Source organism: Tinamus guttatus, unplaced genomic scaffold (assembly GCF_059628265.1).
Source record: "Tinamus guttatus ecotype Peru unplaced genomic scaffold, ASM5962826v1 Tinamus_guttatus_pri_ptg000057l, whole genome shotgun sequence".
NCBI lineage: Eukaryota > Metazoa > Chordata > Aves > Tinamiformes > Tinamidae > Tinamus > Tinamus guttatus.
Genome location: NW_028288591.1, coordinates 533,539 through 780,281, shown reverse-complemented (window position 1 = coordinate 780,281; position 246,743 = coordinate 533,539). Strand labels below are relative to the sequence as shown.

Sequence of the window (246,743 nt, the reverse complement as noted above, 5' to 3'; positions counted from 1 at the left end):
CCTCCCTGCTCTCCTTGCCAGGCTTTCCCAATAGCGGGGCAGGGCCACTGCTGCCAGGTGCATGTGCTGTGCCAGCGGGGGGGTCCTAGAGCCCCACATCCCTGCGGTTCCTGACCCAGGACACATGCCACCCCTGTCTCTAGGTGCAGTCGGGACACCAGCTTATGCAGAAGGGCGGACAGCTCAGAGACTGCTGGTGTCTGCGCCCTGCTCTGAAGGTGAGGGGGGTTCTCTCTGGACAGGTGGGGATCCCGAGGTGTTGGAATGGGGCTGGACGCAGGTGTCACAAAGTAAATCAGGTCACTTGAGGCTGGCAGGAGTCAGGGAGATTCTCTGGAGCAAGCTCCAGCCTGTGCACCTGCCACCACGCTGCAGCACTTATCCACTCTCAGGGGCTGGGCAAGCTGCTAGGGCCCATGCAGGACAGAACGCAGCCCCCACATCCCTGGGGCAGGAGGTGGCGGCGAGCCCTCTTCCTCCTCTGAGGTGGCGCGATGGCTTTGAGGAAGCAGCCGAGATTTGCAGATGTTATGTCACGGCTCCGCGCACCTCCGCGGCTCCATTTCCTGGAGCACGGCCGCCCATCCTGCCCCAGGCAGCCGGCTCCGTTTCCTGGCGTGCCGCTGGCCACGTGGCTCCCCGGCACCCTCAGGGGTCAGGCCCGGGCCACGCTCGTCTCACCCAAGGCTGTGCTGTGATTTTAATGGTTACCCCTCTCTGCTGTTTTCCCCCTGCAGCCACAGAGTAGTTCCCCACTTTCTGTCCCATGCAGGCAGCGATTCCCACCTGGATCCCCTGACCGGGTGTCCAGGCCTTTGAGATGATGCTTGAGCACAGTGGTAAGTGTCTTGTGCGGCATGAGACAGCCTGTCAGCCTGGGTGCCATTGCCTACGGGGTCCCAACATCCCTGCCCCCGGGCTCCCAGGGCTGCCTGGCGTGCGGTAGAGCCCCTAGCCATGCCCGCAAGGAGTGTGCGCGTGGTGCTGCCGATGGGCTGCCCCTCACCCGGGCAGCCAGGCCTGCCGGTGCTCCCGCCGCTGCCCCAGGAACCCGTCGGGCGAGCAGCTTCCCGGCCCTGCACGGCCGGGGCGGAGAGCAGACTGCGTCAGCAGCTGAAGAGGAGCAGGTGAAGTCGCGCGCCGGCCCCCGCTGCACCACGCACTCCCCGTTGCACTTCCGCTGCTCGGGAGCCTCCCACGGGAGGCAGTGCCCATCCTGGGGCATGGGGCCCAGGACAGGTATCCTGCTATTCCGGTACCTAGGCTCATGTATCTTGGCCTGATGCCAGAGCGTGGGCTGCACTGCCCCGTCTCCAGGTGCTCTCAGTCTTGCCTGCCTGGCCAAAGCAGGATGCACCATCTACCCACATGTGCTACCCCCCACCATGTCCCATGGGAAAGGCAGGCGGGGCCCACTCGCAGGACACTGCGCGACGTGGGAGGCGGCAGTGCCATGCGCACTGGGGCTTTGCCGCATCCCGGCAGGTCAAGCAAGTGCTGCGGGTTGCAGGAGAATTTGGCACGTTGCTCACTATGTAAACACTGTGACCACAGGGGAAATGCTCTCACTCCACCGGCATCTGTCTAAATTTAGCTGCTGTTAGGTCATCCCTTTCCGCTGTCTCACTCGTGGTGCTGCAAGGCACGGCACCCTCGCCACGCGCCAGCAGCTCGCCCCGGAGCCTCCACGTGCGCCAGTGCCTCTAGATGTGTCCAAGCCCTGCCATCCCCTCGTGGAGTGGAGAGGGTCCCTGGTGATGCTCGTGCCAGGTGTTAGGGGAGCAGGAGCGGCAGCCCGTGCCGTGCACCGCGTTCGGCTCTGTGTCACGGCCATCCTGACACGGCGGCTCCCGCTCCGGCTGTGCTGCGTCGGCCACGCTGGGTCCCTATGGTGATGCTGGGAGCTGTGACCTGTACTGGGCCTACCTTGGGGCCCCGCAGCGCAGGACAGGCAGGTGCTGCCGTGCTCAGCACAGCCTCCCGTCATCCCAGCAGTAGCCCAGCACAGTGACAGAGCCTGCATTGACACACGCGTCCTCTAGAGGGAACTGCCCGTCCAGAAATGGGTCTGCACAGCATGCAAGGCCCGTGTGGGGCGCACCTGGGTACGGCCCACATCAAGGGTCTCTGCCACAGGACCAGGGAGGGTGCCAGGCTCCGTGCGGGGAGTTTTGCACCAGAGCTAGGGGATGCCGCATGCTTGCACTGCTCCCATGTGTGCGCATGTGCCTGAGAGCAGGATGCTCTTGCTGTCCCACGGCGCTGTGTGGGTGGCACGACGTGCTGGTCCCCATTCCCTGCCCAGCCTCCTCCCGGCCATGGTCAGGGAGCATTAGGGTCCCTCTGCGGAGCCTCTGCCCCCCTGCCTTGCAGGACAAGAACCCAACGGCATGCTTGGGCTCGTGGTGGGCGTCGTGCTGGCCCTGCTGATCCTCCTCCTCTTCATCTATGCTTTTGTCCGCTGCTACCAGAGGGGACAGTGCTGGCACCGTGAGTATGGGTGCGCAGAGGGTCACGGGTACACAGGGATGCGGGGTGATGACCTCCCCACTCCTCCTCCCCAGGGACAGACTTCGTCTTCAACCTGTACCACGTCCGGTGAGTGGGGCTGTGCGGGACGGCTGGGGGCGGCGGGTTGCACAGCCTCCATGGGCCCACGGTGCCGGGGCTCCTGTGGGCGCGTGTCTGCCCCTTGCAGCGTGCCTGGCTGCAGCCGAGCGCGCGGCCCTCACGACGCTTCCGTCCCGCAGCGGGCTGCGCGCGCTGGAAGTGGAGCTGGCGCCGCCGTTCACGGTCAGCGGCTCCTTGAGCGAGGCCAGGAGCAGCTACGTGCGCTTCCACGAGCCGGCGCCGTGACGGGCCCTGGGCGCGGGTAAGGCTTGGCCCGGGCTCCCGGGCATGGGTAAGGCTTGGCCTGGGCCCCCAGCACGTCTGCGATGGCCCCGCTCCCCACGGGAGCGGCAAGAGGCCTCGAGGACTGTGTGCCATCATGGTGCCACCGTCACCTGCTCGTTGCACCCCCAGACATTCCCCTGGGCATTCCCACGGTTTCCCCTCCAAAGATTCTTCCTCATGACCCAGCTCTGCATAGTGTGGGGAATCAGGGGTTTTCCCAGTACTCTCTGTTTCCCAGCTTGCACATTGTTGTGGTCCCCAGCCACAGCTGGAAGAGGAGCCGCTTCCCCATGTGTGGGGAAAAGCTGCCGTTCCCTGTGTGCCCCAGTGCCCAGGCCGGACCCGGTACCCATGCGGCCGTGGGTCCAGCTGCTGAGGAAGTGGGGGCAGGAACACCGGGAACTGGCTCAAAGGATGGAAGCAAGGCAGAGAAGTTGAGAGTTACTTTTGTGCAAGAGGGGAAAAGGCCATGGGGAAATGAGAGTGCCTCACACTTCCCTCTTGGTCGTATATCTGGACATGCATGGAAATTTGTCCCCCTCGCACTGGCAGTGGGAACAGCTCCCACAGAAATCCCCCGGGGACCTCCTCTCTGCTTTTAGCAATCTGTGCGGAGCTGCGCTGCTGCATCCAGCTTCAGCACTGCTGCTGCGCCCGTGCCCTCGAGGCTCTTTGCACATGCACAGCTGGGAATGTGCACATGCACAGCACTCAGTTTGAGGCATGAGGAGAAGCAGGGTGCTGCAGGAGCCAGCAATAAATGCCCTCCCTGTGTTGAGCTCCGAGCAAATCCCAGGAATGTGGGAGCCCCCGGCGCCAGAGGGATGTTCCATCCGTGCTGTGGGTCGCAAAGGAAGAGAGTGCCGGCACAGCCACGCTTCATCCAAGGGGCGTCTGGCCGTGGCAAGAGGAGCGCAGGAAGCGGCAGCACTGACATCAGCAGCGCAGGGCAAGGACGCTCGGCGCTGGTGACGCAGTGTTCGCAGGAAGTTTAAAAAAAGGCTCGTGCAAAAGGCCCCCGCCCCCAAAACACGAAGAGGCAAAAACAGATAGTGGAAACGAAATGATGGATGGAGAAGTGCGCGGAGAGCCGGAAGCCAGCGCGAATCTCTGCATAAACCGTTCCTCTCCGGAGCCCGCTCCCCCCGCGCCGCCGCGTGCGGAGCAGTGGCCCTGGTGACGCAGGGAGCATAGTTTTGAGGCGAGTAATGTTGTATCAGACACAACACAAGGGAACTCTGCAGTGCAAGAGCAAGCGCTCTCCTCGCAGGGGTGATTCATGTTTTCATCTGAAATAGGGCTACCCAGCTGGATTTCCATTGATGCTTTCAGTGGGACTCTCCAGCTGCCATGAACCAAAATGACTTCTGGAAAAGCTCTGGTGGCCTGGAAAAAGTCATAAGTCTTTCCTTTTTTATTTTTGTTCCCATTCTGACATAGAAAATATTCCCCCAACAAAAAACAATCAAATATACTCCAGCATTCCCCGCAGGCTGTTCTGCCCTCTCTCCTGCACCATGAGCCTGTGTCGGCCGCCTGAGCTGGGAGCTCCTTGTGCCCCGGGCACCCGGTGAGGTCGGCTGCAGGCCCTTCAGCGCAGGCTGCCGGCTGGGACACCTGCTTGGAAAATCTAGTCCTTAGCTTATTGGGAAGCTGGAGGTGGGCTGCCTTGGGTTTTGCAGTAGTGAGAGCGTTCTTTCACATGCATGTGGCACGGGTCCACTGCCCTTTCTTGGGGAGAAGCCCATATGGGAGCATGGAAAGCGCAGTTTTTCCCTAGGGAAGGACACACGGGTCGATGCACCCAATAAATAACAGTCTCCTTGACGTATTTACAAATTAAATAGAATAAATAAAGTGTCTATGCACAGCGGGCCAGCCCCTTGCAGTTTCCCTGAGCAGGGCTGGTGATGGGGGGCTCCGCAGGGCCAGGAAAGTCCCGAGTGATTTCAGGCGAGCTTCCGTATCCGTGTTGTGAAAGGCTTCGCTGCAGTCACGTCAGGCTGATGAGCCCATGCTGTGACCGGGAAGGGGAAGTAGGATGGGGAAGCGCATCCCAGGCAGGCATTCCAAAGTCCCCACGGGTGCAGTCACATTTGGGGATGGCTGTAGCTTATTGGGGTGGCCGCTGCACAGGGGCAGCTGCCGGCAGAGGTAGTTGGGGACACGTGGGGATGGTGGGCGCCTAGAGGCGGCTGTCCTTGCTGCCTGCCTGTAGCACACCCAGCGGGTTCAGCTGCAGTGACAGCCACGTGTTGGTGCTGAGGCTGGAGATGAGCGGCAGCGACCCCAGTGAGGCGCTGCTGGAGATGCCCAGCTCCAAAGATGCTTTTAGAAGCTCGGGGCCACCGATGGAGCCCCCACAGCTGGCCACATCTGGTGCTAGGGGCCCCAGCTCGCTGGGAAAGCCCCAGGCAGGGGACTGCCATGGGGAGCCGGGTGCTCTGAGGTCCTGTGCGTGACCATGGGGACCAGCAGGAGGGCTCTGCTTCATGTAGCCCTTGGCCACGGGCAGCTCAGCACAGGCCATGTCCAGCACGACATCCGTGCCGTGCACAGGCCCTGCGTGTCCCCACAGGGGTGGCTCCTGGCCTCTGTCCCACCTGGGCTCCACAGTGCCCTTGCACTGCTGCAGGTAGCCCCGAAACTGCACCTCCTGGGGCCCGTCCTCGCCTGTGGTGGCAGCAGGAGGGCCATGCTCCGCCGGTTGCGGACGTGTTTCCTTCGCAGTCTGGTAGCGCTCCAGGCAGGGAGAGGCTCTCTCCATGCTGATGCCGCTGTCCTCGCTGCCGGGTGGCTGCACCCCGGGGCGCTGGCAGGCCATGCCCAGCTTCGGGGAGGAGTTGTGCAGGCAAATGCCGCTGTCGGTGCTGCTGCCGCTGCAGTCCCCACCGCTCGCGGTGCTGGGGCCCAGCAGGCGAGCCCGGTGCTCGGGCCGTGCCACCAGCGCGCAGGCCTGCTCTGGCATCTGCTGGAGCACCGTGATGGAGGTGCCGGGCTGCTGGGGTGCCTTCTGGCAGAGGAATAGTTGCTGGACTGGGTCCGGCTCTGACCGTGTCGACGGGGAGTACTCCTGCTCCACCCAGAGCGAGCCCTGCTTCAGGAAGGACTTCTGGCAGGGGCAGAGGAAACCATGGGGTGAGATTCTGGCATCCCTGCTCTGTGGCCGGCTCCCCACTGGCCACCCTCAGCTCCAAAGGAGCACCCATCCCCACAGCGCTTATACACCGAAAACCAGAAGTGCCAGCTTCTCTGGCTCCTTACCAGCACAGATGGTGGCCTCACGGGCTTCTTTATGTACATGCAGACCAGCAGCATCCCCAGCAGAAGCAGCAGCAGCATGGTGATGAAGATGATGCTCACGATGCTGAGGAGGAGCTCAGCGCTCTCTGCAAGACACACGTGCCCAGGCGAGGTGAGCCGTGCGAAGCGCCCATGGCAGACAGCACCCTGCACGGCACCCCGCGCCCCGCTCACCGTCCCGGCGGCCGATCGTGACGCACTGCTCAGCGGTGCGCATGGTGTGGACCGGCCGGCTCGCCACATCGGGCTCCACGCTCACGCAGTACTCGGTGTCCCAGAAGAGGTTGCTGATGTTGAACTCTGGCTGGGTCTCCAGCACTTCGTACTGCAAGCAGCAGAGAGCAGTTTGCTGCCCTGGCGCCCTTTGAACAGTGTGCCCTCCAGACTAGGAGTGCCCCCCGTATCCCCCATCCCCAGAGCACCCACGGGGACCAGGGACGTGTCTCTCACCATCCGGTTGTCCTGCGCCTGCCTGACGTACACCTTGTAGCGCCGCGCGTGCCTCTGGATGTCCTCGTATCTGACGGTGCTGTTGCCGGCTTTGAGCAGCAGCTGCAGCTTCACGACGATGGTGTTGCCTGTCACGGAGAGGCTCTGCCCCGCGATCCGCAGGCCGGCTGCGCGCAGCCGCGTTGCAGAGCACGTTAGGTCTCAGCTTTGGCAGGGCCTGGCGGAGCGCTGCACACCCACCGTGGCCCCCCTGCCTACCTTCCTTCGGGGAGAAGGAGCTGGTCCTCTTCCATGGGGACGTGCGGTTTCCAGACACGGCCCGCACCTGGGCATAGTAGCGCTGCTCCGGGTCCAGCGTGTAGAAGGTGAGGTCGCATGAGTGCCCCAAGATCCTGGTGCAGCTCGGGACAGCTGTCCAGGAGAATCCTGGGCCGTACCTGTGGGAGAGGCGGTGGCATGAGAGCGGTGCCTGCTGCGCTGTGGCCAGTGGGTGCGTGGGAGGTGCGGGGGAGCCACGTGGCTACTCACACGCCGTGCTCCACATCGTAATGCACGTCACGGGGCGAGCCGGGCCCCGGCTCCCAGCGCAGGAGGTGATGCGCGATGTTGGCAGCAAAGCGCACGTGCGCCGGCCCTGGCAGCTGCTCACCTGTGGGAGCAAGGACGCGTGTCAGGACACGGTCACCCGTGGGCACCAGGGCCGGCTACCGCAGCAGGCGCTCCCTGGAGAGTCCCTGCCGCCCACTCAGTGTCCCACGCTTCAACCCCGTGTGTCCGGCTGCGAATGCCCGCTCGCCCAGGGGCTGCCATCCTGCTGCATCCCTCTCCCTTTGCTCCTCAGAAGAGAGTGCAGCCAGGGCATTTTATACTCGTCTTGACACACTCTCCAGCTCGCCCTTGCCTTGGCTGGGTAGGTGCAGGACAGTGACCAGGCGCCACACCAGGCGGGGATGGTGTGGCCTCAGCCTGCCACATCCCAAAGGCACCCAGGCAGGTGTCACCCTGCCACCCCCAGGCTAGCGGAGGTGCCGGACTCCCCACCAGCCTCCTGCCTTCCTGTTTTGCTCTGCTGATGGCTGGAAGAAACCAACCTCTTCACACCTCCTGCCTCAGTTTCAGTGTTGTCACCTGGCAGCAAAGCTCTGCCAGATAACAGCTGCCTCCCATGCAGCGCTCGCTTCTTCAGCCACTGCCTGTGCCGCCAAACGCTCCCCCGCGCTCCGGAGCGCCCGTCTGAGCCCTCACCCTGGCAGGACGGCACACTCCCACAGCCCGGTGCCTGGGACACGGAGCACCACGGTACAAAGCACACGGCCAAGCAAGGCTGGGGACAGCGATGGGCAAGGGCGAAGGGTGATCGCCTCGCAGAGCCCAGCATCTTCTCCAGCAGCCCCAGCACAGGACCCCAGCCCGTGCCCCTGACCCGAGCGGCGGGATCTCCCCTGCGCACCCGCTCCTGTCCCCAGCTGCCCGCAGGGCGCCGCACGGGCTACTCACCGGCGGCGTGCAGGGCGAGGAGCAGCGCGAGGCGCAGCGCCAGGGCTGCCGTGCCGCTGGCCATGCTGCCTCCGCATCCTCCGCGCGCGCCTGGCCGGGACAGCGGTGCCGAGCTCTGCCGCGGTGCGCGCCCCAGCCCTTGTTTTTCCCCTGGAGGCTGGCTCAGTGACGTGTCGAGAGGCGTCCGTGCGGCAGCCGAAACGGGGCTGAGCAGTGACTTCCACTTTTCTTCACTGTCCTCCCACTCAGCCACAGCTAATCTCTTGCTTTGGTTGGGCATTTCCTGCCATCAGTCCGAAACCAGGACCTTGGGGTATTTCTCAGCAAAATGCTATCCAGCTGGAGAGGGAAAATAGAAGTAAATCATGTGTTGCTCTTCCCCGGCCCCCCAGCACGGGGACAGCTGGTGGCACGCAGCAGTTCTAGGGGGCTCGCAAGACCGCAGCAGCAGCAGCAGCTGGGGCCAGGTGGCTTGGAGGGTCTTGCCAGATCCCACCAGCACCTTGCCTGGGCTCCCCCAGCTGAGAGGGCTTTCCTGGGGCCTGTGCAGAGCACTGGGGCTCTCCTGCGATGACGGGGGATTTCTGCTTTGTTCAGAGGAGAGGGATTTCCCATGGGGGAGCCAGTGGAAAGGATGGGGACAGAAAGCACAAGAGGAATTGAGAACACTCTGGACAGCCTCGGAGAGCTTGGAGCTGGTCCCTTGTTTGCAGGGGGCTCCTTGAGGAGCTGCTGCAGAAGCCTGAAGTGGAGGCTGGCTCTGTCCCTGAGGCTGAGTGGCATCTGCCTCTGAGTCACCCTTCTTGCAAGAGCCTCTGTGGCCAGAGCAGCAGCCAACTTGCCCTGGAAGCCGTTGTCTCTGCACTGGAGAGGACAGCGCAGACAGCAGGGCCCTCACTGCCGTCCCTGTTGTGGACTGACTGCCCTTGCTTGCAAAGCAGCTGATGTCCTGCTGCTGTGCTGCCACCTCCTGAGTCACTCTGGGTCGTCACTGGATACAGGGGGTCCCAAATGAAGCACCTCCATCCCTCGCAAGCCATGGCTTCTGTTTCAGGCATGCAAATGAGAAATGAGAGCAGGAGGGTCAAAAATGAGGAAGCAGTGAGCACTGGTGGGGTGCCAGGGGGACCATGGACAGTCCCATGGGCTCACAGGCTCGGGAGAAAGGACTCTCAGTTAGGGTAAAATGAACAGGCTGAGGAGAAATGGCCAAGCTGCTGGGGGGATAGCTGGGGCATGGTGTTGGGTGGCCAGGCTGCCCCGGGCTCATGTGGCTCCCACACTGCTGCCCCTCTGGCCTTCCCGAGGTTTCCCCGCATCCTCTGGGAAGTGCTGCTTGGGATCCTGAGCTCCCAGCTTTGCCGCCAGCTCTGTGGGCAGCCCCGACATGCTGACAGGAGGGACGGGACCCGGCTGCAGCCTGAGCTGGCCCTGTTTTCAGTGTGAGGAGGAGAGGTTTTGAGTTCAGGGGTCAAACTGGTGCTCAAGAATGCTACCTCCTTTCATCCTCAAATTCACTGACTAATCCCGGGGTAGGAATAGCCACCTTTTTAATAATCTGGAAATCACCTGAGTCAGAATGGCACCCTGTGTCTTTCTGCAGAACCTCAGCAGCAAGGTAGCAACGGTGCACGGGAGCAGCTCGGCCGCATCCTGCCCGTGCATCCCACGAGCAGGCTCAGGGGACAGGGAGCACCCACGGCAGAACCTCCAGCACACCCGCATCTGGGGACAGGCCTCGAGAGCAAAACGAGTCTGCGGCTTGTGTCGCACACCTGCCTCTCCGCCGCTCCGGTGCGCTGCCCACATCCTGCAGCCGGTGCTGCCTGTGGCCAGTGCTGAGGTTGCCGCAGCCCCGCTGCACCGGCACCGCAGCACGGGCGCACGGAGAGGAGCCAGTAGGGCTGCCGCATCCTCAGTGCCAGCAGCGGGCACCAAGGCCTGCAAGGCAGCACAGCCACCGCTAAACTCCCTTCCCCAGATGTGCATCATTAACCCCTTTGCAGCTAGCTGGGCTGCACAGGGGCTTCCCAACAAGAAGGTGCAAGGTTTTCACCAAGGAAGTGCCAAGCACCCGTGACCTTTAAGGCCAGGTAGCTCACGTCAGGCCCAGACAAACGGTTCTCTTGGTTTCTGTAGGTGTCTTTTCAGAAACAACAGCAAGAAATCATTCCTGGAGTTGCTGCCTGCAGCTGCATCAAAGAGTTACTCTGTATTGAGGATGTGTCAGCCCACAGCATCTCCCTCCAGCCTTGCACCCCGAAGGACAGAGCGCTCCAAGGCACAGAGACACTGCAAAAGCAAATGAAATGTAGTTGCCCACAAAGCTGTTTTTGAGCCAGTGTTGGTCAATAGCACACTCCTGTCCAGTTCCCTTGCAGACCAAGAGTTCTCTCAAAGCCAGAGCTGGAAGCGAAGGACTCCAAAGCAGCAGCCTGTGAGAAGCATTTGCCCTGCCAGCCGGCTTGTGCGCTGGAGAAGGGCCCAGGCCCTGTGGCAGAACCAGGAATGACCACAAACCACCAGTGTGCCAAGGCTGCGTAGAGGCCACGAGTACTGCTTGGAGGCACGGGGAGCTGTGGGAGACGCTGCGCAGCCTCGGGAGCTCCCCGAGCGATAGCAGCTGCTGTTTTAAGGTGGGAAAGAGGGGCTGAAACTGGAGGAGGTGCTGAGAGGAGCCGGGAAGGGCGCAGGAAGGTGAAGAGCCTGTTTTACAGGGAGTCACTAGAATAGACGGGCTCTGCGGGGCAGCACAGTTGTTGACATTTGCAGACGCAGGGGGAAGATGAGGGCAGGGGGAAGAGCTGCTTAAATCTGACAGTGGTCTTGGCAAAGCGAAACAAGGATAAGCAACAAGACAGGGATCAGGACAGGCAGGATCCACCCAGGGCCCTGAATCCCCAGCAGGGCTTTGAGCAGGTTTCCTTGAAGCTTGGGTAGTCTTGCTTTCCTCCTGCCCTTCTTAGGTGCATGCGCGGATGGGGAGCCAGATGGATCAGGGACTTGTACCAGGAATGGTGCTGGGGAAACATACCTGGAAACAGATTGCCAGGATGGGCTTGAGGGAGGCTGCCAGGGAAGGGCTCGTGCAATGCTCTGTCACCCCTGCGGCTCCTCACCTGAGCAGAAGCAGAAAACCTTCACTTTTGCAGCAGTGCTCAGCAGTGCTGCTCCGGTATCGGCAAGCTGAGAAGCCTCTAGGGATGCAAAATAGGAAGTCGCATTTCAGGTGGAAAAAAAGGGTTTGCATTTCCCTTGAAGCAAGGAGTTTCTGGCTTCCCGCCTCCCTGGGGAGCAGAGCGGGGTGTTCCTGGGGTTGGCACCTGGGCTCCTGCCCCCTTGCAGGGCTCTGCTCCAGTGTGGAAATGCTGACCAGGGGTGCAGGTTAGCGCACGCTGGCACACGGAGGCACTGGATGGAGAGAGGCAGGAGGACAGCCGGGAGCCGGCGGGTGAGCTCTCAGCGCCGCCAGGCCTTCAGCACCAGCCCGCTGCCCCCAGAGGCTGTGGCTGCCCCGGGCCCGGTTGCCGCAGCCGCTGTGCTGGGGCCGGGGCACCTGTTTTGCATGCTGTGCCCGGAGCAGTTGGGAAAGAGCAGCCGCTGGAGCGGGGCAGCAGGTCAGACTGGTTTCCCTCTGCGCTCTGCGCTGGCACTGACGTAGGAGCACACTCGCCAAACAGACGCTGCCCCGTGCCGCAGCCCTGCCTGCGCCCTGCTCCACGCTCCGTGCCGCGATGGAGCTGTGACCAGACGCCCAGCCCCGGTGCGGCAGATGGAAGGGAAAACCTCTCAGGTAAGGCCTGGCGCAGCTTCTCTCTCTCAGGTTGTTTGGTGGCCCTTGATTACCGCCTGGCTTTGGGGTTTCATCGGGGACCCGCTTTCCCTCCTTGCTCTCTGGCGTGTTCCTGTTGCTGCCCGCTAGGACAAGGACCAGGTTGAGATGCCCTTGGACTCTGGCTCTGATGCCCATTCCCACAGAGGCAGGGGGAGCGCCGTCAGCATCTCCCCGCAGAGCTCCGGGCTCATCTGGCACAAGTCCCCTGCCCACAGGAACTGGCGGGCTGAACGTGCTGCTGATGGGAGCTGGTGTGTGCAGGGTTGCAGCAGCAGCACCAGCTCTTCCCAGTCCTCCATGCCTTGGCACTGTCCTACCATGCCTGCATGCCCCGGTGGCAGGTCTGGCACCTCCCGATGGAGCGCAGGCTGCCCCGCGCCGTTCTCCCATGGCTGTTTACCCTGCTCTCCATGGGGAAGGAACAGGCTGCTGGGGCCCCACTGGGGCGCAGAGAGAGTCCCGTCATGGGGAAAACATCCCCGCTTGGGCACCGGGCTCAGCCCGCCTGGGCGAGGTTGCCGTAATTACCCGCGGTGCTGCCGGCTCCGCTGGGACTGCAGCCCTGTGGTTATCCAGCGGGGACGGGGTGGGCGGCACTGGGGGTAAAGCGGGGCCGAGGGCCTCTCTCTGCCCTGCCGGGGCCTCAGAGGCAGTGGGGAGCGAGGGCAGAGAGCAGAGAGCAGGCTCCTCTTGGGTCCCAGGTCCCTGGATGAGCTGGACCACGCTCCATCCCTCGGGAAGGAGCTGCTGCCCAGGCCTGCCCAGGCCAGGAGTGCCTCCGTGCCTCCTCCAGCACCAGTTTGCAGGGCACCTGCAGCCCAGGGCAATACCACAGACCAGAAGGGGCACCTGGTGCCCGCAGGAGCCTGCCTGGGACGTGGTGCCCTCTGTACCAAGAAAATTTCCCAATATTGGGCACCCCCTTGGGCCTCTCCGGCTTTGCCGCTTGGATTAAATGGGCCATAGGAGCCCGTCCTAGGTACCTCCCTCATTTTGGTAACTGCAGGAGAGTCACCTCTTCCCGTGCCTCAGTTTACCCATGCAAGGAATGGGGTGAGCAGCGATTACTCATCCCTGGGAATATTTTGTGATCATTGCCAGCAGGGTGCCTGCTGCTGCCATCGGGCAACGTGGTCCTGGATGGACTGGACCAACTGAGTGGACAGGGTTTGGCAACCCCCCGGCACGATGGCCCTGTGCACTCAGGACTCCTCTGGCGCTCTGCAGCACTGGGGGACGCACAGGGGCTTCCTGCAGCCCCACAGCCTTTCCCAGACCTGCCACAGGGCAGTGAGGCCACAGCAGACCCGGCAGCGGCTCACAAGCTGGGGATGCTGTGGCATCGCGGCCGGGGGGTCTCCCTTGCCCGGGCAGGCTGCAGCGCACGGCAGGGCTGAGCTGCTGCTGAGCGAGTGGAGATTGTGCAGACGGGGAGTGTTTCGTGCCCAGGAGCTGGTGCACAAAGCTTCTCTGTAGCGGCCACATTAGCCTGAGGTGGGAAATCAGCTCCTCGGGCAGGTGACAGAGCGAGTCCCCAAACACAGGGCAGCGAGCTCCCCTGGGACAAGGAAGATCACCTCTGTAGGCGGTTCCCTCCAGCTGATTTAAACATAGGCTGCCTGCATTGGCTCTTGATGCTCCGACTTTTCGGGTGGCTCTCGCTTGGGTGACTCCCGAGGCTCCCCGCTCCTCCGGCTCCGAGACGCCGCTTGACCCCGGCTCGGGTTGCGACACCGGCAGGTGTTGCCTGCCTTCCGCTCTCCCTCCCACTCCGAAACTGCGGGCAATTGCTGCCTCCTCTCCCATCCCTACCTGCCATCATGCGCACATGCCTAGCCTGGCCCTGCATCGTCTTTCCCTTGGGACCTGCCCTCTGCAGGCACGGACGTGGGGAATCTCACTGGCCGCTGGAGGTCTGTATGGGAGTGCTGTGAGCTGGGTACCTGGGTGCCAGACTCCTCCGCACTTGGGCACGTTTTCCAGCTCTGCCTGCAGCCCGTAAAGCACGCTGAGGTGGCGGCTGTGCTGCAAAAGGCTATGAGATGTCTGCTGAGCACCCAGGCACGGCGCTGATGTGAGCAGAGCCAGGCTGCGGGCGCCAAAGCCCCGCTCCCGCCGTGCTGCGGGAAGGCAGGCCCACCGGCACGGCCGGCCGAGCTCCTGGCCGTGCGGAAGCGCTCTGCTTCACTGCATGGGCTCCATGCTCGCGCCCTGACTTTCAGTACCCACGGCTGCACTTGGGTCCCTGCGGCTGTGGACGGTTTGCAGAGAGACGTCAGAAAAATGTCTTGAACCGCAGCCTCGCTCGTGGGAGAGGCCCTGCTCCGCACTTGACTTTTATTCAAAAGGCAGCAAGGCTGAGGAAATGTCTTGTGGCCACAAGTCATAGTTCAGTGCATTCGGTAACGCGCGCCCCTCGACAGAAAGAGCAGCGTGGTAAGGGCTCTGCTGTTGGTTCCCCACTCCAGTGTGTGCAGCAGCAGGAACCAGCTACACTGGTTGCTGGAGAGGTAAAGTCCGTTAGTGTTAAAACTTAAGGTTAAAAAGAGATCTTTTTTTAAAAAAATGAACTTTAGACTCTTCAGGAAACAGGCAGCTAATAGTTCATCTGAGTGAGAAAAAAAGCATGCATTTCCTGGGAAGGGGGCAATAAGAGTGATTTAACCCTTGGCACGTGAGTGTGCTAGTGAGCAATGCTTGCAGCCTGGGGATGGAGGTGCATGAGCATCCAGCCCCACCGACAGCCTGGTGAGGCTGGGCGGTGTGATCCAGCAGGGCAGAGAGGCTCATCCTCAGCAGCAGTGCCCTTGCGCTGATGGGATAACGCAGAGGTTAGCTTGCTGCAGGGCAGGCACGGTAAACAACGGCCTGTGCAGATAGCTCGCAAATGCCTACGGGATCTGTACAGTCTGGGCATTTACAAAACCCTCATTTAGGTGCAGGAGAAACTCCCTCCTGGGATAGGGCTTCCCTCTGTCCCAGGCAGCCATGTGGGAGCTGCAGCAGCCCTGGCTTTCCTGCTGGTCTGATCTGCTTTCTAGCAACAGGTGCTGAGGCTACCCAAGGCTGCTTTAGCGCATGCTCGCGCAATACTTTCGGCATGAACTTGAACCACGGCAGTGCAATTGCTTAGTTAGAATAATTAGGGAACAACAGCACAGGGCTGTGCGCGAGCCCCGTGTTATCGCAGTGGCACAGTACCGCAATGCCAGCTCAGCTGCCTGCGTGGAGCGTGCCGGGGCTCTCAGCACCCCGGGATGTGCGCAGGAGTGCGGCCGTGCGGGGTTTGCACCTGCCACCACTGAAAATGCAGGTGTCAGGGCTCGGCCGTGGGCTGAGCGACCCACTGCCCGCTGCGCACCCCTGGGGAGGGCGCAGAAGCTGCCCACGAGCTGCTCGCGCTCCCGACGGCCGCAGGGAGATGCGGAGGAGGTGGCGCTCGCCTGCCGGGAGGCGGGAGCGGCGCCTGTGCCAAGGCACCTGCGGCGAGAAGCCCCGCGGGCGCCGGTGACCCCAGCGCGCCGGCCGCGGGGCTCTGTGCCCCAAGGGAGCGCCCGGCGGGCGGCCTCCTGAGCGCTGCCCTGCGCCTGCCTCCCCACAGCGCCTGGGAAGCACAGGGTCCCTGGAGCAGGAGCCACACAGGGCAGGGAGGCCGTGGCCCGGCCCAGAGTGGTGACTCAGGGGATAATGCCCAGGAAGTGACAGCACCACGCTGCGAGGGAGGGCACAGCTGCGCTCACGAGGCACGAGCCTGAGCAGGCTGCCAACGCGCTCATTAGGGCTCCGGAGTGCCGCTCGCAGCAGGAAGCGTCGGGGCACGGCGGACACCGGGGCCGGGGAGGCAGCAGCAGGGGGCAATGGGGTGGCTGCACGCAGCGCAGGCGGCAGCCCAGGGCGAGGGCCTCGCCGTGCCCGCGTCCGTCCCTGCTGTGGGACTGCAACAGCCTCGTGCACGGGCGGCCGCAGCGGAGAATCGAGCGGTCCTGCGGCCCAGCTTCCCCGGCATGCTGCTGGCAAGGAGGCGCGAGGCTGGAGCAAGCCCGCCTGTTCCAGCTCCTTAACACATAGCGTTTGCCTTAATTTGGTGTGATTCCTTTGCTGCGGGCTGTTTCTATCCGGGTAGGAGCGGGTCTTGCCGGAGGCCCTGTGAGTGCTCAGTGCTGTTATTCCCGGCACAGCCGCAGGCCCGAGGGCTGCGTGTAGATGCAGGACAAGGCCTTGGCCCATGCCTTCTCCTTGTGCGACATTGGCCGCAGGCACCTCTGCCTGCTCTGGAGGTGCTCAAGGTTTCACACATGCAACTATGGTCAAGAAAACAGCACTTACTGAGGCCGTTGTGCACAGGCTACTCAGAGGGAAGCAGGGAGTTCCCACTGGCATAGTGGGCTGCAGCTGCTGAAGTGCTCTCAGGGGAAGATCTCAAGAAAAGGAAATAAATATTCCTTTGCAAATGCACGGATTGGGGTGACACAATTGCAGAGCAGCATTCCAGGGTGCAGGATGTTTCAGGGCTTGGAAAACACCGATTATTAAGTATTACTAAATAACAGCTGGAAATTGCACTGTATTTTTCCAAATGGCTAATTAAAGATAGATGCATAAATTGGGGCACTAGCGCCTAGGAAGTGGGTCATGGCATGACCAATCCGATACCAAAGACAGGACTGCTTGCTCTAGTCCAAGTGGTCAGTTTGGAAAATCTGAAAGCAGCCTTGAGAAGAGGGAAAAGTCCTTGGCCAAGATGCTCGGCGCTTCCACCTCTGCCAGGAGGGCTCGGCCTTGGCTTTGCGGGCAGGGCTCCCCAGCACCAGCCGGCAGCGGCAGCCGATGCTGGGCATGACGGGGCTTCTGCTCGCAGTGCCCGTGCCGCGCTGCCCACGTGCACGCAGCCCCGCGGGCGGCTGCTAGCGCCAGCTCCTCTGCTCGCAGCTCTCCACGCCGCCCAGCAGCCTCCCGCCCGCCCTCCATGCCTTGCCCACAAGCAGCCTCTTCGCCACCCGTCCCGCGCAGCCTCCGGAAAGCGTCCTGGGGATCAGCTTCAAGCCCTACAGCCCAGAGCCCGGCCCGGCCCCGGCCTCCTGCACCACCTGTGAGAGCACACGTAAGGCGACAGCTCCGAGCGCACCCCGGCCGCGGCGGCCCCTCTGTGCCGCGCTGGGCAGCGCATTGCTGCTGCAACGGCTGCTGATTTCCCTGGGGGGCCCTGGTGGGGCTGGGGATGCTACTGGGTACTTCGTGGAGCTGGAGGGTGCTGGGGGGAGAGGGGAGGTTTGCAACTGCGGGGTGCTGTGCTGGGGGCTGCGCTGACCCTGCCTCTGCCTTGCCGCCAGAGTCCTCCATGTTCAGAGCTCCCTGCATGAGCCAGAGGCGGCTCGCGCTCATCTTCTGCGTGTCTGTGCTGATCGTGCTGCTCGCCGCCCTCATCCTGCTCTGTGAGTCCCCCTCGCGCCCCAGCAATACACGGGGGAGCCGCTCCGGAGGCAGGGTGAGCTGGGCCCCGGAGCAGCTGGACGTGTGCCGCGTCTCCCGTTTCCTGAGTTTTCCTGACATCTGCTGGACATCTGGGGACAGGCTTTCCGGAGGAAGGGAGATGGGCAGCGTGGATCCGTGCAGCTCCGGGTGGGGGTGCTGGGGCTGCCCTGCGCGTTCCCCTTTCCAAGGATGGCTTTGCATGTGCAGTGCTGGCCAGCAGCACCCGTGCCCCACTCACGAGCTGGCTCTAGCACATGCAGCCTGGACAGGCCGGGGCAGCTGCCTCGTGCCAGCACGGGGTACAGCCTCACCACAGTGCTCGCTTGTTTGCAGTCCTCTTCTGGCGCTCGCAGACTGGCATCGTGTACAAGGAGCCTGCCGAGAGCTGCAAGGACAGCCCCGTGCGCTGCGACGGCGTCGCCGACTGCTCGCAGCGCAGTGACGAGCTGGGCTGTGGTAAGGGATGCAGGGCAGCGCTGGGGCCAGGGGGACCCGTTCCCGGGATCCGCACACCCACGCGCCTGCTGCTGCCTCCCGCAGTGCGCTTCAGCTCCGACCAGTCCCTGCTCCACATCTACTCCAGCACCGAGAGCCAGTGGCTGCCTGTGTGCAGCAGTGCTTGGGACGACTCCTTCTCCAGGAAGACATGCCAGCAGCTGGGATTTCAGAAGTAATGCCCTGGGGCCTGGACAGGGCATGGCCAGCTATGCTCCATCCCCAGCCGTAGGGCTTTTCCAAGGGAAAGAGCACTTTTCCTAGGGCTGAGGAGGGATCCTCAGGCTCCTCTTCTCTCTCTCCTCACAGTGCATCCCAGACGGACTACATCCCCCTGCATGTCTCCGGCAAGAGCCTCAGTGTGACCGAGGAGCGGGAAACCATCCAGGAGAGCCTCAACAGGTACTGGGGCAGCACTGCCTCCCCAGTGCCGGTCCCGGTCCCCGTGCCACAGTGCTCGGCCTCGTGCTGACTCTGTCTCCCTCTTCCCCTGCAGCTCCCAGTGTCTCACGGGGAAATACGTCTCCCTGCGATGCACAAGTAAGGGGACAGAGGACGATCTCCTCTGGCAGTACCAGGACCGGGTGCTGCTGGGCTCTGTGGGAGGCAGGCACAGCTCTCCACACTCCCCAGCCTGAGCCCCTCTTTCCCCCAGGCTGCGGGCAGCGGATCTCTGGCCGGATCATCGGCGGGAAGGAAACCTCGGCCAGTAAATGGCCCTGGCAAGTCAGCGTGCAGTACGGGCCCATCCACATCTGCGGCGGCACCATCATTGACGCACAGTGGGTGCTCACAGCGGCCCACTGCTTCTTCATGTGAGCCCAGGGGATGCTCCTGCACAGGGTGCAGGCTGCGGCCAACAGCCCTCCCTGCCCGGCCTCCCCACACCCTGTCTCAGCCTGCTGCCCTCTCCTCTGCTCCTAGGAACAGCATGAAGATCCTCGATGACTGGCGGGTATACGGCGGGGTCTCCGACCTCAAGCAGCGCTCCGAGGGCATCCCTGTCTCTCAGGTCATCATCAACTCCAACTACAGTGACGACCATGATGACTACGACATCGCTCTCATGAAGCTCTCCAGGCCACTGGTGCTCTCCGGTGCGGGTCTGGCTTCAGGGCGCATGGACAGGTGCGGTGCCTGCAGCCCATGCTCACGCACTCTCCTCACCCGCTCTGCCCCAGCCCAGGTCCGCCCAGCCTGCCTGCCCATGCACGGCCAGCGCTTCCAGACCGGCAGGTCCTGCTTCATCACCGGCTTCGGGAAGACCAGGGAAAATGAAGGTGAGAGTGAAGAGTGCAGGGCATGAGAGGAGCCTGTGGCTGTGCCCTCCAGGATGCACGTTAGATGCACACTCGAGCTCCCTTACGCGGGTGGCAGCTCCCCGTGCACACTCACGCACTGCTGCCCCGCGTGCCAGATAACACCTCCCCAAAGCTGCGCGAGGCCGAGGTGAAGCTCATCGACTACAAGCTGTGCAACAGCGACAAGGTGTACGAGGGCTACCTGACGCCACGCATGATGTGCGCCGGCTACCTGCAGGGTGGCAAGGACGCGTGCCAGGTGAGCGGGGGGACCCGGCCTCGGTGGGGGGCAGGAGTGGCTCCACGGGTTACCTGGCCTCACCGCGCTGCCCCTGCACCCAGGGTGACAGTGGGGGGCCCCTGGTGTGCGAGGACGGCGGGCGCTGGTACGTGGCTGGCGTGACGAGCTGGGGCACGGGCTGTGGCCAGAAGAACAAGCCAGGGGTGTACACGCGTGTCACGAAGCTGCTCAGCTGGATATACAGCAAGATGGAGGTGAGGGCGCCCAGGGACGGGCCCGCGCACGCTGCCAGGCTCCGGGACATCTCCCCCTCGCCCTCTCCTCTCTCCCCTGCGCAGAGCGAGAACGACTGAGGCCGGGTGCCCCGCAGGGCAGAGCCCTGCCGGCAGCCTCCTTCCGCTCCGGACTGCGGGCACCACCGGGAGCTGCCGCCCTCCCGGCTCCAGAGACACGGTGCCCGCATGGCACAGCCCTCGCCTGGTGCAAGGAGCTGGCAGCTGTGCACAGCCCCCGGCCGCAGTGCCTCTCGTCTGGGCACTGCGATTCTCCTTTGTAAATAGACGTGTCCTGGTGGCGTGTCCTGTGGTTGCTTCCTGGTGGCACCGGGGCACCGCTGGAGGGCGAGGGGCCAGCGGCAGTGTGGTGAGAGCCGCCTGCTGCGGGGACCTGGCTCCTTTGCATGTGAAAGCACCAGCTGCAGGTGGGGAGGCAGCAGCAGAGCCCGGGGCTGCTCTTCCTCACCCTGCGTCCCGCTCTGCCCTGGCGCATTCAGGTTGGAAGGGTTAGGAAGTGCCTCTATGTGACAAAATGCCTATTTATGTTTTCCTACGGGGTGGAAACAGCCCTGGCAAGATGTGCGGGCTGTCATGGGGCCTGTCCTGGTTTGGTGGCTGTTGCAGCAGCAGCGCTGGGCAGGACTGCACACTTGGGGCGGCGCTGGGACAGGAAGCAGGGCAGATCCCTCAGCGCCTGGTTGCAGACGTTTGGGAACCAGGGTCCTCCCGGAGGTCACGCATACATGTGGGACAGATGGATGCTGGTCCCCTCGGGTGGCCAGTGTATTGTGGGAGGGGGCCCTGTGAGCCTTGCTCTGGGCTCTGCTCTAAATAAACGTTTCCGTAGCTCCATGTGGCAGCGCAGTCTGTGTGCTCACCAGGCTGGCAGGTAGAGCAGGGCTCGGCAGGGCTGTGACCCCTGCAGCCATGCGTTCGCTGCTGGGCCCTGCGCTGCAGGAGGGAGCGGAGCTGCCAGCAGCTCCCTTGCTCTCTCGGAGATCCTCGGAAGCCTTCCCGAGTCACCAGCAGATCTGCCGGGGCAGCCTTTCCTGCCAGAGCCTCCGCTTCCTTGGGAGGGCCACGACACCAGGGCGGCAGCCGCAGCAATCCGCACCTCCTGCACGGCACCTAAGAGGATGGGGCTGCCTGGTTTCCAGCCTGCAGCAGGTACAGTGGTGCTGGGGGCAGCCGAGCCCTGGGGCAGACCCCATGAGCACCTTGCAGATGTGCCCTGGGACCATGGAGCTGCACTGGTCACCTGTGCCTCAAAGCAGAGCATCTCCTGTGGTGTGTGAGCTGCTGCAGGCCTGTCCCCCGTGTCCTGCCTGCAGCACCCTGCAGCTTCTGAAAAGCCACCGTGGGCTGGGGAAAGGTTATTGGCGAGCAGCACACTGAAGAACGGGTTTGAACTTTGGGATAACAGATGCAGTTGGGCTCGACGTGTGCAGAAAGCACCTACCTCCCCTTAGAGCAGACCCAGCAATCAGGGCCGTGCTTGGCAGTGGCTCTCGGGTTGCACTGAAACAATGTGTTGTTGCTTTTTGGGAAACTCTGAGTCAGCCTGACCTCAAGCAGCTTTTAAAAGAAGCAACCCAGAAGCCTCCCAGAGTGCGGTGAGCCTCCTTTGAAGGCGCTCTGCACAGAGACCAAGAAAAGGGTTTCATTTCACTTTATAACGTGTTTGGTGACACGGGAGTTTGGGGCAATAACCTGTTCCTTGCAGCTAGCTGGCTGGGGCTGCGGAGGGAGAGGAACGTGGCCTTTGGGGCTGCTCTGCACAGAAATGCAGTGGGGGCAGAGGGTGCATGTGAGAGCTGCAGGCGGGTGGTGCATAGGATACACACGCTCCCCAGGCCTGGGAGCAAGCCCCAGGTGCGGTGGGGATGCAGCTGGGCAGCTCCTACCCCCGTCGGATCGAGGGGCTGCATCTGGGCACAGCTGGGAGTCCAGCGTCCTGCCGGGCTGCAGAAGTGCTGAGTTAAAGTGGAAGCTTTGCTGGGGCCTGACACAGCTGGGGCAGTTAGAATGACATTAGAAAGCATTTCTAAAAATGGAAGTGTGAAAAAGGGCCAGGATTAGACCTGCAGTGACAGTTCTGTGGTGCCAGGGCATAAGGCGGAGCTGCCAGCTGGAGAGAGGCTTGAGGTGCTGCTGCGACCTGGCACTGCTGCCCTGCTCGCACCTTTGTGTGGGGCTCCAGCACAATATAGCAGGGATTAAAGTTGGGTCCCTGCAGGCCTTTTTGCACTGGCCTGGATCCTTGGTGTCTTCAAGGTGGCTGCAGTGACAGCACCAGATCATCCTGGTGCAGCGGCTCTCCGGGACCTCCGCATCACTGCGTGCACGGCAGAGCAGTCACCCAAAGTCTTTCTTGGCTCTCCAGGCTGGCATGCTGGGGAAACAAGTCTTTTAAAACAGAATAAAACCAAAAAGTGAACCTAAGGAGAGATGATCTTGCCAGGGCTATGTTCCTGGTATCAGAGCCATTTCAGCACCCAGAGGAATTACCGTGCTGCTGTGGCTTTCGCCTCCTCACAGGCCATTGCTCTCTCAAATAGCCTCTCCAAATGACTTCAGACCCCGCTAGGAGTTTATCTTAACTCTTTTAAAGCTGCTGCGCAGCCGTCTCTCCTGCCAGGCTCAGGGAAATCCTGCACTTCTCCGCCCAGGCTGGAGCAGGAGTCCTTGGGCAGTGGCTCCGTGTTTGTGCTCCGCTCTCCCAAGGGAAGCGCCACGGAGGCGAAGTGTTGGCTTAGACACAGCTTTGCACCCCATCCCCGAGCATCCTCCACCAAGGTGCTGCTCTCTGCTCTGCTGCTGCACGGGAGCCCGGCTCTGTCCCGCTGCCCAGCTGCTTCCTTCTGCCCCGTGCAGTGAGGTCGGTGTTCCAGGGAACAGCGGTTACAGTAACCCTGTCTGTCAGACAGATGAATTACTGCCAATTAGCCATGCTTTCCCCAAACTGCCCTTTATGGTTCCTTGTTCTGCTGCATCGAAACCTCTTTGTTTATATAGCTCTGCAGGTGATGTTTCTAGACAATGTTTCTCTATAAAAATATTTTGCTATAATTTCAGAGTTGCTCCTTTCCGTGGTCAATACAATCCTGGCTTGGCACAGTGTCATTGAACTTCACAGGGAAGGAACAGTGCCTGATGTGAGAAGGTCTAAAGGAGGTGGGGAGGGAGGGGAAATATTGGGTTAAGAGCAGCCACAGGGCTGGGCCCGCCCTTCCCACTTGTCCCAGCACAGTTTTCCAGGCCCTGGGCAGTTTGCTGGAGCTGTGCTTGTGGGCCGGCTCCAAGCCTCGGCAAACGGGACTTGTGTTTTCCTACTGCAGCAAATTGCTTTATTAGGACGCCCAGGACCAGGCCTGCCTGCTCCCAGCTCTGTGGTTAAAATTAGCAGAGGCTCTGCTGGGAAAACCAGTGGTGCCAATGGCTGGCGAGGGGTATCCAGAGAAGTGCTGTGGGTGAATGCGGATGAGGCAGCATGAGGGTGGCTGGTTGGGGCTGCTGGGCGACTGAAAACATCTGCAAAGTGCGGAAAATCTGCAAGGAAGCTCAGCAGTGCAGAGGCTCTGCTGCATGCCGCTAAACAGGGACGAGTTGGAGGCAGAAGCTGAGCCCTGGCGTCCTGGCCCGCCTCCAGCAGTCCTGCTCTCGCTGTCTCGTGCTCCCGTGGCCCATCCCATGGCTGCTGGCCTGGCTCCTGCCCCGCTCCAGCTGCACATGAAAAGCCATCCTGCCATCGCAGCTCTCCCTGCTGCGATGAAAACGTGGACTCTGCTGCTGTGGGGCAGCCGTCCACGCGCATGGCCCGGTGGCTACCTCTGTAGAGGCAGTTTTCTGTGCTCCCTCCAGCCCACCACACTGGGGGAGTTGCCCGGGCACTGCTACAGCTGATGTTTTATGGAGACGTTTTACTGCATGCAGCAGATAATCAGAGGCGAGCACGGGGTAGGGTCAGAGGAGACCCAACCCTGATTACAAGTGCTCGGTGCCTGCCTCTCTCACTGCACAGTAACCGACAGCTTTATCGGGTTATCTCTTAGCATTAAAGAGATTTGACGTTGTCCAGCTCCTCTGTGCTGCTCTGTATCTCTTGACTCGTCTGAGTAATTGCCTTGAAATGCCAGGGCTGGTTTATTTTCTTTTTGTGTTTTACTGGAAATGGTGAAATGAGTGTATGGTGCCATTATGCTACAATTTGCCATTATTGTCTGTGAAGCTGATTTCCATCCAAGATGCATTTGAGCGATTAGGGAAAGAAGCATCTCAGTGGTGGTGGCGTTGCCGAGGTGTTTCCATGAATAAATGGCTCTCCAGGGCAGCTGCGGGAGTCAAGCGGTCACGAGCATGGAGCTGGCCTGGCTGCAAAGGCAGTGGTGCCCAGCAGCCCTGTTTTGTACGCTGCTGCCCGTCCCCTGATACCACAGCCCAGCCACAGCTCAGATGTCACCAAGCCCTCCCAGCCCTGTCATTTCCCTGGGGTTACGTGACCGGGCAGGGGGCAGACCCTGACTCTCACACTCACAGCACTGCAAAGCGGGCCCTCAGAGAGAATTGTAAGAAACTTTGATTACAGCCTTCCACGTTCCTCATCTCTTTCCGGGAGATTTGACAATGCAGAGATTTCTCTTCCCTTTGCCTCAGTGCTTTGCACAGACCTCCAGAGTTCGAGTGAGCAGGGCTCTGGCAACACTGGGATCACTGCCATCCCACTGCAGGGACGCGGGGCCAGACAGACCCTGTCAGAGCCTGGGGCCAGAGCCCACAGATGGCCTTGTCCTCATCAGGACACAGCCTGGGCAGTGCCGTGCCCCTGGGGAGCAGCCTGCGGCCACAGGCGGTTACCCAGGGCTGCACTAAACGCGTCTCTCCTCCAAGCCCGCCCAGCTGCGCACGGGAGGAAAGCGGACGGCCGGCACAGGTCCCGGCGGCAGGACGCCATCTCGCAGCAGCGGTTCCGTCCAGCAGGGCTCTGCGTGGCCCGAAGTGCGCGCTCACGCCCGCGTCGCGCGGCGCAGCCCGACGGAGCGGCCCGGGAGGGCTCGGCAAGGCCCGACACGAGCCAGGGCGGGCGCTGGCACCGGGACCGACCCCAGCGCGGCGCGGGCTGCCCCCCCGGGCGGCCCCCGCAGCGCCCCGACGGCACCGCCCCGTCCCGCTCCGCCCCCCGCGCTCCGCCCCGAGGACCGGACCGCCCCGCGCCGCCCCCCGCCGCCTCCCGCGCCCCTTTGTGCGGCAGCCCCGCTCCTCGCGCGCGCCGCTGCCGCCCGCCCCCCGGTCCGCCCCGGCCCGCTCCTGCTCCCGCTCCCGCTCCGGTCCCGCTCCGGTCCCGCTCGGCTCCGCTCCGCGCGCTCAGGTGGGTCCGCGCCGCCGGGCGGGAGGCGCGGGGGGCGGCAGCGGCCCGGGACAGCCGGTGCTGCTGGGGGACCGGTGGCTCCGCGGGGCCCGGCCACAGTAGCCCCCGGGGCAGGCACCCCGGAGCCCTGCCTGGGTACCGGGATGTCCAGCTCCGGGGTGCCGGGCTGCGGGATGCCCCAGGAGCCCATTGCCAGGGCGTCCAGCTGCAGGATGTTCCAGGCGCCCATCCCAAGGGTGCCTGGCTGCAGGATGCTCGGCACGCCCAGTCCCGGTGCATCCCTGGTCCCAGGGGTGCACGATGGGTGTGGTGAGGCCTGACGATGCCGGTGCCCAGGGACACAGCTTGGTCCCTGGCCCTGCGGAGCCGCTACCCGGGGGCATCGCCCCGCTCCCGGGGTGCCTGCATCCCCGCCAGCGACGGCTGCCATGGCAACGCTGAGTACCATGGTTTCCCCTCTGCCTGCTGTTGCCTGGAAATGAGCCCCCATGCTGGGGGAAAGGATGCTCCTGCTGCCCGGCAGCTCCCCACCAGAGCCCACCGCGGGGCCCGGGGCTCGCACCTGCAGCGGGGTTAGAGCTCAGCGCCGGGGAAATCCCCACGCTGGAGCTTGTTCACAGAAACAGGAGGTAATCGCTAAAACGTTTGGCAACGTTGTAACTTCTGTTGTTCAATATTTTGGTCACACTGTAGCAGTATTTAACGACCAGGCACTTTCTCCTGGGTAGGCATACGGGAGTGGAAGGAAGAGCATGTCTCTCTGGGTGTGTAATTAATGCTCTGGCAGACATGGGTATCCCAATCCATGTGGAGGAAACTCTAAAATCTTGCAGGAATGTTTTCTGTGGGAGGGAAAGTGACAGGTGGTTTGTGTGGATATGAATAAGCTTTTCGGTGCGAGAGCCGCCTCTCAAGGAGCACTGCATATGCACTGAACCTTGCGAAGTGTCCTGTATCATTTCAGCCATCCTGCAGTGCTCCAAGGGGCTGTTGAGCCAGGTCTGCATAGGGGATTTGTAGCCCCTCTGTGCAGTTTTACCCCCTGGTTGCAGGGGCGGTTAACCATGAGAGAGCCGGCAGGAGCATGCTGAGACTGGAGGCAGCTCGAAGATGAGGGACAAAGCGTGTGCAAGAGTGTCCTGCAATGCAAAGCACAGCCAAGGTGCTGCGGAGCCAGGCACCTGTTGCGGATTGCCGCTGTCCTGCAGGAAAACAGCCCCAGGACCTGCAAGCTGTGGGGCGGCAGCATCTTCCTCCTGTGGGACCTACCTTGTGCACTTGTATTTAACCTAGCTTGTTCCTGGGCGCTTATCTGCTCAGGCAAAGCATCGGACACTGGCATGATTTCACCAGGAGTTTTGACTCCCACGCTGAGGATACCCCCGGGAAAGCAAGCTGGATGCGTCCGACTGCCGGAGCGGGGAGCAGTGGCAGCACATGCAGTGCCCCATGGGCACAATTGCAGCGAGCCAGCAGCAGGCACGGCCATGGGGCTGGTGCTCCCGTTTGCTTTGTGCTCGGCTGTGCGTAGAGACGGCGTTCAGAGCAGCGTGGAGCGGATCACCCGGGAGAAGATGTCTGTTCCTTGGTGCTCTGCTGAGTATGGGAGTGTTGTAGTAGTGCAGGAGGCATGGAGGCTTGAAATACCGTGGTTACTTCAGTATGTTTGGGAGATTAGGACTCTTCTCAGCCCCAGGACCCACCAGGTAACGTTTCCTCCGTTTTTGACCTATCTGATTCGGATTGTGCTGGTGCCAGGTGCTCTGCTGGCAGATCTGGTGTGTCCCTTGGCGAGCAGAGCCCAGGGCTGGGTGATGGGCTGGGTGTGACGGGCCTGTTTGGCAGGTGTATTTGCTGTGTTTCAGCTTTTGGGTCCTGACTGTCTGTAGAGCAAGAGCAGCAGAACTGGTGCGTCCTCCAAGGAGGCTGGCTTGGACCCAAGCCAAGGCAGGGAAGCATGCATCATCGTGGGGGGAGCCACTGCTGTGCCGCTTTGGCTAGTGCCCCTCGATGTGCCAGGGCACGATTGCGTGGGGTGGCAGAAGCCCTGCAGGAGACGGGTGCTGTGCTGTGCTGAGGCACAGGGCAGCGTGTTGGCTGCATGCAGGGCGTTCATACCGTTGCATGTTCCTGAGCATGACGAGCTGCTTGGGCTCACATGGCATCCGGCTACCAGTCTGCACTGGGAACCTGGGTCTGTCCTGGGTCTGGCTTTCCTGGGACTGCCCCCCGCCCTTCACAAAAATGCCCCAGGGATGAAATGGGCTTTTTCTTGGTGAAACCCTCTTGGCCTCCTGTCCAGTCAGCCTTTGAATCAGCACCGAACTGGGGAAGTGCCATCCATCTTAGAGAGAGGAGGGCTGGAAGTCTCTCCTGCTCCTTCTTCAAGAGGCACAACAACAGGCACATTAATAGCCAGATTGATGCTGACGTGAAATGGCAGTAGAGCACGTCTACGCGGAGCTGGGAATGTCCATTCACACATGCACGCTCTTAAATGCTCCAGGCGACCAAGCAGTGCTGTCACGGTCTTGGGGGCTTTGCACAGAAACTGGAGATTTTAACTAGGTCTGATCTTCAGGAGATGCCCTGAGGACCCTGACGGAAGGAGGAGGCTGCCCAGCGCCGTGCTGTGATGGCCGAGACTTGACAGGGCTGCTCTATGTGGCACGATGAAGAGGAAAAGGCTGCCTCGAGACTGCTAGGGAGTTACCTGCCTTGCTCCCACATGGCTTTCCATGCCGTGGAGAGCTGTTCAGCAAGCCGCAGAGACGGGGTCAGCCTGCCCGAATCCCCTTGCCTCACGCGCATGCATGCACCCGTGCATACACGCACGCTCCGCAACGGCACGCAGAGCTGCAAGGCGGAGTCCTCAAGGAAGAGGAGACAGAGGGAGCACCGCGCTGTGCTCGCGTGCAGCCCGCGTGCCGGCTGCGGGCTCGCAGCGCTGCAGCAGGGATGAGCTACCTGGCAGGGCCAGGCTGCGGCTGCAGGTCCCCGAGCGGGACGCTTGTTCCCCAGCAAGGCTGCTGGGCTGTGGGATTCCCCCGGCAGGCGTCGTTCCCAGCATTCCTGTGCCTCTGTTGCCATGGCGATAGTAAGGGACAATAATATTTTATTTTCCATCTAAAAACTGCCAAGCAGGTCAAGGTGAGCGGGGCGGGAGAGTCGCTGGCTGCTGCCCTGCATCCTGCATGTGTCTGCCTCCCATCGCGCCACGGCCCGCCTTGCCACTTCAACAGGAAAAAAACGTGTTTTGATTGGGGTCACACACGTGCTGTCAGGCTCTGCGGTGGGCTGCAACGTCGGCGGCCGTTACAGGGAGAAAATGGAGAAGTTTCCTGCTGGAGGGGGCAGGGGAGTCCATCCCTCGCTGAGCAGCTGCTGTTTTGCTGCTGCCTTTGTGCAAAGGCGCAGCTGGAGACGCTGCTGAATGGAGAGCAGTGAGCAACAGCTTCTGGCCTGCGAAGTTTCCTGCCCGGGAAAACGACAAACCTTTTGCAGTGTTTGCTCCTCTCACTCTGTCGACTTCACCAAAAAGCAGGTGGGCAGCTAAACACAGCCTGGAAAACCTGTAGCGCTTTGCAAAGCATATGCTTCCCAGGAGGAGCACTGGGCTCGCTTGCACGCCAGCCTGTTGCATTTGTTTTCCTAGCAGGGACACGGCCATTCCTCATGGTCACTTGTGCCAAGAGGCATTCAGAGCCATTCCCAGGGGCCTGGAGGGCCCGAGGGGCTGGAGATGCAGGCACCAGCCTCAGCTCTCCTTCAGCCTCCCCAGCACGGCTCTTCCTTACGGTGCTGAGAAAGGTGAGGAGCAGGAGCTCAGGCATGGATGGAAGTGCCCCCAAATAGAAAAGCTGTAGGCTGGGGGTGCACAGCGACTGATTAGAGCAGAGGTGCGGGGTGCTAGAGGTGAAGGGTGGTCTCTGGTCCCCCCAGGGCGGCTCCTGTGCCCCTCGAGCCACTTGCACCCCAACACCCTCCGCATGCAGGGGAGGTTATTCCCTGCTTGCTACCAAAGAAGTCAGACAATGAAAACCCCTGATGAATCATCTGGTCAGCAAATAAAGGCACCATTGTGGGACGTAGGAGATTTGACTGATAGCATTCATTCAGCAGAGGTCTGCGCTGTGCGGTGCCCACATGTGCGCACGCCACACTTCGTTCAGGTACAGGCATGGATTCTACACTGCCGACACAGGCAGCAAGTAAATAAAGAGCAGAAGAAAATGTGCAATTCCAAGTTATTGTATCACCAGCTGTCGGTTCTTTGTACATGTCTCTAAACCCTGGTAATTAGACAGAATTACGTGCCTTGAGGAGGGAGGGGGCTGGCCGGGCACAGGAGCCAGTGGCACGGTGCCACATCGCACTCCTCAATGCCAGCACCAGCTGCAGCAATGGGGAATTAAACCCTCCACTGTTCAGAACAAGCATGTTTGCCTCGAACTGACAAGAAGAGGAAGAGGAGGGGAGGACACGAATTATCATGAGATGTGACTTGTGCTGGTGAAGAGGAGGGTGCTGGGAGCGCGCTCCTTGCGCTCCCGTCCCAGCGCGATGCCCGCGGCCGCTGCTCGTCTGCACGGGTGCGGCGCAGCAGCGGTGGCCGTGCGGCGCCGCTGGGCCTGCTCCGAGGGCCCTGCGGAGCTGCCGGCAGCCCCCCTGGCTCGCTTCCCGTGCGCTGCGCTCGCTCCATGTATGGCCACGGCGATGCACGGCCGGGCCCGGGGTGGTGCTGGCCGGGCGCCCGCAGCACGGCACGTCCTGCTGGGGAGGAGCGGGAGGTGGTGGCTCCAGGCAGGCTGCGCCACTGGGCCACTCTCCCGCTTTGGCCCATTTGCTGGCCCTGGTCCCCTTCCCCGCGCCCAGGCTTGCCTCCAAGAAACAAAAGAGGAGTCAGGCTGTGGGCTCAAGGCACTTAGCGACTGCCTGCGGCAGCAAAGCGGCTCAGCAGGCAGAGCCCTCCTGTGCAAGCCCCGGAGGGTGGATGGGCAGCATGGAGCTGCCTGTGCCCTCCCAAACTGCCGGCTGGGACTCTCGCGGGAGGCACGGGCACTCCTACATGAAGCCCTCTGCTCCTGTGCAGAGGGGTCCTGCTGCAGGCACCAGCGTGCGGGCCCATGGCAGGGGATGAAAGGACACTTGTGCCAGCCTGACCGCGAGTTAATGGGTCACGCGCGCTGCCTGTGATCTCCCTGCGCAGGGCAGCGCTGGCCGGCACTGGCTGGACCTGCAGTGCAGCAGCGCAATCGGCATCCCAGCGGCGCCTCCATGGGGGCATCCCAATGGGGCACCCTGGCAGTGGGCCGTGACGTGGGGCTGAGCACTGGTACCGAACTCTGCTTAGGGAGCAAGTGCGGCTGTGGCCTTGCTGCCCCCGCGTCAACGGCGGCTGGTAGCAGCCCCGTGAGACTGAGCAGGGCTTGTGGCACCATCCGGCTGCGGCCAGGGCCAAGGCCAGAGGCGCTTGTACCGGAATGTAATTGCTATGCTAATTGGGAGGAATGAAGGCACGCCGTGGGCGAAGGGCACCGTGCTGACCTTCATGAGGAGATCCCAGCCCTCATGCAGGCCCCACAGTGCATGATGCCAGCATGAGATGGGGCCGAGGCCTTACCTCGTGTGTTGTGGCCCTGTCTGGCATCTCCTTCACCCCCGACATGGCTCTGCCACTCCTGCCAGGCTCCGTGAGCCTTCCGCCTGCGGTGCCAGGGCTGTGCAGCCGCTGCCGGGCACTGACCTCTGCTTCTCCCCTCTCCACAGGGGCCATGGAAGCAGCGCTGATCTTCCTGTGCTCACTGTTGCTGCCGGCAGCTCTGGCGGACGGTACGTGGCTTCCACACCAGGAAGGAGGAGGAGGAGGAGGAAGCGTCCCTGCCTGCTCGGAGGGAACTGGAGCGGGGCTGCAGGCAGGGGCCAGCCCTGCAGCGCTGGTGGGCAGCGGCACCCCAGGGTGATGGGAGGCCGAGCTGTGTCCTGGGTGCCACCAGCGGCAGGGAAGTGCCCCTGTGGGCTCTGCTGGGACACTGAGAGGGTGCAGGCTCCCCCAGCATGGTGCTGCCGTGCTCATGCCAGCCTGTCTCTTCATTTCCAGTGAGCACCGAGGAGAAGGAGAAAGATCCCTTTAACTATGGTGAGTACCGTGGCGTGTGCGCGTGGGACGCGCGAGCCGGGGCGCGCGCCCGTGGGTGCAGCAAGAGGTTCTCCTCCTTCCCACGGCCGCTCACACGAGCCTTCCCCTTCTCCCACAGACTACCAGAGCCTGCGGATCGGGGGGCTGGTGTTCGCCGTGGTCCTCTTCACTGTGGGCATTCTCCTTATACTCAGTGAGTGGGGGCTGCTGTGGCACGGGGGATGAGGCTGGGCCAGGAGGGCTGCTCCTGTGGGGAGCCATGGCCTGGAGGGCTACGGATCCTTCCCTCACGGCTTCCCCCTCCTCTTGCAGGCCGGAGGTGCAGGTGCAGTTTCAACCAGAAGCCCAGGTGAGTGCGGGGAGCATCTCCCCAGGAGCGCTCGCTGCCTGCCGCATCCCTGCCGCGCAGAGCGAGCGTCCCTCTCGGAGCTGGCACCCGCGGGGCGGCAGAGCTCCCGGGCAGGAGCTCTCACCTGCTCCTCCTTCTGCAGGGCACCAGGGGATGAAGAGGCTCAGGGCGAGAACTTGATCACCGCCAATGGTAAGAGCCGCTCACCTGCAGCATGCCAGCGCTGCCTGCCTGGGCCTGGCAGGGCTTCCCGCCGCCCAGCGAGCACGGAGCTGGGCCCCGGCTGAGCCCTGCCAACCCTCTGCCCTTGCCCTTGCAGCCACGGCAGCACCGAAAGCGGAGAACTGAGCGCCGGGCCCGTGGTGAGTGGCGGGGCCGCCGCTGCCGGGGCCGGGCGGGCAGCGGGCCGGGCTGCGAGCCGGGCAGAGCGAGCGGCTGTCTGCACGTGGCCTTGCTTTGCCCGTCCTCCCTCCCGCCGCTACTGCCCCCACGGCCGCGCGCGCAGCCTGACCCGCAGCCCTGCTCCCCCGCAGCCCCGCAGCGCCGTGGATGGGCGCTGGGACTGCCGATGCCAGCGGCCTCCTGCGAGCAGCCGAAGCTGCAGCCGCAGGCGCTCCGAGGTGATGCGACGATGCTGTGTCCGTGTTCCCCTCTGTACTCCAACTTCTCTCTCTGCCGCCCCAGCCAAGTGCTGCTCACTGTCCTCTCTGCCTCCAGTACTGTGTGACGTTGGTGTCAGACGACCGTTACCTCTAGGGCTAGTTGTTGCTGCTGTTGTTATCGTGAATTACAAGTTGCACATGTAATCGTGTAACATGTAATCGTGACTCTCCCCTCACCTGTCTCGTGCTGTGAGTGTGACGGGCCGTGATGTTGGCGCAGCGCCGGGTGTGTGCACGGGGCTGCACAAACGGCAGCGGCCCCGGCTCGGCGTGAGCTGGCGCGGGGGCTGTGCCCGCTGCTGCGGCCAGGCTCGGGCACGCTGCAGTACAGCGCAGCGGCCGGCCCGGCCCCGAGCCCCGCTGCCCGCCGCAGTGTCAGCAATAACCCTCCTGCGCCTGCCTGGCACTGACCAGTGAGCAGGGGCTTTGGCCGTGTTGCAGCCTGGCGGCCTGCCCGCAGCCTCCCCTCCCGGGCTGTGTTAGCCCCGTGTGCCTGTCCCGCCGTCCGTGTGGGGTGACTGTGGTGTCCCTACTGTGCCCCCAGTGTTAACACAAAGCAAAGAAGTACTTGTGGTGTCCAGAAATGGCAAATCTTGACTGTCGTAAAATAAACCCAGCTGTTGTCTTTCCTTTTAACCCGGCGAGTGTGCTACTGTGGCCAAGGACTAGCAGGTGCTGTGCTCGAGGGAGAACAGGAATAAAATATGGTTTCTAGCGGTGTGTGGCTGTGCAGTTTGCAGGGGTTTCCATGGGGCAGGGGCCAGCGCCGGCATCAGCACAGTCTGCGCTTTGTGCGGCCGTGGTGCCAGCCGCCTCCATGCCACGCGCTCGCTTGCAGCAGCTCCAACAACATCCCACACGGCAGTCACAGAGACGCCTTGTTCCCCCGCGCGGCACCGGCCTCCCCGCGTGGCACTGACTTGAGGCTGCAGAAGGGTGCCCAGCGCCGCCGTGCCCAGGACGGCACCAGGCTCCCCGTGCAAAGAGCCAGGTTCCAGGCAGCCCCTGTCCTCTGCTGCCGTCATCCACAGCCTCCTCCCGCGGGGCCTCCCGCGCCAGGGCAGGCGACAGCCCCGTGCCTCCCCGTGTGACTGCGATAAACATTACACCGCGGCCGTTAATGTTTAATGAGGTTCACCTCCCAATTAATGTGCTCTCCCGGGCGCCCGCCGGCAGAGCGAGGGACGGCACGCCAGCACCATGGGTGACGGTAAGGATGCTGCGGGTCCCGAAGGTGCCCCTGGCCGGAGCTGCGGCACCCTGCTCAGCCAGGGAGCTGTGGCAGCGGTTCCTGCGTGCCCCTTTTTCCTATGGAAATAGCAAGCACAAGGAGCGGTGGGGCTGGGGCACCCCTGGCAATGCCCCGGTGCGAGGAGTGGGCTCAGCTTGTGTGGCGCACAGAGGGGCGAGCGCTCAGGTAAGGCGAGTGGGGCAGCACCGTGCGCTCCCGGGCCAGGACGACACGGACAGTGTGCAGGGAGGCTGCCCAGACGCAGCGTGGTGAGAGCTTGCGAGTCCTCTGCTCGCCAGGCTCTGCAGATCCCCATACTCATGGGGTTCCCCTCTCTTGCAGAGCAAGCGCCCGAGCAGGGCCTGAACAGGTTCACCTACGGTAAGTGCGTGCAGCTCGCGGGCCAGTTCCAGGGAGTGGGACTGGCGCGTCCTCCCCGCTCACCCTGCTGAAACCTGCGTGCCTCTCCCTCTGTCCCAGACTATGACACCATCCGCAATGGGGGGCTGATCTTTGCCGTGGTGGCCTTCGTCATCGGGCTCCTCATTATCCTCAGTAAGTGATCTGGGCCGGCTGGTGCAGGGCGCGAGCTGCCCATGGGGCTCCCACCAAGACCCGTTCCCCGCACAGTGTCTGTTGGGAAGGAGACCACGTAAATATTTAGCATTTCCCAGCCAGCACGAGGCCCCAGGGGGAAGGTCACTAATTAAAAATAGCAGAGAAAACGCTGACATTTCAAGAGGGAGAAAGCATCTCCCACAGAGTGCCTGATGCAGCGTAGGGCGTGCAAAGCCCCCAGCAAGCACCGTGCGCCTCACTCCGTGGGCCAGGCGCTGCCGCCTGCCGCAGGGCTAGCTCTGCGCACTGTCTGGCTAGGGGAGGAGGGCATGGACATGGCCTGCGTTGCGAGGAGTGCAGCGATAGGGGCCATCTGGGGGTGATGAGGGCGCTGCGGACTCTGCAGGGGGGCTCCCCTGGGGCAGTAGGCTCAGGACATGGCAGGGGGACGGTCACACGTGAGGCCCAAGTGGTTTGAGCTGCTCCTCTTGCCCACAGGCCAGCGGTTCCACTGCGGAGCCAAGAAGAGGAGGAGGTGGGTATGGGGTGGCTGTGGGCAGCCCCGCTCCCTGCTGCGAGGGGTTGGGGCAGGCTCGGACACCCTCTTCCCACTCCTCATGTTTGTTCCGCAGACAAGGAGACGAGGCCGAACTGTAGCTGCAGGTGGGTGCAGAAGGGAGTGCTGCACTGCAGGACGGGCTCCTCGGGGTGCCCCTGGCCCGCAGCAAAGCCGGGAGCCCCAGGAAGGGGCTGCACGGCCTGTTCTGGGAAGGGAGGAGGCGATGCCCGGGGCGGCGCAGCCAGGCCCGCGCCGCGGAACACGCTGCCCCTCCGTTGTGTAACGCTGGTGCCCGTCCGTTCCAGAGCTGCCGCACTGTGCGCAGGGAGAGCTTCACCCAAAGCTGCAAAGTCCTCGCTGGGGTGGCCCCCGCGCTGCTCCAGTGGCTCCCCGGCCCTGCTGCCCTGGCAGGCGGGCACGCCGCCAGCCCACGTGCTTTCCCCTCCGCTCGCTGCGCTTTCCTCTCCGCTCGCTGCGCGTGTGCTCCTGAGCTAATAAAGTGCCAGCTGAGCGCGGCTCGACTGTGTGCCCGAGGCGTCTGCATCTCCCGCGTGCCTGGCCTTGCACCAACCACTTCTCTGTCCTACAGACACCTCCAAAGGGAGCTTCCGGAGAGGTTCCCACAGCCTAATTCCGACTGCACCAATGGCACGAGACCATCTCTGCTCACCAAGGCTGCCGCGATGCTGGCCCAGAAGTGCCCCTTTCCACTAGCACGTGAGCCCACGCCCCTCTGTGCTGGCAGCCAAATGTCCCCTTTTAAAAATAATCCCGCTGGCAGCTGAGCAGCGAGCGAGGAGGACAGCCCTTTGCACGCAGGCTGCTCGGGCCGACACGGACATCTAGTGACGAGCTGCGGCAGTGCCAGCACTGCGGGCACTGCGACGCGGCCGAGCGTGCCCGTGCCATCGCGCTGCCTTGGCAGGTGCCCGCGAGCCTGCCCGTGCTTGACCAGCCTCCAGCGAGCGTGGACAGGAGGCGTCGCACAAGCGGCTGGAGCAGGGCGCTCAGTGCTGGCTTATGCTGCCTGCCCCTTGCTCCGCCACCCAACTCGAGGCCGTGCAGCGGGGCCGGGGCACCCTGCAGCCCTGCAGTTCCGCGGTGCAGCGTGGCACCGTGGCCCCGCTGGGGTGCAAGTGGGCTCTGCGAGCGAGCCGGGCCCTGCAGCTCCTGTCGGCACCAAGGCCTGGCCATTACTGCCCTCTTGTGCCAGGAGAGCCTGTGCAGCCTCCGTGATGCAGCCTCCGTGATGCAGCCCGGGGCAAAGGCCCCTCTCCGAACCCCACAGAGCCCTGTGCTTTCGGGGGCATGCGCCCTGCAGCCCCCACGTCCACAGCGCAGCCCACCTGGCTGCCCTGGCTGCGGTGCAGGTCACGCGCTGGTGCTGAAATAGGATTAGCCGTGGGAAGGTTATTAGGCAAGATCCACGCAATTTGTATAATCTGAGGTGCTTATTTAGCGCACTAAGGAGATTATTCCGAAATATAATTTGGACCAGACACTGACCCATTAATAGTGACTCATTAGGGCTTTTTTCCAGCTCGAGTAGGACCTGGAGTGCAGTGGCAGTGGTACAAGAGCCCACGGGTAGTGACACAGAGGAGCCCCGGGCTGCATGTTCCTTGCATTAGCATCCAGTGCCAGTCGTGCTCGCAGGCAGGGAGGAGCAGATGTTGCATGCAACCACCCTGTCCCAAGCATGTCCCGTGTGCCGTCCCCAGTGTCTGGTGCAGAGGGGGCTGGACGCAGCCGTGCCCGGGCCAGGGGCAGCCCTGCGGGCAGGGCCCCCGCAGCGCCGAGCAGATTAGCAGGAGGGAGCAGAAAGCCGCGTCTGGCCAGCGCGCAGGGGGTCCCTGTCTGGGCAGCAGATGGCATTAATAGCATTAGTGCACGCTGCTGCAGGCGCTCCTGGGGGCTGCAAGCTTGTCCTGGGCAGCAGGGGCAGTGGCAGGAGCACCTCAGTGCCTGGGCACAGTTCTGCGGATCTGGGGCAGGGACACGGGTTGGTGCCCTGTGCAGGCAGCGGGCATTGCGCCAGCTGGCAGCCTCACAGAGGGGGCCTTGGTCTTCGTCCCTGAAGAAGGCAATCTCTGGGGATTTCTCTCACACTCCCTTGAGCCATTAATCTGCTCAAAGTAGGTCTTTTCTGTGGCAAAAAGGGGATTGGGTAAATAATACAGTGGACGACTGGAGTGTCCATTTCATCCGGGAAGAAGTCCAGCTTGGAGCAGCTTCCCCACGGTGCCGGTCCTCCCGCAGCCTCTGAGCAGAGCCACACAGGGAAGGGGGCTCTGGCTGCACGGTGCTTAGCCAGATTCGTGCTTAGTGCATGCCCAGATGTGCCGGGGGTGTCTGCAGCTCATCGCATGCAGCTCGCAGCGTGCCAGGGCGGCCAGCACTGCTCCGCCACCTCTGCAAGGCCAGGGACGCGCTTGGCCCGCAGCGACTGGGAATGCGCAATGTCTCCTGTTAGTGAGGCTGAGAGCAGCAAAGGGTGATGAATGGAGCCAAAGAGGATGGCTCGGAGCTGGGGTCACAGCCAGGTACGTGCCTTGGTCTCCCTCTCCCAAGCAGGCAGCACATCCGTCAGCAGTGACGGGTCTGCCAGAGCAACAGGGCCACCCTCCTGACCAAATAAATAACATTTCACTCCTCAATTCTGTGCTGCATGTGCCCCAAAGCAACCGTTATTGCAAAACAGCTGATCACACGTAGGACGGATGCAGTGGGGCCAGCAGAAGCACTGCGCACTCCTCAGGCTGGAAGCCAAAAAGGGTCCTTGCGGATCCACTTTGTGCCTTTTAGGTCTTGGGGCCATGCCCTGAGCCTGCCACAACTGTGCAGGGGACTCCAGGACGACGCCTGAGGCTGTGAGGGCAGTGACTGCCTCTTGGCTCCCCGGGACGGGATCTCCTGGTCCCTGGGAGAGGCTCTGGGAAGGCCCCAGCACCGAACATAACCCAATGTGTGCTTATCAGGGCCCAATATGTGCTTATTGAAGCTGCGACACTAGGGGGAAGCACAAAACAAGCTTCTTTCCTAGAAGGAGCCTTCGGACAGCTGGCAGAGCCACCGCGAGCCGAGGCCTCGGAGCACCTGCCCAGGCCAGCCAGGGCTGCTCCCGGCCCCAGGGTGCAAACGCAGCGTTATGGCCAAATACGGGGACTGCCCGAAGCCCCGCACGCCTGTGTCTGCCCACGGGCAGGCCCTGCATGAGCCCCTGCAGCAGGTGTCCTTCCGTCCCGCACACTGGCCTGGGGACACCGGGGCACGGAGTAGGCCACGAGGTGCCTGGGGCAAGATCCAGCCCCGGGAAGCACCATACTGTGTTAGTGTGAGTGCGGGTGCTCATCCTGGGGACGCCAGGACCGCTCGCAGCAGTGGGAGGGCACACGGGACTCGTGTGGCTGCAGGGCACTGAGCCCCATGGGGACGCAGGCCCTTTAGCCCAGGTGCAGCTCTGCATCACAGCAAGTGCAGCTGGAGGCAATTAGCACAGGTGAAACCCGCAGGGCAATCAGCCCCCAGGCTATGTGATGCGCTGCCTGGACCATGCTGGCTTCTTGCTGGGCTGTGGGGCTGTGTGGGGCAGGAGGCTGTGGCACAAGCCCCAGGACTCGTCCCCAGGATGTGCTGGCGGCACAGGGTCACCGCAGGCTGTTTCCGCTGTCCGAGGGGTGCTGTGAGGCTGCAGCCGGTGAGTCGCTGAGCGCTTTAATGCCTGTTTCCGGGGGATTTGCCTGGGAGGGCAGGTGAGGGCTTGCCCTGCCGTGTGCCCCAGACAGGCCTGTGAGATGCTCCTACAGAGCCTGGTGCCCATCTGTAGCACTTTTCCCTGGGAAGGCCTCCCTAAGGAGAGCAAGAATCTCTATCTGTGGGCAGTTTGCTCATACCAAGGTGGGCTTGTGTGTGAATTAGTGGAAATGCTCCATGGGACAGTAAAACATCTGCTAGGTGAGCCTCATGTCTCTAATTGCCCGCTCAGAGGGATGCGGGGTTTCGGTACTGGGTGCAGTGCTGTGCAGGGCCAGGACACAAGCAACTTGCTGGAATCACGTCTGGGAAGGAGCAGGGAGGCTGTTGTGCTGCTTGTACTAGGAGCAAGGCAGGAATGTGTCTTTCCCAGGTCAGAGCTGCCTTTTTGCTAGCTGTGCTTGCCCGTCCCTGCAGCAGGTCACTCGGCCCCCATTCGTGGCCAGGTGTTAGCAGGGAGACGTGACATGAATTTCTCCTGATGGGTGACTTCTGCTTCTCTTCCTCGGAGCCTCATATGTGCTGCCAATGGCTGGGCTGGAGCTGCCCGAGGAGCTAATTTGATGAATCTTGCCTTTTTCTGATCGCAGCTGTCTAAGCATGTGACACTGTCCCAGGACTCGGATTGGGCTGCTGGGTGCAGTTTAGCAACTGCCTGGGTTGGGCGCGTGTGCAATGGAGATGTGCGAATGCTTCCTGCAAGCGCTTGAATGCAGGGCTGCAGAGATGCTAGTGCAGATCAGCCCTGGCGTGAGCTGGCTCTGGGTGGTGCAGGCTGCTCCCCAAGCCCACAGGACCAGTGCAGGGCAGTGGGTGTCTGGGATGGGAGGATGACAAAAGGTCTTGGACTCAATGGAGGAGTGCGTGGGGCAGTGATGAGCAGTGTGATCACCTCTGGGGATGACTCTGGCTCTAGAGCTTGAGCCTGGCCTGGTCAGCCACCTTTAGTTGCTTTGTCTGGCTTTTCTTAGGCTTGCTAGCTGAAGATGTTTTGTCCGGAAGGAAGGAGTTTTGTGCAGTGTGAGGCCAGCTCTGCTGCTGCAGCAAAGTATGTGTCTCTGGGCTGGAAATGAGGAAACTTGCTGGAGATGCTGAGCAGCCCAGGGAGCTAAAAATGAACCTCTGAGTAGCATTTCCTCCCCTGCACATGTGCCTCAAATGGAGATTTGCGAGGCCGTGCTGGTGCAGTGCCAGCGAGTGTCCCGCCAGCTTCCCTCTCGCTCCTGCCAGCCCACGTACCCTCGGTTCATTGAGCGCTGCGTGTAGGAGTGCAGAAGCCGCACCTGAGTGCAACGCGTTGCGTGCCGGGGTGCGCCAGGCTGCCGAGGCTGCGTGGCTGGAAGATCCCCGCCGCCGGGCTTGCCGGTGCTGCCATCGCGCAGCAGCTGCTGCGGAGGCAGTAGGGCAGATGCCTCGCATGTGCTGGGGCTCCCCAGAGCCCGCGATCCGCTCGCTGCCTCGCGTAAGGCTCTGCATATCAATTTGCTCGCTAGGTATCAGCTCTCATCTGCCTGTGGATGTAGCTGGCGATTGAAAGGCACCTCGGTTCCCGGAGGGATGTGTGGGTGCACGGGGGGGTACCAGCCTCCCGTTAGCAGCATCTCGGGATGCTGCTGCAGCCCTGGGAGCCTGGTGGGCAGCGAGCGAGTCAGCAGCAAGCCGCTTTGGGCTCAGGAACACACGTGCTCGTGTGGGTGCTGTGTGCGGGAGAGACGCCCACGCGCTGTGACGAGCTGCCGAGGCTGGCCGGGAACGTGCTGTGCAGGGGGTGGTGACGGCTCTCGGCAGCACAGGGAGGGCGGGATGCAGCCATGGAGCGGTGGAACGGGGAAGGCTGTGGCTGCTGACGTGCGGACCCGTGCAGCCCAGGTGCCCGCTTCTCGCTGGGCTCTGCTGCTTTGCCACTGACTTGTCTGTTCTGCGGCCTCGTCAGGCCCATCAGCAAAATGTGAGGTGTCCCTGCTGTGGTCAGCAGCTCCTGGCTGACATCCTTTGGTCATGGTCATGGGAGAAAAGGTTTGGGAACATATGACCTGGCTTCCCTAATGTGCACTGGAGCTGGGGCCTGGCCCTGGGGAGAAGCAAAGCCTTCTTCTGCTCATGTCTGCAGACTTGCTGTGTCCTGCTGCTCTGGGCTGCACTATGTGTCGGGGAATGTCCCAGAGCACAGAGGGGAAAGGATGTGAGCTCTTGAGCCAGGCTCATGGGGCTGGTGTGCTGGAGCCTCTCTGTCCCCAGACTGTCTGTCCCTCCTGTGGCTGTGGGGAAGTCTCTGCTTCCTCAAAGCCCTTCCAAGTGATGAGAATTGTGAAGTGGTGAAGAAGCTGCTTTTCCTGGCTCTTTTTTTTTTTTTTTTCTCCTCTCTCTCTCTCTCTCTCTCTCTCTCTCTCTCTCAGGGTCAATGTTTAAAGTTTTCTACTAAATCCAAATAGTGTTTTCTGAAAACCAAAGCGTGATGTTTTCCTATTCACTGCTAAAATTGGAATCCTCCCATTTCTTTGGTAATCTCAGCAACTTGGTGTTGAGAAGGTGCTCTGGAAAGTCAAGACAAGCTGCTTGAGGCACTTCAGCAAGAGGCCAAGCTGCTCCAGCAGTCTGGCAGCTGGGCTTCAGCGAGGCCTCTCACTCTTGGGGAGTGAGAATGAGGGCTTGAACTGAGCTCAAAGCACCCCAAAGGAAAGTGTTTGCTATTGCTCCTGTGCTAGCTGCTTGGCACAACGACGTCCAAGCCTCCTAGGCCCCGTCTTGCTGATGGAACAGGAGAGCGCCCTGCCATGGAAACGGCGAGTGCCGTTTGTGCTGGGAAAGCCTCATTTGTGTCCTGTGCTCACCAAGCGCCCGGGGAGCAGGGCGGGCAGGAGGAGGAGAGCGGGCACCGCAAGGGAAGCAGGCAGCGCAGCCCGGGCCGCGGGAGCCGCTCGGCGCGGGGTCCCCATCGAGGCCAGCCGAGGCTCGGGCTTGCCGGGCACCGGGGCCGCGGCGACCCCCGTCGCGGCGCGCGCGGCTCGCAGAGCGGCCGGGGCCGGGGCGCGTGGCGGGCGGGCGCGCGTGGGCGGGGAGCGCGCGGCGGCCCGGCCCACTCGGCGGGGAGGGGCCGCGGGAGCCGCTGCGAGCTCCGCTGTGGGCAGCGCACGCTGGCGAGCAGGGCGGCGAGCGCGGGCGGCACGGCACGCTCCGCTATTGCGCCGCAGCCCGGGGCCGCGCCGCTCTGGATGGCATGTGGCTGGTAACTTTTTTCCTGCTGTACTCTTTGCGGAAAGGTAGGTGGCCCCGGGCCGCGCGGCGGGCGGGCACCGCGGGCGCGAGCGGAGCCGCCGCGGCTCCCGGTGCGCCCCGTCGGGCAGAGCCGCCCGCGCCTCGCGCGGCGCGGCCGGAGCCCTCGCGGGGCGGCTGCTCCGCGCGGCGCAAGGGCGCGCAGCCCGCGCTCCGTGCACCGGCAGCCACGAGCATCCCCCGGCACCGGGCGGGCTGCGGAGCTCGGGAGAGCGCTGTTCGGTGTCCCCGCTCACTCACGGGAGTCGTATCCTAATCCCGTAAGAGAGGATCGATCCAGCCATGCTGTAAAAATCGCATCCTTCCCTCTGGGAATATTGTATTAAATGCCACCCAGAGGCTTGATATGAATCAGATTGGGTGAGGGGGGAGGAAAAAAAGAAGCATATCGTGGGACAAGTGTGTCAAGGAGATGCACGCTTAAAGATTAAAGATTAAATTAAAGTTGGAGATTAAAAGGACGCTGCCCAGATCCGTAGAGGTAATGCTCTAAATCGGGTCTCTGTTAGACGTGTCATTTTAAAAACGCCGAGGAGCTGCATGTACCCCGGGCAGTTAAACCACAGCGCGTTTGTTACAACCGTCAATTGCTGTTACATAAAGGAACTGCCCGCTTCCGATTCTGCAGGAATTTTTAATTACGTGTTTGTAATGAATTACCTCTTTGCACACTAGTCATCCTACGGAGGTAGTGCTGAGAGTGCCCACCTTTTAGGAAATTGGGTGCTTGGAGCATGCTGGATGGCGTTTACCCAAATATCTGCTTTGGCATTTGACAATCAGTGAGGGGGAGATTTTTGGAAATGAGGAAGAACAAGAAGGGAGAGCGCGCTGCCTCCTTATGTGAGACTTCCGTTGGTGTCTGCAAAATTATCCATTTATCTTAATGATAATCCAATGAAAAATATTTGCTGAGATTTAGCAGGGCATCCTGTTCGAGTGTGTGGTAATGATCAATTGTTCGATCGATTATTAATTATGGACTAGCTGCTTCGTTATAGCTGGAGTGAAACTGCATTTAGGAGGTTTCACCGAAATTGCTATTGTGTTTAGGATCTGCCGAGATGAACGTGCCAGCGTCTGCTTTGCTTACATTTGCATTTTTACTGAGCTAAAAGGGAAAAACAGAACACGATAACCCTCCAGGACGCTACAATTGCTCTCTCCCTCCCACCCCCCGTGTAAATAATAACGAGCTGCGCTGGGTTTATCGCTTTTGCGCGATTTTAGCCCCAGCTTCTTGGAAAAAGGATCTCTGCCCACCAAGCTATCTCTTCTGAGAAGAGCAAATTAAAAGCCTCCATTAGCACAACTCCTCATGGCCTCATTTTCTCTCTTTATTTCCTTCTTAAGAAATAAAATATCTTCAGCATGGAGCAGTCCTGGTGATGGAAAGTGTTAAAGTGAGACGGTTCCAGGGAGGACACAGCAATACAATGGAAGTTTCATTAGAATAATAGGATAAAAAAAGAATTGCTTAATGCATGATAAACCTCTCGGATACTTAATATTTCTGGGCATCGAAGCACAACCTTTTAATACGTTCCTGCCGCAGAACAAGAGCTCAAGTAGAAGCTCAGAGCAAATAAACATCCAATCCCGGGGACCACTGAAGTTCAGGGATCTCTCAATGGGCTGTAGCTGCCTGTTTCTCCCCACTTATTTTATAAGAACCGGTGGCTGGCAAGCGAGCAAACGGAGAGTTTGTCAGAAAGGAGGTCTGGCAGTGTGTGTCAAAGAGCCACCACACTGAGGAGGAGGGGATGTGAGTGGCGTGCGGTGCGATGAAGACCATACTGTCAAAATTGAGAGCTTCTGAGCTGGGGAGGCATCTCGCTTCATGTTTTTGCAGGAGCTCTCTGTCTCCTGATTTATGCTGGCATTATATTTGCATTATGTGCCTGTACTGGGTGCAGTGAGCTATGCAGCCTGCGTTTTTTAATCTCTCCCCATCTCGGCCCCCCAGTGTGGCACAGCGCTCGTTTGTCTCTGAAATGAAACATGGAAGCCTCATTAAATGCACGGAGGCAGAGCCTGCAGTGCTGCTCTCCTCGTTGTGCCCGCCGCTCCCTTAGCCCACGGATAGCCCGTGTTTGCCACGATGGCTGCTTGCCCGGAGCCGCTGCGTGCCCTCGGCGTGGGTTTGGGGCTGCTCGCCCCTTTGGATGGGACAATGAACAGATGCCACCCTAATGTTGCTCGGTGCGTGCGCTCTCCCGAGGGCTCGCGTGCCTCGCTGGGGCTGGCGTGCTGCAGAGCCGATCTAGCGGGCATGCTGGAGCCGGGGATGTGGGAGCGCCGGTGCTGCTCCGGCAGCCCTGCTGTGCCGCGCGTTTCTGCTGCAGCGCTCCCGTTGCGCCCAGCTGGTGCGGAGCGGCCGTGCATGAGCCTGGGCATGGAGAGGCCTGGAAGCATCTCTTTGTGGCAGGGATTCTTGTGACATGGCGGTGTGCATGTCACGGTGTGCCTTGGATGGCGTGAAGTCGTGGCTTGCCCAGATGAGCTGCTGCTAATAAATGTGGCTTCCTAGGAGGGCCTGGAGGAGGAAGGTGCTTGGCTGTGGCAGGGAAACGTGGGCTCCGGCGGGGGCTTCTGAAGTGGCTGCTTTGGCCCCAGGATGCGTCCTGCCTTTGAAATCTAAATTATAGCTGGCTACACAATTTTACATTGTCATAATTTTATGAGTTACTGTTTCCTCACTTGTAAGCTCTTGCGAAATGTAAAAATATCTGCAGCACATACAATCTGCATGTTGCCATCGTTTGCGAGTAGAGCTCTACCAAATATTTTGGAGACCCATGTTCCAACCATGGCTAGTGTTTGCTGCCCACCTATTAGCCCTGGAGAAGGGTGCTTTAATTTCCTTGTGCTGAGGAAGAGGGAGCAAGCAGTGACCAGGGCCTGGAGAGGGAAAGCACAGGACGAAGGGGGGTTAGGAGCTGCCTCTCCCTGGTTGCTTTCATGAACAAATTTATTCCCCCATTTCTCCTACCGGCCAGCTGTGGCAGGAGTCCTTCTGGCCGCTTTACAGCAAGCGTGAGCTTGGGGCTCCTGGAAGCTCAGGATGGAGCCTGCGGCTGATGTGCCCGACCTCCGTGCGTCTCCTGCCCGGCCTCTGTGTCGCGATGCAGGCTGTGGACTTGCTCCTGGTACCGGGATCTCCTCAGGCTGGGATGGGGCAGCAGATAAAGCCATGGTGCGTTCTGGGCGCCGGGCGGTTGTTGGGAGCGCTGTTTTCATCGAGATGAGGATCTATAGCCTCAGCCTGGGAGGGAAGTGGGGCTCAGGTGGCTCAGAGCTTCCTTAATGGAGCTGTGAGGAAATGAGCAGGCAGCGCGCGCTCCGAGCACGCCTGGGCACTGCCTTTGCCTGTGGAGGCGCAGGGCAGCCCGCTCTGTCGCGGGGGCTGCCGTGGGCTGCGGAAAGGCGGCGTGACCGCACACCAGCGGGCTGCCCCGGGCCGTCCTCGCCGTCCTGTCCCAGCGGCTGCGCTGCAGGGCTGGCCTTGCCGGCAGCAGCGCCCGCGCGGCTCTCGGCCTCGGCCAGCAGATGTGCTCTGAGTGCTCCGCGTCGCTCACCGCTCCGCTGCTCCCTCCCTGGCTGCACCGGCTCGGGTGTCACGACTCGCTCTGTCAGCTCCCAGGTAGTCTCTTCATTAAGAGATAAGTGCCCTGAAGATGAGGGCTGGAGGAAGCCCGAGGCAGGGAAGGGCATTTACATGTGGGGGTGCCGAGGGGCAGCTCTTGCTGTGTCTTAAGGCAGGGCAGATGGGAGGTTGCACCTCCCTGTAATTCCCACCCTGCGGTGTGTGCCAGGCTCCAGTGCGTGTGCTCCTCGCGTGGGCAGGCGTCCAGCACCCAAAACGAAGTGAACGGTGTGGCGGCCTCCCTGCATGGTGCCTGTGCCTGCTGGTGGGTATGGACCCGCTGGTGGTGGGTGCTGTGTCCGCATGTGATGTGGTCCTGTGGGAAAGCTGGGGTGAGAACCCCAGGTGATCCCAGCGCAGGGGGGAGACATTGGGGGAGATGCTGTTGGGGTGCAGGGATCCCTGCTCTGGTGCCTGCCACTCCAAGGGGCTGCAGAGCTGTTTCCAGCTGCAACTATCTCCCCTTTGTAAGGAAGAGGCTGGGCTATCACTGACCTCGTCCCCCCTCACTAACTGCTCGTGCCCGTGGGTTGCATGCATGTCCCTCCAGCACATCTTGCTTAGCCTTTTGCCATCTCTGTGCGGTTTCTGTCAGATCCGATGTGCAAAGGCCTCGCTCAGCTCTGAGAAGCCTGCGGGGCCTGTGTAGACACAGGAATGGCTGTGGGATCCAGAGCAGGGAGCTTGCCGGCTCACATGCGTGTGCATCAAGGGCAGGGAAAGGCTTCCTCACCGAGGGGGACAAATGGCTCCCGAATGGCACTGCTGTGGCTGTGGTCACTGTGTTGGACAAGTCCCAGATCCGCTCAAAGGCTGGGACTGCCCTTTGCTGGGAGCGCTGGAGCAGGGCAGGAGGATGGTGCCGGGCTCATGCGGAGGTGATGGCAGCTGCGTGTGTGCGGGCTGGGGGCTTCAGCTTCTCCTGTGGCTCTCGCACCCAGGTCTCAGCTGCCTCTTTCTGGAGTGCGTGGCTTTGTGACAGACCCTGGGGCCAACTTCTGGCTGCTTTTGCTTAGCCCCTTGTTAGAGGAAATGAGCGCTCTGTGCAGCGCAGCCCATTGCAGTGCCGAGGCTGGCAATGCTTCTGAAGCCATCGGAGTTTGCGAAGTCCGGTGCAGAAGACTGGTGTATATTCCTGTGGGATGGTAGCAAAAGGACTGGCTTCTCCGGGGGGAGATGGAGATATTAATATTTCAGTACCTCTAGGTTGTAATTTAGTGCAATTTGAGAAGATTGCACTCCGATAACCTGAAATATATGTTTCCAGAGCAGGCGAGGCTGTGTCTGCCTGCGCTGGGCTTTGTGTGCGGCTCCTGGCTGCCAGCTGCCCGCTCCGGCGCTGGCTCCGCGTGCCGGCTCCGCTGCCTCCCCCCGCAGAAACCCTGCTGTTCTGCCTGCCCAGACCCCATCTTTGTTTCATGTGACTTAATGCCCTCGATATTTAGGTTAGGGTCAACACAGCTGACCAGATGTGAGCAGTAATTTCTGGTTTAAAAATATTGCAGTGCTATTTCTAAATTTTTAATCTCTCTTGGTGATTTGGAGGCAGTTTTATGAAACATGGAATTAGGATGGTGCTCAATGCTAAATGGTAAAGGAGATTATGTGGATTTAACTCTATGCGTCTGTCACATAACTATTGCCAATCCCATAACTTCCATCTTCTATTAAAAATCTGCTTCCCCCTTTGACCTGAAAAAGCTTTATGGGTAATCTGAATTTCTCTGTTTATGAGGTATTTTTCCACTCCTCCTCCCAGCCCCCTCACCCTGCTGTCTCTTGACCTCCCTGAGCAGTGCCTGAGGATGAGACCTTTGTGGCTGCTCTCTGCCCAAGCCATGGCAGGAGGCTCCTCCGAGGCCTGGTCCCGCTGCGTAGGGCGCTGGGTGCGATGGTGCTGGGGGACGTGCCGCGCGGTACCCGGACCTGCGCGGTGCTCCCGGCGCACATGAGCGCTCCCGCGCGCCGCGCGTCCCCGGCCGGCGCGGCTCCAGCCATCTTGTGCTTGCCTCGGTGGCAGACATGAGCCCGAGCCGCGCAGGGCTGCTCGCGCTCGCTTTGTTTTTCTCCCGTTGATTGCGAGCGTGCGTCTTGCTCTTTCATGTGTGGGGAGCGAGCGTCGCGCTGCTCTGCGCAAGGCGAGTGCTGAATCACGGCGACAGACCCGCCTGGGGACGTGGGGAAACCTGGGGCTCTCCACAGGCTGGCACCGCTGCTCGGGGAGCACCGTGGATGTGGGGTGCTGGGTTGGGGGGCTTACACCTCCAGAAACATAAATGGCTTCATCTGCTACCTGTGCATGGACACAGAAGAGCAAAGGCACCAGGCTGTGGGGAGAGCCAAAGGTGCTTTCTTAGCTTATGAACATTTCATGCCTTTGTGGTGCTGTGCTGGACCTTCCTAGTCACCTACCTATTGCCTCTCCCAGCCCGCTGCGCCCAGTGGCAGTCCCGTCCCTGCCGGAGGATGTGGCTCTGGATACGGGAATGGGCCGTCTTGCTTTGGATGTAATGGGTGGTGAGTGAGAGGCGGTGATTTCCTGCTGGGAGAAGACCAGAGTGAAGGCTGAAGTGGTGGATGAAGCAGCGGTCTCAGGAGCTGCTCCCGCCTGGAGAGGCGCTGGGTGTTGTGCAGGGCAGGGGCTTCCCTCCTCGGGATCCCCTCGGGATGCGCCCGCTCCCTGCGGGAGGGAGTGACGCGGCTGCAGCCTCCCTCCCGTGCCTGTCCGAGGAGCAGGGAGCGAGTGGGTGGCAGGAGCAGAGGGAGGGCAGGAGGGCACTTCCCAGCGCCCGAGGAAGACGATCCTCTTGCAGGGCAGGGAGGCGCTGGAGGACAGCTTGGTGGTGGGATGCGCGTGCTGTGGCCACGCACGCTTAACCAGCCTTTCTGCAAATGAGCAGCCGCGACGCACGCTCCCTGAAGGGGCGGCTTGCAGCTAAGATAAGAATATTCATACAGATGAGATTATTTTTCTCTCCCCCCACTCCTGTCCCCTCCTCCCCAAGTTACAGAAATTGAGGTCAGGGAGGGTCCCCTGTGACTCGTTTTAAGCCAACAGCGCAGTAGTTATTTGCTTATTGGCTCCACGGCACCACAAGTGGAGTGTGCTCAGCCAGAGCTATTAATACACCCCCGCCACGGGCCGCTTTCTATATTGGTGTCCTTCCGCCCACTCGGAAAAGAGTGCGGCTAAAAAAGGAAAATCAGATCTAAGCGACTGGGGGCCTCATCCTTATTTATAGCAAGTTTTGCTTGCTTTGGTTGAGAAGGGAGCTGGTCCTGGAGTGGGAAGAGGAGCGTGGAGGAGTTGGGTGAAAGCTCCCTTCCCGATTTCTGCAGGGAAGTTCTCTTTTCCGTAGCTGTCTCCCTTGCTCCAAAGGCTCCTCCTGGGTGCCCAGGCAGCTGGGATCCCTGCCTTGGAGTGGGGCTGCAGAGCTGGCTCTGCCCCACGTGGATGGTGAGGGCAGCTGGGAGCAGGGCGGCAGCCTGTACTCGGGGCAGGGCGATGCTGGGCTGCCCTGTGCGAGGTGGGCGCAGGGAGGGCCGCCCGCTCTCCCTTCCCTCTGAGTCTGGAAATGGAGGCAGCTTTCCAGCCCCCCGCCGCAGCTGCAGAGACGTGTGCCCTGCACGTCCAGCCCTGCTTGGTCCGGGCAGTGCCAGCGCTGCCCGGGGCAGTGGCACTGCGGCCTGGCCATGCTGAGCTGGGGAGCCACGAGGGTGCTGGCCATCTGCCGCTGCTCGGGGCTGCAGGACGTGCGCGTTTGCGGTAGAGAAAGCATTTGTTGTGTTTGAGTGCTGGGCGCGGGCAGCTGCTGTGCAGAGCTGCACCGAGGGAGCCATTTCCAGCATGCAGGTGCCCTTGGGCCTGTGGCGCGGGCACAGGCGAAGCAGAAATCCTGTGGTGCGTGTGTGCAGCCCCGGGGAACTGGGAGGCTGGTGTTTCCCTCCCTTCACCACCGTAGCTGTTAGGGGCTGATTGTGTGGTTCAGGAGCAAGCATGTGTGGAGGCATCTTCACACTGCTCCTCTGGGCTCCCAACCCTGTGGAAGCCTCTGGGAGACCCAGGCAAGAGGCATCCCACCATGGGCACCCTTTTGTGCTTGCACAGCCCCGTTTGTCCCGTTGGGCGCTTGTGGTCCCTGGTGCATGCTAGTGGCAAGAGCAGTGGCCTGTGAAGGTGGCCTTCATGCTTGCAGGCCACGCAGTGATGCTTGCTCTGCCACCTTGCTCTGCCAAGCGCCAGGGCCGGGCTCCCGGGGCAGGGCTGGGAGGTGCTTGCGGTGCAACTGGGCTGCAGTGATGCTGGCACTAACTCCCTGCCTCGTGGCCTCTGCTTTCTCCACAGCACACGCCGAAGATGTCGGAACCAGCCTCTACTTTGTGAACGACTCTCTGCAGCAGGTTACCTTCTCCAGCACAGTGGGGGTGGTGATTCCCTGCCCGGCAGCAGGGTCACCCAGCGCCGTCCTTCGGTGGTACCTCGCCACAGGCGACGACATCTATGATGTGCCGCACATCCGGCACGTCCATGCCAATGGGACTTTGCAGCTCTACCCCTTCTCGCCATCAGCCTTCAATAGCTTTATCCACGACAACGACTATTTCTGCACCGCGGAGAACTCGGCAGGCAAAATCAGGAGCCCGAATATCCGTGTTAAAGCAGGTAGGAGCCTTCTGAGAGGGTGTTGGCAGCTCTAGTCTTCCCCATAGCCTCCTGTCTAGCCTCTTCAGTGCTCTCTGCTCAGCCCTGTGTCCACCTGGCATATCTGATGTGGGCTGTAATCCTGCAGACTGATAGCGTTTTGGCACGAGGACAGCAGTGCTCCTGTCTGACAGAAGGAGCTGGTGTGTTTTGCATTGAGGAGAGGACCCAGGAGCCCTGCTGCTAGCTGCGTGGCCTTGGGCAAGGTGTTTCGCCACCTTCCTGCCCTTCGCCTGCAAAGAGCAGTGGGGCTGGATAACTGCCGGTTTGCAAAGGGCTGCTCTGGAAGGAGCAGCACGCGGAAGGAGAGCTGGCGAGGTGCTGAGCTGGGGCTCTGCGTGTGCCTCCTGCACCGGGATCCACGGCTGCATGGGCAGGGAGCAAACGTGAGGGCAGGGTGTTGGATAAACAGGGGGTCGCTTGCCAATAGGTGTTTGCAGCGCAGCATCCCAGCCATGCTGCGAGCTGCACTTTGGGCTCTGGGCTGGTGGGGAGAGCGCTGCAGAATTAAACTAGCAAGGAGGAGAAGGGTCACTTTGCCCCCAGATAATGTGGTGGCCATGGTGTGGCCACAGCCTCGGGGCAAGGCAGGTATTTACGTAGCTGTGTGGAGACCTGGTTCATGTCTGTACTTAGTTGAGCCCCGTCCCCCCACTCCTCCTACAATTTGTCTGTTCCCACTGCAGCATCCAGCCCAAACACAGCAAGGCTGCTTAAGCAAAAGAAAAGGAAGAATATGCAAAAGAGCTGGTCTCAAAAGTCATTGTAGTGAATAATTGACCAGGCTGAGTAGGGCTAATAGCCCGGGAATGGCTTCATTATGTAACCTATTAAAAGTGGGGCTAGCAGAGGGAACACGACAGCAGTGACTACAGGTTTTGTTTTTTTGTTTTTGGTTTCTGTTTTTTATTTAATGCCTTGTACTGCAGAGTAAATGGGTATTAACCCCACTCCCCAGAGTGAATTATTTACCGGCATTATCAGGTTACCAATAAACCCCAGCCCAGCTGGGAGGCGGGCAGCAGCAGGTAGGGCTGTGTTCAGTGTGGATGTGCAGCAGGCAGCTCGTGTGGCTGGGGCAGGGCTGGTCCCTCGGCTGGCTCTGGTTCGGAGCTTCTTCAGGAGGTGGCTGTCCTGGCGCAGAGAGGAGGGCCCTGGACTTGCCTGAGGATGCACAGCAGACCGCCTGTGGCCCGGGGGATGGATGCAGAGCCTTGGATGCTCCTCATGGTCCCCACTGGCCTTTAAAGCCTGTGAATAAACCTCCTGCTCCCTGTGATTAAGGAGGCTTTTGCTGGCTAATCTGCTTTGGCTTGGCAGTCCCTTTGTGCTGTGGGCTGCTCCCATATCCTTGCTCCCTGGCCACCCTCCTGCTCCTGGCTCCTGCCACAGGGAGTTTGCTGGGGCTGGGACAACACACGCTGCACCCCGTGCTGCAGAGCTCGTGGTCCAGCTGGTGCGCTGGATAAATCATCAGCCAGCCCAGGGCCTCTCTGAACTGCCTTTGCTGCCCTGCACGAGCGGCGGGGCCTCCCGTGTCAGCTGGCACCCGGTGTCATGGGCGCTTGGAGTGCAGAGAGGGTGGAGGAGCTCCTGCAACTGCCCCTCGTTTATCGCTTTATGGGTGCCCGCTGTCTCCCTCGGCAGTCTGCTGGTGTGCACAGCCTGCCAGGGGCATCAGGCCGGAAGCACCATCGTCCTCCTGCTGCTTGCTCATCTATATGGTGCAGAAAATACTCCATCTCTAGGTGCTTTCTCTGCTGCAAAGCAGCTTCTTCCTTCTGGGACTGTAAAACTTTTGGAGTTTGATCTTGGTTTGAGCTGCTTTTGTTCTGCTTGGGGGTATCATTAAGTGACTAAGCAAGCACACATGTGTAATAGGAGGCACCTGTGCATCATTACCAAGAGGTGTGAGTGTCTGAGGGCTGGGCATAAAGAGAGGCAAGAAGCCAGCTTGGAGTCTCCCTATGTGTCCCCTGCTCTCAGTGCTTCTTCCTGAGGCTCAGGAGGGTGCCACATCCGTCAGGTTTCCTCTATCAGGTCTCTCCCCACTGCATTTTTCAACCTACACCCTCCAGTGTGAGGAGTACCTTCAAGCTAGGAGGGTGGATCTTTGAGCCCTTGGGTGTTCTTGGAGGCTGTACGGGAGACTGGGAGCTGCGAACCTCTGCCTTAGCAGTTCTAGATACCAACCCCTCAGCCTTGCATGCCTGCCTCTGGCTGTGGCATGGCTGGTGGCAGGGCAGAGCAGGGACCCTGGCACAGGCACTAGGCTGAGCATCAGCGCCTGTGAGTCTTGGGATGCAGAACACCCGTCCTGCAGCTTTTCTCACCCCCTGTGTCCCAGCTAGTGCCAGCCAAGCGCTTTGGATGGGAGCAATTTGTTTCCTGGTAGGTTTTGTTTGGGAAATGTGGTGTCAAAGCAAAGGGAGGTTGTTTTTCTTCCAGCACTGTCATGCTACCAACCATCTGCTCTTCTCTCTAGTCTTCAGGGAACCGTACACCGTTCGGGTGGAGGACCAAAGGTCGATGCGTGGAAACGTGGCTGTCTTCAAGTGCCTCATCCCCTCATCTGTGCAGGAATACGTTAGCGTTGTGTCCTGGGAGAAAGACACCGTTTCTATCATCCCAGGTAAGAGAGGAGCCGCGGGCCTCTTGGCAAACCTGAACTGTGATGCTGTGGGTGAAGCTCTGTGGTTATAACACGTGCCTGTGCTGCCCAGCAGCGGGTTTTATTGACGAGTGCCCTGCGGCTTGGTCCGGGGAAGCCCGCGGTGCGAGCAGGCGCGCTGTGCTCGTGGTGCGATTGGCAAGTGTGGCGGTCGGCGTCCTGCATTCCGCTCTCCTCGAGACTGAGTGGCTTGGGTGGGTGCGTGACACCTGGGTTTAGGCAGTGGGAAGATGCTCTCTGGGCTCTGTCCCTTCCTCCTGTGGCTGGACCCGTTTTCACTGTGATGCAAAAGTAAATATTCCAACTCCTGTGCGTTTCCACAACTGTTGCAGCCATGTGGGGAGGGACTCTGTAAAAATGTCCTAATGGGCCACATCCCTGTGTGCACCTGGGTCTCCTACCTTTCCCCAGTGCTGCTGCGATCTGCTTGCATTGCTCTACCTTAGTCAGCACAGAGGTTGCGGCGCTTTGCTCTGTGCGAGGGACCTAAGGCAGGAGTGGCCATGCCTGTCCCTGTGCGGGGACTCGGTGGCTCTGCGTGTGTCGCCTGGTGTAGGGATGGGCACGATAGCTGTGAGCAGAGACCGGTGTGAGGCCGGGCAGGGTCCGGCCACGCTCCAGGCTGGCTGCATCCGTCCCTCCCCGTGTACCGGCGTGACCTCGCTTCCCTCCTCGGAGACTGTATTGATGGCAGCACTGCCTGCCCTGCGCAGCCTGTGTAAGCTAGTAGTCAGGCAATCGATACTGCTCTCCCCAGGGGATCCAGAAAGAATTAAAGGATTTTTCCCCAAGCGGATGCTGCGTGTGCAATGTTTGCTCACAGGTCAGTAAGTCCTGGTGGCCCTGGGGCTCGGCGTGGCCGTGGGGCGAGCGGTGTAGCCGGGGTGCGTGCCTGCTGCCCTACCGTGGATGCTGAGCACGCAGCAGAGGTGATTTGCTTTAATAGCTCTGCGAGGGATGACTCTTAAGAAGCTTATAGCGCAAAGGGCTTCACCTGGGGGGGCCTGAGGGTGCTGCTGCAGAGGGACAAGCAGCTAGTGCCTTTACCCATGGACTGGGCGAGCTGGGAAACCTCGGGACAGGCAGGGCCTTTCTGGCACCGGCACAGGTCCTGCTGCAGCTTGAAGACCCGGGGTCGTGAGCCGGCTTCCTCTTCTCAGTCGGTTTGTAGTTTATAGCGCCCTTCCTCCCCAGCACTGACCCACTTCTGCCAGTCCTGGGTGAAATATGGTATTAACCCACATGCCCAGGAGAGTGCTTGGGATGATGGAGCTGCGATGCGTGGGAGCTGACACTGCTCTGCAGCAGCCTCCTGCCTGTAGAGGGAGGTGTTTTGTCTGCAAATGGCCACCTTGGGTACTGTGGGAAGTTTCCTGGTGTTTTGGGGTGTTTTGAAATGCTGCAGTCCTGCTCATCCCACTAGTAGGTGTCAAATCCCTGGGTCTGCCTTTGAGAGCTGTGTTTCAAAGCTGCTGCAGTGCTGGTCCCAAGGAGGCTTTTCTGCTGTGTTAACTCGTAGCGCTCCCTCTAATCCTGGTGGCTTCTGTCGGCTACTCCGAAGGGAGCCCCCAAACCTCGTGTGCGTCGGAGCCTGCTCCAGAGCAGACCCATTCTGGGCGGGTGTGCCCTGTGGGCACAGCTCACGTGCCAAGTGGCTGTTGTCAGCACCTGTAGTGTTTGCCTGCCAAAAGTGTCCCCTCGGCTCCTTGGTGTCCCTGTGCGTGCTGGCCAGGCTGTTCTTCCTGCAAAGCAGGGGACAAAGAAGCTTTTCTGGGGCCTGGGGAGGTGCCAGTGAGCCCTGGGCTGCCTGAGGAGCACAGATCCCAGTGGGCCAGACCCCTCTGTGCGGGCAGGCACGGGGAGAGCTCCGTGACACGCGCCCTGCTTGCCCTGGGGACAAGTGCATGTCCTCATGCTGCTCTTAGCTGGGTTCCCCCTCACCTCGGGGACCTTTTGCACTGCGATGCGCTTGCTCCCGCTCTGCACGCCGGAGCGATGCAGCCGTTGCCGTCGTGTCGGGCTTCGTTAGCAGAGCAGAGGTGGCTTCTTCGGTCACCACGTTAGTGAAGCGAGCACCCAGGCACTTGCGTGATCTTAACCTAGACTGGTTCTCCAGTTTGCTGTTGCAGTAGGGTTTTTAATATGATGATTTAATTAGAGTGGAACGATTTTAACATTCTAAAGCAATAATTACCCTAAAGACAGAACATATAAATTGTGTTACAGTGCAGAGTCAACACAAGCAAACATGTTTTGCTGTTGGATTACAAATATAGTATCTGCCTGAAGCTTATTTTTTTGCTTGCTCTTGTGTTAGAACTAAACCTGCCTTTGCTGTTGCCAAAAACATGGTCCTGTCTTGACCTCTGCTGAACTTTTGATTCTGTCCTGATAGTTGGCAAGGAAGACAAGGTGTGAAGGAGGGGCTCCCTGCTGCTCTGAGTGAATGGCACGAATTTTGAGAGAAGCTGAGATGTGATACTGAGGCCTAATAGCTCTTTCTGTCTAAAAGTGCTTTGTGAATTGCAAGATCAAGTGGTTGTACAGATACAGCACTGCACAGCTCCGCTGCTGTCATCCGACAAAAAGGAAAGGTCTGTAGAAGCACTGCAGCTTTTTCAGAAGTAAATCTAAGGCATATTTGAGGCTGCCTGCATAACCTCAATTAGTGGACCCAATTCACTGTTTTCTTTTCCCAGTTTTTTCTAGTGCTTAGTGCTAATGGACTGTGTCTTCCTACTTGGCCTCAGTGCATCAGGGGATAAAGGCTCCTAATTCTTAGGACTGTTCCCAAGCTGTCGTGCACGCTTCTCTGCTAGACAGCTGCTTTTAGCTGAACGTTTCCAGGAAGTACTGGCTTTCCCTCTAGCTTCTCTCCTCCTTTTGCTGTTGGCACACTTGCTGTTCCTGTAGCTGGGAATGGAGGAAGGGATCTTCCTCCTCGGCAGAGAGGAGCCCTTGGGTCTCAGGGGCTGCCGTGCTCTCATGTGCTCCCACCTGCGTCTCCCTATGCAGCTTGGGGGGCTGCTTGAGGAGCTTTACTGGGTCCTTCTCATGTAATTGGGATGACAAAGGTCGGAGCTGCCCCCTCCGTGCTGCCGCACGCTGCTGCCTTGCTTCAGAGCCTTGTTGTGGGTCTTTGGTGCTCTGTTGGTGACAGGTTGGGTGACAGACTGCTTGGATGGGAGCTGCTGGTGGCTCAGCAAGGTGGCCCCAGGCTCTCCTCCCTGCTGCAGTTGAAGGTTTCCTCTGTCTCCTCGTTCAGCATCGTTGCAGGCAAAGCCGTGGGCCTCGTGCAGGTCGCTGCTCCTCTTAGCAGCCCAGCTCAGTGCTGCTTCCAGGGGCTGCCTCTGCCTGGCTTCTTTCCATGGGGCTCCTTAGGAGCACCTCCTTGCAGGAGCACGGACCAGGCCTGTTTTGGAAGAGATGCTAAAGCGATTGCAGCAAAGTGTTTTGCGTGTGTGTCATGCTGCTGCGATGGGGGGGTTTGGTGGAGCATTGCATTATTTGGTTAACTTGGCAACACTGTAACTTACCCTGAAATCAAAGATAAATTCTTTATAGAAGGTTGTCCTGCATATAAAGCATCATTAGTGTAGCTCATTTTTGCTTAATGCCTACCTAACTGTGCTGTAGTCTAAAAATGTGTGTTTAGTGAAGTCAAGGGTTGCAGAGAAATTATAGGGTTTTCAAAAACCCATTTGCTTTGCTGGTGCTCGCATCAGAATCAATCTTGCCTTTAGTTCTCAGCCTTGTAGCAAACATGCAGCAGTGCTCGCAGGATCTGGCGTTTAATGTAGGCTGCTACTTATTCAGAAGAAACCAGCCACGCTCACAAAATTGCGGACTGTGTGTAAGATTGCACTTCGCACCAAGGCTGTGATTTTGAGCTCTCCTGTTGATGCGTCTTAATATTTTTTGGTGGGGGGAGGATGGCAGCTGCATGCAGTGTCCTACTGCTCCCTCCCCTTCTCTACAGAAAGAGGGAGAAGCTCCTACCACAAACCAGTTTAAGAGCTCAAGATGGTAAACAGCTTTTTTAAAAACAGTCTCCAGGCTAGATAATGCAGGGAGTCTAGGAAGCAAAGGCGGGATTTTGATTTGCGCTGGAAGAAGTAGTTGGCATATGTGACTGAAGCTGCTTTGGAGTCGCTGTGCTCCAGTTATTGTGACACAGAAAGGGAAATTTTGCTGGCAGTGTGGTGTCTCTTCTATAGGTATTGCAGCGAGTGAACCTTGATCTTGGCAGTCTTGGGGTGGGCAGAATTAGGCGTGTGGCAGTGGCACTACGGGGGTCGGATTTGTACTGGCACTGTGTACTGGTGTGTGTACGTGTCCTTTGAGGCTCTTTGGTCGGCAGCACCTCAGGCCCTTTCTCTGGAAACCAAACTTTGAGCTTGCCAAAAGGATGCAAGTGAGAAGTTCAGTCCTGCAGCAATTTTGGTCACACTGCTCTGCATGTTCTTGACTGAACTTTAGCTTTTAATAATTTAGAAAATATCTAATATACCTGTGTTTGGTCAGACGCAGACTTAGCTTGATCTTAATCCTTTCTCTCCTGTCTGCTACAGTGTCCACATATGTGTTTTTGGGAGTCTTAACCTCATTTTGGCAACTGTTTAGTGATGAAGGAACTAAATCCTGAGCTTTTTCCCAGTTGACATGTGTGTTCACCCCAAAGATGCCTGCTTTGCTCTCCTCTCTCCCTTACTTTGGAAGCTTTCTCTCCAAGTAGTGCAGGCAAGTGTAACTACATGCAAATTCCATTTTAATCTGTCTCAAAATGTAATGAGTCTAGAGACACAGCGTGAGGCTACTGAAAATTAAAACCACCGCTCGTATTATGGGTCTAGCGCTGCCTCAGCAGGTCCCTTTATGCGGTGAGGGGAAGCGGGCGCTGTTGCCTGTCCCCAGCATAGGGGCACATGTGCGGGGACCAAGGGTGCAGTAGTGGACCTGCCTCATGGAGCTTGTGTCCCTGCAGAGCAGCTGCTGCGAGCGAGAGGCCATCCGTGCACGTGCTGCTGTGCGCGGCGGTGGCTTTGGCCAGGAGCTGTGTTACCCAGGGTGTTTAGCCACTGTTGGTGCTTGTGCTTGGCGAGTCTGGCATGACCGTGGCGGCCCCTCGGCTGGTCGCGGGCAGCCGCGGCGCTGAGCGTGCCGAGTACGCGCAGGACGCCGCTCGCCTCGCCATCTCCGGCCGGCGGGCCGGGGACGCGGCCTCGGCCGAGGGGAGGGAGCGAGTGGCCTTTTCACTTGTGCTTTGTCGCTTCTCGTGGGACGGGCGCCGGGCACCGCGGGGCCGCCTGACGCGATGTCAGTGAGCGCCATCCCGCCCTACCTGCCTGCAAAGCCTTTTCGCCTGACAGCCCCGGCCGCTCCAGAGGGGTCCTGCCTCCTCGCCAGCCCGCGCCACCCGCTCCGGCTGTGACATGTGCCCAGACCTGTTACAGAGGGAAGGAGCTCTAGGCGTTCTTCTCACCAAGTGGGGTGAGATTCTGTCTGAAATCATTTCATCCTTCCCCAGAGACTTGGCGTGAATTTTATCTAATCGCCATGGCAACAGATAAAAAAAGGTGTGAGCACATCTCCTTTTGCTGTGATAATTCAGATTTATATATTCAGATCAGATTGGAGTTAGAGATTTTAAAAGGCGCAGATGCAGCAGAAGGTGTGACTGCAAATAATGTGGCGAGAACGTTTGATCCTGCCCTTTAAGAGGGGAGAGCGCCTTCCTGCAGTTTTTTTGGAATATAATTATTCCATCAAATCCATTTTAACAAGGACTCATTACAGCCCCGATAATGCAGAGTCACGTTGGAGACAATCTCGCTCGCATGCACGCGCACCAGAGAGGGACTAAAACAAGTAAATAAAATGCACGGGGCGAACGAGGAGCGGGAGCGCTGTCCGCTCCAGCTGCACCGTGACCAGCAGCCCGTGTCTCGCAGGTCAGGCGGGCTTTAATTGAGATGTAATTGCCTTGGCCTGAGCGTGGCTGTCAGGTGTGCATCCCCCTGCCACATGCTCCTGTGCTGCAGGGTCCCTCGCGAGCTCTGCTTGCAGGATGCCACTTCAGAGATGCTGAAATGGGCTGTTTGGGCAGGCGAGGCTGTCAAGAAACCCCTTCGGGTCCTGTGCGACAAAATGCTCGTGATTAAAGGTCAGGAGAGCTGTGGCTTCCTGGAGGCTGCTTTCCTGGGCACAACTCTAGTGTTTTCCCCTGGATTTCAGGTTATTTCCGTGCCATGTAACGCGCTCGCCTGGCTCCTAGCCCTGCAGGGTGATGGAGCACTAGCCCAGCGTGGCATGACAAGCTCCAGGATGTGAAATACAGCTGAGCATCCCTTCTTGGAGCAGCCATCTCCACGTGCGCTTGGAAGTGTAAATCTTTTGCCACCTGAGGAATAGCAGTGCTGTAGGGAATGGACAAACGGTGCAGAGAGCAGGGGACGGATGGCTGTGGGTTTGGAGCAGATGCAGGAGGCGGGTGGGCTGTAAGTCTCTGCCCGACACCCTACCCCAAGCCCAGCCAGGGACGTGTTTTGTGTTGCGTGTCGCTGGCCCCGCGTCTGCCCCCGCTGCTGCTGGCTTCGCACTGGCTTCCAGGTAGCAGAGAGGCGAGAGGAGCGAGTGCAGGGGGACTTTGCTGGCACATGAACACGGATCCCTGCTGTAGTAGATGGCGTGCAAATCTGGGACATGGGCAATCCCTCACATCCCTCAGCCAAAGAGGGAAGGGGTCAAGGGAGGATGAGGTCAGGAAGTGACAAGGAGGAGGAGGTCTGCTACACACTGTCCCTGAGATGCGTGGCCTGGGCTCCGTGTCCCCGGGTGCCTCTGCACGCCGATGCGGATTTTGCTCTGCCATGCTCTGAATTGCAAATCCTGGTTTTGCAGGAAACTGCGCAGTGGTTGGGGTCAGGGGCAGAGCCTTGTGGAGCACCGCTCTGGTGACACATGGGGACAGGTTGCTCCTGGGCTGATTGACCTCGTGTGCTGCTGTCTGCCCTTTAGCTTTCGAAGGCTGCATGCGCCCGCAGGAGCTCGGAGCCCTTGCTCTGCATCTGTGTGTCTTTGCAAGGGCCTTCCCTGCCCAGAGCCAGCCCTGAGCGCGATGGGGGGTCTTGCTAGCAGCCAACGTGAGCGGTGTGATGAAACCAGGCACTGTGCGCGTGCTGCTGGTACCTTGCTGAACTTGTTGCTGCCGCGGTAGCCTGCATAAGTGGGATCAGGACGTGCTGATCTCTGCTAAAGGACCTGGACCCTGCTCCTGACTCTGTTCAGAGGGTGTTTGCCAAGTTGTAATGCTTCCTTCTGTGCTTTCAAAATCTTCCTGCTCAAGGAGGGCTGGAATTGTTAAGGTATGAATCTTTTGAAGGTACTGGATGGTCTCAAGGTGAGGAAGTGATGGCAGCGCTGTGGCCAGGGACCATCTTTCTGCATCCATGGAGTGGTAGTTGCACCCTTGCTGGCAAGATTGGGGGATAAGGGGGTAAAATGGGGTAAAATGGGCAACTGTAGCGTGAGGCCAGGACCTGTCCAAGTTCCTCTTTGGCTGAGGGAGCCTTGCAAGTCACCCCTGCACTTGGACCTCTCTGCAGAGCTCCTGAAAAGGCATCTACCAGTGTGATGGGTTTGGGACAGAAATAGCTCTTTGGAAGTGCCCATGCCAGCTCCAATAAGTGTTCGAAAAGGAGAGGGTTTGCTTCAGCAGCTGTTTGCTGCCACGTTCAGAGCCTTCACTCTGCCCTTTTCCCTCATCTTCCTTTTCTACCTTATTTTTAATCGTCACCTAATGGGTCCGGATGGTGCTGGCTCCTGCCCTGCCGCACCGGGGTGCCCACACGGAGCTGTGCTGACCGAAGCAGCGTGGCAGGAATGGCTGCAGGAAGCCCAGTGGTGACGCACCGTTCAGGTCACAACTTCTGTGGCTTCCAAGTATTTCTGTGAGCCCTGGGGCCTTGTGTTGCGCTGAGGGTTGAATGCCCAGGGATGCGGATGCGGAGCACCCAGGGGTCTCGCGCGGCTGCTGCAGGCCAGGCCCACGCGGTGCGCGGCTGCTCGACGTGCCCACCCGCGAGGGCCTCGCGGTGCCGGCGTGGGCGCCGTCCCCCTCCTCCCCGCACAGCCGCGCAGATGCGGCAACAATCACGGTCATTATTCCTGCCGTGGTGACAGTGGCAGAGATGCCAGCTTCCGCGCACAGGCTCGGCTTTATTTCATCTCCTCTGTTTTTCAAAGCCTCTTTCATTTTGTATGAGCAGACAGATGTGAAGGGCTGCAGGCTGATAAATTCTGCAGCCTTATGAAAAGCGAGGGTGGGTTTTTGTTGTGGTTGCTTCTGCCTCCCCCCAGCCCCTTCGCAGGGAGCAGCAGCATTCCTGCTGCAGAGCTGCTCCCTGCGCTGGGGGGTCCCCTGCGGCTGGGGAGGGCTGGCGGAGGGTCCCGGGCTGCGTTTCCTGGGGTGCTGCCCAGCTCCCCATGGCAGGCGCGTTGTGTGCCCGGGAGCGGTGCGAGGAGCTGCCGTGGTGCTGGAGGGGCTCACGGAGGGCAGCGCTGCTCCTATCTGCACCGCGACGTCCTCGGGTGTCCCGGTCCTTTGCAGCCACCGTGCCGGGGCCTGGGAGGGTCCTGGCACCGCTTCGCTCCCCCTCTCCTGCGCCACTGACGATATTTCTGGTTTAAAAATAAATTGCTCCGTCTTTAATTGCGGTTTAAATAACTGCTTCATTTTTATTTAAATGTGGCTCTGTAAGGCTTGGAGAACAATTAGGAGAAAATACAGGGCATTGCTCTGGTGCATGTGTTCAAGCATATAATTAATTTTTTTATTATACTGATGTTTGCCGAATCTGGAAAAAGATCTTATTGTTCCCCTTGATTTAGTCATGCACCAGATCTACAAATACCCGAGCCATTTCAGGGCTCCATTTCGTGTGCCAGGCAGCCCGGGCACTCGCCTGGCCGCCGTGCTGGGCTGCCCATCGCCCGTGGTCTCTGCCCTTGTGCTTGGCCCCGATGCGCAGTACCACGTGGGCTGCGCTGCGGGCGCTTTGCCCTGGGCCTTGCTCCTGCCCACGGTGCCGTCCTGCTGCTGGGGCAGCATCTCGGCCCTTCCCCAGGCCCCCGCGGGCTCGGGGGCTGCCGGTGGCATGTGGAGCCCCTGCTCCCGTGAGGCTGCTGCACCCGGCGAGCTCCTGCGCGCCTTGTTGATGAATGGTATTAAAAGGCTGATAAATGACTGGGGATGTCGGGCACAATCTTTGAAAGGCTCTAAATGACCCAGGGACCTTTTCCACAAGTGAGCTGCCCATTCAGCAGTATAAATCTCATTCAGAGTCGATAGGGATTAGGCTCCTAAGTGCCTGACATAGCTAAAGTGCTTCTGAGAACGTGGCTTGTTAGAGGGAAGCCCTATGTGGTCTGCAGGGCTATAAGCTTATCAGTCAGAGGTGCTTTGCTTGGTGACAGCAGCTGCTTGCGGTAAACACGCTGCTGCCCTTTTGGACTCCTGACAGTTTTTTAACCATTTATTAAAGCAGCCCCACGCTCCTCTCTGAAATGAAATCTCCGTAGCGAGCGTGGCATAGATTTTTCACAGATGGCAGCACTGCCAAGAGCAGGCATTCAAGAAAACATTCATCAAAAACATTCATTCCTTTCAAAAAGAAATTGACGTTTATAGAGTAGACAAATTTGGAACTCATTTGCTTTGCCTTTCAGTTTCTGGATTTTTGGAGGTCACGTTTTCCTGCGCCTCCCAGGGCTAGGAAGCGAGGTTATTTTTAACCGAAAACTGAGATTCCCTTGTAAGTGCCCGGCAGGGAGGATGGGGGATTCGGTCCTGGGCGACCCTTTGCTCCGTGTCTCTCCTTCCAGCCTCAGGCCGAGGATGCTCGTCCTCGGGCTGATGCGCTTCCAGGCAAGCGGCCTCTTGTGCGCCCTGTCCCCGGCTGCTCTCGGTGGCCCTGTGCCCGTCCCCGTGGAGCCGGGCGGCTGCGCCGTGCGTGCCGGGCTCGGCTGTGGCCCCGCCGGCGCCGGGCGCTGTAGTCCGGCTGCTCTCAGGCAGAGGGCTCCCGCACGCTGCGCTGCCCGCGGCGAGAGCGGTGCCACGGCCGGGCACCCCCACGCTGCCCGCGGGACCCGGGGCCGACTTTGCAGCTCCTTATGAAGGAGCAATGCGTTGGCTGCCTGTCCCCATCTCATCTGAAGGCTGCACCGCGCTGGCTTGCAGCCTTGCCGTTTTCTTCTGTGTAACGCCTTTTATTTCCGAGTGCTTAATATTCCCCTCTGAGCCTCCCTCGCCTGCCCTGGCTCCCTCCCCTGAAGGCAGCTCTGCAACTGCACAGCTTGGCTGAGCTGTGCCTGCTGCTTGCATGCCATACGTGGCAAATGCATTGCACGCATGCTTGTCCTGCAGCAGCCTAGGTGCTGCAGGCCCCTTTGCACGTGCACCGTGTGCCATGTCCCATAGGGCAGGGTGTCTCCCCAGCGGGTGCTGGTGCTTGTGCCCTGCTGGCTGCAGTGTGCTTGGGGCTAGTTCTTGCTCAGACCAGGGCTGGTTGCTTGTAGCCACTCTGCCTGCAAACCAGACCTCATTTGCATCTTGGAGGAACATGGTGCTGCAGGCAATGAAAACCTGCGACACCGCTGGAGATTGCTTGTTGGGTGCTGTTTCATGTCCATTTCACTTGGATCTCTTGCATTTTGTTTGCATCGTTGTCCTATGAACTTAATGTGATCGTGTACTAAACGGGTACCTGTAATTGAGCTTTGTGCAATGCTGCTGCTACTTCAGTGCCTCCTGAACTGTTAGCAGTGTTACCACTCCAGGTTTGTTTTCCACATTTGTGCATATTCCCTTGCACAAAGATGCAAGTATTGCCTTGTGTGTTTTTTCAAGAAATTGCCATGCAAATTTCTTGCTTGTGCTCCGACAGGATTCTAGTAGCCTGCTGAGCACCGAGGCGGGGGGAAGCAGGAGGAAGCTGTTTCAGAGGTGAGAGCTGCAAGCTGTAGTGCGTGCCCTCGCCGAGCCGTGTTTGGGTCTCGTTGTTTTGGGGAGACTGCTGGTGGCTTCTCCTGGTGAAACTGCCCTGCCTCTTGGCCCGATTCCGCACGCTCGGCAGCGTTACCCGAGCTCTGCCGCCGCACAGGCCATCGATCAGGCGTCCTGGCAAGCCCCGTTGTTTAAACAAGAGCTATGGCAATTGCATCCAATATATGTACAACACGTGCACGAGGGTGTCAAGCATTAACTTCGTAATCATCTCTGATCTTTCTTGGCAGGACTCTGCCATAACGTGTCGTGTTGTTGCGGGCAATTACGCGTGAGTTATAGCTACCTGCGGCCTGGCGGGCTGGGAAGATCGATGGCAGCCTGGCAGGCTCCCTTGCAAGGGCTCTAGCAGGAGCCTCCTCGCATTGCCCTGGCTGTTCTTCTCCTGAGAGGTGATGGAGCACAGCGTGCCCTGCAGAGCAGAGTTTATTCAATAGATACCATGTCTGAGCAAATGCCCTCCTCCCACCTCGGCAAGAGCATCCTGTAGTGCCAGTTTCCTGAGAAATGTGAATGCCTGAGTTTCCACTTTGTTTATATACCTGTATACATATGTGATCCATGAAACAAAGAAGTTTAAAATGATGAATTGTGGCTAATGCTGCTGTGTGATGTAGATAAGACCTTAATTGTTTGTTTGGGCAGCTTAAGTCAACACCAAAAGCCTGATGGAAAATAAAGCAATAATTTAAGCGTGTGTGTGTGGGTTTCATGGGCTGTTTGACCAAGTGTGAATGGGTATCATTGGCTTGTGTGATTTTCGTGTTCATACGTGGGTAAAGCAAGTCGTTTTGGAACTGCAGTTTCTGTGCTACCTCAGAGCTTGCTGCTGAGAGCTTTTCTTTGAGGCAGATCGCAGCAGTGTGAGTTGTGTGAAGCAGAGAGCTGGAAGTCCTCCCTCGCTTCCCTTTGCCCCGCTTAGTTGTTGGTCTGCCGCTCTCCCGCCTGGTACCCGGCGCGCGCTCTTTCTTGGAGCATCCCTGCCGATGAGCGAGCGCGCGGGGCGGTTATCGCGCTGATCAAGGTTATCCGCGCCGAAAGCGAGCGGCCGCGGCCCCGGCAGCGGGGTGCTCCATGGTGAGAGCCCCGAGCGCGCGCGTTGCCAGAGCTCCCAAGTTCTGGCAGGCGATCCGGCTACGGCAGCGGTGCCGTGCAGGTTCTGCAGGCCTCCCTTTGCAAGGGCACTGTCTGAGGCTGCTGTTCTCTGTGCGGTTGTACTGCTCTGCATCCTTTCTTCCTAAAGATACAGATTCAGCAGCTCCTGCTCATTAGCCACGTAGCTACTTTCCCATTGGTACATGCAGAAACAAAACTGATTTTGCTGAAATCTGGAAAACCCAGAGCAGGCTGTGCTGGAGGGATGTTCCTCTTGAATCAAGCTTTTACTGCTGCCCTTTGGAAGAGGGGTGTTTTAGCGGAGGAATCAGCCTGGTGAATGCAAGGGTCAAAAAGTGCATCCGTAGTGGTGGATCCAGGCTGGCAGGGATGCAGTCTAAGGAAAACTCTTGCATCCTGCACGAGCAACATATATTTATATTGCCGTGTAAGGGGAAAAAATGTACATGGTATCAAACGATGCACTTTTTTTTATCTTCTTTATGGCTTATAATGCTGTGGCTGGTTTTTTAAACCCACTAAAAGCATAAAGCATTAAAGCAATTTTCCAGAGTAATATAGCAAGAGGTCTACAGAAGCTCGGCAACATTTGATAATACTTGCCATCTTCCGCTGAAGATAATGATGTTAACAAATGTAATGGGAGTAATGAGTGGAGATTCAAAAAGCAGCTTTTGTTTAATTTTTTTGTAATGCAAATGAGTTTGGGAATGAAGGAGGAGAGCAGAAAATAATGAAAACTTCATCTGAAATGAGTCTTAATCCTTGCAGCCAACTGCTGGGGTGGCAGGGCAGGGGAAGTGTGGGGGAGGCCGGGCTCTGTCTGGGAGCTGTGAAATGAAACCAGCCGCCAAGGGAAATTGCTTAGACGGGCAGGAGAGCGCAAAGTTCCTCCTTTTCCCTGTGAGGAGGGAGGCTGCGAGTCCTTGGCTCTGGGTTTCCGCAACACCTTCCCGTTGGAAGTGATGCGGACTGAAGTCAGCCTTGTGACAGCCCAGCGACTCCCTCTCCCCGTCAGAAGGAGCAAATTTGCTTTATTTAGATTGACTCCCAGCCAAAGTGATAGGTATGAGGTTGGCAAATAAGCATCCTTGTGATGAGGGCTGGCACTTAAGCATGTGCAGAAAATTCAGGTCTGTCAGTTTGTGTCAGCTCGCCTCGTACGGAGCGTTTAATCTCATAACCTTTGGCCAAGAAATGCATTAAGAGATCTGCAGAAAGTAGAGCTCAAGACGGGAGCGTGCTGGTGCCTGCTCCTTACCTCTTAATCTGCCCACGAAGTGACGGGGAGAGGGCAGGGGGAGGAAGGCCAAGGAAAAGCGGGTTTTGCTGGCAGGAGGGCTGTAGGAAACGCAGCTCTAATGAATCGGGGGAGCCGAGTAACACCTCTGCCTTCTAAGCAGGGCTGTCTTAAGTTGCTTAAATGGTGTCTGAGACTATTAATCCCCCTTGGAAGCGCAGGGAGCATGTGCGACCCCGAAGCGGATACGGGGCTCCAGCGGAGGGGCTGGAGCGCAGCCCGAGCCGGTTTGCGGAGCGGTGGGGAGCCCGGCTGGGCTGTGCGGCGCCCGCGAGCAGGAGCAGATGGCGGTCACGGTTCCGCGGTCACGGTTCCTCGCTCGTCCTTGGGCACAGCGAGCGATGCCCGGCCCTGGGGGAGGGGGCGCGTCTGGCCCCTCTCCGTGCCCAGGCTGCCCCGGTGCCTGCGGCGGCAGCGCAGGAGCCCTCGCGCTGCTCCCTGGGACACCTGAGCGTGATGAGCTGGAGCTGGGCTGCTCGCAGGCCCCTCTCCCTGGGGACAAGGCCACTTTGGCCGTAGCTTGCTCTGGTCCCACAATAGCTGCGTTTACTGCTCAGGTTCCTCAAGCGCCTCCCTTTGCCCTGGCGCTTGCTGCTGCCTGGGCCCCGGCAGCCCTTTGCACCGCTGTCTGTGACGATCTGCGCCTGTTGGGGTACAAGGTCGCGCTGACACGGGGCAGCATCGCCTGCACAGGCGTGCCAGCGTGCCGGCGTCCCCTGTTCTAGTAGCTCTATAGGCACCAGGAGCACCCAAGGGCACCACAGCCACCAGCCTCGCCGTGATTCCAAGTCAGGCTTCTTTTTACCGTAAATCCCTGAACATGCAAGTTTTCTCCTGGGGCTCTGGGCTCAACAGAGCGGCGCAGCCTCTGCTCGCTGCCTGGATCACGGGGAGGATGAGGCGATGCGGCTCCAGCCTGAATGCGACGTCTTGAAGGAACAGGCCGTGCTATAAACCCAGGATGCCTTCGTGTTCTTGTCCCCCACTCTATTCTTTCTCCTTTTTTTGGAAGGATGAGGTTGTGAGTTATAGCATCTGGCTCTGCGATTTACAGCTTTTAATTAATCTGAAATTTCAGCATAGCTTTTTATGATAAGCAGGGGCATCTCTGCAAGCTGGGAAGGAACCTTAACGAGGATCCAAGATGAATCTGCAGGATGAAATATCAGGGCAATAAACAAGGCCATATAAAGCAGAGATGCAAAATAAAAAAGATGCCCAGACCATCAAAGTGATAATCTATAAATGAGATCTCATGTTGGAGCTCTTCCCCCCAGCAAGAAGGTTCCAGCAAGAACTGTGGCTACCTGTGGGCAGCTGTCAGAATAGATTGTCAGATTCAGTCAGATTTGCTCGGTGTCTATTAGATTCGGTCACGTTCTAGTAGATTGTCAGATTCTGTTCAGAATCTATTGGATTCTGTCATATTCTGTTAAATTCTATCCTATCCTATTAGTTTTTCTCAGATTCTAAGAGATCTTCAGATTCTATTAGATTCTGTCAGATTTTAATAGATTCTATTTTTAATAGATTCTGTCAGATTCTCTAGTATTATATTATCTCATGTAATCTATTAGATAGATAACAGATCTGTATTATCTAATATGCATTATCTAATAGATAATAATTAGATATTATCTAATATCTCTGTCTAATAGATCTATGAGATTGTCAGCTGCCCATCACAGTGATATCCCAGTCAACACCATAGGTGCCTTTCCTAATGAATTGTTAGCTCTGCAGTGCGGAGAGCTAAACTATTCCTTCTTTTAGCATCTAATCATGAAGAAAAATGGTTAATACTCCAAGTGAGGGTCAAAGGAGGAATAAGGCTGCTGCGTGGGGCAGTCTGTTCTAGGGCCCACCTGAAACCTGCCAACTGTGCTGCTTGTTGCAATAAAAAAGGCTTTGGCTTCTGTTGCCCCCAAGCTGCTGCTCGTCTGCTCTGCCCGTCTGTGCTGCCCTCTGCATCCCCACGGTGCAGAGGAGCCTGTGCTGGGCCTGTCCGTGTTCTGGAGCTAAGCGGATTGGGAGCAATCCTCCTTTCCCAAGGTAGCTCGTGGGAAGTGCTGGTGTCTGCCCTGTGCGCTTGTCAGCGTAGACCCTACGTGCTGTGTGCGGCCCCCACCGCGTGCCTCGTGTTCCCTCTTGGCCTTGTGTTGCCTTCAGACTGGTGTGCATAATCCTCTGTTTTCTTCCTCCAGCCACGTAAATTCTGGGAAATTGCAGTAATGAAGGGTAATGATACAGTGTGGGGAGCAGGCTTCCATTAAAGTCTGTTAAAGGCGTATCAACAGAAGCAGGAAAAAACACTTATTTACAAATATTCCTAGAAAAAAAAAGGGGGGGGGAGGGAAGCGAGCTCTGTTTGTTGCGGTTGACAAGTCTTCCTTTCTATGTGCTTTTCTGCCTGCTGTCAGCGTGTGCGAGAGGGAGGAAGGCAGCTCGGGTGCATGGCAAGTGCCGCCTTGGGCACTGGGGCAGGAGGCGGCACAGACCTCGCTGCAATGCTCTATGGCCGTGGGTACTAGAGCTCCCGGGGTGCTTGGAGCTGTGCAGTCCCCAAAGGGACATCTGTCCCTCCTCCTGACATCGCGTCCCTGCTGGGGGGCCAGGGCAGGTGCTGCCTGTGCCATGCAAATCCCCTCTGAGAGGCAAATGAGGGGCAAGGCAGGAATTTGCTTTTAACATCAATATTCAGCAATAGAGGATGTAAATAATTGATCGGGCCTGTGTGCTGGGGCCCGTCTGTCTGTCAGAGCGCAGCAGAGGTGGCAGAGAGAGTGAACGGCGTTGGGAGGACTCCTGTCCCTCCTAGGGGATGCTGCTGAGGAGGGCATGTGCGCCATGGGCTCTGCCGTCCCTTCTGCTCCGGCCCGGAGCGCCTTCCTGGCCCACTGCACATGTCCATCAGTCCCGCGTGAGCTGCGGCAGGAGGAAGCGCGGCCGGGAGGGCAGGCTCTGCTGCCTGGGCTTCCCTGGCGCTCTGCAGACGATTGCAGAAGCCGTTTACGTGGCTCGAAAGCGGCCCGGGTGCGTTCTGGCACGTGGCGGCAGCGCCTCGGTCTAGGCGGTTGCGCTGCGGGCAGCGGAGGGAGGAGCGCGGTGCTGGCCGGGCGCGCGGCGGCGCCGGCGGCAGCGTCAGCGTCACGGGCTGCGCGGAGCTGACACGGAGCATGTGGGAGGCCCGGGGCCTTCCCGCGGCCCCTCCTTCGTGGATCGCAGCAGGCAGCGGCGGCCTCCGTCTCCTCTGGCTTTCGCGTGCACTGCGTGGCTGCCCTCGGCCCTGCTCATCGTCCTCGCATACGCTGCCCGTCACCCTCGGTCCTGCCCTCCTCTTGCCTTAGGTCTCCAGGCCGAGGGACTCGGTGACCCGTTGTCACGGGCAGGTTAACAGCAGAGTTCTGCGGCTGGCAGTGCCCGGCTCTGCCTCGATGCCAGCCCAGCGTGTGGCAGTGACATGCTGCCCACGCGACCGCCAGCACCCTGGGGCGCGCAGGGCTGCACCATCAGTGCCAGCTTGCCAGGCCGGGGAGGCGCTGCGGGAATGCCCCTCACTTCAGCACACAGAGCTTTCCTTTTCTAAGCAGTAAGGAAATTCACCGCAGCCTAGAACGTGCATTTGAAACGCCATCTGTACAGATGTGCTGGCACAGTGGGCCCAGGGCAGCATCCTGCACCATTGGCTACCTCTGCCTGGTGGCTTCGTGGCCGTGTCCCCGGCGGTGGGGCGGCCCTGCTCCGGGGGGCTCTCGGGACCCCTCCGGTGCCGAAAGCCTCGCTCAGGCTCTCTGGCCCATTGCAGAGCTGTGACGGTGCTTGCGCGGGCCTCGAGTTTGCATCGGCTCGCACACAGATTTCTTAGGGCACTGCTTGCAGAAACCAGTCTGAAGCCTGAGCTCAACTGCATACGCGTTTCCTTGCTGTGCCAGGGAAAATTAAAGCCTGATTGAGCTGTTCGGGGGCTCGTGCTTTAGGCCACAGTGAATCCACTGAGACACGCTGCTCTCTGCAGTCCTCTGAGCATGTTAAATCATGTAAGGCTTTTCATCATGGCCAGGGGACAAGGGACTGACTGAAACCTTGAGCTGCCGCGTGAGCTTCTCTCCATCCCTGCCTGCTGCCGGCTGTGCCCCGCTGCCGTGGTGCAGAGGTGGGATCTCCTGAGGAAACTCAGCCTGACAAAAGCCCGTGTTGTCCCTGGGAGCTTCTCTTGACCCTGTTGTCCCCTCTGCCGGGGACACAGGCGCTGAGCTGGATCCTTGCAATCCAGGTGCGTGAGGTGGCTCGCGAAGGGGCTGCTCCAGCGGGTCAGGAGAGCTGCTTTGACCTGGTGCTAAGGGAAGGAGAGAGGGAGGGAGCAGAGATGCACACAGGCTGGAGCAGCAAGGGCGGGCGATCCCCCGCTGAGCGCCGTAGCTGCAACACTACCTTGTCCTGGGCATGTTCAGCTTGTAGCAGGGATGAACGCAAAAGCAGTGCTGTTAGCAGCCTTATTAAAGGCTTGGGTCTAAGTCAATACGTGTGCTTCCCAGGTGGCTTAGTGTTGTAATTCCTAGAGCTTCACAGCTCTTTGCCTGCACTACATGCTTTGAGGTTTCCCCATGGCACTTAACCCGCAGCAGTTCCTTCCACCTGCTGCGTTGTCCTGTTTTTGTGTGACTGGTGGGGACAGGCGGGATAGGGTGCCCAGGTAGAGCCGTGGGGCCTGCCAGCTGGCATTCTCGGGGCAGCAAGTGTGGCTCACGTGCATGCGTCACCCTTGTGGCCCTGAGCAAGGGCTCGCTGCCTCCGGCAGCAACCTTGGGAATGGTTGTGTTTGGCAGCACTATAGTTACCATGTGCTGTCACAGTGGCTGGGGCTCGTGGCCCTGGGGAAGCTCCCGCAGGGCCACCACAGTTTCCATCATCGGTGCCTCCTCCTCACCCGCTGGTGTGCAAAACAGGGCTGGGCCTTTGTGGTCCTGACCCTCTGCCATGCGGAGCCCTGGGTGATGGAGGAGGCGGCATGATTAAGCCATAAACAGATCACGCAACCTTTGGTCACTGTGCGATTTATGAAGCTGTTGGAGCATGGCTGATTGAATGTGTAATGCTGGGTGCCCGGCTCACATCTGCTGTATCTGCTCTGGTTAGCAAACATTTGCAGGCAGGAAGAGATAATCCTTTCTGATATAGGTATTTACCAACCACCTTCAGCTCCTAGCTGCTTCCCTGCCTGCCAGGCTGGCGTGTTACCGAGGAGGTGGGCAAGGGGTTCACTTGTGGGGTCTGTGCTGGGATGGGGAGATCCCACTGCATGCTCGTGCTCCCGTTTCTGCGCATGTGGAACTGTGTGTGCCTCTGTGACTGCACCCCGGCTCTGCAGAGCTGTTCCCTGTGCTGCAGGGGCTGCCCGCAGCTGCTCCTTGGGCCTGCTGGCCTTGAGGATGCTCCAGGGGCTGGAGAGCAAAGGCTGCTCTGGAAAGGTACAAACCATTCCTCTTGTGGCAATAGTTGCTCCTCCAACACCAAAGGACATTGATGGTGCAGGCAGGCATGGCACTAGGCACGCTGTTCTCTTAAGGAATGCTTTCTTTTTAACCTGGAGAGGTCCTGTTCAGCAAAGGAAAACCCCTGGTAGCTGAGACACCCGACTTCCGCGTTGTGTTTATGCTTGTGCCGGGGTGTGTGTGTGTGGGAGCCCCTCTGTGCAGACCCCTGGGGCAGCGGTGGCCAAGCTTGCAGCTGAATTCCTGCTTGTGAGGCAGCTGGGGCTGGTTAGAGCTCTTAATGGTGATTGCAAATGGGCACAGCTGGTGGGGCCAGCTGAGCCATGGAGTAGCCGCTTGGGGCTGATAGGGCTGGTCTGCACCCAGAGTGGGGCTGCTTCTCGTTACTTCACCCGGGCACTTTAGGCTGCCAGTGAACAGTCCCAGTGTTCTCTGCAGGGTGCCTGTTCTGCCCAGCTCCGTGTCCTCTGGCGAGGATGCTGCTGGCTGTCATGGGTACCTGGGGCCAGCCCAGCATGTGGCACCGTCCCCAGCCGCGAAGCCTTCACGTGGGGCACGCGGACCGTGGGCTTTGGCAGAAGGCTGGGGCTTGGTGTGTGCGGAATAGTGGATTGTGCCGCTCTTTCTCCCCTGCGGTAACGGAAGCCCCCCACGAGTCCCCTCTCAGGTCTGCTCTCGAAGGGACGGGCTGCGGAGCAGGCGCTGCTGCCCAGGGACCTTGTTCTGGTACCAATAGCGCGGCCACAGCCGCGAAGGGGAAGGCGCAGGGGGCGAGAGGACCCCGAGCGGCAGCGCCGAGTCCCTCGTGAGAGGCGGCGCCTCCAGGGACGGCGGCGGCTGACGCCCCCCGCGAGTCCCCTCTCAGGTCCGCTCTGCGCCTAAGCCGGCAGGGAAGGCGGTGACCGGAGCCCCCCGCGAGTCCCCTCTCAGGTCCGCACCGTAGAGACGGGCTGCGCTCGCGCCCCGGGACCTAGTTCGGGGGAAGACGAGCGCGGCCACAGCCGCCAATCGGGACGGCTCTGTGAGCGAGAGGCGGTGCCAGCAGGGAAGGCGGCAACCGCAGCGCCTTGGAACCGCCCTCTCAGCTCCGCGCTCGAAGGGAAGGGCTCCGCAGCGGGCGGGCGCGTTCCCGGACCTTGTCTTGCTATCAAAAGCCGCGAAGCGGGAAAGCGCAGGAGCGAGAGGCGGCCCCAACGCCCCCCGAGCGGGCAGCGCCGAGTCCCACTCAGCTCCGCTCCGAGGCGGCGCCTCCAGGGAAGGCGGCACCTGAAGCTCCCTAGAACCGCCCTGCCAGCCCCGCCCTCCTGGGAAAGGGCTCCGGAGCGGGCGCTCGCCCCCCGGAACCTTGTGTTGTGGAAGCAAAACGTGGCCAAAGCCGCGAAGCGGGAAAGCGCAGGGAGCCAAAGAGAGCCCGGAGGCGGCGCCTCCAGGGAAGACGGCAACTGAAGCCCCCGAGTCCCCTCTCAGGTCCGCTCCGAGGCGGGACCACGGGGGAAGGCGGCACCTGAAGCCTCCGAGTCCCCTCTCAGGTCCGCTCCGAGGCGGGACCACGGGGGAAGGCGGCACCTGAAGCCCTCGAGTCCCCTCTCAGGTCCGCTCTCAAAGGCACGGGCTGCGGAGCGGGCGCGAGCGCCCAGGGCCCCTGTCCTGGTACCAAAAGCGCCGCCAGAGCCGCGAAGGGGGAAAGCGCGGAGCAAGCGAGGCGGCGCCAGCGCCCCCCGAGCGGCAGCGCCGAGCCCCTCACGAGAGGCGGCTCTGAGGCGGCGCCTCCAGGGAAGGCGGCACCTGAAGCCACCTGGAACCGCCCTGTCAGCTCCGCTTTCGAAGGAAATGGCTCTGGAGCATGCGCTGGCGCCCCTGGACCTTGTTTTATAGGAGAAAAACGTGGCCAAAGCCGCGAAGCGGGAAAGCGCAGGGAGCCAAAGAGAGCCCGGAGACGGCGCCACAGAGAAAGGCGGCAAACGAAGCCCCCGGGAGTCCCCTCTCAGGTCCGCTCCGAGGCGGCGCCACCAGGGAAGGCGGCACCTGAAGCCCCCGAGTCCCCTCTCAGGTCCGCTCTCCAAAGGGGCGGGCTCCGGTCCCGGTACCAAAAGCGCGGCCAAAGCCGCGGGGCGGGAAGGCGCAGGGAGCGGGAGGCGGCGCCGGGAGGGAAAGCGAGACCTGGAGCCCCCTGGAGGAGGAGAGGAACCGCCCTCTCGGGTCCGCCCTCGACGGGACGGGCTCCGGGGAGGGCGCTCGCATCGGGGGTCCTTGTGTCGGTGTCAAAACCGCGGTAGTGCAAAGCGCAGGGAGCGAGAGGCGGCCCCAGCGCCCCCCCGAGCAGGCAGCGACGAGGCCCTCACGAGAAGCGCCCCTTCGGAGGGCCGGGCCGGGCTGGGCTGAAGATATGTGCAATGGGATTTGGGCCTCCTTGAGATATAATTACAAGTGGAGGTGATCGATGTGGCTATTGATTAACTGCTATTGGTTAGCCTTATGCGGCTGGGAGACGGCGAGGCTCCAGCCCTGCTAGTGCCTGCCCTGCTAGTAATTACTTCATCCTGCCGTGGGATCCATCGCTATTGTCCAGCAGGGGTGAGCGTCCTGGTTCGGGTGGTGAGCATGTGGGCGCGAGCGTCTGGCACCGGCTTCCATCGGTGGCCCAGGTGCTCCCAGAGCGCCCCGTGAACCAGAGGAGCTCACGGATGTCCCCAAAGCTGGGGCCGGGCTGCTGCTCGCCCAGGCTGCGCCGCGCGGCGTAGCGCCGCACAGCAATAAATGTTTCAGTCGCGCCATAAATAATGGAGCGAGTAAAGATGTTGTGTAAGTGGTGCTCTGGGTTTTGCCAGGAGGGATGTAGTTTGTTGTTGGCATTTTTTTTTTGTTTTGTTGTGTTGTGTTTTCTGAGCTTGTGTTTTACCTTTTTCCCCCCTTTTTTTATCCAGTCCAACACAGAAAGCTTCACACTGGGGACTAGAGGGAAGATAGCTCTGCTGCCGGGGAAGGAGAAGATTAAACTGTTGCGGTTAAGGAGATCAGTGGCTATTGGTGTGCTCTGCTGCACGGGAAAATGGACCCCAGTGGTCCTGTGTGACCTTGGTGCCGTCCTGCCCCTCACGGAGGCGCGAGGGTCTTGGACAAACTGTGAGTTTCTGTGCTCGCAGAAGTGCAAGGGACTAGTGGGGCCTTTCCATGCTGAAGCCAGCAAGGGCCAGCTCTGCCTGCCTGCGTCTCTGCCCTCTTGCCTACCCACGTTAAATGTAGGGCTGCATTAGGAAGGCGCTTTGCTTCTCTCCTGGATCAGGGCTTTTGAGCAATCGCGTGTTGTTGTGCGTCCTGCTGGGACTGAGCCAAATGTTCAGACAGCTGGTCAGACCCGGGATCGCGCTGGATTTGTGTGTAGGTGTTGTTGCAAACAAGATCTTAATTGATTTACCCGGACACATGACTCTTAACTTCATGCCGGAGCTGAGCATTTCCCCCGGCTTTCCAGTCTCTCCACGTCGTGGCCAAAGCGGATTCGGGCTTGGATGGGACTGTGTGTGACCCAAGCAGGTTTCCTGTGCCCTCGCGATGGGGACAGCCCTTCCTTGTGCCCAGCCTCCTTGTGCTGCTTTGGAGGGATGGGAGCCCCGGAGGAGACTCTTCCTGGGAGTGGCCGGAGCCGTGAATGTTCCGAGCTCTCTGCGGGGCCGGCAGACACGGACAAACGTGGCTGTGACTTGGCTTGCCCACGGCCTGGCTGCCGCGCTCCTCCCGCGTGCAGCCTGCCGGGGCGAGCGGCGTCCGGCCCCGTGCGTGCGTCCTGCGCGGGCAGCCCCTGCCTCTGGGCCGGGAGAGAGCCCGGCTGTGCGTTCCCCCGGGAGAGGCCTGCGGCAATAGGGACGCGTGCGGGCGCAGGTCCCTTCTGTGTGGTGCGCGGTGCTCGGGCGCTGCTCACAGCTCGTGCTGGGCGCGGAGCTGACCCTGGGGAGACGCGTTTGCCCCTGCTGCCGCTCGCGCTGGCCGTGCCCTCTCCGCAGCCGTCCTGGGCCGCGTCTCCCTGCGCCGCGGCCCGCAGCGGGGCGCAGGCCGCGGGAGGCAGCGCGCTTACCCTGCCTGTCACATCGCGTGCTCGTCGCGTGCCCGGAGAGGCAGGCTGAGGGGTTCGTCAGCCCGAGACAGCGGCAGCCCAGGCTTCTCTCTGTCCTCCATCACTTCCTGTAGCAAATCACTTCACTTACCCAGATGCGAGCTTACAGACACGCTGCCTTCGGGCTGCCCTCCTCTCTCCCGCGGAGCCGGAGTCTCTTACGCAAATCGCTTTTCACGCTTCCTTAATTGAAACTGTCAGATGGGCTTTACCTTTTCTTTTCGCGGGGATGCAGACATATTAATTCCACTATGGATATCCTAGCAGCTAGGAGGGATCGATACAGGGAGGTTGCGCCCGTGACATATATATCTATTACAGGAGCGGCTCCAGCAACGTTGCGCGAGGAGAGCGGAGCCAAGCACGCGCACGCCGAGAGCACGTTCAGCCGTGCAAGGGGGGAGCCGCGTTCTGGGTTTGCGGACACGGCTTTTCCCTCTCCAGCCGTAGGGACGCTCGCAAGGCAGCCCGCGTGGAGGGCAGCTCTCGCCCTGCACTTAACCCAGGGGTTTGACGCAGCCGTGGCACGGGCGCCCTTGGTGCGTCCGGCCTGTGCCGCGGTGCCGGAGTTGCCTCCGGTGCGCGGGGCCGGGCTGGGGGCTCCCGCGGCCCCCTGCCCCCGCGCGCTCCCCTCCAGCAATCCTTGCCGCAGGGATTTGCGCTCTGATTGTTTTCAAATACTGCTCTGTGTAAAATTTGATTTGAGGAAACATTTTTCTCCCACGTGCTGTAGGATTGAGGGCGTGTAATCCCTCCTAAACCGCCCGGCCGCGGTTTGTACGGCAATGCCGGTATCAGAGCTAACAAAAGGGGATTAGACGGGAAAATTCTGCATGAAAACCTGCCACTCTTTGAGGGCTTTTAGTACAAAGAAGATAAGATAGGTAGAGCAGAGCCATTTTTAACCCAGTTTTTAATGCACTCAGTGCCTCTCTGTTCAGCTGCAAGGCGGAGGGAGACGGCTTTGGTTTTAACCCTTCCTCTTCCTCCCAGCTGCTCCGCGCTGACGTTTCCATGTGCTCAAGGGAAGGCCCTGGGCAGGCAGCATCCCTTGCGAGCCTGACCACGATGCACTTGAAAGGACGCTCGCCAGCGGGGCGGGCGCTCTGCAGCCTGGGCAGCTCCACGGACGCGCTCTGCTCCGTCCGATGTCCTTCCGTCCCGGCCACGCCGGCCTTGGAGGTCCCCGCACAGCCGCCCCAGCGGCCGTACCCCCGCGCGCTGCCTGTCACCTCCCCGTCACTCGGCGTCGCGGTGACAGCTGTCAGCCTGCACGCGCGTTACGGGAGCGCGGCGAGTGCCAAGGCGCATCAGGCCGGGGGAAGAGATGCTCCGGGGGAGATGAAAGGATCCCTTCAGTGGAATTCATGTGGAATAAGCTTTCCACAGGAGATATTTCCTCCTAATCCTCCTTAGTGCTCCGCTGATGCCTCGAAGCACCAGGGGTTTATACGCCTTTTAAAAATTCATTCTCTGCGATGTAATGGTGGGCTTGTGTATTATCCACGGAAATGCCCAATCCTTTCCGAAGTGCGGCTAAGCTCTTGGACCCGGCGACAACCGTGGCGCGGCAAGTTCCCTGCGCAAAAGCAACACCCCGTTTGTCACTCTAAGGGACCAATGCACCTGGTGCGGTGTTAGAGCACAGCTGGTGGGCACTTTTGAGGCTCCGTGCTGGGCAGAGGTGTGCGAAGGTGCTGCGGGCACCCCGTGCCATGGCCGCCTGCGCTTACCGCTGCCTCTGCCCTGCCCATCTGCCCCTGCTCGTTGCAGCTGGACTTAAGGCATAATATTGCACTTACCAGGTCAGGGGGTGCGTGGCCGTTATTACAGTTGATTACCGCTAAAACCTGTCTGATACCCGGATTTGCGGTGTGGCTGCGGAGCCGGCCCGTCTTGGCCCTGGTGCCGGCTCCCGAGGTTCCGGCCGGGGCGGAAGCGGAGCAGCGCTGGCCCGGCTAGCGGTGCCACGAGGCTGCAGGCCCCGCTAGCCGGGAAGGAGGAGGGCGGTCGCGCTGCGAAGCCAGGGAGCGACGAGCGGCGCTCGGCCTGGAGTGTGCGGCGGCCTAGCAAGGATTAGGAAATTAATTATCTTCTGTAATTAGTGTAATGACCTACACTATTAGAGGTTATTTACAGCGGGAATAAAACTTTCCCCTATAAATGTCACGCTGCGCTGGCAGAATACAAAGGCTGCGCTGGGCCCCGTGGCGGGCGCGCGCTCCCGTCCCTCGGCCCGTCCTCGCGGCGACGGCACCGCGTGCGGGACGGGGAAAGGGCTCCCGCTGGGCACGGTAACTGGAGAAGAACTTGGCATTTCAGCGCCGAGTATCATGACTCCTGCATTATTCAAGCAGCAGAGATAAAATGCCGTACCTGTCACTGAGAACCTACATCAATAATTTAGCTGGGCACCTGGTGATTAAAATGAAATAAGCACCGGCCCCGCTCGCTTGCAGTGCCCCGCGCGGTGCTGGGGCCGGCCGGCTGCACCGTCGGCGCGTGGCCACGCGCTCCTGCTGCCCTCGGAGCAACAGCGCCGCCGGCGTCAGAGCCGCGGGAGCTCGGGCACCGACCAGAACGGGGGGTTTCACGTGTGTTAGCGCTCGAGGTGGCCCGCGGGGACGGGGTGGCCGCGGCCGTGTCGCACGAGCCGAGCCGCGCTCCTGCAAGGAAGGCGCCTCCTTCCACCAGACCCTTGATGTAATTTGAGCGTACAGTCGAGGGTTTTTATAGCTTAATATCCCCGTGTTTGTGGCGCATCCTGGAATTTAAGTGTCTTAAACGTAATTATTGTTAATTGCTCGCACGATTCTGTAAACTCATCCAATTAAAAAAAAGTTATTAACTTTATAAAATATTGCAGGCATCCCACAGTGCAATATATTTGCAGGAAATAACAGCACGAGCTGGCAGAGCTAATATGTAATGAGGTAAATCAATGGCACCTCTTAGTGTCATCGCCGCCTTCTCCCCTCTCCCCGCAATGCCCTGGAAATGCAGCTCCTGAGCTGCTCCCTGTGGAAGCGGCTGCACGGGGTCCTGTCCCTCTGCATCCCAGCGCTGGGAAGCGCGGAGCCGGGCGGCATCCGCCCGCACGGCCGGAGCCACCGGCTCGGGGAGCGCTGCCCATTAATCCGTCACCTAAACAGCAGGGTGTGCAGGTAGATTTTCCATGTGAGGGGGCTGATGATATAGTGGCTTCTGGGACGGTGCCGGGCTGGCGGAGCGCGTGCACGGAGCGACATTTGTCAGATTAATGAGGCGTTATAAATTACATCCACAATTTTCCCTTCTCCTTCCTGCCGCCCCCTCCTTCCCCTCCCAGGGCGCGTGGCCCTCGGGAGCGCGTCCCTGCGCCGGGACCGAGGTACCCGCCGCGGCCTCCCCGGGGGGATCAGGAGGAGAAAACTGGAGCTGGTTCCCCCTTCCTTCTCCGAAACAGGGATTGATCTCTCCATTACCTCTGCACGGGGCAGCTGCGTTTGCAGGCAGAGCAACCTTTGTATCCAGGACGGAGCACTTGGATTTGGAGCGGGGGCCGCTCAGTGCTGCGGGGCAGGGGTCAGAGCGTGGGGAAGGGTCGGGCTCTCCTGCCATCCCGCTGCCGGCGAGGCCACAAATGCCCTTTGCTGAGGGTCCCCTCTGGGCTCCCTGCGAGGCAGAGGCTAAAGGCTTTCTGGTTCCCGCGCGTCCAAGCATCGCCCTTCCCGAGCCGCGACTTCCCTGCTCAGGACCCGGGAGCCTTCCCTGTGATCTTTGCTAAGGGGCACGGGAGCAGGACACGCGCGTGGCGGCCGTGCCCGTCTCCTCTCTGGGGCCGCGGCAGCGCGGAGGGGACGCGGTGGCGGCGCCGCCGCCCGGGCTCCCGGCTCCGTTTCGGGAGCGAGCCAGGCCGCTTAATTGGCTCCCGCGCTCCGCACGTCCGGCGCATCCTAATGAGCCTTCCCGAGCCCGTCTTCCCTGCGAGGGGAGCGCGCCGTGGTTAATATTCATGCGCGGCCCCGCGCAGCTGCGCGTGCCGAGGGGGCCGCGTCCCTGCGGGAGCCGGGAGCCGCGTTCCCAGCCTCCGGCACCGAGGCCCGCATCCCACACGGTGCCTTTCCTAGCGCTCCGTCCAGGCCGGGAACGGTTTGCCACAGGGAATCACCGCGGTCGAGTTAATGGCAGGGAGCGCTCGGATGTGGGCATGGACGGGGACCCTGCGGAGCTAAAGGGGCGGATGACGTGATGCTCGGTGCCAACCTTGCAACCTTGGGAAGGTGCCAACTTGCAACCTTGCTTTTCCCCTGCACCCCGTCGTGATCCTCCATGGAAAAGCCTTTCGAGAATGGAACAGGCGACTCGCACCTTGCTCGTTAGGGAATTAAGCCCTTGTTCTCGGGAAGGATGCTTCCCCTGCGTGTCTCTCACGCTCTCCCCTCCTGCCTTTTGCTGTCTGTCATTTTTGCCCAGATTAAAGGGAAAAGGGGCCGCGCTGTGCGCATGTTCTGAGCAGCGCCTGTTCGCTGTGCTGCGCTGATGGCAAGCCGTAATGACAGCTTCCAGCTTTTCTGCATCACAAATGAAGTGCATGCAAATGGCTGGCTAGTCTGGAACAAGAGGAACCGTGAGCCCGGGCGCGCTGCCTCCCCGCGACCCGCGCCGCGGCCCCGAAACGGTTAATGCCAGCGCGGGGATAGCGGGGAGCTGCCGTTTCCACTCTGCTAGAGCCCAACCTGTTAGTGCAGAGCTCTGTGAAGAATGTCAGGGATTTGTTCCAAGCGTTACCGAGATGTGGCTTTACATCTGTAAATCCTTTTCCGCATGGCAGCTCAGCCGGGAGGCCGCCCCGCGCGCCCGGGGCCGCACTGCAGCGTCCGCACGGCTCCCGCTGTGCAGCGCCCGCCGCATCCTCCGGCTGGGAGGACCGCGGGGAAAGGCCGGGGCGTTCGGCAGGGGTGGCCCTCGCTCGGGCCGCGACGCGGCCGGCCCGTCTGCGCCGCGCTCTGCCGCGCGCCCGGCGTTTGCCTTGGGCTGCGGGTGGAACTCGGGGTCCTTCCAGGAGGAGCGGGGGCAGCCCCAGCGTGCAGGTGCTTTGTGCAGGACAGGCCCTCGCAAGCCAAACACCATCGCTGAGGAGCTTAGTGAGGTGCCAGCGGGTTTTCCATAGCGGTGTCCATGTCTCACGAATGGTGACGTTCGCAGCTTCCTCCTCTCTCGCTTTGCTTTAGCTTCCCCAATGCCTTGGCTGGTGCTTGATTTCTAGCTGGTTTTGTTGGATTGTTTGTTTGTGGGCTTGTGATTTTCAAGTATGTTTTGGGGCTGAAATTGATTAATGTGCTTAGCACCTTGAGGATAGTATTCCACTTGTTAGAGAAAGGAGTCTGCAAAGTGCGAGGACTTGGCGGTTTGCTCTGCAGCAGCAGAGCCTGGGGCTTCCTCGGGCAGCGTTGCTGCAGTTGGAGATCACGGCAACCTTGTTGCCTTCCCTCCCTTTGCCCCACTTTGCTTTTCAAAGGGACCCTGCTCTCTGCCTGCCCCTTGCTCACCATCAACGCTGCGTCCCATCCGCACCAATTGCTGTGTCCCGTACACTGCTTTGGGGTGGATTTCAGGCTTGACACAGGCGTGGGAGCAAGGAGTCTGCGTAAGGATAACTTGGAGGGTGGGCTGTGCAAGCGACGGCTGGGGATCAACCCTACACGATGCTGGAGAGCAAAAGGGCAGGGGCCGCCGCCCCCACTGCAGTGGGGAAGCCTGTGGGGCTGCAGCCGTGGGGATGTGACAGCATCGCAGCGGTAATTCTGCAAATTCCGGAGCATTAGCGTGATAAATCGTTGGGCTGATATCTGCCTCGGCATTAAAGCTCTTAACGCACTTTATCCTTTCAAACTCATAGAGCAGCAAGTTAAAGCACAAGAAAAGAGCGGTTACGGAGCAGAGGCTCAGCAGGAAAGGTGGCGATGCCCCGGTGCAAGGCTGGGTGCAGGTCACGTCCTCCGGCCCTCCTGCCCCTGGGGTTTCACGCCAGCAGGACACGGCTGCCGCAGCGGCCAAGGTCTGGGGTGTGCTTGAGCCTCGTGAACAGCCTTCACAGCCGCCCACGGCTTCCAATGTGCTTGGAACAGGTCTGGTAGCGCCAATGAGCACAGGTGGGCACACAAAGTCATGCTGCCCGTGGCCACGTCTGCAGGAGGGGTTGCAGAGAGGAGAAGCAGAATCCCCAGTTTCTCGCCCTGCCTGGAGCCATTCAGAGAGCTCCCCGCTGCCGTGGGCATGAACCGGCGCGCTTGCTGCTCACCCCTCGTTCCCCCTGCACTCACACCCCAAAGCTCAGAGCTCTTTGGGCCTCGATGCTGCGTGCAGGGGGCACGTGGGTTCTGCTGCCGCTTGCAAGCAGCAGGATGCAGCCGGGCCGGCAGCAGCCTTGGCATCCTGCACGAGCGCTGGCAGTGCCCCACGGCACGGTGCCCCCTCCCGCCTCTGTGGCTGTTGCCTTTGAACAATTCGCGGCTCCCTGGGGTTTGGTGCGTGCTGGGGCTGCGTCCTGCCTGCGCACGCGCGTTCTGCAGCAGCTGCCCCCCTTCCGCAGCGGCACGGGCCGCCCCGGGCAGGCTGCTCCGCGCGGCCGGCACGAGCCGTGCGCTTCCCCGGCAGCGAGTTCGGAGCTGGTGGCTGCTCGTTTTTCATCGCAGAGATAAAAAATCTCATGCGATCATCAAAAAATAAAGCAGCGTTTTTCATGTCTGTGCCATTAGGGATGTCTCTCACTGCCACTCTCTCCTTCCCCTCCTACCCCAAAATTATTGAGGTCTCAGCAGTGTTTAAACCTCCTGGAAATTCCCTCTGGATGCCAGCAAAGGGCGGTGGGAGTCTGAGAAATCCGTCAGGCCATAAAATTCCAGAAGTACTGTGATCCCTTAATAAAAACATTTTTTATTTGGAGGCATAAATGTTATTTTTCCAAAGGCATCGTCCTGAATAGGGCTATTCGTTCTTGTCCTTTAGCGTAAGAGATTACAACTCTGGGGAGACGTTCTCCCGGTTTAGCAGCCATAACCTTACATTTATTGCGCGTGTGGCCACAGCAGCCCCCTCACATAATTTTGTTTAGGACTGTGAAATTTGCCTTCAAAACCGAAATTGAATCCCATTCTCTGCCTTCAGCGGTGTGATGGGTTTCTGTGCGCTCTCCTTCCCAAGGATGTTTGCAGTTATTGATGCTGAGCGTGGCTATTTATCACAGACAATACCGAACAAAGAAGAATTTATTAATAAGGCTCCTGTTCCCGTATGCTTTCCCGAGGAAGCCAGAGCACGCTATTTTCTCCTTGCCCCATTTATATCCGCACAGCTTTCCTGCTGTCCGCTCGCATTAAATGCTCGCGGAGGCAAAGGGCTTGCTCGGTACCGTATGCGCCGGTTGGATTTCCTGCCGCCGGGGAGAGCTGCGCGGGATGTTGGCAACAGCTCAGGCAGTAACGTGGTGCGCGCCAGGAAGCGCCTGCCCGGGGAGCCCGGCTCCCGCCGCTGCTTTGCCCCGGAGCGGTGGCAGCGGCGCGGAGGGGACACGAGTGTCCCCGGGGCTGCTCTCGCTGCCCTGCAGCGCGCAGAGGCGCTCGTGCTGGCGCGCGGCACAGCTCGGAGCCGAATCCCGAGGGCCAGGCGCCATCCTTCCCTTCCTTTCCTTCCCTTCCTTTCCCTTCCCTTCCCTTCCCTCGCGGCGCTGTGAGGGGGAGCCGCGCCGATAATTAGTGCAAATATTTTGAATACAGAACTCATCACGGGCTTTTGTGGCGGTGACAGGCAGTGACCCGCGACGCGCTCCTCCTCCCGTAACGCACCTGGAATGTGTAATTAGGAGGTGACTAAAAGGCTCTTGATCATTCTTTGTTTCCTAACGTGTCAGGCGGTGTTATGCAACGCGTCCCCTCCTTCCAGGGCTGTCACCAAGGGCCCCACCTGGTAAAGGTAGCGCCCGATGCTCGCTCCAAGCTCCCCCGAGCGGGTGGGTGTCCGGGCTTCCCGCCTTCCCTTTGGGCCGTGTTCTTGGAGCCGCGCGCGACGTGGCGGCACCGCGAGGCGCCTTGGGCAGCCGGGGCCGCAGGCACAGGACAGGAGTTCAGAGAGCAGGAGAGGCACGTGGGCATGTGCTGCGCCGCACCGCGGCCTCCCGTGTGTTCAGCAAACGTATAATTTGCCATGTATGAAAAGCATTTCCAGAATTAATTTACGTACCGCAAACAGTTTGTATTAACAAAAATGCATTTTTCATGCAGGGATGCTGGCAAAGCTGGCTGCGGCTCAAGAGTGTGGCAGGAGTTTATCCACCCGGCAGGAGTAGAGGAGGGAATTTGTTTAAAAATGAAATAAGAAACAAAGGCACCCCCTGGTTTTAATAGAATGTGGCCCGGCAGTAATCTCTGGAGCAGACTGCAAAGGCCGCAGCAAGCTCCATCTGTGGCATTTGAATATGCAGCATTGTCTGCCTTTCAGCACAGCCCTTTGCGGGCTCGTGTTTGTGGGAGCTGCGCGATGCTGTCATCTTCCCGGGTCACATTTTGATGCTGGAAATGAGCGGCAGCGGCGACGGATTCGGTGCCCTTCCCATATTAACATGCATATTTTAGAATAATTGCTGCAGAATTCATCTTGCAGCCTCCCTTCTGCCGGCCCTCCGCGCCGGCGGCGACGCTCCCGTGCAGATGGCAGCTGGGCGCGCGCGTGCGCGGGGACGGCGCCCGTGGGCAGGCAATGGGGCAAGGAGCAGGGCTCCTGCGGGCCGGGGGGTTTCCTCCCGCCTCGACGGGCAGAGGCGCTTTGGGAACGCGCCGACAGGCTGCTGGGTGCAGGGATGCTTCCCGCGGGGATGCTCTGCTCCGAGTGCTGCGTCTGCAAAGCTCCCGCACCTGCGAGGAGGAGGGAGCAAGGAGGGAAGAACACGGCTCTTACCGGCTGCTCAGAGCAGGAAATTCAGGGAAACGTTTTAATAGCAGGCTCCTTTGAAAATCGCTCCCGTGCTGCGATTGCCTTCGATTATCGTTTGCTGCAAAAAGTATTAGCTTTTTTATATCAATACCTGCATATTAACCAAGGGCTGGTTTATGTCTTTAGGAGCGTCCAGTAGGAAAAGACTGTCAGAAATGTAAGCATGGTCCAAACAGAAAACTGCTTTCGCCGGTGCCAGTCGGGGAGCGGGCGCCGTTTGTACGGGGGTTTGGGGCAGCTGGGTCTCCAGGCCGGGAGAAGGTGCGTGCAGGGCAGAGGACCGGGCCGGCTGCTCTCCGGCTGCAGCGGGCGAGCGTGCAGGGTGCTCTGCTGCTCTGGGCTTTCGGGGAGGACGGTCGTGTCCCCGCGCAGAGCCTTGCAGAGCACGGCCCTCCCCTGCACGAGCGCGGTCCGGCCCTCGCGCTGTGCTTAGCTGCTTGCAAAGCTCCCGTCGGCAAAGCCACTTTAGGCGCAAACTTAATTATATCTCTGCGGAGAGCAGCGGGGAGGTGATTTATGGCCGGCTTTCCTTTCCCTCCGCGCCTCCGTGCACCGGTGCCACGCGGGGGTTGCACTCGGGCGGGCACACGCGCTTGCCGGTGATGCCGGGGGACCGCGAGCTCCGCGTCTTCCATCCCCAGGTAGATTAAAGCATCTCGTAAAAGAAATCTCATCTCTTTTAAAGACTTGGAGCCGTGCGGAGCTGCCAGCTCACCTGCTAAGCTGTCCCGGCGTTTCGTTACTTGTTGCTAGGAAATTGAGCCTTACTTCAAGGTTAGGTTTGTCTAAGTTGAGCTCCAGGCCCGGGTGCTGGTCCGTCCTTGTCGGGGAGGCCCTGGAGCTCTGTGCCCGGTGTGCGGGCTGCATGCGGGCCCGCGGTGAGCTTGGGTGCTGCTGCTTTCGCGCCCACCCAGCCCGGAATCATCGCTGGGCTCCCAGTTGGAGCGATCCGTAGTGTTTGCTCATCACCTCAGAGGCAGACATGCCACAGGGCTGCCCGGCACGGGCTGCGCGAGTGAGTCTGGAGGCCACGGCCCCGCTCGCCGGCGCCTTTTGCTTTCCGCACATCTAATCATGGCGAGATTTACTTAGCGAGACGCAGAAATCATTACATATGCTGCTAGCGGCCTGGTTAATTAAGATACACAGTTCTCTGGGTAGGCAAAGGCGACCTATATTTACTGTACGTAGGAAGACATCTGTCAGCTCGCACGGCTACGTATCCGCGTGCAGGTTGGTCCTGCTTTCTGCAGGCTCTGCGCTGCAACTGTTGTAGGCTCTGGTGCCGACCAAGTTAATTTTGAGATGACTGTTACTATTCTCAACATAAGGAAGGGCATATTTAGCCTCTCAGTACGCGAGGAGGCAAAACCCCCTGCATGTTTCTAGTAATTTTTCCCTAACAGTTTGCGCAAAACAACAACAACAAATCCTATTTGGTTTCGGCGAAAGAATATGTTCGAGGGCGATCGTAAAATAGATTATTTTTAAATCTGCAGATGGTTTCCACATATTCCTCCCCAGCTCGCTGCAGCTTTCCACCTCAGTAAACCGGTTTGCGATGTAGCCGAGGGCTGTGGAGCAGGCGCTCTGCCGCCGCGCTCACCCGCGCGCTCCGCACCCCCTGCCCGTCCCCGGGCTCCTCTTTGCCGGCGCTTCCCCCCTCTCGGGGGCGGCCGCTCCGCTCGCGACTGCTCCCTTCGCGGCCGGCCCCGCGCGTGCTGCCGTCCTGGTGCTGCCCCGCGCCGCGCTCGCGCGTGGGGAGCGTTTCCCGGAGCGGGGAGCGAGGGATGCTGCGACTAGGGGAGAGCTTCCAGGCTGCGCTCGCGGTTACGCCCCGCTTCCCGCTGCCGGGGAAGCAATCACGGCCTCGCTCGCTCGCTTGCTTTCTTTGTTTGCGCGTTGTTTCCCGTTGCAATTATTGAGATTTCACTGCAGGACAAAACAGGCGTTTGACACTGTGAGGCGGGGACCTAAGTCTCGTGTTTGGCAGCAGCCTGACGCTTGCTGGCATCACGGCAAAGCTCCCGGAGGAGGCAGTTCCTCCGGGCTCGCGGGGGTCTGGCCGAGGCTTCCCAAGGGCTGTGGCAACTGCTGTGCTTCAGCCTTCCTGGGATTGTGGTAACCGGGGGTGCTGACAGACCGCGGCGGGCTGCAGCGCCCGTTGTTGTTTCTGGTTCTGCCGTGCTCCACACTAGCCTGCAATGCTCGTGAGCAAACTTCTCGGGCAGAGCTATTCAGAACTGTTGGTGCAACGCCAGCAACAAAGAACGATGAATGAAACCCAGGGGATGTGCTGGGGAGCTGCAAATTAGCCCCGCTCAAGCCCTGAGGAAGGGGGGGAATTGCCCCTCTCTCTGTTTGCTGCGCAGGGGGGCAGAGCTGTGCGGGGCAGCGCTGGGAGCCGCGTGCAGGCGCTGGGGCCGGGGGGCATCCCGCAGCGTGAACGTGTTTGTGGCGGGGCTGCCGCTGCCGCGAGGTCTCCGCGACGCTGCCGGGTCGGGGCTGCCGCGCGCCCCTGCCCGCGCTGCGCCCAGGGAGCCTCTGCTCGCCCCGGGCTGACGAAAACGAGCTGACAGAACAAGGCAGCATTAGCCTAATTATGGCCACGAACGCTACCTCGGCGCTGCCTTTTCCTCTCCCTTCGCAGCGACTTCCTGTTTTCCTCTTTGAGATGCAAATTTTTGCACAGTCCTCGATGCAGATTCTGCTCTCATTAGCATGAAATCTGGCGAGCTCGCTGTTTTGTGCAGCGCGCGGGGGGAAGGCAGCGCAAGCGCCGCAGCGGGGCCGGCGCCATCGGGGCCCTGCTGCGGGGACGGAGCCCCCCATGCGCTCGGGTCTGCAGGGGCATCGCGAGCGCGGCCATGGCCGGCGCGGCCCGCGTCAAAGCGGCCTCGTGTGCTGCTCCCTTCTGCCAAATGAGGCTTGGTGGGAGAGGTGCTTCGCACATTGTGCCCGAAAAGATATTTGGAAATGGGTTTTTGTTTGCAATGCCTGCCATAGTGTGCAGCACCAAGCTGGGCAAGGGCAGACGCGCTGCTTTGTGGGAGATGTCATCCCCGTAATATTTAACCGTCCTCGGCAATGAAAATACCGTTTCCGTGGCAGTAACGCGGGTGGTTTAGCAATGTGGGCGCTGGGCTGGGCGCCGCCACCGCCTCCCCCTCCCCGGGGCGGCGCGTAATGAGTTTGATAAGAAATTGTCTCGTTAACAGGATTAGCCACGGAAATCTCTAGTCCCCTCCTATCCATTTGGTAATGCTCTTCATCCTGCGCTGTGGTTCTGGGCTGCTCTCGGGTGCCTCGAGGCCGCCGCGGGAGATGCGCTGTCCCACGCGAGGGCTCTGCGCCCCGTCCCGGGAGGCAGGAGGGACGGGGCACGGGACACGTGCCCCGCGTGCGGGGGGATTCCTCTTTGCTTGCGTTTCTGCTGCGCACACGGTCACACGAGCGGCGGGCGCGTGCGCAGGGTCGTGCTGAGGTTTGCAGCAGGAAGGTGCCCGCCAGCCTCCCTCCCGCTTTCGGGGTGCGGCGACCGGGCACGGACTGGGCAGCAGCTCCCGCGCCTTCCTCGAGACGACGTTTCTAGGGCAGACGGGTCGTGCTCGAGCTGCGCCCTGTTCCTCCCGCACCAGGGAGGAGCAGAGAGGAGCCCTTTGGTATGAAGTGTGACCCACTTTGGGGGCCAGAGCCCTTGTTTTGTAGATGCCCACGAAGCTTTTGGAGGCGTTTGGGCGTCTGGCCGTTGTGCGGCTCTGTGCGGCGACCTAGGAGAGACGTGCTGCCTTTGAAAGGCACTAGGAGCCTGTGGCTGCCGTGCATGTCCCCGGGGAGCCGCTGTGCAGGGAAACATGTAAATAAATCTGTCAGATACTGTGCGGCTCTTATTAAATTTGCATTGGGCTAGAGTCGCGGTTCCTATTTAACGTCTCCGGGATGCACAGAGGGATCTTTCATCTGGGCGCTCGCCGCCGCGGTGTCCCCTGCGCCGCTCGGTCGGTGTCCGAGCACGCTGGCCAAAGGAGCCGCCGCGCTCAGCTCGCCCTCGCTTGCAGCCGCTGCCAACGCGCGTCCTCACGGCAGCCCCTGAAAATCGCTGGCCTTGGTTTCCGGGGCTTCCCCGGCCTGGCCTTTTCCCCGGGGAAGTGCTTGTCACTTCAGACGTGGCCAGGAATAGCAGCGAGCACTTATTGAATTTGTCCAGGGTGCCGGGGATGCATATGCTCCGAGTGCGGCTAATTCATAAATGCTGGCACCTATTGATTCCCTAGCAGTTAAAATAGACTGCGCGAGGAAATATTGGCCCCGGAGTACCAGGGGAAAGTTATCTCATTAGTCTTATAAGCTATAAAATGTGCTCTCTCCCGCAGCCCCGACCTCATTGTTTTTATAAATCTATATTGGATAGAGCAGTAACTGGTAACCTGTATTGACTGTAATTTTTCTCCTGCAATTGGAAGGCCCGTGGGAGCGACGCTGCTCATCCGTGGCCGCTGCTGCGGCGGGTCGCGGCGGCAGAGCCCCGGCGCGGGGCGCGCGTGGGTGCTCCGTGCCACGGGACGGAGCTGCCGCCTCGGCTCCCTGCCCGTGCCCGTTCCCGCAGGGCCGAGGATTGGGAGCAGCAGCAGGAGACGCGGGCTCGCCCAGAGCGGCTTTTCCAGGGGCAGCAGCTCAAGTCTGGCGCGGGGAGTTATTAGAGTCGCATCGCGCCGGTCTGGCCATGTTCTTAATCCTCGGCTTCCCGTAAAGCTTTTCCACCTCCTGGCAGGCAGAAAGATCTGATTTTATTCCGCGACCTTGGACGTTAATCTCGCTCGCAGATGTGGCGATAAGTCACTTTGGTGAGGTCTCCGTCAGAGCCGCTCGCATCAATTGCCGCCCCGCGTCTTTCCCTGAAACTGGAGCAGTGCTCCTCAGCAAAGTTACTTGTCCCGTTTTTTAAAGGAAGGTTAAAGCTGTGCTGCCCTGTTGTGTTATGTTTGGCGCAGCGGCGTCTTCCAAAGCGCGACCTGCAAGGGGACGATGCCTCTTGCTGCTGCAGCGGGTCCGGGCTCGATGGGCTCTTGCCAAGCGGCAGACGCGTCTGCTCCGCGCGCCGGTCCCTGCGGCGGGTGGCCCGCCGTGCTGCTGCGCGCTGCGCCTCGCTCGGGCGAGCCTCTGCTTGCAGCAGCGCGGCGCTGCAGGGAGCGCGCTGAGCAGCGCGTGGGGCGGGCGAGCAGCGCCTGCCCGAATGCAGCCGCGGCTCCCGTAGGGAGCAGCAGTGCCAAAGAGTTGGAACCTCCGCGTCCTGCCGCACGCAGGCGGAAAGCTGCTGGCCCCTGCCGGCCCCGGCGTCGCGATGCTCGCGCGGCTGCATCGTGCCGCGCGCTCACCTTCCTCCTCCCCTTCCCTCTTCTCTTCCCAGAAAACCGTTTTTCTATTACTTCCTACGGGGGTTTGTACATATCAGACGTGCAGAAGGAAGATGCCTTGTCCACCTACCGCTGCATCACCAAGCACAAGTACAGCGGAGAGACGCGCCAGAGCAACGGAGCCAGGCTCTCGGTGTCAGGTGAGCGCAGCGGGATGCGATGTGACAGCGCGATGCGACTTGTGCGGCGCTCGGTGCCTTGTCCCACGTCCCCAGCGCCTTGGGTCCCCCCTGGGTTGCTGCCGCTGTATGCACACGTGCTGTTTGGCTCCTGCCTGGGAGTAATGGGAAAGGCTCTTTTCCCTTGGAATTTAATTTCACGCCTGAGACATGGTGATTAATTTTCTCCTTTTGTGGCTGCCTGGCAGGCTCCTTCGCTTGTACGTTTTGGAGCGTGCCACCGAATTTGTGTATTTTGCGCCAATTAGGTGTCACCTTGAGTAACTCCCCTGTCACGGTGTTTATTTGCGCCCCCGTCCGCTCCATCGCGCGTCTGCGCTGCCTTCCCCGGAGCAGGAGGCCGGCGGCCCTTCCTGGCGCTCCCGGGGCCGTCGGTGCCAGGAGCTGCGGCGGCCGCGCGGCCACACACGTGTGTTGTCGCCCCGCAGACCCTGCCGAGTCCATCCCCACCATGCTAGATGGCTTCCAGTCGCGCGAGGTGCGGGCGGGCCGGCTGCTGGAGCTGCCCTGCATCGCCTCGGGCTACCCCAACCCCGCCGTGCGCTGGATCAAGGACGGGCGCCCGCTGCCCGCCGACGGCCGCTGGAGCAAGCGCATCACGGGCCTCACCATCAGCGACCTGCGCGTGGAGGACAGCGGCACCTACATCTGCGAGGTCACCAACACCTTCGGCTCCGCGGAGGTCACTGGCACCCTTACGGTCATAGGTAAGGGTGCTGGGAATGGGACTTCTTGTGGGACGGGGCAGCCTGTGTCCTGCTGCTTGGTCTGCACGTGCCGGGGCTCCTGGTGTGGCTGGGGTCCTCATCTGCTGCTCCGTTTGCTCTCGCCCTTCCTCGCGCAGACCCCCTGCGCGTGACGCTGACACCAAAGAAGCTCAAAACGGGCATCGGCAGCACCGTCATCCTCTCGTGCGCGCTCAGCGGCTCCCCGGAGTACGTGATCCGCTGGTACCGCAACACGGACCTGGTGGTGGTGGACGACTACATCTCCATCCGCGGCATCAGCAACGAGACGCTGCTCATCACGGCCGCGCAGAAGAGCCACTCGGGCGCCTACCAGTGCTTTGCCACGCGCAAGTCGCAGACGGCGCAGGACTTCTCCATCATCACGCTGGAGGGTGAGCCGGCTTCCTCGGGCGGCGGCCGAGCCCGCGCGGGCGCCCCTGCGCCGCGGGGCCGGGCCGGCGAGCCGGACGCGCTGCCGCGCGCGCCGCTCGCGAGGGCGAGGTGCGGCTGCTGCGCCCTAACCCCGCTGCCGCGGGGTGCCCCCAGATGGGACCCCCCGCATCGTCTCCTCCTTCAGCGAGAAGGTGGTGAACCCCGGGGAGCAGTTCTCCCTCATGTGCGCCGCCAAGGGCGCCCCGCCGCCGACCGTCACCTGGGCCCTGGACGACGAGCCCATCCAGAGGGACGCCGGGCACCGCACCAACCAGTACACCATGTCGGACGGCACCACGGTGAGCCACATGAACGTGACGAGCCCGCAGATCAAGGACGGCGGCGTGTACCGGTGCACCGCGCGGAACTCGGTGGGCAGCGCCGAATACCAAGCGCGAATAAACGTAAGAGGTGCCTGTCTACTTTTAAATATCAGAATAGGCCTTTTACTGGGCTTTTGGTTTTGTTCTGTCCCCCGGTAGAGCGTGGCTCCTCGTTCCCCCGCCCCGGTCCTGGCCATGCTGCTCTCATGGCTTGCCCCGCCACGAGCACTAAGCTTCCCGCGGATGCAGCAGGGCCGCAACGAGGTGCCCCGTATTCCCCTTCCAGCCCCCGTTCCCTGCTCTAGCCCCAAGGCGCCTGCGGACCCAGGGATACGCGTTACAAATGGTGATGAGCCAGTACGTGAAATCGTGGAAAATGAGCTTGCATTTGTCATGTCTGTGCTGCCTTTGTCTGCTAAAAGCCGTGGCCACGTTAATCGCGGTGTTATTACGGCGCGAGCGGGGTGTTGGGCGCGTTGCAGGGAACTCTGCCGGGCCAAATCTAAGGTGCAAGGTCTGGGATTAGCCCCTGCCCATCAATAAGTGCCACTTAAAGCTTCCCGTTTTATAGGATTCAGTCCTATGAGCTGGGCATAGCCAAGGGAGCAGGAATTTATCTGCTGAGAAAGAGGTTTGAGGACTGTGTTTGTCTGTGTCTCAGGTTTGCAATGGATCTCGTGGCTTTTTGGCTGGGATCCCAGGAGAGTCTGAATTTTGCTGCCATTTACTGCTAAATTTGGAGCAGGTTCATCTCCCTGGCACAGAAGCAAGAGGGATGTTTCCAATGAGGATGTTTCGCTGTCCTCTTTTCCCCCCTCTCACAGCTCTGGACTGCTTATCAGTAGATAAGATTCAGGCTTTTTTCTTTTGCTCTGGGATAGAGCTAGTCCCTCAGACAGATCCAAGAAGCATGACAGAGCAAGAACTAATATTTTTTCCTGCTCCTTTTGGAAACCGAGCAGCCTTGGGCCACCCCAGCAACAGAAACGGGGCGGGCAGGAGGGCTGTGAAGCCGTTGCAGACTGGTGAGTGGTTGTAGTGGGGTTTGCAAGGGGCAGGGGGTGCCCGGAGCAGCTTTCCCCATGCACACTCAGCAAGGAGCCGGCATCTGCTCGTCACCCGGAAAAAAGGCTGGATCTGCATCATTCCCGGTGCCTTTTCCTGCGAAGCTCGCTCTGCAGTGGCAGCAGATGTGTATGCAAGCAAAGCGCTGTTCGGAGTTAACCTAGCCTGCCTCTTCCTTCCTCCCACATATGTAGGTCCCCCGAGCATCCGAGCGATGAAGAACATAACGGCGGTCGCGGGTAGGGACACTTTCATCAACTGCAGGGTGATCGGGTACCCGTATTACTCCATCAAGTGGTACAAGGACTCTTTGCTGCTGCCCGATAACCACCGGCAAGTAGTCTTTGAGAACGGGACCCTTAAGCTGATGGATGTCCAGAAGGGCATGGACGAAGGAGAGTATGTGTGCAGCGTGCTGATCCAGCCCCAGCTCTCCATCAGCCAGAGCGTCCACGTCACCGTGAAAGGTAAGCGGGGACCGAGGGCGGCCCTGCGTGCTCCCTGCACCCGGGAAGCCTCGGCTTTGGGCACGAGCTCTTGCCGTGGGTCGAAGGAGCGAGGGGAGCGCAGCGAGCCGGGGCAGCTGCTGCGGACTTAGCTCCTTGGACCTGCCTGTGCAAGTGCCGCTGCCCTGAGCTGTACCGTATCCATTTCCCGCTACAAGCGATGGAGCAAGGATTTACAGTGTAAACATAGCGTATTAAAACATCTAACCTTTGCTCGGATCACCTTCGCTGATGTTTTTCTGTGTGTGTTAGCTTTTAAAAAAATAATACTCTCGGTCTTCCGAGCGCACAGAACATCTTAAAAGCTTCTGCGGGCCATCAATTATTCAGCCCCATTGAGAGAGCTATCAGTCCTAATGAATTGAGGCGATGCATCCGTCCCAGTGACTTGCAGAGATTGTGTTATGAGAGCGCCGCGCTCTCCTATCTGCAGCCTCGGCGTTGTCGGGTTGTCTTCGCCTGTCGCCGGCTCGCTGTGCGCAGTAAATCATTCCGACAAACCCGGCCGCGCTGGGGACGGAGCCGGCCAATTGTCTGCGGCTCGGGCGCGCTGAGCAGGGTATTTATGGACCGGATTTTGTTCTGATCCCCCGCCCCCCTTTCCCCTCCCCTCCCCTGGTTCCTTATTAGGAACTGGGTTAGCAAGAGAGTGCATCAAGCTGATTATAGATGCTAGCGCTTGATTAGCTGATGCTCCTCTCCGGGCTTTGTGAGCGGGCACGCAGGCTGCGGATGCCTGGGTGAAGGTGCTGCAAAGAGGACGCGTCTCCTTTGGGATCCCACCGGGACACGGCCGCCCTTCGTTCTCCCTGCCTCATGCCTGCACCTCGTGTGCGTGGGCGCCCGGCATGCGTGGGCAGGCAGGGCTTCGGCAAGGATCCATATATCCCGGGAAGCTCCGGCCACGCGAAGCCGCCGGCACCCAGATTTACGGCCTCGCCAGGCCGGGTGGCAGCGCCGGGGAGCTGGGCTGATGGAGACGTTGCGCCGGCTGGGCACGCGCAGGGACATGTTTATCCACCTGCGTTGGGGCGCCTCGGGATTTATTCCCGTGCCCGCTTAGCTCCTGATTTATTTGTTTTGGCCGCTGGATAAACGGCTCCTGGAAAAGAATGGAAAAGGCATCGCAGTGGAGTCGCAGTGGGCTCCGAGGCGCAGAGTAGATAAACACAAGTGTATATAGAGCGAGCGCGGGTCGGCGTGGTGCGCCGTAACACTTTTATTGCCCCGAGTGGCTGGCGGCTGCATTAAGTGCCACCAGTGAGTTATGCCGGCCCTTGCAAGCAAGCGCCGTAAAAGCTTTACAGCCCCCTCAGAGCAGCGCCAGTTTGTGCTCTTAGTCTGATGCCCGGGGAAGCGGGGACGTAGGTGCAGCTCCGCGCCGTGGGGACGCTGCGCGCTGGCCCCGGGGACGGTGTGGAAAGGGGAGCTGCTCTAGCAGGTGCTGTGCCTTGTTGCGCTAATCGTCTCCCTCTCCGACCTCCTCCCGCCTCGCCCGAGAGGCCGCGGTCGCCTAATTGAGTTATCAGAGCGGTGACGGCGGGTCCTGAGTGCAGGGCCTGCTGCAGAGCCGCGGTGCAGCGGTTGCTTCGGTGGGAGCGGGCGGCACTGAGGCGGGATTTCGGCGGGCACGAAGGGCTGGGCCCCGCTTGGCCGCGCTCCCAGGTGGGTACCGTGGCCCGGCTTTCGCAGTCCCCCCTGACAGCACGCTCTGCCTCTCCCCTCGACAGTCCCTCCTCTGATCCAGCCCTTCGAGTTCCCCCCAGCCTCCATCGGGCAGCTCCTCTACATCCCCTGCGTGGTCTCCTCCGGCGACATGCCCATCCACATCACCTGGAGGAAGGACGGGCACGTCATCCTCTCCGGCTCCGGGGTCACCATCGAGAGCAAGGAGTTCATGAGCTCCCTGCAGATCTCCAGCGTCTCCCTCAAGCACAACGGCAACTACACGTGCATCGCCAGCAACGATGCGGCCACCGTGAGCCGCGAGCGGCAGCTCATCGTGCGAGGTGAGCGCCCGCGCGCTGAACGCGGGAGCGGGGACAGCGATGGGGAGCAGAGGAAAGCCGCGAGGCCGAAGGCTCCTCGGTCTCCCATGCAGCTGAGGGGTTGGATGCAAGACACTGGTCGGGTCTGCACTGTAGAGACAGCCCTTTCTCTTGAATTCCTTAGTGCCTCCTCGTTTTGTGGTTCAACCCAACAACCAAGATGGCATCTACGGCAAAGCTGGCGTGCTGAACTGTTCCGTTGATGGGTACCCCCCACCGAAAGTGATGTGGAAACATGCCAAAGGTGTGAGCAGAGCCTGGCGGCACTCAGGGCTTGCCCTCGTGCCGGGTGGCTGTGCGCGGGCTGTGGTTGGGTCGTGCAGCTTGTTGAGGGCACGTTGCAGAGTGCACGATGCTGCCTGGCATCGCGGGTGCTGCGGGCGCCGGCTGGGGACGGTTCTGCCCGCGTGGCATCTCCCAGCTCCGTGCCTTGCCTCCCCTGCCAGGAAGCGGGAACCCGCAGCAGTACCACCCCATCCCGCTCACGGGCCGCATCCAGATCCTGCCCAACAGCTCCCTGCTCATTCGCCACGTGCTGGAGGAGGACATTGGCTACTACCTTTGCCAGGCCAGCAACGGCGTGGGCACGGACATCAGCAAGTCCATGTTTCTCACCGTGAAGAGTGAGTAGCCTGGCGGTGGCGGCGGCGGCGCAGCGCGGAGCACGTTTGCTGTGCTGGGGGGTCGGGGAAGGCTGCTGCAGGTGGCAGAGCTCGTGCACGGCCGCGCTGGGGCCGGGTGGGTGCCCCGCGCTGCGGGGGATGCGCGGGTGTCGCGGCTCCGCGTGCTTCCCTGGCGCGGTTCAAGCGCCTTGTCCGTAAAGGCAGCGGGCGATCGATGCGCATGCGGGAGGAAGGGCGCACGCCGGCTAATCAGGCCCGGGTGGGCTGGGCAGTGCTGTTAGCACCTTGTTTGAACTGTGCTCCGTAGTGGATTCCCGAGCCAGGGCCGGCAGCGGGACACGTAATCGCCAGCCCCTCTCCCTTTGCTGTGCTTGGCTGCCAGGACGGTGTGAACCTCCAGAAAGCAGGGTCCCTTCCCAGGCTACAATCCCGGGGTGTCCTGCGGCACCTGCCCCAGAGATTCTCCCTGTCCGCGCTGCTCCTTGTCCCTGATCTCGCGGCCAGGCCGTGAGCCGGCTTGCTGAGCACCGAGCCCTGTCACCTGCCTTTCCTGGACACTGCGGCAGCCTTTGGAGAGCTCTGAGCGGAGAGGGGTATGAGGCGCCACAGCCAATTAGGCCTTCGTGGGGCTCTTTCTTTGCGCCGCGGTCTTGTTTGCTTAGTGAAATGTCAGGCCAATTAAAGGGAGCCTGGCTTGAAGTCAGCCAGCATGGACAGAGCCAAGTGAGAGGTAACCCGAGCCGGAGGAGAAGCTGCTGGTGGTCAGCGGGGGTGAGGAGAGCAGCCCGGGGTCCCAGACTCCCCGTTGATGGGCTCCGTGGGACCAGCCCGGGCGGGTGGCTAACAAATCCGGCTGGTGTGTGCAGCCCGGCCGTGCCCGAAGGAGGGAGCGCGGGCGCAGGGCGCACGGCGCGGCCGGCAAAGCCCGTGCGTGCTTTGGGAAGCCCTTGCTCGCACGGGTGCTGCCGAGCGGAAGGGGGAAGCGCAGGGCGCTGCGAGGGTGCCCCGAGGGGACGGCTGGCCGGGCCGCGCGCAGGTGGGGAGGTCACACGCGTGTGATAAATGCGATTTAGCACACGGCTGCGCACCCGCTCGCGTGTCGGTGGGCAGCGCGCGGCCGGGGAGCGCCGCATACCCGGGGGCTCGCCGCGGGACGCGGGGCAGAACGGTGACCGGGAGCACCGGCACCTCCCACCTTTGCACAGCTGATTGCAGCCGCCGTGCAATCTGAATTAATGTCATGCTGCAGGTGGAACTTGGCTAATCAGTGTGGAAAGGCAGGGAAACGGCTGCAATCAAATTACCGTCACGGAGGCAGCTCTAGGCAAGGAGGGGGCTCGTGTCCCACCGGGGTGGCTCGCTGTCCGCAGCAGCCCCGGCGCTGGCCGGGGTGGCAGCGGGACGCGAAGGGGGAAGGAGGCGGCGCCGGAGCCGTGCGGGCGAGGGCCGGTGTGCGGGGCTGCAGGGAGGCTGCAGCGGGCGCCGCGGGGCGCAGCGGAGCGGGGCGCAGCGGAGCGGGGCGCAGCGCTTGCCCTGCGCGGCACTCGGCGCTCCCGGGGCTGCCGTGGCTCTGCATGGGGCTGGGGACGCCGTGCCGGGGTGCCGTGCGGCAGCCCCGTGCCCGCCCTGGCCCCCGCAGCCGCCGAGGAAAGGTTTCCTCGCCTGCTAATTGAATTACATTGCCACGGAAAGCCGCGAAGTCATAGCTCATTAGAGCCTCTTGTGTCCCATTATAGCAGTGTGTGTTGCCTTTGCGGATTGCCATTACCATACATTACTGCGGGCCTCGGCGCTGCTGTTTGTTTATGCATTACATTTTTTTCCGGCTTCCCCGCCTCCTGCACCCGCCGTGGCTGCGCGGGTGCCCGCACGGGCGCCGCTATTGCCGGTGACCGCCTGGGGCTCGAGGCCGGGTTCCTCCTGGCACCACGAGGCCCACGCCGGTGCTTTGCAGGGCAGGGGACCAGGCTGGCTGTCCCATGTCCCCACTGCACCATGGGGCGGTCACGTGCAGCCACAGGCTCGCTGCATGTCGGGAGCTGCACGTGCTTGCGGTGGGCACGGGCAGATATTAATGAAATCCTCCATGGCATCCGCAGTGCCGAGGCTGCCCTGCAGTCGCGCTCTATATTCCGCCCAGGTTTATGCGAGTGAATTATGCAAATCCGTGCTGGAAAACATTCCTCCCCTCGTCCTCGGGAGTGTAAAACCTTAGTCAATAATTCATAGTTGCACGTCTCAGACTGGAGCCTTTCTCTTCATTACCGTGTGTGCTTGGTTATTTGTCTTTGGCGTTTTATTGTCTATCCCAGTGTAATGCTATGCATTATAAAATTTAGCTGCTTCATTACTTTATGAGGGGGAGCCGCGCGGCGCGGCGCCCGGGCCCGGCAGTGCTGCGGGCCATGGCGCAGGCGCTGAGCCCCTCTCCTGCCCGCAGTCCCGGCCATGATCACCTCGCATCCCAACACCACCATTGCCATCAAGGGCCAGATGAAGGAGCTCAACTGCACGGCCCGCGGCGAGCGGCCCATCATCATCCGCTGGGAGAAGGGCGACACCGTCATCGACCCCGACCGCAACATGCGCTACGCCATCGCCACCAAGGACAACGGCGACGAGGTCATCTCCACCCTCAAGGTGAGAGGCTGCCCTGCGCGCTGGGGTTGCGGTGCCCTGGGCAGTGCAGGGCGGTGCAGATGGGTGTTAAAAGCCCCGAGCAGGGGCTGCATGTCCCGGGGCTGCAGGACGGCTGTGCAGCCACAGGAAAGCTGCAGAGCAGGAACTGCAGAACGGGCACGCAGCCCCAGGCTGTAGGAGAGGCAGCGCTACCTAAACTGATGCGCAACTTTCTCTCCCCGCAACGCTCCTAGCTGAAGCCAGCCGACCGCGGGGACTCCGTCTTCTTCTCGTGCCACGCCATCAACTCGTACGGCGAGGACCGCGGCCTGATCCAGCTCACCGTGCAGGGTAGCGGCGCCGGGCGCGCTGGGCTGGGCGCGCGGGGGCTCGCTGCCCCGGCGCCCGCTCACCCGCCCGTGCCCCGCAGAGCCCCCCGACCCGCCCGAGCTGGAGATCCGCGAGGTGAAGGCCCGCAGCATGAACCTGCGCTGGACCCAGCGCTTCGACGGCAACAGCATCATCACCGGCTTCGACATCGAGTACAAGAACAAATCCGGTGGGTGACGGCCGCCTCTGCCCCTTTCCCTCCCCAGCACCAGCCTGTCAGCCGGGGGCTGAGGCCTCGCGCCGTGCAGCTTTTAAAGGGAATATTCTGGGCCTGGGATCCTTTGATGAAGAAAGGAGAGAGCAGCATTAATGAAATATGTTAATTTACGTTAGATGGAGCATTTGAAAGGGAATATTAAAAGAGGCAATATTTGTAAAAGCCCAAGCCAGAGCTAGGCAGAAGCTGGTCAGGGGGATGCAGCTCTGCAGGGGGAAGGTGCCAGGGGCTTCACCCTCGCCCCATCTCACTGCTCACCATGAGCTCTCCACGCCTCCACACACTGGCGTCCCGGTGCTCCCCAGCACCAGGAATCACGTCCTCACCCGTCCTTACCAGATTCCTGGGACTTCAAGCAGTCTACGCGCAACATCTCGCCGACCATCAACCAGGCGAACATCGTGGACCTGCACCCGGCCTCGGTGTACAGCATCCGCATGTACTCCTTCAACAAGATCGGGCGCAGCGAGCCCAGCAAGGAGCTCACCATCAGCACGGAGGAAGCAGGTGGGGGCCGTGGCGCTCTGTCCTTTCCCCACATTCCTGCGCGGGGCCGGCTCCGTTGAGCACGTTTGCAAGGGGGTCCTTCCCCGAGTGCTCTCAACTTTGTGTTTTGGGTGTGTTTGGGCGCAGCTCCTGACGGGCCCCCCATGGATGTCACCCTGCAGCCGATAACATCGCAGAGCATCCAGGTGACGTGGAAGGTGAGCGGGGCCGGGCGCCGTGCGTGGCGGGGACGAGCGCTTGCAGGGCGGGCGCGTGGCTCAGCTGCCTCGCATGGGGTCCTTATTAATCATGTTTTCTAACAAGCTCATTATCTCGGAGGTGATCCGTGGGGGGCCACGGGGAGGAGAGGATAAATATGCAAAAGCCAAGGCACTTGGTTGCAAAGTGTTCAAGCAAATATCAATAAAATTTAGAGCCAGAGTTACTTGTCAGAAGGTGCATAATGAAAAGTAAAATTGATTGGAAAGCGACGACTTTGGGATGAACCACAAGCCAATAAATTTAGGGTCCAGCTTCTCCCTCTCCCCTCAGGCGCTGAAAAACAGATTAATGAAAAATAACATTCACTCGCATGATAAGTCACTTCGTTTTGGGAGTATTTCAGGGAGACAGATCGCTCTGCCTTTATAACATAAATTTGCAATCAGCCTTATTGATTTCCTAATGCTTTGGAGAAATATCGTTAGGACTGACGCGAGCGCGGCCACGCGCGTTCTCGGGGAGCTCCTGACGCCGTCCCTTCCCCAGGCGCCCAAGAAGGAGCTGCAGAACGGCGTGATCCGCGGCTACCAGATCGGCTACCGGGAGAACAGCCCCGGCAGCAACGGGCAGTACAGCATCGTGGAGATGAAGGCCACCGGCGACAGCGAGGTCTACACGCTGGACAACCTCAAGAAGTTCGCCCAGTACGGCGTGGTGGTGCAGGCGTTCAACCGCGCGGGCACGGGGCCCTCCTCCAGCGAGATCAACGCCACCACGCTGGAGGACGGTGAGCGGCGCCGCCGCGGGTGCGGGACACGGGGGCCGCGGATGTGCCGCGGCGCCGGCACCGCCTCGACAGCGACAGCGGCGAGCGGCAGCAAAAGTTTTGCGCTGCGTTTGCTCAGCGGTTTTTCATACTTAATTAAGGCTCTCGTTAGCCTGTCAAACCGCGATCGTTTCCTGGCTCTATTAGCGCTCCTCCTGGGGTATTCAAGGGCCCCTGTTTTAGCAATAGTGTCTTTTCCATAATTATATTACCTTCATTTCGTTCAAACGGACTATCTGTATTAGTTTATTATGCTTGGTCCCTAATTACATGGTGCTTATATTTTTACACCTAAGTAATATGAAACAATAATCATTTTCAAAGAGCGTCGTTACGGTGATGTATTATCACTTAAATGCTCGTAAAAATTAGAGTTACCTCTTCTGGGGCAAGGGGATCTCATTACTGGCATGACGCCGCTGCGCTGGTGCCCGTGGCCGCTCACGGCGCCCGCTCGCCCGCAGTGCCCAGCCAGCCGCCCGAGAACGTGCGCGCCATCTCCATCACGTCGGACGTGGCCGTCATCTCGTGGTCGGAGCCGCCGCGCAGCACGCTCAACGGCGTGCTCAAGGGCTACCGTGTCATCTTCTGGTCCCTCTACATGGACGGAGGTGAGTGCTGGGGCCGGCGCGGCGCCGCGTGGCGCGGGGAGCCGCGCGCGGCCTCACGGCCCCTGCGCCCGCAGAGTGGGGCGAGATGCAGAACATCACAACCACGCGGGAGCGAGTGGAGCTGCGCGGCATGGAGAAGTTCACCAACTACAGCGTGCAGGTGCTGGCCTACACGCAGGCCGGCGACGGCGTCCGCAGCAGCGTGCTCTACATCCAGACCAAGGAGGACAGTGAGTGCTGCCGCCTGGCTCCCCCTCCTTCTTTTACTGTGGATCTTTAAATATTTACACCCCCGGCTGCCCTACTTTAGTGCCATTAGCTCCATTCCGGAGCATTCCTGGGCTGCAGCTGCCTTCAGGCAGGGAATAGGGGACGGGCCAGAGTCCCTGTGCGGGGCAGCACCAGATGTTGGGGCGCTGCGGCGCGCTGGGCGAGGATGTGGATTAGGAGAGGGGCATTAAAAGCCCATTGCAGCCCCTATATCGGTGCCTAGTTCCCCAGCCCGCAGGGCGCGGAGGGGCACGGTGGGCCGGGCTGCGGCGCTCTGCAGCACTCTGCCCCCTCAGTCCCAGGTCCGCCGGCCGGCATCAAGGCCGTGCCGTCGTCAGCCAGCAGCGTGGTGGTGTCCTGGCTGCCCCCGGCGAAGCCCAACGGCATCATCCGCAAGTACACCATCTTCTGCTCCAGCCCCGGCTCCGGGCAGCCGGTAAGCCTCTCCCGGGAGAGGGACTGCGCCGCGCACTTCCCACACAGCCAGCTGGCCCAGAGAGGGCAGGAGTTCGGCCCGGTCCGCTCCCTCTGGCGCCAGGCACAGGTGCATGGCAGGGCTGCGGAGCAGCGCTGGTGGCAAGCTCGTTTTCCATCCTCATTTTGCTATCGGAGCCTCTGGTTTCCAGGGCAACATAATCTTTTCATCAAAGCCATGGGCAAAACCGCTGGGATCTGATATTGTTTTCCTGGCGTCTTGTCAAAACTCTTATTTGGTTAAAAAAAAAATTTGCGTACTCTGCAATATTCATATGGGTGGCCCTCATGGGGCAGGTTCCCACCTGGGAGCCCTGCCAGGCATGTGGCTCAGGGAGCACGGGGACCTGTGCGTGGGACGCGTGTGCTCAGTGCACCCAGGGGCGCAGCAAGCGTCCGAGCGAGCGCATCCCCGTGGGGGGCAGCGCACGTGGCCCAGAGCAGCCCTGCACATGGCCAAGGCGGGCGAGGGTGGCTCCTTGCGCGGCGGCCACGGTCTGGGCAGGGCTTTGGGCACGCCAGGCAGGCTCGGCCGGGCCCCTCGCTGCGGGGTTTGGATGCACGACTTCCCTGCCACACACCGCACCGGGCGCAGCCATCTGCTGCTCTGCTTGTGCCCGCTCTCCGTGGAGAAATGTCCACAGCAGCCAGCTCGTGCTGGCACCTGGAGCGCAGCTGCCGGAGCTGGGGCCGTGCAGCCCCGGGGTGACCGCCAGCGCCGTCCCCGTGCAGGCTCCCAGCGAGTACGAGACCAGCCCCGACCAGCTCTTCTACCGCATCGCGCACCTGACGCGCGGGCAGCAGTACCTGCTCTGGGTGGCCGCCGTCACCTCCGCCGGCCGCGGCAACATCAGCGAGAAGGTCACCATCGAGCCCGCCGGGAAGGGTACGTGGGCGCTCGCGCAGGGGCTGCATGGGTGCCCCGGTCACGTCCTCATGTGCAGGTTTGGCTGCTGGGGGAACCTTGCGCTATCCTGACCTCCTCCTCCTCCTCCTCCTCTCTGCAAAGCCCCGGCCAAGATCATCTCCTTCGGCGGCACCGTCACCACGCCGTGGATGAAGGACGTGAGGCTGCCGTGCAACTCGGTGGGGGAGCCGGTCCCTGCCATCAAGTGGACCAAGGACAGGTGAGCGCGGGCGCGTGGGGTGCGAGGCCGGCAGGTGCACGGGCCGCTCACGCACCCCGGCCTCCCCGCAGCGAGGACACGGCCATCCTGGTGACGGTGGACGGGCATCGCCTGATCCAGGCCAACGGCACGCTGGTGCTGCGCTCCGTGAAAGCCGAGGACTCCGGCTACTACACCTGCACGGCCACCAACACCTGGGGCTTCGACACCATCATCATCAACCTGCTGGTGCAAGGTGAGGCGGCCGGCAGGGCCTCCGCGATCCCTCCGGATGCTCCGCGGTGGCTGCTCATGGCAGGGCTCATGGCGCTGTGCTCTTCCGCAGTGCCCCCGGACCAGCCGCGGCTCACGGTGTCCAAGACGTCGGCATCCTCCATCACGCTCGCCTGGATTCCCGGGGACAACGGCGGCAGCTCCATCCGAGGTAAGGCTGCCCTGGGCGCCTGCCGCAGTGTCCCCGTCCCCCACGGGCTCCGGCAGCAGCTCTGGTGCGGTCGGTGGCTCCTGCAGGGGTTGCAGCAGGAGGCAGTGATGCAAGTGGCTAAGGAAGGGCACCTCGCTGGCCGCTCGTGTGCCGGTGTCCGTGCCGCGTCTCCCGGTGTCGGTGGCTCGGAGGCAGGATTGGCCCTGGCGGTGCTTGGGGGCCCTCCTGGCTCTTCAGAGCCTCCTTTCTGCTCTGATTCGTCTAATGAATCAGACGTGCCAGCAGCTGCACACAGGGGGGGCGGCGAGAGGGGAAGGAGCCCTCGCTTACAATTAATTAAAAGCATGAAAGTAATTACAAGCAAATCTCCCCAGCCAGCAGCCTTTCACTCCAACGGCCTCTGTTGATAAATTTGGTTATAATTGGATTAGAAATATTAAAAACATGCGGCACGTACAAAATAAATAAATAAGTGGCAGCGGGCACGGGGGGCGCCGGAGCCGCAGGGGTGCCCGGTGGGGGCCGCGGCCCCTCTGGCGCTGCTGGCAGGGCCGGGGACAGCGCGTTGCGACGCGGCGCGCGGTGCTTGGGCTCATGCTGTGTGTGCGAGGGGAGCGAGCCCTTGCTGGCCTGCTACGTGCGTCCCAGACCTGGCAAAGGCCGTGCAGGAGTAGCCGCTCTGTCAGCGCGGTGCTAGCGTGGAGATTTGGGCAGGGACGAAGGGCAGCAACGCTGCGGTTCCCCTGGGAAGCGGCTCTCTCGTGCGGTGCGTGGGGCTCCGCAGCCTCCCCGCGAGCCTTTCGAAGGCGGGCTGCTGGTGGCGGTGTAGCAGCTTTGCTCGTGCAGGACTCGCTGTGATGCTCTTAATCACGAGAAAGGAGGCGGCGCACGGTGACAGCAACTTCCTCGCCTGCTTCCCCAGGGAGCCGGTTAATTCAGGCGTTCCCATTACAGCCCTGTGCCAAGCGCTCTGCCCAGGAGGATGGGCTGGCAGGGGGCAGCTCCCACGCGTGCACTTGCGCAGGGGGCAGGTTTAACGGTGCCAGGGCGCGTTGGCCATGGAGATGGGGGCTGCCTCAGCTCAGCTCGGCCCTGCCGCAGGCTTCGTGCTGCAGTACTCGGTGGACAACAGCGAGGAGTGGAAGGACGTGTTCATCAGCTCCTCGGAGCGCTCCTTCAAGCTGGACAGCCTCAAGTGCGGCACGTGGTACAAGGTGAAGCTGGCGGCCAAGAACAGCGTGGGCGCCGGGCGCATCAGCGAGATCATCGAGGCCAAGACCCACGGCAGAGGTGAGTCCCTGGCAGGGCCCGCTCGGCGGTGGGATTTACGGCCTCCCGCCAGGATTTACGGCCCCTCTGCCGCCTGGCGCGTGAACGCCACTGGCTCTGCAAGGCTCGGCCAAGGCGCCTGCAGAAATCCTGCTCTGGGCTCCGTGCGGCGCCTCCGAGCAGCCGCGAGCGCGACGCGAGCGCGCGTCGCCGTGTCCCGCGTGCAGCCCCGGGGCCTGCAGCAGCTCCCCTCCCGCAGAGCCCTCCTTCAGCAAGGAGCAGCACCTCTTCACGCACATCAACTCGACGCACGCCCGGCTCAACCTGCAGGGCTGGAGCAGCGGCGGCTGCCCCATCACCGCCATCGTCCTCGAGTACCGGCCCAAGGGCAACTGGGGCTGGCAGAGCCTGCGCACCAACAGCTCCAGCGAGGTCTTCCTGACGGAGCTGCGCGAGGCCACGTGGTACGAGCTCCGCATGAAGGCCTGCAACAGCGCCGGCTGCGGCAACGAGACGGCCCAGTTCGCCACGCTGGACTACGACGGCAGTGAGTGCAGGGTGCAGGATGTGGGCAGGGCAGGGGCTGCTGCGGGACTCACCACCTCTGCTCTGCCCTAGGCACCATCCCGCCCATCAAGTCGGCGCAGGGGGAGGGTGATGATGTGAAGAAGCTCTTCACCATCGCCTGCCCCGTGATCCTGGCCACCCTCGGTGTGGCCCTGCTCTTCATCATCCGCAAGAAGAGGAAGGAGAAGCGTCTGAAGAGGCTGCGAGGTGAGCTGCTGGCGCCGGGTCGGGGTGCTCCCTGCACAGCCTCAATCCTGCCCTGAACGGCCCCTGTTCCTCTCCTGCAGATGCCAAGAGCCTGGCGGAGATGCTGATCAGGTGGGTCCCCGCTGCAGAGCTGGGGCGGCTCTGCCTGCCGCGGGGAACAAGAGGCTGCTCCCGCAGCCGGGGAGCTGGCGCTGCCCGCTGTCCTGCAACGCAGGCTCCGTGTCCTCCCTTCCCTCGCAGCAAGAACAACCGCAGCTTCGACACGCCGGTGAAGGGGCCTCCGCAGGGCCCCCGGCTGCACATCGACATCCCTCGCGTGCAGCTGCTCATCGAGGACAAGGAGGGCATCAAGCAGCTGGGTGAGCACGAGGCCGCCCAGGACAGCAAACCATGGGCAGAGGAGAGGTCTAAGGGCCCAAATCTCTTCCCCAGGGGATGACAAAGCTACGATCCCCGTGACGGACACAGAGTTCAGCCAGGCCGTGAACCCGCAGAGCTTTTGCACGGGCGTCTCGCTGCATCACCCTGCTCTCATCCAGAACACGGGCCCCCTCATCGACATGTCGGACATTCGCCCCGGCACCAGTAAGTGGCTGCGTCCCCGCTGGGCGCTTGTCGGGCGCGCGCTGCAGGGCAGAGCAGGCTCAAGGAGGAGACGCGCAGGTGGCCCTTCCGCACAGAGGTACCTCTCTGACCCTGCTTTTTGCCCCGTGCCGCAGACCCGGTGTCAAGGAAGAGCGTGAAGTCTGCGCACAGCACCCGCAACAGGTACTCGAGCCAGTGGACCCTCACCAAGTGCCAGGCGTCCACGCCGGCGCGGACGCTCACCTCGGACTGGAGGACCGTGGGCTCCCAGCACGGCATCACGGTCACGGAGAGCGACAGCTACAGCGCCAGCCTCTCGCAGGACACCGGTGAGTGGCGCGGCCCGCGGCGGCAGGAACGGCCCTGCTCGCTTCCCGCGTTTGCCACGTAGCTACCCGGGCGCTGCTCGTTACGTATATAAGGCCAGATAGATACAGTGTGATTGTTTGTACTGGTTAGTTAAAGTGGGTCTGTGTGCATTGGTCCCTATAGTGGCATTATTTGCACTGGTTACTTAGTGTGTGGCTGACTGCAGGAGTTACCTATAGTGCCATTATTTGCACTGGTTACCTATAGTGCGATTATTTCTATGGTTATTTATAGTGTGATTATTTGCATAGGTTACATATAGTGTGATTATTTGTACTGATTACTTAAAGTGTGATTATTTGCATTGGTTATTTATAGCGTGATTGTTTGCACTGATTATTTATAGTGTGATTACTTGCACTGGTTACCCATAGTGTGATTATTTGCATTGCTTCCTTATAGTGTCATATAGTCCTAGAGTGTCCTATAGTGTCATTATTTGCACTAGTTACCCATAGTGTGATTATTTGCAGGGGTTACTTATAGTGCATTTGCTTCTGCTCTTTACTTATGATGTTACTATTTGCACTAATTACTTTTAGTGTGATTATTTGTCCCGGTTCCTTATAGTGTGATTATTTGCACTTGTTATTTATAGTGTGGCTATTTGCAGGGGTTACATATAGTGTCATTAATTGTACTGGTTACCTATAGTGTGATCATTTAAGCTGGTTATATATAGTGTGATTATTTGCACTGATTAATGTGATGATTTTCACTGTTTATTTATAGGGTGATTAGTTTTACTGGTTGCCTATAGTGTGATTATTTGTATTGGTATCTATAGTGTCATTATTTGCACTGGTTATTTATAGTGTGCTTAGGGGTTACATATAGTGTGATTATTTGTCCTGGTTGCTTATTGTGTCATTATTTGCATTGGTTCCTATAGTATGATTATTTGTACAGATTACTTACACTGGTTACCTATAGTGTAATTGTTTACTTATTGTGTGATTATTTGGATACATATAGTGTCGTTATTTGCATCAGTTTCTATAGTGTGATTATTTTATTGGTTACATATAGTGTCATTATTTGCGCTGGTTACCTATAGTGTGATTATTTGCACTAGTTATCAATAGTGTGTTTGTACTGATTGCTTATAGTGTGATTATTTGCATTGGTACCTACAGTGGTTATTAGCATTGATTATTTGAGATATTTGTAGGGGCCAGATATAGTGTGATTAATTGCACTGGTTACTTAGGTATTTCCATTGGTTCCTATAAAGTGATTATTTGCACTGGTTACTTTAGGGACCAGATATAGTACGATTATTTGCACTGATTATTTGTAGTGTGATTTTTTTTTTTTTTTTTTGCATTCATGATTATTTGCATTGGTCATATATAGTGTGGTTATTTGCAGCGGTTACATATAGTGTGCATATTTGGTTATCTATAGTGTGGCTTTTTGCAGGGATTACTTACAGTGTGCTTATTGTACTGGATACTTATCGTGTCATTATTTGCACTGGTTACCTATATTGCTTACTTGGAGTGTGATTATTTGCATTGGTTAATTAAAGTGTGATTATTTGCATTGGCTCCTATAGTATCATTATTTGCACTGGTTACTTATAGTGTGGCTATTTGACCTGTAGCGTGGGCCTTTGCAGGGGTGACGTTGTTACTGTTTGGTAGCTTATATTGTGATTATTTGCATTGGTACCTACAGTGATTATTTGTCTTGATTACTTGGGGCCAGATATAGTGTGATTAATTGCACTTTTACATATAGTGTAGCTATATGGGTACCTGTAGTGTGATTATTTGCACTGATTACTTATTTATTTGCAAGGGTCACATATAGTGTGTGTATTTGGTTACCTACAGTGTGTCTTTTTGCAAAGGTTACCAATGCAAGTAATCAAATATGAGTAACCAAATAAAGTATCATCTAGAGTGTCATTATTTTCACTGGTTACTTACTTTTTTTTAGGGGGCCAAGTGTGTCATTACCTGTGCTGGTTACATATAATATTATTTGTACTCTTACTTTGGTTATTTATAGTGTGGATACATATAGTGAGATTATTTGCATTGGTTCCTGTAGTGTGAGTATTTGCACTGGTTATTTATAGTGTAGCAATTTTTTGCATTGTTGAGGTATAGTGTGATTGATTAAATAACCAGTAGATAATAATTGCACTATAGGTAACCCCTAAGTATAGTGTGATCATTTGCACAGGTTACTTAGTGATTATTTATCCTGGCTACTTAAACTGTGATTATTTGCACTGGTTCCTATACTGGCCTTAGTTGCACAAGTTAGTGATTATTCGTATTGGTACCTACAGTGATTGGTTACTTACATAGTGTAATTAATTGGTTACTTTGGTACTTGTAGTGTGCACTGATTACTTATAGTGTGTTTTTTTTGTGACTTATTTGTTACCTATAGTGTGGTTATTTGCAGGAGTTACACTATAAGTATGCAGATAATTAAATAGCCACAAATACACACTATATGTAAGCCATAAGTCACCAGTGCAAATAATCACACTATAGCACTGGTGACTTACTTACCTGGTCCCTACAACTAGGCACACTATAAGTGTTTATGATATTTAGTTGTTCTCTTGCAAATTCTAAATAGTTAGAACAAGCTCAATGCACAGGAGTTTTACAAGTCAAGAAGCAACCACCTCATGTCGACCAAGTGGTAAGTACAGGAAAAGGTTCCTGTATGTCTTATTTCAATGTGATTTTAACTGAGACCAGCTAAGTACTTTGAAGGCCTCTAACATCTCTGCAGAACCTGGTAAAGGCAGGGATCTTGATCTCCAGGGACTGTTCTGGGCACAGCTACAATTCCCTGGCCCGCGGCAGCATTAGGAGGTGAAGAGCTGCGTGTCCAGCTCGAGGGGCAAGCTCAGGGTTGTCCTTGTCTTTCCTGCACAGACAAAGGACGGAACAGCATGGTGTCGACAGAAAGCGCCTCGTCCACCTACGAGGAGCTGGCCCGAGCCTACGAGCACGCCAAGCTGGAGGAGCAGCTGCAGCACGCCAAGTTCGAGATCACCGAGTGCTTCATCTCGGACAGCTCCTCGGACCAGATGACCACCGGCACCAACGAGAACGCGGACAGCATGACGTCCATGAGCACCCCCTCGGAGCCCGGCATCTGCCGCTTCACCGCCTCGCCGCCCAAGCCCCAGGACAGCGACCGCGGCAAGAACGTGGCGGTGCCCATCCCGCACCGAGCCAACAAGAGTAAGTACGGCCGCGAGGCCCCGCGGGCGAGCCTGCTCCCCTTACCTCTCCTCGGTCCCACATATGGAGGGGAGTGTGTTTCCCAAGGGGAATGTATCTTCATGTGCATCAACACTTGGAACAGAGAACCCCCCTCCTTTCCTCTTATGGACAGCCGCAATTTAAGGGGAGCCACCACCATACTGCTGTGTTACACACAGGCCTTCAGGGATCCTGCGTGCAGGCCATGCTTGAAACTCTTACAAATGTTTGATAGCCTTAGTGTGTGGTAAGGTAAGTGTCTATAGCACAGAGATGCAGAGTTACTGGCAAGATCAGCATCATTGCACGCTCTCTGTCTAGCCGTGGAGGTCTCCACCCTCGGGGGTACCAGCCCTCCCTCCCCACTCTGTTCTGCGGCGGCCACGAGTGCACAAGGGAGGCGCATCCGTCAGCAAGTACAAAGTATGAGAGCCAGATGGCCAGGTACAGGACTTTATTGCAGGTGATGACACTGAACTGAGGCTCCAATAGCTGGCACCACTTAACCACATAGAGAGGCTGTAAGTAATGCTTCTTTGCTGGTAGACAGAGTGGAAGACTATGAAACGCTCAGCCAGACTGGCTACCCCTCAAGGGCAGAATCTCTGCAGAGATGTGTTACTTCTGCTGCAGATATTCTTGCCTTAGAGGTAGATGGAGTGGCTATGGAGCACCCTTTCATACTCTGCTGGCTACAGAGAGGTTAATGCTTTCCCTTCTACCTGGGAGAGCCTGAGCCTCTAAGTGAGGTGGCACTTGCTGGCTGTGGGGGAGACCTGGCCATCCTTTTCAGTGCAGTAGCCAGGTCTACCCCCAGACAGCAGTGCCACCTCACTTGCCTGTCCACATGGCAAGGGCAGAGTATCTGCTAATGCACAGAGGCAGAAACACCTCTCTCCGCAGGTACCCTGCTCTTGCCTTCTACCTGGGAGAGCCTGAGCTTTGAAATATTTTCTCAGTGAGGTGTGACTCTGCTTTGGGGGTAACTGGCCTCTCTTTTGCTGCAGTAGCCAGGTCTACCCATGGCCAACAGTAACAGCTCACTTTACTCTGCCCTTGTCACATGGTGAGGCTGGGATAGACCTGATGGCTGCAATGAAAAGTGCAGCCGGGGGTAGACCTGGCCACTCTTTTCACTGAAATGGTCTACCCAAACAGGGAGTCACACCTTACTTTGAAAGCTCAGGCTTTCCCCCTTAGGGCTACTCTACCCAGCAAGGGGAGAATACCTGCAAAGAGAGGTTTACTGTGCCCCTTTCCATTGCAGATTTGTCCCTTTGCTGGGTAGACAGAGTAGCTGTGGAGCCGAGGGAATTCTTTTTGCTCTTGTCCCCTTACCAAGTAGACAGCGTGGCCGTGGAGGCGGCAGGGTAGTTCCTTTGCAGAGTGTCAGGTCTCCTTCATCTTCAGAGCGGCGCGTATCAAAGAGCAGGGAGCGCTCCTCTCTTGACCTGCCGGGGAAGCAACAAAGGCAGAGTGAGTTCCCTGGGCTGAAAGCGCAGTTCACTTCAGCAAAGAACAGCAGTAAAACACACGGCAGCTCTGCCACCCGCGGCGGGTCGCGCCCTTGCTTGCAGCAAGCAGCTCCCAACTAATCCGCAGCGCTCGCACCAGCTCACCCGGGGCTGCTTTCTGCCGCAGGTGACTACTGCAACCTCCCGCTCTACATGAAGTCGGAAGCCTTCTTCCGCAAGCCGGACGTCCACGACCCGTGTCCAGTGGTGCCGCCTCGGGAAGCCTCCATCCGAAACCTCGCCCGGGCCTACCACACGCAGGCGAGGCACATGACGCTCGAGCCCGGCAGCAAGCCCGTGGCGCTGCCTCCCCCGGCCTCCTCCACAACGACGTTACCTCAAAGGACTCTCACGATGCCGGGCTCCACCAGCGCCGCTGCCGCCGCCGCTGCGCCCGCCGCTGCTGCCCCTGCCGCCGCCGCCGCCGAGCCCGCGGCCGCCGCCAGCGCCGAGCCGCGCATGCCCACGCACACCAAAATGGGAGGCTCCCGGGACTCGCTCCTAGAAATGAGCACGTCCGGTGTAGGGAGGTCTCAAAAACAAGGGGCCGGGGCGTACTCCAAATCCTACACGCTCGTGTAGAAGAACCTAGAACACAAACACAATGAACTCCGCTGGTTTCCTGCGCTATTTATATTTAAATAACAAAAACTCTTGTACATAAGGAACTCTTTTGTATAAATGAAACTATTTTCTTCTTCTCCAAACAGAAAAAGAAACCAGGGCACAAAAAATTTGATGTTACAGATTATAATATATATGTAAACATATATATATATTTCACATCATTTTGAAAGGGGCACAAGGAAAGACTCAGCGATTTTTTTTTTTCTTCCCTGATATTGTCGGTGGTTTTGAAAAAGGAACGTCTTGAAGACATTGCATGCTATTTTACTGTTCTGAAAACAACAGGAGTTGCTTCAATTTGCAAATGCTTATGTGTTAATACCTTTTTCTATGAAAAAACAAACAGCGCTGTGTGCAATAAAGGTTATGTTTATACCTGGGTGTTTGTTCAATGGAGAGAGCAGGGGCTGGGGCAGGAAGGCCAGGAGCGGTGGTGACGGGACGGGGCGCCGTTCCATCTCTTCCTTACAGATAAGCTTTTAAATTAGCACTCACACCACTGACAAAACCACAACAACTCTTGAAAAGCACTGCTTTTCCCACATCAGTTACCTGATACATAGCATTAGCTTCCTTTTTAATATCACTCTGGTTTCACTGAACAAACCACTTTGGTAACACTACTTGCAATTTTACTTTCTGCCCTACAGAATCCACTTCTGCTGTCACACACAGATGTCAAATAACTCTGGTACACTTCTTGGAAATGAGCTGTTATGACCTTTCTGTGTGATTATTTTGGTAATGTTTGCAGCCACTTTGTGCAAGAAGCGTTCTCTGCAGGGAGACGTAGCGCTCGCTGGAGGCAGTGGCCAGGGCAGCTGCCTCAAGTGCTTCAGCTAATGGCACCAAAAGTTCCAGCTACATCTCTTTATGGAAAGCAAGAGACCCGGGGCATTTTGTGAAGCCAAAGAGACTGTGTTCTGCCTGACACTCTTGGGACTTACCTGCACAAAGTATCTTCTGGAAGGAGCGAGTGCCACGGAGCTGTCTGCGCTCGGGGCGGTCCAGCGCTGCCCCAGCAAGTTGCCAAGAAGGTCTGAGCTGCTGCTGAGCACCTGGAGCAGAGCCATCACGTCGGGAGCAATCAGCCTGCCTCCAAATTCAAGCATGAAAAGGGATTAGGCTTTTTTCTGAAGTATTTAGGATTGTTATATTTCACATGAAATGCAAAAGCTGGTCTGAATAGCGTTTACATCTATGCATGAGTTTTCCTTTGCATTCAGTTTAACAGGTTTTTTTTGGAGGCAATAAAGCCATGGTGATGTTTTCCAATTTAGCATGCAACGAGCGCCTGGATTTTGTACAGCAGCTGTACACAGAACATAACCAAGGCAATTTAATGCCAGAGATCATGCTGAACAGCTCTGACAGGGCTTTCAGGCCCACGGAGAGACCGTGTGCCTTGCTCTTCGGCAAGGGGCAGTGCAAAGGCGCGCGGGGGCCGGTGCTCACTTACCTGCAGCAGGACAGCGCTGGTCGGCAGCCCTCCTCGAGGGCACCAGCCCCGAGGAACGTGGGGTCGCAGCCCCCATAACGCATCCTGTAATCGGCTCTGTCTTTCTCCCGCTGGTTAGTGTTTGCCTCTGACCAAGTGTAACCAGCCCTGTCTCTCCCCAAGTCCATCGGGAAGAGCTGACAAGCAAACTGGCAGCTCTCGCCAACGTTCCTACAGCTTGCAAAGGCAGCACAGTCCACGTTCAAAACCCTCTCACGGTACAAGTTGAAGCACGGAGCCAAGCACCCGCCCCCCTCTCCAAGCAGCGTTCAGCTCTGCAACCGTGCAGCGCCTCGGAAATGTCAATCCCAGAGCCTGAATAGAAGAGGCAAGAAACGACAAGCGCATTCTTGGCTGTGAGAGTAAGTGGATTAGCAAGATAAAAGGAAGAACAGATTAACATGTCTTTATTATAATCGGCTAGCACAGCTTTCCTTCTACATCACAGCAAGAATTCCGAACCTTACCGTCCCCAGCAGTTACACACTGTGGCATTGTACAGGTCATTAAGACAGTCCACACTGCACAACAGGGCAGCGACATCCCTGGCCCTCCCGCCATGGGTGCCAGCTCTCCCAGGCAGACACGTAGCTACCAACCAGGCTGGCAGCTCAAACTGCACTACCCAGCTCTGCCTTCCACAAGAGACAGCGAAAAAGCACCAGGAAATGAGAAGAGCTGCTTTGGTTTCAGGTGTGTTGCAGTAACTCGTGCCCCACAGGGCAGCGGCGCTGGGCAGGCAGACGGGGCTCAGGGCAAAGCCCCCGCGGCTCCGCTGCGCTGCCCCGTCCGCCAGCCAGGGCTGCGAAAGGGCTGCGAGAACCGAGATCTCCTCAGTGATCAGTGGCAGTGCCCTCTGCCCACGCTGACTGCATGGGGCCTGTGCGCCCAGATCCGCAGCTGCAACGAGAGCCCGCTCGCTTGTAGCTCCTGCTGCAGCTGCCGCCAACAACAGCCTTGGAGGTGCCAACCCGCACACAGGAGCCCTCAAGCAGCCCCTCACTGTATGTGCCCTGGCCCACCAGTCAATGCCACCTGGGGAAGACTCACCCGGAAAGAGATTCTGCTCGGCGCGGCCGCCAGCGCGAGCACCGAACGGTATCTACAGCTGCGCGCGCCGAGAGCTACGAGCAGGGAGCGGGGCACGGCGAGCGCGGCCGCGGCGCACGGAGCCTGGCACGCGCAGCGCAGGGCCGCCCGCCACGGCTACTGCTTCTCCTTCTTGTGCTGCTGGTATCTCCTGAAGTGAGTCTGGATGGTGAGGGCCGCCTGCTCGGAAGGGTCGCAGAAGGCCTTGCTCTCGCTGCTGCCCTCGGGGCTCTCCTCACCTAGGACGACAAGCGAGCGGCTCGGTGAGCAGAGCCGTCCGGGCGGCCCGGGACCCGCCGCTCCGCCAGCGCCGGGGCGTCTGCAGCCTCTCGCAACGGAGCCGGAAGGGAGAGCCGAGGCAACCTCTCCAGCAGTACTAAGCCCTCTATTTACACAGCTTTACTCCCCGAAGACCTCAGCTTCCCCGTGTTTAATCACCAAGTATGATACGCACTTACTTTCACACACACAAATAAGATTAGGAAAAAAAAGACCGGCACTGTACTGCAATAAAGCTCTCACGCTGATAAATGGGAGCCCTCCCCACCCCATGCTTAATGTGGCATGAGGGAAGTATTGTGAAATTCAACAGGAACTGAATCAAAGCCGCTCAGCAGTGCTCTTCTAAGCGAGTGTGTCACTGCTAAGCACCCCCCGAGCAGCGATCAGAAATCCTGGTGCCAGATGCTGCTGTATAAACTCACCAATGTCATCTGAACCCATTTTTATTCACATCCTAAAAGAAATTGCAAAGTAAAAAGATACATAAAAAGAGTCCGTGTTGGGAATCAGCTCCCTCCTGCCCTGCTTAACAAGATACATTGTCAGCTGTAAATCCTGCTCACTGCAAAAATCAAACGGCAGAGGCTGGGGAGCCGCTGGGGGCATTTGCTGGTCTCTGTTTCCAGGCACCGGCCCCACTGCGTGGGCTGCCGACGGCTCCGTGAGAAAGGCAGCCGGCCGGGGAGCTCAGCGCAGCGCAGCGCGCGCGGCCGCAGCAGCGCCCTGTCCTGCGCGTCCCGCGGGGGACAGCGCCCAGCTGCTGCCCCACCGCGAGCACCGCGGTACCTGCTCTTATCCGATTAGCAGCCCAGCCGCGCTGGGAATAGAAGTGGACAAATCCTATTTGCTGAGCGCTTGACTTCATTAGAGGTGGCAGAGCCTCAGAAACAGCAGCAAGGAGGGAGAGAGGGGGCCGAGTTCAAGGTGCTTTTGCCTCACCCCCCAGTCATTGTAACTATCGCAGCGCTGGCTTTGCTGCTGCTGCTTCCCGCAGTCACAGGCCCACGATTCTCCCACTGCTGAGAGCAAGAGTGGCTCCCTGCCTGCTCCGTGCTCACCTGGCTGGCCGGGGAGCGAGTAGATGCTGTTGTGCCGGGAGCTCCTGCCTTTCTGGAAAGGGAGAGACGACAAGTACAAGAGTTAGCGATAACTCCAGGCAGAGGCCGTGGGAAGAGGCCCTTTCGGGTCAGCTGGGAAGCACAGACAGGCACAGGGCTGGCCTCACCGAGCAGAGCCCGCGCTCACCTCGCTGTCCCGGCTGGTGCGGCGGCTCTGCGTCACGTACTGGATCTGCCAGGGCAGCGGCTGGTACACGAGGTACGGCAGCGGCTCCTCGTGGAACAGGCTGCTCCCGAGCTGGAGCAGGCAAAGGGTTGCGGGTGAGGAGGAGGAGGAGCAGCCGAAGGCCCTGCTCCTCCGTACGGGGCCGGCTGCCCCAGGAGCAGCCCGGTCGGCCCTCCCCAGAGGTGTTTCCTTCCAGAAACAGGCGCGAGAGCGTTCCGAGGTGCCTGCTGCCAGCAGCGCGCACTCACCTGCCCCACGGCTCTCACCACGAAAAACAGGGCTGTCAGCAGCGTGGCCAGCATGGCTGCAGCGGCCCAGGGGCTGCCGTCCTTCGGGCGGTCGCCGCTCGCAGCGAGGCGCTTCACTCACTGAAGTGACCCCTTCTCCGGCCGGCAGCCTCCAAGGCCCTTAATGAGCTTAGGGTGCTGGCAGAGTCACTGCGCGCTGTCCTCTTGCTCTGCCAATCGCTGCGTTTCTCCCGCACAGAGGATCGCGGCATTCCAGGAAAAGCAAATCCTCTTGCTGCCGCGCAGGCAAGCGCACGCAGCCGCACACACGTGTGCGCGCTCCCCGCACGCCTCCGGCCCAGCTGCGCAGGGCCCGAGAGACGCCAGGAGCAGAGCCCCTCCGCCCCGCGTTAGAGCAGAGCCCGCAGCGCCCGCACGGCCCAAGCGGCTCACGGACGACTCCGCCTGTGCCAGGCTTTGGCCGTGCCCTTTGCAGGAGCAGGGCACACACCGACACGAGGGACGCGAGGCCGCGCGCGCCCAGCGCGGGAAGCGCCCATCCCGACTCCTCCAGCGCCCGCTCCGCGCTGCACCGGGCGGCCTCCCGGCTGCGCTGCGAGTCACTGGGGCTCAATCAGCCCTCTAATTGATTTTTCAAATTTAATTAGCAGCTACCAGGGAAAGGGAGCCCTCAACAGAGCAAGGCAGAGCACAGGCTTTTGGGTCACCTGTGAGCAGGCAGCACCAGGGGCCATGAAAGGCGCTTTTCACGCAGGGGGAACGTCCCAGCCAGAGCTGCACCTGCCTGCAGGGCAGCGGGAGCTGCCGGGGCCGCCCGCCCTCGCACACCTTCGCCGGGGCCTCGTGCTGCTGCCAGAGCTGTGCCCGGCAGCTCTAGGGCAGCTCTGCGGCGGGCGCAGCCCCGCGCCGCACACCCAGCACCACCAGAACCGCGCGGCCGAGGGGTCGCCCTGTGCTCCCGGGGAGGCCGTGCGCCCTGCAGCGCCCGTTCCGGCGTGCCCAGCTCACGCACAGTTCATCCCCCTGCACCCAAGGTGTCCTTCAGCTTCCACAGCTCCGCTGCCCGCCCAGCGCGCTCCTCCTCTCCGGCCTTCTCTCCACGGGGGCACCATGACAGTGCTCAACATGCCCCTGGTGCCCACACGCACCCTGGCACCGCGCTGGCCTTTCCGCCCCTTCTCCGCTGCACCTGCAGCAGGAGTGACTCCAGGGCCACCCAGCTCCCACGCGTGCACCCGAGCTGGAGCAGGAGAGCAGAGGCGGGAGCACGAGGGCGGCAGCGTTGGGCCCTCCCCGCTGTCTCTCAGCTGGAGAGTCCCCAGGCAGGACACACGCTGTGAAGGGCCCCGTTGCACAGAGGCAGCCTCTGCTGCAGCACTTCGAGACAGAGGACACACCGAGTTCCCCACGAGAGACCACCTTGAGGGAAAGCAGCACGGGGCAGAGACGCACGGCCGGGCAGGGCCGGCTGCGCTTCCAGCTGCGCCTGCAAGCAGGGACGAGGAGGCAGCCGGGAGAAGCAGGCCGCCCATCCCACACGGGTCCCGGGGACACCAGGAGGACCTGCTGCACCGCACGCGGCACGAGGGAGGAGCAGCGGGAGCCGCCGGGCAGCGTTTACCAGTTTAATACATGCCGAGCTGCCGCAGGGCGGCTCCGGAGCGCGGCCCCGATCCGCAGGGCCGCGACGCAGCCTCCTCTTGCCGGGGACAGCTCCGCACCCAGCTAGGGCAGAGTCAAGGAGCAGCAGCAGAGCGGGCGGCCGCGCGCAGCCCAGCGGGCCGGCGGGGCAGGACGCGGCGCACGGAAAGCTGCCCCGCTGCAGGAGCGCCTTCGTTTGCACCCAGCTGCCGCCCGGCCCCCTGCCCAGCACGGTCACGGCACTAACGGCCGTGAAAACCGGCCTCAAGAACAATATCCAAAACCGCCAGGGAAGGAAGCGCCCGCAGCCCGGACACGAGCAAGGGGAACGCGTGAACGGGGAGCAGGCGGCTAGGGCTGCAGAGCCAGCAGAGAAAAACCTCTCACTGAGGAAAAAAGAAAGCTACAAACATCACCAGCACGCAAAACATCCCCACATTGATTTAATTTGCATACAAAACAGGATACAATGAGTATCACAACCTTTAAGAAGAAATAAACACATTTCAAAACAGTATTGCTGAGAAAACAGGCATTTCTCCAAACAATTCAGCTCTCTCTTGGGCACACACTGGACTCTACCACGCGGCTCTGGTACAGTGTCCCACTGACCTACAACCTCCAGAGCAGCTCCTCACAAAAACACGTGCCCAGGACACAGGCCCTGCTGCCAGCGGGCAAACCAAATGCCAAATCCCTACAGACAGGGATTGGTGCGATAGAGGAGCACGCAGGAACCCCGTGCTTTACGCAGCCTTCCTACGGGGCATTCCCGGGCCAGCTGCCATTCCGTGCAGCGAGCAGAGGTGTCCCGGGTCGGGGGGAGCTGCCCGGAGCGGCGCAGCGAGGGCACAGGCCCGCGCGCTCCCCGCGCGACCCTGCAGCACAGGCCCCCGAGCCGCTCCCGCTTCTGAAGACGGTCAGTTGAAATGCCCGTACTGACAGTCTCCCTGAGGTGTTTCAAGTGTTCATCAGAAATATTTGGCTATTTGCATGTAAACATCTGCTGCCGCGGGCGCCGCTCGCACGCGTCTCCCCTAGCAGGGCCCTGGCTGCACCTCGGCCTCCCCCTTGACCACTTACTCAAAGCCCTGCGTGATTCACGGCCCTGCCTCCCGCTCGCGGAATACTAATGAGAGAACTGTTGATTTATGGAAGCCCTGATATCTCACCACTGGATTAAACAGTCTATAAAGTATATTTGGACACTCGGCAGGATTAGAAGAACCCACCAGGGAAGTTCCCTTCCTCCTTCCTCTGCTCTCTCGCTATGAGACTTTACTTCAAGGGCACAGCACAGAGACGGCTGGATGGCACCGAGACGCATCGCAGCATTAGGTGGAGCACGTGGGCCCCGGCCACCTCGTCTCTAGGAACGGCACCGCAGCGGGGGCTGCAAACGCCCTCCCTGTGCCACCTTTCAATAACGGAACACTTTGATCCGCTTGTTTTCATCCAGCCCCAGCTGCAGGAGGCTGGGGCTGCCGGCGGGCGGCTGCTGCGCGCCCGGCAGGACAGGCCTGGCAGCTGGGTGAAGGAAAAGCCGGGCGAAGGAAAAGCTGGCCTTACGGAGGGAGCGGGGCAGCGGCAGGGCCGCGACACGGGCAGGCACCCAGGGCCGGAGGCCGCCCCGCGCGCACGCAGCGTCCACAGCAGCCGCAATTACGGGCGGATTAGGCGACTCGGAGGAGCACTGCGCTCGGGGCAGCTGGCGCTGCCACAGGGGCCGAGGGATTTGCTGCTAACATCAGCGCGCGCTGCCAAGGCGACGCTTACGGCCTCCGTGTAACGCTGCTACAACACGGACCTGCAAACGGACCTGCAAACAGCCCCGCGAGCTCTCACTGCAGCGCCCTGCCTCCACCTCACCCAGACCGCGCAGGACGGGCCGCGCGCGCCACGTGGACCCGGCGGCAGGACCGGCCCTGCGGGCTCGGCCCCCGGCTCCCCCGCCACCGCGCGCTCTCCTTGGCTGCTTTCGCGAGCCCTCGCCAGCCCCGCGCGCTCCGGATCCCAGCAGAGCGGCGGCACTCCAGAGCACGGCTGGAGAAAGGCAGGAAGAGATTGTCTCAGAGACAAGTACAGCTCAAAGAAGAAAGAAACAGCTCGCTCTAGTCTTAACTGCTGAACAACATGTTCTTTTGAAGAACTGGACAGTAAAATAGAGGCTAAGGCTTCTAAATTGCCATTGAATGCTTTTCCACTCCTGATTCACTCACCTCCTGCTGCCCCTTCCTACCTGCCGCAGGAAGCTGGAGTGCAATTAAAGACCACATGCAGGCAAAGGATACACTTCTGAATCCCTCTTGAAGTCTTCTAGCCATTTCTTGTTGGTCTCAATCATTCCTTGAATACTCATCTTATCTGACTCAGAGCCCCGGAACTGGGAGTGCTGGAACAGGCGGATTTGCTCACTGTTGGGCGAGAGAGGAAGAGAGAGTGAGAAAAAGAGGTCCAGGAGGAAACGATCCTGGAGCTCTGAAAGAGGAGGAGGAGCTGTTGCAAAAAGAGCTCTGCTTGGCTGGCTCCTGGAGCCAGGGTCTTCAGCACAGCTCTCAGCGCAGCTCCGCTGAAGAAACCGCAAGGAGCCTTGAGCGGGTGGCACTAACGAACAACGTCTAATGGAGCTACTTAAGAACAATATCCAACCCATTTGATAGCACGAGTAGGTCCGAACACATTTGCACTCTACCTAGAAAGCAGTCCAGGGAAATAAATCAGCATAACGGATAGAAACACTCGAGCAAAAAGAGCCTTACTCTGCAGGTACGTAACCCAGGCGGCTGTCCAGAAAAGCAGACCTTCCACTGAATGGCGCTAGCCCACCTGTAAAACAGACGTTGGAGTCAGGTCCAAGAGAAAAACCAACAGTGCTGCAGCCCAGGGGCATCTGCTGCCGCATTGACGCTTCGGAGACCCTCCCCGCTGCAAGCCGAGCCGGTCCTGAGCAACGGGGGAGGCGGGCTGCGAGGACGGCCGGCCACACGAGCCCGAGGCTCCTTTGCCAGCAGGGACAAGAGCGGGGAAGCAAGCAAGAGTTCCTGGGGCAAAGCAAAGGAATCGAGTCTCCTCTCGGACTTCAAAGCCACCAGAGATCAATAGTAAACAAACACGATGCTCATCCGCTCCTTTCACTATCCAAGGATAAATCGGCCTGGGATTAAACGCTTTCAGAGGGGGTGGCTTCCACTCCAGATGCACAGGGCATCATGAGGTTTTTAAGGAAACCAGCGCTCTGAATCCTATCTGCAAATCACGGGAGGCTTCCAGGAGGCAGGGCTGCCTCCTCCTCCTTTGCTCCCTTCTTTAATAACTGCTCTCTTGGGTGCACGGCAGAGGCCGAACTGCTCTGGAAGCGGGGTAACAAGATCAGCCATATGCTGCAGTTCCTGGAACGCGGCTTTCTCCTTCTCGATCTCATTAGCACCCTTCCCAAGAGCAGCAGCCGTGCGCCTGGGCCGAGCAGCATTGCGGGGCGAGCTGCTGAGGGCTGGCAGGACGGCGCAACGCGAAGGCGCGGACAAGCGAGCAGAGGGATCGGGCCTGCACACTGACCTGGGAAACACTGGTGCCACTTCTCTGGCAGGGAGCTCTCCGCGGCGGCGCCGGCGCGGCCGCAGCTCAGCCCCGCGTCCCAGGCCCAGCGGTCGAGCACGGCCACGGCGCTGGCGGGCGCCGCCGCCCCGGCCAGGCGGGCGCAGGGGGGCAGGGGGCCGTCGCGGGGCGCCTGCACGGGCGCGCGGGCCGAGGGGAAGAGCGGGGACTGCCCGTTGCTCAGGGAGCCCAGGACGCCGAGCACCCCGTTCAGCTCGCTGGTGATGCGCTGCAGGGAGCTCGTCAAGTACTGCACCTTGTCCAGCTGCGAGTCGAGAGAGCCGACGTCCCGCACGTTAACTAGCAGGAGAGGGAGAAAAAAGAAAAGGGATCGCTGGGAAGGTAAGAGGGATGCTGCCTCTCTGTCAGGAAACTCCTCTTCTGCTCCATGCTCAGGAAAAGCACAAAGTCGTCTAGAGCACTGGTCCAGTCCTATATGGGACCATTGGCAGTGTGCTGTCACATATAATGGTAAGAGAAAGCCCTAAAATCTCCTGTGTGCCCGCGGGTGTTTTATTGATCAGGGTCAGAGAGACAACCCTCAGACTGGACGGATTGTCAATCTGTTGCCAGAGGGACAGTCTCTAAATTCTCTTTGCCAGCTTCCTGCAAGCAGTGCAACCCTCCTGCCTGCTTACGGAGCGCCCTGCGTTTCACCCGCGCAGCCCCAGCTACAGCAGCTGAGAGCCCAGAGAAAGGCCCGAGCAACAGCAGAGGGAACTGCTGTAACCTCTCCTTCCACGACAGGGAGGAGGAGGAAGCCTGGAGCCCAGCAGCACAGCTCTGCAGCAGCAGAGAGGGAAGTGCTGGAGCTCGAGGCACAAGCGTTTCCCTAAGCCGCACTCTTAACCCAGGTAGAGGTTTCAAAGGGGAGTTCGCGCACAGATCACACCCCTCTCCTTCGGCAGTACTGGCAGGGAATGAGTCTTTCAAATAAAATGCTACCACAGAGCAGCCCCGCTCACAGGCAGCAGACCTGCCTCCCTGGTTTAGAAGCTAATGAGCACAAGTGAGAAGAAGAAAAGGAACAGCACAGAGGTGAGAGGAAAGGCAGAGCCAGGCCTTAAGCGTTCAGCACTGGGCAGGCACACTGCAGCGGCCAGGCCTTACCTGGATGCTGATGCACATCCACGCTGGACATGCTGTTTGTGTCTTCAGAGTTGCTGAGATCAAAAGTCACCATCTTTTTGCATGCAGCAGTCTTCAGCGTGTCTTCATCTGAAAGCTGGACAAGATACAGAGAACGGTGCAAATAAAACCTGTGCGCTGTTCCCTGGAAGACAAATAACCATGGGAATCCTGCCTGTGGCTACTCCACAGCCTGGGCTGCACGGTCAGGCAGGGGCCACGTGAAGGCAGAGCTGCCTTCGCTCTCCTGCCAGCAGGAGCTGAAAGCAAAGGGACTGCTAGGTAAATGGAGGAGGCAGGTGCATGCACCAAGGCCAAACCTAAGCGCTGTAAGAGGAGGATCTTCGGGGCAGAAGTCAAAGGCTTTTGTGCACTGAATAACCCTCATAATTCTTGCATGGGCTGCATTCTCTCTCAGCACCAAGGTCAAGAGCTGAACCATCAAAGGTCTTACGCGCTCACATCTGCTGCTGTCCTGCCTGCAGCCACGTGGCCGCAGGCAGAGCTGGACAGATTCCAGGGGTTACCTTGATTGCAAAATCAGACCAGATCTCCACAAGGTCACATGCCCTTGCTCTCCCTAGCCACAAATGATGTCATTTTTTCAGGCTGCTTTCTATACCCATTCTGCAGTTCTATCCTTAAAAGAGAGCCCAAATCTCCTCAGCAGAGGGAAGGATACAGGCGGTTTCTGAACACCTACCCCTCTGGATGTGAGGTTTTGTTTGGTATCCTCGGACGCTCCGGCACATCAACGGTAATGCAGATTTCTCTCTAACCTAACAAACAAGCTTCTCGCAAGGCAGTTTACTCAGCGTGTTTCCTCCAACCAGCTCCAGCCCTGACGCCAGCAGCCCTGCCTGGCAAGATGCCACTGTGGAAGACACTTCTGCCTCCATCCTAAACCTCAGCCCACGCTTGTTCTGCTGGTTGCAGAGCTGTGGAATCATGTGGATCCGAGTCTAATTAGGTTTGTCGTTCTTTCCAGCTCTGTGACCAGCCTACTCTCTCTGGCCTCTCCTGCAGAGAGGGGCACACCACTCTCCTCTCAGAGGATCAGGTTCTAATAACCCAGCTCCATAGGCACCACCAGCACCAGCTAAGCAGCCCTCATGAGGACCTAAAGCCCTACAAATACCCCATCCCGGGGGCAGACCAAGAGCTCTGTGCACCACAGGAGCGCAGCTGGGCAGGGCCAGATGACTGTAATGCTGCGGTTTACCTCTTCCAGCAGCGACGACTCCAGCTGGCTGAGCTTTTCTTCCTTCTTCTTCAGCAGCACCTGTCCTTTCCGCATAGCCGACTTCATCTTGTCCAAACGCTTCGCTTCCTGCAGCGGAGAAACAGCCAAGGCAAGGAAGAAAATTAAACGAGAATGACAGGAAATAATCTAGTGGTCACGGTGACTTTCAGTGCTTCCCTTCTACCCAACGCAGCATATGATGCGGCTGGAGTAAAAATGCCTTTTTGCTCACGGGAACCAGAGGGCACGAGGGGAGAGCACGGGCCCTAAGCGACTTCACGCCAGGGAAAAGAGGGGCCCCCTTCTGAACCCTGCATCTAACAGGGTCAACAGCTTTGTCTCTGCAAACAGGAGGGCTCTCCATCACCAGCGAAGGAACTGAAGATGTGCCCTGTGTGCAGCTGTTGTATCCAGGAGGAATGAACCTCCACAGCTGCCTGTCCCTGCAACTGCAGGGCCGGGAGCAGATCGGGGGCTCTGGATTCACTGGTGCTGCCGTGCCGCCCGCCCTCTGAACAGAGGCCGTGCTCGGTCACTCACATCTTCCAAGTTCCTGCGCACCCCCTCCAGGAGCTGGGAGCTGTCGGCATCCTGCAGCACCTCCTGCGCCTTCTGCACGTCCTGGCGCCACTGCTGCTTGGCAGCTTTCAGCGCGGTGTGCCTCTTCCTCATGGAGCGGGTCTGGCGCACCAGGAACTCCTTGGCGTTCCTGATGGAGATCCCTTCCGCAGAGATGTAGCTCCTCACACTGCGGGAGAGACACGGATACGTGCCTGGCTTTCTCTACCTGTGCAGTGTGCGTTATCCTGCAAGTTTTATGCAACACCCTCCCAAAAACGGATTGCCAGTGCTTCCCATGCATTCAAAATGCAAGAAAGACACTTTCCAAAAGCGTCTGGTACAGGACTACTCACTGATCAAACTGGAAGTTGTTGTCATCGTGGCTTTGAGAGCATGCGGAAGCAGGCGTTCTGGATGAGCGCTGAAGAGTTGAAGAGTTTCAAAAAACAAGAAACACGCATAAGAAAATACGCACGACACCAAGGGCACCCAAGCTTCCCCCACCCCTTCTCCTCCAGGAGACACAGGCAGAGAGTAACAAAGAGTACAGGTGACAGCGATGACTTCCAGTGAGAAGAGTGCATCACTGCATGCCAGATCACTTCAGGCAGAAGAAAGGCAGGTAGTTACAATCTCAGAAGTCACAAGGCAAATGCCTCTGCAATGGGCTTTACTCACAGCTTCAATAGTTTCTCCCAGGTCCTCGACACGGAGCTCAGCTTTCCCTCTCGCAGATTCTACAGTCTCTTCTGCCTCTAGGTCTTTCAGAGTCTCCTCTTTGCTCCTGATAGCCACCTCCAGGTCACTGCCACAGAAGGAAGTGACAATGGCTGCACTTGGTGAGCCTGCAGATCTCTGCAGGCCCAACCCAGAAGCAGCCCAGCACTAGAGGGGAGGCCCAAGAGCAGATTCTGCTGGAGTGCACGGCACATTTTGAGCACTGGGGGACATTTCATTCACATACACCCACCTGACGCGCTTCTGCAACCTCTGCCTGCGGGTCTGCAACAAGTCCACCTGGGCCTCCAGCTCAGCTTTCTGGTCTTGGAGCTCTTCAAGAGACTTCCGCAGTTGCCGGATGGAGTCGAGCAGGCTGGCGTGCACCTTTCTGTTCTCCTCCAGACGGAGCTCAGAGGCCAAAGCAGCTTCCTGGAAACACACGAGGAAATCCCCTGTAGCTCCCCCAGCACTCCATGCAAGAGACTGATCCTACCCACACTATTCACAGCAGGTCCCAGAGCACAGTGAGTGCACACAGTACGTGCCAGTCCTGGAGGAACTTGCTTGCCAAAACGTCACCACAGGATGTTCTCCTGGATGTCGGAGGCCTTCACCCTCTGGCCAGGTCCACCCGATTCACCTCGCTCACACGTTCCTTCGCCTGCTCTGCAGGCCCCTCACAACTCTAGGCAGGCACTAACGCTCTTTTTAGCTGGTCACCAGCTACTTCCCTGGCAGCTCAAGGTCTGGCCACAAAGCTGCAGTGACTCTGATGCCTGCAGCACTGTAAGTTCATAGTTCTGGCAAAATACAGGGGTTCAGGAGGCTTTTCCTGGGCACTGGGCAGACAGCTGCATTTCGGAGGGCAGGTGGCTGGCCTTGCAGATAACCCCTTGCTTTTTGAGCCCATCATTCCTGGCCGCTGCACAGCGCCTCCCCAGAGCTCACGCACACCTACCTCCCTCTCCAGCTCGGTCCGCCTGGCCTCCTCCAGCAGCTGCTGCCTTTTCTTCCTCAGAGCCTCCTCCTACACACGGGAGAGCAAGCGGGTGATCACCAGAGCGTGGTGCTGCCACCAGAGGAGACTGCTGACACTCAGCAGCACTTGGAGGAGAAGTGCAGCGATCAGGGCCCCATTTCCAGGCCATTACAAGAAAGCAGTGTTGCTTTGTTCCCCTCCATTTACACTCACTGCATCGCCCTCCCTCGTCACCAAGGGAGAAGCTGGGAATAAGCGTAACCCTGTGGGAAGAACATCCCATCCTGCTAAGCAGCAACAGTTCCCAAGGCACAGGCCTGTTTCTCCAGGGTTTCGCTTTGGCGAGGCCCCTGGCTGCCCTCAGCACCTCTCCACCTTTTCCCTTTCTCAGGGCCGTGCACCGCAGCTCACGCACCTCGCTAAGGAGCTGCACCGACTTGGCCTTCACAGCCTTTGCTCGCAGTTCCAGCTCGCTTTCTGAATCCTGCAGCTTTCTTTCCTGCACAGAAACAGAGCGAGTTACTCGGAGATAAACTGCACGAGCTGCTCACCCAGCAGAGCTCTCCACCAGGGAGAACAGCACAACCCTGTGAAAATACGACCTGCCGCTTGCATCACGCTGGGCCACACGGGTGGCGGGAGCAGTGTCACAAGCAGCCTGCTCATAACAGAGAAGTGAGGCCCAGCGCTCCCCTCACCTTTTCCCTGCTCCTCTGCTGCAGCTCGGCGAGCCGCTCCTCCAGCTCTGCCTGCAGAGCCTTCACTTCCACGTCGTGGAGGTGGCGCAGGCGCAGCGTCTCCCGGCGCACGCCCTCGGAGAGCTCTGCTCGCTGCTTCCTCTCCTGCTCGGTGCAGGAGCCAAACAAGAACCCTGGCTGAGTGAAGCAGGGGCTCTCCGGGAAGGCAGCAGGAACACACGGGGCGCACGGCCGCGGGAAAGCGGTGCCAGCCCACGGAAATCCCAACTGCTACAGCCACCTCCCAGTTCGCTGCGCTGCCCTGCAGTACCTCCTCCTCATACTGATCCCGAATCCTTGCTAGGACCTCCTGGTGCTCCTCCTTCATTCTCTCCATTTTCCTCTCATGCTCTTTCTCCACGGCCTGGCGTTTCTCTCTCAAAAGTTCACTGAGCTGCAGTGAGCAAACAGAAAGAGGCTTCGCAAAGCACAGCACTGCACTACAGCAGCTCTCCTCCCAGCAAGCAGCTCCTCGCGCAAACAGAAAGGCTGACGTTCAGAACATCCTGCGAGCGATCCAAAGAGCGGGCAGTGGCCTGGCTGCTGGAAAGCAAGTGCCCTAGCGAGGTGAGATGCTGTAGGAGCATCCCTTCCCCAATGGCACCACTGTCACCCGTGGGCAGGGAACTTGGCATCTCAGGCCTCCCCAAGTATCCGAGAAGGGGAGAGCGTGAAGAACCTTCAGCCACCGAGGACGAATACTCGCCTCACGTTCATATTCTGTTACTTGGTATGCTTTTTGCTGGATTTTCTGCTCTGCCCTCTGCAATTCTTCACGCAGCTGAGCCTCTTCATTCCTCTGTGCCTCTGCTATCTGGGTTTGCAGGCTGGAAATGACCTGCCAAGAAAACCACCCACAGAGACATGTCGCTCTTCTGACAAGATCCATTTAGTGCCCTCCAACAGAGAGCAGGCACCACGGCAAAGATCGATGGATAGAGACTCACCCCTCCCTACTCGGAGTATGCCCGAATGCTGACCCAGCCCTGAACCGTATTTAGGAAGTGGAAAAAAATATTGCCACCCTCGGCAGGCCCAGCTGGTGACAGTGCGGATGAGAACCACCCTTACCCTAGAGGTACCAGCCTGTACCTTGCGATGCTTCTCAGCTGCTGCGGATTTCAGCTCCTGGAGCTCTGTTGCCAACTGCTTCTCTAGCTCCTCTGTGGCCTAGAGGAAATTGAGCAAACGAAGGCCTGCTGGAAAAGCTCTGTTTGCAGAGACACAGCGCACAAGGTGCGGCTGCCGTTACCATCGATCCCTAAACGTCAGGAGCCTCAGCAGCCACCCCTGTCCGCACTGAATTATGTGCAAGGCCCCTCCGCGCTCTCTGCGTCCACCCAAGGCATCTGGCTGGGCCTGCCCCTCATGCTCTTGTGGAGGACCACAAACCGTCCCGCTCAGGGATGCCCCGGGCCTCGGGAGCAGAAAAGCAGCAAGGACAGAGCTATTCGGGTTTGCTAAAATGGCAGGATTTAGGTTGGCAAAGGCACACAGTCATCTTTCCCGTTCCTTCATGTGCAATGTGGCCATGTAAATAATTGCTAAGTAATCACCATTGTTACAAAAATGTGGGATTACTCCTCTCCAGCCCAACCACCCCTCTAATAGCGTAGCAAACATCTCCCCCTTAGCTTATAACTTAGTTACTATTAAAGCACACGTGGGTGTTCTTTAATCTCAACGGTTTACCCCTACAGCACAAGGCACGCATAAGTGGCACGGGTCCGACCCTCTCTGGTAGTCATCACACCTCACCTTCTTTTTTTCCCTTTCTAATCTCTCCTTGAACTCGCTCAGGAATTGTTCCTTCTCTCGTTCTAGCCCGACCATCTCACTCTGCTGAGCATCCTCCATTTGCAGCTTTAATTTCTCCAAAACACATTTCTTCATCCCTTCCAGGTTCTCCTTCTCCGTCACCTGCAGGGATTCCCACTCTTCTCTCAGCCTCTGCAGCGCTGCCTCTTGCTCTGCCCTGGCAGGTTCACAAGGAGAATGCAGAGAGAGAAGACCTCAGACTTTGGTACTGGGCAGCACAGCCTCCCGCCGCGGCCGGCGACGCTTCGCACCTGATCTGCTCCTTCTCCGCCTCGGTCTCGGAGGCGAGTTGGACTCGCAGCTTGGAAAGTCTCTCGGCTTCTTCCTGCCGCACGCGCAACTCTTCCTCCTTGGAAGCCTTTGCCAAATCCTCCTTCAGAGCCCTGTGAGATAAGGAACAGGGAGGAAAGAGAGTTCAGGAGTCTTTAATATCTTCAAAGGCACCTGCCCCAGGCCCACAGATGGGCTGCTGTGCCCACTGGCTGCGCCTGCGCAGCTGATGCATTCCCAAGGCTCCAGATCACTAATTCTCTTCCATACTTCCAGAACGTGGCTGCCGGTGTTGGAGATCCAACCTCCGAGGACCAAACTTGCATGGTACGTTTTTAAAATGCAATGCATCACCACAGATGGCACTTTTTTTTTTTTTTTTTTTTTGAAGTAAATAAGTCAGATCCTCATAAACGAACAGGCTCCCAGACAAGGTAGTTGGACGTATTGGCACATCTGCAAGCTCCGCATTTTCATAGCAGACCCCTTTTCCTAACTACTCGATTGCTGCTTAGACGTTTCTCCTTGCAAGTGCACTTTCTGTGCCTTCCTTTGCAGCCAACCCAGCATTCCCACAACACTTCATGTCACGGCACTGCTCCCGGCTGGCTCGGCGCGCTGCTTTCGGGCCGTCCCCAAAAACGCAAGCCGTGAGAGCACACCCTGAAACACGCAGGGCCACCTGGCCGGGCCCTTCTGCTGCCTGCGCTGCTGCTGCTCGGGTCCCTGCACACTGGCTGGGCTTCGCGCCAACAAAGCCTTGCCCTATTCCTAAAAGCCTTGTTTGGAAGTCCCTCTGCAAAACCTCCAGTACCGGAGTCTCCTATGGTCCCTCTGGGGCAATCTCACTGCCTCTAATGTTGCAGTTTCCAGCCCCCTCGCTGCCGCTTGGCGCAGGATTTGAAAGCCAGGCAGGTGGCAGAGCAGCAGGCCCTGCACGGAGCCTCTTCCCGGCTCGGAGACGCGTTCCGGCTGCGCTCGAGGCCAGGCAGCCCTAATGCGGGACACGAGGAAGACGCTCTCCGGCGAGGGCCCCGATACCATTCCCTTCGCCCCCAGCTCACAAAGTGGCACCAAGCTCCTTCTGCAGAGCTCGAAAGGGGTGGCCTAAACGCAGCACAAGCCCGAGGCCAGCAGCAAGGAAACACAGCAGGGACAGGCTCAGCAGGAGAGCGAGCGGGGAGAGGGAGTAAAAAAGGAAAGTACCTGAGGCAGTTTTCTTTCTGCTGATGAAGCTTCTGAGCTTCCTCCTCCTCCTGCTGCCTCATCTCCTCCTGGAATTGCTGAATTTTCTCCTCCTTTGCTTGCAATAAACGCATTTTCTCTCGCTCCACCTCTTTCTCCAGCTCCTTGGCCATTTCCTCCAGAGATTCCTCATTAGGCTGGCCCAAGGTCTTCTCCTGCTTCATTTCCTCCTCGGGTTGCCTACCAAGAAAAGAAACCACCTTTGGCAAAAGGACAGCAGAGCACCGAGCACCAAGAGGGAAGCGGGCGCATCCTCCCCGCAGCCCCGCTGCAGAGGAGGGCCTCAAAGGCACCGGCAGCGCAGGGTTCTCCGCGGAGCGAGGCCGAGGCCGCGCTCTGCAGCCCTGGCGCAGGGACACGGAGCGGAGCTCCCCGGAGCAGGGCTCTTCCCAAGGCTGCGCCTGGGGACACAGCACCCGCTCGGGGCTTCGAGGGCCTCCCGATGTCACATAACAGCGCGGGTCCCCCGCGGCGCCGCTGCGGCAGCCTCCTGCTGCACCCTGATGGGGGCCCATTGCTGCGCCCCGTGCACGGCGCCGCCGCCTCCCTTCTCCAGGGATCCCCTAGCCAGGAAAGCCCGCCCGGGGCTCTCCCGAATGAAAGCACATGCAGGCAGTAGCTGCTGCCACTCAGGGGCTGCAACGAGCTGCTGATGGACCAGGTATTGCTCTGCATTTGCAAGCTAAAGTGTGCTGGGATTTTGCCAGCTCTAGGCAACAGAGAGCCCGAAGCTCTCCAAAAATTCAAACCCAATCTGCTTCTAATTAAGCTTTCTCAGACATAAAGCAGCAAAGTTATGAGGCCTGAAAGAGACTGAAGGGGAAGAGGGGAAAGTGAACACTGGTCTAAGAACGAAATGACATTTTTCTTCCCTGCCAGTGAAATCCAAAGCAGCAAGACCTCAGCATGCTCCGAGACATGCAGGATAAGGCAGAGGGACCTCACATGTGCCAGGAAACATGGGAAAAAACAGCCCCAGTAACAGCCCTGAGTCAAAGGGAGAAGGCTCCTCAGGCAGCCGCTAGCAACACCGGAGCAGGAAAGGGACAAGGTTAGTGGGGTTCCAGGGAAGCCCCACATTGCGGGTGCTCCCCATCACGCCACCCATTCTGGGCCGAATGCAGAAGGACTAATTACCAGGCTGCTCTGCAAAGCTATCTGGATCCTTCCATCCTTTTATCGTGCTCTTCCTCCAGCTCTTTATTTTTGTTTAAAAGTGCAGCCAGTCAACACAGCATTTACCCAATTCCTTGTAGAAAAAGTGAACTACTGCGCTGGTCTCCACAGCAAAGATTGCTTCTGCACTGCTTTATCCTGAGAGATGCACTGCCTATTTTTACCAACGTCATCTGCTGCTCTGTCATCTGACACAGCACCAAAGTCAGCACGATCGTTTCCACCGAGATCTTCTATTGCAGTAGAATGGCAGGTATGTATGAGCAAAAACTGTCAATTTAGTGCAGTGGTAAAGCACTAGTTTGTGCAGGGACCCCGAGCTCCACCATCCCGCGCTCTGACCTCGTTATCTCCAAGCAGCCGGGGTTCCAGCCGCTCTAGTACAAGGTACTTTGCTCTACGCAGCGAGTGAGCTCGGGAGCCCGTGTGAGAGCGCTTAGGCCAGGGCTGCGCGTGCTGGGCGGGGAGCAGCAGCGCTAGGAAGGAGCCCCTGCAAGGAGCTCCCCAGCAGCGCCCGCTGCACCCCGGAGTCCTGCGCACGGAGGCCGGGGCCCGGCTGCTCCTCCCGCCCTGCCCAGGACAGATCGCCGCGCGTGTCGAGACGCCCGGAGCCCTGCCGGGCCCCCCAGAGCTCGCACAGAGCATGCAACCGAGGGCACGAGCACAGGACGGGGTCTGCTGTGCTTACAGCCCCGGGGGCAGAAGGGGAGCCCTTACGCATCCTGCGGGGCAGCGGGCTCCTCCAGACCGAGCGGGCTCCGCAGCGACGCCTCCTGCGGCTCCGCAGCCTCCTGGGACTCGGGCGCCTCTCGAGCCGAGCGCTTCTGCTCCGCCGCGTGTGTCTCCTCCCTCTCGCTTGGCAGCAGAAACAGAGGCAGCAGAGGCCGGGTTAGCGCGGGGCGGCCTGCAGGCAGCGCGGGGCGAGCAGGGGAGCCGTCCCGGGCACGGCCCGACGGGCAGCTCGGCCGCTAACGGGGCCTGGCAGGATCCAAAAGGCAAAACCCTTCCCCGGATCACAGCCTGCTCCTGCCAAGTCCTCAGAGAATTTCCCTGGATAAATGAGCACTCTAGTAACACTCGCACTGCATCTCCCTTACAGATGGGAATATTGGCAGGCATGTTTGCACCTACACACCTCCTTCCTCTCAGCAGCACAGAGAGGCTAGGCAGGCATGAGGGAGCTCTACAGGCACACAGAGAGGAGAGCATGCACAGCTGGGGGGCAGCTACCCAGTGACAAGGAGACCGCTCCTGTGGGCAGGACATATTTTCAGGCACCTTCACACGAGCAGCTCCTCTCAGCACAAGGCTGCGAATCCCAAGTGCACACAGCCCATCATTAAGATCTACTGCAGCTTCTTCTGTTCACAAGATTTCCTGGTGCAGGCAGGAGCTCCCGGGCTCCCAGCACCCAAGAGCGCTGTGCGCCGTCGTACGGGGACCAGGCGTTTCGGCACAGCCCCTGTGCCAGCGCCAGCCGCGGCAGCTCTCAGCACAGGGCTCGAGAGCGCTCGGGGCTCCCTGCTCAGCGCGGCGCTTTGAAACGCCTGAAAACATGACCCCAAATGGGAGGGAAACACTGCCCCTCAACAGGCAGACCCTGCAGCAACTGAGAGCCTGCCTTGTTCCTGGGGCGACCGCCGTTGCACTCGAGAGTGACTTGCCCACACACCAGGATAGAAAGCAGCCTAATACTGACCCTTATCCACAGAGGGACTGCTCAGGCACTGCTAGCACCATTGTAAGGAGGCTGGGAGGAGAAAGAGGAGAGACGGAAGAGCAAAGAGCGTGTGAGAAGCTGCAGGAGCTCAGGTGTTCTGCAAGGCACTCCCGCCTGGGTGACAGCAGGGGGACACTTCACAGGAGAGAGCTAGACCTGCCCGGCCGCCCGGCCTGTTTGCATCGTACCTCTTAGCAGCTTCTTCTCTTTGCTTCTGCTCCTCCTGCGCCCCGGCTTCGCTTTGGTCCTTGTCCTTCCCTCCAGACAGCTGCATCTGCAGGTAGAAGCAGAGAGCAGGGATTGGGCTGCTGCTGCTGTCCCCCAAGGGCAGCCCCACGTGCTCAGGACACCAAGGCCATTGCGGGCACCGGCGCCCGGCGCGCTCGTCTGCGGGAGCGCACGCGCCCCGAGTCCTCTCTAGACGGCGTCTGCCCGGCGACGCAGCGCAGCAGCTGCGGGTCTGCGGGGGGCACCGCTTCCAGCGCCGCTCTCGCTGCTCCAGACAAGGCTCTACCAGGCTGCAAAGGCGCCTGCTCCAGCGAGGCATTTGCATGCACGCTGCCTGCGCCGCAGCAAGAGGCAGAGGGGGAACGCAGCAGGCATATGTTTTGTTTTCCCTTCACATCTGATTATGCTCGTTATTAGGCACAAGAGGACAGGTGTATTCTCCAAACACAACCTCACAAAGCCGACTGCTCCTCGCTGCTGGACAGGTGGCGAGTTTGTCACTCCAGGTCTCCTCCAGTGCAGCTGATCAGCTCTCTTACAATCAGCGCAGGGCTGAGCGAGCCCCAGCTGGAGCCCGAGCGCCTGCGCCCGCTGCGGCGCGCTCCTGCAGCCCACACGCGCGGGCTGCCCGACACTGCTGCACGTTTGCTGAGGGACTCCTCCCAAAAGTCACGTCCTGCGAGCTGCCGCAAGCTCTTGGCTGCCCAGGACCCTCTGGCAGGGCACCCGCGCTGCCCGTGCCTGTAAGGGAGCACGGCCAAAGGGCGCGCAGGACGCGGCAGCCGCTTGCCAGTGCGCAGGCTCGTGAAATAACCATCTTCTGGGGCCTGTTCTGCCATGCTGCCGCGGGTCCCGCTGGCAGACGGCAGCGGCAGTGCTCCTGCAGAGATGAGGAGATGCCCACGGGCATTCCGCACCCCATTGCGGGGCTACCCCCTGCCCGGTCTCCCTCTGGGACCGCCAGCCATGCAGGCTCGCCTTCGGAAATGCTGCTCAGGCCCTTAATGCACACGACATTGAAGTCCCTTACATTGCTTGCTATGTCCATTTTGTGATCATCCGAGTGCCGCCCCAGCTACAAACGACCTACTTTTCCGGGGCTAACACTTCCCGCACAGACGGGACGTGCCCTTTCCTGCAGCTGCTCTGCTGCCTCTCCGCACACCCGCGCCGCCGCTGCCCGCACGAGCGCCACGAGGCTCCTCGGCAGCAACGGCGCGTGCCAGCGCGCAGCGGAGCCCGCGGGCTCGGCCTCCTGCTGGGCAGCAGGGCCGCGCAGCCCGCGCCGCGCCGCAGGGAGCTTCCCCGACTCACCGCAGGCTCTCCCGGCTCCTCCGCGGAGCAGCTGGAAACCGGCAGGTCCTCCGCGCACCCGCTGGCCTCGGACACCTTGGAGAGCTGCGAGGAGATAAAGACGGGCATTACAGGGTGAACCCGGCTGGCCCCCGCCATCCTCTCTGGGCTTCTCCCACTGAAAGGGTAACAACTGCTTCTTGCAAAGCAATTCTGGACTCTGTGCACCACTGACACCGTGCTGTGCCCCATTTCCTCGCACAGGGAAGGAGGAGAGCAAACACCCGAGGGGACCGATCATCCCAGGAAAGTCACTCTGGGGGTGACTCGCAAGACAACCACAAAACACCACATCACAGACACCACGGACAGGGTGAGAGGGGGGGCTGAAGAGGGCTAAGAGGGGCTCTTCTCGCGTCCCTGGCTGAGGGTGCCTGTCCCTCCGGCAAGGCTCTGCAAAAACCTCCAGGCCAGGCCACTGCGTGCATGCGGAAGGCCACAAGGAGCAGAATCACACTCTCCCATGCACGTGGCTCCTACGTTCCTGTATTTCACAGGCCCTCTGAAACACGTGTAGCTGTTCGATGTGCTGCCACGTGCAGAGTCCTGCTGACTTCAGCAGCCACGGAAGGCTCCTGGTGCTCCTCAGCACGCCCGCACCCTGGAGCCTCCTTCCAGACAGCGAGTCCAGTTATTCCAGCCACAACACTCCTGCCTCCCACCCCGAGGCACGCAGGGCTTCTCCTGCAGCCAGCAGCAGCCTCGCAAAGCTCTGGGTGACTTCGGCAAGGCCGCCTGAGCTCTTCTCGTACGCTCCCTCCCAGGGGCCGGAATGCCGTCGCGATAACGCGCCGTTTCCCAGGAACGGGCAACGCGCTGAGGCTCGCGCTGCTCCCGCGTTCCCGGGCGGCCGGCGGGGCGCCTGCACCCCTAACTCCCCCGCTCGGAAAGGGCGCCAGCTCCCTGGCCTGGGGAGAAGCACCCGAGCCAAAGCCTGGCACCCAAAGCCTCAGCGGGAGCCGCACAGCTCGCAGCGCGGAGGACGCGGGGCCGGCTTCCTTCATCAGCATGCAGCAAAACTGCAGGCGCTTCCCACTTTCGCGCTGTTTTATTAATGCTGGGGTGTCTTGTCAGGCACGAGCTGCATCCTGCGTACAGCGTGTACCATACACAGAGCGCATATTTTAGCGGCGTATTTTTATCCCGGTGCCACCGGAATGCTCTTACTGCTAAGCAAGGCGGGCCACAAACAGAAGGCATCTCTCCTAGCGACTCAGGGCTGGAAAGTCCTGGCTCAAAGCAGAGAGGAGGACAGAGCTAGGGCACCGCTGCTCCTCGCCCAACAGCCCGCACTCGCAGCCTCCCCTGCAGCGTGCCGGGCCCTCAGCGGAGGCGCGAGAGGCAGCCAGGAGGGCTCGGCTCCGCGAGGAGCACACGCCACGGCCACCGGGACGCGCCGGCGCCTGCGGGACGCTGCGCGTGCAGGGGTGTGCACGTCCACGGGAACTCATGGAGCCCGCCAGAGCGGGCCGGGATAACTTCTGTGGCTCTAGCGTCTATCCAAGGCAGAGGAACGGGTAAGGCTTTTGTTAACGATACACCTCAGCGGTCATGAGGCCAGGTCTCCAGAAGAGGGAACCCTGCAAATCAGACAGTGCCTGGAGCAGCTGGGCTTTCCTCTTGCAAAGACAGGCATTTTTTTCTATGGATTTCGGAGCCAGGACAAGTCATTGCGGTAATAATTGACTTTAGCCAGTAACACATTTCACCTGCAGCTGAGTGACACTAAACACTATGAGATTCCCACCTATGCAATGCATTGCTCGCACGCTGAAGGACCCAGGCACCAGCGTAAGTGTGCAGAGAAGCAGCGACACCGACCGCACGAGGCTTGGGAGCGCCACCTCGTCCGGAGAGGAGGACAAGCGGAACGACCGGCAACCACCAGAACGGGCACAGCGCTGCCCTCGCTGCCCCAAACGGGCACAGCGCTGCCCTCGCTGCCCCAGAACGGGCACAGCGCTGCCCTCGCTGCCCCCGCTCCTCCACAGGGGACATCCCATGGGGCTGCACACAAACAACGAAAGCGGGGGACAGGGTCGTGGCCCGTAACACGTCCCCGCGCGAGCCGGGCGCGGCGGCTCCATGGGACCCTGCCTGGCCATTCCTCGCCCTCGGCTCGTCCTGCCTGCGTGGATGCTTCAGGCACGTCTCAATTTCCTGGGAAGCAGCAGCGCTGCTTCCTGCGCATACATTTCTGCGAGGACACGTATGCTGTATTGTGCAATGTTTACTTACAGAGACAGCTCCTTTTCACACATTTCCATCTGGTAAAGAGCCTTGCATTTTAATTTCCCACCACATAAAGGACCCCTTGACTGCCAGTGTTTACCCACAGCTTGACCCGTGCAGAAGGCAGTTCCACAGCTTCCCCAGCGCAAGCAGCGCAGCGCGGGGATCGCTTCTGCCGGCACGCGCGACCCCTCTGCAGGCACCCCGAGACGCTCCCGCCGGCTCCTCGGCCCCTGGGCACGGGGAAGCGCAGCCTGCCCGCTCCGGCGGCGCAGGAAGCGCGGAGGCACGAAGGCAGCTCCGCGGCGGCGGCGCTCTGCCGGGCACCCGCGCGCTGCTGGGCACGAGCCCCAGCACGCTGCCGGACCCCGTGCAAGGGCCTCCGAGCAGGGATAGCGGCCGTGAGCCACGGAGCGCGTCACGAGCGCGGCCGTCGCGCCCGCCGTCCCCTGCGCGAGCGCCCTTCCGCCGGGCCGGCCCGCGGAATCCTGCGCTGCCGGGCGGCCTGGCACACGCGCAGGGCTGCCGTCCCACCGGGGGCACTGACTGCTCCCCGGCACGGAGCGCTCACCCGGGCGGGCTGCCGCTTTCCAGACGGAGCCGAGCCCGTGGCTGCCGTTCTGTCACACATTCCCGAAGGGGGCCGCAGCACCCGAGCGCCGAGAGCTCCTTGCTCCCGGAGCCCCGAGCGTTTCGGAGAGGAACTTGGCCCCGGCACCTTCTAGCTGTCTGGGCACGAGCGGAGCGCGGGCTCTTGCCTTCTCACACCGCCTAGGCCCAGCACTGTGAACGCCTTCGCCAGCAAAGTACTTTACAGCTTAATTTTAATACGCTCTGAAATGGAAATCCTGTGAAACATTTTAAAGGAAATTAATTTGCCTTTCAGCTACTGGAACAGAGTTTTCAAAACGATGAGAAAGGATTAATGTCAGCGCAGCAGTGAGGCTGAATGGCCAGAGCTGCTTGCAAGGCGCTTCCCATTGTGCCCTTGTCATCTCGAGGGTGACGAGCGCTAAGCGCGCAGGGAACGCGGGCGGCAGCACGGGGCTCTCTGCTGCCGCTCCGTGTCCGCGGGACGGCACTGCTCTGCCCACGGGAACGAGCTGGACAATAAACCTGCCCCGCTCTCTCCAAGCAACATCGCTGCAACTTTGCACGCTCTCGGGTGAAGCGGCAAGAAAACCAACCCCTCGTCTTCCTCAGCAAGCCTTCCTCCCCGCAGCAGGCCCACCGGCACCTCTCAGCCCGAGATCCCCTCCTCTCTGCCTACGCGGCGGCTCTGCCGGCCTGGGCGCCCCGTTCGCTGCCGCCCTCGCCGCAACGCCGGCCTTACCTCCGACTCGAAGCTGCCTCCCAGGGCGCTCACGTCCATGTGCAGGTTCTTGAACAGCCTGGCCCTTCCATGGAGACTCTGAACATATCCAGAGAAGGAAAAAGACACAAGTGAGTTCCCTTTTTTGGGCTAAACAGAACTCAGGGTTCCAACACACCAAGAGGAAGGAGCCTACAAGTCATCTCCTTTTGGAATATATTGTGGCAGAGGGGGATTTTTGGGGAGTAAGGGCAGAAAACAGCCTTAGACACTTTGGAGACCAAAGCACGTAGATAAGGAGCGCAGTGCCAGGCAAAGGCCGGAGCTCGGGAGCTCACCCCGCGGTCGGCCAGCTCTCGTGCAGGGTGTCACCCGCGAGCGCTCCCCAGGCCTTCGCGCACGGTGCTCACAAAGGCGCTGCTGACGCTCGCGCACACGGGTACCTCGTTCTCGCTTTCCTCCTCATCACTCCTGCCTTCATCCCGAGCCACCGCGGTTACGGAAACCTTCTCGCCACAAGGCGCTCCCGGCACCTTCTTGCTCTGGCTGCTGGGCTTGCAGGTCTCGGCGGGCTGCAAAGTCAGGAGGAGAAGAGGGAGAGAAAGGAGAGGAAGCCACTGAGGTGCACGACCACAGTGCTCCGCCACCGAACTACCTAACGAGTGAAACGTTAATCACTACAGAAGAACTTCCAGTCACTCGGATTACATTAACAGTACTCTATGTCATGCTGCAAGTTAACTAAAACGAGCTGAAGTGAATTTTTTTCAGCAATTGGAACAATTCTTTCCTGAAAGCTGCTAAATATAACAGGAATGACGGGGCAGCGCGCAGGGCAGCGACCTTCCCGCGCGGCACGCGGCGCTTACCTGAGGCCCCGCTCGCGGCGGGGGGCTGCAGTCCGCAGAGCTGCCCAGGGCGCAGCGCACGGGGCCCCGCGGCACGGCGGCGTCCAGGAGGCCGCGCAGCGGCGCCAGCGACGGGCCCGGAGCCTGCAGCGGGCAAGAGGCGGATGATGAGGGCGGGCGCTTCGCCGGGCCTCGCCGCTCCTTCCCGAGGCCGCGCGCCGACGCGGGCCCGGCCCGGCTGCACGCACTAAAGCCCCGGTCCCGACCTGCGGAACCGCGGACTGCCAACAGCGCCCAGTCACGAGCGCCCCGAGGTGGGAGCAGCAGAGGAGCACGCGCGGGTCTCCCTTCCACCACGTCACTGCCCCAGCAAGGGCTGCGGGTGCCCTGCAGGGCCGGGGCTCAACAAAGCGGCCTGTACAGCGCGCACGGAGCGGCGGACACGGGCTGTCCTTCCGCAAAGACGAGCTCGCCGCCGCTGCTAATTAACGCTCGCAGGGTAATCTGCAGTTTACCTGGTATTTATAGCCACGGCTATTAGCAGCAAGCCAGGCACTACCCCACGCTGCTAATTAGAAACCTGCGCTGGCAACGCGGAGCAGTCGCAGCCGGGCCCAGCAATAGGGGAACCGGGCAACTCGTTACCACCACGCAGCGACCTTTCCGTTCCTTCTCCTTCGGAAGAAGCGATGTGATAAGTTCTTATTAAACTGAGGCAATTGCTTATGAACAAAGGCAGAGCAAGCCGGAACATCCTGCCCAGGGACGGGGCGGTCCTGCCACGGCAGAGGCTGGAAGAAGCTCGCTGCACGTGCAGATCGCCGCTCCACGGCCTCGGCACAGCGCCCGCCTCAACCAGGGACCAGGGCCTTTTCCAAGAGACACAGCTCCCTCGTGCTTTGCTTTTCTAAGCAACAGAGTACCTCAAGTCAGGGCTGGGCACCTCGGGGAGAGAAGGGAACTCCAGAAAGCAACCAGGCCTCTCTGGATGCTGTTGCTTGCGAGCTGTGAAGGCTGCAGAACTTATCCTGCCCCACTGAAGAGCCAAGCCAGAGAGCCGGGCCTCGTACCTGCCACCTTCTTCCCCTGTCACAAACTGAGTGCCACCCTTGCAGAGCACTGTTTCTTCTAACAGTACTCACAGAGGAAGGAGGAGGGGAGAATTACATGTCTAGATGGGCCCTCTGTACCCTGAACCAAGTCAGGGTCCTAAGACCACAGCCGCTGCAGTCCAAGGACAAGGCTGTGCTCAGAGAAGTTAGTCCTGGGCTGAAAATTATCCAAAAGAAGTAGTTTTGTGCTCTCAACCCTATAGAAACCTTCATAACAGAAGTGTCACCACAAAAATGTCCCTCAAAAAAAAAAAAAAAAAAGAGTCCTACCTCTTCACCCCTACCTGCTCCCTCACTAACCTCCACTCTGCTGTAATTCTCTGCAGTTTTTCTGTTTGAGGTCAGCTGCACTTCCACGTGCTGATGGGGGCTGCTGCTGTCCTGGCAGCCAAACACCCGAGACGCGGGGGGAACGCCGGAGTCCTCCGTGGATTCCTCTCCCCGCGCTCGGGGAGCTTGATCCACGCTCGCCTCTCCCTCCCTCGCCTCCTTCGGTCTGTCGGCGTCTCTAGACTTGCGGGCCGGGTATTTCCCACAAAAGTCCATCAGAAAATCAACGTGTGCAGCTGCAGGGCCGGGGCCTTCCCGAAGGCTCTCGATAAGCTGCAACTTCCTCCCTCGTCGCCGCCCGGTCCCGGAGAGTTGTCTCTGACTGAGAGGTCATCACCAGGGCTAGACCCACTCTCTCCTATGATTTCTCTCATCTTCCACTTCTCCACATTCTCTTCCCCAAATAGTCGGATTTTGTCTTCAGAAACCTTCAGAAGAGTTTTAACACTGCCCATGTCTTGCAAAGAGCTTTTCTTTGGCCCGCAGAAAGGCTGCGCTATTGGCCCAACTTCTAAATCGTCCGACTCTGAGTCAGAGGAGTCCAGACAAAGCCCGTCTCGCATTTCCAGGCGTGTGTCTGGGGCTTCATGGACGTCTACATCAAAGCTGCCAAAAGCCGGGCCTTTCTCTAACATTTTCTCCATATCGGTCAAGATCTGGCAAGGCCTGCTGAGCTCTGCTACGAGCAGGGGATGCAGTTTAGCGGGCCAGGTGCCCGCGGAGCGCGCGCTGGACGCTCCCGCGGCGGCCGTGCCCTGGGCCTCGCTGCTGCTCTGGCTATCTGCTTCCAGCTCCGCGCTCTCCTGCCCACGCGATCGGCCGCCCGAGGCCATCTCGGGGAAGGAGGGCCAAGGAGGAATCCCTGGCTCCGGCTGCATCTCCTGAGTAGATAAATATTAGCCAATAACTACAGCATATTGCGTATATGTGACCTTAGCTAAGGCACAGATACTAAAAACGCTGTGGAGCGCTATGGAGCACTCTGTGGGTAAGCGAAAATGCTTGGACTGAAGCCCTGGGGCTTTCTGGTTTGAAGATGCCTGTGCCTTGAGCAGCACTGCATGACACCAGCTTTGCCCGCTGGCACTTAGCTCACTATTGCCTAAAGAAAGGTAGAAACAAGTTGCTATCATCTGGAATACACAGGGAATTTGGCTACTCTGCAGGCTACCAACAGGAAAGCTGACTAACCTCAAGCATCTAAGCCTGTGTATCACAGCCCCACGTACCTTTGGATGCATTTTCCTTGGACTTTCATCAGATTCACACCTCTCCCAAGCAGGATCCCTTGCCAGAGACAGCTGCTCCAGTGCCCAAGTGGCAGTCACACAGTGTGCCCTGCTGCCTCGCAGCCCTCTGAGGACCCTCAGCCCAGCCCCCTGGCCCCCTGCACGGAGACACCACAGAGCCTACTCACCACAGCCTGCTTCTCTTTCTTGTCTTTCTTGTCTTTCTTCTCCTTCTTCTTCTTCTCTTTCTTTTTCACTCTGCCTTGCACCAGGAGCTTCTCTCGCTCCTGGATGACCAGCTCTCGGTAGTGGTCGTCACAGGGGTGGTCCCACGTGGACTGCCCGTTGGCAAAGTTGAAGTAGTAGATGTCACCGGTGATGTCCTGGCTGCGTGGCAGAAGCGGCAGGGAAAAGGCACCCGTTAGCCCTGTGTCACGCACAGAGGCCCTTTGCTGCGCCCGGCCGCGCGGGCACCGGGAGCTCCTGCAGCGGAGCAGCCCAGCCCCGCGAGCGGCAGCAGCCCCCGGCACTGCGCCGGCCTCGGCCCTTCCCCACGTCCCTCTGCCCTTCTCCCACCCCTGCAAGCGCTGCCGTGCGCTGTGACCGTCCCCGTGCCACCCTGGCACAGGGAGGACGGCACCTGCTCCGCGCTGGGGCTCTCACCAGGGCTTCCACTCGGGGGGCAGCGGAGCCACGATGCCCTCCCTGGCCAGCCACATCAGCTCCGGCTCCTGCGCAGGGTCGATCCCGATCTCCCGTGCAAAGTCCTGGATTTCTAGGCAAACACAAGGGCACGGATCATCCAGCGACTGCCCGCAGCAGACCCTGCAAGGTCTAAAGCAAGGGGCCTGCTGAGAACACCTAATCCCGGCGTGAAGCTGCCCCGGGTCGTCAGGACAGTGCTGCGCCAGCAAACACATCCCGCCACGCTGCCAAGCGACGGATGCCTCTGTGACGAGCGAGCTGGGGACGTCTGCGTCGCCAGGACAGGGAGCTTCGCGTAGCCTGCTCTCGGCTCGCGCCGAGTCCCTCCTGTCCGCTCAGCGAGCCCGCGCCGCGGCAGCCCGGTACCTTGCTCGCTGGGAATGTACGTCTCGTCGTAGTCCTCCTCCAGGATGAGCTGGTCGCCGATGCGCACCGTGGCTCCGGCCATGGCTGCTCGGGGAGGAAGCGGCCGGCCGTCACGGCAGGCCCCGCGCAGCACCAAGGCGCCCTCGGCGCCGGGAGCGAGGCGGGCTGCTCCGCGGGTGCCGAGCAGGGAACGGGGAGCAGGGCAGCGGGGACAGCCCGAGAGCGGGGAGGGGGCTGCGTGCGCAGGAAAGGGAACACGTCACCCGCAGCAAGGGGCAGCGGCTGCCGGCCCTGCACTGGGGAGATGGTGCCCAGCTGGCGGGTTTACAGTGTGGGGACACCCTGCACAGGACATGGCCACGGCTCTCTGCTTGCACACACGTGGGTGGAAAACCAGAAGACAGGAGTGCGTTCCCACAGCATGACACAGCTTTGTGAAGGGAGCCCTTGGCCTGGGGACAAGGCAGCTTCTCCCACAGCCTGCCCGGTGGCTTCCTCACCTTCCCAGAGAAGGTTCTGGAACTATGTGATGTCCTACTTTAATCTGGCCCACCTGGGAGCTGTTGCAGAGAGCTTAGATATAGAGCCACAGGCAGGGGGGTCCTCAGGGCAGCTTTCTGCCCCACAGCTTGGGCCAATCTGAGCTCCTTTGTCCCCAGCCCAACTGCTCCCAGCTGGAGGTTCAATCAGCCTCACCTGGGCAGCACCAGGCTCCCCGACCCGAGGCCAGGCAGGCTCGCTGCAAAGCAGGGCAGCACGGGCAGGTGAACAGAGCAAGAGCCTTTATTAGCCAGCACGGGGGAGAGGAACACACGCTCTTCATTGCGGACGAGACGGAGGGGCCGCTGGACGGGCCCGGCGGGTCCCCGGCACCCCGTGGGCCCCGGAGCTTCCCCGTCCCGCCCCGCGCGCCCGCCCCACACACACACACACACCGCGCCCGGCCGCCGGGCTGTGCTCGGAGCCCCCGTGCCGCCGGGGGCCCCTCGCACGCTCACCGGCGACCGACGCACGGCCGGGGCCCCGGCAAAGCCGAGGGCCCCGCACACGCACCCGCACAGGCACACGCACCCGCACAGGCACACGCACCACGCACGCTGGGCCCACACACGTGGCCCGGACCCGCAAAAAACGGCGGGCCCGGGCACTCACACGCACCCCCAAGCACGCCAACACGCAGACCAACACTCAGCACCGCCACCAGCCGCACTCACCGCCGGGAGGGCCGGGGCCGCCCGCGCGGAGGCCGCGCCGCTGCCGCTCTGCCGGCCGCGCGGCCCTAGCAACCCCCCGGCACCGCCCCCCGCGCCTCCCATTGGCCGGCGCCGCGGGGCGGGGCGGGGCGCCGCGCGCTGCACGCCGGGAGCTGTAGGCGGGCGGGCCGCGGCGGGGACTGCGAGTCCCGGCGTGCAGCGCGCGGCGCCCCGCGGCGGCAGCGCCCCCCGGCGGCGGCGGCGGCGGCGGCCCGGCAGCGCGGCGCAGCATGGCCGGCGCCTGGCCCTGGGTGCTGCTGTGGCTGGGCGCCGGCCTGGCCGCGCCGCCCGCCGCCCTGCGGCTGCCGCTGCGCGGAGGCGCCGCCGCGCGCGGCACCGCGGAGCCCGCGGCGGAGGCGGCGGCGGAGGCGGCGGCGGCGGGGCGGCGCGCGCGGCGGGCGGCGGGCGATGGCGGCGAGGGCGGGCCGCGCGCCCGCGCCTTCGTGGCCATGGTGGACAACCTGCGCGGCAAGTCCGGCCAGGGCTACTACGTGCAGATGGCGCTGGGCAGCCCCGCGCAGAAGGTGAGCGGCGGCGGCGGCGCGGGGCCCGGCCGCGTGCGGGCGGCGCGTGCACCGGGCTGCGCGTGCACCGGGCTGCGCGTGCACCGGGGCGCGCGGGCGGGCACGGGAGCGAGCGCCGCGCCGCGCCGTGCGCGCTGCGCTGCTGCCAACGCCGCCGGCCTCCAGCTCCCCATCACGCGTCCGCTGCAGCCGGCCGGGCCCACTCGCGCCGTGGGGCTGCCCACCCCGCCACGGGCACGCACGGCCCCCATGGCCGCGATGATGCGCCGTGCCCGGGCGATGGCAGCGCAGACCGGCCGCGCTCAGCGCCGCCGCTGCCTCCGTGTCCCCGCAAACGGCCTGTCCCGGCGCGGGAGCTGAGGACACGGTCCCCAATGGCAGCTGCGCTGCGTCCCACGCGCGCTGCCCGCGCGCTCCTGCCCGCGCCGCCCCCGGGCACCAGCAGCTCCCGTGCGCTGCGTCGCCCGCGCCTCCTTGGCTCCGGACGCGCCCGCAGAGCCGAGTCTCGGGGCGGCTTCCGCGGCCAGGGCAGCTCGGGCCCTCGCCGGGGCCGCTGCACGTGCCGCCCCGCGAGAGCGCGCGCGGGAGGGCCGGGCGCGCGGTCACGAGCGCTCCGCGCTCCGCGCTCCTCCCTCGCGCAGCTCAACATCCTGGTGGACACCGGCAGCAGCAACTTCGCGGTGGGCGCCGCGCCGCACCCCTTCCTGCGCAGGTTCTACCAGCGGCAGCTGTGAGTACGCGCCGCGCCGCGCGCGCGCCCCGCCGCCCCGGCCCGCCCTCACCGCGCCCCGCGCCCCGCAGCTCCAGCACCTACCGGGACCTGCGCAAGGGCGTCTACGTGCCCTACACCCAGGGCAAGTGGGAGGGCGAGCTGGGCACCGACCTCGTCACCATCCCGCACGGCCCCAACGTCACCATCAGAGCCAACATCGCTGCCATCACCGAGTCCGACAAGTTCTTCATCAACGGCTCCAACTGGGAGGGCATCCTGGGGCTGGCGTACGCCGAGATCGCGCGCGTGAGTGCTGCCCGCCCGCTGCCGCGGGCCGCCCGCGCCTCGTGGCGGACCCGAGGCCTGCCCAGGCGCCACGCTGGCGCTGCCGCGTCCCTGTGCTAACTGCCCTCCGCCTCCGGCAGCCCGACGACAGCCTGGAGCCCTTCTTTGACTCGCTGGTGAAGCAGACGCGGGTGCCCAACATCTTCTCCCTGCAGCTGTGCGGGGCCGGCTTCTCGCCCAACGGCAGCGAGCCGCTGGCGGCCGTGGGAGGCAGCATGGTGAGTCCCGGGAGCCCGCCCCGGAGGGGACACCCCCGGGACGTGCCCTGGCACCATGCGGTGACACCGCCCGCGCCTCCCGGCTGCAGATCATCGGCGGCATCGACCGCTCGCTCTACGTGGGCGACATCTGGTACACGCCCATCCGCAAGGAGTGGTACTACGAGGTCATCATCGTGAAGCTCGAGGTCAACGGGCAGGACCTCAACATGGACTGCAAGGAGGTGACGCGGGCGGAGCGGGGCGCGCGCGAGACGCGCTGTCCGTCCCGGCCGGGCGGCAGCGCCTGCTGGCCCCGTCCCCGGCGCGCAGAGCAGCGGCCCGGCCCGGGGCCGTGCAGGGAGCGCCGGGGCCGCGGGGCGCGCGCAGCAGGGCCTCGCCTCGCGCGCCCCGTTCACTCTTGCCCTTCTGCCCGCAGTACAACTACGACAAGAGCATCGTGGACAGCGGCACCACCAACCTCCGGCTGCCCAAGAAGGTCTTCGAGGCTGCAGTGAAATCCATCAAGACGGCCTCCTCGGTCAGTGCGGCGCGCGCGTCTCGGCCAGCCCCGCGCCCTGCGTGGCCTCGTGCCCGGCCCCACTCGCCCCTGCTTTCCCCCCGCAGACGGAGAAGTTCCCCGACGGCTTCTGGCTGGGGGAGCAGCTGGTTTGCTGGCAGGTCGGCACCACCCCCTGGCACATCTTCCCCGTGCTCTCGCTCTACCTGATGGGCGAGGCCACCAACCAGTCGTTCCGGATCACCATCCTGCCGCAGGTGGGCGCCGCGGGCCGGCGCGGTGCCGGGCGCAGGGTGCCGCGGTGCCTGCTGACGGCCCCCTCCGTCCTGCAGCAGTACCTGCGCCCCGTGGAGGACGTGGCCACCTCGCAGGACGACTGCTACAAGTTCGCCATCTCGCAGTCCTCCACGGGCACCGTCATGGGCGCCGTCATCATGGAGGGTTTCTACGTGGTGTTCGACCGTGCCCGCAAGCGCATCGGCTTCGCCGTCAGCGCCTGCCACGGTAAGGGCTGCGCGAGGGAGGCGGAGGGCGCGCGGCCCCGGCGCTGCCGCAGCGCCCCGACCGCTGCCTCGTGGCCCCGCAGTGCACGACGAGTTCCGCACGGCCGCGGTGGAGGGGCCCTACCTGCACGCCGACATGGAGGACTGCGGCTACAACATCCCGCAGACGGACGAGTCCACGCTCATGACCATCGCCTACGTGATGGCGGCCATCTGCGCGCTCTTCATGCTGCCGCTCTGCCTCATGGTGTTCCAGTGGCGCTGCTTCCGCTGCCTGCGGCGCGAGCACGACGACTTTGCCGACGACATCTCGCTGCTGAAGTGAGCGCGGGCGCGCGGCCCCGGCGCGCAGGGGAGGCGGCGGCGGCGCGCGGGGCCCTCGGCGCGAGCAGGAAGGGGCTCCCGCACGGAGGGCCCGCGGCCGCCGCCACCCCGCTGCTCCCTGCCCCGCGCTCTGTGTGGGCCCCTCGCCCCACTGCCCCTCTGCGTCCCGTCTGGCCACGGCGCGGCCGGCGGCTCTGCCTGGCGCGCGGGGCTTTCCCGCTGCGCCTCGCGCTGCTCCGGGGACCGGGGCAGGAGCGTCCCCGCAAGCAGAGCGCGGCCTGGCGCCAGCACAGCCCGGTGCCCGGCGGCAGAGCCGCTGCCCCCGGGGCCGCCGCGCGCCCAGCCCCTTCCAAAGCCATAGGGGAGCCAGCACCGGGCTCCGCTGGCCCCTGCCCGCAGCGGCCGCCGGCCCCCGCGCGTCCCGCGTCCCGCCTGGCACCGGGCCGGGAGGTGGCCCTGGGCCCTGCAGCATTTCTTATTTTTTAGACACGTGGTTGTATGTATTTTGGTTTTCTACAATATGAGTCCCTGGTCGTGCAGCCGTGCAGAATCAGCGTGCGTAGAGCAGGCCCGTCCTGCGCACGGGTGTTGCAATGATGGATGCTTCTCACTGTACAGTTCCTGCAGATAGGTGTATTTTAATTCTCGCCCTGAAAGCCGCTCTCGCCCCACGTGAAAGGGTGGTGGCGAGGGCTTTGGTTCTCCCTCTGTCTTTTTCGTTTGTTTTTTTACTATTCGAAGCCCCCTGCTTAGTCCCAGTGCCTTGGCCACGACCCAAGCGCCCGACTAGCTAGCTCAGCAGCGGCCTGCTCGGCGGGAAGGGCTTTGCGGAGCGCCGGCCGTGCCGGGGCCGCCCGTCCCGCCGGGGCTTGGCGGCGCAGAGGGGAGGCTGCGCGGCCGCGAGGCCGCCCGGGGACGGAGCCCGGGAGCTCCACGAGCCTCCGAGCGGGCACCGCGGGCGCGGGGAGCCGCGGCGCGACGGGCAGCGCGGCCGCGTCCTGCTCGCTCCCCAGCGCTCCCTCCCCAGGGCCCGGGGCTGCACCGGGAAGAGCGGGAGCAGAACTGGGCCCGGGGGAGCGGGATGGGGAGAGTGACCCCCAGCTGCTGCTGTAGACTCCAGTACTCTGTAACCTAACGTCTATGTAAGAACAATGAATGTTAACACGGTAAATTATTATTATATTAAAACCCACAAAAATCCCTGTCTGCCTGCAAGCTCTTCCTTGCTAGGAGGGGAAGGAGCAGGAGCACGAGGAGCAGTGGAGGGATGTGGCAGACGAGGGTGCTGCCGGGGCGCGGGGCAGGGGCCCTCGCGCACTGGGAATGCTCGGTGGGAAGCGCTGGGAATGCTGCCTGGGAAGGGCATGCCGCGATCCCGGCCGCTGGGCGCGCAGCGGCCCGGCCGGCAACCCCTTTTCGAAGGCGCGTTAGCGAGGAAGGCAGCAGGGCGAGGACACCAACAAAGGAGGGCAGCAGCAAGTCACTGCATAATATACACACTTTATTTATGAATTTGTATGTATACAGACTTTCTATACACACATTACCTATATAATAAAAATGTACATGTGTATACATGGTCGTATAAATATAGAACTGTAGAAATCTTCGAACTGATCCTGTCTATTCACAGCAACTCCTCCCGCGGGGACGCTTTGTTCGGGCAGCATCATTTGAGGGTTGGGCAAAAGGGGCAAGTGTCATTTGTGTTGGTTTGTGCCCAGAATTTGATGCACTAGAAGAGAGAGAACTAGTCAGGAGCCAGTGGCACGAGCCAAAGGTGCTGTGTGCACAGCGCGGCTTTCCCGCTGCAGAGCCGTGCTGGAGGGCGCCCTCGCTTTAGGGGCTGCTTTCCTTGGCTCCCTAGAAGCACCGAAGGGCCACCGTGATGACGGAGCCCTTCTCAGTGCAGCGGCAGCAGCAGCGCGGGGCTCTCCTGAGCTCACGGTGTCCTCCGGAGTCGCTCGGGGCCATAAAGCAGCCGTCAGGAGGAGGGTTTTGCCCACAGGCAGCGCTGCAGGAGGAGTCTCTTTCTCCTCCTCCCAGCCCTCTCCGACAGCCGGTGCCCAAGCTCTGCCCACCGCGTCCCTCTCCAGGAAGGGAGCAGGCCAGCATCTCCCCGGCCATGAAGGAGCGCAGGCTCCAAGGCAAGAACCAAGACACGCGTGTTTTGGAGGCCACTACCGAAGAGCCCAGCGGGGTGGCCCAGCTAGCAGCGAGGAGACAGGGTGACAGGGCACAGAGATGTTCGTCACCAAACGCAGCCTCCTCCCGGGACAAACGGGACTCCTGGGGACTCGCTAGGCACGGCCGGGCCTGGGAAGGGCCCGCCACGGGGAAGCACCACGAGGAGCCTCCGGAGAAGCGCGGAGCACACTCACCTCCTTGTGCAGCACGTGCGAGCAGGCCATGGGGTGCAGGTCCCCGGGCTGCACCAGCTTCTGGCACATCAGACACAGCTTACAGGCCGCTGGGGCCTGCCACGAGCGCGGGAACAGAAAGCAGATGGTCACGCGAGCCCCACGGCCCCGCTCGCCGCCCGCGCTGCGGGTTCCGCTGCCAGCGCTGCCCCCAGCACGGCGGGGCACAGCCGGGGCAGCGCTGCAAGGAGAGCGCTCAGCTCCAGCGCCTGCCCCTCGGCTCCCCGCTCGCAAGGGCTCCCTCCCAGCGCCCTTCCCGCGGAGGTGCCGCCGAGGTGCCCTGGGAACGCCAAGAGCCTTACGTGGGACGCCGCTCCGGGAAAAGCCACCTGGCCCGGCGGCAGGAACATGGGCGTGCTCATCTGCGGCAGCGGGGCAGAAAACATGGGCGCGCGGATTCGGCTCAGCGGCTGCAGCGGGGCACACGCGGAGGCATCAGCCCCGCCAGCCCGCGCCGCTCGCGCGAGGAGGCGGCCCCGGCCCCGGCCCTCGCACCTGAGCCCCGGCCGCCGCCCGCTCGTGCTGCTCCGCCAGCCTCGCCGCCACCAGCTGGTTCAGCTCCTCCATGGTGAGGCCGGCCATGGTCCTGCGCGCAGTCTTGATCTGCTGCAGGATGTTGGTGAGCTGGGCCCTGCGGGGACAGCAGCCTGCTCAGCGCCGCCAGCCGGCCCCGCTGGCCCCCAGAGCACGCTCCAGAGCCGGCGGCCGGCCCCAGCCCGCGCTCAGGGGACGCCCGGGTCCCCGCGAGGGACTACGGCGCGGCCAAAAGCCTGCGCAGAACAGTGCACGTCCTCAGCGAGACAGGCTACGCCCCGAGCCCCTGACTCGGGACTGCTGGGGAGGAACAGGCGAGCCCGGCCGGAGCGCGACACGGAGCCCATCTGCCTGGGGACCTGCCCGGGCTGGGGCTGCCCGCAGGGCTCCCTGCGCTGCGCCCAGTGTCGGGACCGCTCTCCAAGCACAGCCCCGAGGCTCCCTGGCTCCCAGCGCTACGGGAGAGCCGGCAGGCAGCCCCCGGCTCAGCCTCCCTCCCTTTCCCGCAGCCTCCCGGTGCTCCCGGGGACGCTCCGCTTCCTCACATCCCACCGCTCCCCGGGGAGACAAGGCAGGGCGCTTACTTGGTGCACTGCGGAAATCGAGTCAACAGCTTCTCCAGCAGCTTTTCCAGCTTATCAGCCGGCTGGGGCATGTGAAACTCTGGAGTGACCTTAACTCCTCCCAAACCTGGCGGCGGAGGGATGGAGGCGGCCGGAGTCATGTGGGGACTGTGCGTGCCGATAAGCGAGGCCACCACGGGGCTGTTCCTTCCTTGGGAGGCAGGCAGCGGCGGGGAAGGCTGGTTAGCTCTGGAGATGGCCGGGTTCAGAAGCGGGAAGGAGAGCGCCCGCGGATCAGCGCTTGGCATGACCATGGGGACGGGAACTGGTCCGATGGGGAACGGGAGCCGGGGCGATAGGGAGGGGCTGGGCTGGAATGCCGTCAACATGAAATCTGTCTGAGAAAGAGAAACGGGAGGGAAGGAAAGGCTGGTGAGAATGAGCCCGTCTCCAAGCCGAGCTCAGCCCCTCCAGCCGGCCAGGCCGAGCCGCAGGCCCCGGCACCTAAACTCCTCCCGCGGGAGCAGGGAGGGCAGCGCAGACCCTGCTCCCTGGACAGGGCTGCCTGGGGGGCGAGCGCGGTGCTGCAGGAGCCCCGTCCTCCGCAGTGCTGCGGGCAGCTCCGTCCTCTGCAGCGCCCTTCCGCGCGCGCCGCACCGGCCGCGCTGCCAGGCACCCGGCACGGGGCCCGGAGCAGGCCGGGCTGCTGTCCGTTACACCGGAGAGGCGCTCACTTCCGAGGGCGGAGGCGGCAGCGTCGGCGTGGGGATCTGGGGGAGGCTGCTCAGCTTCGTTCCGTTTCTCACCATCTGGATGTGGTCGTTGAACTGATCCTGAAAGGGAGGGAAGAAAACAGAGGCCGAGCTGCCAAAGCTGCTGCCTGAGGCAGTTCTGTGTGCCCCCATCGTGTATGCGTGTGCGTTAGCTCAGGGAGGCTTGCACAAGAGCTCTGCAGCTGCTCACGAGGGCACACGGACCGACCGGGCCACGCTTTTGGGCACAAACCCTGCGGGGTTGGCTTGCTCCTCTCCCAAGGAGCCTTGAAACGAGCAGGCGAATAAGCACTAATGACAACCGCTCGCCGTTATGTCGGGAGCTCTTTGCCAGGGACTTACTCGGACGCTTTCCTTGGTCATTCGTATCCTGTTCAGCCTCATCTCCCACTCCTGTTTGGGCCTCATGGTCTCCAGTGTGGGAGGCGCAGACCTGCAAGCACCATTCAACTTTCCCTCTTGCCGCTGTGCTCTCATCAGCAGCAAAGGGAGAGAAGGCAGAACCACGGAGCCCCCCGAGCCCTTTCCCCAGCAGGCTCCCCTCCTCCAGCCAGGCAGCACGGGGAGCTCGTGCCCGGGAGGAACCGTGTCCACATGCCCTTGCTCTGCACCACTGCAGAATCACGGGAATATAATAAAGAAACCCACAAGGAACCTCAGCCTGTGTCAGTCAAACCTCTCCAAGGAAGAGCAAACAGGCACGTGGCAACACCTGAGTCATGCTGCCGCTTCTGGGACTGCAGGAACTTACTTGAGGTAAGTGAGGTGCAGCTCTGCTTCTTTTTCTGCTTCCTCTAGTTTCAGCACCAGCAGCTCCTTTCGGCTCTCCAGGGACAGGATCTAGCAGAGACAGGCCCCACATGAAGACGGCGTCTGCACTCCCCTCTCATGCTGCCGAACTGTGGCTGTAATCCCTTCACTGAACACCCTGCTAACTGCACTGGGGCATCACGTGGAATTCACGGTTACTGCACTGACGTTTGCTGAGACCTGCCCTGGCACTTGGCCTCGTTGCTGTCGACTGCCCCTAGTTTCAGATCCCGACCCTCACTCATCCGTGACCTGGCACCACCAAAAGACCCTCCTCAGGCACCCTGCAGGTGAGAAGCCATCCACCAACCTCCGCTTTCCAGGCGCGCTCTGTCTCCTCGAGAATGTTCCTGTTGATTTCGTTGTGCTGGTTCTTCAGCTTGTCCAGCTCCATCTCCCAGAGCTGCCTGCGGGCAGACGCAGAGGGGGCCGTTTGCAGGCAGCGCCCGCAGCGAGCCGCTCCGGAGCGCACGAACGGGCGCGCGCGGCCGCAGCGCGGCGACCGGGGAGCTCCCCAACCCACCCCCGGCCCGCTCTGGGGACCCGCACACGGTCCTGACCCACAAAGCTGAGTCCACACACACATCCGAGCCGTTTCAGTCCTGCACAACCTTAAGCACTGCACAGATGGGCCCAGAGTCGAGAATAGTCAGGAAGTTGTAGGGAACATCACTGAGAGAAAGAGCCCTAATCCCGGGAAGTCAATATTCAATCAGAGGCAGCGGTTACAAGCTGTGCCAATCCCCTGAGCACAAATTCTAATCTTAGGGGATCTCTATGCCACAAGTATCCGGGAACCTGCTGGTGGCCGGGATCAAAGGGGATTTAATCCAGAGGCTGCGGGCACCCGCCACTGGAAAAGGAGATAAAACCTTTAGAGCGCCTCACTGCACAGCGCTGTTCCACCGCCCTCACCAGATTCACTCCAGAGCAAAATATTCGAGGGTGAGGGAAATCTCAGTTGTCATGCGTCACGCAGCTTTTGCTCCCCGCAACCGCAGGGGAAAGACTGGCAGGAAAAGGTTACTCAACAGCATTATCTTGATAATACAGAGAGCCTTACTTCTCATCGGACTGCTCTGCGATCAGAGAAGCAATCTTGTGCTCCTTTTCCTCCTGTTCTTTCAGCAACCTGCACAAGAAAAGACATTGGACAGATGCAGTCACCTACTGCAAAGGTGTCATCGCGCAGCCCCTAATGCTGCATGGCTCCAGGTTAAACAAGGTATTTATTTGCACAGCTGCGTCCCCAGCGTTGCAACATACTCTGAGAACTAAACCATTCAAGAAGCGTTTGGAAGCGACCACTACCGTGACCCACGAGAGAAGAGCCAGAGTCTGCTGTATCATGGCACTGCCCAAAGACTGCACCGTGCAGCCAGAACCCCCTGCACAGGGCTGTGCCGCTGACAGCAGCCTGCAACACCTCCTTTGCAACGGGAGGAAAAGGGAAGGAGTTCTTGGAAGGATTACTGAGGCAACCTCATCCAAAAACACGACGGCCAGGCCCTCAAGAACCACACCTGCAGGGCAAGAGGGAAGAGCTGCGCGAAAGGGCCGATTCCCCATCCAAAGGGACCTCACGCCTTTCCCCACCAAATCAACGCTCTCTTGCTCGCGAGCCCCCCATCACGCAGAGAGGCTCCTCGCCCGGGGCAGCCGCCCGGCTTGCAGCAGAGCGTGACCGCAGCAGGGAGCCTTGCGAGCCACCACGTGCAAGATGGGCAACGCAGCCTTCCGCCTCTAAACTGCATTGGGGGTCCTCTGTCTAGAGGAGCTGCCCAGCCTGGAGGAGTCGCGTTCAAAACAGAACAGCTCCCTCCCTGAGCTGCTCCCCATAGCACTGCTTGCTGCTTCCAGAAGTTCACAGCCATCTTCCTTCCCAGAGCTCCAACTATACGCTTTCTTTGCCAAGAAACACTTGCTTCCCCATACTAATACCTTCTGCCCTTCTCACAGAGTTTCTCAATCTCTGCCTTCAGATCCTGCTCCTTCTGCAGGAATTCCTTCTTTTCTTTCTCCATCTTCTTCTTTGTTTCTTCTCGCTTGATGGTCACATCCTGAATGGCTTTCAAAATCTCCTAGGGGAAACAAGCCTCATGCAAATAAAGAGCAAAATCCCCAAATAATACTTTTGTTTTCAAACCGGTAACGGTCTCAGTTAAGTTGAAGAGACATTACATGCATCTCGGAAATGTTTCTTTTTTGCAGATCGAGCCCCAGATAAGATTTATATAGGGGTTATTAAAAGGAAACTGAGGAGACAGACAGAGGCTGTCTCTGTCTCCTGTCTCCTTAGAAACATTCTAAGGGCCAGTGACTTCCATGCCTTGCTTTAGGTCAAAGCGATGGGTCCCTGAGGGTTCCTTTTGCCTCGACATGAGCTACTGCAGAGACAGCTTTATTTCCCCAAATACCTGGTGGTTCTTCATCTCCTCTTCCCTCCGCTGCTGCAGCTGCTTCAGCTGCACCTGCAGCTGGTTCTCCACTTGCCTCTGCTTGTCCAGCACCTCCTGGTAACGCTCTTTTAGCAGAGCCCTCTCAGACATCATTTTGTCCTGTGGGTAGAGAGGAACCTCAGGGAGAAGCTGCTCTTTCCTTCACACCAAAGAGGACGTGCACACGAGCAGGAAAGCTCGAGAGCCCCTTAAAGCCCAGCGGGCGCCAAGGCTCAGGTTGTCAGCAAACACGGTGACGTTCTGCCTTCAACACGGGGGTTCTCTAGATTGGACCAAGGGTCCCCCGGACTGAAGCTGCAGCGAACGCTGCATTTCTTCCTCTCAGGAGGAGAGCTGCAGAACTGCAAGGCTAGCGCCAAAAGCAGAGCAGGAGAGGACGAGGACGCTGAGCACCAGGCGCACGCACTTAGCTCATGTAGCCGCGTTTTGTTGCAACCTTGCTATGGCACGGACGCTTGGAAGGCGCAAGCTCCCTTTTTGTTTCTCTACCCTCTTTGGAGAGTTTGGTGGCCCAGGAAAGGAGAACACCACATGGGGCACGGGGGGACATGTGGGCTGGCATTGAAACCCGTGGGAACTTGAGGGAAAGCTCAGTGGGTGTTTTGTTGGTGCCTGCACATGCAAGACGGGTACACCGAGAGGAACGTGCGGACGCCCGCGGACGCGCAATGCAGCGAGCGCCCCGCCAGAGCCCCCGGAGAGGCCGTGCGCCAGCGCCCGCGAGCCCCGGCCCGGCACCCACCAGGCTGCGCTCGATGTCCTGGTCCGTGTTGACGTCGGCGTCGGCCGTCCTGAAGTCGGTCTGCGGAGGGAGGCAGCGATGGGCGCGGGCCGGGCGCCGGGCCGGAGGGCGCGGGGCCCCGTGGCACCCACCTGCACCGCGATGTTCTGCGAGGGCCGCGCCGGGGCCGCCGCCGCCTCCTGCTCGTCCCGCGCCGCCGCCGCCGCCGCGGGGCCGGGCTCCGGGGCCGCCGCCGCCGCCTGCGCGTCGCGCTGCTCCGCGGGGCCGCGCGGCGCCTCGGCCGGGCCGCCCGCGGGGGGCTCCGCGCCCGGGGGCTCGGCCGCGCCGGGGCTCTGCGGGGCGCTGCGCACACAGCGCGGTCACGGCGCGGCCGCCCGCTCCGCCCCGCTCCGCTCCGCCCCGCTCCGCGCCCCGCGCCGCCGCGTCCCTACCTGGCGGAGTCGCCGAGCGGCGCGGCCGGGCCGCCCGCCTGCGCCTGGGCCTGCTCCAGCGCCATGCCGCCTGCCGGGCCCCCGCGGCCGGCCCCGCCGCCGCGCGCTGCGGCCGCCCCTTCCGGCGCGGAGCGGCCCGCGCGGCGCCGTCCAGCGGCGCGGCGGAGCCGGCGCGCCCGGACGTGACGCCGCTGTCAGCGGCCGCTGCCCGATGCGGCGGCGGAGCGCGGCGGGGGCGGCGGCGCGGGCCGCGCTCTGCGCGTGCCTCTGCCTGGGCGCCGCCGCCGCCGCCGCCGCCGCCGCCGCCGCCGCGCGGGACCCGGCGCCGCTCGCGTGGGCCGTGCGGCTGGAGGCGGCGCCGGGCGAGCTGGAGCGGCGCGCCGAGGAGGTGGCGCGCGCCGCGGGGCTGCGCAACATGGGCCGCATCGGGGAGCTGCGCGGCCACTACCTGCTGGCCGAGGCGGCGGGCGCGCGGCGCGCGGGCGCGGAGCGGGCCGCGCTGCGCCGCGCCGTGGGCGCGCTGCTGGCCGAGCACCGCGCCGTGCGCTGGCACGCCGAGCAGACGCTGCTGCGGCGCTCCAAGCGCAGCGTGCACTTCAACGACCCCAAGTTCCCGCTGCAGTGGCACCTGGTGAGTGCGGGCCCGCCGCGCCGCGCCGCTCTGCAGGGCGCCGCGCGCGGCCTCCGCGCCGCCGCCGCGCTCACCGCCCGCCCCGCCGCGCAGAACAACCGCAGGAGCCCCGGCAAGGACATCAACGTGACGGGCGTGTGGGAGCGCAACGTGACGGGGCGCGGCGTCACCGTCGTCGTGGTGGACGACGGCGTGGAGCACACGGTCAAGGACATTCAGCCCAACTACGTGAGTGGCGGCCCTGCTGGCGCCGTCCCCGCGGCCTGGCAGTGCCCGGGCTGCCCGGCGGGCCCCACGGCTCGCTCGGCATCCCGCCGTCCCGAGGGGGACGAGCGGAGCGCTGAGCTGCGGCCCCGCCGTGTTGCCAGTGCCCGGAGGGCAGCTACGACCTGAACTCCAACGACCCCGACCCCATGCCTCACCCCGACGAGGAGAACGGCAACCACCACGGCACGCGCTGCGCCGGGGAGATCGCGGCCGTGCCCAACAACAGCTTCTGCACCGTGGGGGTTGCCTACGGGAGCCGCATTGCCGGTAAGCGACCGCCGGCCCCTCGCCGCGGCTCTCCCATCTCCTCCACCATGGCACCGGGATGCTGCTCCTGGCAAGGGCTGGCCCCGCTGGGCAGCTCTGAGTCAGCCGGGGCCCTGCTCAGACGCGTTTGCCTCTCTGGGGAGGCAGCGGCACCTGCCCGAGCGCTGCTGCAGCGCGGGCGCTTCCTGGCGCTGCAGGAAAGCGCTGTGTTTGTTGGCAGAGCTGCCCTCCTGCCCGCACAGCCCGTGGCGTCGAGCTCTGCACGCCTGGCGTGACGCGTCCGTGTGGAGCGCAGGCCAGCTCCGCTCTGTGATTCCCCCCGCGCTCGGCAGATGGTGCCACGGTCCCTGCAAAGACCCCTGTCCCCTGCGGCGCAGCGCAGAGAGCAGGGCGCATCCCGGGCGCCCTTGGCTTGCTGGGGACACGGAGCTCGCGCGGGGGCAGCCGTGCCCAGCACCCGGCGCTCAGCTGCTGCGCGCGGAGCGTTGGGATGTGCTAGGAAAACACCACTGCGCGGGCTGTGCCAGCAAGAGAGATGAGTGGGTGGCTCTGCTGTTTATAAATAGGCTTAATAGAGATGGGAGCCTGCTTTCCGCGTGTAGCATCCTTTGCCAGGCCAGCTGTGATGCAAAACGGTGCAACGTGGCCCGTTGGGGTCAGCGCAAGCTCGATGCCTTAGTTAGTAGTTGTGCAGGGGCAGCACTGCCTGCTGGGCTGAGCGCGGCAGCGGGCACGAGCTGCGTCCCGAGGTGATGCTGGGCCGCGTTGGCGGGGAGCAGCCCCGAGGAGCAGCGCGGTGGGCGCGGAGGAGCCTGGCGAGGCTCTGAGGGCAGCGGGCTCCGCGCTCGCAGCGCGGCTGTGAGCCCGCCGGGAGCTGCCCGCGCCGCTCGGCCAGCTTGTCCACGGTGCTTGTCCTTGGTCACGCAGGCATCCGCGTGCTGGACGGGCCCCTCACCGACAGCATGGAGGCCATCGCCTTCAACAAGCACTATCAGATCAACGACATCTACAGCTGCAGGTGAGGCGCGGGCGGGCCCTGCGTGCGGGGAGCCGTGCTGGGACGCAGCGAGAGGCCCCGCGCCGTGCGGCGGCCCCTCTCCTCTTGTGCTTCCCGGTCCCAATGGCCGGGAGCACTTGTGGGCAGCAGGGCTGCAGGCTCCCTGGCACAGCGCAGCTCTCCTGTCCCCCGCGGCTGCAAAGCCAGCCCTGTGCGTGGCCGCAGCACTGCGGGAGATGCCCTGGGCTGAAGGGACACGGGGCAGGGAGCCCTGGCTGAGTGCTGGCACGGGGCCGGAATGTGGGGGAAGGTGGAAGCGAGCAAAAGTCGAACGTTTCCTCCCTGGAATCCGACCCCAGGGGCGCAGTGCGAACAGAGGGCCGCCCGGCACACGGGCAGCACAGCGCCGCGGTCTGTCCCGGTGGAGCTCGCGCCTGCCCGGGCGCAAGCTGCGGCGGGAGGCCTCGGCACCTGCGCCCCTCGCCCCTTGGCTCCTCGCTGTCTCTCTTTGCAGCTGGGGTCCAGATGACGACGGGAAAACTGTGGATGGCCCCCATCAACTGGGAAAGGTACCAAACGCTTCCAGCAGCCGGCTCGGGCCCTGGCCGGCCGTCCCCGTCGCGTGCCTGCGCGGGCTGTTGCGGTGCTGCAGTGTGCGGTTCTTTGCATCCAGCGCTGCCGGCGGAGGTGCTGCATGCGGTGTGTGCCGGGGAGAGGTGACGTTGCTGCAGGACGCAGTGCCCTGGCAGAGTTAGATGAGCTCTGCAAGGACGGGTTGTGATCTTACCAGGAAAATGCCACAGTTTTCAGAACTCGTGGGATTATTCTGACACCTTTCGCAACTGAAGGGACACTCTTTGCTCGGGAGAACAAACGTTGCAAAGGGGAGGTTCACAGGGCAGGGGACGTACCTTCCAATGCGAGGAGCGAGGCAGGGCTTGGGCATTTGCATCAAGGAAGGCAGTGGTGTGGGGAGCAGCTGGACTGCTGTGCCCCAGTCCCGTGCATGCAGGGACTGGGAGACTGCAGGGCCTGCGGTAACATCAGGGGCAGGCCCTGTTTGCACCGCGGAAATGCGGAACGTGCCGCTGCGCGTGACCGTTCCCTTTCCTTGGGAGCCCTGACCCGGCCCTTGCTCGGGGACGCGAATCGCCCTGATTTCCCTTTCGCTGTGTGTTTCCAGCCGCAGGATGGCAGCGGCTGTGCCCGCACCGGGTGTCAGCTCCCTGTGCCAAACGGCCTGCAGCCGTGCGAGCTGCTGCGCTCTCCTCCGCGCAGCGGCAGCGGCAGCCGCAGAGCAGGCAGAGCGGCCCCAGAGCGGCACAGCGGCAGAGGGGCCGCCTGCCCGCGCAGCGAGGGAGGGCCCTGGCAGCGGCCCTGCCCGTCCTCGGACGCGTGTCCCTTGTGTGGGCGGGCAGGGACGTGGCCTGCGCGGTGGGACCGGGCTGTGCCCGGCCCTGCGTGGCGGCGCCGCTGGCACGGGGCCACGGAGCGGCTGCGCGCCGGGACGTGCACGGGCAGCTCTGCAGGGAGCCCCGTGAGCAGCAGCGCCGGGTGCAGAAGGAGCCCGCGGGGCCCCGGTGTTTCCTGCGAGGGTCGGGCTCTGCTCCCTCCTCGTGCCGCGCGCGCTGGCCGGGCTGGTTTGCTTCCTTCTCTTTGTGAGGCTGACCGCACTTGGGATCCTAGTAAACAAAAGATAGGCTGTTCCCCAGCCGTGCTGCTGGCTGCGTCCCGGGCCCAGCAACGCGTCCGCGCAGGAAGCTCCGTGTCTGGTCAGGGATGCAGTAGACACAACTCCCAGGCTCTGAGCCAGGCGAAATGGGGCCGGAGGGCTTGTGGCTGCCCCCGCCACCACCCCGAAGCTGGCAGGGCTGCGTGTTGAGCTCCGGGAGCACGGAGCGCGTTCCTGGCTGCAGGGCAGCATCCCTCGGGCAGCAGGGCAGCAAGGGAGGGGAGGGCTGTGCGCAGGCCCTCAGCGTGGCCCTGGCCTGCCCGCAGGCCGCCCTGCAGCACGGCGTCATCGCGGGTCGCAGGGGCTTCGGGAGCATCTTCGTGGTGGCCAGCGGCAACGGCGGGCAGCACAGCGACAACTGCAACTACGACGGCTATGCCAACTCCATCTACACCGTGACGATAGGTGAGTGCCGCTGTGTGCGCGCTGACACGGCCGGGTGCCTCGGCAGCAGCCAGCACCGGGCAGAACCCCCGGCTCTGCTGCGGAGAGGCGATGTGCCAGCCACGAGAGAGGCGGGCTGGGGTCTGCTCTCCTTGCCGGCTCCGCGGAGCGGCCCGTGCGAGGCCGTTATCTCCGCTGGCGATGCCGTGCCGGGCGCGTGGCTGCGGAAAGGGCCTTCGCGGAGCCCGACGCCCTCCTCTTCCTCGCAGGCGCGGTGGACGAGACGGGCTCCATGCCGTTCTACGCCGAGGAGTGCGCCTCCATGCTGGCCGTGACCTTCAGCGGCGGGGACAAGATGATGAGGAGCATCGTGAGTGCCGCGCGCGGCCGGCTCCTCTGCCTGCTCGCAGCGTCCGCGTCGGTTCCTGCGGGACACAGGGGAGGAACTCGGGTGTTTTCTAGGTCCCGCGGAAATCATGCTCTCGGAGCGAGGTCCCTATTTTTAGTTGTTGCCCATGTCAGCACTGTCTGCCAGACGTGCAGGGCGCTGACCCCCTCTCAGCCAGGGGGTTCATGGCCACGCTGAGTTGCTGGCCCCGGTGCAGGTTTTGCCTGTGACGTTTTTGCCTCTTCACGTGCAGGAAGGTGCAGAGTAGTCCCTGTGCTGCTGGGATCTGCAGCAATCCCCATCTTCTGGTGGGGGGAACTGCTAGCATCACCCCTAGGACATTCCCGTGCACAATGTGCCAGCGGGGACAGCCGGTGGCAGGGGCTCCTCGCCTCGCCGCGTGCGTGCCCCGCTTGCACAGCGAGCTGCCAGCGCGGCCACCCGGTGTCCCCTCCGCTCGGAAGGAGCGTGGGAGCGCAGGCAAGTGCAAGGGTAGGAGCAGCATCGGGCTCTTTAAACCTCTTGGCCACATCTCTGTGCTGGGAAGTGTCATCTCCCCGATGATTTTTTCAGAATATTTTTATCAAGTTTCCCTTCTTTTGCCAAAAAATGACTTCTTGTCAACAAAATGTCCTTGCTCGGTGAGCCAAGCAGCCAGGCCAGTTCTCCTGGCCCCAGGCCTGACCCAGCACATTCCTCCCTTGGCCTGGGGCACCCAGAGGGCCACCCGGCTCAGCCAGGGCTCTGCACTGCCCCTGCCTATGGGGCCACCAGGGACGGCAGAGGCAGAGCCACCCCAGGGCCACCGACTGTAAAAGTCCCCGGCTCAGCACAAGGGCAGGGGAAGTGAAGCCAGACTGGAGCTTGTGTTCCCTTTCAGAAATAAGTTGATTTGTCCCAAGCTGCTTTGGAAACTAATGACGCTAGGGAAAAAGGGAAGAGCTGCCAGGCAAGGCCTCCACTGCACTTTTGTGCGGAGTTTTAGGTTTCTGGCTGTGTTTGCAGCATGCCCTAACCGTGCTGCTGCTGAGATAACCTTGAAGGTCTCGAAGGCTGGTCTGGTGCAGCGGTAGTGCCGCGGGGGAGGCGGCAGGCGGTGCCGCGCGCGGCCCACGCGCTGTGCGCGCTGCAGGGCCGCTGCTCCCCGCGGCACCGCGGTGCCGCCGCGCTGAGCCCGTGACGCGCCGCGGCTCGGCCAGCCCTTCCTCTGGAGGAGCCTCCTCGGGGCCCGCTCGGGCTTCAGCCAGGCCAGAGTTAACTTCTCCACGGCCGCCTGCTGCGTTTTTTTCCTTTTTCCAGACTGTGAACTTTGTGTGGTTTCCTTAACGGGAAGAATTTAATACAGCTCCTGGCAGTAGCCGCGTTTCCTCCTGAAAGTTTATGCTGCTCGGGGTGTTCTTTGTAGGATGTACAGTGTCCGAGTGCAAGCTGCAGTTGTTACCAGCTGACAAGATGATTCAGAGCCGAACATAGAAGGCAACAAAAGCTGCAGCCTTGGCAGTGCAGGATGCCTCCCCACAGGGAGCAGAGCGGGAAGGACACGCGGAGTTTACAGGAGATGGCCTGGCTCCAGCACGGCAAGGAGCAAGCAAGGGGATCTCCCCACACAGCGCCCCTTTTGAGGCTCTGTGGGCTCCTGCCGTGGCCTGTTGGGGCTCTCTGCAGAGGCCAGTTGTGACTCTGGTCAGCGTGAAGACAGGGCAGGGTGACACGGGCACAGCTGGAAAGCAGAAGTTGCCCATAGGCTTTTTGCAACTCCCTAGAGTTTCTGCCAACGTTGTTTAGCTCAGGCCCAGGCGTCTCTCTCTGCAAAGGTGACCAGCTGCTTTCGTCATTTTACACCGGGGAGACGTCGTCCCTGCGACAGGGATCTCCCCGCGCTCTCTGCGGTGACCCTGAGCTCGCCGGGCGTCCTGTGCTGGGCCCAGCCCGTGTTTGTGTCCAGTCTCCCAGCACAAGGCTGGAGCCCTCGTGGGGAAGCGGGGCCGTTCCCCAGCACTCCCAGCACTGTTTTCTGCTCCGTACCCGTGTTGTGGCTAGGTGCAAAGTGTTCCCAGGCTTCTCCCCCAGCTGCTGCCCCGCTGCTGTTCGGCTCTTGGCTGAGGGAGGATGGCAGCTTCTCTGGCTGCCCCTGCCCTCCCTGCGCTGGATCTCAGCAGGCAGGGAGTGAAGCCCGAGTGCTGCACGTGCCTCCCCAGCGCCTACGGGGAAGTGGCTGCAGCAGCGGGGACAGCCGCGAGGGCCACGTATTAGATGTGCTTCGTGCAGGCAGGGGGCTGGGGCCACCTCTCCGTGTTTTGCTCCGGAGGGGACATCCGTGGGCGTGCGATGATCCTCGCGGCCCTCGTGTTGCTGGCGCTGGTCCCCTCTCCCCGCACAAGGCTCTGCCGCCGGCTCGCCGGGGCGGCAGCGGCGCGGAGCGGCTGTGGGAGGCGCGCAGCAGGGCATGGCGCTGCCTGCGTGCTTGCTGCAGCCCCTCGCCGCACGCGCTGCAGCCGGCCGCGCTGACAGGAGGCCTCTCTGCTCCTCTCCCCGAAGGTGACCACCGACTGGGATTTGCAGAAGGGCACGGGCTGCACGGAGGGCCACACGGGCACGTCCGCTGCCGCCCCTCTCGCCGCCGGGATGATCGCGCTCATGCTGCAGGTGCGGCCGTGCCTCACGTGGCGGGACGTCCAGCACATCATCGTGTTCACAGCCACCAAGGTGAGCCAAGGGCCCTCCGCACGCGCCCCTGCAGGGATGCTGCCGGGTGCCCGCGCTCGTCCTTGCTTCGCTCTTCTTTCTGCCCCTCTGCAAATCTCTGCCCTGCCTGGGAACTGGCTCGAGTCGCCTTAGGGACAAGGCCTCTTTTGCAGCCCTCGGGGGCCTGGGAATCTGCGTCCGCCTAGCGCTATATATATATAAGGGAAAGCTTGCTTTGGCACGGGGCAGTGTTTTCCACCACGGCAAGCCACTGGTGCCAGAGTGCTACAGCCCTCTGAGTGATGGGACCCAGACCCATCCTAGCCCAGCTGGTGTTGATTTAAGGGCCTTGGTCCCTTCTCCCCAAGGCTCTGCCATCCCGCAGGCCGTGGCTCGCGTGGCAGGGGAGAAGGAGCAGCTGTGACGCTTCAGAGCAGAGGCATTTGTGCCCTTTCGCGCTGCTTCGTTTCCTTTCCGAGGAGCTGCGAGGCCCGCTGCTCCTGGGACATGTTTCACACAAAGGCCAACCTGTCCCTTTCTCATGAGGCCATGCGCTCGCTGCCCTGCCACGCCGCGGGATACCGCGAGGCTCCCGGGCAGCTTCCCCGGCCCCGGCTCTGCCCGCGCGCCCCGTGACGGCAGCGCCCTGCGCTTCTTTTCAGTACGAGGACCGTCACGCCAAGTGGGACACGAACGAGGCCGGCTTCAGCCACAGCCACCAGCACGGCTTTGGCCTGCTGAACGCCTGGCGCCTCGTCAACGCGGCCAAGGTACGTGGGCACGTCGACGTGGGTGCTGCCGGGCACGTCGTGGCCGTGCGGGGCCGCTCCTCGCTCCCAGGCTGCTTTTGCCATGAAGTAATGAGGTTTTCGGCAATGCCTGCGAGCTGCCCCGAGCTGCTGTTCTCTCAGCACTATATATAGCCATGGGCGAGAGCCCTGCTCCCGGGAACGACAGCTCTGATTCATGGCTGGGGAGTTTCCTCTGCAGCCCCAGCACCTTCTTGGTGCGCGCGGGGCTCCGCAGGGCGCCCGGCCCCAAGGCAACGGGCTGTTCCGGGCCGCGGTGCCCTGCCCCGCTGCGCGTGCCGCAGAGCCGCGTTGGTGCCGCTCGCCGGAGAGGCCCCTCGGCCGGGGCTGGCGCCGTTCCGGCACGTGCTGGGAGCTGCGTCCAGAGCTGCCGCGGGGCCCCGCGCGCACGTGCCACCAGCACGTCCGTGAGGCTGGGGATGGCACCTCTCGAGGTAGATGTGCCGGGAGGGCACGGCCTGGCTCCCAATCCTGCTGCCTTTCCCACGCCAGATCTGGGAGTCCGTGCCGTACCTCGCCTCGTACGTCAGCCCTGTGCTGAAGGAAGGCAAGAGCATCCCGCTGCTCCCGCAGGAGCTGCAGGTCGCATGGAACGGTAAGTGCAGGCGTGCCGAGGGGTTAAGCGCTGGCGGCGCGGGCTGCTCCCTGCCGGTTCCGCAGCTCGGCCGGGGTCGTGCGCGTGCTGATCCGCGTGCCCTCCCCGCTGCGGCCACCGCCGCGGCCGCAGGCTGAGCCTCTGCGGCGCGAGGGAGCTGGGCCGCGGCCAGGCCCGTTCCGCTGCCTTTCTCCATTTTAGGTAATGCTCCAGCTCCCAACTTGGCCTGCCCCTGCCCACGTAAACAAGGCGATGCTCCCGCGGCCTCCCGTGGGCAGGGGAGCTCTGCTCGGGGCAGCCCGGCCCCGGCCCGGCCGCCAAACCCTTCCCTTCCCACGCAGAGGTGCCACCCCGGGGTGCGCTGGGCCCCTTCCCCGCCTGCCCGAGCCCTGAGCGCGGGCATGGGCGCAGAGGAGGGATGCACGAGGCTGGCAGCCGCTTCGCCCTGCCGTGCCAGGGCCTTGGCGCTCCTGCGGAGGGCCCGAGGTCAGGCGGCTCCTTGTCCCTAGAAGGAGCTGGGCGCTGGGCAGCCAGCGGAGCCGGGAACGAGGCGCTTGGCAGGAGGATGTGCGGAGCAAGGCAGGGCTGGGCACTGCTGTGCCCCGTGCCGGGGAGCTCCCAGCTGCGCTGGCCAGGCGGCCGCGGGGAGGAGGCGGCCGAGGCACACGCTGACACCTCTGCTGCAGCGTGACGGGCTTCCCGGGCTCTAATCAGCAGCTCTGGGGCCGCGAGCATCCGCGCAGCGAGGGGGCAGAGGTGGGGACAGGAGCCGGGGCCGCCGGTGCTCATCGCCCCCCTCTTTCCAAAGCTGCCTCCTCCGCGGCTGTGGCTTCAAGGTGGCAGTCCCCACGGGTGCAGAGAGCTGGCAGGGTACAACTGGGACCCGCTGCCGGTGACTCGGAGCGCGGGGAGGCGCGTGTGCCTCCTGCGCGGGCTTGCGTCCGTCCTGCTGCCCCGGCGCGTGCCGGGTGGCTGTGCCAGGCCGAGGAGCCGGCGTCGCGTGCAGAAGCGCCCGGGCCGGGCGCATCAGCTGCGCCCGCAAGGCAGCGTGTCGGGGTGCCCTGTGCCTCATGGGCCCCATGGGCCATCGGGCAGCTCTGCTGGGGCAGCCCGGGCGCGTGGCAGAGTTGCCGTGCGTGGGGTGGCACGGCCGGGCCACCGTGTCCCTTGGCTGCAGGCGCCCATAGGCTGCCCCGAGCCTGTGCGCGGCACGGCGAGGCCAAGCAGCGTGCCGGGGCTGGCGGGAAGGGTCGCTGCAGCCCGGAGCAGCCTCAGCACGGCCGGCCTCCCCTTTCGCAGTGAGCACCGCCGACCTGCAGCTCTCCGGCATGAGAACCCTGGAGCACGTGGCCGTCACCGTCACCATCACGCACCCCCGGCGCGGCAACCTGGAGATCAGGCTCTTCTGCCCCAGCGGCATGGTGTCCCTCATAGGGACCACCAGGAGCATGGACTCGTAAGGCTGCCGGGCACGGGCGCGCGGCGAGGCTCCCGCTGAGGAGCAGGCCCCCAGCCCCGAGCAGGAGACGTGGCGCCTCGGGGCCCAGGGGCTGAGGAGGTGACGTCTCGTGGCTCGTTTCTCCCCACCCCGCGGCAGGGACCCCAACGGCTTCGCAGACTGGACCTTCTCCACGGTGCGGTGCTGGGGCGAGGAGGCGCAGGGCACGTACAGACTCGTGGTCAGGGACACGGGTGAGTGGCTGCCGTGCGGGTGACGCGGGCCCTCTCGGGGGTGGCAGCAGCACGGCGAGGGGCCGGGCAGGGTGCCCCGGGCTGCGGGTGGAGCCGCCCAGCTCCGCGGGGCCTGCCCGCTGTGCCCGTGCCGCGTCCCGCAGAGCCGGGCTGCGGGGGGACACCTGCACGGGGGGTTCCCCTGCCCTCCAAGGCTCCCCTTTTCGCAGGGGATGAGAGCCTGAGAGCGGGGACGCTGAGGCAGTGGCAGCTGACCCTGTACGGCTCCTCCTGGGCCCCGGCGGAGATGAGGGAGCGGCAGAGGTAGGAGGCGGCAGGGCAGCGCCCTCGGGGACGCGGGAGAGCAGCCGAGGCCGTTAGCGGGGCCTGCAGCGGAGCGGCACTGCTCGCTCTGCGGTGCACGGGGCGCTGCAGAGCCTCCCCGCCGCTGCAGCCTGCCCGCGGGGCGCTCACTGGGTGCCCCCGTCCCCCAGGCTGCTGGAGGAAGCCATGAGCGGGCAGTACCTCAACAGCAACTTCTCGCTGCCGTGCCCGCCGGGGCTGCAGATCCCCGAGGAGCAGCGCTACACCATCACCGCCAACACCCTCAAGGTAGGCGCGCGGCGGCAGGACAGCGCAGGGCGCCCCTCGGGCGGCCCAGCGTGCGTGCCCCATGCCCGGCGGCTGGCGAGGATGGCAGCTGGAGCCCGTGTCGCGGGCGCGCAGACGCCCCGTCCTTGGTGCTGGGCCGTGCCGAGCGCGGCGCGGGGCTCGGGGCTGCGCACAGCTCGCTCCTCAAAGGCTTTGTGTCGCCCTGCCGCTCTGCAGACCCTCCTGCTGCTGGGCTGCTTTGCTGTGTTCTGGACCTTCTACTACATGCTCGAGGTGTGCCTGGCCCGCAGCAGCGTGGCGCTCGACCTGCCCTGCCACGGCTCCGCGGCCTGCAGGTGGTACCAGCCGCGCGCCAGGCACCGGGCCCCAGAGAGCGGCCTTGAGATGGAGTCCGTGCCGCTCTACGGCGCCAAGGACGCGGAGGACGTTGAGATAGAGTGTGAGCAGCCGGGCCCTGCGCAGGACGACGCGCGGGAGGAGCGGGCCTGGGCCGCCAGCCTCCCCAGACCTCAGGGCGGCACCAGGGCCGCCGGCTGCCACGAGGCCGGAGCGGGGAGCCTGAGCCGGGAGGCGGCGGCCGAGCTGCTGTGCGATGACAGGGACCAGCAGCGCTGCTAGCGGGGGCTGCAGCCCCGCGCGGGGCCCGTCCCCCCGGCGCGCCGTTCCCAAGCGCGGGCGCCGCAGGCTCCCGCAGCCACCGCCGGGACCGCGGCTGGACGTGGCCCAGCAAGGAGCAGAGGGGCTGCCGGCGGCGCCGGGGGAGCTCCCCTTGCCCTCACTGTGGGAAACAAAGCAAGCCTTAAACCCGTGCCCGACGGGGCCGCCGCGCGGAGCGCAGGGCTTCCCGATGCCTCCCGTGCACCAGGGACTCTGCCCGGCCGGCCACGCTGCAACTGTGCCAGGGCAGTCCCGGCCCGGCCGCGGCTCCCAGCGCCACCCGGCTCGGCCGGAGCGCGGTCACCGGCCGGGGGCTCGTGCGAGGCCGCTCGCGGGGCTCCGATCCGTGGCATCCGGAGGGACCAGGGCACGCGAGCCGCAGGTCTGGCCGGAGGGAAGCTCCGCGGTGCTCCGGCGGCAGCGTGGCTCAGAGCGGGTTGGTCTGTCCATGTGTCTGTCTGGGTTCATTGGTTTATTTTTTTAAGGTTGGGGGTTGTTTTTCTAACAGCGATGTCCTTTTGTGCAGCTTTCCAAATAAAGCCTTTGAAAAGCCCTCCTCTGTGTGCGCCGTAGCTGCTGCTCCCTCCCTTCCCGGGTGGGAAGGGCAGCTCCCGGGCCGTGTCCCAGCTCCGGGAGCGAGGCCGGGGCTGGCACAGCCTGGCAGGCAGCGACGCGCCCGCCCCGGCTCCGCGCCCTGGGCACCGCCAGCGCCGCGGCGCAAGGAGGAGACCGCGGCACGCGGCGCTCGAGTAGAAGGAACCCTTTAATTTGGACATAGACAAAGTACAAAACCGAGGCCAATTCTCGTCTCCCCTGTGCAAGGCTGTCGGCAGGAGTGGCGCTGGGGGCGTGCGGGGCTGCGGGCAGGCGGGTGGCTCCGGTGCAGGGGCGCGCGCCCGTCCCGCCGGCCGTCCCCGCGGGACGGCAGCCCCGGCGCGGCGGCGAAGCGGGCAGCGTGCGGGGCCGCGGAGTGGGGGCGGCGCAGCCGGGGCGCTGGCGCGGGCTCGCTCGGCGCTTCCAATAAATAGCGGTGGGCGCGGGGCGGGGGGCCGGGCGGAGGTCCGGGCTGGGCGCGCGGCCGCGCTGCGCCCGCCTAGCTGATGATCTGCCGGGGCCGCCCGTAGCTCATGCCCGCCTGTGACGCGCCCTTGTTGCTGCCCATCTGTAGGCCGATGACGTTCTTGCCCTCCTTCAGCTGGCTCTCGGTGAACTCGCGCTTGTGCTCCTGCGCCTTCCTGCGGGACGAGCACAGGGCATGCGGCACGCGGCGCGGCCCCAGGGCTAGCGCTGCCCCGGCAGGGCACCGCCAGCCCCCTGCCAGCCAGGGTCCCGCGTGGTGCCACCATGGAAGGGCCAACCCCAGCCCGGAGCCAAAGCAGGGGCCAGCGAGAATCCCGGGGGCCCCACTTACTTCATGAACCAGTTGGGGTCCCCGTGATAGTGGCCGTCGTTCTTGGTCACCGCCAGGCTCCCCAGGGCCACCAGCGTCCTCTGCACCGCCGCCATGTCCTTGGCTGCCAAGGGAGGAGGAGGGTGAGCGCGGCGCGTCCCCGGCCCCCCCGGCCCGCGCGCGCCCGCCGTGCGCACCCTCGAAGAGGTCCACGGTCTGGAACATGTCCGTCTTGACGACGCCGTAGTCCTCGGCCGCCTTGAGGAACTGCGCGATCTGCTCCATCTGCTTGAAGACCATGGTGGGCGGCGCCTCGGGGATCTTCACGGGCTTGGAGCCGTCGGGGAAGAGGCTGTTCACCAGATGGCTCAGCACCTGCCGGGGCGAGAGGCTCAGCGCGGGCACGGCGGGCACGGCGGGCACGGCGGCTCCGCGCCGCAGCACTTACGATGCCGTTCTTCAGCCAAACCTGGAAGCCCAGGCGGCCACGGTCGGGGCGGCCCACCGAGGAGCCGCACTGCGCCACGATCCACTCCACGAGACGGTCCTCCAGCTCCTCGTCGTACTTCTTCTCGATCTTGGACTGCACGTCCCGGCTCATGCCGTACGCGGGGCCCTTGTTCGCCATGGCTGCGGCGCGCGGGACACCTGGCAGCGGCGCAGGGGCCGTGAGGGCGGCTGCCAGGGGGGTGTGCGCGGAGCTGCCGCCTGCCCCCGCGCCCGCGGGGCTGCCCGGAGGCTGCTCAGCCGCCGCGAACGCCCGTGCGTCCCCGCACAGCACCGCCCCGCGCAGCATCCCCACACTGCCGGCACAGCCCGCCTGGCGACGCCGGGACGGCCGCAGGGAGAGGGCGCAGCTCAGCACGCCGGAGCGCGGCCAGCGCCCGCGAGCACCCGCGAGCACCCGCGAGCAGCGGGGGGGACGGTGCCGCTGTGCGGCTGCCGCCGCCGCGCGATGACCCCCCTGCTCCCCGCACCCAGCTCGCCCGGCGCCACCGCTGCCACCCTCCCTGCGCTGCGCAGCCCTCCTGGCTCCAACGCGCGGCCGCAGGCACCGGCATCCCGGAGGGATGAGCCGGAGCCCCGCGTATCCCGCGGCGCCCGCAGCAGCCGGGCGAGCGCCGGCCCTGCAGCATCCCCGTCCCGCCGCAGCAGCATCCCCGTGGCCGAGGCCCCCGCGCCGTGCGGCCTCCCGCCCCCGCGGCCGCACTCACGGAGGCTGCTGGCGGGGCGACGCGGTGCGCTCGAGGCAGCTCTCTGCCCACTTGGCAGGGCGGCCCGCGCTAAAAGGCCGGCGCGGCGGCGGGTGATGTCAGCGCGGCCCGTGGGCCGCCCCCCGCCCTCCCTCGCGGCCCGCGCGCGCCCGCCGCTCCGGCCCAGGCACCATATTTGGGGAAAGACTCCGAAAGCCGGTGACTAAGGCCCGTGCGCGGAGCATTCCCCGCGTGCCTCGGCCCCGCGGCCCCGCGGCCCGGCGCGGCGCGCGGCCCCCGCGCCCGGGAACTTACTCCTTTTATAGGCAGGCGCTCGCGCGCGCGGGCCGCACGCAGGTTCCTCTGCCCTGACTTCATGGCTGGCGCTCCCGTGCGCGCCTTGCGGGGGGCGGCGGGGCCGGGGGCACCGGGACCTGCGTGTCCCGGGGGGGATGCGGGTGCCCGAGGAGCTGCCTCCCGCCGTGGCTCCCTGCCTGCACCGCGCGCACGGAGCTACCGACCTGGCCAAGTGACAACGTCCCAGGCCAGGGTGCCCTGCAGCAGGGCACTGCTAGCAGCTCACAGGGGACGTGGCCCCGGCCCCAACCCTGTCCCCAGGGTGTGCGGGGGCTGCATGGGCAGCTCAGCACCCACGGGACCGTGTCCAGCGCCGCTGTCCCACGCACAAGGGAGCAGCAGCGCTGCAGCCCACAGCCCTCCTCTCCCACCCGAGTGTCCGCACGAAGCAGCGTGCGCAGGGGAGAGCACGGCAGGCGCCCGGCGGCAGCTCCCCGGGGAGCTGCACCCCGCGGCGGGGGCTCCCGGGCGCCCTCGGGATGCAGCAGGCTCAGGCGCAGCGGCTAAAGTGCAGACAGACACTTTAATGCATGTCACCTCCTGGCGGAGCCCGCCGGAGAAAACACTTGGCAGCTTCGTTCGGCGGACGGGCGAGTTAAAAAGAAATGGTGAAGTCGCCGCTGAGAGATTGGGAGAGCAGAGAGGGGCTTGTCCCGTGGCCACCAGCCCCGTGCCGCTAGCCGGGACACGCGGGGGCCGCGAGGGAGCCCCAGCTCCCGCTCCAGCAGCGCTCCCTAGGCACTGAAGAGTCCCGGCGTCGCGGGGCACCCACCCGCGGGACCCGGCGGCAGCCGCGTGGCACGGGGCGCTTGGCAGCAAGGCACGGCCCCCGGCACGGCCCCCGCACCGCGTGGCCACGGCGCCTCCGCCTGCCCCGGCAGCCGGGACGGTGGCGCGGGGAGGGGGACGGAGCGGCCGCCGGGAGCCCGGCACCCGCGTCCCTCCCCGTTCGAACGCCTAGAACACGTAGATCTTGTCCCGCTGCACGCAGTCCAGGTCGTCGTCCAGCGTGAGCAGCACCTGCGGGAGCGGCGCCGTGGGAAGGGGCCGCGGGCGCGGGCGGCCGGCGCGGGCGGCGGGGGCCGCCGGCACCTACCAGGAAGGAGCCGAACATGGCGATGGAGGAGAGGAAGTGCCAGATGTCGTGGTCGTCAAAGAAGTCGAGCAGGATGCAGTCGCGGTTGTGCTCGCGGGACTCGGCCGGCGTTTTCTGTGCAGGGCGGGCGCAGCGCTCAGTGCGCTGGTCCCCCAGGCGCCCCCGCACCGCCCGCCCGCTCACCCGCTCACCTGCCACGTGCTGAGGCCCTGGAAGAAGAAGAAGAGCGCGAAGCCCCACACCACGGAGGTGCAGATGATGCAGAGCAGGGGGATGAGCTGGATGCGCTCGCCGCTGCGCAGCTGGGAGGGTGCACAGGGCTCAGCACCGCGGGCAGCCCCACGGCAGCGCATGCCCGTCCCCCGCTGGGGCCTCGCGCACCTTCATGATGATGTAGAAGGCGAAGTAGAGGAGGAGGTTGCAGATGCCGATGGCCAGCAGGTAGGAGGCAAAGTCGTTGGGGCGCACGATGAGGCCATAGGCAGCACTGCGGAGGTGGCAGCATCAGCCTGGCTGAGGTGTCCCCATGCCACGCACCGGGGACACCGCAGCGCCGGCGGGGCACTTACAGTGACCAGTTGATGATGTTGCCCATGACGAGAAGCACCATGCGATCCTGCAAGGCAGGTGAGGGCTGAGGGCCGGGCCCACGCGGGCAGGAGGCCTCGTGGGCCGTGCCGCGGCGGTCGGCGTCCCCGGCGGGCGCTGTCACTCACCACGTACATGGGCCCGCTGCACTGGCGCACGCAGTCCGTGTAGAGCACGTGCACAATGCGGCGCAGGATGCCCGAGTCTGCGGGGAGGCAGGTGCACGGGAGACGCGCGGGGCTCAGCGCGCGCCGGGACCACCCGCCCGCGCCCACCACCAGCCCGGGCCCTCACCCAGCTTCCAGCGCCCCATGTAGTAGAGCTGGGTGCTCAGCAGCAGCGTGGCCGTGATGTGGATGATGGAGAAGACAATCCAGAAGGCCGTGTTGCCCTTGCCAAACACCTGGGGAGAGCGGGCTGAGCCAGGCGCGCCCGCGGCGCGGCACCCACGGGGCCGCCCTGCGCCCACGCTCACCACGCCGACCACGGAGAAGAAGATGACTATGGCCAGGCAGGCGTAGGCACTGTAGGCGCTGGCGTTGATGTCCGGGTGCCGCTTCTGGTAGAGCTTGAGCATGCAGAGCCCGGCGATCATGTACATGAAGGAGGTGTCTGCGGGAGCGGGAGCGCTGAGCGGCCGCGCGGGACGTCAGGGTGCACGCGGCCGCGGCGCCACTCACCGAACTGGAAGTTGGTGTAGTTGGGGCACACGTGGTAGCAGGCGCTGAGCAGCCCCTCCATCATGAGCGCCGTGCCCATGGCGTAGAAGAGCCCGAAGTGCTTGGGGATGCCGCACTCCTGCGGGCGGCAGCGCAGGGGCAGCGGCGGCGGCCGCGGGAGCGTGCGGGACGGGCGCGGGGCCCACGGCGGCGGGCGCCTTACCAGGGCGTGCGTGTCATTGCGCATGAGCGCGCGGTTGTAGTTGATCTCCCGCTGCAGGATGATGAGCAGGAAGAGCAAGCCGAGCAGGATGTAGCCCAGGTTGCTGAGGATGTTGTTGAAGGCGCTGGCGGGAGGCGGCGGGGCCGTCAGCGGCGCCGCGGGACCGCGCGCGCTGCCGCCCCGGCGCTGCCCACCTGAGGTTGCCCAGCGGGTGGGCGCACAGGAAGTTGTAGTAGCAGATGTCCTGGTTGCCCGTGACGTTCACCACCTGCACGCGGCGCAGAGGGGACGCGGTGGGCGCGGGCGCCCTGGCCGTGCCCGGGCACGTGCGCGGGGCGGGCCGGGAGCCGGCGCTTACCGTCTGGTACGTGATGACGAGCTGGATGACGGGCAGCGCGTAGAAGACGGCGATGGTGGCGATGTTCCTGGGGGAGGCAGGTTGGTGTCAGCGGGCTGAGCAGGCCGGCCGCCCGTGGGCCAGGGCCGCATGCGCGCCCGCCTCACCAGAAGTAGATCTGGTACTTCTTCCGCAGCACCCGCTTGTCCTTGCGCGCCAGGTCGGCCACGTAGAGGTATTGCTGGGGGGGACGCGAGGCAGCGTCGGGGACAGCCCCGCGGCGCAGCGCGTGCTCGGCCGTGCACGGGCGCCCGCCCGCCGCGCGGCCCCCACCGCGCACGCACCTTGGTGCGGATGACGTTCTTGTCGTAGTCGATGTCGGCCAGCGTGTCGTAGTCGTCCTCCTCCACGGAGCTGAGCGAGTCCAGGCGCGGCCGGCTGGCCACGTTCTCCAGCGACCGGTCCCCTGGGCCACGCGGGGACGTCAGCGGGGCCACGGGCCGCACTCCCCGCCGGCCCCGGCCCCCTTGCCCGCTCCCAACCCTCAATCAGCCCGGGATTACGCCAGGATCGCCTCCCCGCGGGCACGCTGCAGCCCTGGCACCGGCTTTGCTCCGCGGCCGGCCGTGTGCCGAGCGCGGCCCCGTCCGCTGCGGGCTGCGGCGCCCGCCGCAATCACGTGCCCCGGAGCAAAGCCTGCGCAGGGCGGATTGCGATGATCGGAGCCCTCCCTGCGCAGCGCCCACATCTACCCATAGCAATGCACAGCTGCCTCATCGGGGCGGCGGGGATGCGGCGCTTGAACTGCTCCTGCCCTTCAAAGGAAAGCGAGAGTTACTGGAGCAGAGCGGGCGCAGCGCCCTGCGCCTGGGCGCCCCGACGCTTCCCTGGCACCTCTGTGCCCCATTGGCCACGGAGGCCCCATTGCAGCCCGCGCCATGGTCCTGCGGAGCGGCTCTTTCATGCAGGGCGAGGGGCAGAGGCGGCTCCTCGCGGGCGCCTCGCTGTGCCCGGGCACAGCGTCATCGGGGAGGCCAGCGCTGCCGCCTGGCTGTGCGGCCACCCGGCACTCACCCATGCAGCCGTAGGAGCCTTCCGCAGAGCCCATGCTGTCCGTGATGGCCTCGGTGCTGCCGCTGGAGCCGTTCTCTGCGGGACGGTGCCACGGGTGAGTGCCGTGCGCCCGCTGGCCCCGCGGGCGCTGGGGGCTCGCCGCACTCACCGAAGGAGCCGTAGCCGTAGCTGTCGTAGGGGCCGTGTCCCAGGAAGGAGTCGGGGAGGCTCCGGCTGTGCCCTGCAAGACGGGCACCGTGAGCCCTGCAGCCGGCGGCAGAGCCCACGCGCCCAGCGCCAGCGCAGGCAGGAACCCCGGGAGGCGGCAAGTGCTGCTGCTTACCCAGTAAGGACGCTGTCCCGCAGCGCCAGGCAAAGAGAGGGAGGGGGACTTGGTGAGGTGGCCCTGCCCAGCCCCGCGCCGCAGCGGGCACAGGGCACCCCGAGCCCCCCGCGGATCTGTGCGCAGCGCTCACCCGTGTCCAGGCTGGGCGACTCCATGGCTCCCAGGAGCCCCTTCCTGCGGCGCTGTTGGCTGCCGAGGGGAGCGGGAGTGAGGAGCGCACGGGACCGGGGGTGCTGCCGTGAGCGCGGCACGGAGCACACGCAGCGCCCGTGGCACAGCGCGGCACGGAGCGCGCGCAGCCCGCGGCACGCGGCAGCTCACCGGCAGCTCTCCCAGCAGGCGAGCAGCAGCGTGATGATGTAGAAGGAGAGGAAGATGCCCAGGCAGAAGAGCATGCTGCTCACGTAGGCCTCCGCTGCGGGGAGAGCCGCCGCGAGCCCTCAGGAAGGGGCTTGGCGCTGCCCGGCGCCACCGCCCCGGGCCGTCTCCCACCCGCCTTACACGTGATGGCCGGTGACACCACCACCTCCAGCGTCTTCTGCCGGTTGCCTTGATCCATGGGTTCATCTGGGGGAGCAGGAGGGCAGCGATGGCCCCGCTGGCACAGGATGGCACGCTCCGCCGGGCGTCCTCCTTGCCCCGGCACCCACACTGCCCCTCTCCACGCACCCCTGGTGCCGCGGGTACCTTTGGAGAAGGGGTAGTAGGGCAGGGCCCCGCCGCACGCCTCGTCCTCCGTCTTCACCACCACCACCACGTAGAAGCTGTTGCTGGGGAAGTCCTTCTTCTGCATGACGAGAGCAGGGTGAGGGGACCCGGGGACCCCGCACGCGGCCCTGCAGCACCCTGAGCAAACTCAGTGCGCACCCACCTGCACCGTGATGGCCGCCTTCTTCGTCATGGTCTGGTACATGCCGATGAAGGCCACGTTGTTGTCCAGGTCGTAGACGGGGCACTGCGGGCAGTGCAGGGGAGCAGCCCATTACCCCCACGGGCATCGCCGGCGCTCCCGTCGGTGAGGCCAGCACAGCCCCGCTGCCCCCCGTACCAGGATGTCCTGGATGGAGATGACGGAGCAGGGGAAGGGCGTGGCTGACGTCACCTTCACGATCACCGACTCCACTCCCTCGGGGAACTCGTACTTGAAGTACTGGCAGGAGGAAGGGCGCGTTACGGCGCGCGGCGCCCATGGGGGAGCCCGCGGCGCCCCGCGGCCCCGCGCTCGGCCCGCACCTGCGGCTGGGCGGCCGTGGCGTTGAAGCTGAAGGGCTGCTGCGTCCTGCGGGGGGAAAGGGCCGGCGCTAGCGCGCGGAGGCGCCCGCGCGGAGGCGCCCAGCGGGGCGGGCCCGGCAGCCAGCGGCGCCCACCGCAGCACGAAGTTCTCCACGCGCGTCACCCGCAGCCGGTAGGAGGTGTTCCTGGGCGACAGCGTGGACACGTCCACGTAGAAGTCCTGCGTCTCCAGCTCCTCCTTGGTCTGGGGCTGGCACAGCGTGCGGCTCACGTCCTGGTAGCGGTACTTGCGCTGGTAGCTGCCGGGGAAGCAGAGCGTGCCGGTGCCGCTGTGCGGCGCCCCGGCCGTGCCGGCGCCCACCCGCCGGCCCCACGGACACTCACAGGCCCCGGAGCACGAGCGGCACCTGGAAGGACACCACGGCCTCCTTCTGCCTCACCACGAAGAGCACGGGCCCGCCGCTGTGCTCCGAGAGGACGTTCACCGAGACGCGCACGCCCTCCGTCTGCGGGGAAGCCCGCGGCGCTGGGACGGGCCCCGCGGCCGAGCCAGGCACCGCACTTTGCTCGACGCGCGGCTCCCGCCCGGGAAGGACGTGTCCCCGCAGGGCGGACGCGCGGCCCCGGGGACGGCGCATGCGGGGACACGGCAGCAGCCTGGCCTGGGCGCCCCGAGCGAGCCGGGAGCCCGCGAGAGCCGAGCCGATGCCGCGTCGGCACGCGGGGAGGGAGAGCGGGCGGCGGAGACCCCCGAGCCGCGACGGCCGCGACGACCGCGGGGATGCGGCTCACCCTGTGGCGGGACACGGTGTGGTTGAAGGCGTAGATGTTGATGGTGTCGTTGGTGACCCAGTCGCTGTAGCTGCGGTCGAACTCGGCGTCGCGCGGCAGGGCGCTCGTGCCGCGGGCCGCGGGCAGCGCCAGCAGCAGCGCCAGGGCGCAGGCCAGCGCGGGGGCCGCCATGGGCGCCGCATGCCCGGGCGCCCCCTCAGCCGGGCCGCGCGCGGGGGGCCTGCCCCATGGCGCGGCCCTGCCGCGCGCGCCGGCCGCCGGGGACGCTGCGATGGCCGCGCGCGGCGCCGCCGCCGCCGTCAACACGGGGCCGGCGCTGACGTCACGGCACCGAGGCGGCTGCCGGGGCCGGGCGCCGCCGGGGAAGTGACGCTGCGCCGGGGCGGCGGGTCCCCCCGCGGCGAGGGGCTGGCGGGCCGGCTGCAGGCCCCGCGCTGCGCCGCCCGCCCCGCCGGCTCCTCCGTGGCGGCGCAAAGTCAAAGCTCCAGCGAGGCGCGAGATAAGGAAGGGCCGGCGCGGGGGCCGCCCCGTGGCGGGGACGCCTGCGCCAGCCCGCGGCGGCGGCGCTCTGAGTCACCGCGGCTGCCCGGCCACCGGCAGGGCCGGCCCGGCCTGCAGCGCCCGGCACGTTCGCACGGGCCTCCTCCCCCGGCCCCGCGGCATCCCCATAGCACCCGGGGCCTCCCCACGGCCACCCGTCCTGCCGCCGCCACCCGCGCCCCAGCAGCAGGGCCCCCCCGAAGGCCCTGGGTGCCCCCGCACTTCCCCGCTCCCTCCTGCCAAGGAGGGCTCCGTGTTGGCACTTTGTGCGGGCAGGGTGACGTGTCAAGCCCCCCTCTCCATGCTCGCGGATGGCGCGGGGTCCCGGGCTCCCCTGGATAACCCTCCTGCGGAGCTGACGCTCAGCATCGTTGCTGGGGTCTGCGCTGCCCCTGTGCCGGGACGCACGGAGGGAGAGGAGCGCTGCCGCTCGGGACGCTGCGTCTGCAGAGCTCCTCTCGGGGAGCACCCCGAGCACGGCCCAGGCACGGCGCGTCGTGTCGGTGCCGCCACGGTGACATGGTTACGGGGGGTGACACAGAGCAGAGCGAGCGACCTGCTCACAGCCAGGCAGACGCAGGAGGCTCTGGGCATGGCGGGGTCCCGGCCAGCTCGGCCCAGCCTCCCGGGGACGGCGCTGTGGTCGCTCGTGCTCCACATCCTCCTGTTTATGCCAGGCCCTGGAGCGGTCACTTCCACAGCAATATCCTTCTTGCGAGGCCAAACAGTGCTGCAGAGCGCCAGGCCCTGGGAGCAGAGCGGAGCCTGTGCCCGCTTCCGAGCGATGCGTGGAGGAGAGGGGCAGAGCACGGCCCGGCTGGGAGCGCGGCGAGTGTGCAAGGGCAGTGTGGCGAGCACGGGGGCAGCCGTGCCCAACGGGAGGGGACGTTCCGTGCGCACGGGGACGCTGCTGGCCGCGTGGCGGGACCCGCTCCCACGGCAGAGCCCACGGCCCGCGGCAGGACGGAGCTGGAGCGAGCGGGCACCCTGCGGCCGCACACACACACACACACAAGGCAACACGGTGGGGTGAAGCATGGACATTTATATTGAAATATGCACGAAGCACAGTGAGCTCCAGCACTCGCGGCTGGGGGTTTCGTGGCTTTTGCGTGTTCTGTGGAGCGGGTTCCAGTCAGCGTGCAGTGAGAGGGCAGAGCCGGCGAGGCCCCTGCCCGGCCGCCGCTGCGCTCCCCAGCTCGCCCCGGCTCTCCCGTGCGGCGGGGCCCGGCGCGCCGCGCGGGCAGGAGCGCGGCCGTTGGCACCCGGCTGCAGGACACGGCGGCAGGCGCGTCGCTAAGAACGGAGAGCTCTTTATTGAAGAATACATTCCCGGTTAGCATCGCTTTCACCAAACGCGGGGCAGCACAGAGAGAAGCAGGGCCGTGGGGGGAAAGCTATCACAGTGCCTGTTTGGAGCGCCTGGAGCCGCGGGCAGCGCGGAGGGACCGGCTCTGCTGCGTCCCCTCTCCCCACGCAGGGACGGGTCCTTGGGCAAGGCCGGTGCAGCGCAGCCCCTCGGCGCGCTCCACCCGCGCTCCCTGCCCCGGGCGCCTCCGCCGCTCCCTGCGCGCGCCCCGCGCCCTGCACCCGTCCTCCGGGACGTGGAATGCTTCATCCTTCCTTCATCTGCGTGTAGATCACGGAAACTGGCAACAAAACACACACTACGCATGCAATCCAGGCAGAAATCCTGCTATGATCAAGCCTACGGGAAAGGGGCATGTAGTGGGGACGTCAAAGTATTCCTTAATGCTAGATTATAGACGGCATTAAACACCAGACCCTTTATTATAAAAAAGGGCCAACAGACTATATACAGTACCTAGGTACTTCCATGGCAGCGGGGCTCAGCAAGCGGCGGGGACGGCCCCGCGGGGCCGCAGCGCGAGCAGGGCCCGCAGCGGCTGCCGTGGCCCGGAGCCTCCTCCCGCCTCGCGAGAGGGCCCTTCTCCAACACCCTACGCAGGCTGCAGTCAGTCCTCGTGTGAAAAAGCAGAGCCACAAAGCAAACCAAAAACAGGCCGTGAAGCAACCGAAGCACAAAGCGCAGGCGGCTGCGGCGCCTGGACGCCGCCTCGGACCGCAGCGGGCTGCCCTTGCCCCAGTAAAACGTTTACACAAGTACAACCGAAGCAGGAAAGAAATATACACCTTGGAATCCGTACAGCTCCACGCCGGTTTAGGCCTCGCAAAAGGGGGCTGCGCAGACAGATTTTCTGCCGGAAAAAAAAAAAAAAGGACGTAACAGACTTAAAAAGCGAGCGGTGAGCGGCCCAGCGGCACAGGCGTCCCGAAGGAACGACCGTCAGCCTCAGAGCAGCGAGGAGGCGCCAGCCCCGCGCGCCCGTGGAAAGCCTAACGGCCCGGAGCGGCAGCGGAGCCGGGAGCGGAGCAGAGGCCGGCAGCGGCGCCAGCCCCGCGCGGGCACGGGCGCCGCGAGCGCCCCGAGCTGCCCTCGCGCTGGGAACGGGAAGGGCTGCGCCGAGCTGCAGCGCGAGCAAAGGGAGCCTCTCGGTGCCCGGAGTGGAATGTGATCCCGGTCCAGCGGCTGCGGGAGGAGCGCGAGGGCTGCCGGGGCCTCGGGGACAGCCTACGGGGACTCTAGGGCAACGAGACACGCGCGGGCACCGAGCGACCGTCCTGCTCTCAGCCTGAACGAGGAATGGTTTAAAAGTAAAACTCTGCTTCAGCTAACTTCCTCCTGCAATAAAACCAACGAGGCTGCTTGGCCGCTAAACATTCGCCTTCCCCCTCAAAACACTCGATAGAACATCCGGGAACACCCTACAACGGAAAGTGCTTTAAGAAAGAAGGATCCTGTAGTGCCAGTGACAGAACTGATCGGATGGGCTGGATGACGGGAAGGGCGCTGCCAGCCGCTCAGGCCAGAGCGGCTCGCTTCTCCTCGGGGGTCTCCTCCAGCAGCTGCATGATCAGTTCGTGCAGGGGTTTGCAGATCTTGGCGTAGCCCCCGCCCGTGAGGTGCAGGAAGTCGAACATGTCGTGGTAGGAGATGGTGCCGTCCGAGTGCACGAAGCCGGCGTCCACGTCGAGCAGCTGCACGCGGGGCAGCTTGGGCAGGGCGCTCTTGAGCAGCTGGTTCACGCGGGCGTTCTTCTGCCGCAGCGGGTTGGGCCTCTCGCCGCGCGGCAGCAGCCCCTGGCGCAGCGGGAGGCAGAGGGCGGCGCTCAGCCCGGGGCCACGGGGCTCCGGAACACGCGGGGCCGCCGGGAACGCGCCGCCCCCCGCCACCTACCAGCACGATGACTTTGGCCTGCGGCTGCTGCGCGTTGATGAGGCGCACGATGGCCTCGATGCCGCCCGCCACCTCCTCCGCCGTGTTCTCGTGGTTGTTCGTTCCAACCCACACGACGATGACCTGCGAGACGGGAAACGGGGCTGGAACTGGAGCAGAACTGCTTGAAACGCTCTTGCTAACAGAAGGGAGAAGGAAACTGTCTACACCCGCCACCTGCCAGCTCCACGCGAGGTTACGAGGCAGCTCTCCAGAGCGGGAGCTCTGCAGCTGCCTGCTTGGCGGATGCCCCGGTAACGTCTCGGGGCCGGCAGACGCCCCTCAGCACCACGGAGGCTGCTCTGGGCGGCCACGGCAGCGGGAAGGGGTGGCCCACGGGCACGCGGGGGCACCTCGGTGCCGCCAGGCGCTGCAGAAGGATGCAGAGCGCAGCGGGGCCCCGGCACGCGTGGGGCTGCCGGGCTCGCGGCTCCCTTTACCTTCGGTTTAATGTTCTCCAGCTCGCCGTTCTTCAGCCTCCACAGCACGTGCCCCGTGGTGTCTCCGTCAATGCCGAAGTTGAGCGCGTGGAGGGGGGAGAAGAGCTCCCGCCATATCTGCGGTGGGGAACGGGGCGCTATTGCGGGCACGCAGGGCAGCCCCGCGCCCGGCCCGCAGCGCCGCGGCTCCCGCTGCTTCCCGGAGCCCCGCAGGCTGCTTGGACACACACTGCAAACGGGGACCAGGGGAAAGCGCAGAGGCCAGCCTGGACACCCGGGAAGCAGGGGACACGGCAAGGGCACACAGGGGACGGAGGGGACGGAGCTAACGCGTCCCCACGTGCTCGAGAGCAGCCGCGCTCGGGGGCCCGCGCGGCGCCGGTACCTCGTACTGCTGCAGCAGCTGCACCATGGAGTCGCCCACGAAGAGCACGTCGGGCTCCTTGTCCTTGCAGTCCAGCACGAACCTGTTGTGCTGCGCGGAACGCGGCGGCGGCGGCACCGTGAGCGCGGAGCCCAGCGCGGAGCCGCCGCCGCCGGAGCCGCGGCCCCGCGCCCGCCGCCCGCTCCGCTCCGCTCCGCGCCGGGGCTGCTGCGGGGCGCCGCGGCCCAGGCCCGCCCGTACCTGCGACATCCAGCGGTCGTCGCCCTGCGCGTCCTCGGCCGCGTGCGGCACGGCCGCGGGGTTGGCGTCGCCGCGGCTCATGCTGCTGCTGCGGGCACCCGGGCGGCAGAGGCGGCTCCGCTCCGCGCTCCCGGCGGCGGCTCCACGGGCTGCGGCGGGCGGCTCCCTCCGCGCGGCCCGCGCTGCGCCTGCGCCGCCGCGCGCCCCTTCCGCCCGCTTCCGCCCGCCGCGCTGCCAACCGCCGCCGCCGCGCGCCGGAAAGCCCGCCCCGCCCGCGGCGCCGCCGTGACGTCGGCGCGCGGCGCCGCCATTAGGCAGGGCGGCCGGCGCGGCCCGTGATGGCGGCCGGCGCCGCCGGTGGCGGCAGCGGGGCCGGCGCGGGGTGACGCGGCCCGGGGCGGGCGGGGGTCCCTGCGGCGGCCCCGCGGGGTGGGGGGGGCACCCCGGAGCAGGGCCCGGGGCTCGCGGCCCGCGGGCGGCGCCGCCTCCTCCGCGCCGCGCGGGGGCGCCCTGCGCGCGCGCCGCGTCCAATGGGGATCTGCGGCGGCGCTGACGTCCCGCGCGCGTCACGGCGGCGCTGGCGTCACGCGCGCCGCCCCCCCGGCGTTGCCATGGCAGCCGCCCCCCCGCGGGTGAGCTCACGCGGTGCCGCAGCGCCGCGCGGGGGGGGGGAGCGCTCCTCGCTCCAAGATGGCGGCGGCTGCAGCGGCGGGCGGCGCGGGGGGGCCCCCCCCGGCCCCGCGGCTGCCCCCGGCGCCGCCGCCGCCGCGCCCGCCCGGGCCCGCGCGCATCGGCTACTACGAGGTGGAGCGCACCATCGGCAAGGGCAACTTCGCCGTGGTCAAGCTGGCCACGCACCTCGTGACCCGCGCCAAGGTGAGCGCGCGGCCTGGCCGCCGCGCCCGCGCCGCCCGCCCCGCGCCGGAGCCGCCCCGCGAGGCGCCGGGCCGGGCCGGGCCGCGCGGCGGAGCGCGGCGTGCGGCGGCCCCGGGCCCGGGCGGCGCGAACGGGGCCGCGCGGCCTCGCGGGGCCGCTCCGCGGCGCGGGCCCGGCGGGCGGCGCTGCCCGGCCCGGCCCGGCTCGGCCCGGCCCGGCGCTCCGCAGCGCCCCGGCCCGCGGCTGCCTCCGTGCCCGCTCCCCGCGCTCGCCCCGCTGCCCGTAAGGGGGCCGCTCCTGGCCCGGGAGAGGCCTCTGCGGGCAGCCCGCAGCAGGGCTCGGCTTTCCCGGCTCTTCCCGGGCCCTGGAGCGGCCGGAGCGGGCGCTGCTGCCGGTTCTGCGTGCCGGGCCGAGCAGCCCCACGGCGGCCCTGGGCCTTGCACAGCGCCCAGGCAGAGGCCGTCCCGACGTTGGCCTTGTGCGTCTGCACCGGGACACGTTTCCGAAGGGGCGGCCGCGCACGCAAGCGGGACTCGGGGTGTCCGCAAGCAGCGGGCGCAGGAGAGGAGCGGCGCTGCGTGCACCGGCACTGCGTGCACCGGCGCTGCCCGCGCTGCCGCTCGGTGCCGAGGTCGAGTGCGGGCCCCAGAGCCGCGCGCTGACGTTCGGCTGAGCAGGGCTCCTGCAGAGGGACCAGGAGGAGCGTTGCCGAACCTCTTGCAGGATTAGCTGCATTGGCGTTCCCTGTTCCTTACGGTGTCTCCTGGCTCCTCCTCGTCAGTGCTGCCTTGCTCCTGTGCAGGAGGCTCCGTGTGGAGCCTGCCCGTGGCCGGCAGTGGCTGGAGGTGGCCGCGGCGCTGTGAGAGCCGCGAGCCGCCGTCCCAGCGCTCCCTGCACAGGGAGCAGGGCTGCGCTCGTGCCACTGCCACCTCTGCAGCCCTGGGCAGAGCCCTGCGCAAGCTCTGCGGCGGAACCCCGCGCCCGTGCGCCGGGGCAGGGCCTTGGTGCCAGCGCTAGCGCGGGCCCTTGCTGTGCGCGGGAGATGACCCGTGCGCGGACCGAGGGCGCGCGCTGCTTCCTTGGCACTGCCGTGTGCCCCTTGCTAGCGGCGGTGCCCGTGCCGTGTTGCAGAAGCTGCAGCTGGCACGCTGCCATGCCGCTGTCTGCGTTGTGCTACCCCTGCCGTGGGTCCCTGTGGAGAGCGGAGGGGGCTCCCTGCTCTCGCCGCTTCCCCCGGGTCCTTGGGGCACGTGTGCCCGCTGGAGCAGCACCCCTGCCTGTGGGGTCACTGCGGTGAGCAGCGTGAGCGCGGGGCATGCAGAGCTGCGGCCGTGGGGTGCCAGTGCAGCCACGGGGGTGGCCACGCAGCTCCCGTGCATGCAGTGCTGCGGCACGGTGCCCGGCGCGGCCGCGGTGCAGGCGGCGCAGCTCCCGTGCAGCAGCCCGTCTGTGCGCGGGCGGGAGGCCCTGGCCGGGAAGGGGACAGCGAGTGCCGCTGCGGACATCTCGCTGTGCGCAGGCGCTGGGGCGCTTGTCCCCGCGCTGGCCATGCGTGTGCCCTTGCTGCATACCCGCAGCCCGCACGTGCTGCCCGTCCTGGCCTGCAGAGGCACTGGGCTCTTGGCCGCTCTCGGCACGTGGTCACGCTGTGCACGCTGCAGCGCCAGGCTGGCTCCTTGATGCTCACCACGGGCACAAGGTGCTAGCCGGGCCGCACGCCGCGGCACCTGCGGTGCCTGTTGGCACGAGCCGCACCGTGCAGCCCGCTGTGCTGCTGCGGGAGCTGCCGCAGGGACCCACGTGTGCCCCGGGGCTTCGCAGGGCGCCGGGCCCTTCCCCTGCCCTTCTCCGTGCGAAGGGCCCTCTGGTGCGCGCTGCCCCGTGCCTGCCTGGGCGCCCTGGCCTGGTCTCACGTGTGTACCCGCTGGGGTCCCTGTGGCGGGCAGCAGGGCGCTGCGCGGGTGCCCGTGCTGCGGTTCTACCCGCAGCAACGCTCTGCAGCCGCTGGTGCCCCCGGCCCCAAGGAGCCGCCAGGCTGCACGGCTGCCACGGCCGCGGCACGGCCCGGAGGCGAGCGCGGCCGCCCCGCTCCTGCGCAGCAGCAGCGGCAGCTCCGCGCAGGGAGCTCCCTGGGGAGCAGGCGCCGCCATCGTGTGCCCTCGCTGCCCTCTCCGGCCTCGCGCTCGGGGACACGGGAGGCGCGCGCCGGCACCGCGGCCTTCCTGAGGGCGCGCGGGGAGAACGTGCATCTGTGTGCTCCGAGCTGGAGCACATGGCGCGCGTGCCGCCTGCCACGGGAGCTGCTTCCAGCTCCAGCTGGTGCCACGGACCACGGCAGCCTCCTCCCAGCGGCACGGCTCCGCAGCGCGCTGCGCGTCCCGGGGGAACGGGCTGCTGCGCGTGCAAAGGGGCCGGGCGCTGCGTTTCCGCCCTCCGAGGCGCTGCTCGTGCAAGGCTATCGCGAGGCACCGCTTGTGCTCCGAGACAGCCTTTCCCCGGGTCTCGCTCGCTGTGTTTTCCCGCGGGGTGGCCCAGTGCGGCGCGCGGCAGCCGGCGTGCGCTGGAGCGCCAGGCCCGGGGCGGCCGCCCAGCGCCCGCACGCGTTGCTCTCCGCACGGCAGCTCCGCTCCGCACCCGTCTCCTCCTCGGCCCGGGCTGCCCAGACCTGGAGGAGTCGGCGCGGGGCCCTTGGAGCCCTCCTCGCCGAGGCCGTGTCCGTGCGCGCGGGGGCATCCGCCGTCGGCGGCTGCGGAGGAGGAGCGCGATCGCTATCATCAAAGAGGCCGGGCAGGCGGGAACACGACGGCGGTGCCGCCGCGAGGGAGCTCCCTGCGCGGGAGGAGCCGGCCCCCGCGGTGCCGTGGGGCCGCCCGGCACCGACACCTGAACGCCCCGGGTACCCGGGGCACGGCACCCCAGCTCCGACGGGCAGGAGGACGGTGCTGGCTGTGCCCGGGCTGCTCCCTCTGCCCTCCCGCCGGCTCTGGGGGCTCTCCGGGGCTTGCACAGAGCCAGGTGCTGGGAAGGGGCAGCGAGGTGGCGGGGAAGCTCGTGCTGCCTTTTAACCGCGGTGCTGCGAGTGGGGCAGGGAGCGGCGCGGGCGGCTGCTGCCGGAGCGGCCGGGGTGCCGCGGCACGGAGCGAGCCCAGGCCCGCCCGCGCGGCGTGCGGAACAGCTCCCGGGAGGCTCGGGGCGCTGCTCGGCTGTTAATGAACCGCGGGGGTCGTGCCACGCCGCCGGGCCGCGCCATAGCAGGAGGGGGACCGGGGCGCAGGGCACGCACCGGCCTGGCGTCGCACCCGTGCGCCGCAGGGATGTGCTCGCTGCTGCGTCCCCCACGAGGCTCGCGGGGTCCTGGGCTCCTGCGGGGAGCAGCATCGCGGTGGGCCCTCGTCCTCGCCGAGCGGTCACCGTCGTGCGCTCAGTGCCGGGAAGGCAAAGCAAGGCCCACGTGTGCGCCGTGTGCGCGGTGCGCGTGACGCGGAGCTGCCGCCGCGTTCGTGCGGGCTCGCCGTGTTCGCCCCGTCCCCGTGGGGCCGCGGTGCCAGGCTGCCGCGGCGAGCTGGCGCGCGGGCCGCACTCGGGCGCTGCGGTGGCCCCGCCGTGTGCGCTCGTGCCCGGCACGCGGGGCGCTGCGGGAGGAGCGCTCCGGGCCGTGCCGGGCCCGGGATTGCTGCTTCGCTCGCTCGGATCCGCTTCCCGCCTGCCGTGATCCTGCCCTTCGGGAACAGGCGATCTGGGAATGCTTCCCCAGGGTGCGCGCAGCAAATCAGCGGAGTCACAGCGCTGGGGCGCTTGAGCCGGGGAATGGGCTGAGCTTTGGGATACCGCCCGAAGAACAAAAGCAGGCCCGACTCGACTGGCGGCAGCGGCCAGGGTTCTCCCAACCGCCCCATTTCTCCTCCCTTTCCCGCAGGCGCGCGGCCGCGTTCGGGGCGGGATGCGGGCAGGACGTGGCGACGGCCGCGCCGTCCCGGTGCCGCCGGCCTCACGGGGGGCAGCGGAGCCGCCGCGTTCCTGCGCGCGGGTGTGCGCGGGCGAGGAGCAGCACGCAGTCCTGCGTGCGCCGCGCGTACGCGCCAGGACACCCCGCGTGTGCTTGCGGCGACTCGTCACCCGCGCGCTCCGTGACCGCGGGCCGCACCGGTGCTGCCGCGAGCGGCTGCATCCCGCACCAAAACGCAGCCGGGACCCCCGCACCGGCCCGGAGCTTGCCTTAATTTGCCCGGGTTTTGTTTTCTTGCAGTTCCTGCAAGTATAAAAGAGACTTTGTCCTGCGCAGGGCCCCGAGCGCCCCGCTGACAAGGAGAGGCATTGAGTGAATTCCAGGCTGCGGCTTTGCTTCCACGTGCCCTGCTGCATTTACCTGCATTTAGTGCGTGCCTCTGACTCACTGTTTACTCTTCAGTATTTCAACATTCCCCAGAAATTAAATCTTTGCAGAACATGATTGTGCGCAGCGAGCGCTTGCAGCGGCTCTGCTTGGCGATGCCCACGCTCGTGTATTGGCTGCTCTGTTATTCCCCAGAACCGGATTTACGAGGGCAAAGAGAGGCAGCAGCTGCAATTAGCGCTCTGCAGTGACAGAGGTGACGTGTGTGTGGACAGTGGTGCTGTCCCCTTGCCCTGTGCACGCCGTGTCCCGCACGGGCAGGGCATTAACGCCGCAAATTCCCTCGGCGATTCCCTCCCGTCGTGCGAGGCACCGGCGGCTGCGCTGCTTGCGAGGGGGATGCAGACACGGTGATAACTTCCTTCCTTCCTGAGCCACGCAAGTGCTCGCTGTGCGTTCTGCTCCCTGGCTTCCTGCCCTCCGTGGCTGCCAAGGCGTTTGTGGCACCTCCAGAAGCCGCCCGTTTGGCCGCGGAATGGCCTAGGTGCATCTGCTGCAGCTCCCGAGAGCCGCCGCGGCTCCTCCTCGTGCGCGCTGGAGCCTTGCGCTCCGGTTGCAGGAAATTCAGAGCTTCCTCAAACACGTGCGATGGTGGAAGTGGGAATTTCCCTGCACGCTCCCTGCAGCAGGGAGAGCACCGGGAATGTCCCGCTGCGGGGAGCCGGGACGCATCCGTGCCGCTGCGCCCGCCCCTGCGGAGGGAAGGAGGCGCCTCGGGGCCTTTGCAGGCCGCGGTGGGGCTGCACTGCTGCGAGCGGGCTGGCGTCCCGGCTCGGAGCGGCCCCGTGCCCGCGGGCACCGCTGAGCGTGGCCCGTGCGCCGGGGGCGGCCGCTCCGGGGCAGCACGGCTGTGTCACCTGGCCTGTCTCTCCTTTCTGCCAGGTTGCTATAAAGATCATTGACAAAACCCAGCTGGATGAGGAGAACCTCAAGAAGATTTTTAGGGAAGTTCAGATCATGAAGATGCTCTGCCACCCGCACATCATCAGGCTGTATCAGGTAGGAGCCCCGTGCAGCGGCTCTCGCGCCCCCACGCACAGTAGCTTCGCGGCGGGTGGGACTGCGCTGCCGTGCAGGATCGGCCCTGCGCCTTCTCCCGCGGGAAATACCCTTAGAGCGGGCGGCGGGGCCGGGCCGCTGCGTGTCCCCTCTCCGGACGCGCTCGCTCCTGGCCCACGTGCTGCGCGGCTCCGGCGGGACCGGCGGGGACAGCGCGCGGCCGGGACGGGGACGGCCCCGCGCCGCTTAGCGAGCGGCCGCCTTGCTGGAAAACTCCCTGCCCAAGAAAAACAAGCCCTGAAGCAGCCGGCTCCGAGAGGCCCGAGGCGGGCACCGGAGGATTACGGCATTTTGTAGGCATTTGGGCAACCCTTCTTTGCCAAGTGATTCCCTAGTGCTGCCTTGGTTATTTTCTCTATATTTCTTTTTGGCAAGGAGCTTCCTCAAGCTATTTCATTGAGTCTAAAGTTTCTGATATCGAAGTGAGCAGATTACACTAATGGAATGGACATCGCATTCATGGAAAAGAGCACTCGTTCTGGAGCAGGTTTCATCTCACTGCCCAGGGGTGCTCTCAGTAGCGTTTTATTCTCCAGATTTGTCTAGTCATCTGATTTAAAGTAAAAAACACTGCACCCGGGAGTTTAACAGAGCACTCTCAAACGGGGAGCTGGGAATGCACAGCCTTTCCCTGCAGCGAGCCCCACCGGCCCGCAGGTGCCGGTGGCCGTCGCCAAGGCGGCCGCGGGCAGCGCTCCGGGCCGCGTGCGCCCTTCCCGCGGGCACGCGGCGCGCTCCTCAGCTGCCGCTTCTCCCTCCTTGTGCGCAGGTGATGGAGACGGAGAGGATGATTTATCTCGTGACTGAGTACGCCAGCGGAGGGGAGATATTTGGTAAGTGTACTTATTGCATTCCTCAGTCAGATAACGTGCCTGGGTAGCGCAGCAAGCTGCAAAGAGCTGCCCTGCTCTCCTCTTTCAGCAGAGATGCCCTTCAGCCCGAGGACTTTCCATTGCCAAAAGGGGTAAAGAAATAAATGATAGCAACTTGATGGCAAACCAGCTTTTGCAACCTCTGTTTCTTCTTCGGGTTTCACTGACAACTGGTGCAGCTCTTCCTTTATTCTGACTTGGGGGTTCAATATTGTAGAGGTAGTCATCCAGTTGCACGTTAATGTGGTGCAAATACTTGAGTTCCCAGCAAGTTGTATACAGCCTGTTGACTCCAGGTAAGTGTTGGCATCTGTTAGTGGCTCTTACAGAAACAGGCTGGCCTGCTGCTCTAGGATATTGTAGTCTCAAAGCCACCTATTTGGTGACATTTTTGTATTTGGCGTTCCTGGAGCGTGTATTAGCTGCAGCCGTTTGCAAGCTGGTGGGTCGTGCCCGAGCTTGGTGCCCGTCCTTCGGGGAGCAGGCGCTGTGTGCGCGGCACAGCGGGCAGAGCCGCTGGCAGCTCCGCTGCGGAGAGCGCTGCGCGGAGCGAGCTGGCTCCCGTGGCCCCCTGGCCGGTGTCACGGCCCCGCTGCGAGGGCAGGTGCCCAGGGCCCGGCAGGGACACGCCGCGCTCTCCTCTTTGTGCTGTGAATCGTGGCACAGGGTTCCCTTTCGTGTCACCGTGCCGTGCTCCAGACCCTGCTGGGAGAGCGCTGCGCTGCAATGGAACATGAAGCTCTGGCACATGCAAGACGAGCCCCGAATTAAGGCTAATACGCTTAAAGAAAGGCCCGTGCAAATGCAAAATGCTGGTTTTCGAGTAGAAGCTGCTCCGCGGCACTGACCCTTGATGAACTTTGTCTTTCCCTGGTGTTCTTTGCGCCTGGTTTCTGGAAGATGTTTGTGCGCGCATCCGTTGGGTGGCAGGTAAACGGGGCAGATGTCACACAGGACTGCTCCCACGACTGCAGTGCCCAAGCACGAGCTGCCTTTGCTCTCCCTGCCCAGCAGCAGTGCTCCAGGTGCCAGGGAAAACGGTCCGGTCTGGGCAAACACCAGCATCTTTGGGGAGTGAGAGGATCAACTCGGCTGCTTCGGGGCTCACGAGGCCTCGCGTTTGAAGCTGTCAGGTACAGGAAGGAGATGTCAGCTCTCGGAGCGAGAGCTGCTGCGTTTGGATTGTCCTAGGGGAAAGGCAGACGTTTGGTTTGGAGCGGATACAAAAGCCGGTCCTGCCTTGATCTTTATCCCGGGACTGCCACGCGTTTCCTGAGGATCGCAGGGTTTCACCTGCATAGGAGGCGCAAGCGGGTGACCCGCCGTGCGGACGGCGTTGCGGGCGCAGACGCCCCGTGGCTCCTCAGCCCACGGCCGCGCTGTCCCGGCACGGCCCTCCTTCCAGCCCAGCTTGCCCTGCGGCTCCGGGACGGGTGCCCAAGTGCCGGGCAGGCAGCGGGCACCGCGGGCGGCCCCAGCGGCAGGAGCGCCGGTGGCACAGGCGGGAGCCGTGCCGGAGGCCTCGGCGCTCGGTGTCCCGCTCCGCTGCCGCCCTCTCTGAGAACGCTGCGCTGGAAGGAAGCAAGAGGCAATGGGCTTCGGAGAGCGGCGACAGACTGAGTCCTCCCAGCCGGGCTTTCCAGCCGCGCTCAGAAAGGAATGACAGTGCTGGGTGCTTGACAAGCCTGGAGCCTTGTGAAATTCATCGTGTTGTGTAGCAGGTTGTGACGGCAAGGCAGGCGCTTCGCTGTGCTGGCAGCAGCTAGCGCAGTTGTGGGAGCTCGCTGCTGTGCGGGTAGCTGCAGCAAAGCACCCGTCCCTTCCCCGTCCTGCTCTCCCCATGGAGCGTGGCAGGGTCAGCGCCTGGTTTGTTCAGTGCAGCCCTGTACAAGCTCACGTACAAGGCCGACCTGAGCTCTGTTGCTCACGGAAGCAGCGTGGTGCACGCGTGGAAGCGCAGGCCTGCCGGTCGCTGCCGCGGGAAGCAGGTTGCGAGCGCCGTTCCCCGGGTGGTGCCTCGGTGCGCAGGGAGGCCTCGCTCTGCGCGTGCTGCTAGCTGGTGATTGCGTCCCTCCGCGCGCTCTGCATGCGCCTGCGCTCCTGGCGTCGCGCTGGGGCCTAGCCGATGCCTCCTCTTAGACACAGGCTGCTCTTTGCTCCGGCTCTGCAGCGTTGGCTCTTGCTGCTCAAACAGAACATAGTCTACGTGGCTGTTTGCATTGCAGCGCTGCCCGTGCTGCGCGTCCTGCAGGAATGCAGCTCCTCGCTGCGTGCCGTGCCGCGGCCGTCCCGGAGCAGCCGCACGGCCGCCGAGAGGCGACTCCTGCGCAGCCACCGGCGGTGACGGCAGCTGCTCCGCTCGCTCGCGCGGCGCCGTGCGCGCCGGGCAGCCCCGTCCCGCGGGCGGGCCGGTGTTCAGAGCGCAGCTCCCTCCGTCCTGCGCGCCCTTTCCCCCCGAGCGCAGTCCCAGCCGCGCTGCAGCTGCCCCTGGCTCCCCTGCCCAGCCCCGGCCGGGGTTCGCGCTCGGAATCCGCTGGGGAATCGAGCGTCCTCGGCAGTGTCGGAAAGGGAGCTTTGCTCTTGCACGACGTCAGCAGCGCAGGCTAGACAGCAGGTTGCTGCTCAGTCAGAAGCCAGCAGCCCCGCTTTGCTGCATTGAGGTAAATGGTGTTTACTGCAGACCAATTATGTCCCAGGTATTTTAATTAATGGGTAGCCGGGAGAAATACAGCCACCCGATGGGAAGGCCTCGGAAGTGCCGTGTCCTGAGCACCCGTGAGAACAGGGGCCTGTGCGGAGCTCGCGGGAGGCAGGCTCTGTGGAGCGGCCGGCCGAAGGCTGAAACTGCCCGCACACGTGTGTTCAGGCGTGTGGGACGGCCTCCTTCGCGTCCGATTACAACCTGTAACCACCTTGTTCTTCCCTGTGTCCTTTACAGATCACTTGGTAGCCCACGGACGCATGGCGGAGAAGGAAGCTCGGAGAAAGTTCAAGCAAATAGTGGCTGCTGTCAACTTTTGTCACTGTCGGAACATAGTTCATAGAGATCTGAAGGCAGAAAACCTCCTTTTGGATGCTAACCTGAACATCAAGATAGCAGGTGAGCTAAGAGGAGCGGAGGGGAGGAAGGCAGCTGCTCTCAGGAGCTCCTGGATGCAGGCACGGGCTGCTTCCAGCTATTCAGAGGGGAGGAAGCGCGGTGCAGCTAAAGGAAGCTTCGGGTTTCGGGGTGGCCACCTGCCCAGAGCTCACGCTGGCAGCTTGTACCCGGCTGATTTATGTCTCCCGTCAAGGAGTGCAAAAGAAAAGCAGGAAAAGGGGTTAGGCTTTGTAGGTAGGTACATTTTGGGGGTATAGCAGCTGCAGATTTCCAGAGCGCCGGAGAAGGGGCCGGGCAGAGCCTAAAAGGTGACCTCACTTTGAGTGCTGCTGCTGGGATTTCTTTGGAGCAGGTCCCATTCAGTTGGAGAGGGGGCAGAAAAGCCAAGGGAGAGCTGATGGCAGAGGAGGGAAGGGCACGTGGAGACTTTGGGGCGCTTTCCGTGCGGCTCCCGCAGCTGGTGGCAGCAAACGCCCGGACACGAGTGCGGTGCGGGAATAACGGCGGGGATAACAGCAGGGATAACAGCATTCCCTCGGGAAAGGGGCTTCGGGAGCTCTCCACAAGCACCGCTGCGCACGGCCGTGCTGCGCAATGCCTTCATCCCAGCTGCTTTTGATGGGGAAAAACCCTAATGTTTGTTGCATTTCTTCCTGGCAAAATAACTTCCCAACTCGCCTAGGTAGAAGCTGGAACACGTCTGGATTCCTTAGAGATGTCCAGCCTGCTGACAGTTACGGGAATGTTTGAAAGTGGTGGAAACTTTTTCCTTTTTAACCGAAGGAAGCTGGACATGACTTTCCTTCCAATCTCAGCTCCCAGCATGGACTCTGGAAGATAGCTCCCACCCATGCGGTGCTGGTGTTGTCCTTGGCAGGAGTGGCAGCAGTGATTGGAAAGGGAGCCTGGAAAAGCTGATTGCTGCTCTAGGACTTTCCAGGCGTTCGGCTTTGTCCCTCTAAGCGCTAACGGGATTTCTGGGAATCGGGATTTCGAGATTTCTGAGATGTTCCTTGGCGCCTGGGGCTCTCGCAGATCGGAGGGATGCTTGTTTAAAGCACACTTTGTTTTGGGGTGCAGTTCGTTCTTGCACTCGGGGGTTTTCATCCGTCTTCTCCTTTGGTTTTTCCAGAGTGCTCTTTGCACCACGCATGACCTCAGTGCATGAGGTGCATGTGGGTTTTGGACAGTTTTGCCGTCTGTGAGCAGGACTTTGCATAAAACCGACCCTTCTGGTTGTCGCTCGCTGTGGATAGGGAAAGTCTGCCTCCCCGTGGGCTCCGAGGGGCTGGGCAGGGCGCTCCTTTACGGGGAGAAACTCTCCTTCCCCCAGGCTGGGGCCGCGCGGTTCCTTCGCTTGCTGAGGGCTGCCCAGCAGTGTACGTGTGAAGCGGGGGTGCAGCTCTTAATAGCCCTTCCTTGCTCTTTTTCTCAGTACCGAGAGAGCAAAGCTGCCGATTTTGTGGGTGCTTTCAGCTTTGCTCTCCCTCTGCTTGCACCTTTTGTGCTCTTTTTCTGATGTCTGAATTAGTTTTGTGTTACGCGGTTATACGTGACCTTACGAGACCGAGCCCCTTATTTAGCTCTCAGTTGTTTCATCGTATGTTCCTCTAATGAGTTCTCTTTATCTCTTGGTTCTTGCAGATTTTGGATTCAGTAACATCTTCACGCCTGGCCAGCTGCTGAAGACGTGGTGTGGGAGTCCTCCCTACGCTGCCCCAGAGCTCTTCGAGGGAAAGGAGTATGACGGCCCAAAGGTTGACATTTGGGTATGGGACCAGCCTCACTTTCTTGCATTTTATTTACTTATTTTTTACCTCAGTTTGGCTTTGCTTCCCGAGTAACTATACCTGTCTTGGAGATAAGCCCCTGATATGCAGAGAAGAGGTTTTTCAAAGAAATGCACAGACTGTTTTATGCTGGCTAGTGTATGACATCCTTCCCTTCCTGCAAGGCTTCATGCCTAAAACTTTAGCAGCCCTGACGAGCATTTTAATTCAGTTCCTTAAAAAACAAGGTTGGCTTCAGTGTTGCTGTTGAATGGGTCATTACCCGCTGCCGTCTAGCTGGAAGTGGCAAGCTGCTTTTCCTGCTGAGGCCGGAAAGCCGCCCCGAGCAGAGCGGACCCTCGCGGGAGGAGGCGGCGGGGCCGGGGCGCGCGTGCCCGCGCTGAGGTGCCCCTTGTGCCCGCAGAGCCTCGGCGTGGTGCTCTACGTGCTGGTGTGCGGCGCCCTGCCCTTCGACGGGAGCACGCTGCAGAACCTGCGCGCGCGCGTGCTCAGCGGCAAGTTCCGCATTCCCTTCTTCATGTCCACAGGTGGGTGAGGCGACGCGGTCGCGGTCGCGGTCGCGGCGCGGGGCGCGCAGAGCCGAGGCGCGCGCTGGCTCCCCGGGGCGCTGCAGCGGGGCCGCCGCGGTGCGGCTCGGCGCGATGCCCCGGAGCTCTGCTGCATCCCGTGCTGCAGGCGCTGCCCCAGGGCTCGCTCGCCCTCGGCTGCTGCCAGCTGGGCTGCTCTGGAGCCTTTCTGCAGGCAGAGCCGTCCTGCTGAGGGCTTGGGCAAAGCCTGCCCTCTTGCTCCCTGAGAACAAGCGAGCTTAAAGTGTTAGGGTTTTTTATAGATGCGTTGTCTTTGTTCCCCTCTCAGGGAGATGGTTGCTCTGGAAGAGCACAAGAGCTGCTGCCGTTGCAGTTGCCTGCCCTTTGCGGCAGTCTTGTCCCTGGCGGTGGCTTACTCGGTCCGTTTGTGTTCCCGTGCAGAGTGTGAGCACCTGATCCGACACATGCTGGTGCTGGACCCTAGCAAGCGGCTCTCCATGGAGCAGATCTGCAAACACAAGTGGATGAAGCTGGGCGAGTCTGACGCGGAGTTTGACAGGGTTTGTCCCGCCGCGCCCTCGGCCGCGGCGCTCGCGGCAGCTCGCGGCTCAGCTCGACGCCTTGGCCCTTGTGGGCTCGGAGTCGTCGAGGCCCGGCGGGACCGCGCGCGCTGAGGCCGGCTCTGCTCCTGCAGCTCATCGCAGAGTGTCAGCACCTGAAGACCGAGAGGCAGCTGGAGCCGCTGAACCAAGACGTGCTGTTGGCCATGGCGGAGATGGGGCTGGACAAGGAGCGCACGGTGCAGGTAAGGCCAGCGCCAGCTCCTGGGCTGGCTCTCTCCGTCAGCGACCCAACGTCGGTGTGCGCCGCCCCTCACCTCTGCGTGCTGAGCGACTGCAGCCGAGCACGGAGCGCGCGACGCTGCTTGGCAGGAGCCTCCAACCGCCTGTTCCCTTTTCCCTTGCAGTCCTTGCGAGCAGATGCTTACGATCACTACAGCGCAATTTACAGCTTGCTCTGCGACCGTCTCAAGAGACACAAGAACCTGCGCATTGCCACGTCTCCAAGCATGCCCCGGACCATGACCTTCCCCACCTCAGCTAACATCCAGGTAGATCCCGCCGGTGCCATGTTCTTCCAGCCCTGGAAAGGCAGCCAGGACCCAGCAGAAGAGATGCTGAGGCCCTCTAACCAGATGGGAGGGGTCTGTCTTCCTAATTCTCAAAGGATCTTGAGAATCAAAGGTCCTTTGAGAATTAAGAATGAAGACATCCTGAGTGGCCCCAGGGTTCCTATGAGTGCCCAAGTGGATTCTGCTTGTGCGCTGCTGCAAGCGCAGCAGCCTTGAGGAAGGGGCTGGGGGATGCACTGACTTTGCCTCTCGATCCCTCTGCTCAGCAGACGGAGCAGGCAGGCAATACCTTGAACATCAACGTGCCGCAGGTCCAGCTCATCAACCCTGAGAATCAGATAGTGGAGGTGAGGCGCTTGGCTGCATGGCCCTTGCAAGCAGCTCCTTCGCGGGCCTTGCGGGGAAGCTTCGGCATCCTCGCGTGGTCTTCCAACTTCTCCAATGGTTTTTGCATCCAGACGGATGGAACGATGAACTTGGACAGCGACGAAGGGGAAGAGCCGTCGCCTGAAGCTCTTGTGCGTTACCTCTCCATGCGAAGGCACACGGTTGGAGTGGCTGACCCTCGGTTAGTACGGGGCTCTTAGCTGCAGGCTTCGTGATGTGAAGGGTAACCAACGTTAATGGAAAGGCCTGACACTGCTCAGTGGGAATTTGGGGGAAAAAGAGGGACAAAAGAATGCTGAAGAATGGCTTGGCTGCTCTCTGCAACCATTTTCTGGAGCAGTGAGAAGCCTTTTTGTGAGGGGAAGTTGAGCGCACCGAGCCCATGGGTTTTTCTTTTTGCATCCTTGCTAAGTCACCTGTCTGCATGTGATTGCACAGGACGGAAGTGATGGAGGATCTGCAGAAACTGCTGCCGGGCTTCCCGCGCGTCGCTCCTCAGGCTCCCTTCCTGCAGGTGACCCCCAACGTGAACTTCATGCACAACGTGCTGCCCCGGCAGAACCTGCAGCCCACGGGGCAGCTGGAGTACAAGGTGCGGAGGGCCGCGGGCGCCGCTCGCCGCGGGCGCTGCTCGCCGTGGGCGCTCGCTCGTGCCGCGTGGCTGAGCGCCCTGTGTGCGCCCCGCAGGAGCAGTCGCTGCTGCAGCCCCCCACGCTGCAGCTGCTGAACGGCATGGGCCCTCTGGGGCGCAGGGCGTCGGACGGCGGCGCCAACATCCAGCTGCACGCGCAGCAGCTGCTCAAGCGGCCCCGAGGCCCCTCTCCGCTCGTCACGATGACACCAGTAAGTAGCGGAAGCGGGGAAGAGAGGTGCAGGCGTGCTCGGAAGCGTGTGCTCTGGGAGGCAGAGCGGCGGGCGCCAGGTGCCCGTGCTCGGCACGACTGGCCCAGCGGCGCGCCGTGTCCTCCGGCGGCAGCGTCGTGGTGCCTCCCGGGAGCGCTCGGCCGTGGCACGCCATCGGGAGTGCGGGCTTGCTCTCGCTTCCCCTCTTGTTTGCTGATCACGCGGTGAAAGCTAGAGCGTCTCTCAGGGCTGTAACACCGATTCGTTCGTCCTTGGTGTTTGTGTGGCAGAGGGTTTCCCCGGCGGTAGCAAGGGAGGAAGCAGTGTTGTGCGGGAGGGAAAGGGCAGAGGGGTGTCCCGGGCGCGTGGCCCCCCTGCTGCAGCGGAGCTGCTGCACGTCCCTTCCCTGGGAGGGCCTGCGGGAGGAAGGCAGGGTCCGCAGCGCGGGCGGGATGCGCTCGGCTGCCCTCGGGAGCCCACGGCCTCGCTTCTCTCCGCAGGCTGTGCCAGCCGTCACTCCTGTGGATGAGGAGAGCTCCGACGGGGAGCCGGACCAGGAAGCCGTGCAGAGGTAACGTCCACGCGTTCCCGTGTTGCCCTCGTTAGCCTCCGAGAGGCTCTCCCTGCGGGGACCCAGAGCTCGGTGCAAGCAGGAGGCGGCAGCGCTGAGGACGGTGGAGGCTCAGCATTCCGTGTGCTCTCGTGGGTGCGATTCCTGTAGGCAGACCCTCCTCTGGCACCAGCAGGTGCTCGTGAAGCTGGACTTGCCTCTGGGAGCCATTGGAGCACTAGGTTGTCCCGAAGCTCTGAAGCTGCTGATTTCCCTGGCTTAGTGCGCCAGCATGCAATCCAAACTAACCCACAACAGGAGTGCTGCACGATTCGCCCCTCGCTGCTGGGTGGCGGAGGTGGCAGGATCTCCTGCGTGGCCTTGCCTGTCAGCGCAGCTTTTGTATCAAGACATGCAGTAAACACCCAACTCTGATGCCGGCAACAAAGTGAGCGTGGTGGCAATCGGGGGGCTCTAGGCTCGTAGCGGTCTCATTTTAGCAGTAGGTCTCAGGAAGGTCTGCCCTGCTCAGGGAAGGGTTTTTAGTTACGCGGCTGGAGCCTTCTCTCTGTCAGCCTCAGGCAGATCCCGGGGAGCCCGTCAAGGAGCCTTCTGCTTCCTCGGGGCCTGGAAACACTAACAATGTTGCTAACAGTCTCTCAGTAGCTTCTGCGCAGTTGCTTTCCTGCTAACCAGCTGGTGCCCTCCGTGCAGTGTGTAGGAGTATTCCTGTTTCCTGCCTCGGACTTCCCAAGCTGCCTGCATTTCCCCCCTGCTCTCAGGAGCAACACCTCGGGTTAGGTAGCCTCTCCTCAGGGAGAAGGGCTTGGAGAGGGGCGCTTGGAAGGCAGCGGGAGCTGCTGCTCCCTCGGCTTTGTGAGCTCTTCCCACTCGGGTGTCTCGGGGCAGAGGCGGGTTTTGGACGGTGCGGGTGTGCAGAGGCTGTGCTGGTGACCCCGTTGCCTGCTGGAGCTCAGAACACGGCCCTGCTGTGCGGGGAGAATTCCCTGGAGTGCAGTCACGCCTTGCGCAGGACGCGTCCCGCGTTTTCCGCGGAGCCCACGGCCTCTGCCCTTGCTGTGGCCCTTGTCTCCGTGCTCGCCCAGCGTCTGCAGCGTGCCAAGGCGCTGGGATGGGGCTGCCCCGTGGTTGTTGAAGGCCCGCACCCTCTCCTGGAACACCCCAGCCAGGAGGCACGGTTACAGCCTTTCTCGCTGCGCACATCACATGAGTCTTTCTGAGACTTGGCAGGGAGGCCTGGGGCATCTTCCCTGGCCAGGCTCTCCCTGCTGCCAGTCTGCAGCTTCTCTTGCATTGAATGTGTGAGGCTCAGCTGGGAAGACCTCGGAGCACGAGTGCAGCTCGTGCCGGGGTGTCAGCCCTCCAGACGCTGGACGCTCCTGCAAGGCGGGAGTTCACGGGTCGCTCCGCTGCGCTCGGCAGCGCTACCCTCGGTCCTCTCTTCATAGCTCGTGTTCTCCTTCCACGAGGTGGCCCAGCAAAAACCCTGCCCACGCACTGAGTGAACGTGCGCTTCACCCTTGTGTTGCAACGTGCCACTAGTCATCAAAGGAGAAGGGCAAATAGTATTAACAGAAGGGCCAGATGCAAATATTTAGCTATTCAGAACAGTGCTCTGAACACTCTTTATGCAGCCACCGCTGAGCAATTTTTGCCCTGCTTAATTTGACCTTGAAAACAGTGCCTATTCTTTGCTGTGCTCCAGGGAACACTCACATCTCCTCTGAGCTTTGGAAAACTTTCTTCAACCCGAAACACTGTTAGAGCTCACGATGTGATTGTTCCCTAGAGACCTGAAATAAAATCATCTTAGCAAACCACAACTGTAAAGCTCTTTGGGAAACTTTCTCTGTCTCCATCAGATGGTTCTTACACAGCTAATGGGCCAGACTTTGGCAGTTAGCACAGCACTAAGTACCCTCCGTTCTGTTAACTTGCTGCATTCTGCTTAAGTGGCTGCAGTAGCTAGCGAAGACAGGCAGCTTTTGGAGGAGGCCCCGACTTTATTAATTGCTGTTCTTCTCCGCAACTTAGAAGCTGCATTGCAGAGAGCCTTCCCAAAAACTCCAAGGTGAGAATTCCCACTAGCATTCCAGGTTCTCGCTGGCCAGGGGAGCCTCTGTCCCTGGCAGAGCTGCCGTTCTGCTGCCGGTTTCCAGGAGCGGAAACCGGCTGCCTCGGTTCCCGAGTAGCATCCGCGCGGCCTGTCCCTGCGCGGGGGCCGTAGCACCCATGGCCAGAGCACCCGTGCAGGTGCCTCCCTGGGCCGCCCGCGCGCGGAGGCCGCTCCGGAGGCTCCTCCCGAGGCTGCGCAGCCCGCAGCGGGAGCGGGGCCCGGCCGGGACTAGGTGGCGCCCTCGGCCCGCTCTGCGCCGGCCCCGCGTCCCCGCGGCAGCCCCGTGGTGCCGAGGCCGGGAGCAGCGGGAATCTCCCGTGCCGAGGCCGGGAGCAGCGGGAATCTCCCGTGTCCGAGCGCCGCAGCAGGCATCCTTCCTCCGCCCGTGCTGCGGGGTAGCTCACGCTCCCTGCTTTCGGAGTGCTCCCACCAGTCTCTTATGAAATGTGCTCCTGCTCGTTGCAGATACTTGGCAAATAGGTCAAAAAGACACACTCTGGCACTGACCAACCCTACAGCTGAAATCCCTCCAGACTTGCAGAGGCAGCTAGGACAGCAGTCCTTCCGACCCCGGGCCTGGGCTCCGCACCTGGCACCCGATCAGCACCGGTGAGTAATGGCACCGGCCGCTCGGGCAGCTTTGCGCCAGGAAACCTGCTCACATGCCGGCTGCAGCGGAGCACGGAGGCCATCCCGCTTGGCAGGGAGGGGAGAGGAGGAGGAGAGCGCGCCCGAGCAGACCCGCGGAGCGGAGGCGCTCTGCCTGCGCTGGGGACGCTGCGTTGCTGGGCTCGGGCCCACAGCATGGTGCGGGGCGACGATCAGCTGCCGCTTCTCCTTCATCCCCCTTTTGGGGCTGCGGGGACTTGCCAGCACGGCTGCCCTCGCTCAAGGGTGGGGAACAAGCTCTTCAGTTTAGAGGAAAACTCTTTACTGTTTTTGCAGGTGTTAATCCTGTAGTAAAGAGCAGATTTACTGTAGTACGGCTTAGATTCAGATACAGGGGAAAGACTTCGCCAAGAGTTATCTATGCCAGAGCTTCAAATCCTCACTGTACTGCACCAGAGTTGTGTGTTTCGACTGCAAAGTCTCCTTGCAAAGCTCCTCAAGAGCCACTTCCTTCCTCATCTGCCCCCCAAAGGGAATGACGTGGGGTGGGAGGAAGCGTCCCGGTGCCTGGGGCAGGTGCCGCACACCGGGCCGAAACGCGCTCGACGGGGCTGCGTGGGGAGCGCTGCGGGACAGGGAGCCCTGGCCGAGCAGCAAAGCGGTGCCGCAGGGAGCCTGGGGAAGGGCGCGCAGCCCTGGGTGCTGCGGGCGCCCGGCGGCTGCAACGGCAGCGTTTGCTGTTGAGGAAGCAGCTCCCCGCGCGGCTGCAGCGCTGTTCCTGGGAAATGCCCCGGCCGGCCCCGCTGGCGGGCTTGACACAGCGCTTTTTATTGTAGCCAGATACCTGCTGAGCTGAGCACTGATGTAATCAGCAGAGACAGGTGAACTCTGAGCAGAGCGAGCCAGTGTTAGTGCCACGCTGGAACTCTGGAAGAGCCAAGATAAGCACCTCTATACCCTGAAGTCACTCCCGAGGGAGATGCCTGGGGGATGGGAGGAAGAGCAGGAGGGGAGAGATTCCTAAAGTCACGGGAAAAGCCTGATAGCCCTAAAAGTACAGCTTGAAAAATAACCAGGAATGCTGTGTCCTACTTTAAAGATGGCTTCAAGCGGTAAAGGTAAGCTGGGTTCCTCGTGCGTTGCAGGAGTTGGTGTTTTTTCCAGACTGTTGAAGCACACTGCAGCCCGTGGACACGTTTGGGTGCTCTGTGCCCCTGGGCTTTGCAGCACCGTGGCTGTGCTGCTGCCTCTCGCGCAGGCTGCCGCGTGCTGGGTCCCTGCCCCGTGCTCTGAGGTGGCCGCTCGCTGTCAGCGCACGAGTGTGGACACCCTCCCCGAGCGTGGCCCAGACGCTGCCCCTGCTGACGGGCTGCACAAAGCACCCGCAGCCCGGCGGCGCACGGACAGCCCTGCCTCTTGAACTGCTTCCCGCACCGAGCAGATGTTAAGGCAGCTTCTTGCAGCTGGAGGCAGTCTGGTTCCGATCCCGCAGCGCACAGCGCGCAGGAAGGGCAGCTGGCAGCACTGCTGTGCCTGGGCAGGTGTTGGGAGCTGCAGCGTGAACTGTGTCACCAGCCGCTGCCCCCGTCCGTGAGAGAGCAGCTGAGATGGGTCAGGGTGCTGGATGGGCCGGCACCGACGGCTCTGTCCTCGGAGGAGAGTGGCGTGTCATGTTCAGAGGCCGAGGCTCTGCTGAGCCCGGCTCGTGGCAGCCCGCGAAGCCACCGCCGTGGCGAGGCTGCAGCCACAGCCGCCCTCTGAGACGGGAGGGCTGGCCCGGCGCAGAGCTGCCCGCCGAGGCGCCGCGGCCCGGCCCGGCTCGGCCCTGCTGTGCGGGGGCACCGCGAGCAGCCGGGGCTGCTGCCGGCGGGCGCTGCGTGAACGTGCTCCCCGCGAGCTGCTCACGGGGGCCGCTGCTGCAGCCCGTGCTGCTGGCTGCTGTCACAGGCTGCAGTTTGCCCAGAAACCGTTAGGGTGGAGAGAGAAACCTGACTCACTCGGCCTGTGCCACGGCACGCTGATTTGGGTGTGCGGGGAAGGGCAGCTTTGCTCATGCAGGAACAACCTCTGAGCTTCTGCTTTCCAAACAGCAACTTGTGGGAGAGAGTCTGGGACTGGTGAGGGGCTGTTTGGCATCCAGCAGCAGCAATGCAGGGTCGGAGGCAGGAGGATTTCTCTAAACGGAGAGCGCGTTGGCGCTGGGAGAGGTGGTTTTGCTCTGTGGGTTGTAAGGAGCAGCCAGACCATCTGTGAGCCAAGAGGCTCAGGGAGTGACTTGGCCAATGTACACTTTGACAGTGCCGAGCAGCTTCTCCTGGCCTTTTCCATCCGAGGAACGGGTGCCTTGGGTAGATAAGTCATTGCTCATGGCTAACCTGGTTTGCTTGGGAATCCTCTCCAACCTATAAAGGCATTTATCTGCGCAGCACAAAGGCTGCTCAATAATTCTGTTTCCAGTTCGCAGTGGGGATGGCACTTTGGTCCTAGATGTCCTCTGTGCGAGCGGGCAGGTAGACCTTGGCACGGGCGGCATAAAGCAGCGAGTCTCTGTGGCGGTGTTGGTGTCTGCCTGGCATTGCTAACGCGCCTGCGCGTGTGTTCAGTTCTGTTTACAAGGACTCCAACACCCTGCACCTCCCCACGGAACGCTTCTCCCCGGTCCGCCGCTTTTCTGACGGTGCTGCCAGCATCCAGGCTTTCAAAGCCCACCTGGAGAAGATGGGCAATAACAGCAGCATCAAACAGCTTCAGCAGGTAAGACAGGCGTTGCAGGAGCCCGTGCGGGGCCTTTGTATGTATTTATTCACGCGGCCCGCGCGGCTGCCGTCCCCCGTGGCTGCGACGGCCGCCGAGGGCTCACGCTGCTCCAGAGCATCCCTGCGCAGGGACCTCCTTTATGGCTGTGTTTTAGAGCATACTGTGTGCTATCCCTAGGCAGCCAGGGCAGCTCTTATCGATGACTTGGGCCTGAGCTGGCCCCAGGAGAGGACTTCCACCTTGCAGCCCAGGGGAGGTGCGAGATGCTCTTCTCACCTCAAGGTTCTGCCCTTAGAGCTTTGTGCCCTCCTTGCGAGGGAATGAAACGGTACCGGCGTGGGGCATCACACGGACGGTTCTGCTCTGTTGTGTAAGAAGGGAGCTTAGCCCTGTTATTACACACCTGACTTCCCCAAATTAAGTGCATTAGGTTTTCCTCACTGCCCTTGTCAGACAGCTGAGAGACCCGTGCCTTTGGGCACAGCGGGCCTGCTGTGCGCCGAAAGGTCACCTCGCGGTGCTGGCCTCCTTGCAGGAGTGCGAGCAGCTGCAGAAGATGTACGGCGGCCACATGGACGAGCGCACGCTGGAGAAGACGCAGCAGCAGCACATGCTGTACCAGCAAGAGCAGCACCATCAGATTCTTCATCAGCAGATCCAGGTACCGGGGCTTGAGGCAGGGCACGCTTGCACGGCTGCCGCGACAGCAAGAGCTGCAGCCAGGGAGTGAATGTCGGGAGAGTCTGGATATGTCCTGCTTCACCCCGTGTAACTTGTTTATTCTAAACTTCCTAGCTGAGCATTGTTGGTCACAGATACTTCTCTTTTCTGCTACCCGGCTCAGGACTGTATCCGGCCGCCTCAGCCATCCCCACCTTTGCAAGCTCCGTGTGAAAACCAGCCAGCTCTGCTCACTCACCAGCTTCAGAGGTAAAGGAGGTGTTGGAGCAGCGCTCCGGGAAGGGGCTTTGCTTTTCCTCAAGCTCGGTGAAGAGCACAAGGCCAGCGAGGATGGCTGGGCCAGTTCCCAGGGGCACGTGCCTTTGGCTGGGCCGGCCTTTCAGCTGGACTCTGGCCAAGGGATTTTTGAAAGGAGCAGAAATGTGCTTTGAAGGCAACAAAAATCAGCGAGATAAGATAACTGGGAGTTTCTGCCTTGTGCCCAGGCTGTCAATGTGACCTCCGTGAGTTAGCGTCCCTGCAGGGATGTGCTGGGAGCTGCCTCGGGGCTGCTCGGAGCTCTCCCGGTTTCCGTGGGGAGCGCTCCCTGTTCGCCGCGCCCCGGCCTCGCAGGCAAAGGGCAAAGGAAGGTTCTGCCTCCGGGGGAGGGCTGGGGGTGTCCTTGTGCCAGGGTCTCCCCTGGGGTGTGCTTGCTCCCTGCGTGACCTAAGGAGGTTTAGATGGGCCTTAGGACCACGTTGGCAGAAGCCTAGGGCCCTAAGCAAGGGCTGCTTTGTGAAAGGACGGAGGGGCGGCTGGGGGTTTCTGAGAGGTGCTTGTTCCCCGCGCAGGTTGCGGATCCAGCCGTCCAGCCCGCCCCCCAGCCACCCCAGCAACCACCTGTTCCGGCAGCCCAACGGCAGCCCGCCGCCCGGGAGCAGCGGCGCGCTGCAGCCCCACGGTGAGCCCGCGCCGCCCGTGCCGCCGGGGCTTCCCCTCCTTCCCCGCGCTGCCCTCCCGATGCACGAGATCCTCCACGTGGCAGCAGGGGCTGCGGTTATCGCGAGCGTGCGAGGCTCTGCCAGCTGGAATGTGCTGTTACATTTCGGGTCATGGGATCCCCGCTTATCGCTCCTGGGGGTGGGCAGGAAGGGCTGGAATTCTTGGGTTTGTGCAAGTTGCTGTAAACTCGGCTTGGTTTCCCTCTGCCTGCACGGGGCTCGAGCCGTGACCCGCGCGCGCTGAGGCGGCACGGAGGAGTAGGAGTGCTCGGGATGGCTGTGCTGGCCACCGCACAAACGCCCGGGCACTCGTGGCGCCAGGCGCGCTCGCGGGCGGGCAGAGCGCGCTCCGCGCGGCGCCGCGGGCGCTCAACGCCGCTGTCGCTCCTAGGTGCGGCCTCGCAGCCCCAGTTCCAAGGGGTGCCGTCCCACAGCGCGCTCTTCCCGCAGTCCGGTAACCGCTCCCCGCCGCCCGCCATGGGGCTCGCGTGCCTGGGCCTGCAGCAGCAGTCGCAGCCTCAGCAGGTCACCATCCAAGTGCAGGAGCCCGGCGACATGGTGGGCAGCACCCTGCTGCCAGGGGCGCCCGCGGGCGCGCGGGGCATGGCCGTGAGCCCGAGCGCCAGCCACATGCAGATGCAGCAGCGCGCCAGCCTCGTGGCCTCCCTCACGTACAGCCACAGGCAGCTGTCCAAGCAGCTGAGCGCGGACAGCGCCGAGTCGCACAGGTAAGGGCGGCCGGCCCGGCCGCGGGGGGCACAGGGCACGCGGCAGCCGTGGCTGCCCCGGGCCCGCGCGGCGAGAGGAGCCCTGCCCCGGGCTGCAGCGCGGCGGCCCGGTCACGCGTCTCTCTGTTCTCCGCAGCCTCAGTGGGAGCAGGTATCCCCCCGCTAACTACGACCAGGTGCACTTACACGCCCACGGGTTCGCGGAGCAGCCCCGCGCCTCTCCCGGCAGCTACAGCGCGGCGCCCGGGGTCGGCTTCCCCGCGGCGCAGGCAGCGCTCAAGGTGCCGCCGCTCGAGCCGTACCCCGCGTTCCCTGCGAGCGCCCAGCAGCCGCAGCAGCAGCAGCAGCAGCAGCAGCAGCACTACACGGCGTCGGCCCTGCAGCAAGCGCTGCTGTCCCCGACGCCGCCCGACTACAGCCGCCACCAGCAGGTACCGCACATCCTCCAGGGACTGCTCTCGCCCCGGCACTCGCTCACAGGGCACACGGACATGCGGCTGCCCCATGCGGAATTTGCACAGCTCATCAAGCGGCGCCAGCAGCTGCAGCAGCAGCAGCAAGAGTTTCAAGAGCTGTTCAGGCAGATGAATCAAGGGGACGCTGGGAGCATGGGCGCCGGCTTGGGACAGAACCTCTCGGAGCGCCAGTCGTTACCTTTGCCTTACCCGAGCGCCGACACGTACCATCCCCAAAGCAGCCCCCAGCACCTCCTCAAAATCCGGGCGCACGAATGTCTGCAGCAGGTGCCGGCGCCGCCGCACGGCTACGCGCACCAGCCCGCCCTGTTCCACTCGGAGAGCATGGAGGAGGACTGTGCGTGCGAGGGCGCCAGGGACAGCTTTGCAGACAGTAAGAACTCCCACTCTTTGACCAAAGGTTGCCACGAAGCCCCTCTGCTCGTGAGCGCGGCGGGGCCCGCGGACGCAGACTCTCTGCTGGGAGCCGCTGGCCGCGCGCAGGAGCTGGCGGCGCCGCCGTACCGCCCGCCGCCCGCGGCCGCCTTCGCGCGCCCCAAGGTGCCCAGCAGAGGTAAGGGACACGGCGCGGCGCGGCACGGCGCGCGGGGAGCAGCACGGAGGGGCGGCGGGAGGCGCAGAGGGGCCTTGGCTGGGAAACGGTGGCGCCGCGGGGGCGCGGGGAGGCGTCCGGCCGCCCTTGCCGCGGGGCTGCGAGCGGCTGTTCCTCGTGCCACCACGTCGCCCGGCCCCGCGCGCGGCACAGCCGAGCCAGCCGTGCCGGCAGCCTGTCTGCACGAGGACGGGGCCGGGAAGGCCGGCCTGGGGCCGCCATCGCCCAGGCGAGCGGGGCCGGGCCCGTTCCGGAGCGCTCCTGAGCTGCTCCCGGGGTGTGAGGAATTGCGCCGGGCTGAGCAGCGGCTGAGAGCTGCGGAGCTGCCCTTGCTGAGGCGCGCGCTGCTGGCATCGTGCGGCAGGCACGGCCGGAGGAGCTCCGGGTGCAATGGCACGCTGTGAGGCAGCCGGGAGGCACATTGCTGCCTGCGCGCAAGATGGTGCGGGAACGAGTTACACAAGGGTGGGGGACTTTAGCCTGCAAGACTTTGTAAATGAGTAAAAGCAAGTAAATGTTTACAAATAGAGTTGTGCAAGCCCGCCTGACAGGGGCTCTTTGGAGGGCTGCTGTAGTAAGCTATGTCCGGAGAGGCAGCTGCCCAGACTTCCCTCCTGCTTTTAATAACCCACTTGGAATGTGGCCCGCGCCGGTTCTCTCCCACACGGGCTGAACGCCCCAGCAGCCCCGCTCCCCTGCTGCCCCGCGAAGCCCTGGAGAAGCTCGCGGGGAATAGAGCTCACGCGCACCCCGCTCAGCTGCCCGCAGCGCCGTGCGCGGCGGGAGCAGCTCCAGGGGCAGCCGCTTCCCTGCGCCCGGCTGCCCGGAGCGCGGCTGGCAGCGGGGCGGCCGCGGGACGGGCCCGCGCGGAGCCCCGCGCAGCTGCGAGCGCAGCGCCGGCCCTGCGGGGGTGGCACTTCCCCTTCTCCGGCGCTTTGTTTTCCAGCGTGCCTTGTGTTTTGTTGCTCGCTTTTTCCAGGAAAGCTGAGATTTAACCGAACTTAACCTTGCGGTTGTGCAAAGCAAGGGAAAGGCCAGCTGTGTTTCTGGGTTCCTCCCAGAGCGCTTCTTGCAATGCAGCACTATCTGTGCGGAGGGTGGAACATTCCGACAGGGACGGCCATGTGAGCCCATGTGCTGGCCTTGCAAATCCTGCTCGGGTCGTGGGGTTGGCTGGAAGATGTTTGGTACCGTCACAGCTGCATCTCCCCGGGGAGTCCTCCCAGCCCTGGACCCCAGCAGGCAGGGGATGCCGGGAAGGGTCTCCCCGGCGCCCAGGGCCCCGCGCGCGGCGGCATCGGCCTGGGAGCCCCTGCAGCGCTGCCGCCGCGGGCGCCGCCGTGGGAGCGCCGGGGGCCGCTGACGTGCGTGGGACGGTGACTCGCTCCTCCGTGGCGCAGTACTTTAGCCAAGACACCGTGTTCTCGCTGACGCCGGGTTCCGCCCGATAGCAGCGTAGCCTTTACCCTCGGCCCCGGGAGCCCGCGGCGCGGCTGGACTTTGCCAGGCCGCGCACTCGTGTACCGCGCGGCCGGAGCCAGCAGATAAGCGCTCCCGGCTGGCAGCGCGTGCCGTGGGGCTGGGGGGCCGCGGGCACCGGCCTCTCGGGGCAGCCCCGCAGCTGCTCTGCGCTAACCTGTCGCTCCTCTCTCCTGTCCGCTCTTGAAGAGTCCATCGTGGGGAACTGCATGGACAGGAGCTCCCCCGGCCAAGCGATGCAGGTGCCCGACCACAACGGCCTGGGCTACCCGGCGCACCCCGCGGCCAGCGAGCACCCGCGGCCCCGCACCCTGCAGAGACACCACACCATCCAGAACAGCGATGACGCCTACGTAGGTTTGAGGAGCCTGCGCGCGGCGGGGAGCAGCGCAGCGCGGCGCAGAGCTTCCCTGCGCCACGCGCCGCGGAGGGGTGCCCAGTGCGGGCACCTGGAACGCGGGGCGCCTTGCTCGGCGCGGCCAGTTCGCTCAGCGTTCCTCCCTCTGGGAAGAGCCGTGCCCGGGTATCCCTGGGCTCTTGGCTACGGCTCCCACGCGCCCTGGAGCAGAGGGGCTCTGTCCTCCTTAGTGACACGAAGGTCGGGAAGGCTCTTGGGTGGTCCCGTCTGCGAGGGGCGACCCTTGGTGGTGGCCGCGGGGGGCTCGGGGCAGCAGCCCGGTGCTCCTGAGCGAGCCCCCTTCCCCCGGCGTGCCCTTGTCTCCGCAGGTGCAGCTGGACAGCTTGCCTGGAATGAGCCTCATGGCCGGCAAGGCGCTCAGCTCTGCGCGGATGTCGGACGCTGTCCTCAGCCAGTCGTCCCTCATGGGCAGCCAGCAGCTGCGCGACAGGGACAGCGAGGGTAGGGAGCGCTGAACCCCTGCACGCGCTGAACCCCCGCTGCAGAGCCGCTCTGCGGCTGCGCTGCGCCGCGGGGACGGGGTCCGCAAGGGCCTGGCCCTGCGTGCGGCGCTGACGCTGCTCTTGCGTCGTGCAGAGTGCGGGGACGCCTTGGAAGGGCAGGAGCACCCCGGCCTGGGCGACGGCAGCCAGCACCTCAACGCCTCGTGCTACCCGTCGACGTGCATTACGGACGTCCTGCTGAGCTACAAGCACCCGGAGGTGCCCTTCGGCATGGAGCAGGCCGGGGTGTAGCGAGGAGGGGTGAGTGCCCGGCGCCCTCCCCGTCCCTCCTGCCCCGTCAGCTGCCTCTCGTCTTGGCACGAGCGCGGGAAGCGCCTGGCAGCTGCCGCCCGCGTGGTGTCTGCGCCCGCGGCGGTCACCCGGGGACAGCGCCGCTTCCTCTATTCCGTGCTGGGGCCGCGGAGCTGGGCTCTGCTGGCAGGAGGGCTGGGGCCGGGCAGGAGCCCTCCTGAGCTGCCCCTAACGGGGCTCTGCCTCTTGTCTCTCTGTTGCAGGTTTTATGTACAGCTTTGAAACGAAAAGGTCCATTTTAAACCAACAGTATCTAGCAGCATTGCGCCAAATTGCCGTAGTATTTCTGACTAACTGGAATACCATGGCCCCTTTCCTCATCATCACTTCATCCCGTGTTGCGTTCCTTCGGTTTCCCTCATCCTGCCGTACCTGCCCGTGCCTCCAGCTGTCACAGACACCGGCGGAGCCCCGCGGCGCAGCCAGGGCACGGCGGGGCCGCTTTGCCGCGGCCGGCCCCGCGCGAGGAGCGTTGGCAGCGGCAGCGGCGCGGGGCCCCCTCCGTCTGCGCCGCTCCCGCTCTGCCGGCGCCCGCCCCACGCGCAGGCGTCGCTGCCCCGCACGCGCCCGGCGCCGTCGCCAGGCCACACGCACCCTGTTTTCCTTTTTTCCCAGCTTACCATAGGGAAGACAGATCTTTTTCTGTTGTTGTTTTCTTAGCTTTTCCTCCTGATCACGTAGGAATTGTTTTTTTGGTAAATGTTGTTTTATTATTATTGTTATTAATAAAAGGCAAAAGGAATTTCTGTTTGAGAGAAATTTTTAACTAGATTCTGTTCTATATGAATTGTGACTTGCACCTTCTGTTCAAAGTATTTTATTTCTTTTACTGCCATTGTACTTGTGACTGGTTTTCTCTCGTGCCAGTGGCGAAAGTGGTGTTCTCCCCTCCAGAGCTCCAGCGCGCGCGGCTCTCCCGGTGCCCGCGGCGCGGCCGGGGCCGCCGCTCCGGCCAAGGCCTCGTCCAAAGGGGCCCGGTGCCCGCCTCGGCCCCGGAGGAAGCGCGCGGGGCGCGTGGCGGCGCTCCAAGTGCTGCCGTTAGCAAAGCCGCTTCCCCTTCGCTGCCCGCACACAAAGTAGTGCGGCGGGGGCAGCGGCGGCGCCGGCGGGAGGGCCCGGCCGCGCGGGGGGCCTCGCTGCCCCGGGCCCCTTCACAGCACCACACTTTTTTATCATTGCTTTGTATTGTAGTAATCAATACGCGCAGTATATGTTGAATGTATATTAATATACTTTGCTATTATTTCTGTTTTTTGGAAATGTCAGAAGTATTTTTTCTCCCTCATTTATGTTGGACTTTAAAAAAAAAAAAAAAGAAAAAAGTTTCAGTAAAACCTTCAGTCCATTTTTTTGTGGGTCACTTGCAACTAGTCGCTGAGTGGGACAGTGGGATCATGACCAATAAAACCATGATGACGATGGGCTCTGGCCTGGCGTGTGCCTTGTTGCTCGGCTCCGCGGGGCGCCGGGGCTGTCACCGCGCAGCAGAGCTCGGCCCGTAGGGCCCCCCGTGTCCGCCTGTCCCTGCTGCAGCACCCAGGGGTGCCGCCTCCACCCGCGCGCGGGGCCGGGGCGCAGCAGCCCCCGTGGCGGCGCCGCGGCCAGAGCCCGGGGCTGCCGAGAGGCCCCGGCGGGGCCGCGGCGGCGCAGGAATCTGGGTCAGCGGCGCGTAAACAGCCGCGGCCCGCGGGGAGTTCCTGTTTGCGCCGCGGCCCCTGCCAAGTGGGCGCTGCCGGCCCGCGCCGGCCGCGCGCGATCCTTGAACCCTGCGCAGCCCCGCGCGGAGCGATCCCTGCGCGGCGCCGCGGCCTTATCTGCGGGGGCTGCCCCTCCTGCATAAATAGCGGCGGCGGGAGGCAGCGGCGCACACGGGGCAGCGGCAGCAGCAGCAGCAGCAGCAGCAGCAGCAGCGCAGAGAGCCGGTAAGTGCCCGCGCTCGCCGCCTCCGGCCGCGGCTGCCCCGGGGCCCTCGCTCTCCTCGGCCCCGCGGAGCAGCCGCCCGCGCCGACCCTGTCTCGCTCTGCCCGCAGGTCCAGCCACGATGAGAGCCGCGGTGGTGGCCCTCGCCCTGGTGTTCCTGGCGGGTAGGTGGCCGCCGGCGGCGGGGGCGCGGGCGCCGGCGGGCAGCGCGTGCTCAGCGCGGCGCGCTCTATCCCGCAGGCACGCAGGCGCGCTCCTTCTGGCAGCACGATGAGCCCCGGCAGCCCCTGGAGCAGCTCCAGGACATGGTGGACGTCTACCTGGAGACGGTGAAGGCCAGCAGCAAGGATGCCATCGCGCAGTTCGAGGCCTCCGCCGTGGGCAAGCAGCTCGAGTAAGTGCCGCGGACGCGCGGCCGGGTGCCCCGTGCGCCCCTCGCGCCCCTCGTGACCGCGGCTCCGCTCCCCGCAGCCTCAAGCTCGCTGAGAACCTGGACACGCTGAGCGCGGCGGCCACCAAGCTGCGCGAGGACATGGCGCCCTACTACAAGGAGATGAAGGAGATGTGGCAGAAGGACACGGAGGCCCTGCGCCAGGAGCTCAGCAAGGACCTGGAGGAGGTCAAGGAGAAGATCCGGCCCTTCCTGGACCAGTTCTCCCAGAAGTGGACGGAGGAGGTGGAGCAGTACCGGCAGCGCCTGGCGCCCGTGGCCGAGGAGCTCAAGGAGCTCACCAAGCAGAAGGTGGAGCTCATGCAGGAGAAGCTGACGCCGGTGGCCGAGGAGGCGCGTGACCGCCTGCGCGGGCACGTGGAGGAGCTGCGCAAGAACCTGGCGCCCTTCAGCGACGAGCTGCGCCAGAAGCTGAGCCAGAAGCTGGAGGAGATCCGCGAGAAGGGCATCCCGCAGGCCGCCGAGTACCAGGCCAAGGTGGTGGAGCAGCTGAGCAACCTGCGCGAGAAGGTGTCGCCGCTGGTGCAGGACTTCAAGGAGCGCCTCACGCCCTACGCCGAGAACCTCAAGGCGCGCTTCATCAGCTTCCTGGACGAGCTCCAGAAGAACGTGGCGTGAGCCGCCGCGCCGCCGCCGCCGCCGCAAGCCTGCGTGGGGGCTCCCGCGCGGGCCCCCGCCCGCCGCCCGGCCGGGCCCGCCTCCGCTTCGCCGCTCTTCACTCAAATAAACGTCCCTTAAGTTATTGGAGCCCGCTCAGTCTTTGCAGTGCCTTGTGCGGGGGGGTGGCCGGGCCGCGCGCGTCGCCCGGGGCTGCGGGACGGGGCTGCGGGATGGGGCTGCGGGATGGGGCTGTGGGACGGGGCTGCGGGACGGGGCTGCGGGACGGGGCTGATGGGACGGGGCTGTGGGACGGGGCTGCGGGACGGGGCTGCGGGACGGGGCTGATGGGACGGGGCTGCGGGATGGGGCTGCGGGACGGGGCTGCGGGACGGGGATGTGGGACGGGGCTGCGGGACGGGGCTGTGGGATGGGGATGTGGGACGGGGCTGTGGGACGGGGCTGCGGGACGGGGCTGTGGGACGGGGCTGCGGGACGGGGCTGTGGGACGGGGCTGCGGGACGGGGCTGCGGGATGGGGCTGCGGGATGGGGCTGCGGGACGGGGCTGTGGGACGGGGCTGCGGGATGGGGCTGTGGGATGGGGCTGCGGGATGGGGCTGCGGGACGGGGCTGTGGGATGGGGCTGCGGGACGGGGCTGCGGGATGGGGCTGCAGGAGGGGGCTGCGGGACGGGGCTGTGGGACGGGGCTGCGGGATGGGGCTGTGGGACGGGGCTGCGGGACGGGGCTGTGGGACGGGGCTGCGGGATGGGGCTGCGGGATGGGGCTGCGGGACGGGGCTGTGGGACGGGGCTGCGGGACGGGGCTGCGGGATGGGGCTGCAGGAGGGGGCTGCGGGACGGGGCTGTGGGATGGGGATGTGGGACGGGGCTGTGGGATGGGGATGTGGGACGGGGCTGTGGGACGGGGCTGTGGGACGGGGCTGTGGGACGGGGCTGCGGGACGGGGCTGCGGGACGGGGCTGTGGGACGGGGCTGTGGGACGGGGCTGCGGGACGGGGCTGCGGGACGGGGCTGCAGGAGGGGGCTGCGGGACGGGGCTGCGGGATGGGGCTGCGGGATGGGGCTGCGGGACGGGGCTGTGGGACGGGGCTGCGGGACGGGGCTGCGGGACGGGGCTGATGGGACGGGGCTGCGGGATGGGGCTGATGGGACGGGGCTGCGGGATGGGGCTGCGGGATGGGGCTGCGGGACGGGGCTGTGGGACGGGGCTGCGGGACGGGGATGTGGGATGGGGCTGCGCCTCGCGCGGCGGGAAGCGCCCCGTGTCTCCCATGATCGTCATCGTGGTTTTATTGCTCATGATCCCGGTGGCTGCCGCTCCTGCGGGACCTCCGCGCAGAGCCGGGGCACCGCGTGTGCCCGGCGCGGCCCCGCTGCTCCCGGCCGGTCCCGGCCCGGCCCCGGGGAGCCGCTCCCGGCCGTGACGGCCCCGCGCTCCGCTGGGCCCTGCGGGACCGCGTGGGCGGCGCCCGGCCCGGCCCGGCCCGGCCCCGCTCAGCAGCGTCCCGCGGCACGGGGCCCGCGGCAGCCGCTGCACCGAACCGAACCGAAGCGAACCGAACCGCGCCGGGCTCTGCGGAGCGGCGCGGCCCCGCTCCCCTTTACCCGCTGCCTGCGCACGGAGCCGCGGCCAGCGGGGCAGGGGCCGCGGGGCGCCCCCCGTCCCGGGGCTGAGGAACGGGCCGCGCGGCCGAGGATGCGGGGCCGCCCCGAGCCGGCGGGGCACGAGTGACAGCGGGACACGAGGGGACAGCGGGGCGCGGGGGGACAGAGGGGCACGGGGGGACAGCGGGACACGAGTGACAGCGGGACACGAGTGACAGCGGGACACGGGGGGACAGCGGGACACGGGGGGACAGAGGGGCACGAGGGGACAGAGGGGCACGAGGGGACAGCGGGACACGAGTGACAGCGGGACACGGGGGGACAGCGGGACACGGGGGGACAGCGGGACACGAGTGACAGCGGGGCACGGGGGGACAGCGGGAGTCTCTTCCGGCGGTCCCGCGCGCAGCGCTGCCCCCCCGGCCCCGCACTTCGCCCCGGACGGGCCCCGCTGCTGCTGTCCTCAGCCCGCCGCGCGCGCGAGGACACGGGGCACGACAAGGCACGGCCGCGCGTGCGGCGGCCCGAGGGACACGGCGGGACCCGAACACGGAGGCGCCAGGGGGCACCGGGGCGCCGCGTCCCGTGTCCGCCCGGAACGTCGCGCGCGCGCCCTGCGGGCCGGGGGGCGGGCAGCCGCAGCGGACCGGAAGTAGGGCGGAGCCACTCCGGGCGGAAGTCGCTGAGGGCGGGCGCACGGCGGCGGCGGGTCCCGTCCCGTCCCGTCCCGTTCCGTCCCGTTCCGTCCCGTCCCGTCCCGTCCCCCCGGCCATGGCGGCGGAGGCGGCGCGCGAGGCGGCCGCGGAGGCCACGGCGCCGCTGTTCCGGCCGGCGGGCGCCGAGGACGGCGCCGGCCCGGCCGAGCTGGAGTCGCTGTGCATGCGGTGCCACGGCACGGGCGTGACGCGGCTGCTGCTGGCGCGCGTGCCCTTCTTCCGCGAGCTGCTGCTCAGCTCGTTCGCGTGCCGCGCGTGCGCGTGGGCCGACGCGGCCGTGCAGCCCGCGGGGCGCGTGCAGGAGCGGGGCGCGCGCTTCGAGCTGCGCGTGCGCGGCCCGCAGGTGAGCGCCGGGCCCGGGCCGCCCCGCGCGGGGCCCGTCCCGCGTGGCAGCCCCCGCGCGTCACCCCCGCGCGGCCCCCCCGCAGGACCTGGACCGCTGCGTGGTGAAGATGGAGAGCGCGGCCGCGCGCATCCCCGAGCTGGACTTCGAGGTGCCGGCCTTCACGCAGCGCGGAGGTGCGTGCGCGCCGCGTCCCCGCCGCGTCCCCGCCGTGTCCCCGCGGGTGCCACCGCTCCGCATTGCTGCCCCCGCAGTGCTCACCACCGTGGAGGGCGTCATCGAGCGGGCCGTGGCGGGCCTGGAGCAGGACCAGCCCGCGCGCAGGGTAGGCTCCGCGCGGCGCCGCTGCCGCCGCGGGCTCCGTGCCCGGCCTGGCGCCAGCCCTGCCCCGCGGCCCCGTGTGCAGGCGGCCGACGAGGAGGTGGCCGACAAGATCGAGGAGTTCATCGCCAAGCTGAAGCGCCTCAAGGAAGTGGCCTCCCCCTTCACGTTTGTGAGTAGCCGCAGGGCCGCGGAGCCCTCCCACGCGTGGGCTCCCGGCTACGGGCGCCTCCGCCCCGCAGATCATCGACGACCCGTCGGGGAACAGCTTCGTGGAGAACCCGCACGCGCCGCAGAAGGACGAGGCGCTCGTGGTGACGCACTACAGGAGGAGCGCGCAGCAGGACGCGCAGCTGGGCATCGCGGTACCTCCCTGCGCCCCCCTGCCCGCGCCATGCGCCCGGCCTCGGCGCAGGCTGCGCTAACGGCGCCCGTCTGCGCCCACAGCAGGCTGAGGAGGAGCCGGAGGAGCCGGCGGAGGCTGCGGAGGATCTGCGGGACGAGGTGAGCGACCCGCAGGGCCCTCGGCACGCGGGGCTGCACGCCAGGTAGAGCCCGCGGGGCTGAGCACCACGGGGCCGCGCCGCTCCTGCCGGCAGGTGCTGCAGTTCAACACCAACTGCCCCGAGTGCAACGCGCCCGCCAGCACCAACATGAAGCTTGTGCGTATCCACGGCGCTGCGGGCACCAGGAGGCACGGGCCTGCAGCGGGCACAGCCGCTCGCCGCCCACGCGCACCGAGCGCCTCCTCAGAGCCGGGATGCGTCCCCGGCCCCGTGTGCTCCCGGGAGCGCCCTGCGCTTCCCCGGGCAGGGCTCCGGGCTGCGGGCGCACGCGGGCCCCCTCGGGGGGCTGCACTGCCGGGCTGCCTTTTCCTTGACGGCCTGCGCCAGAAATCCCGCACTTCAAGGAGGTGATCATCATGGCCACCAGCTGCGACTCGTGCGGGCACAGGACCAACGAGGTGAGCGCGGCGAGCGCCGAGCGCCACGCCGGGCGCTCCTCCCCGCGCTGCCGTGCGTGGGGTGCGCGGAGCCGCGCGCTGCCGTGCGCGGTGCTCCAGGGGGCTGGCCCCGGAGGGCCCTGAGCGCGGCATGGCCGGGAGTGCTGCGGCTCTGCTCGCGGCGGCCCCGTGGCATGGGCAGCCTGCACGTGGGGCCAGGGTGGCCGGCGGAGCTGCCCGTGCAGCCCCGTGTGCAGCACGGCTGCGTCGTGCGTGTGCCCGCGCGCTGCCCGCCGCCCCGACCTGCGCAGGTGAAATCCGGAGGGGCCATCGAGGCGCAAGGCACCCGGATCACCCTGCGCATCACGGACCCCTCGGACATGAGCCGGGACGTGCTGAAGGTGAGCGGGCCCCGAGCGCCCCGCGGTGCCCGTGGCCGGGCTCGTGGGCAGCGCGCGCCCTTGCAGTCCGAGACGTGCAGCGTGGAGATTCCCGAGCTGGAATTCGAGCTGGGCATGGGGGCGCTCGGAGGCAAGTTCACCACGCTGGAGGGGCTGCTTAAAGACATCAAGGAGCTGGTGAGGGCTCAGTGTGGGCCGGGGCTCGCCTGGGGCAGCTCGCGCTGCCAAGGCGGCTGGGACTGGGGCTCGTGCCGGCGCGTGGCTGCGAGCGGGATGCCCGTGGCCTGCACTGGAGCGGCTCCGCGTGCGGCAGGTGGAGAGGAACCCCTTCACGCTGGGGGACAGCGTGGCGCCGGGCCGAGCCGCGCTGCTGCGGGCCTTCGGCGCGAAGCTGCTGGACGTGAGTGCGCGGGCGGCCGCGGGCGCCGGCGGGTGCCGGCGGGCGCCGCGCTGACCGCCCCGCACACAGATCGTGGAGGGCAGGATGGAGGCGCACTTCATCATGGACGACCCCGCCGGGAACAGCTACCTGCAGGTAGCGGCCGGCCCGCGGCGCGGTGCAGCACGGTGCAGTGCGGTGCAGCATGGTGCAGCACGGCGCAGCGCAGCCGCCGCCGCCAGCCCCACGCCGCCGTGTCCCGCAGAACCTGTTCGCGCCCGAGGCGGACCCGGCGCTGCGCGTGGAGCGCTACGCGCGCAGCCCCGCGCAGGACGACGAGCTGGGCCTCAGCGGGATGCGCACCGAGGGCTGCTGAGCGCGCGGGGCCGCGGGAGGGCGCGCGGGAGCGCCCGCGCGCGCGCAATGAAGGCGGTTCCGCTCCGCTCCGCCCGATCCGCCGCCTCCGTGTCCGTTTGTTCCGCGCCGCCCCTTCCGCCCGCGCCGCGGCCGCCATGGCGGCGCCGGGGCTCTCCAAGGCCGAGTACCTGCAGCGCTACCTGGGCGGCCCCGCCGCCGCGCGCGCCGCCCGCCGCCACCGCCCGGCCCGCGCGCCGCGCCGCGCCCGCGCGGGGTGAGTCCCGGCACGGCCCGGCACGGCCCGGCCCCGCCGCCCCCCGGCCGCGCGGTGTCCCCGGGCCCCGCGGTGACGGCCGCTCTGTGCCCGCCGCAGCATGCGCATCGTGGACGACGACGTGAGCTGGAGCAGCATCGCCGTGGCGCAGGACAAGGAGGACGAGGAGGACGAGGGGGACCTGCCCGTGGTGAGCGCCCGCGGGGCCTGTCCCGCGTGGCGGGGCGCGGGGCCGCGGTGGCGCGCGGCTCACGGAGCGGCCTCCCCCTCAGGTGGCAGAGTTCGTGGATGAGCGCCCGGACGAGGTGAAGCTCATGGAGGAGTTCCGCTCCAACGCCAAGTGGAAGCTCCTGGGAGGTGAGCTCAGGCTTTCCCTACTGCCTCCCTGAGCCATTGGGTGTTCGGAGCGTTCAAATCGCAAAGCGGTCGTCGCTCGTGTTAAAGAATCCCTTCTTTAAGTGCACAGCAGCGCGGGAGCTATGGAGAAAGCTGCTGATTTTCCTGTTTGCTTCTCTTCAGAGCAGAATGAAGATTCGCAGGGCTCTGACGCGTCGGCGCCCGCCAAGCTCCCCGCGAGGTACGGGGCTGCGGCTCGAGGGGCTCCCCGGCTGCGCCGGTGCTTTCCGCTCTGAGCTGCCCGCGTCCTGCGCCGCGCGGCGGGAGGAGCGGGATGCTCGGAGCTCCCTTTGGCCGTGCGGGATGGGCAGGGGCAGCCGGCGCGCTGCGTGGCAGCCCCGGCTGCCGTGTCCGTGTTCCCCGAGCGGTTACCCCCGCTCCCGGAACGGCAGCAGGAGCCTGGGTGCTGCCGGGCTGTTCGCAGAGCGGGAACACCGCGCGGGTGGCACTGTTAGCGTATCCTTGTCACTGTGCGCAGTTTACTTCCCATGTAGGAAACTGTTAAGCCGTCTGGATCCTTCCCCTCTCCTAGTTGCTTTACACGTGCCCCTTGGTTTTGGCCTCGAGGCAGCCAAACCAGGGAGCGTGCAGCCCTCATGCGCCCCTGTCCCTCCCCTCCGTCCCCTCCTCTCGCAGGAAACGCCACGACTCCCCGGACGAGTCGCCGCCGAGGCGGCCGCGCCACGACTCCCCCGACCCATCCCCGCTGAGACCGAGACGTCACGACTCCCCGGACCTGTCACCACCCCGGCGCCAGCGCCACGACTCCCCGGACCCGTCACCTCCACGGAGGAAGCGTCACGACTCCCCTGACCTGTCACCTCCACGGCGCCAGCGCCATGACTCCCCGGACCCGTCACCTCCACGGAGGAAGCGTCACGACTCCCCGGACCTGTCACCACCCCGGCGCCAGCGCCACGACTCCCCGGACCCGTCACCTCCACGGAGGAAGCGTCACGACTCCCCGGACCTGTCACCTCCACGGAGGAAGCGCCACGACTCCCCGGACCCGTCCGCTCCACGGAGGAAGCGTCACGACTCCCCGGACCTGTCCCCTCCACGGAGGAAGCGTCATGACTCCCCTGACCCGTCCCCTCCACGGAGGAAGCGCCACGACTCCCCGGACCCGTCCCCTCCACGGAGGAAGCGCCACGACTCCCCGGACCTGTCACCACCCCGGCGCCAGCGTCACGACTCCCCGGACCTGTCACCTCCGCGGCGCCAGCGCCACGATTCACCAGACGTATCGCCGCTGAGATGGAAGCGTCACGATTCCCCTGAGCAATCTCCAAAGAGAGGCAGTTCAGCAGCGGGAAAAAAGGCCAGCAAAGCGGCACAGGAGTCGCTGTCGGGGGCAGTGCGAGGAGAAGCGGCTCAGCTCAAGCACAGCTCCTCTGACAAGGCCTCGTCCCGTCAGAGGGGGAATGTGACTCCTGATCTGTCCCCTCCTCGGAAAAACAGATGCGATTCTGACCTAGAGCCGTCACCGCCTCGGAAGAAGAGGCCTGGGTCACCGTCACTGAAAAAGCAGAGCAGAGGGAGAGGTGAGCGTGTGTAAGGGGGCGTTTCGGGGCTCTGCCTCGCGTGGTCCTGGCTGGTTGTGAGCAGCACAACCCTGTGAGCCCGCTTGCACTTACACCTGCACCGTGCCGCAGAGGTGACGGGTGTACAGTCTGAGAGCCTGTCCAAAAGGAGATGCAAATGAAACACAGCCCCTAAGCAGCGTGCAGAAGGAAGAGGGTCTCCAAGCTGTGGCCCCGTTCTGTGCCTTTCCCCTGCAGCTCGTCTTCTCTGCAGGCTGGGCACTTTGCAGACGTTTCCTACAGTATTTGCCCCTTCCCCGGGCTGAATGCGGGGCTTTTACTGAGCGTGTGTCTCCCCACAGGTGCTTCTCCGGGCACTAAGAAGCCCCGGCAGCTTCCGTCGCCTCCGAGGGGCTCGCGCCGCGGCTCCGAGTCCCCGTCTCCGCGGAGGAGCTCCCGCCAGGCCTCCGACGGGGATCTCTCCCCGGCGCGCAGGAGCCGCGGGCCGGGCGGGCTGCGCCACGGCTCCCCGCGCCACGGCCCGCCCGCCCGGAGCCGCGGCGGCGCCTCGGACTCGGACGCGTCTCCGCCGCGGCGCCCGGCGCCCAAGGAGCAGCGCCCTGCGCGGAGTCCTCAGCCCTCGCCTCCCCATCGCCCCCGCGACGCCGAGGGCCCTTCCAAGAAGGTGCCCCGTTGGCCTTTCCTTGTTTTCTGTGCGTTGTGTCCTGTTGCTGGCTGGGGACCTTGGAAGGAGCCGTGTCTGCTGGTCCATAGAGCAGAGGCTTCCTGTGTGCAGCTCGTGCGCGCAGCCGCGCCGCGCTGTCCGCTCCCAGCAGAAGCGGGAGGTGGACCTGAGAAGGCAGCCCTGGTGTCCTGGCCTGAGGCTGCTTCTCCGGCTCCGCGGCATCTCCTCATGGCTCTCCCTTGCTTATCTATGTGATCTTCTGTTCGATTGGCAGGCAAACGTGATGACGTCTGGGGTCAAGGCGGGCCTGGTGTCAGCGGATGTGCTGCGGCGGGAGCAGCAGGAGCTCAGGAGACATGAGAGAAACACCAAGCACTTGGAAGGTAGGGGCTGAGCAGGCTGCGCCGTGCCTGCAGCCCACAGCATCCCCGCAGGGAGGGTGAGGCACCCCGGGACAGAGCACTGACAAACGGACACTTCGGAGCTGCCAGTGCTGCTCTGCAGAGGCCGAGCGGTGCTCCAGGAGCGCGGCCTGCACGCGTGGCTGCGTGGGGCAGCAGCGCGGCCCCACGGCCGTGACCGCTGGCAGCAGAGCTCGCCCAGGGGATAGGTTGGGTTAAAAGGGATAGCGCTTTTGGCAAGTAGCCGCTGGGCTGCCGGGAGCCGGTGAAGGTTCTCACAGGCGTGACCTGGAGCGCGTGCCTTCTGCAGAGGAGTCCCAGCACACGGAGACCGTCTTCCGGGACAAGTCCGGCCGCAAGAGGGACCTGGCGCAGGAGCGGCTGGAGCAGAAGCTGCGAGACGAGGCGCAGGCGGAGCGGGACGAGCAGTACGCCCGCTGGGGCCGCGGGTAAGGCGCTGCTCCCGGGAGCTGGCCCGCGTGCCGTGCGCTCCGGTGCTGCGTGTGCGGTGCACCCCGGCCCGCGAGGCGCCCCAGCTCGGAGCCCAGCTGGCGCTGGCATCGCCGGTGAAGGCCCGTGTCTTCCTCCGCAGGCTCGCTCAGGGCAGGCAGCAGCAGCAGAACGTGGAAGATGCCATAAAGGAGATGCAGAAGCCCTTGGCGCGCTACATTGACGACCAGGACCTGGACCGCATGCTGCGGGAGCAGGAGAGAGAGGGAGACCCCATGGCGGAGTTCATCAAGAAGAGGAAGGCCAAGGAGAGCAAGGACAAGAAAGGTTTGCGACTCGGGTTCCTCCCAGGAGAGCAGCGTGCAGCTGCGTTCAGGCCTCAGCACAGGACTGTCCAGCAGCTCCGTCCTGACGGAGACCTTGTCAGCAATTGGTTCAGGAGCGCCGTGTGCTCTTGTGGCTTGCTGCTAATAGCTGCCCATAGCATTTCCCAGCGTAGGGAGCAGTGGCCTAGCCCGCTCAGAGTTAAATGGGACTAAAGACATTTTTAGTTGCCTGCTCTGTGAGCTGCATTTGGCTGTAAAATGCTTTGCACGGTGCATCTCTCTACCCCTTTTAGGGTGGTGATGACGTGGCCCCAGGATAGGCTGCAGTAGTAACCAGTTTTGTTGCTGTGTCTGTCTCCAGAGAAACCCAGGTACAACGGACCAACTCCTCCGCTCAACAGATTCAACATCTGGCCGGGGCACCGCTGGGACGGCGTGGACAGGTACGTGGTGCGAGACGCTTGTCGGACAGTCCCAGCAGGAACGGAGGGGCTGCCCGCGTTGGCTGAGGGAAGGTCCCCGCTCAGGAGGTGGATCATGAGCTGGGGCAGGGCTGGGAGGTGCTGAGTTAGCAGTGGTGGCAGCCTGGGGCAGGAGGCCGCAGGGCTCCCATCCTGGTGGCGGCGGGCGCTCAGCTCTCCTCAGAAATACCCTGTTGGGAGGGAAGCCCTGGGGTGCCTCCGAGGTGCCCCTGCTCGGCAGAACCCTGTGTCACGGCGGCCCGTCTCGCTGTCCCGCGCAGGTCCAACGGGTTCGAGCAGCAGCGCTTCGCGCGCATCGCCGACAGGAGGGCGGTGCAGGAGATGGCCTACAAGTGGAGCGTGGAGGACATGTAGCGACCGCGCCGCCACGGCTGGCCCAGCGGCTCTGCCCCGCCGGGGCCTCCCAGCGCCCGGGAGAGGCGGAATGTAGCGGGCAGCCGTGCCGCTCCGGGAGGAGGCTGCTCTGCCCCGGCCGCCCATGGGCACGGAGAGCCTGAGCAGCGCTCCCCGGAGCGGAGCCGCCCCGCGTGCCGGAGAGCTGCGGTGCCCGCTGTCTGCGCGACGCCGGCCTCGGAGAGGCTGCGCACACCCGGGGCCCCGGCCTGTCCGTTTCTCCTCGCGCCAACTGTGTAAGCCCTCCGCGTAGTCGTGTTCTGCCAAATGCTTTGTCCTCCCGAGGTGGTTAGGAGTGTTTCAGGTGCCCCAAATCTCAGGTTTCCTCGTGGTGAAAGCGTGCTGAAAGCTCAGCCACTGAGGAGTTACTTTGTCCGGTAGTTCAGCCTGTTCCAGAATTCAGTTGCTGTTTCAGCTGTGAGCAAGTTCTTCCAGGGAGCGACTGTCCCCTCAAACCGCTTGATACCGTGAGCTGCTTTGCCCCTGGGCTGGCGTCGGATCTCCCTCATGGCCTCGCTGGGGAGCCCGGGGCGCTGCTGCCGAGCGGACGGAACGAGCAGCCCGTACGATCTTCACCGGGTCGAGCGCGGGGTCCTGCTCCTGCGCCGGCGCCCGGAGCCGCTCGCTGCACGTCGAGGGCGAGAGGAGGGCGGCGGAGCAGCGCTGGGGCCCTGCTCGTCACAGCGGCTTCCTGGCGTTTGTGTGCCCGGGAGCTGGCGCTGAACACGAGCAGCTGTGTCCCCGGGCAGCCCTCGTCAGCCACAGCGGGCAGGGGCCCCGAGAGGAGGAGAGGGGTGCGAGGGGTTAGGACAAGTTCTCCCTGCGGCCTGCGAGCCTTGGCAACTCCCCCCTGTTTTTTTACTCACTGTGTTAACGTTTTTAGGAAATCTGGAATTGGTGTGGACACTTGTAAATACCAGCTTTGTTTTTTACTTCTCTTTGTGTGCTGGTGTACTTTGTTTTCACGAGTGGCAACCGCCAAGGAGCGGAGGTAGGTGCCATCCTGCTGGACAGAGCCTGGGCTGTCCCTTCCTCAGTGGTCAGCCCAGACTCGGCTTTGCTTCCCTGGCAGCTGCTTCCCAAGGCTGCTGGAAGCTGCCCAGACTGCAGGGGGACGGTGCTGGACACAGGGCGAGGGCCGAGGTGGGCGCAGGGAGGCAGCGTCGGGCGGCTGGGAGCAGAAAGGGGGACTGTTAAAACCTTAATTTAATTTGAAGCACTGTCGTTCACAGGCACGGCAAACACACAGCACAGCAATTATTATGCAAATGAGGCAGATAGAAAAATGATTAATAATTGCACAAATTAGAAATTATTGTAAACATCCTGTGACGAGCGATAAGTCCGGGAGGAGTGTGTGCGCAGGAGGCGGCGCCGCCAGCTCGCGCATCCCGCTTCTCTCATTAGCGGCGCTTAATGAGCAAACGAGGCGCCGGAGCACGTGGCACGGCGGGCACCCCGGCCCGGCCCCGGCCGCCTTGTCCCCCGGCCGCCTTCCTCCCCGCGGCTCCACCGCCGCACTCGGACTCTTTGACTTCTCCACTTTTGACAGCGGGCATGATAATAATAATAATAAGAGGCTTAGGCTGCCTAATAGGCTTAGGTGGTGCATTATTCATGTCAAGGACAAGCAATTAAGCTTGGCCTTACACATAATAATTAGATTTCTGTTGATGAGCTCACCCGAACGCCTGCAGTGACGCGGAGGAGCTGCACGGGCGCCGTGCGAGCCCCCTGCCCGGCCGGCGGGGCCGCAGGAGCGATGCGTCCCCGAGCCGCGGCGCGTCCCGCAGCGCTCCTGGCACCGGGGCTCCCCGCAAGCCCCGCGGTGCGGGAAGGGCCGCGAGGGGCCGGTGCCGGCGGGACGGGGCGGCAGCGCTGCCTCCCCTCTGCCCGCGGCGCCGCGTGCGCCGGCCGCGATGGACGGAGGCACCCGGGGCCTGCCCAGCCCTGCTCCCTGCTCCCGCAGTGCAGCGGCTTCAGGCAAGCGGTGCGTTATTGTCGCTGCCTCCTGCTGAGATCGCCTGTTATTTCTTAATTCAAGAGAGCGGGAGATTCGTCGTGTTGCCGTTGCCGTGAGTGGCAGCGGCTCGGAGCCGCCCACGCGCGGCCCGGTCCCCTGGCTCTGTCCTTGTGCCGGGCCGGCAGCGGGACGCGCGGCCGGGCGCGCGCATCTGTGCCATTTCCTAATCGTGCCGTAATGAGGGGCGTGCGGAGATAAAAATTGCTAATAATATTTACTCTAGGTTCCCTTTCTTTCAATAACCTCTCTCTCCGGCTCGCTCTCCGAGTCTGGGTGGAAATAACTTTGCAGATCCCAGTTAATGAATATTTGTAAATGCAAGAACATTCAGCGCCGCAATATCCAGAGGGCACCCTCTTCTCTTCCTTGTCATTTTTTTTTACGAGATATTTAATATTTATGGTTCCGGATCCTTGTGAATAGAGAGAGAGCCACCCGCAAACCCCGAGGAGTCGCGAGTCTGGGGATATTTATGGCGCTTCCTCCTTCCCTTTTCAATTACAAAGACACCTCACATAATTAAGTGCTAATAACCTTGTTAATCTAAAATTGATACTCTTTCTCCTGGCCATCTCCTAATAGAATTACAAACAGATTAACAGTCGCCGTGGCGGGGACGCGGGCAGGGGACGGGATGCTCCTGTGGCCCCGCTTCCCTCGGTGCCAGCCGCCGGGACGGGGCGCGTCTTCGGCTCCGCTGCCTTTACACACAGCCTGGGTTTTTAAGACAAACAGCCGTGCAAGCCCACCTCCTAATGAAACTGTTTGCTGTTAATTAATTATGTATCGCGGCTCATTCTCATGCGCGGCCCCGCTCCGCTCCCCCTCCGCCGAGCCTTTGATCTGTCAGAGGCTAAACGGCAGATAAATAAGCAAATTAAGAAGCAGCCGGGATGGAAATAAGCGCATTCCGGCCGTGCTGTCCGGCGCTCCCGCTCCGTGCGCGGGCCGGGCTGCGCCGCGGGGCCGGTGCCGGCGCGCGGCACCGCGTCGAGCGCGGGCGGCACGCGGCGGCCGCCGCCGGGCAGGGCGCGAAGGCCGGCTCTGCGTATCGGGGTTTATCTTTCCCATTAATGGGTTTCTAAATTGGCGGCAGTGGAGCAAAGAAACCCAATTTGAACTCTGAGCATGCATGATTACTATTGTAATAACCTTGCCTAATAAGAATATGATGTGGTGTTAGGCTGGGAAAGAAAACACATTTCTCATTAGCTTTTTGATTAATTACTCCACGTAATTTCCTAGGGGGACATGCCTGCGACTGATTGCCTTTGCTTTTGACGCGGGGAAGTGGCTTACCTTGCCTTAGTAATTTTCTCGGTGACGTTTTAATGGCAGCCCTCGGTTTCGGGGCCGGAGGGCAGGGCCGCGGCCGCGACGCTCGCGCGGGGCCGGCGCCGCGAGGCCGTCGCCGCTGCCACGAACGCAGGGGACAGCACCGTGTTGCAGGTACCTGCGAGTGCCTCCGCTGCCAGGAATCCAGCTGTTCCAAGGCATTTGTTTACAGGACTTGGAAGCCACCGATTTCCTTCCTTGCATTGTAATATAAATATTTTACAGGAGTTAAAATATTCAGAGATCGCTCGATGTTGCCACATGGAGCAGCATCAGATGAGGGCTGGAAGGAGGGAGAAATGAGGGGGAAGCAAACAGAGGTTCATTTGTTTCCAGCGCTGGAAATTGAATTACGCGTCGTCTTTCTGCACGGTAAAGCTGCCCGCAGCAGCGAGCTCCGTGCTGTGCCAGGAGGCGATGCTGGCACGGCGCCCGCGGCATCGGGCTGCCCGGCACGGGACAAAGGAGCGACCTCCGAGCGCTGCCACCCTCTGACCGGTGGCTCTTCGGCCAGGTGCTTTTATGCTCTAAGTGAATCCTGGGCAGATCCATCCCAATGCTCACCCAGTAAAACGCCGGGGCGCCCTTCCGCGTCCCTGCGGCCGGGCCGGCCCGTGACGGGCACCCGCGCCACCGCGGGTGTCGTGTTCCCATCCCAGCGCGCCGATTGAAGTGGACACTTTAATCTGTTCGGCACCAACGCGAGGATTAACAGGTTGCAGGCAAATCACAGTCCTGAACTGGTAATGTATTTTTGCTTGTCAGTTGACAAATCATTTTATAAATCTACTCGGTGGCTTTATGTGGTCCCTGTATGAGTTAGGGATTTGCCAACTTTTAACCTGCTGCTTCTCAGCAGCTCATTCCGCACACATCCTCGGGGGGAAGCGCGCCACTAGAAATGCAATAATTTTCCCAATTGTGGCGCTTTGCCTCATTTTGCGTTGACCTACACAGAGCGCTACCGCGGGGTGTCAGAGGCGCTCGGTGTTTATATTTACTGCTCTGCACAAACGGCTGCTGCTTCCCATCAGTCACGTCCCGGCGCTCCTGGTCGTGCAGCTCCGCTCGCCGTGCGCGTGTCCCGCTAGCCACGGGCCTTGGGCATCACCCCGGCGCTCGTGCCCGCCGCGCGCGGCGGCTGCTGTTTACCAGAATGTTGCTTTTTCAAACAAAGTAATTAGCCGTTAATTGGCGAGCAGCTTTGCCTCTAATCCCCGGGCTCTGGCACGGAAATCTGCCCGTTTGCTGCGGGCGTCGCGACGGCACCATCTGCCCGCTTGCAAACAGCGAGCAGGTGCCCTGCGAGCCGGCGCGCGGGAGGCCGCGGCGGATCCCGCGGGAAGCGGCGTCTGGAGCAGAGGGCACCGGCGCCGCCAGGGCACGGATTCATTCCCCGCTACGCCACCGAATGGTGCTGTTCTCCTGCGAACGTGGGGACGGCTGCGCTTCGCGGAGCAAAGTTTGGGAAAGTGCAGGAAGAGGCCGAGGCCGCCCAGGGTCTGTTCCCCCGGGCGCTGCTCGGGTCGGTGCAGGGGCCGTGGCAAGTGACCAAGTAACCAAAGCCACCGCAGGGACCACGCGGAGCAGAAGGAGGTGGCAGGCAGAGAGCTTTAAGTGTGAAGAGATTGCTCTGTGTTGGCTTCTTCTCATTATGGGTGTTTTTTTCCTTCTCTTTCTCTCTTCTGGCCAGTGCCAGGCGAGTTGATGAATTATCCCACTATATATTCTGTCTGGAAACAAAACACATATCATACATATCTTTGACAAGTTATTATTCTTCCTTATCGGAATATGTGCGCATCCAGCCCCGCCATAAGTCACCCTGGCGCGGCGCTCGTGGCGAGCCGGAGAAGCTCGAGCCGCCCGCAGCAATCGCTGCTCCCTCTGCCTCGCTTGGAAACGGGATCTAACGGGAATCCTACACCCAAACCTGCTACGCAGCCAAGGCCCGAGTTACTAATAGACTCGGAATCCTGTTTTGTTTTTGCGGCCACCTGACCTAGTGCTTGGGGAAGAAAATATGCTGAGGCACCCCCACGTTCCAGCCTGTCTGCAGCTAGGATGGAGGCAGCCCGGGGACTGGGTAATTGAAGGGAAGCGCGCAGGTTTGGGAGCCGGCCCCGTTGTATTTTTGTTGTTTGCTTTACCAGCAGCTGCGCATCCATATTTATTGAGGGAAAGAGGGGAAAAAAAGGCCTGTAATCCCAGGAAAGCGGAACATCTTGTAATTATCTCGGTAGCTTGGCTAGCGCAGGCGAGCGCGGGCTCCTGCGAGCGCAGCTGACCACGAGCGCCGCTCTCCTTCCCCAGATCTGGGCCGATAGGAAGGGCAAGCGGCGTGGATCTGGTGCCGAACACGCTCCGCACGTGAGTGCAGTGAGAGGAGCTGGAGGACGAGTGTCCGAGGCCTCCAGCGCCGGACGGGCCCGCGGGCACCTGCAGCCACCGCCGAAACGAACACAAATATTTAGCGAAAGGCAGAGCCCAGATTGCTCCGCGTTTCAGTCGGCAGCAACAGCCCCGCGAAGGCTGGGATTAATTTGGAGGAATTTACTGGCGGAGTCGGTGGCAGATAAAGCAGTTTGCTTATTTCACACTTGTATGGCCACCTGCTACGAACTGTTTGTTCAGTCTCAAATTCTTTAATTAAAATCAACATAAAACAGATTGAAAACATCCCAAGAAGGGGATGCTTGATTTGCTGGAGGATATTGCGGCGCACACGCCAGCGCGGCGCGCGGCGGCTCCGAGCCCGGCTCGTCCCGCGCCGCCCCGGGGCGTCCGCGGGGCCTCCCCAAGGAGCCTCCGAGCCGCAAGGAGCGGGGCCGCGCGGCCCTCCAAGGACGGCGGCGTTGGCTGCCGGAGACGGGATCGGTGCCGGGCTGGAAACGGCCGCTCCGCGCGCGGCACCGGGACAATTAGGGGGCTCCTCGGAGCCGGTGATCTGAGGGAAACAGGCACGCAGCCATGTAGCTGCCTGGCATGCCAACGGGAGGGGAGGCAGGGTGAAAACCTGCCTCTTTGCAGAGCCTTTCGGATCCAGACGAGGATGCTCTGCTTTGTTGCTGGTGGCTCCTCCTTGGAAGCCTTGTGCCCTCTCCGCTGGCCCCGTTGTGGGCAGCCCTGGCCAGCGCGAGGCCTCGGAGCGATGGAGGGCGGGCTGAGGTGCGGGATGCTGCTCCGGGCGCCCCGTGTCCCGCTCCCCGGCAGCCCCGGAGGCGTCCGCCGCCTGTGGCACTGCCGGGGATGAGCGAGGATGCGGGATGCGCCGAGGAGCCCCTGCACGTATTCACCAAGCGCCTGCATCTCCCGCTCCAGTGCAGGCGAAACAATAGCAAACGCGCGGCGCAGAAAGTTAATATGTAGCCAGACGAGCGTTTTAATAACTGGAAAGGTTAAAAAAAACCCTCTCAGCCTCCGCGCGGGCTCTTGCCAGCTCGCGTTTCTGCGAGGCTGGGAGACCCAGAGTACCATGACTGTATTGATTCAATTATTCTCTACAATGTAATACTCTGCATTTGTGTGATAGCAACAAACAGAGTTGAAAGACATACAAAAATAAATGATCTGAAAGTTAATATGGCTGAATGAGCAGCTCTGAATGAGAGGAGAGCGAGCTTTGGTTTTACATTGTAAAATCAATAGCGTGCGGAACAATGTCCTAACTTTCTCCGGGGACCTGGAGAGGACCCGCCTGAATCGATCACTATGCAAATTAATTGAATTCATGAAACCCACATGGCTGCGTAATTGATGCTTCTTATAATTACCTCCGAGTTATGAGCTTTTAGGGGCTTTCATTGATTCTGGCGCGGGCAGGGAGGTGAGCGGGGCGGCCGCGAGCGCAGGCTCCTCCGGTGCCACCGACACCCGGTGCCCGCGGAGGGGCCGCTGCCAGCGCCAAGAGCAAGAAGCGAGCAGGCCGGGACGGACGCAAAGCATTGCAAATAAAAATAATAATAACGACAAAGGGAAAAATACACCCAGCTCCTGAAGGCATCGTACAGGTCGCTTGCTCTGGAAAAATAAAGCGTGATCATAGCTCAGATGTATCGATATAGATGTAGTCCTTAACAAGACGGACAGCTGGGGCTGTGCCGCGGCAGCCGGAGCGCCAGTGCAGCCTCTTTACAGCCTTTAGCCTGGCTCTCCTGTATTTCATATCTGGTATCGCTGCTTCTCTCCTGCATCAAAGTCTCTTCTCTGTTTCTGCCTCTTTATTCTCCGACTCCGGCTCTTTATTCTCCTGCTATCTCATCTCCCTAACCCTCCTGCTCTCTCCTGCCTGAATGGCTCCTGTGCAGAACCGCTTCTTGGGCCCTTACAGGGCTTCATTTTGGGGGCCCCTTGCTCAGCCCTCCCGTCCCGCTCTGCGAGGCCGGGGCGCCCTTTGCCGCCCTCGCCGCCCCGGCTCCGTCCCGGTGCCCGGCGTGGGGCCCGCGCGCTGCCGGTGCTGCCGCCGCTGCCTTCCTCCGCCTCCTCCCGCCCGGCTCCTGTTCGCACTGTCTCCAAGGTTACGCAAACTACTTTCTCGTCCTTTCCGGAGCTCCTGGCTCCTTTTCCCCGGGCGCCTCGCCTTCTCCATTTGGATTTGCGCCGTGTGCGCTGCCTCCTGCGGGTCTCCCGTGGCCTTTCCGGCTAAGGAGCAGGCGGCGTTTGTTTCTGACGTGATAGATCCCCTCTTTGGAGACCATCTGTCCTGCCTGCTCGGAGGGCGATGCAATTCTGAACGCACCTCTTGGCGCTTGGCTTTGCAGAGACCGATGTCCCCGTCACTGACGCGAGGTGCCCTGTGCCCGGGTGTCCCAACCCGCGGCTCCCGGGACGTGCGGTGCCGGCGGGAGCTGCTCCCGCTGAGATCTACCTGGGGCCTGCTGGGACACCCGGGTCCAGGGGACACGGCCGGAGCGCGGGGGCTCACGGGTGCCTTGTGCTGCCCCTCCTGCTCCCACTTGCTGCATAGCCGAGCATGTTCGGATGCTAGCGCCAAATAATGGCATTGACATTTAATGCTCTCATCCTTTCCATGGGGCCTTTCAGTTGATACAGACTGAGAAGCGATTTGGGGTTTTAAAAAAACCAATGCAAACCAAAAGGCATTCCCAGATGCAATGAGAAGCCTGAAACCTCGCTGGCTTCTCTCGGCAGTAGCTGGTGGGGACCCGCAGCAGGTGTTCCTAGCTCACACCCTTCATTTCTTTGGGACGAAGGGTTTATTTGCTTTGGGAGTTGAGTGCCGCATGGCCACCCCACGCCGTGGCGCCCCGCGGCAGCGGTGCCACCCGTGTCCCCCGTGTCCCCTGTGTCCCCCGTGTCCCCCGTGTCCCCCGGCCACGGCCCGCGGCGGTCGGGAGCTGGCGGTGCTGCACCGAGGCCCGGCCGCCCTGGGCCCGTCCCGCTGCCCCTTCCCAAAGCCGGGCTCTTCCCGGGAAGCACCGGGAGCGCGGGGCTCCAAGCGCGCCCGTCAGACACCAATGAGCTGATGATCTGGAAAGGGCTTATTACCTGTAATAACAGTTGTTTGGTTTTAACTGTGCTGCTTGCGCGCGCCCAAGTGACAGGTGAGTCAAGGTGCCCCGCGGGGCTGCATCTCCAGTGCCGCGAGCCGCGCCGGCCAGCGCGTTTTGCATCCTGGCGCGGGGCTCCCGGGCAGAAGGGCACAACCTTTGGTCCCAGGAGGCCTCTTTGCAAACCTCAGGTGTTTGAACAGAGAGCGCTCTCGCTCCCTTTCTTCCTTTCCTTTAGCTCTCTCGAAGAGGGGATCGTTTGGAGCAAAGGAGGGTTCACACAGATCTGCTTCTGCTATCGCAGGCAAACACTGGCCTTTCCCTGAGCGCAAAGCAACAGGACGTGTTCCAGGGAAAGCTCATCTCAAAAGAAATGGATTTTCCCCCTACTGCTTTGCCATTTCTGCTTGTATTTCTGAAAGGCGGAGTGACGGGCCGTGAACTTTACGGAGCGGTTCCTTTTCTTCTCTCTCACGCGGTGCGTGGGCAGAGGGGCCGCGCGCCTGCAGAGCCCCCTGCCCCGCCAGGCCCCGCGTGCCCAGGCCCCGGGCAGCCCCCGGTGTGTCCCGAGCCGCGGGAAGCAGCCTCGGCGCCGCGATGCTCGGCGCGAGAGGCAAGCGCAGCCGTAAAGCTTCCTCTGCTAATTGCCGGCAGTAATAAAAACCAAGCAATCCAAGCCCTGTAATGGCAGCATTTAATTAATACTGAATGACTCTGGAGCTCGTATGGATTTATACATTAGATGCACATTAACTGCAGAGACTCTGCTCAGGAATGGCATGAAGGCAGCGGCGCCGCGGAGGCAGCCCGGGGTGGCCCCACTGCGGCTGCCCCGGCTCGGGAGCAGCCCGCTCCGAGGCGCCAGCCCTCGCGGGGCGGCAGAGCCTCCCCTGCACAGGACGAGGCACCGGGCGCCGGATTCACAGCCCCTTCCCTGCAGGAGCCCCCCGGAAGATCCGCAAAGCGGGACGGTGCCCAGGACGGGCTCCCGCTCCCGCACCCCGAGCGCTGCAGCAACTGGGGCTCGCAGAGCTCCTGAACTTGCACTCACCTTCCTGCGCTTAAATAAAGCACCCCCTCGGCCCGGCCCTGCACGCTTGCGAGCGGTATGAGGCGCTCATTATACCTTTGGTGTGACAAATGATTGAAAAGTGTAATTTGAAAGCTAAGCTCCCCATCACGCTCTTCCCCATTGTTTATTTGCCAGCTCTGGACGGGTTGACTGCCAAGGAAAGTAATCGGAAGGTAATAGCCTGATATCGGATGCATCCCTAGAGCTGCCAGCAAGCTGGAAGACTGCAGTCTCGGCGCTGCCTCTGGTACTCGTGCGCTGAGAATAATTGTGTGAAACAGGAGCAGGGGCTCAAACTTGGGCTGGCATTTTGCTTGGTAAGCTTTGTGCCGGGCTCGCTCTGATGTGATTATTAGCAAGTTGCTTGGGGCCACGGCAGCCCCAAGTGTCGCGGGGAGGGATGTTGGGATTCGTTTGCGCAAGCAGACGAGGCGGCATCCTCCTGAACCGGAGCGCGCGTCCTTAGCGTCGGTTCCTCCCTTGCTTTTGGCTCTCCCCTTCTCGCCGCGATCCTCGCAAAGCGCTGATTTTATTGAGTGTGGCAAGTGGCAGTTCATTAAAAAGTGGGAGCAGATGGGGAAGGGATTGTAGAAGAAGATTAATGATGCACACCGACAACTAAATAGGCCCAGGTTTTGGAGTAAACACAATCTCGGCGGCTTCCTGGGAGCGGGCGAGCTCCTCTGTCAGCTCCGCTCTAGTTAGGCGCCCGCCGCGGCGCTCGGCAGAGCTAACGAGCGCGGAGGCTGTCCCGGGCGGCGCGCTGTGCCGGGGCTCTTGGATGCGGGATGCGCCGGGGCCGGGACGCTGCCGGGAGCTCCGGGACAGGGCCCTTCGGCGCCGAATCCCGCCGGGATGCACCGCCAACGCTGCGGCTCCGGAGGGGGCTGGCAGCCGCGCAGATGACGCGCGGGTGACGCCGAGGCCGCTCCTCCCCGCGCTGCCTCCCGAGGACGGGGACACGGGCGGCCGGGCTGGCGCCTCGCGAGCGGGGCCGGGAGCCCTCGGGGGCTGCGGCGCGTGGCGGCGGCCGCGGGCGTCGCGCGCCGCCTGCTCCCCGCGTCCCCGCCGCGCCGGCAGCAGCGGGGACGCTGCCCTGCAGAGCCGCCGCGCGGACGGTAAATAATTTAATAAAGGGATGTTTGGAATTATATCATCCTAAATAATATAATAAACCCTAATTTACTCACATTTATCTCCCGGAGTTTTTTCTGAAAGCAGTAATCTTGCATCGTCTACAGTGATGGATTAGCGGGAAGGAAACTCCGCTGGGGAATAAAAACCCACATCGTGTAGTTTTTGACATGTTATTATTCAGTTTTATCTCGGGTTGCTCATTGCTGGCCCATTACTCATGTTCACGGGGATTTTTCTCCCTCTTATTTATTTATTTCCTCGTGACCAGACGCGCAGATGCTCACAAATCACCGCTGCTCCCCGCGCACAGGCCGAGCAGCCCCGGAGCACGAGCCCCTTCCTGCGGCGGCTCGGACGCCCACGCCGCTCACGTCTTTAATTTTTAACACACGGTGCAGAATAGCTGCAATCATTAACGCTGCAAATGGAGGAGTCCTCAGCCGGTAGCTTTAATTATGGCTAAAACTGGGTCTTTATTGCTTATTAGCAGTTATGCATGGCAGTACTCGGGATGCAGCGCCCTGCAGCTTTTCCCTCGGAGGGAAGTTTTGTTGGCTGCTGCGCTTAAAGTCACCGCGAGGTTATTAAATAATTGCAGATTGCACGAAAAACGCTGGCGATGCCGCGTCTCTCATTTGTTACCGCCTCTTTGTTTACTCGCCAGCTTCAAAGAAAGTTAAAAAAATTCGGCAACCGTCAAGGCTGGCAGCAGCTGCAGGGAGCCCCGCAGCGAGGCCGCCCGTCCTCCCGTCCCCCTGTCCGTCCATCCGCTCGGTGCCAGCCAGGCCCGGGAGCTGCCAGCGCCGCCGCTGAACTTTACCCTGCGCTCGCAATTAGGCAGGCAACAAGCTCCGTGTTTGACTATCCCTGTCCAAATTTGCTTAGCTCAAGCTGGAATCTGCGGTAAGCAAACGATGCTGTGTTTATACTGGGCGCTAATGAAGAGCCGGCGAGCGTCGCCCGGTCATAACGGCGGGACGACGGTGCTCACGGAGCGCCTGTGCGCAGCGCTGGAGCAGCTCCCGCTCCCAGGTTAGCGCCGAGGGGCCGGGCGCCCTTCAGCGCTGATTACGGAGCCGGCAGGAGCCGCGAAGATTCCTAATTAAGATTGAAGCATGCACGGAGCTTATAAATGCTCCTCAGGAACGCTTAATGTGATTAGCTCGCTTCCCGGCGCCCGCCGCGGGTGCCGCGTGGCGGCGGGTGCCGGCAGGAGCCGCCGCACGATCCGGGGCGTCGCGGACGGGTGTCCCCGCGCCGTCCCCGTGCCCTCCCGCCTCGCTGGGCCGGGCGCTCCGCGAGCGCGTGCGCCGTCCCGCAGCCACCGGCGCCAGCCGCGGGCGCGTACCTGAGCGGGGGGACAGCTGGGCATCAATATTTATTCCAAACTCCCAGGAAACCTGGATGAAGTGTAATTATCTCAGCTCAATCAGCTCGGATTAGCATAACATCAAGTCGCCCATCAGACGAGGGGTTTGATTCCCGGGATCAAAGCCGCGCGCTGCAGCCGCTGATTAATCGGGGCCAAGGGAGGCGGCAGAAGAAAGCGGCGCGCTCCGCGCCTTTGATATCCCAATTGTGGCCAAGTCAACTTTCTCCTTTAAAACTTTATCCGCGCCGGAGCGTCCCGGGAAGCGGAGGGCCCCGGGCATCGCGGCGCGACCCGCAGCCGCCTCCGCAGGGCGCAGACACCGGAGCGGCCGTGGACGGGGCGCGTGCGGCTTCCCCGGCTGCACCTTTATCGGCGCGCAGGATCGCCCCCCGCCTCCGCCGCCCTTAATTAACAACTAAATATAGATCTTAATTAAGGCACTGATGAATTTAATTTAGAGTGGCATTACTGCCTTAACTTCCAGAGCTCGACGCCTTGTTTGTATAATGTATAATATAAGCTAAATGAGTGCTTACTTGTTACCGCCATAAATAATTCCCTTGCAAATCCCCTCAGATACGTCGCAGACACTAATCCATCTCCTCCTCCGGAATATTCATGGGCTCCAATCCTCTTTCTTCCTACCTCGACGATTTTCATATAAAACCTCCAAAGAGCTTGCCAACTTTTCCCCTCTGAAATTAGCACTCGCAGGGAGGGAAGGCTGCGCGGGGAGCAGGCTGGGCACGGGGGATGCTCTTCCTCCCGAGGAAGAGGAGCCGCCAAGGGAAGGCTCCTGGAGGTGCCCAGCAATGCAAGCGCGCAGCCCTCGTCCCCGGCTCGGCATCGCCCGCACGGGGACGTGCCAAGGGCACGGAAAGCAGAGCTGCCCGCGCGCCGCACCGCGCCGCAGGCCCGCCTTGCTCGCGCAGAGGATTTCTGCAAAGCCCCGCTTTCATTCCTTAAACATACAGCAAAATAATCGATTGATTTCTTGATAGCGCCTAAGCCACGTGGGCCTTTCTGTGGGAAGCAGCGGCGGGCGGATAGAACGGGAATTAAGGGTTTAGAAAAAATGGAAACAGCGCACGCACGGGGAAAGCTGCAGGCAAAATTCGCAGTGATCAGGGACTTAACGGGCGGCTTAAAGCCTTCCCGAGAGCCGGCCCCGGGGCAGGCAGAGCCGCTGCCGCCGGGAAGGAGCGCGCGGCCTCCGGCACCCGGGAAAGGCGACGGCATCGGCCGCTCCCGAGGCCGCGGGCAGGTCGCGCAGGGCACCCCGCGCGGCCCTGCCGGGAAAATCCCTGCTTTAAAAATCTGTTCAAAAAAGAAAGGGAAAAAGAGACAAGAAAAGGCTTTTTGAAGACAAACATCCTGGCTCCTTGGGGAAAGCTCCAAGTTTGCAGAATACTAATTAAAAACATAAAAGTGCTTTTGGAAAGAACCCCTGACGCCGAGCAGGGAGGCGAGGGGAAGGGATGCCCTGCTTCTCCCAAAGGTCCTCGCACGCTTCGAGGCTGGCTTGACACCTTTGGCCTTGCCACCCGATTGGCACCGTGGCGTCTGACCCCCTGTGGCTGACCGGGGACCATGGTGACACCGAAGGCCGCGGGTGCTGGCAGGTCCCCTGGCTCTGGTGGCGAGGGACGGCGCGCCAGCGGCAGGGCCCGGGGCCTGCCCGCTGATGCCGAGATAACGCGTCGGGTAATAGTTTTTGACGTATTTCATTGAAATATAACAAAATATTTGCATCGCGTTATTAGATAAATGGGAGCTGACTGGAGGCAGAGCTGCTTTGGAAGTGCGGTATGAAAATTCATTTAAAATGAAAGAATCTGGAAGCTTAAGTTTATGGTAATGGCTTGACAGGGAGAGGAGCTAATGACGGCTGGCAAGCGGCCCGCGGGGCTGCAGGGCTGCTCCCCGGGCGGCGCGGGGCTTTGCTGGGCGCTGCGCAAGCCCCCGGCCCCGCGGATCTGCTGCTGTGCCCTGTGCTGAGCAAGGCTGGAGTCGGGGCTCTGCAAAGCCTGACAGGGCAGGGACTTGTGGAGCAGCTCCAGGTGATCCCTATTATGAGCAGGAAATGCCTTGGGCTTAAGCAGATGGTGACCTCAACACTTTTCCCTTCTGTCTCCTCAGGACAGGCTTGGAGATGTTGCTATAGAGCTAGTTCATGTTCTCTTTGCTCGAAAACATAGGCACCTTGTCCTTAAATTGCATGAGGAGCCCACAGCAGCAATCCCTCCCAAGAGCCTTCTGCAGGAGCTCCCTGCCCGTGGACGTCTACAGTGAGTCACTGCTTTAATCTTGTTATTTTGCTAACCGCAATGTTACAGGGTAAAAAGTGTTAGAGGGTTAAAAAGGAGGAGGAGGAGGGAAAAAAAAAAAAAAAACTCTACATAGAGTATGAAAAGGTGGAGATTTTCCGCTTGCCGTCGTGCATGGGAGCAGTAGGAGAGCCGCCGCGGCCGGAACGCGGCTCTGCGCGGCCACGGGTGAACGGCCGGCGCAGTTTGAGTGACGTGCCCTGCCGAAGCCAAATACAATTAGAGATAAACCTGCTAAAAAATACATGAGCTAAACACCCCGCTCTGCTTCGTTATGCAAATGCCCGCGGCCGCGCCAATTAGCCGCTCCTCCTCCTCCTGTCGGGATCAACGCGCACGCGGGCGGCCGCGCTCCGGCACGTGCGCGCGGGGCGTCCTGCAGCGGGTGCGGGAATTGCAGCCGCGTCCTGGCTGCTGCTTTTCCGGGCGCTGCTGGAAGGGGTGGCCGAGCTCAGCGTGCGCATTGCCCCGTGCGGGGCCTTTCGGCTCCTCGGGCAGGCGAGCTGGCACCGCCGCGTGCAGGTCAACGGGCCGCTGCTGCCGCGGTGCCTCCTCTAATTGCCTCCGTCCTTGTTAACACGCCCTCCCCTTCTTTGCGCTCCCCCTAATGAGTAACTCCTGCTTGATGTACAAGATGTAAGTATACAAGTTATTAATCTTCCACCAAAGCAATTACATCAGCACAAAATTCCTCGCTGACGGTGTGCTTGTTCCTCTCCTGCCCCCTTATCAGGTTAGCAATTTTGGATCTGCAGTAAGTGTTCAGAAATCAATTTTCAGCTTATTTTGTGCTACAAAATTTGCCATGCCGGAATCTGTGATACTAATTGAACAGGAGCAATTGATGTTTTAGCAGTAATTAAAGATGGTAATTATTACCAAATCTCCCTGTAGCCCCGTGTGTTTGCTTTGGACTTGTCAAAACTAGGAGCAGGCGGAATCAATCTTAATAAAGTTGGTACTTCAAAGCGTCTTCCCGGTAATGGTTTCCCACAAGATTGGTGGTGAAGCGGCACAGGAAGGCGAGGGAAATTGTGAAGCCTGGCGGAGCGCAGGGGGATTAACGGATGTCTCCTAGCGTAAAGGAAAGTCTGGATGCAAACGGGAAGCGTTGTTAGGCAGGAGTTGCGGAGCAGCGGGCGTGCTGTGGGGCGCCGTGGCGGGTTGGAGCGGGCAGAGGCGGCCCCGTGCGAGGGGAGGCCGGGCCGGCTCCGCAGCGCTCCGAGCGCGGCTCCGGCGGCGATGCGGCCGCGTCCCCATGGAAACGGCTGCGGGATGCTGCGGCGCGGACCCTGCGCCGGGCGCTCCTGCCCCCGGAGCCTGCGGAGCGCTCGGGCGCGGGGACGGAGCGGGGCAGCCCGCGGGGTGCAGCGGGCGCGGGGCTGGCGCCGGGAGCCGCGGGCGCCGCTCGCTCAGCCATGGGGCGTTGCTTAATTATCCCGCTGGGGAGGCACTTTGCCTTTATTGCTTCCATTTATTATAAAGAGACCGGTGTCTGTTTTCTGAAGCAGCTATCTGGTCACATCGCGGTTGATAAGCAATACTGGTCTGTCTTCCCAGGACAGCCAGGATTTATCACTTTTTATTTATTTATTTTGCGAGGCTCTGGTGGCGGCATGTATTTTTCTTGGAGTGACATTTTGCAAAAGGTTTTGTTTTCCCGTCCAGCCCTGGAAAACAAAGAGTAAAAGCGAGAGGCAGCCGAGTAAGGAAACCCATGGGCAGGTAACGCAGCCCTTGTGCGGAGCCGCCCGGCCCCGCGAGAGAGCCGGGGCAGGAGCAGAGGCAGGCGGGTAATTGGGCAGCCCTCATTGCCTAATTCACCTCCGCGCAACAATGAAATTAAAGGAGCTCGGATGCCGAAGCGTCATGATCATCAATTACGCTCTGCCGGGGCTGAGCTTCCTTCTCATTTGAATCTTATTTTATTATTATTTCTTCTCCGTGATTGCGAGGGGATGCAAACAGAGGCGGCGGCTGCTGGAGGTTGCAGCGCGGGGCTGGGGGGCGGCTGGGGACAATTAGAGAGAGCAATTACTGCCTGGTGGCAGGGAAGCGGCAGCAAGGAGCCTTTCCCTCTCCTTAGCACCGTCTCGGGCAGGGGAATCCATCATCCTGAGCCTAATCAGTTAATGCTGATAAACTGCCAGCAATAACTGACAATTGAACTGGGGGTTTTGGGCTCCGAGTTCATTCATTTCGAAAGTGCCATAACTAACCCATTAAAAACAGGAAAGCAAGAAATGAAAGCGCTGGCCCCAGCCTGGGTGCCCTAATGAAGGCTGCTGTTTGTTCTTTTAAGTGTGGCTGATGATGTGTTCAGCAGCTATTGATGCCAGAGCTTCAGCAGCGGCTGCAAAAGCCGCTCGATGCCTTGAGGGGAGGAGGCCGCACGTATCCCTTGCAGCCTGTACCCGGGATGCGATCCCTGCTGGATTCTGGGCAGCGCGGAGCAGCAGCTGCAGCGGGACCCTCATTCCTGCCCTGCTCCCCTCCCAAGGCCGGGAGCTCTTTGCAGCAGTGCCAGCAAGGGCTGCCCCTTCCCAGGCCACAGGAATCCTGCTAAGGACCTGTGCTGTTTAATGACCTGCCTGCAAAGCCTGCCCGTGTCTGGGCTGCATCTGTCTGCTTCCAGTGCTGAGTCTTTCCACCTTTGTTGTTGGACTGCAGAGGCCTCTATTACCATTTCTTTTGTTCTCTGCGCAGGTATTTAAAGGCTTTGATGAGGTCACCTCCTCACCTTCTCTTTGTGCAGCTGCGCGGCGCGGACTCCTTGAGAGCGGAGCAATGAGGCAGGCGCTGTGCCTGCGCGGCCCCGCGCGCCTTTGAAGAGCCCGGCGCAGAGGCCGGGGTTGGGCACCTGGGCACCGCGGGCTGTTTGCAGAGCTCACCCCGCCGCGGCTTGGCGCGTCTCGCCCACTTCTGCAAAGGCCTTTGAGACTGCACGGGGCTCGTGCTCCCGAGCCGCTCAGAAAGTTTCCCCGCGCTTTCTTCCCCTTTTATTTTTTCCCTCCCCGTGGCGGATAATGACTTCTCCTAGGAAACGGACTTGGCGGGAGCGGCGGCTCTCGGCAGCGCTCGCTGCCGGCCGCATGGTCCATGCGCCGCGCAGGGCCGGCGGGCGCCGCGGACGCTCCCCGTGCTGCGGCGTTTTGCTCCGCAGGTGTCTGCCACTGGAGCACCCCAATTCCGTGCCGAGCCTGCCAGCCTCTTCCCGGGGCAGCAGGGAGTGCGCTTGGCCAATTCCGAGCAGCTTCCATGCTAACGTGGCACCGGAGCCGCGCAGCGCGTTGGGGAGGCTCCATGCGGGCCCCCGCGATGCGCTCGCTGGTGCCACCTGGAAGGCCAAGTCGATCTGGCACGGAGCACATCCTGCTCCCAAGCCCAAAAGCTGCCGCTGCAATGCGCTCCTCGGTGAGCAGGAGGCGCAGGAAGAGCAGCTCCCCGCCGTCCCCTTCGCCAGCTGCCCCCTAGTAATGAGTTGTCAAACGCGGGCGGATGGAAGGGCGCGCGCCCGGGGCCCTGCGCGCTCGCTCGGCGCCGCTTCCATTTCATCTCGGATTTGACATTAAACTTTAATAGTCTCAAGGACAAGAAGCCAAGAGATATCAGATGTAATGAGATAAAGCAAAGTTTCTCTGACAGCAAATTTGATCACAAATGGGCTCCGAGATTGCTTCTTTGATATAAATGAAACATAATTCATCTCCCAGTGCCTTGAACGGGCTTTGAGGCCATGTATAATAACAGTGTCGCCATTGCCTGCCGCTGACAAGTGGCAGGAGCAGAAGGGGCTCACGGAGCTCTGCTTGGCCCCTTCGAGGGTCCTGCCGCGGCCTGGGCGCGCTTTTCCAGCCTCCGTGGGGCAGCGGGCCCTGTACAGAGCAGGGAAACGAGCAGCCCCCGCTTGCTTCCAACAGCAGCAGCAGCTCTGCTCTCCCGCGCGCGCCGGGCTTCCCTTCGCTCCTGCTCCTCGGCAGTGAGCGCTGCCTCCCGTCCCTGCCCATGCCAGGGCTGCTGCAGCCACCTCTGCATTTCTGCATCTTCTGGCTGTCCATGCTGCAAGCTGCTCAGCTGGTGGAGCCAGCGGCACGGCCTCGGCAGCGTCTTGCACCCAACGGCGTGCAAGAGCGAAGCGAGTCCAGCAAGCAGTGACGATGAGCACAGCAGTTTGCTGGAACCCCCTGGATTGCAGCTAGCTGAGCAAAGCAAAGGGTCAGGTGAACTGGGTAAATCGCTCGCGCTCAAGAGTCAGCCAAGCTCTGGTTGCGAAGATTAATTAGTTAGTGTTTGAAGGGATTGAAAAGAATTGAAAGATTGCCAAATGTTATCAATTAGTCGCTTGTAAAGTGCCGAGGCGCGCTGCTGCTTTTGGGAAGGTTCTGCCAGCGCCTGGAGCAGGTGCTCGGGAGCCGGCGCGTGGCCGGGAGCTCCCGCTCCCCGTTGTGCCCATGGGATCGGACGTCCCGCCGGCACCGAGCGGAGCTGCCGGTCCGCACTGCGGCAGGGCCCGTCCATCCACGCGCCCGGCACCGCGCCTGCCTGCGGGCAGCCCCGCAGGAAGACCTGGGGCTGCCGGCGCTGACACCGTGATTAGAATGGATTCATTCTGCACCATTTCCTGATCTTGTTATTATCTTTGTCATCAGAATTAATTTAGCTCTGTGTTTTTCCTTCCCCTCTCTTCCCCTTTCTCATTACAAGTGTCTTGGAGAGGATATGACAGCATCCTAATGGCTAGCGCCTTGCGCGAGATGGGAAGCGCGCTCCAGCAGCGCGACCTTTCCGTGAGCTCCGGAGGCGGCTGCGGTGATGCCCACCCTGGACATGGCCGGCCTGGAGCATCCTGCTCCCTTGGGGAGATGCCTGGTCTCATGGCAAAATGTTCCACAAAGTGACGGCAACGGAGCGCGATGAGCTGTTTGGGCCGGGTTCTGCAAGCGCTCTGGGGCCGGCTGGGCTCCCGCTGCGGGCAGGGGTCTCTTGGGCTGCAAATTCCCGTCTGGCCGTGGGGGTTTCTGCTCCCGCACCGGTGTGTGCATCTGGTGACAAATGCCATCAATCTGCTGGAACGGGGAGAAAGGCTTCCTGCCACGAGTGCAGCACTCGCTGCATTCTCTTAATTGGCAAGACGGGCTTGATTTATCTGTTAATTAACAGACAGACATGCGTGTGATTGCGCATTGTGTTTTATGTGTGCTTCCGAGTGACAGCTCTGCCCAGGCAGCAGGGAAAGGCAGGAGGTCTCCTGGCGCTTCCCGGTGTCCGGGTTGTCCTCTGCCGGTGCAGGAGGACGAGGAGTTCCGCTCCTCTTCCCTTGCCTTGCTTAGGGCTGATTCCCGCGTTGCGTGCGTGGGCAGTGCCACGTGCGGCTCCCGGGAGCCCCGCGGTGCCCTCGGTGCTCGTCCCCAGCCGGCGGGCGCGGGTCCGGAGTGGGACCCCTGCGTCCCCGCGCGGGGCGGCAGCACCTCTGTGGCAATTCCGGGGATGTTAATTGTCTGTTGGGAAACGAACGGGACGTTTTTATGTGATAAAGAAGCCCAAAAATCAAGGATGGCAGCCGCTTCATTTTCTGTCTCTGTGTTTTTTCTTTTTTTAAACTTTTTGTTATCATTAAATTGCTTCTAGTGCCCTGTAATATTTTCGTATAGTCACAATTACAGCTCTTGGAGGATTAAACCGCAAGCGCACACATGCAACGCGATAACTTTGTGCAAAGGGCAGAGTGGAAGCTCCCCAGTGCAAAGCACTGGCTCTGCTGTAGCTTGTCCTGGCGATGCCCATGTGCACAAGCAGTGTAAAACAGGAGCCTTGACTGGAGGGAAGACATTCTCGCATTTAGAGGGGGATTTGGGCTCCAGAGCTGTGCCGAGGACTGGCCTGGGGTGTGCGGTGTCTCCTCCGTGCGCTCCTCCTTGCTGGGTTTGCAGAGCAGTCGCGGTGTTTGGTAGGGATGCTGCGATGCGACGAGGCGCGGGGCTGAGCTGGCTGCTGATGGGGTCCTTCCTGCCTGGAGCTCCCGGTGAATATGAAAAGTGGAATTGATTCCCTCTAATAAATGAAGCAGTAGGATGTCTCATTTGTAACTTGACATCTGCGCCGGCGCTTCGGCTGCCGCTCCTCACCCCTGGCTGGGAGATGCTCTTATTAAGGGGGCGTTCTGCAAAGCTCTTGCCACTTTGCAGGAGGCGCGACATGCCGTGGGTCAGGCCGAGCTGCCGGGGAGGCTGCGGGGCTCCCGGTACCCGCTCTCCCCAGCACATCCCGGGAGCTCGGGGAGCCTCCCTGCTCCGGCGAGACGCCGGGAAGTAGGGATGCGAGTTTATCCATCCTCTGTAATAACGCGCCGCAGTTGCCAGCTCCCCGCTGACTCCATTTGCGTGATGCTGAGAACGGGCGGCCCGGGGCTGCGCGGGAGCAGAGAGCAGGCGCCGCCGCGCTGGGCTCTCCGGGGAGGCGCGGGGAGCTCCCGGCTACCGGCACCGAGCGTGTTGTCGTGGGCAAAGCGTGGCCCGGGTCTCGCACCAATCTAGCAAAGGGAGCCGGGTGCTGCGAGTGCCGAGCCCGGGCTGATTAAATCTTTGTTTAAGAGCTCCAGAGCTCCATTACCTGCATCAGGAGGGAGTTAATGAAACGGGAAGGTGGGAGGTGGCAGCTGCTGCGGCTCAGGGAGGGTCTGCAGAGGCCGAGCGGCGCGGGGCTGCTCTGGGGAGGTGCTGCTGCCGCCCCTGCCGCTCGGTGTGTGTGTCCCTGTCACCAGCGCGGTGCCAGGCACCCCGCTGCTCCCACGGGGCCATGCATTGGATTCCCGCTCGTGCACGGGAGATCCCCGGTGACATCAATTAGAGATGTTGGAGCGACCTGCGGGAATGCTTCTTCCTTTGCTTATTTATGGCACTTGGAGATATCGGTGGCCATCGCAGTAAGACACATAACGTCTCTCTCTCGGGCTCGCTCTCTTTCTCCATATGACTTGCAATAAATCACAGCAAAGGTTATTTCCAGGAGGAGAGAGACGTGCCGGGCGCTCACCTGGCAGCGGGGCCGCCGCGCTCGCCGGGTCCCTGGGGTGTTTATTTAAAGTGGTGGCGTCTGCTCCTGCTCGTGGTGGTAACGAGGCGCGCGAGGCTGCGCGCGCTGCAGGAGCGCCAGCTCGCCGGGTTCCCGCGCTCAGCGTTCCCGAGCTCCCCGGGCTCCGGTACCCGCTCCGGCAGCGCCGCTCCGGGCTTTTCCCTGCATCCCGCCTCCCATAAGGAACGGGCACGAGCCCGGCCGGGCCCTGCTGTGCCCTGAGCTTTGCTGGTGCCGTTAAGAGGCTCCAAGGCAAACCTAATGAAATATGCAAGAAGGTGGTGCAAATAATTTAAACCTGTCAGCGCTGGAGACAGCGAAAGGTGAAGATAATGAAAGAAGCCCAGATGATGCCTGACACCCGCGATATATCAGCTGGAACAGGCACTTCATTAAAGCGGTGCCGTCCCCTGGCCAGGTGCAGGGAGGGGACATGCCACCTAATGAGCTTGTGCTCCTGGTGCTGTGGCAGCTTCCGTGGCAAAATACTGCTGTTTTCCAGCAAGCCCACATGCACCAAGAGCTGCTTTAATGACCGTCATCTCGAGGGGAGCACTGAGGCCCGGTGGAGGCTGCAATCCCTCCCTCTGGAGCCAGGGCATCCCAGGGAAGAGCTTCCCGCTGCCCTTCTGCTGCGCAGCTGCCCCATCTCACGCGGGCCCCGACGTGGCCCCGGCGCCGTCGTGTTCATTAAGGGCATTAAACGCCCCTGAGTGCGAGGGACGGGGCCGAGGCCCTGGCGACCCCGGCCTCCTCTGCACCGTCTCATTTCCTATTTAACCTGTGGGGAAGGCAATGAATATCTAAATCAGCAGGCAGAGAGCGGCCCTGCTCGCAAACATCCGCTATTAATGCGCCAACTCCCCCTGAATCGGCGGCTTGCTCCGGCTCCGTCTCCGGGAGTGAGACCCATTTGAATGTTAATGCCTCTAAGATGAAACCTGGCTGATTAAATTTTAGACTTGCAAATGGATTTGGTAAATAGATGTTAGGGAAGGCGGGACAGAGACTGCCTGCCTTGATAGCAGATACAGTAAATAGCAGCACTTTGTGATTAGGTGAGAGATTCACTCTCGGAAAATGGGAGTCTCAAGGGGCTGTTTCTGGTGAGAAATCCTTTAAGTAAATAAATTTATGGCAGTTTTTCTCTTCCCAAACAACAAAAAGAAAGAGTCCCTGGGCTGTTTCCCGCAGGCTGCCTGCGAAGGCTGGGTGGGAAGCGGCTGACGAAGCCGGCGGTGCCGCGGTCGAGCCGCACGCGCGTCGGGTCCCAGCGCCTCCCGGGCCGGCTCTGCCGTCCCCCGTCGCAAACGGGCTCCTGCAGCAGCAGGCGGGGATGCCGCCTCCGGGTCCTTCCCATCCCGACGAGCGGCTCCCCCTGTGCTGCTCCTGCGGGAAAGGCGTTGGGAGCAGGATGAGCCCGGCCGTGCGGGGCTCCCGGCTCTGCCAGCGCCAGGATTTGGTCACACATTGGCCTGCGGCTTGGCCCAGGGAGCTGGGATTAGTTAACATGGGTCAAGAAGTGTGCTTTCTATTTACCTCTCTGAAATTTCCATTACTTTTCTTGTTCTGTATATTGAAACATACATCATCTGTTCATTAAAGCATAATCTCCAAATTATACCGTTTCTGAGCAAACAAGGTTACACCGGCTGCTCGCATTACAATGAATCGATAGCGCGCGGTGCCCGCCGCAGCTCTTTCGGGGGAACTGCTGCTAAATCCTCGTTTCTCTGGCCCGGGCTGCAAGAGGAAGGCTCAAGGATGCGCTGCCTGCGGGAGGGGAGCCCGGTCTTAGTGCTAGCCCCTCATGCGAGGGAGGAGAGGAACGAGGACAGGGTGTTGCTGGGCACTTGGGCATCCATGAGAACTGCTGTAGAGACACGGAGACGGGGGGTTTCAGCTCTGCCTGGCCTTCCTTCCAGCCCTCTAGACATCAGAGGTCCCCTAAGCCCCTAAGGAAGGGATGAAATTGCTACAAGCGCAATTAAATCACTCTCTGCAAGGGCAAAGTACAAACTCGCTGGGTTGCAGCTGCCCTCGTGTCCTCTCACCCATCTGATGTGCTCGTAGTGCAGAGCTTCGGCTCGGCAGTCCCCTCGGAAAGGCCAGGGAGGTCAGAGCAGGCTCGTTTAAGCACAGCATTAAAGGCACCCGGGACTTCTAATCCTTCCTCCCCTGGAGCCACTTTGAAGCGGGTGGAAAAAACTTCCTGGAGTCGGGAGTTTCATCTCGAGAGGAGGGTCACCGGGCTCGCGGCACCACGGGGAGCGGCGCTCCACGGCCGGGCTGCCCGCGCCGCAGCCGTCCTGCTCCGGAGAGCCGCTGCCGCGGTAGCCCCAGCACGATCCTCCCGGGCGCGCGGGCTGCCTTTGATTTGACAGCATTCCTGGGAAAGTACTTTAAATAATACATGAAGTTTCTGTGCGGTTCAGGGCTGGTGTGCTCGTTTAACAGCAGCCGCGATGTGTTATCATCTGATAAACATGCTTGTTATATATTATGTATATGGCGTCCCGATGGCAGATTTGCGGGGAGGCTGCGCCGCTGCTGCAGCCGGGCTCTTTGCTGTGCATGCGGATGAGGGACGCGAGCGCGCGGAGCCGCCTGCCTGCGAACGCACAGGAGATTCTTATCGCGGCGCCTAATTGCCAAGGAGGGGAAATCGATGTCGAAGATTTCCAGGAGTCTCTTAAAGTACCTTCGTGCCATGGCAGCGCCGT

The 246,743-nt window shown here is 62.5% G+C and overlaps 18 protein-coding genes across 25 annotated transcripts; 11 read left to right on the top strand and 7 right to left on the bottom strand.

Moving 5' to 3' along the window:
* Positions 1–2,390: 2,390 nt before the first annotated feature.
* SMIM35 (small integral membrane protein 35) lies at positions 2,391–2,856 on the top strand. The gene is made up of 3 exons (XM_088540202.1): positions 2,391–2,490; positions 2,565–2,598; positions 2,751–2,856. Exons 1-3 carry the CDS (start codon positions 2,391–2,393, stop codon positions 2,854–2,856), a joined length of 240 nt encoding a protein of 79 aa, XP_088396328.1.
* A 2,100-nt stretch (positions 2,857–4,956) lies between these two features.
* Positions 4,957–8,209, bottom strand: IL10RA (interleukin 10 receptor subunit alpha). The gene is made up of 7 exons (XM_088540201.1): positions 8,146–8,209; positions 7,177–7,297; positions 6,907–7,085; positions 6,649–6,815; positions 6,373–6,523; positions 6,160–6,284; positions 4,957–6,007 (listed from the first exon to the last, which is right to left on the bottom strand). Exons 1-7 carry the CDS (start codon positions 8,207–8,209, stop codon positions 5,081–5,083), a joined length of 1,734 nt encoding a protein of 577 aa, XP_088396327.1. The 3' UTR covers positions 4,957–5,080.
* Positions 8,210–15,837: 7,628 nt separating this feature from the next.
* Positions 15,838–19,842, top strand: TMPRSS13 (transmembrane serine protease 13). The gene is made up of 13 exons (XM_088540262.1): positions 15,838–15,993; positions 16,910–17,081; positions 17,311–17,412; positions 17,786–17,908; positions 17,993–18,122; positions 18,257–18,349; positions 18,444–18,487; positions 18,603–18,762; positions 18,872–19,044; positions 19,129–19,227; positions 19,365–19,507; positions 19,591–19,743; positions 19,828–19,842. The coding sequence occupies exons 1-13, from the start codon at positions 15,838–15,840 to the stop codon at positions 19,840–19,842; spliced, it is 1,563 nt and encodes a 520-aa protein (XP_088396388.1).
* Positions 19,843–30,876: 11,034 nt separating this feature from the next.
* Positions 30,877–31,981, top strand: FXYD6 (FXYD domain containing ion transport regulator 6). Its single transcript, XM_088540205.1, has 6 exons — positions 30,877–30,961; positions 31,230–31,268; positions 31,387–31,461; positions 31,581–31,617; positions 31,760–31,809; positions 31,937–31,981. Exons 1-6 carry the CDS (start codon positions 30,904–30,906, stop codon positions 31,963–31,965), a joined length of 288 nt encoding a protein of 95 aa, XP_088396331.1. The 5' UTR covers positions 30,877–30,903; the 3' UTR covers positions 31,966–31,981.
* A 1,483-nt stretch (positions 31,982–33,464) lies between these two features.
* Positions 33,465–34,789, top strand: FXYD2 (FXYD domain containing ion transport regulator 2). The gene is made up of 5 exons (XM_088540206.1): positions 33,465–33,489; positions 33,853–33,891; positions 33,991–34,065; positions 34,567–34,603; positions 34,701–34,789. Exons 1-5 carry the CDS (start codon positions 33,480–33,482, stop codon positions 34,723–34,725), a joined length of 186 nt encoding a protein of 61 aa, XP_088396332.1. The 5' UTR covers positions 33,465–33,479; the 3' UTR covers positions 34,726–34,789.
* Positions 34,790–41,527: 6,738 nt separating this feature from the next.
* On the top strand, positions 41,528–112,459 carry DSCAML1 (DS cell adhesion molecule like 1). The gene is made up of 33 exons (XM_088540238.1): positions 41,528–41,640; positions 49,645–49,962; positions 52,487–52,633; positions 90,131–90,277; positions 90,745–91,023; positions 91,161–91,436; positions 91,591–91,887; positions 93,059–93,331; positions 95,101–95,379; positions 95,543–95,662; positions 95,865–96,041; positions 98,482–98,681; positions 98,915–99,011; positions 99,091–99,219; positions 99,607–99,774; positions 99,901–99,971; positions 100,522–100,762; positions 101,266–101,412; positions 101,487–101,642; positions 101,979–102,118; positions 102,889–103,042; positions 103,166–103,283; positions 103,355–103,518; positions 103,609–103,707; positions 104,809–104,997; positions 105,236–105,523; positions 105,595–105,750; positions 105,831–105,861; positions 105,991–106,109; positions 106,183–106,335; positions 106,470–106,664; positions 109,611–109,922; positions 111,585–112,459. Exons 1-33 carry the CDS (start codon positions 41,598–41,600, stop codon positions 112,037–112,039), a joined length of 6,138 nt encoding a protein of 2,045 aa, XP_088396364.1. The 5' UTR covers positions 41,528–41,597; the 3' UTR covers positions 112,040–112,459.
* Positions 112,460–114,788: 2,329 nt separating this feature from the next.
* Positions 114,789–116,539, bottom strand: LOC148595811 (uncharacterized). The gene is made up of 4 exons (XM_088540261.1): positions 116,486–116,539; positions 116,199–116,426; positions 116,012–116,063; positions 114,789–114,910 (listed from the first exon to the last, which is right to left on the bottom strand). Exons 1-4 carry the CDS (start codon positions 116,537–116,539, stop codon positions 114,789–114,791), a joined length of 456 nt encoding a protein of 151 aa, XP_088396387.1.
* Positions 116,540–119,546: 3,007 nt separating this feature from the next.
* On the bottom strand, positions 119,547–143,119 carry CEP164 (centrosomal protein 164). Its single transcript, XM_088540260.1, is given in 33 exon segments — positions 119,547–119,646; positions 120,418–120,540; positions 120,886–120,952; positions 121,682–122,020; positions 122,831–122,945; positions 124,071–124,178; positions 124,632–124,839; positions 125,006–125,073; positions 125,331–125,457; positions 125,623–125,801; positions 126,331–126,399; positions 126,767–126,850; positions 127,050–127,193; positions 127,360–127,482; positions 127,795–127,926; positions 128,181–128,258; positions 128,847–129,063; positions 129,158–129,289; positions 130,383–130,601; positions 132,315–132,452; positions 133,506–133,591; positions 133,680–133,879; positions 134,336–134,425; positions 134,479–134,620; positions 134,860–134,943; positions 138,464–138,541; positions 138,886–139,014; positions 139,312–139,470; positions 140,703–140,983; positions 140,986–141,613; positions 142,150–142,348; positions 142,625–142,736; positions 143,033–143,119. Coding segments are annotated over 33 exon segments (5,040 nt in total). The 5' UTR covers positions 143,115–143,119.
* Positions 143,120–144,515: 1,396 nt separating this feature from the next.
* On the top strand, positions 144,516–147,418 carry BACE1 (beta-secretase 1). Its single transcript, XM_088540259.1, has 9 exons — positions 144,516–144,809; positions 145,451–145,539; positions 145,611–145,827; positions 145,947–146,084; positions 146,174–146,308; positions 146,503–146,604; positions 146,691–146,840; positions 146,916–147,087; positions 147,170–147,418. The coding sequence occupies exons 1-9, from the start codon at positions 144,516–144,518 to the stop codon at positions 147,409–147,411; spliced, it is 1,539 nt and encodes a 512-aa protein (XP_088396385.1). The 3' UTR covers positions 147,412–147,418.
* A 1,472-nt stretch (positions 147,419–148,890) lies between these two features.
* Positions 148,891–156,207, bottom strand: RNF214 (ring finger protein 214). Its single transcript, XM_088540258.1, has 15 exons — positions 156,143–156,207; positions 155,843–156,053; positions 155,712–155,771; positions 154,928–155,068; positions 154,452–154,591; positions 153,574–153,642; positions 152,821–152,917; positions 152,452–152,540; positions 152,043–152,133; positions 151,662–151,760; positions 150,949–151,325; positions 150,326–150,461; positions 150,133–150,240; positions 149,792–149,887; positions 148,891–149,145 (listed from the first exon to the last, which is right to left on the bottom strand). The coding sequence occupies exons 1-15, from the start codon at positions 156,205–156,207 to the stop codon at positions 149,080–149,082; spliced, it is 1,845 nt and encodes a 614-aa protein (XP_088396384.1). The 3' UTR covers positions 148,891–149,079.
* Positions 156,208–156,353: 146 nt separating this feature from the next.
* Positions 156,354–167,798, top strand: PCSK7 (proprotein convertase subtilisin/kexin type 7). Its single transcript, XM_088540257.1, has 15 exons — positions 156,354–156,773; positions 156,867–157,001; positions 157,142–157,307; positions 158,235–158,325; positions 158,819–158,873; positions 160,303–160,441; positions 160,690–160,790; positions 163,347–163,514; positions 164,156–164,263; positions 164,795–164,897; positions 166,197–166,353; positions 166,495–166,589; positions 166,799–166,892; positions 167,063–167,180; positions 167,397–167,798. Exons 1-15 carry the CDS (start codon positions 156,354–156,356, stop codon positions 167,796–167,798), a joined length of 2,352 nt encoding a protein of 783 aa, XP_088396383.1.
* Positions 167,799–168,919: 1,121 nt separating this feature from the next.
* Positions 168,920–170,535, bottom strand: TAGLN (transgelin). The gene is made up of 5 exons (XM_088540248.1): positions 170,442–170,535; positions 169,676–169,875; positions 169,425–169,602; positions 169,249–169,351; positions 168,920–169,072 (listed from the first exon to the last, which is right to left on the bottom strand). Exons 2-5 carry the CDS (start codon positions 169,853–169,855, stop codon positions 168,931–168,933), a joined length of 603 nt encoding a protein of 200 aa, XP_088396374.1. The 5' UTR covers positions 169,856–169,875; positions 170,442–170,535; the 3' UTR covers positions 168,920–168,930.
* A 1,199-nt stretch (positions 170,536–171,734) lies between these two features.
* SIDT2 (SID1 transmembrane family member 2) lies at positions 171,735–177,367 on the bottom strand. 6 transcript variants are annotated; one of them, XM_088540242.1, is made up of 27 exons: positions 177,105–177,342; positions 176,697–176,818; positions 176,447–176,611; positions 176,313–176,358; positions 176,128–176,229; positions 175,951–176,034; positions 175,767–175,866; positions 175,581–175,646; positions 175,401–175,494; positions 175,210–175,268; positions 174,903–174,974; positions 174,755–174,829; positions 174,433–174,495; positions 174,025–174,146; positions 173,848–173,921; positions 173,702–173,768; positions 173,538–173,611; positions 173,344–173,467; positions 173,142–173,259; positions 172,937–173,073; positions 172,756–172,864; positions 172,590–172,666; positions 172,443–172,489; positions 172,255–172,360; positions 172,065–172,175; positions 171,874–171,987; positions 171,735–171,797 (listed from the first exon to the last, which is right to left on the bottom strand). In XM_088540242.1, the coding sequence occupies exons 1-27, from the start codon at positions 177,273–177,275 to the stop codon at positions 171,735–171,737; spliced, it is 2,562 nt and encodes an 853-aa protein (XP_088396368.1). In that variant the 5' UTR covers positions 177,276–177,342. The 6 variants fall into 6 exon arrangements, 3 of the variants coding, with proteins under 3 accessions (XP_088396368.1, XP_088396369.1, XP_088396370.1); XR_015914415.1 differs by having other exon boundaries at positions 171,749–171,797; positions 172,069–172,175; positions 177,105–177,365; XM_088540243.1 differs by lacking the exon at positions 174,433–174,495 and having other exon boundaries at positions 177,105–177,363.
* A 3,065-nt stretch (positions 177,368–180,432) lies between these two features.
* Positions 180,433–238,924, bottom strand: PAFAH1B2 (platelet activating factor acetylhydrolase 1b catalytic subunit 2). Its single transcript, XM_088540246.1, has 6 exons — positions 238,916–238,924; positions 182,008–182,092; positions 181,768–181,857; positions 181,383–181,499; positions 180,904–181,026; positions 180,433–180,806 (listed from the first exon to the last, which is right to left on the bottom strand). Exons 2-6 carry the CDS (start codon positions 182,086–182,088, stop codon positions 180,528–180,530), a joined length of 690 nt encoding a protein of 229 aa, XP_088396372.1. The 5' UTR covers positions 182,089–182,092; positions 238,916–238,924; the 3' UTR covers positions 180,433–180,527.
* Positions 182,698–209,449, top strand: SIK3 (SIK family kinase 3). The gene is made up of 25 exons (XM_088540249.1): positions 182,698–182,883; positions 188,159–188,275; positions 189,105–189,168; positions 192,146–192,307; positions 193,952–194,076; positions 194,501–194,624; positions 195,066–195,184; positions 195,319–195,429; positions 195,592–195,735; positions 196,023–196,103; positions 196,215–196,324; positions 196,582–196,735; positions 196,831–196,986; positions 197,487–197,557; positions 200,139–200,282; positions 202,886–203,036; positions 203,575–203,700; positions 203,884–203,969; positions 204,551–204,660; positions 205,092–205,428; positions 205,565–206,457; positions 208,165–208,328; positions 208,702–208,834; positions 208,970–209,136; positions 209,391–209,449. Exons 1-24 carry the CDS (start codon positions 182,698–182,700, stop codon positions 209,125–209,127), a joined length of 4,026 nt encoding a protein of 1,341 aa, XP_088396375.1. The 3' UTR covers positions 209,128–209,136; positions 209,391–209,449.
* On the top strand, positions 211,210–212,178 carry LOC104571429 (uncharacterized). The gene is made up of 3 exons (XM_088540236.1): positions 211,210–211,271; positions 211,348–211,501; positions 211,579–212,178. Exons 1-3 carry the CDS (start codon positions 211,229–211,231, stop codon positions 212,174–212,176), a joined length of 795 nt encoding a protein of 264 aa, XP_088396362.1. The 5' UTR covers positions 211,210–211,228; the 3' UTR covers positions 212,177–212,178.
* On the top strand, positions 214,555–217,313 carry ZPR1 (ZPR1 zinc finger). Its single transcript, XM_088540208.1, is given in 13 exon segments — positions 214,555–214,842; positions 214,928–215,018; positions 215,097–215,167; positions 215,249–215,335; positions 215,406–215,525; positions 215,611–215,667; positions 215,763–215,829; positions 216,057–216,127; positions 216,418–216,507; positions 216,574–216,684; positions 216,821–216,907; positions 216,977–217,042; positions 217,152–217,313. Coding segments are annotated over 13 exon segments (1,368 nt in total).
* BUD13 (BUD13 spliceosome associated protein) lies at positions 217,399–222,134 on the top strand. 3 transcript variants are annotated; one of them, XM_088540198.1, is made up of 12 exons: positions 217,399–217,517; positions 217,617–217,707; positions 217,790–217,874; positions 218,037–218,084; positions 218,693–219,457; positions 219,799–219,939; positions 220,027–220,121; positions 220,396–220,504; positions 220,833–220,971; positions 221,115–221,299; positions 221,660–221,741; positions 222,041–222,134. In XM_088540198.1, exons 1-12 carry the CDS (start codon positions 217,399–217,401, stop codon positions 222,132–222,134), a joined length of 1,953 nt encoding a protein of 650 aa, XP_088396324.1. The 3 variants fall into 3 exon arrangements, with proteins under 3 accessions (XP_088396324.1, XP_088396325.1, XP_088396326.1); XM_088540199.1 differs by having other exon boundaries at positions 218,037–218,094; positions 218,862–219,156; positions 219,196–219,457; positions 219,799–220,121; XM_088540200.1 differs by lacking the exon at positions 219,799–219,939 and having other exon boundaries at positions 218,037–218,094; positions 218,550–219,270; positions 220,047–220,121.
* Positions 238,925–246,743: the final 7,819 nt, after the last annotated feature.

Bases quoted from the DNA above. Each gene is read 5' to 3' on its own strand.
- TMPRSS13 (XM_088540262.1), top strand. From the start codon at position 15,838: ATGGGGTGGCTGCACGCAGCGCAGGCGGCAGCCCAGGGCGAGGGCCTC. The intron at 17,909-17,992 runs GTAAGGGATGCA...TGCCTCCCGCAG, and splicing joins CAGTGACGAGCTGGGCTGTG to TGCGCTTCAGCTCCGACCAG. The intron at 19,228-19,364 runs GTGAGAGTGAAG...CCCGCGTGCCAG, and splicing joins GAAGACCAGGGAAAATGAAG to ATAACACCTCCCCAAAGCTG.
- LOC148595811 (XM_088540261.1), bottom strand. From the start codon at position 116,539: ATGCTGGCCACGCTGCTGACAGCCCTGTTTTTCGTGGTGAGAGCCGTG. The intron at 116,427-116,485 runs GTGAGTGCGCGC...TGTTTCTGGAAG, and splicing joins TGGTGAGAGCCGTGGGGCAG to GAAACACCTCTGGGGAGGGC. The intron at 114,911-116,011 runs GTGAGCACGGAG...TTGTCGTCCTAG, and splicing joins CTCGCTCCCCGGCCAGCCAG to GTGAGGAGAGCCCCGAGGGC.
- SIDT2 (XM_088540242.1), bottom strand. From the start codon at position 177,275: ATGGCGGCCCCCGCGCTGGCCTGCGCCCTGGCGCTGCTGCTGGCGCTG. The intron at 174,496-174,754 runs GTGAGTGCCGGG...TTTCCTTTGAAG, and splicing joins AGGCTCCTACGGCTGCATGG to GGCAGGAGCAGTTCAAGCGC. The intron at 173,260-173,343 runs GTAAGGCGCCCG...TGCCGCCCGCAG, and splicing joins GCAATGACACGCACGCCCTG to GAGTGCGGCATCCCCAAGCA.
- PCSK7 (XM_088540257.1), top strand. From the start codon at position 156,354: ATGCGGCGGCGGAGCGCGGCGGGGGCGGCGGCGCGGGCCGCGCTCTGC. The intron at 158,874-160,302 runs GTACCAAACGCT...GCCTGCCCGCAG, and splicing joins GCCCCCATCAACTGGGAAAG to GCCGCCCTGCAGCACGGCGT. The intron at 160,442-160,689 runs GTGAGTGCCGCT...TCTTCCTCGCAG, and splicing joins CATCTACACCGTGACGATAG to GCGCGGTGGACGAGACGGGC.
- RNF214 (XM_088540258.1), bottom strand. From the start codon at position 156,207: ATGGCGCTGGAGCAGGCCCAGGCGCAGGCGGGCGGCCCGGCCGCGCCG. The intron at 152,918-153,573 runs GTAAGGCTCTCT...GTCTGCCCGCAG, and splicing joins GCAGAGCAGTCCGATGAGAA to GCAGCTCTGGGAGATGGAGC. The intron at 151,326-151,661 runs GTGAGCGCCTCT...TCTCTTTCTCAG, and splicing joins TGCCGCCTCCGCCCTCGGAA to ACAGATTTCATGTTGACGGC.
- BACE1 (XM_088540259.1), top strand. From the start codon at position 144,516: ATGGCCGGCGCCTGGCCCTGGGTGCTGCTGTGGCTGGGCGCCGGCCTG. The intron at 145,828-145,946 runs GTGAGTGCTGCC...CGCCTCCGGCAG, and splicing joins CGTACGCCGAGATCGCGCGC to CCCGACGACAGCCTGGAGCC. The intron at 147,088-147,169 runs GTAAGGGCTGCG...GTGGCCCCGCAG, and splicing joins CGCCGTCAGCGCCTGCCACG to TGCACGACGAGTTCCGCACG.
- SMIM35 (XM_088540202.1), top strand. From the start codon at position 2,391: ATGCTTGGGCTCGTGGTGGGCGTCGTGCTGGCCCTGCTGATCCTCCTC. The intron at 2,491-2,564 runs GTGAGTATGGGT...CCTCCTCCCCAG, and splicing joins GAGGGGACAGTGCTGGCACC to GGACAGACTTCGTCTTCAAC. The intron at 2,599-2,750 runs GTGAGTGGGGCT...TCCGTCCCGCAG, and splicing joins TTCAACCTGTACCACGTCCG to CGGGCTGCGCGCGCTGGAAG.
- LOC104571429 (XM_088540236.1), top strand. From the start codon at position 211,229: ATGAGAGCCGCGGTGGTGGCCCTCGCCCTGGTGTTCCTGGCGG. The intron at 211,272-211,347 runs GTAGGTGGCCGC...TCTATCCCGCAG, and splicing joins CGCCCTGGTGTTCCTGGCGG to GCACGCAGGCGCGCTCCTTC. The intron at 211,502-211,578 runs GTAAGTGCCGCG...CGCTCCCCGCAG, and splicing joins GCCGTGGGCAAGCAGCTCGA to CCTCAAGCTCGCTGAGAACC.
- PAFAH1B2 (XM_088540246.1), bottom strand. From the start codon at position 182,088: ATGAGCCGCGGCGACGCCAACCCCGCGGCCGTGCCGCACGCGGCCGAG. The intron at 181,858-182,007 runs GTACGGGCGGGC...CGTTCCGCGCAG, and splicing joins ACGACCGCTGGATGTCGCAG to CACAACAGGTTCGTGCTGGA. The intron at 180,807-180,903 runs GTAGGTGGCGGG...CCGCTGCGCCAG, and splicing joins AGGCCAAAGTCATCGTGCTG to GGGCTGCTGCCGCGCGGCGA.
- FXYD6 (XM_088540205.1), top strand. From the start codon at position 30,904: ATGGAAGCAGCGCTGATCTTCCTGTGCTCACTGTTGCTGCCGGCAGCT. The intron at 31,462-31,580 runs GTGAGTGGGGGC...CTCCTCTTGCAG, and splicing joins GGGCATTCTCCTTATACTCA to GCCGGAGGTGCAGGTGCAGT. The intron at 31,618-31,759 runs GTGAGTGCGGGG...CTCCTTCTGCAG, and splicing joins AGTTTCAACCAGAAGCCCAG to GGCACCAGGGGATGAAGAGG.
- IL10RA (XM_088540201.1), bottom strand. From the start codon at position 8,209: ATGGCCAGCGGCACGGCAGCCCTGGCGCTGCGCCTCGCGCTGCTCCTC. The intron at 7,086-7,176 runs GTGAGTAGCCAC...CCTCTCCCACAG, and splicing joins TACGATGTGGAGCACGGCGT to GTACGGCCCAGGATTCTCCT. The intron at 6,816-6,906 runs GTAGGCAGGGGG...GGCTGCGCGCAG, and splicing joins CTCCTTCTCCCCGAAGGAAG to CCGGCCTGCGGATCGCGGGG.
- SIK3 (XM_088540249.1), top strand. From the start codon at position 182,698: ATGGCGGCGGCTGCAGCGGCGGGCGGCGCGGGGGGGCCCCCCCCGGCC. The intron at 203,701-203,883 runs GTACCGGGGCTT...TACCCGGCTCAG, and splicing joins TTCTTCATCAGCAGATCCAG to GACTGTATCCGGCCGCCTCA. The intron at 206,458-208,164 runs GTAAGGGACACG...CCGCTCTTGAAG, and splicing joins CCCCAAGGTGCCCAGCAGAG to AGTCCATCGTGGGGAACTGC.
- BUD13 (XM_088540198.1), top strand. From the start codon at position 217,399: ATGGCGGCGCCGGGGCTCTCCAAGGCCGAGTACCTGCAGCGCTACCTG. The intron at 220,122-220,395 runs GTGCCCCGTTGG...TTCGATTGGCAG, and splicing joins CCGAGGGCCCTTCCAAGAAG to GCAAACGTGATGACGTCTGG. The intron at 220,972-221,114 runs GTAAGGCGCTGC...CTTCCTCCGCAG, and splicing joins TACGCCCGCTGGGGCCGCGG to GCTCGCTCAGGGCAGGCAGC.
- DSCAML1 (XM_088540238.1), top strand. From the start codon at position 41,598: ATGTGGCTGGTAACTTTTTTCCTGCTGTACTCTTTGCGGAAAG. The intron at 90,278-90,744 runs GTGAGCGCAGCG...GTCGCCCCGCAG, and splicing joins AGCCAGGCTCTCGGTGTCAG to ACCCTGCCGAGTCCATCCCC. The intron at 91,888-93,058 runs GTGCCTGTCTAC...CCACATATGTAG, and splicing joins AGCGCGAATAAACGTAAGAG to GTCCCCCGAGCATCCGAGCG.
- FXYD2 (XM_088540206.1), top strand. The intron at 34,066-34,566 runs GTAAGTGATCTG...TCTTGCCCACAG, and splicing joins CGGGCTCCTCATTATCCTCA to GCCAGCGGTTCCACTGCGGA. The intron at 34,604-34,700 runs GTGGGTATGGGG...TTTGTTCCGCAG, and splicing joins GGAGCCAAGAAGAGGAGGAG to ACAAGGAGACGAGGCCGAAC.
- TAGLN (XM_088540248.1), bottom strand. From the start codon at position 169,855: ATGGCGAACAAGGGCCCCGCGTACGGCATGAGCCGGGACGTGCAGTCC. The intron at 169,603-169,675 runs GTAAGTGCTGCG...TCGCCCCGGCAG, and splicing joins TTTGGCTGAAGAACGGCATC to GTGCTGAGCCATCTGGTGAA. The intron at 169,352-169,424 runs GTGCGCACGGCG...CTCCCTTGGCAG, and splicing joins GACCGTGGACCTCTTCGAGG to CCAAGGACATGGCGGCGGTG.